At 55.6% G+C, this 285,051-nt stretch overlaps 1 protein-coding gene across 5 annotated transcripts; it reads right to left on the reverse strand.

Moving 5' to 3' along the window:
* Positions 1 to 43,708: 43,708 nt before the first annotated feature.
* On the reverse strand, positions 43,709 to 238,473 carry LOC128933722 (ankyrin repeat and fibronectin type-III domain-containing protein 1-like). Of its 5 annotated transcripts, none has more exons than XM_054270778.1 (23): positions 238,368 to 238,473; positions 216,101 to 216,294; positions 209,900 to 210,117; positions 120,732 to 120,772; positions 88,648 to 88,776; positions 59,848 to 60,049; positions 58,849 to 59,056; positions 58,364 to 58,558; positions 58,012 to 58,125; positions 57,339 to 57,436; positions 55,799 to 55,889; positions 53,944 to 54,051; positions 53,630 to 53,729; positions 52,980 to 53,112; positions 52,140 to 52,259; positions 51,578 to 51,793; positions 51,143 to 51,309; positions 50,586 to 50,736; positions 49,673 to 49,841; positions 49,245 to 49,411; positions 48,196 to 48,406; positions 47,235 to 47,881; positions 43,709 to 44,899 (listed from the first exon to the last, which is right to left on the reverse strand). In XM_054270778.1, the coding sequence occupies exons 1-23, from the start codon at positions 238,451 to 238,453 to the stop codon at positions 44,612 to 44,614; spliced, it is 4,053 nt and encodes a 1,350-aa protein (XP_054126753.1). In that variant the 5' UTR covers positions 238,454 to 238,473; the 3' UTR covers positions 43,709 to 44,611. The 5 variants fall into 5 exon arrangements, with proteins under 5 accessions (XP_054126753.1, XP_054126752.1, XP_054126755.1 ...); XM_054270777.1 differs by lacking the exon at positions 238,368 to 238,473 and adding an exon at positions 236,588 to 237,545; XM_054270780.1 differs by lacking the exons at positions 88,648 to 88,776; positions 238,368 to 238,473 and adding an exon at positions 236,588 to 237,544.
* Between the last annotated feature and the right edge of the window lie 46,578 nt (positions 238,474 to 285,051).

Here is a 285,051-nt window from a genome sequence, read left to right on the forward strand (position 1 = left end):
CCAAACCTTCCCAAACCTTCCCAAACCTTCCCTTCCCAAACCTTCCCAAACCTTCCCTTCCCAAACCTTCCCTTCCCAAACCTTCCCTTCCCTTCCCAAACCTTCCCTTCCCAAACCTTCCCAAACCTTCCCCATCCACATTCCCTGCTCCCTGTGGGCACACAGCCCGGCTCCCACTCTAGCCCTTAATTAAAGGATTTCAAGTTGAAAAGGGTACATATCCCCTATCAAAATAATTCTGTGTAAGAAGAAAGGTGTCATGTTAAAGGCACTTTCTGAAAGGCTAAAGTGATTTTCAGCTGCTTATTTTTGCTTCTTTTCCATATCTGGCATCCCTTTGCCAGCTAAAGAAGATCTGGAAGATTTTGTGACAAAGTATAAGGGCATTTTTAGTTCATGTTTGAAAGTGTTCTCACTGGAAGGTTGTCAGCAGGTAAACTCCAAGTACCAGCAAAGCATCAGTGATGCTCTCTTACCAACAAAGTTTTTCATCTGACAAAGTGTTTTATCTTTTAGCTTGTGTCGGACAGAACAAATTGAACCCAAAGCCAGATGTAAAGATACCAAGCAAAACTGTGTTTGTTATAAAGTCATTCCTATTCCTTCAGCTGTAGGCACAGAAGCTTCACATCCACACCTGAAACCCTGGAAAAGTCTCTTGCCAGGTGTGGCACAGGAAGATCACACTTTGAAAGATGAGACTGAGAGAATTGAAGGGAGGAAGAGGAGGAGAGAAAAAGAGAAGAAGAAAAGAGAAGAGGAAAATAGAAGAGGAGAACACAACTCCCAGCCAAATGTATTTTGTCACTTTTGGTCGTATTTTTCATGCTGCTTTCTGTGTGTTTAAGTTTTCCAGGATTTCTTTATGCTTGAGAAATAATGGTGATGGGCTGGCATGGCAAATATGAGGAAAGGCTTGGATCTGACAAGACAAAAGCTCTAATTTTCACTTAAAGAACCAAAAAAACTCCCAATGGCGCATCAGGTTTTCATTAGAGATATGTTTATTTTCCAGTAGAAATACATTACCCTCCTCTCGTCAGTGAGTCTGAAGGAGCAGTTCTCAAAGTCTGCCACGGCAAGTGGCTGGCAGGGCTCCAGGGCAGCCTGGGCAGCAGCTCAGGGCTGGCTGGCTCCTGCTGTCTGCTGTGGGCAGGGCACATCCAGGGCCTGACAGCAGCTGGCAGCCCAAGGCCTGGTGAAGGCGACAGGGACAGCAAAGGCCACACAGCCACAGTGTCACCATAAGGGTCAGATGAATGGGACATGCACACACAGACACACAGAGTGTCCCTCGTGTTCATCACAGAGGTACTGAAGTTTAATTTATGTAAGTAGCTCAATAATCCCAGTTTTAATGAAGTTACTCACCAGTTTCTCTTCAGGAGAATGTGATAGGATGAGATATAGGATGGCAAGAAGGTGGCCCCAGTTACCTTCTGCTAAAATCTATGTAGGTCTTGGACCTGCCCAATTCATCCCCACTGTCTGCTCCTCAGCCTTGGGCCACCAGCCCCAGCAATCCCCCCCTCTCCCCCCGCTGCCCAGTGCTGCCCTTCCCCAGTGGGACCAGGAAGGAGCATCTGGCAAAGGTGTCCTCTGAAAGTCAGGCCAAGTGTCCCAGTGGAACCCTCCAGCTGTGCCTGGGAGCTCAACACTCACCCTGCACTGAGTTCCAAAAAGCTGATGGGGAAAATAGCACCCCTGAAGCTCCAAGGAGGAGATTATGTGGAGTTTAGGGGATTAACCCTAATGCTAACTCTCAGAAATAAATTTTCTCTATCTCAGGTAGGGTGGTTTTTCTATTCTGAGCTTTTGTTTGCCCTTATCATGACACCTTTATCTGTTTTTCAAGCTCCTTGTGACTTTCTCCCTTGTGACATCATGATATTGTGCCCCATCTCTCTCTGTCCCACCCCTTTCCAGTGGTCACTATCCCTGGCAATGTTCAAAAGACATGGATATGGCATGGTTTAGTGGTGACCTTAGCAGTGCTGGGGTAATGGTTGGACTTGATTACCTCAGGGGGCTTTTCCAACCTAATGGAATCTATGATTCTATCACTTCCATCCAAACTTGTTTCTTGCCATACACCAGGCCCAGTATCTCCCTGTTTTCTGTGGATCTGTACCTTCCATTTCCCTTCAACTGCCTCGAGCTGGTCCTTCAGCATTCTCACTGTGATTCCTGCTCTCTGCACTGGCTGTAGCACCTGCATCTACCATACCTGACACCACTCACTTCAGTGCCCCATTTCCCTGTGGTCCCTGAGACTTCTAAAATTACTCTACCAGTTCCAGTTAGCCAGCCCAATTTCTGGCCCATTTTTAGTAGTGCCTGATGTTATAAATGCTTTTAAAAGACCTACCCTATCACCATTTTATGGGAAGCAGTCCAAGGTGGTGGTTTCCTCCCTCCTCTCTGAGAGCTTGGAGTTGGTTACATCCAATTTACTATGGCCTACAGCCTGGACAACTGGGAGAGGTGATGCCCAGGGTGGTGGAGAAGGCTGGTCTGAGCCAAAGGTTGGGTTGCTCTCAACCCATTCCCAGTGACAGCAGTGCTCACCAGCTGCTGGGCCGTCCTGACCAGGCTGTGCCTGCACACAGCACGGCAGGAGCTGCTCCCCTGCAGCCATCAGCACTGTGAATATTCACACACATCAGTCATGTGGTCCAGTGCTTGTGGGAAGGAGATCTCACCCTCCAACAAGGGAATCTGCAGAAGCAAAGCCCCTGGTGCAGCAGTTTGATCTTCCTACCCTCCCTCAGCCCATAGCATCCATCACATATCCTGGGGGCTGTTAAAAAGTTGGGATCTCAGGATGGATCCCTCAAAAACTCCCCTCTTCCAGGGGACCTGGAGGAACACTGCACAGTGCAGAGACCAGGAATGATCCCTGGACATCAGCCAACATTAAAAAACAGCAGCATGGAGCTCTGAGGTTTTACCCTCTTGGCATACATCTGTCACCACGCGTTGACACAGAGCAATGCTGCCACGTCACGTTGTACGTGGCACTTGCTGTCAACACCAGTTCAGGGCAGAGAGAACTGCTCAGGGCAGCTATTTTTTGAAAATGTCCTGAATAAAGGGCTGGACCAAGCCTTGGGACTCACAGCCTGCCACTAAAGGTGGCCATGCTGGGTAGAACTCTGGCTCGAGGGCTCCTGAGACATGGCTCAGGGATAATGTGTGTAAACCAAAGACAAATGACCAGCCCCAGGCCAGCCTGGTGACACCAGGCTTTGAAAATTTGTGACCCCTTCCTTTCTGCTTGGACATCCCTTTTGCCACTCTGGAGTACAGGAAGACCTGGTGGCCAGTGTTGGGAACTCTTGCCAGGCAGATGAATAGAATCACAGAACCATTAAGGTTGAGAAAAACCTCTAAGATCATTGAGTTCAACCATTAACCTGGCACCTCCAGGTCAACTGACAAGCCATAGCCCTGCACAGCACATCCAGCCATTGCCAAACTCAAATGGGAATCTGTAAGGACTCCCCTCCAACAGCAGCTGGACCAAAGATGCAGCTACAGCCCACCCCCAGCCCACTTCCCATCCCAACAGCCATCCCCCAGCAAATGCTGCTGAAACACTTTCTTTCTGCTGCCTCTTCTCACCTGTCCTCCGTGCTGGTGAAGCTCCCCTTCCTGCAGGGCTCTGGCAGGTTGGTCCCTTCCCCAGACCACTGCTCCAGGCTCCCTCCTGGGTGCAGGGCCATGTCCCAGCACAGGGATCCCATCCCAGCTGAAGGAGCACCACCAGTGATGCTCCCAAGGACACCAGGCTGTGGCTGGAACTGAGGTGGGATGGAGGGCAGGGCTGTGTATTGCAGGGACCTCAGAGTGCTCCAGCTCAGCTGACAGCAAGGACAGGACACACAGGGCACATCCAGAGGTTCAGTCACCTTCAATCCACCCCTCTGCCCTTGCACCCCCCAGTGCCCTGCTTGCCAGGACACCTCGTGCTGAGGTTCCATGGCACCTGGCTGGCCTGCCATGCTCCATCTGCCTCTGCAGCTGCCTCTGCTCCCCAGTCTGGCACCCCCAGCACAGCCCATCTTACCCTGAAAAAGGGCTGTGTCTTGGGAGTTGCACTGAAGGCAAATTTTTTTCATCTTTTTTTCCCCTTAAGGGTCCTTTTTTTTTAACCTTTAAGGAATTTTTTATATTCGTTGATTTTTTTTCTTCAAATATTGCCCTGCTGGGTGGCCTCTAGAGGCAGAGAGGTGCTCCATGACCACGCTGGTGTGCTGCCTGTGGGACTGCCTTGCCAGCTGCCACGGTGGGTGACTTGTGCCCCTGGCTCTGGGGACACTGTGGGGTCTCAGAGCGCCTTGCTCCAAGCTCACACACATGCACAACCCTCTCTGGGTCTTTCCTACAGTGCCACTCCAACCTACTCACTAGCTTTGGGAAGCTACATCTCAGAGATTCTTCCAAGGAGAGGCGTCTCCTTCCAGCACTGCTCCCCTCCATCATCAAAGCATCAGAGGAGGGAAGGGCCAGGAGGGTCTGACAGCTTAAACCACCAGGAGACAGGGGAACCTCAGTGACTTTGTGGAGCTGCACCCACTGCCCACCAAACCAAAGTCTGTGGAGGCCAGAGCAATTTGAGGAGAGTGTGTTCAGAGGTTAGCACTGCAAATCCTGGTGCCTCTCCTGTACAAGGGACAAAGGTCACTTCTGGGGTACCTGAGTTTGCTTCCTCCTGTTTCATGTAGCTCCAGCAGGGACATTTCTCACTGCAGTGTCATGGGTCCCTGACCAGGAGAAGCTAATGGAAAGCAGCAGGAGGCATGAGCTGACACAGGATGGAAAACAGGATCCTATGTCAGCATGTGGCCTCATGCTGTCCCTGAGGAGGTCACTTTTCATAGAATCACAAAATCTCCTGAATGGGAAGGGACCCTCAGGGATCATCCAGCCCAGCCCCTGTCCCTGCACAGACCCCCCAGCAATCCCACCCTGTCCATCCCTGGCAGCGCTGTCCAAGCTCTCCTGGAGCTCTGGCAGCCCCGGGGCTGTGCCCATTCCCTGGGGAGCCTGGGCAGTGCCGGCACCCTCTGGGGGAAGAACCTTTCCTGATATCCAGTCACGTCTCCCTCTGGTCTATTCCTTCTGCTCCACAATGCCAACAGAGCCGACTCCATGCTAGAAGCTGGAGGGAAAATTCCTTTTATGTTTAAATCTTAGGGAAGTTGGCTGTGCCCCTAAGAGTAATTAGCACTGAGCCACCTCATCCCTCAACAAAGCCCATCCCAAAGCCAGGAGGGGCAGAGCAGGAGATTCTCCTCATGAAAGAGATTTCTTTTCACCCTTTTCCCAGTCTAAGGAGGGAAACTGGTACCAACTCGGAGCATCCTCTGCAGCCCAGTGCTGGGGTCACACCAGCTCTGAGTAGCCTCCTACCTTTTGTTTTCTCCCACAGGCTTGTTCTTAGACAAGGAACAGGAATCTTGCCTGTTGCAGATGGTTCATCTGGAATTTTTTCTTTCAGCCTGAAAATTCAATTTATTTCAGCTACAGGAGGCAAGGTTATACATTTGACAAAGATCATTCTAACTCAAGACACAGAGTAGCATCCCAGTTTTCCTGTGTGCAGGCTGGAAGTCCTGCTACCTGCTTCAAAATCTGTGGGAACGACAGCTTTCCAGCTTTCCTTGGGCTTTAGTCAAATCCCTGGGGGAGTTTATATTGCACCCATGCAGCCTCCTCTCAGCTGTGTTCTGCCACTCTATTTGTTTTCTCTTGACTCAGCTCCAGCTTTGCTTGTTGTCATGGTTTAAGCAGCACACTTGTCCCTGAGATGCTGTGGAGATGTAGGGAGATAAACAGGGAGTGAGGTGACGCAGGGACCTGGCAGGAAGGGAGCTGGCACAGCGAGGCGATGGGTGCCAAATCCTCCCTAAATTCCTCTTTGAGAAATTCAGCCTGTGAGTAACAACTCAATGCAATAACGTCATCTCTGCCTGGTTCTAGCTGTCCTGGGAGCCCGAGGAGCGGCCGGAGGGGAGCAGCTGTTGTGGAGCAGGGCAAGGAGCACACGGAGCATCCCGGCAGAGCCCAGGCAGGCCCTGCAGCACCAACAGCCACCCCAGTGCCCACCCAGGGCTCCTCATCCCCCTGCTCCACACAGGATGGCTTGGGTGGGAGCTCCAGCCCCGCATGCAGGGCCTGCTGGCACGGCAGCGGGCAGGGCTGTGCTGGGTGCTCTGCCGGAGCTGGGCTGTGTTGGCCTCCCCGGGGCAGGCGGCACGGCTCTCAAGGCCAGAACCTGAGAAGGCATTTGCATTTTAGCCCAGATTTTCCCAGTTAATCGGGACCCTTCAGTCTAGTCGCTTGCTTATTTTTTTAAAGCAATGAAAGAGATTTCCCAAATCCAGGCGGCTCTAGGATTACACGCAGGCAGAGACACCATCAGTCTCTGTCAGTCATTCGCTCTGGCTGCAAAGTTGGCGGCAAAGGAGTTCAACTGCAGGAGCAGGGGAGCTGAGCCTGGCCCCAGGCCTTGAGGGTGCCTGGAGCTGCTGCTCTGCCCTGTGACATCTCAATCCCCTTCAGCCCATGCAAATAGTTGCAAAAGATGCTGATTTGCATCCAGAAGCTTGTGGGTCCTTGACATGGTCTTTGTCCTGATGGACATTTCAGAGGGCATCAGCAAAGGAGGAGCAGAGGGAGGGGATAACATGAGAAGGAACAACATCAAGCTATGGAGAGCTGTGAAATGTCTGCTTCAATGTGAGAATGGGCTCTTCAGTGCCTTCCCACTAAGCAGAGGAATCCCTTCTGTTCATCCCTGAATGGGATGGTATGTTGGTATGTTGCATTTAACAACAACAACAACAACAACAACAACAACAACAACAACAACAACAACAACAAGTGATATATTATTCATGTAAAAAATTTGATTCAGCACTGTCGAGACTTTTCCGCTCCAGCATCTGGCCCCCTGCAGGGAATATGATTTGGAGAGTGGAGTTGAGGAAGGGTATGAAAGGTGACCCCTTGCAGCATGTGGCATCCAAGGGCTGGGAAGGCAGGGTGATGCAGACACAGAGGATGTGAGTTCCTGGCTGGAGAAGAGTGAGGAAGGCAGCACTTGCTGCAGGAGCACATCCTGCCCTTCCCTCCATGCTGATACACAGCCCAGACCTGAAGCTGCTCCAGGTCACAGCAGTGGGTTGGCAGTTTTATTCCAGTGAGGAGTCATTTATTGACGTTCTGCACCAAAGGACATTCCTTGTTTTTCAAGCCAACTTTCATTAACCAAGTCATACTTACAGTCCTTCTTCTCAGTGTTTTCAGACATCCACAGCCCTCATCCCATCCCCTCCTGGTCACCACCAGGGCTCCTGCTGTGTTCTTGCACTCTTGACTCCTGCACCATGCCAGAAGCAATAGTAGCACAAGTAGGAGACAACATAAACCTGATGCTTGTTCCAATGCCAGGAGCACTGACTGGACCTGGCTAGGAACCGACCGTGCTGGAGCTGGCTGGAGCCAGGCTTTGTGGGTGTGTTGAATGGGAAAATCTACTAAAATTAAGTATTTTATTCTGTAGCTCATTACCTTGTCTGTCTCGTTTTGTAACTCTTCAGCCTAGCTGGAAAGGTTTGGGTGCTGGTTGTTCAAGCAGCACTGTCTGATGTTGGCCTGTCCCCTTGGCTCACGAGAGACCACAGTGGGACACAGCAGCAGTGATGTTAGAGAGGGGGGTTTACATCTGGGCTAATCACAGAACCACTTCCAACCCACACTGGCTTGGAAGACCCTCAAAGCTCCTCTTGTCACTCCCCTGTCACAGACATGGACACCTTCCACTATCCCAGCTGCTCCAAGCCTGCATCCAGCCTGATGAACACTTCCAGGGATGGGGCAGCCACAGCTTCTCTGATTCTCAGCTATCAGCAGTCGACCTCATATGAACACATGAACTGTCTGGCTGTCCCAAAGCAATCACCTGGACCAGAGCAAGCCCTGAGGGCACACATTGCTACCCTCTTCCAGGCAGCCCTGCTCCAGGCAAACACGGCAGCTGGTGCTCCAGGTTTTGCTGCTACAGCTCTGCTCAGCTGCAGCCCAGTCACAGCCCACCTGCCTGTCTTCTTTCAGTGATCCTGCTTTGCCTCAAGGCTTCCCTCCTGTGTCACACACTCACTGAATCCTTGCCCCAAGCTTCCCATCTCCAGCTGTAACACAAGCGGCACCAGGAACCTCAGTGCCCACAAAACTCTTGATTTCACACTCCCAGGCCCCATACAGGTCTCCCAGGTCTGCTCCCTGCTATAGCAGGCTGGCAAGGAGTGTCACCCAGCCCAGACCCTCCAAGATCCTCCATTCTCATTGGGCACAAGCATCCTGTTTGCTTTCAGCTTGAGGGAAGCTTCATGCCACTTCCAAGGGATTGGCTTGAAGCTGTGTCTGGGGATGTTTAGGTTGGATCTCAGGAAAGGTTCTTCCCCCAGAGGGTGCTGGCACTGCCCAGGCTCCCCAGGGAATGGGCACAGCCCCGGGGCTGCCAGAGCTCCAGGAGAGCTTGGACAGCGCTGCCAGGGCTGCCCAGGGTGGGATTGCTGGGGGGTCTGTGCAGGAACAGGGGCTGGACTGGATCACAGTGGGTCCCTTTGGACTCTGGAGATTCTGTGATTCTGTAACTCCCCATGTGCTGCACTGAGGCCAGCCCTGGCTGCTGCCTCCAGAGCCTCCTCCAGCTAAAAGGGTGCCAGTCACAGGAGTCCCAGCATGTTGCTGACTCATTTCCAGCAGAATCAGGAAGCTGGGGTTACAGGGAGAAGTTATGAATGAGAGGAGCTGGCGCTGGGTTCCACGCAGGGCGAGGGCATTGCTGTCCCACACAACATGTAATTAAATTGTGGAGCTCATGGCCACAGGATGCCACGTGGGCTAAAAATACACACGGCTTTGAAATGAGATTAGACAAATTCACTGAGGGCAGGCTCATGGTGGCTGTTACACACACGCCACTCCTGGCTCAGGAAATCGCTAAGGCATCAATTGCTGCAGAATGGAAGGGTATCACAAGGGCAGATGTCCTGCTCTATCTGCCTGCAATTTGTCACCGTCACTGGCTGGGGCTGAGCTACCTTGGCTGACCCAGCCCACACTGCTGCTCTCCCTGTGCAAAGGATGGCAGTGGCAATTTTGGGGGTCCTGGCACTCTGCCTGCTCCCGTCTGTGTGCTCTCCTCCATTGCCTCAGAGCTGCCTTACTCAAACCTCTGAAACCAGGGCTCAAACCCCTCCTGCTGCACACAACCACCCAGAGATGCTGCTGCTGCAAGATGAGCAGTTCCTGGCCCTCTGTGCCCTGATAAATTCACAAACCCATGAACCCTTTGGTCTTGTCCTGTCTTTACACTCTGGGGAGCTCTTGTGATGGAGGTGCACCAAGTCAAATCCCTGCCTGCCCCACTGAAACTGGAACTGCTGGGTGTGTGCTCTTCCCAAATCCCAGAAACAGAACCTCTGTCTCTGCAGGCGTCTCAGCAGCAGTGTTGGGGTGCTGCTGGTGCAGAACTGATCCTTGTGCTTTGTCAAGGCCTGCTGAGATCATATCCCGTCCTGGCAGGCTCCCAGGGCAGGTGATCCAGATGTGCCATGGGGCTGACAGCAGGGTTCTGGTCCCAGCACTGGGAAGCCACCTCACACCACACCGTGTGCCCCAGCTTGTGCTGCTGCCCCTCTCCATCCCCACTGGGCTCAGGCTTTGCACACCCCAGGGATTTCTCCAGGCTCTCTCATCTCTCTTCCCTGGCACTCTGTCCTCTTTCCTACACTGCCAAGGTCTCTCAGGTCCACTGCACTGCAGCTGTCAGCTTCAGAATCTTGCTCTGCTGTCAGCTCTTTTGGCTGGAGTCTCCACTCTTGATGCCTTCTTCTCTGTGTCCCTACAGCATCCCTTGGCCTGGATGGACAGACACACTGGAGCGTGTCCAGGGAAGGGAACAGAGCTGGGGAGGGGCTGGAGCACCAGGATGGGCTGAGGGAGCTGGGAAGGGGCTCAGCCTGGAGAAAAGGAGGCTCAGGGGGGACCTTGTGGCTCTGCACAGCTCCTGACAGGAGGGGACAGCAGGGGGTGAGGGTCTGGATCTGCTCCTAGGAAACAAGGGACAGGAGGAGAGGAAATGGCTTTAAGTTGTGTCAGGGTAGATTTAGATTGAATAACAGGAAAAATTTCCTCCCTGGAAGTGTGGGCAGGCATTGGAATAGGCTGCTTAGGGAGGTGGTGAATTCACCATTCCTGGAAGTGTAAAAAAAATTATGTGGATATGGGACTTAGGGACAGGGTCAGTTTCAGGAATCTTGCTTAGGGACAGTGGTGGCTTGGTGGCCTTGGCAGTGGCAGGGTTAACGGTTTGACTCAGTGGTCTCAGAGGACTTTTCCAGCCTTAGAGATTCTGCAATTCTCTGAAGGACTCTACAACTGAGGCCCATGCTATCACACCTTGCCAAGGTATCCATCCTTCCACCATCCAGATGTGCTCTGGTGCCTCAGTCTCTTGCTTGTCTGGCTGTACCCTTCAGCCTGAGCCCTGGATTGTGCCCGTGGTCTGGTTTAGGATGCTGGGCAGGGAGCATGAAATGCTGGGCTGGCCATGCTGCCGTGCATGGGGTCAGGCTGGAGCAGGGATGGGGCACAGCGTGCAACATTCTCTCCTCATCTCCCAGGAGTTTCCTTCACCCTCCCTGGCATGGGCGTGAGGTGCTGGATTCTCTATGGAAAGCAAAGGAATAAAATTCTGATAAAGACTTTGACTCTGGGATTTGTTTTTGGTTTTTGATAGATCATCATGAAAAAAAAAAGATAAAAAATTAGTAAGTCTTGAGAGGAATTTGGCCCAAAGCTTGGAGCAGCTGAGGAAGAAACAATGGGGAAAACACTGTTTCTTTATATAAAATAGGAGAGGGACCATGATCATGCCAAATCTGAATTTTTGTGGGTTATTTTGTAGACATGAAATGTTGTCACCTGAAAGAGAGGGTGGTTAGAGAGGTGTGGCTTGAGAGTATCTGTGAAATACCCAGTACTGAAGAAATTGAGAAAAGACACAAGTGACTGGAAGGCCTCATGTGCTCACAGGCTTGTGCTCCAGTGCTGCCCTGACAACTCTGCCTGAAAATTGAACATTGGGAGGTTGAACAATAGCTTGAACATTGGGAGGACACAGCAGCTGCATGAAGGTGTTTGAAGCAGGAGGGATGCAGGTGGTGTAAACCCAGGAGCAGCGCTGGCAACTTGCAGTGAATCTGGGACTGGTCCCTGCTCCACAAGCCTGCCTTGCACATGCCAGGCAGGTGGCCAAGCCTTAGGGACTGAGCTGAAGGCACTCAGGACACGGGCTGGCACCTCCCCTCCCTATCCCCTGCCCAGAGGCAGCACAGGCAGCCCAGGCTCTGGGAACCTTTAGCTGGGGGGCAGCAGGAGCTGGAGCAGCCAGTGGCCTGTGACACAGAGCGATGGCAGCACATGCACGGCCATCCCTGGGTTCTCTCTTTTCTTTGCAGCATGGCTCACCCACGTTGTTCTGAGGTGGGAGAGGTGAGTGTGCAGCACACAAGGGACAAGGGAGCAGTGCCCAAGCCGTAGGTAGAAAGCAGGAGCTGGGATGGGAGCAAGGCCGTGCAGATACACCCACGGCTCAGGGGCATCTCTGACTCTGGCTCTGCTGGGACAGGTGAGGATCACAGGGGCCTTGGGTGCACTCATTTTTTATTTTTCCCTTTTCAAAGGAGTAACTTTTAAATCACCTCTTAAACACCAAAATTTTCTGTCTGCTCACCTCCTCTACAAACATTTCCAGGACTCTGCTCACTCCTCCTCTGCCTCATCCCCACGCTGCCTCTCCCCATTACACGCTTCCCCCTCGTCCCCCTCCCACCTCGCCGTCCCTCCTCCTCACCCGCTCCCGGCCCGGCCAACCCGCCCCTGCCCCCTTCCCAGGCCCGGAGGTACAAATGATTAGATTTTCAGCCCAATTAAGGCAGGCTGTCTCCTGGCTGGGACAGAAAAGGTTGGCTCTGGAAGGTGGGAAACAAGCTTTGACAGGTCCTGGCGTCCCCAGCGCCCTCCGATGGCTCTGCCCGCTGGGCCCCTTTGTGCTGCTGCAGGAGCGGGAGCAGGGCCCAGCTGGGGGCCGGGGGTCTCCTCTGCCCCTCCTCTTCCCCAGCCCGGCAAAAAGAATAGCTAATTAAGAGGTCTAAACGCAGGCAAAGCTAATTCCCTATTCAGAGCTCTGAGGGGCAGCGGGGAGGGAGGGGAAGGCGGCAGGCGGTGAGCTGGGGAGCGTGGCAGCATCTCCTGTAGGAGCAGGAGCCGGGGCAGGGTTAACCCTCTCCTCTCTGCCCTCCGGGGCCATCAGCCGGGCCAGGCCCACCGTCCCATGTCCCCATGTCCCCTGCTCAGGGATCCCCAGTGCTGCTGCTGCTGCCTGGACCCAGGCTTAGCTCCATCCCAGAGAGGCTCTGCGGGATCTGCCACAGCTTTCGCACCCCTGCTCCCCTTCCTTACCACACACGGGCAGCACCAAAGGCCTCGTTGGTGCCCAGCAGCCCCGTGTCCCCCTCTGCCTCCCTGCACAGCTGCTCTGTCCCTGTCCCAGTGCTGTCTGTGAGCCCCCTGGACCTGTCATGGTGCAAGCCTTGAGTCACAAGCCCCCTCCCAGGGCAGCTGGGGACAGGCCTGAAGAGCTCAGCCGCCTGCTTGTCACTGCATCCTGGCATGCAGGGTTAGCCCGGGCTGCTCCCCTGCTTGTCACTGCATCCTGGCATGCAGGGTTAGCCCGGGCTGCTCCCCTGCTTGTCACTGCATCCTGGCATGCAGGATTAGCCCGGGCTGCTCCCCTGCTTGTCACTGCATCCTGGCATGCAGGATTAGCCCGGGCTGCTCCCCTGCTTGTCACTGCATCCTGGCATGCAGGGTTAGCCCGGGCTGCTCCCCTGCTTGTCACTGCATCCTGGCATGCAGGGTTAGCTGGGGCTACTCCTCCCCTGCCCAGCACAGGGGGCTCTGGGTAGGGCCCACTGCCCTCCCTGCTCCTCATGGCCTGGCCTGAGCCTGGCACGAGGCCTCTGACCTGGAGGGAAGGGTTGAAGATTCCCTGGAAGAGGAGACAGAAGTTTGGCCAGCCCAAATGTATGCTGCTGGGATTTAGTTTGCTTTGGATAAATGGAACCATGTCCACCCAGGTGACATAAAGGGACATAAAGGGACATGAGGTGAAATGCAGCACTCCTGAGCACCTGTGCAGGGAATTCCATGAGTGTTCCTGCAGGCAGGGTGCACAAACCATCCTGTCTCTCCAAAGCCTACTTCGCACCCAGCCCCAAGGCTGGGCTGCTGAGCCATGACCCGGGCACAGCACTAGGCAGAGCTGGGCACTGCTCCTGGGTCCCCATGAGAAGGCACGGGGCATGGAGAGGAGCAGGATTTCTCGTAATGTTTAAAAAACTCTTCCAGAAGTCTGTCCTTTTGGGGTTCTTGGGGGCACTGAACTTTCTGTAGACTCAGGTCCTCATTTCACTAAGAGTGTCCCCAAGGTGAGAGAGGAAGTACCATGTAGTGCTATTCCTGCCTGCAGTGGCACCCTCCTTCCCTCACTCCCTCTGGAGGATTCACATGCCCTGGGTATGGACATGTCTGGGCTCACGTTGGAGTGAGGACATCCCCATCCCAGGTATCCCTGTCCTCAGCCACCTGACCTCCCCCTCCACAGGTGGGATGCTCACCAGCTATCGACCAGCAAAACCTGCTCCATTCAGGACAGAGAAGTTCATGCCAAGCAGCTGGTTAGGAATTCCCAAACCCCACCAACTTTTCCATCTGTGCCAGGCATGGCACACTTAGAAGCCCTGGCTCTCCTTGGGCAGGGGGTGCTGCTCCTGTGGCAGGAGCGAGTGCTGCCCACTGAGCTGCTGCTTCCCAGGCACTGCCTGGGCCAGGACTGTGGACAGGCTTCTCTATGTCACCACTACTGCAGGACACGGATGCCACCTGCGCTGGATTGAGTCCCGTGGGTGAGGGCAGGTGATGAATGGGCAGCCCCAGTCCATCCCAGAGGTTTTCTGTGGAGGGATGGGGGTATCCCACAAAAATGAGCCTCCCAGAAAGGATCACTGCCCTGCTGGGAGTGATGAACAGTGCCAGACAGCAATCCCAAAGCTTTTTGCTGCCAGAGAGTTGGGAACATTCAGGCAAACTGTGCTTAGGAGGAGACTGGAATCTCTGTCTCTTCTCAGCCCTGCTTGGAAGCAGCCATGCTCCATCTCCCTGGCTGTGGGTGTCCAGGGGAGCTGGAAGCAGCCACAGGCTTGTGCAGAAGGCACGAAGATTTGTTCCCAATGCTCTTCACCATCCTAAGACATGGCTGGAACAGGACTCCACTCTGAGCAGCCGGCAGGGCTCCAGCAGCTGTTCCCATCACAAGCCTCCTTGTGCTTCTCAGCACCTTTAGGCTGCTGCAGACTTTGCTTCTGCCTAGCTTTACTCTGCTCTAGGAAGGGTTTTCCCCATGAGTTTCCAGTAAATTCCTGGGGTACTCTATTTTTAAAAAGCTTAATGTGGTCTTTCCTGCCTTCAAGTGAAGCACGGATTGCAATTTCACTTGTCCTTTCTGAAAGGAGGAAGTGTCCAAGGCCAGGTCAGGAAGGGCTTGGAGCTACCTGGGATAGTGGAAGGTGTTCCTGTCCATGGCAGGGGGCTGGAAAGGCAGGGTCTCTAAGGTCCCTTTCCAGCACAAACCATTCCAGAGCTCTGTGATGTCTCATTCCATGGCCTGGGCAGTGTGGAGCTGTCAGGTCTCACAGCATTGTCCATCTCGGTTTCCTGTGCCAACGGTTGGATTCACTGGCACCACCCAAGACAATGCCCACACTGGGCCCCACACACTCACCCCTGGTAAATCTCCTTCAGCCAAAGGGCTGAGACAGACAGAGGGTTGGGTGGGAAACATGGGTCTCCTCCTCTCAATTTTTCATTAAAACTGAATTATTTTCTTTAAAAGAAGATTGAGGGAAAGCATCAAGAAAAATCTGCAGAATTTCCATGAGGTTTTACAATGTCATGTCTTTCAAAGGGATTCCATGGAAAATATCAGCCAAGTGCTTCCATTACCATGGAGAGGTGGGGGAGATGGTCCTGGGTGGTGTTAGGTCTTGAAATCTTTGGGTGACTTGACCTAAAGCAGGGAGAGGAATTCAGAGAAGAAGCAGAAATGCCAACCAACATCTCCAGCCCAAATTTCCCCAGTCCAGCCAGGGTGTCCAGGTGGCCAAGGTGGGCTGGGCAGTCCCATCCCTGGCCAAAGGGTGCATCTGCCAAAGGGGATTGTGCAAGCTGGGGCGGAGGGAGGGGATGCTCAGGGCCCCTCAGGAGAACCAGCCCTCTTCCTGCTCAGGCTCTGTGGTGTGGCCATTTCCTTGGTCTGGGCCCCAATTAAAAGAGCCAAATGGAAATTGCCGGAGAGAAAGAGTGAAAGAAACAACATTTCCTGCCTGAGGAGATTAACTCTCCAAATTACATGTGAACAGAGCGGGAGGCGAGAGGGGAAAAGGAAACCCAGTTTCCACCCCAATAAAAGCCAGTTCATTTAATAAAGGAGGAGCAAGGAGGGGGAAGGTGGCTGAAAGAAAATGAGGCTGGGGGGTGTGGAATTAGCCTTGTCAAACAAGGGGCTTTGCTGTCCCAGAACTACTTCTTTATTGTTCCAATTTTTCATGCTTACTTAGCTCTCAATGCTGCACAAGACAACAGCTCATTATTGGGGGGGGGGGACAGGACAGGACAGACACGGCTGTGGCGGTACTGAGAAATGGAAGGAAAATAAAATTTTTTAAAAAGGAGTCTTTTCCCTGGGGCTTCAGCCTCTCCCCCCTGTGTGGAGCTGCAGACATTGTGGCTGGGGAGGATAAGGCATTGCCAGGATGGGAAAAAGGGTTTTCCACCACCTTTGGCACCAGTACTGGGACAGAAGCAGCTGACCCTGAAATGTCATCCTATGGCCTGGTGAGGGGGAAGGAGGGGTGACTGAGGGTGACACAGGAGGCTCCCCCATCTTCTTAATACTCCTGAAGCCTGTCCCAGTGGCTACTGAGGGAAGAGGGGCTGAAACAGGGCCAGGGCAGGCAGGACTGTGGGGACAAAGCCCTTTCTGCCCTGTGGCCAGGCTGCTGAGCCCTTGCAGATCAGCCAGCCAAGGCACATCTGTGGCATCACTGTCTACTAAACAACATCTGCTCTGACTCTGGAAAGAGACTTCCAGCCTCCTCCCCAGGCTCCTTGTTTGCTTTCTCCCCAGGATTTTCCTGATCAGATTGGCTTGGCTTACAAAGCCAAACTCACACCAGAAAGGCTATCAGGATGTTTGTGGCTAGGGAGGTTATGCTCCATATTAGTGATGCTGCCTTATAAAGCCCTGTTTGCACAGGCTCATAACTCTCTGAAAAATGCTCCCTTTTAGGATCAGAGGCAGGGACAGCTCTGAGAGGCAGGCAGCACTGGGAGCTGATGCTTCCCTCTGAGTCACCTCCCACCCCCATGAGAGCAGCACCGGGGACAGGGGAGCAGCAGGGCACTGGGGGACAGAGGAGCACAGAGCAGGACAAGAGCAGCTGTTGCCAGGCTGGATGGTTCTCTGTGGTCCTTGGTAGAAACCCAGTAAACAAGGGTGCAGACTGACCTAGCAGGTAACAACCATGTGGAGATGCCAGCCCCCAGAGGTGACAGCCACAGGGGATCAGTTAGGGACACTCCTGCCCCATGAAGAGCACTGATAGCTCCAGCCAGGACTTGCTTGGCACCTGCAGTGGATGGAGGGATTACATTTTGTTCTCAAATGTTTTTTGATATTTGCTATCCACAGCTTAATCCATCATGAGATGCCCAAGTACTCCTGTGCTGAAGCTGTTCACGAGCACTGAGACCCAGCTGTAATTTTGCTCCCAGTAAAATTTGTGGAAGGCTTCCCCAGATGGAGATGTTGGACTTGGAGATGACTTGTACCCACATTCACATGCTACAGGTTGAGTTACCATTTCTAAGTGGAAGATGGTCAACCCTTCCAAAGCAGAAGCCTCTGTAAATGGATGTTGTCCAAGAGTGGAGCTAAAACATTCCCCCATTCTCCCACTCTGGTCAAGTTTTCCAGTTACTGGGTGCAGTCCCATTTGGGAAGCTGGAAGTCCAATGGGGTCTGTTCTGGAGGCAGGAGAAGTGAGGGGTCCTCAGGACACCCTGAAGCTCCAGGGCGTTTCCCCTTCACCAGGCACAGTCTGCTCAGGTGCACAGTGCCACCAAGCCAGAGAGGAGTCACAGAGAGGGCACATTACTTTTGGTGCCCAGGGAGCCTTTGTAGCCCAAGAAGCTCCTGATGCACTGGACCCAAATCCACTCTGGGTATGGCAGGGGGTGCACCCAGGCTGTGGCCATCCCTGTGTCCCTTTGCTCTGTGACCAGGGCTGGCGCTGGCTGCCTGCTCCAGAGAGAGCCCTGCTCTCACAGCACTGTGATAGAAATGCTGGAAACTTCTCAACTATTCAGAAACAGCTCCTTTTCTCCAAAAAATTTGAGGCATGCCTCACTTAAGAGAGCTGCATTCCATCCCTCCCACCATGGCAGTGGCCACATGGGGCAGCTTGGGCTGCAAGCCTGGGGAAAGCCCACCTGAGGGGGAGGCTGCAGCCCATGGACTATAGCCCTGCTGTCACCGTTCTTCTGGAAGTGTCTGGGGTCTTTTCATGCTTGGGAATACATCCCAGCACCCTCCCAAACCTCTGCAGCTGCAAAACCTTTTTTTGAGACAGGAGACGGAGGATAAACGGGACAATGAATGCCACAGTGCTGGAGTACCCTGATGGCCTTTTGCATTGATCCCTGAATCTGTTTGGCTTGTGGCAGCAGCTGTGGGCAGATTGACAGTTCATGGGATAGATGAAAACCGGTTAATGCTGGAGCTGGAGTTTGACTTGGCAGAGATTGGTGTGGCCTCTCTCACCTGCCTGCACAAGGCACAGCAGGGATGGGGCAGCCGGGCCCCTCTGTCCCACTGCAGGGCAAGGGGCAGCAGTGTCACTGTGCCCCCCTGCCCTGCCTGCAGCCCTCCCAGCTCATGAGGCTGTCCCAGCTCCTGAGGACACCACTGGGCTGGTCCTTGGCTGCTCCCAGCAGCAGGTGCTCAGTGGGACCAGAGCCCAGCCCCTCGTCAGGTGCTTAGCAAGGCAGGATGGACAGACAGACAGCAGGAACCTAAAGCTAGGCTGACACCTTGCATCACTGCTCAAAACCTTGCAGGATGGTGATCCCAGCCCCTCCATAAAAAACTCCTCTGAGATTTTCCCATCCCTGCTCAAGTGTGAGCCCAGAGATGCTGCACATCCACCCGCGGCACAGTTTATGTTGGTGCTCATCTTCCTTGGGGACTGGCACCTTCTTTTCTTCCCCCCTCTCTTCTCTGCACTCTCCTCCCTCATCTCTGCCTTCAAACAGTAAGGAACAAATTCCAGGGATTTTGCCTGGGGGCCCACGGAGCGGGGATGCGAGCTGGTCTCCATCTGACTGCGACTGAGTCTCTCCCCCTCACTGGAAATTGAAAGCAGAAGCCGTGGAGCGGTGACAAAAATCTGCATTACGTTATGGCAACTGGATTTTTTTTTTTTTAAGATTTTATAATACATCGTTTTGAAACTCTGCCAGTGATCATCATCAAAGGGAGAGGAGCGCCTTGGAAAGAACAATGGTGGCGCAGGGTGGGGAGCAGGGTGCTGGGTATTGATGTGTAATCCTTTCTAAAGCCGGCTCTAGAGACAGCATGGGAGAGGTTTTTTGTGTTTTCCTGAAGTGCAGATAAAATTTAGTCTCATAAGGGTAGGCAGCAATGCCAGAGCTCTAGATTAGGGTGCTGGATTGCATTAGGGCTGTGGAGCAGTCACCCCCCCACACTGCCTCTGGCCCCCGGAGGGCAGGAAACACAGAAAGGTCCAAAACAGGAGCTGGGAGAGGAGAGGAGAGGAGAGGAGAGGAGAGGAGAGGAGAGGAGAGGAGAGGAGAGGAGAGGAGAGGAGAGGAAGAGAACACTACAGGGCCAGGCCCTGGATCCTGCTGGGAATCATAACCCAGAGATATCATCCCTTCACAGGGCAGCAGCTTGTGTTCTGCCAGCCATCTCTTGGGCTCTGCCAGTGCCCCTGGCCACCCGTCTGCCCCTCCATCAAAGCCCAGCCAAGCTGGGGGGACTCCCACGGCCCCCAGTGCCTTGACATCAGCCCCTTTGCCTGTGTGCCACCTTCTCTGCCCAAGCAGTCATTCCACTGCCCTCATTTCCCTTGCTACAAGGCCTCCTTCTTCAAGCCAAACAAAACAAGGGACTTCTCCCAATCCCTGCCAGCTGAACTCCTCGTGCTGCACAGGATGAGGGGAATGACACAGCACAGCACATCCCAGTGACAGCAACTGCTGAGAAACCCCTCTGGCTCAGAGACACAGCCTGTCAGGGGTGCTCAGGTGCTCCCCAGAGCCCAAATCTCACTTATGTTCTTCTGGGTTAAAAAAAAGAAAGGCAAATCCCCAAAAATCATTCCCAGTAATTCTCTCACAGAAGCTATATCAGATGCACCTATCACTCGGTACAAACTCATAAGGATAAAGCTCATTATTTTGGCATCTTTGCAACATCAGATCAACAGCCATGCCAGTTGCCCAGGTGTGGCACCTCATGGGAGATTGCTGACCAGGTGGGAAGAGCCCACAGTGCCACGGGACCATTTTGCATCACCTGCTGCTGCTCTGGAGTCCAGCAGCCCACAAAGCCCTGGCCCTGCTCATGCTGACCCAGACACATCCATCCAGGCTGCCAGGCCTGGCTCCTGCTTGACCTGTTCCAGGCTGCATCTTCAGAGGCTGCTCCTTGGTAAATGAGGCTGGGAGTTCTCCTCTGTCCTGCTCTACCAGCAGGGTCCAGTCCTAAGGCATCTCACTCAGGCTCTCATGTTCCTATCACTGAAGCACAAGTCCTCACACCTTCATAGCTTTGTGAAGGACAGAAAAAATGCTTCCTTCCTCCAAATGACTCACAGAAAGTGCCTGTCCCCAGTGAGCCCAGTGCTCAGCTTGGTGCTGCAGCTCACAGGGGAGCTCAGCTGCATCCCACAGAGGCAGATCTGGGAGCAGACCTCATCCTGTGCATGCCAGGCTGGGGCAGAGCTGAGGGAGGCAGGCAAAGGGCTGCAGCACGTCCAGGGCAAGGCTTCAAAGCCTCTGAGACTCTCGGGCCAGGCCTTCAGAAGATGACAAATCACCCGGGCTCGCTGCTGCTCTGTGCCCAGAGAGTGAGTGAGGGCACCAGCAGGAAACAGAGCTCACACAGCCCCCCCCTGCCAGGACATGAGGTGCTCATCTCAGCATGCTCTGGTTATAAATCACAGAGTCAAGGCTGGAAAAGCCCTCTGGCATTGTTGAGTCTGGCAATTCCCCAACACTGCCAAGGCCACCCCAGACCCATATCCCCATCTGCCACATCCACAGCTTTTAAATCCCTTCAGGGATGGGGACTCAACCACTGTCCTGGGCAGCTGTGCCAGTGCCTGACCATCCTTTCTGTGAAGGAATCTCCTCGATATTCAATCTAAACCTTCCCTGGCACAGCTTGAGGCCATTTCCTCTTGTCCTGTCCCTGTTCCCTGGAGCAGAGCCCAACCCCCCCGGCTGTCCCCTCCTGTCAGGAGTTGTTCAGAGCCAGAAGATCCCACCTGAACCTTCTTTTCTCCAGGCTGAGCCCCTTCCCAGCTCCCTCAGCCCCTCCTGGTGCTCCAGCCCCTTCCCCAGCTCCATTCCCTTCCCTGGACAATGCACACTAAGCCTGGATCACTCCACTCTTCAGTGCCACGTCCAGGTGCCCTCTGCCTTTTCCTTGCCAGATCACCTAACAGCAATTGCTCAATTCCCTCACCCTATGGAGAATTGCAGTGCCCATCAGCAGCTGGAGATCTGTAAACTGCAGCCCACGTTGTTAGAAGCAGCAGCTCGGTGCTCCCTGCTAACGATGGGCTGATAATTGAGCCCACTCTGTCCCACCATCAGCTTCCCCTACCCGTTAATCCCAACTGCAAATACGGCTGATTGGCTTTGCCCTGGTCTGTAAATGCAGGAGCGCTCTGTTCCAAGAGCTCCCTGCTGTCCTCTGAGAGGGCTCCCCCTGCACCCCGGGCTGGGCAGCGGGTGCCAAATGCCTCAGGGAGGTGCAAGCTCTGCTGGGCTGGGTGGGGAGCAGCCCCAGCTCACCGTGTGGGGGCAAAGTGGGGGTGTTTGGGGGGGTCTAGGAGGGCAGAGCCAGGCTGGGAGATCAGAGAGCCCCCAGCTTGTGCCCTGCTCTCCATGGGCAGCCTGGAGACTGGCCAGGGGAGCGATTCAGCTCCTGCCACCCTGCCCTGCTCCTTCAGCACTGGGCACCCTGAGCTGTGCAGGCAGGAGAGGCAAGAGAGGGGCATTTTGGGGCTCATTGCCAGGCCAGTGTGTGTCCCAGGCAGAGTGGCATGCCAGGGCTGGATTGCCAACGACAGATACAGAGAAAACCCCATAGAATCACAGAATATCCTGATTTGGAACAGACCCACCCTGTGCCTGAGATCATTGCCCAAGCTCTCCTGGAGCTGTGGCAGCCCCGGGGCTGTGCCCATTCCCAGGGGAGCCTGGGCAGTGCCAGCACCCTCTGGGGGAAGAACCTTTCCTGATCTCCAACCTAAACCTGCCCTGACACAGCTCCAGCCATTCCCTGGTCCTGTCCCTGGTCAGAGAGAGCAGAGATCAGAGCTGCCCCTGTGCTGCTCCTCAGGAGGGAGCTCTGTTTGCACCATGCCAGAGCTGAGCTGCACACATGGGGAACTGGGGACCTCACCTCAGCTCTCTGGGCCTCCCTTCCCTGGGGTATGCAAGGGACTCCTTCCTCGAGCTCCCCTGGGCATCCTCTGCCCTGTGCCTGAGCCATTTGTCTTCCCAATGTTCTCCCTGCTGCCAGGCAGGGCTGCCCAGAGGTGGTGAATGGCACCTGCCCAGCATCCCCAGCACTGCCAGGGGCAGATGTCCTGCCTGGCCAGGCCCTGTCACTGCCCAGGAGGACATCCCAGCTCTGCTTCCCCCAGCATGTGTCAGACATGGGACTGTCCCATGGCACCCAGACCCTCTGGTCAGGGGCTGCATGGCCAGGGAGCACAGAGGATGTGGGCACTTGGCCAGAATTTGCTTGTCCTTCTCCTGGACCTTCTCCTCACATGGCTGTGCAGGCAAACTGCTTCAGCAAGGGGCTGAAAACCCACTCTGGCCTGAGTCCCTGCAGAATGGGTACATTTTCTGGAGCCCTCCTCGGGATCCTTGCCCACATGGCAAGCCTGGCTGGGTCCCCTGTTGGGATGACATGGAAGTATTTCTGGCTTCCTACTCCTGGGGTGAGCCAGAGTGGCCCTGCCATGCCTGCTTTGGGCAGTGGCCTCCCTTGGCATGAGTTTCTGAGAAAGACCATGGGGTGGAAGCATGGGGAGGTGTCCTCAGCTTGGCCCTGGTGCCCACAGGAGACGGCCTTGGTCATTGTCATTAAGCCCATCATTATGTTGAGAGCATTATAAGTTCATGCCTTAGTATAAAGGGGAGTTTTGACCCAAAGACAGCCAAAGCCTGACCCCATCTTCCTGCCCCCAGTGAAGATGCCACGGCAAGTCAGGTGGGGAAAATGGGGAAAGGTACCAGAGTGGAAACAGGTCTTTAAGGATGGTCCCAGATAACCATGGCAAGAACAGGAATTCCTTTTGCATTTGTGATTTCAGACCACTGTCCTTTTCAGCTTTTCATCCATCTCTACATGTGCATCCATCTCAACAACAGAACCCTGGGCTGTTGCCCACAGCAGATCCCAGCCCCAGTGTGCTGTTCCTTGCTGTGGGTGGATGGGGACGGGATCCTGAGACACTGAGTGTGCTCTGTTCCCATCCTGCACAGCACAGCCCCACAGGCAGCAGGGGGGTGCCAGGGGGGCATTTGGCTCTGCCCTGTTCGTGGGGACCCTTCACCATCCAGCATCTTCTGGAGGCAGACAGCAGCAGCCACTTCTCCCTGGCTCCAGCCTCGGTGACAAAAGTTCTCCTGGAGACACCTTTGTATCATGTCTGGGGACAAGAGTGCTTCCCACTATGGCCACAGATGTGCTGTGCAAAGCCCCAGGCTCAGACACGGAGCAGATCCCTGGCTGCCTTGAAAGGTTGTCCCTCTCCTGGGGGCTGTGGAGCACAGAAGAGGAGTGCTGTGACACTGTGGGACAGCTCCTGCTCCTGCCCAGGAGCCTGCAGGGGCACCAGGCAGCCCAGTCCATCCCCTCTTCGCTCTCTTCACCCAAAATTAGGACTGGTTGGTACCACTGGGTGCTCTGCTCTCAGGGGGACGGTCCCTGCCCCAACACCTTCCAGGGGGATCAGGCCCTGCACGGGGTGTTGATGTTCAGCTGATGTTCAGCTGGGGGATGATGGGCCCCTGTGAGCTGTCCGTGGGGAGCAGCCAAGGAAAGGAGCAGACATTAAAAAGCCACTTTGCCTGTGCCTTGCAGGTGCCTTGCAGGCCATGGCTGTCCCCAAGGTGTGGGGAGGCATCGTGTCCGTGTGCTTTCCTCCTGCCTGTGGGGCGGGCAGTGCTTGCTGCCCTCCAGCCTCGGGACCCAGCCTTGTCTCTCCCGGTCGGGAAGGTGCCATGTGCGGTCTGTGGGATGCGGGCAGGGTGGGCACCTCCTCCCTCCCACCCTGGGTAACTCGGCGGCTCTCACGCCTGTCCCTGTGCCTGGGCCGGCTCCCAGCCCTCCTTCCCGCGGGTGCTGCGATGGAGGGTGCCGAGCAGGGGCCGAGCACACCCCGCACGCCCCTCTCCGAAAGCATCGGGCCGCCTTTAATGAAAAGCAGCAGATGGGTATAGCTGGCAAGTGCGGGCTTCCAGGGCGGGGGCGTTTAATGATGTCTTTAAACATTGTGAGTGTGTCTGTCTCTCACTCGTGTCCCTTCTGCCGTGCGGAGGGGACGCCTCTCCCCAGGCCGGTCCTTGGGAAGAGCCCTCTCGGCAGCGGGGCAGGTCAGGGAGATGAAAGCATGCCTGCGAGCCGCGGCTCCCCGCCTAGGAGACGGACATCGCCTCCCAGCCCGGGGACAATGGCGGGGCCTGGTCCCCCCGCGTCGTCTCTAGGTGATGTCACATCGATCAGAGCAGCCGTGCCGAGGGGAGGGGAACAAACACGCTCACACACAAAGGAGCCGCTTTGAAGTCCCGCGGAGGAGCGTGCCTGCGCCTCGGGGCCGCGTGTGAACCGGGGCAGCGCGGGGTGCCCGCCTGGGCACCGGGGCTGAACATCGCCGTGCTCGGGGATTTCAGGGGCTGAACATCGCCGTGCTCGGGGATGCTCAGGGTGAAGATCGCCGTGCTCGGGGGTGCTCGGGGGCTGAACATCGCTGTGCTCGGGGGTGCCCAGGGCCTGAACATCGCTGTGCCCGGGCTGGGCACCGGGGCTGAACATCGCTGTGCCCGCCTGGGCACCGGGGCTGAACATCGCCGTGCTCGGGGATTTCAGGGGCTGAACATCGCCGTGCTCGGGGGTGCTCGGGGGCTGAACATCGCTGTGCTCGGGGATGCTCAGGGTGAACATCGCTGTGCTCGGGGATGCTCAGGGTGAACATCGCCGTGCTCGGGGGTGCTCAGGGTTGCTCAGTTCTGTCCGCTCAGCACAGCCGGGCTCACAGCTGAGCTCTCCAGCTTCTCTGCCCGGGGTGTGAAAGCCAAGCCGGCCTCTCCGTGGCCGGGGGATGCTCAGGGACCCTCAGCATCACCACACCAGCCATGCTGGGTTTGGGAGTTGCTCTGGGCTGGCAGGCAGTGCAGCTACTAGCAGTAACAGGGATTCACTTGACCACCTAGGAACAGGGCTCCAGTTTTAGGCAGTAATTCACCACCACTGGGTTTTGTGCATTTCTTTCCTGATTAACCAGGAAAGAAATTTTATCATTTGTAAAATACCAGTTTTCTCCACAACTGGTAAGCTGGGAGATTATCCAGTGAAAACAGAAAGGGCTGTTGCATCACAGAATCGCAGGATCACAGACTGACAGAATGGGTCACATTGGAAGGGCCCCCAGTGGCTCAGCTGGTCCCACCTCCCTGCTCAGGCAGGGTCATCCCAGAGCACATGGCACAGGATTGTACCCAGATGGTTCTGCAATATCTGCAGTGAGGGAGAGTCCATCCCCTCTCTGGGCAGCCTCTTCAGTGCTTGCTCAGTGCACAGGAAAGTTCTTCCTCATGTTCAGGTGAAACTTCCTGTGCATCAGTGTCTGCCTTTGCCTCTTGTCCCATTGCTGGTCCCTGCTCAGAGCCCTCCCTGCAGACAGGGACAGACGGGGATGAAGCCCCTAGAACGGCCCCAGCTCCTCAGCTTTTCCATGTAAAAGCATCACACAGCACCAGGCGCTGGGGATTTGGTGGGAAAGCATCACTATGAATGCTGCCTGTGCTGACTACAGCCATAACAAAGCCTGGTGTGTGATCAGCCTTCAGCAACTTGTGAGGAATATGGGAATATTAAATGCTATGGACTATATGTATCAGTGACTGGCTTTGCCACCAGATTTTCTCCCTGGCTGTGCACAGCAGCAGCTCCTACCCACAAAAGGAACATCACCCATCACCCTGTACCACATCTGCCTTGTGGTCACTTCAAGCCAACATTGCTGCACTGGTGGCATTACTGGAGTCACCAGGATCCCCCCAGCTGGCTACTGCAAGAGGAAAAACACATGAAATCCCCATGGGACAGCTTGGGCCAGATCTCTTGGTGCGCCAAAGCAGTGAGATGAGCTGTGGTGCCTCAGAAAGCTGAGCAGAAGAGCAGTGAGGAGCTGCTCATGCCTGCACGAGGAGCTCATGGAGCAGGAGCAGTGGCTGCAGGCTGGATGAGCATTGAGAGCTGGGTCCCCAGTGCTGGTGGGATGGACAGCGTTTCCTGTTGACTTCAGGGCTCATCTCAGAGGCTGCGCTTCCTCCTCAGAGAATAACTCACTGATTGGTATAATTTTCACTCATTTTACACACCCACTAAATGCCACATCAGTGCCAACTGCCCTGGTTTCCAACCTCCACCCAGAGCAGAACTTCTGGCCTTGGTCACATCACAGCTGAACGAAGCAAAAGAAACTGTTGGCTCCAATTTTTAAAAAGGGAGTAATTGTTTTCAGCATCTTCTTTTAAATTAAAAAATTAGGGATCAACCCAAAAACACACAAGAAGAATTCAATTTTTAGAAAGAGCGGCACACTTGTCATCTGGAAAAATGAGACGGAAGGCAGCTAAAAATAGCATTCTCCTGAACTTTGAAAATCTGTGCCCACTTGTGCTGGTTTTCTTCCGCTCCAGTCACACGCAAAGCCATCAAAACCTTTTCCTCCCTGCTCTGTTTGGGCACCAGTGTGAGCCCAGAGCCAGGAGCAGTGTGGGGATGCCGTCAGCCCTGTGACGAGCAGCCTCTGCAAAGCCTGGCTGCACAGTTTGTTTGCAGTGCTCAACACCCATGAAAGTGGTGGCAGTGTTTAAAAATAAGGATGTTCCTTCCTCTTCTGAAGACAGTCCTGGTCTGGCCTGTGTTGTGCAGAGGTGCTTGCAGACCCTCAGGAGCTGGCGATGCTGCAGCAGCTCCTGCCATGGGGAGGATGATTGTGCCATGACTCTCTCCTGGCTGTGCCAAGCCAGCGCCAGACCCACGGTGAGCTGGAGACACTCCTGCTCTTCCCAACCGCCCTGGACAAAGCCCATCCCTGGGCAGCAGCTGGGCTGACATGCCAGGGGAGCACAGTGTGGGGGTGCCCCAGCTTGCCCAGGCTGCCCCCCTTGCTGATGGAGACAGGAGGTGCAGCTCTCGGGGGTGCAGCTCTTTCTCTCTCTCCCTGCACTCACAGTGCTGGCAGATGTGCCCACGGGGCACAGCACACTTTTCATTGGTAAAGAACCTCCCAGAGCATCTCTACCTTTAAAAGGACCCCCTTTGAAGCCCAGCCTGGAATTCTTTGCAGCCAACCAGACAGAGAATCCCATCTTTTGTGTGTTGGGTTTGCTGCCTCACGTCTGGAGAAGACAAGGCACCAAATACAGAACTAAACCATCCAAAGGAAAGCACCAATACCACTATGCACACCTGTGGCCTGAGAGGATAGGAGGGAAGAGAAAAGATGTGGAAGAATAATCAAAAATTTAAGCAAAAGTTCTATTATATCTGAAAAGGAAGGAGGTAAAAGTTTCAAATGCCCTCACAACTTTTTCCTGTCAAAGTTTCTCTGCTCCTGGTAGAGCTCCTCTGTGATAACAACACAGATTATAATTGCCCCTATACACTGGCAAACCCCCACTAACCCACTGGAAGGAAACCCCTGGGCTCTCATTTTCCACCCAGTGGGTACATTTCTTTGGCATCTTGGATGTCAAACATTCTTGAGGCAACACGGTGAAAACACACAGCTCACAAATGGGGGATGTTTTGGGGCTGCAGTAAACACCAGTGCTACTCCCTTTCGAGGACTTCTCCTCCCTTCTCTGTAACCCAGACTGCACCACAAAGCAGCAGATGCTGGTGCTGCTTCTTGCTGCAATTTATTTTAATTCCAACCCCTCCATCTTTTTTTTTTTTTTTTTTTTTTTTTTTTTTTTTTTTGCGTGTGTCTGGGTAAATTTAGTTCCCATAAAAGTGAAGGACTGTCAACACCAGCTCTGGAGCCAACCATACTGTCGGCAGCTGTTGTGCGGGGCTGTGCACACAAAGCCCCTGAGAGCACCTCGGGCTGTGCCCCCAGCCCCCAGCCCTGCAGCAGCTCCAGCTCTGACCCCTGGGCTCTGTCCCAGGGCCTGCAGCCCCTGCTCAGCTGGGATCCCACAGCCCCGGCCTCGCTGCTCCCAGCACCTCAGCCCAATCCTGCCTCCATCCCTCCTGATCCCCGCTCATCCCCACGGCCAGGCTGCTCCCCCAGACTCCCTGTCCTCTCCCATTTCCCACAGCCTTCCAAGGGACAGCCAGCCAGAGATGCCATTCCTTTGGCCAAGGCAGAGCTGCAAGGGCAGCTGGGGGGGACAGGACGTGGGACTGCTGAGGGAGCTCTGCCTGCACAGGGATCGCCCCAAGGCAGCTGCACATGGCCCAGCTGGGATGGATGGCATGGCTGGTGGGAGGCTCCTGCAGCTCTCTCCATTCCCACCCCTCTGCCCGGATCATCCCCTGGGCATCCCTTGGCTCTCCCTGGGCACCAGAGGAGCTCAGCGGGGGTTTCATTCACCTGGATCTCTGCCATCGTGGGGTTCCTGTGTGCAGCCTCCTGCAGGCAGGGGCTGAGGGCTCTGCAGGCAGCAGCCCTTTGACAGCTGCTCTTCCACCCACAACATTAAATATTTTCCTGGAGTTTCCTACGAAACGGTGTCAGGAGACATTTGGGAGGAACATGTCCCCTGCACCTGGGCCAGCCCAGGCTGTCACCACCCGATACCTCAGAGCACAGAGCAGCAGCTCTTGGGCTTGGGGGTCACAGAACTTCTGCTCCCCAAGCAGCACCACATCCAGGGTCCCATGGAAGCAAATTGCTTGTTATTCACATGCTGAGGTGCCCCATCCCCACTGTGGGCAACCCAAGGGGGACCTAAGGGCTGAGATCCTCTCTCCACTTCCCCACAGCTCCAGGATAACAAGGGGATCTGTGCTACTCCCCTGAAGCATGAGCTGGCTCTTCAAAGCCAGAGGGAACACTTTGTTTTCACACTTCTCTTCAAATGGAGAAGTTTGGAATTGCCATTGGATGTGCTGTGTGTGTTGATGGACCTTTCCTGGTTCCTCCCTGCTCCTCCCTGTGCAGGAGACCCTTCACCACAGCACTGCTGGCACTGCCCACACATCTGCTGGATCCCTCTGCCCCTGGGGCACCAGTTGCTCTGACTGCCCCTCACCCATGGCATCGCATCATCTCATCCCTGTCATGCAGCTCCTGGCCCTGCCTGGCTGTCCTGATCTTGGCTGGGGTTACATCCCCACACCAGGGCTGCAGCCCTGTGGAGGAACCTGGTCTGCACATCTGGGCTTCCTCCATGCATGGAAACCAACTTATCCAAGGCAAGGGGTCCTTGCTGGGGGCCCTTCTACAGGTGGCAGACCAAATGCTCAGCAGAAAGTTGAAATTTCTTGGGGTATAGCCAGAGGAATTCTGAGACCCCAGCGAGCAGCACAACCCTTGCTTGTGGGCTTGTACCAGCAAGCACTGAGCACTGAGCATCCAAGTGTGCTCTGCACCCCACATCCCTTCTCAGGCTCCCAAACACATCTGGCAGGAGGCCCCAAAGTCTGTCCCAGGGTCTGCTGTGTGGGTGAGGCCCCGAGAGGAGCCCCCAGGCTGGAGCAGGTCCCTGGCACGGCAGGAGCTTTGTCCTTCCAGCGCACTGCGGTCCCACGAGGACACGTGGCCTGCTGGCCTCCAGTCCCTGTGTGCTGCTCCTGTCCCAGCCAAGGACTCATCCTGCCCCTGATGCACTGGGAGTCCGACTGCTCAGACAGCTGGGCTGGGGTCCATCACCTCTCCTGCTCTGCTGGAGCCTCGTCCCTCCAGCACCTCTGGCCACCCATGCACCTCCTGAGGCTCCCCGTGACTTTGGCTGTGACACCAGCCCCTCCATCCCCCTTCTCAGGGAAAAGGGGTGATTCAGGAGCTGGGGCAGCCCGGGGGCATGGCCAGGAGCCATGCTTGCCAGGGACCAGCACAACTTTACCTTGCTTGGAGGGGACGGCTGGGAAGCGGTTAACGCTTTGGTAGTGGATTGGTCTCTCCTGGAAGGAAGGAAGTGTCCTCACACAGAAAAAATGCAGAAATAACAGTGTTGGGGTGGGTGGGTTTTTTTGTTTTGTTTTTGTTTTTGTTTTTTTAAAATAACTATTCTTTTTTTCCAGCCATCTGTGTCATTTGCAGCTGATGGGAGGGGGGATAATGCTGGATGTAGGGAATCATTTGGGTTTGGGACCAGTACTGCATTTACAGTGTACAAAACAAGGCAGGACATCTGTCCCCAGTGGAGTATTATGCATAGATCCAGGATTTTAGCATTGTGCTCACATCCAGTGCTATCATCATTGCAGATGCACAAAGCAGGGATGGTCATGCACAACCCTGTGTTCCCTCCTCCTTGCTGTCTTCCTTGTCTGCACCCGCCATGTCTCCCATTGCCCATGGTCCTGCTATTCCCAAATCTCTGAGAGCTTTCCAGCCCCCTCCAGCCATCTCTCACCCCTTTTCCTGCCCATGGGTGCTTTGGGAAAGCTGCAGGCAGGAGCCAAAGCTGGTCCTTCACACCTCTCAAAGCTGGCCATGGAGATCACCTTCCTGGGCCGAATGAGGGTCTCCATGCCTGATTCAGGGACAGCTCTCAAAGGCTGGACTCATTCCTCATCCAGAAAAATGGGATCATAGGCAGTGTCCTGCCAAGGGCTAGATGTGTGTGGTGCTGCAGCTCAGCTCTTTGGTGAGGCTGGCCCTGGCTGTGCTCCCTGACAGCAGCCAAAGGTGTTTTTGCCACAGCCCTGTGTCAGACATGCCAGGCTTGTCTCCAGAAGAGGATCTGGGTGCTCTCTGGTGTTTCCACAGGGACAACTCAAGCTGGGCAGAGCAGCAGAGCCACTGCCTTGGGAATGGCTGCTGGGAGCATCCCTGGGGAGCTCGTGGAGGGCAAGGGGCTGCTCCTGCCAAGAGCCAGCCCTGCCAGGAGATGGAAATGTTGTCCTTAGCCTTTGGGTAGCATGTCCTTGGGCACAGTCCTGTCACTCAGACAATGGGCCCTCCCTCATTAGCCCTGGGGTCCCTGGGTGGGTCTGGCTGTGGCCAGCGTGGCTTTGTCAGGACCTTTTCAACTGGGCCTTTGGCCTGACTCCGGCTTTCACCTTCAGCATGTTCCTCCTCTGCCTTTCCAGGTTATTTCCTATGGAGGAATCACCCATGCAGTATTTCCAATCCCACCAAAAGAGGTCATTTGAATTGTTAGTTAATATTCTAATGAAGAGAGATGCTGCTCTGCTGGCTTGAGTGAGACAGGACGTGTTTGTGTGCAACGTGTGCAACGTGTGAGGGCTTCAATAAAAAAGGGACCTGGGGAATTTGGCTCTGTTGGAGAGGTCCCTGATTCCCTGCTCCTTGCCTTTGGAGGTGGAGAGGAGAGAGGCAGGTGAAAGATGAACCAGAGGAAAAAAAAGAGGGAATTGTAGGAGCAGGGCAGCCCATGTTAATTTTATTGTCTATATATAAATGTGAAGGTTTGCACGTGCCAGCTGGAGGTTTGCATGCCAGGTTTGTGGCCAGGAGGAGAGGCAGTGATGACAGGACAGAGAGGGCTGCCAGTGCTCAGGAGAACCTGCTCTGAGAGCAGGGAAGTGAGCACGTGCCCCACTCCTCAGTAGGAGCTGCTCAGGCAATTAATCTGCCCTGCCTTGGGACCCTGGAGCAGAGAAGCAGCAGACTGGTGGCTGTGTCCTGTGATTTACAATACATCTGATAGTTCTAGCCCATTAATAAAGCTTGCAGTTGGCCATGAAAGGCACATCTGCCTATTTTAAAGACCATAATAATGGATAAAACTCTGACACATGGATTTCTGTAAGAAAACTAGCACTGTAAATAGCATTCCAAAATTATGTATTCGATCAAATTCAATGGGACAGTTATTGTATGCTAATTAAATACTACTGAACTATTTGATGTTTGGATGGTGAATAGAGACACAATTTCAGAAATGCACAGTCCCTCAGAACACCCACAGACTCCCAAGGCTTTCCTGTTGTTCCCAGCCTGCAATCCATTCTGATAAGGGGCTGCAGGCAGGGCAGGGGTTCACAGTTCCAGAGCCCTGTCTGTGAGGAGCCCTGGCAGATGGGACAGGGTTCAGTGGTGGACTTGGCACTGCTGGGTTGAGGGTTGGACTTGATTATCTTGGAGGGCTTTTCCCATCTTAGCACTTCTATGATTCTGTGGCCACAGATGTAATTCACTGTCCAGGTGGGTGATGACGGTGAACAAAGGTTCCTCGTGCTGTCTCCTGCAATCAGACCAGTCCAGAGCCAAACCTGCTCCACTGCTGCGCCTTGTCCCTGGAGAGAAGGGCTCCACATGCTCCTCACTGGTGACTCTTCCCCCTTCCTGATAAGATTTCCTGCCCACACTGCTGTCTGAGACTTCCTTCACTTTAATTCACCTGGATCTGTTGTTCTGCCTTGTGCCCTCCATGCAGGGCAGACCCATTTCCCCGTGGGTTACAAACCAGCAGAGGCACACCTGGGGTTTGCAGTGGAAAGAGAAGCTGGATAAAAGAAACAGGTCTTGTGCCAGCTCTAAACTGACCTGCTGCAGGTTTGAGGTGTTCTCTGGCAGGGATGGAGAAACTGGGGGGATTTCCAGGAGTGATGCCATGCTCCATGATCCCACAGGAGACCCTGGTCTGAAATCCTGGGCTGTAGCACATCACCTCTCACCCACCTCCTGCCAGTGGAGTTTCCTCCCCTTCCTCCTCCCCATCCCTCTCCAGAAACAGCCAGACCAGAATCTGATGAAGCAGAGACAGACAGACAGAGAGACTTACAAATCTTCACTGACGCCTCACAGTGTAGCCCAATACATGAGATCTGAAGAGAATCTCATTTTCCACCCAGTCCCTTGGTCTGGGAGCTTTCGCATGACCCAGGACTGCCAAGCTCTCTGCACCAGAGCTGAGCATTGATAAATCCTGTGGACACTTTCAAGTCTGCTAAAAAAATGTTCTGAGGTGACAGATCTTAAGCAACACAAAGAGCTGAGACTGCTCTGCTCTCCACACCCTTCGCCGCTGCAAGGGAAAAGCAGCCACTATCAGTGATAGCTGGATCCAATTTATCAGGCGCTTCGAGGAGACATTCATCAGGCAGGGAGATAAATAATCTTCAGATGGAACAATTAAATTTAATTGCCTGAAGATTATTTGTCTCCTTCCCTGATGATTGTCTCTGCTGAGCGCCTTATAAATTGGATCCAGCTATCAGCAATATTAAAGGCGCTTTCCCTCAGGACTGGCCCAGCTGCCCAGACCAAAACATTGGGCTCAGAATGAACTTTCACTCTTACAGACTGTCACTGTTATCGAAGCTGAGGCTGCCTCAAGACTCATGGGTGTTTTTTCCTTGCCGTTAGACAGGGCTGTGCTCAAGGTGTCTGGGTTTTCTGGTCCCTGGTGATGCATTCTGAACTCAGCAGAACTGCTCCAACCCTGGTGGCCCCGTGGCAGTGATGTCCTGCTTGGCAAAGGCTTGATGAGGGATGTATTGAGGCCCAAGGTGGATCATGCAAGGTTTCAGTGGACGGGATTTTGTTGTGGCTGCAGAAATGAGGAATTGAAGTTGTGGGGTCCGTAGCACACTATGGAGCAGCGATGGCATTTTGTGCTGGCCATGCTTGTCCTGCCCCTGACAGAAATGGTGACAGAGCCACATCTCAGCCTGAAGAGTCCTTCAGGATGTGCGGGCTCACCAATGCCTGCCCAGCCAGTCTGCCAGCTTGAGGGCCAGCACACTGCAGGAGCACAGCTTTTCTATGCAGACACAGAGCCAGGGTACCCACCTTATTCTTATTACTCCAGTCCAGGACCAAAGCTGGAACCTCTTCAACAGCCCAGAAGCCATCAACTCCCTCCTCTGTATATGTCTGAAGTCTGGAAAATATCTTAAATATGGGAGAGGAAAGGGAGGGGTTTGATCCTCAGCTGGTGCAAATCAACGGAGCTCCATTGACGTTGTTGGACGATTACTGAGACTTATGTCCTCTGACCCCAAAAATTTCTAGGGAGGGAGGTAATGACTGCAGAGCATTCCAGTGTTGCAAGAGATCTTCCTTCAGCCTGGCTTCAGAGGCTGCAGGGGCTGGGAAGCACAGGGATAAGTGTCTGGTGAAAGAAAGGGTGAAGGAAAGCCCCAAGGTACCCAGCTGAGCAGTACCAGCCAGAAGGGAAGCTGGAATCCAGAGAGGCTGGGCTGAAGGGACCATACACCATGGGGACATCTCATCTTCCTGCACCTTTCTGAGTGTGGATGGCCCTGGATACAAACACTATGGTGTTCTCAGCCCCTTCTGGGCCATGGTGGAGTCCAACACTTCTGGTCCAGCCCCACTGGTGCCCACCCTGCACCCAGGGTACCCCAGAGCAGTCAGTGGCTCACCCCACATCATCCACCTCGCCTGCCTTGGGGAAGATTTCATCTGTTGGCAATTGCCAAGAGCCACGGTAACACACTCCCCACTCCAACACTGCCCATCCCCTGGCAGATGAGCTGTGTCCAGGCATCCCTGAGCGAGAGGCAGCATTTGGAGGTGCAGGCGGGCGCCAGTGCTGCGCTCCTTCCTGCGAGCAGCACCGAAAAGACCCTGGAATCAACATGTTTACTGACAGACTCCTGCGCTGTTGGCCTGCTTTTCTAAGGAAATGAAGCTTGTGCAATCACATTGTCTGGGGGTGTCTGTTCCTAATAACTTCTCAGTCCACCAGCCAACTCCAACCCAATTTGTCGGACGGGGAGAGGTCTCAAAATATTGCACACTGCCCAGTGTCCCTGCAGTGTGCTGGGTGGCAAAATGGGGGTGGGAAACTTGGACCAGGTGAGGAACAGGAGCACCTTTGACACAAGGTCATGGAGAAGAGCAGCAGGGTCACAGTCGTGGCCAGTAGGCAGCCCCAGCCCTGTTGGGACAAGGACCTCTCCAGCTGTGGCCAGAGCCAGATGCACATCCTCAGCTGAGAGAAAACGCACGTTGGGAAGGACGGATGGAGCCGCGGCTCCTCCGGGCATGGAGTCTGCACGAGCCACAGCCCCCAGAACACTGGGGCTGAGCTCTGAGCAGCCTCCAGCCCCCCAGAACACCAGGGCTGAGCTCTGAGCAGCCTCCAGCCCCCCAGAACACCAGGGCTGAGCTCTGAGCAGCCTCCAGCTCCCCAGAACACTGGGGCTGAGGGCCCTCAACTCCCAGGGGGCTCCCAGTGGGCAGAAGCCCCCCTTGCACTGGGGATGGACATTTCCAGGAGCAGGCCTGGCCAAGCAGAGCAGGACCTGCGGCTGCCGGGCATCGCGCTGTGTCTGCTGCAGTCTGGACAGGATCTGGACAGCAGTTTCTCCTTTGGATGCTGCTTTAATTTGCTGAAGGCATTCAATGGCCCACACGGTCTCTCCAGCTCAGCCCTGCCAGTAACATGAGCTTAACAGAGCTGGAGAGGACTATTTTTTTAAGTGCCTATACAAACATGATTTGTTTTGTAATAACTCTTCTTCTGTTCTGTTTTGAAGGGGATGATGGCTCTGGGATCTGAGGAGCTCCAAGACAGCTCAGAGCAGCTCAAATTCCTCCCCACGTGCTTTCAATTAACATCTTCATTAAACACCCGTTCAAAGCCACTTCCAGCCAGAGGATGACAGCGCAAGAGAATTTGGCCTTGTGAAGTCACCCAGAATCGATGACAAATCAGAAAGGGCTTGGTTTGTCCTGTACCAGCCACACAGGCAAATGGGTGACAGCTGCCAACGGAGGGAGTGAGTGTCCTTGTTCAGCTCCTCATCACCATCCAGACCCAAAACCAGCAACTAAGCCATGGGGGGACCTGCTGCCTGTGCACTTGCTGGGAGAGGAATTGGCTGCAGTGGCAAATCACCTGCCCTGGCCTGGCACCCTGCTCCACCAGTGCTGACGGCAGCTCTCCAGTTGACTTCCATGAGACCTGGCCTTCAGTTAACCCAGCAAAGCAAGAAGGTTGGGAAAGCCATCTGGAAGGAAACATCACTACACAGTTGTCCAGATTGGTGTTTCTTAGAGACTCTCCATTGTATCTTCTCCCTCTAATTTACTTAAACTGTGGGCATCCAGGAATCCCAGCTCCTGGCAGTGTACAAACTGCCTGTCTGCATGGTCATGAACAGCCTTGTGTCCTTGGGGGTGACCAGAAGGGACCACAGCCTTCTGCTAGCAGAATTCCATCTCTGCTTGCATGGCAGTAATGGCACCAGCTGGCTCTGAGCCAGCCAATCCCACCTCGCAGACTTGGTACAAATATTTGTATTTCAGCCTGGAGCAAAAAGGTGTTTCCATTTTCAATCAAACCAATGAAACATGGGATTGAAATCCCTGTGAGAGCTTGGGTGCACTGACAATCCATGCTGAGTGCTGAGCCTAGACTGCTGACCCTTTCCACAGGCTCTTCCCCTTTGTTAGGCATCAAGAAACCTGAACCCCCTGGTGAAACCTGGCAGCACAGGGTCCCACCATGCAGGCCCACCCACCTCTCTCTTCCCATGCTCCTTCCTGCTCAGGGTGCACTGGGCACCACCACCTCACCGTGGATTCTCACTTGGTGCTTGCAACAGCCAAGGTGGCAGGACCAGGCAGCTCCTGAGAGAGGACAAACTGGGAATGGCCAGGGGCTGTCTGCCAGCCTGGCAGGGGGATCCACAGTCATGTTTTACAGGGATAACAGGGGGACCTTGGAATATTCTCCCTCCCTCAGTTCTGGGCCCAAACACATATGGTAATTGGGGCTGTTCTACTAAATGTCACCCAAGGGACCTATTCTTTAAAGATACCATAGAATCATGGAACCACAGATTGGTTGGGGTTGGAAGGGATCTTAAAGCTCATTTTGTTCCACCCCCTGTCACAGGCAGGGACACCTTCCACTATCCCAGGTTGCTTCAAGCCTTGTCCAACACAGCCTTGGGCATTTCCAGGGATCCAGGGGCAGCCACAGCTTCTGTGGCACCCTGTGCCAGGGCCTCACCACAGATCCAGATACATGGATCTATAATCAGCAGCTCGTTTCCCACATCCTTTAGGATAAATTTAGCAGACGTTGGCACCTGGTTCCAGTTTGATGGTGACATTGCAGGGCAAACCTTTACAAGAGTGACAATCCAGCATGGACTTCATCTCTGCCGTGCTCTCGTACAGAAACCTCCATCCGTGACCTGCTGAGCTTTGCGTCAGTGGATGGCACCAGGCCAGGTTTGTTCTTAATACAGATCATTCACTGAGTGTGCTGCTCGTGGAGGAGCAGGAACAGCAGTGCTGGGACTGGAGTAAGGAATATCAGAGCACTTTGGGCCTAACACCTCCCAGTACTCTGTCCCACCACAGGCCCTGCCTGTGAACAACTGCACACAGTCCAATCCTTTCCAGGACACTTCACCTTTCTCTGCCTCCTTCAGTGTGCCCAGGTGCTCAGTGGGATGGATTTCCATGACCTGGCACCCAGTGCACTTATTTTCCTATGTTGAGGCATTTTTGGGAAGCAGCTGTGTTAAGGGAAACCAGTGGGAGTCACGTTAGCTGATGCCAGCGTGGTGACAGGTCCTGTTCAGCTGCAAGCAGGAGCCATGACATTGGTTTACAGAGGGCTCTGTGGTGGTTTGGCTGTGATTGGCTCCACACAGGGCTTTTGTGGAGACAGGAATGTGGCTGGGTCCAGAGCAATGTGCACAGCTATTCCTGCCGCAGCAAACAGCAGCTTGATGGAGGAGCTGAGCAGCCAGGCCCAGCCTGAGATGTCCTGGGGGCTGAGACAAGTGGGAGGTGGGGAAACTGATGAATGAGAGGCTGGGCACGTGCTTGCAGCCCAGGAAGTCAGCTGTGTCCTGGGCTACATCTTCAGCTCTGCAGAGCTGCCTCCAGATCTGGGGTCCTTGGCACAAAGAACTGCTGGATCAGCTCCAGAGGAGGCCCCAGAAATGCTACAAAGGCTGGACCCCCTCTGCTCTGGAGCCAGGGTGGGAGAGCTGGGGGGATTCACAGAGAGAAGGCTCTGGGGGGACCTCAGAGCCCCTTCCAGGGTCCAGGAGAGCTGGAGAGGGACTGGAGGCAAAGGATGGAGGGACAGGACAAGGGATGGATGGGACATTGGGAAGGAATCGTTCCCTGGCAGGGTGGGATGGGATATTGGGAATGAGGAATTGTTCCCTGTGAGGGTGGGCAGGCCCTGGCACAGGGTGCCCAGAGCAGCTGTGGCTGCCCCTGCATCCCTGGCAGTGCCCAAGGCCAGGCTGGGCAGGGCTGGGAGCAGCCTGGGACAGTGGGAGGTGTCCCTGCCATGGCAGGGGTGGAAGGAGGTGACCTTGCAGGTTCCTTCCAACCCAAATCATTCTGTGAGTCTGTGAAGTCGAGGACTGCAATCCATCCATTTAAAAACTATCAAAGAAAGAAGAGCAGAATCATATTTTGTTGCTATCTTCATGTGCAGATCAAATTAAACTGCTTCAGGACAAGCACATTTGCATCTTCAAATGTTCTTTGAAGCCTGAGACAGCAAAGTGCACACTCAGCTTTGAGCATGTGGTTTATGATCTATGGCATTAATCTTGGGCTTGAGGGAACACTGATATTAAAACATTATCTTAACATATTATCTGTTGCTTTTTTCTTTTTTTCTTCCCACCAAAAAATGCTATTTTATACACATAGTATAAATGTTCATAAAGGATTTTTGGTTTCAACAGAAGGTATCTTCCAAAATTCTTGAGTTAGAATAAACTTGTAGATAGTCACTGGTTTGTTTCTATGTTTTGGTTTTTCAATGAAAGTGAGTTTGGTTAAAAAACCACTCTGGTTTGCTTTTCCTTTTTAAGTTGAAATAAAATAAAATAATGCACTACTGCTTCCCCATGAATTTGTATCTTTGTATTCTCAGTTCCTGTTTTCATATTTTAGAAGAGGACTTCCCTGTGTCCCAGGAATTTTCTTGGGATGGAAAGAGCTGTTTCCTGCCTGGTCAGTACATGGGTTTGGAGAACCTCAAGCCAAAAAATCCTAGACACACCAAAGTCATCCGGAGCTTTCCGATGGTGCTTGTGTTACTCCAACTCTCATCTCCTCCAGACCAAGTGTCTTTGTGGTTGGGAAATTGCAGCCTTGCCCTGAGATCTGTGCTGCCCAGCCCGGTTCCACATGGGAAGTGGCTTTGCCCACAGCGCCCAGAGCAGACCAGTGTGGTTTCCCAGGGAGGACTGGGATGCTCAGCAAAGGCTCCTGGGCATGAGCTCAGGCCAAAGGGGTTTTGCTCAGCAGAGCTGCATCTTCTGTGGGCACCTGGGCAGGGGATGGAAAGTGTGGGCAGCCTGCAGCCCCTTGATTCCCCAGCATGAACCCATCACACCCCCTTGCGATCACACAGCAACGCCATTCATGAGCCCCAGGGTGAACAGCCCCTGACACTGCACAGGGGGAACAGAGTTCCTGCAGATAGAGAACTGATCAGCTGAGTAACTGCATGTGCTGGGACAGCCCTGGGACCTCCACGCTGCTCTGGGTGGCTGGGATGGGTCCTGCTCGTGTTCTCACCTCCTGTTTGAGGGGATGGAAAGGCTTTCAGTGCCTGCAGCGGGGCAGGCTCAGAGCATCTCATCTCTGTGGCCATTGCAGCAGCTCCTCAGCCATCCCCTGCAACCAGAACTGAGGAGAGAAGAAGTGTCCCAGGAAAAAAAAACCCAAAAAAACCAAAAAACAAAACAAAACCAAAAACAAAAACCAAAAACAAAACAAAAAACCCCAAAAACAAACAAACAAAAAACCCAAAAACCCCCCAAAAACAAACAAACAAAAACCCCCAAAACAAACAAAAGCAAACAACCCCCCCCCCCCAAAAACCAAACAAAAAAAAAAAAAAAAAACCAAACAAAATAGTCCCATGTCTCAGACTCAGAGAGCAAAGTTTGGGAAGCACAAACCTGGATTCATGTCTGATAAACTGAGCAACTCCCTTTGGACAGGAGGAAAGCAAATCAGATACTTCAGAACTGATGCCAACAAGCTCCTGGTTTTGGGTAGAAAATTCAGTGTCACAGTTTGGGTTTATTTCTATGAATTCATAGGATGTGAGCAGAATCTCACTGAGGCACGGCTCCTCTGGCAATGGAAATGAACACATTCCCATTAAACTGCAGGGAGGTACTCTGGATTTCCCCTGCTGTGATTCTGGACCTGGGCCTACCTCCAAGTGAAGGGAGAAGAGCTGTTTGTCCACTCAGACAGGTTCATATTTTGTTTCACTGTACCCAGGAGCAAAACCCATCAAAATACATGGATCTGCCTTTTTTTGGTGTTAGTGATGGAATGACAATGACAAAGAGACAAAAAACCCTCCAAAAGTACAAATTATTCTGCAGCATCATCTCTTGGTGCTCCACAGCACATGGAAGAGTAAAATGTCAGCTGCCTCCAAGGGAAGTGGGAAATGCATCCCCCTGTGGGGTGCACTGGTGCCCTCAGACCCCCAGAGGAGCCCTGCTCACAGCCACCCCAGCCTGGATGGGAGTTTTCAGGACACACATCTCCAGGATGTGGGATTGTCCTGGGACAGCTGGTACCAAGCCCAGGGATGGTGTGTGCAGGTGTTGGGGTGGTGTCAGTGCATCCAGTGGGACCCAGGCAGGGACAGAACCTCTGTGCTGGGCACTGGTGGCACCACAGCCCAGTCCTGGGGTCAGTCCTGACATGACAGGAAAGACACTGAGGGGCTGGAGCGTGTCCAGGGAAGGGAACAGAGCTGGGAAGGGGCTGCAGCACCAGGAGGGGCTGAGGGAGCTGGGAAGGGGCTCAGCCTGGAGAAAAGGAGGCTCAGGGGGGACCTTGTGGCTCTGCACAGCTCCTGACAGGAGGGGACAGCCGGGGGATTGGGCTCTGGTGCCAGGGAACAGGGACAGGAGGAGACAAGAGGAGGCCTCAAGTTGCAGCAATATTGGATATTGGAAAATCTTCCTCATGGAAAGAGTGGTCAGGCACTGGCACAGGCTGCCCAGGGGAGTAGTGGAGTCACCACCCTTGGAGAGATTTAAAAGCCATGTGGATGTGGCACATGGGAGCATGGCTTAGTGGCAGCTTTGGCAGTGCTGGATTTAATGGTTGGACTCACGATCTTAGAGCAATTTTCCAGTCTGGATGAGTCCCTGATTCCATGATAGCAGTGCAGAGGGGTTAGCCAGCACTGAAGGTGCTCACCTGGGGATATGGCACAAAGGTACAGGTGTGTCTGTGCTGGATAGTGGCAGTGCCCATGTCTGGCAGGGCTGGGGACACAGGGACTGCAGGGACAGTGGTGTCTGTGCCAGGTGACACAGCTCTGTGCAGGCACAGTGTCCTAGCCCTCCAGGATGCTCTCCTGCTTTGAAAAGAGATGCTCCAAAGCTTCCATGGCAGGAGGCAGCAGGGCTGAGCTCGGGTGCTTTGGGGATTCTCCTCCCCAGCCTGTGCCATGGTGCACATGAGTGCCAGAGCGAGTGCCAGGTCCCCGTGGAGAAAACCCCTTCACCAACCCTCTGCACCAGTGCAAGGAGACCCACAGGGCTGGCTCTGAATGCTGGTGCTGCCAGGGCTTAGTGCCCCTCAGCCAACACCTTGTCACACCACCTCAAAGAGCCACCACGGCTCCCAAAGCCCCAGCACCACGATGGCAGCCTTAAAAACTGCCACAGGCAGAGCCTGCTGCCTTGTCCTTGACTGTGGGGAAGGGCAGGAGAGTGTCTGAAGGCTCAATGACCTGCTCAGAAAGAAAACATTGGTATGTGACAATGAAACCATCGAGGGAGAGAAGGAAAATAGGAAAAGAGAGAAGCACCTTGCAAGTGCCATTCTTCAAGGAATGCTGTACAGTAGGGGACACAAAGATGATGAAGGGTCTGGAGCACCTCCTTATGAGGAGAGACTGAGGGGGCTGGGCCTGGTGAGTCTGGAGAAGAGAAGCCTGAGAGGGGATCCCATCAATCCATAAAAACATCTCCAAGGCAGGTGCCAAGAAGATGGTGCCAGAGTCATTTTATGGAGCTCAGCAACAGGAGAAGGAATAATGACCATAAATAAAAACACATGAAGTTCCACCTCAACATGAGGAAGAAGGTCTTTCCAAGGAGGGTGGCAGAGCACTGGAACAGCTGCTCAGGGAGGGTGTGGAGTTTTCCCTCTCTCAAGACATTCGAAACCCACCTGGACACATTCCTGTGTCACCTGTTCCAAGTGACCCTGCCTGGGCAGGGGTTTGGACTGCATGATCTCCAGAGGTCTCTCCCAACCCCAAATCTTGTGTCATTCTGTGAGGAGTGTGTCACATCAGGACATCACACATCCCATGTCCCTGGTTGTGGGGCTTCCCACAAAAAAAGCTGCACAACTCCTGCTCTTCCCACTCTGCACCAACTCTGCTCCTACCAGGCCCCAGCTCCTTCTCTCTTCCTCTCCCCAGCAAGGGGAGGAGGTCCCACACTGTGCCCTGCAGCCAAGTGGTCCAAGCTGCTGCGTGGCCAGAGCAGCTCCTGCAGAAAAGCTCTGCAGAGCCTTGCACAGGCAGAGCTCTGCAGAGGGGCTGGGAGCAGATCCAGCTGCAGACATTGTCCCAGGAGCAGCACCTGGCTTTGGGCCATGGCTCCGTCTCTCTTGATGGAACTGGACTTCCAGGAAGGGAGAACAAATTCTTAAGGAAAAGAGAGGACTTTTTCCCTTCTGGGGTCAAATAAAAGGGCATCAGCAGTTGCACGGCTCCACGCTGAGGAGCATCAGGGACACAGATGTAGCTTTCTGTACATAGCCCTGATCTAACACTGAATTCACTCTGTGACTTTCAAAAAGGCACTTGGCTTTCCACCAGCTGTGCCTTTCCTCTGCCTTGCCTCGGGCTCTGAGCATCAGTAGGTGACACATGTAAAGGGAAGGGCCACCCTGCAGCTCCTGCCTCTTTGGGATGTCACTGCCTGTGGATGCCCAATAATGACAAACACCATGGGAACCTCTGCACTCACCAATCCACTTCTTCCCTGACCTGGGAGGCAGAGGACAAGCAAAGGAGAGAGGAGATGGGAGAAGTGCCTTTTAAGAAGTTGCTTTGTCGCTCGCCTCCACGTCCCGTGGCGGTGCCTGCGCTGACGTCAGTGTGGCGCTGGTTGATTGGCACCAGCTGAGGGGCTGGCACAGCATCCTCCCCTCCACAGCGCCTCTGACGTGGGGCAGGAAGGGCTCGTGCTGGGATTGTTCCTGCCCGTGCCACCCTGGGGGCCGCAGGGCGAGGAATGAGGAACCTCTGTGGAGTGACAGCCAACGCTCATGGCTGCCACAGAGCCCCTGCTGCACCCTGGCACCCAGTGATGGGGGCTGCTGCCCAGCCCTGGTCCCTCCGTGCCAGGGGAAGCACAGTGAGGTGGCTGCTGCAGGAGCATCAGCATCAAAGCCTCGCCTTGCCAAGGAGTGCCAGCCTGGCACCTGGCTCACAGTGTTTGTGCCAGCTGTGACACAGCTGTGAGCTCTCACTGCCATCCCTGCTCCTGTTCTTCCCTCAGTGGAGGCTGCAGGACCTGACTTGGGCATCCAGCCCTACAGCTCTGGGGTTTCACCAGCCCGTGGAGGTGATGCCTTGGCACGCCCAACCTTAGCTTGCTGCCCTACAGAGCAACGAATCCCAGAAGAGCATTTTTGACTAGTACTTTTCTCCCACACTGTGATTTGTGTGTTAATGTAACGCTGCACAGCGTGGGAAGCACCCCACTAAACACTCCTGGGAAAGAGGAGCCAAGCCCTTGGAATCAGAGCTGCTTTGGGAGATGGACCCAGCCACAAGAAGGACAAGTGCTAGGCAGTCAGCAGCAGTCTTCTTTACTATGGACCACAGGAGATCAGAAAAGTAATCTTGTTAACAGGAGACCTAGTGGCTAACAAAATGTCATGCTGTAGGACGGACTAGAGAAGCACAATCACCAGAACAGAACGGCACCCAGGGGGACAGGGAAGCCCAGGGGGTTGCAGGAGATGCTCTACAGCAAATCTCTAGTGTGGTATTGACACGTCTGTGAGTGCAGGGGCTGGCTGCATGTGTTCCTTTAGTCTTGGACACAAGGCAAAGGGTATTCACCTTTACCCAGCTCCAGTGGCTCTGGCACAACGATTATTGACTTTTTTCAGAATAAAAATACGAATATAATTTTGTTCCAAGAACTTTGTGCAAGAATCATTTCTCCAGGTGCAGTGAAAGGAGGGTAGATAGGAAAATGTCCTTCCCAGGGCTGTCCTTGTGGCTCCTGCCCTCTCCTCACTGACACCACAGCTCTCCCCAGCAATCCTCTGTGGCTTTGCCTTCAGTGAATCCCAAACAAGGTTTTTCAGAAAAAAAAGGGGGAAAAAAAAGTATTGCTGCTTCTTCTTGTAATATTTTTCCTCTCTCTCTCCCCCCTCCCCCCGTTTCTCCTTAAAAATGTTTACTTTCAAAAATTCCATTCCTGCAGAGATTCCTCCTGAGCTCTGAGGTCTCTGGACTCCACCCTCTTCTTCTCCAGTCAGAAAAACTGAGTCTCGATGTCTCTTTGGTTAAAAAAAAAAAAAAAAAAATTAAAAAATAGCACAAACAAAGAACACACAACCCAGTATGATCCCATTCCACCCCGCGGACGCCTGATGAGAGGGTGTCTGTGGAAGAAGGAAGCATCAGAGACGAGCTGTCTGCTCTGGAAGCCGAGGTCTCCGCTCCGTCCCGCCGCTCTCCTCTCTCATACGGTGGTCGCCGGCCCGTACTGGAGCACCAGCGGGGACGTCTCCTTGATGCGCACCAGGAACCGCCCCTCGGGCTGGCTCGTGTGGAGGGACAGGGGCAAGAAGTCATCGGGGAGCCACCGCTCGCCCTCGCTGGCAGCGAACACCAGCCCGAAGTGCTCCAGCTGCTCCTCGCCGTAGCAGACGGCGGCGGCGGCGCCCAGCACGTCCCGCGCGAGGCCGTTCATCTCCAGCACCACCAGCTTCACCACCTCGCTGGCAGGCGTCTGGCTGGTGATGTGCAGCTGTGGAGAGAGAGAGGGCACAGATGGAGAGTGGGAGAGACGGATGGTAAGGGGGAGGAATGAGGAGGAGCAGGGGCCGGAGGCAGCGGATGGCGTGCAGGAATGGTGAGGGTGGAGGAACAGCTGCCCAGCGGTGCCCGTGAGCAGTGCTGCCCGTGGCAGCAGCCTGGCACAGAGCCATGGGCACAGCACGCCGAGGGAATGCCCAAGGGGTGCCCCTGCGTGCCAGGGCCCAAACTTATGGACTACTCTCCTGCCTCTACTCCTGTTTCCAAGCCCTTGCCACTCAACCCTTGCATGTGTCACCTACAGCTCTGCTGAGGCTGCCCCACTATCTCATCACCTGGAGGTGGAGAGGGACAGTCCCTGTCGTGCTCCTGAGACCATGGAGGGATCTGTGTGAAATCCCTCTTGTGATCAGGGTCCAGACTCTCAGACCAGCTGGATCACAACAACTCTGCCAAACTACAACTGAAACCTCTTTGGAACATGGCAATAAATTTCATCCCGTGCACAAGCTTGGGGTTCTCCCACCAACAGCTACCCTTGCCCTCTGCTTGCCAGGGGACAGCCCTGTGAATCCCAAATCCTGTCACGAAAATGAGCTCATCAGGGCCCTGGCTGCTAACACCAGGAACCACTGCTTGGCTTCAAAGGCCCCGAGGCAGGGCATCCATCCTCACCCAGGCAAAGCAACGTTTCCTTTGGCACATCTGGGAGGGCTTGCACAGCTCCAGGAGTGCTGCCCTGGCAGGGTGGTCCCAACCCTGGCCCACGTGAGCACTGCCAGCCCTGAGCAGCCGTGGCCGGGCTCAGCCATTCCCACCAGCCCAGGAGCTGCCTTTGAACTCGCCTTCCTTCCAGGAGAACATCATAAAACGCTTCCAAGCAGGCGTGTCCAAAGCTTTGCAACTTCAAAAGCCACATGGGCAGCCCGCCAAGAACCTGAGGGCTGTGCTGCAGTTCCATAAAAATCTATGGGCATTCCTCAAATGGAAAATAATCCAGTGAGGCAGAGTTGTCTCTGCTAGGATGTCCCAGCTGGGTGCAGAGACACTGGCTATCAACCCTCCCCAGCAATAAACCAATCAGTCTGTTGGCACTGTTTTTCCTCTGCCATGCCTTTAGGGTTGCTTTCAACCCATACCAGTCATGATTTAATGATTTTCTGCTCCTTCATCCTCTGTCCTGGGCACCAGGAATGTCTCGGAAAGGAAACTTCAACAGGGAAAGCATCTCCATGGCTGGGACCAAAGGAGGCCACAAAGCCAGAGGGGCACCTGCCCAAGATGAGCGTCCTGGGGGATGGTCCTCTATGGGGGACCCCACCTGGAGCAGGTGTGAGTGATCAGAGCTGGTGGGGTCAGCTCTTGGCAGCAAAGCCCTCATGGAAAGGAGTCAGGTCACACAGCAGCTCCAGCACAGTCTGAAGGAGCATGGAAGGCGCTCTGCCTGCTGCCCCAGCTGGAACTGGAGTGGGTTCTGCCACTGGAATTGCCAGAGGCTGGAGACAAAAAGCTCCTGCTGTCCCTCCCCTAATGAGGAAGGCTGGAGCAGAGACCACACACCTGGGAAGGGGAGGCTGTAGGAGGAGCATGGCCCGGGCAGGGGTGACAGCCGAATTTTGGCCCGGAAGTATGATGTATTTGAACACATCATCACATCAGGATACGGCAAGGATGTGGCAAGAACACCATCTTAAACAATGGATTCAGTTATTATATCAGTAGCTCGGATATATCAAGGAAGATTTGGATTTTTGCTAATACACTTATCTACTATTTTGGCTTTCCCCCCCCCTGTTAGAACAATCGGGTTTTCTTCTCTCTTTATTTTAAACAAAGCTAAAAAAACCCAAAAAACCCCAAACCAAAATAAACCCCCAAAGAACACACAAAAAAAAAATCCAAAAAACCCCCAAAAAAACCCCAAAAAGTGTCCTTTGCTCTGCCTGCCCACGCTGGGTGGCACCAAGCTACTGTCACCTGCTGAACCACAGACCAAGAGCTGAACTTCAGCCCCACTGCCTTGTCCCCAAAATTCAGCCGTGTATGGCCCTGGCTCATCCTTCTGCAGCAGCAGCCATCGCTCCTGCAGAGACACCCTGTGCTGCCAGGAGCCTCATCTAAACAGGGACACAGGGAGTCAGGGAATCAGGGAGTCAGGGCAGGGATGCTGCGGGTCTCCAGGGCACCTCACCCCTGGGATGGTGAAGGACGGGGAGGGCAGTGCCAGGTGTGGGGCACAGGACCCTGCTGGCTCTGTCCCCATGCTGCCAGCCCTGTCCCTCCGGGTACGGCAGAGCCGCTCTGCCACCCGTGACAGGCTCGGGTACCTTAACACTGGTGTCTTTGGAGAGTCCCGTTTCGTACTGAGGGCACACCCTCAAGGTGACAGAGCCCGGCTTCTTCCCTTGCTCGGCCAAGCCCCCGGGCTGCTCTGGCTGCTGCTCCGGCAAGTCCTGAGTCCACTCATGGGAGCCCCGGCGGCCCCGGCGGCGCTCGGGGCTGGGTGTGGAGCCAGGCCGCAGCCGGAGCTGCCCGCCCGGGCCCGCGCTCCTGCTCTCGGCCGGGGAGCTGTCCACGGAGCCGGGGCACGACTTCCTCGGGGCAGGGCAGTGCGGCTTGGGGAAGTCCAGGCTGCTGGTCCGGACGCAGTAGGCCTGTCGCTTCTCGGTGATGCGCAGCAGCTCGATCTGCCGGCTGGGCAGCACAAAGTCACTGTCGTAGAGCTTGGCCGGCGGCCGGGGCTCCTCGGGCGGGGGCGGCCCTGCGGGGGCGGTCTGGAGCTCGTGGCTCTGCAGGACGTCCGGGGCGCTGTCCCGCAGGGTGCGGGCCCCCCTCCGGCCGCAGCACTCGGGCCCTGAGGTGGAGCACACCAGGTCCAGCTCCTTCGGGCTCTGCGCCCGGCTCGAGTCGTAGTCGCTGTCGGTGGCCAGGAACACCTCCGAGGAGCCCTCCTCGTCCGACAGGCCGTGCGAGTCTGCCGGGGGGAGAGCAGCGAAGAGCGGCTCAGCCTGAGTGTGGAATCCCTCGCTCAGGGGAATCCAGGGAAGCCTCTGGGGTTTATCCCCTTGTGACACACCTGAGGTGCTCGGCTCGGCACAGATAAGGCGGGTCTGCCCCCCTGAGACCGACTGCCCTGGGTGTCCACAGCTCCAGCCCTGCCGGCACCCCGGGCACAGCCACCCCGACCCCCCGAGCCCCAGCCCGGGCACAGTCACCCCGGGCACAGCCACCCCGACCCCCCGAGCCCGGGCAGCCCCTGAGCCCCCAGGCGGGAGCTCGGGTCCCTACCGGAGTTGAGCTTGCGGCTGGTCTCTGGTGACAGCACTGGGGACGGAAGGTAGTCCAGGTGGGATGAGGAGGATCGGGTTTTCTCCTTCGCTGGCCCCCCGGCCTCGCTGAGGAAGCCACTGAGAGAGATCCCACAGGAGGGCTGCTTGTAGCGGGCGTGCTGCAGGACATCCATGATCCAGCGCATCTCTCGCCAGATCTCTTCCATTTGCTGCCAACAGAGGAAATGGAGGAGCCCTTTCACACAGCAAACCACAGCAAGAAAGTGCCATGGCAAAACACAGAGTCTGTACACACACACAGATCTCCCCAGAGCTCTGGGGGAATCCCTGAGCTGGGAAATGCAAAGAAAGTGCTCTCAGGCAGGAGGAGGATGCAGCTGCTGGTTCAGCAGGGGTGCTGGGGACAGGAGTAGTGTGGGATGCTCTTTTGCAAGTCCATCCTAAAATGCACTTGCAGGCCTTTTTCTAGCAAGGAGGGCATGTGCACTTTGGGTGTCTCCTTGGGATTTTTAATGTGATCACTGCAGTAAGAAGTTGCTCGATAAAGCAGCTGCAGCCTGGAGAAGAGTTGAGGAGGCTCCAGGGACACCTCAGAGCCCCTTCCATTGCCCAAAGGGGCTCCAGGAGAGCTGGAGAGGGAAGTGGGACAAGAGATGGAGGGATGGGACAAGGGTGAATAGCTTCCCACTGCTAGGGGGCAGGATTAGATGGGATATTGGGCAGGAATTGTTCCCTGTGAGGGGAGGCCCTGGCACAGGGTGCCCAGAGCAGCTGTGGCTGCCCCTGGATCCCTGGAAGTGTGCAAGGCCAAGCTGGGCAGGGCTTGGAGCAACCACGGAAAGTGGAAGGTGGGGGCTGGATGAGGTTTAGTATCTGTTCCAACCCAAACCGTTCCATGAATCGATGAAAGACCAGCCTGCTGCTACCCATGAGCAACCTCAGAGAAATCCCCCAGGGCTACCAAGACCAGGGAACAGCCTGGGTGCAGATGCTGCTGCCTGTGTCCTGGCAGGTCAGGGGCACTGCTGAGCCTCCTCCCCTCCATACCTGGATGTAGTCCTGAACCTGCTGGTGCCTCTGCTTGGCAGTGGCGAGCTCAGCATCGGAGAAAGCCTCCCTGAGGCTCTGCTGGGACAGGAGGGACTCCAGCTCCAGCAGGGCGGACACCTGGCAGTACTGTGTGATGAACTCCCGGCTGTACGTGAAGAAGTGGACTGGGAGAGGAAACGAGAGGGGGGATGAAAAACATGAGGTCCCATGCTGTGGATGCCCTACAGCCTCCTCCCTGTCACCCAAGATGAGGAGGCAACACTGGCCATTAGTCCACCTGGATAGCCGTCAGTACATCCCTGCATGCCTCCTCCCCAGGGAGGGAGGGAACTCTAGGCACCCACTCCCTGCCCAGCCCAGCTCTCAGGGAGCCTCAGAGAACAAGGGGACCAGCAAAGTTGGGTTTTGGCACTCCCTTTCCTCACCCAGCTCAAAGATCTGCAGCGGCAGCGTGAGGAAGCCAGAGCGAGGGGTGTAGGGGTTGTTCTGGCCTGGAGCGATGCAGACGTCGTCTGATGGAGGCAGCAGCAGCAGGAAGGAGACCTGATCCCCAAAGTCCAGCACCTCCTGGCTGTACAGACGGAAGTCTTTGGCCTGCAAGAGGATAGTGCAGGTAACAGCTGCACACATCACCTGGGGGGGCCTCTGCCCAGTCCTCATGCATGGAGCAGTCCTCAGGGACCACCTGCAGCCCGGGGACACTGCACCTTCAGCACATAACCAGAGGCTCCTTGCTTCCAGCATAATCTGCATAATCTCATCACTTCTTCTCTAATTTTTCCTAAAAGTTTCAAAACTTCTGGTCAAAGCCACCACAACAGGGTGTTGAAAACGTGCCACCAGTGATGGTTCAGCAATGAGCAGGGAGGTGCCCTCCCAGCTGCCCAGCCAGAAGCACATACCTGTCATTGGGGCTGCTGGGTTGTTGCTTCCCAGCAGATATTTGGCATGATGGAAGAAAGTTTCTCCCCATGCAGTCTGGCCCCAGGGGCTGCAGCTCCAGCCCAGCACTGGCCAGGGACCAGCCTGCTTTGGAGGGGCAGAGCTGGGCTGGTCTCGTGCTGCCCAGGACCACACCCCTGGCAGCAGTAACAACCCAGACTTGCTGTTGTTGCTTTGGGGGTACAGTGTGGGAAAGACAAACAGCTCCTGTGGACACTGTGCCTGGGCAGGGCAGACTCACCACTCACAAACCTTTTGTTAGCACAGCACTAAAATCTGGGTGCTCCAGCCTCACAAGGAGAGCCAGACATGCAGTTCCCCACCTGCTGCAACCACCAGCACTGTGCTCACAGCCCCATCCCCTCCCTCTGCCCAGGCCTTGGCTCCTGCCTCTACCTCTTGCAGTGGGATGTTCACCAGGGTCATCAGCTCCTTGATGGCCACTTGGAGCTCCTGAAACAAGGGGTTCTGGGACCTGTCAGTCTCTGGCTCTGTGGGAACAGGCTCCTCCACGCTGGCCATCTTCTGCAGCCACTCCCACTCCTCCCTGCAGAAGGCCAGAGACAGACAAGTGAAGGAGGGAGCAGTTTGGGTGGATGTGGATATAACTTCTCTGAGAGCTGTGTTTGCTTGGCTGTTCCTCTCCCAGGCAGTGCAGCATCCCCGGAGGTTTGGGAGAGGTGGAGGTAGAGAGGGAACTTGGTTTGCTCTAAGCTGAATCAGAAGCACAGAATATGCTGAGCTGGATGGGACCCACAGGATTGTGGAGTTCAGCTCTGACTCCACCCAGGACACCCTAACAACCCCACCCTGTGCCTGAGAGCGCTGCACAGCGGGGACAGGAGGGGATATTACACTGCTGCTGAAGCAGGAGGTGATGGATGCTGGTAGCCTGGCTGGGACACAGCAGCCTGGCTGGGACAGGGGCTCTCACCATGCCCTGCAAATCCCACCTGGAGATGTTGGGGTTGGAGCGGATCTTGACGTGGCACAGGATGTTGGGGAGCTGCTCTGGCACCAGCACTCGGATCTGATCCACGGCACTGCACAGCTTCAAGTAGCCCAGGTAGAGCCCCGGGGAGAGGGCATGGCTGCTCCGCTGGTGATAAGCCAGCTTGTCCTGGGAACAAAGACACAGCTGGACTAAGCAAGTCCCCACAGCAGGGCTTGTGCTGATGCTGCAGCACAGCCAGTCCAGCTGGAGAAGGGGAGCGGCACAGGAACACAACCCGGTGCTGCCAGCTCCAATCTGGCACCATCTGGATGCCTCCCCTTGACACAACAGGAATTTTGGAGCTGGCTGGGCTCTGCTCCCCCTCTGCTGTGACCCTTCCAGGCCGAGGGGAGCAGGAAGCACTGGTGTTTCCCAGGGGAGCCCCAGCACAGACCTGCAGGGAGATGAGCAGCGTGTCCAGGGCCGTGGGCTCCTCGGGGGAGGACACGGACTTGCGGCCGCTCTGCAGCTTGCAGATGGGCACCCAGCGGACGCTCTCGAAGGTCTGGTTGGTCTTCACCTCCTTCAGGGTGACGATGAGGATGTTGCCCTGTTTGTCTTTGATGGGCTCAAAGAAGACCTGCCCCAGGTCCTGGATGCCCAGCAGCCCCTGTGTGACAGGGTGGGAAGGCAGGAGAAAGCAGAGGGTCAGGGGACATCCCGGAGGCATGGTGGGTCTGGGCAGCTGAAATGTGCCTGCAGCTGCCTGCTGGAAATCAGTCTGCCCAGAAAAGCACCCTGATGGTGCCCAGCCCCTCTGCAGGACACTGCCATGACAGCTGGCACCTCACTGTGCCACGGCCAGAGTCCTGCCGGGGGGACGAGGCAGGGACACGCAGTCATGGCCAGCAGATCCTGGGTTTATCTGACTGTGGTACATCTGCATGCTGCTCCCAAGGGAGCTCAGCCTCCAGCATCCCACTTAAAGTGATTGTTCCCCCCAGGCTGACCCTCACCTGCATCTGTGAGATGGCCAGCAGCATCTTGAAGCGTGTCTGCAGGATGCAGGAGCAGGAGGACTGGGACACGGTGACGCACTGCCGCAGCCACAGGATCTCGTCCCACATGCACGACACCTGCACACACCACAGTGTCACTGCTGCTGCAGCTGGGGCACACCAGGGAGTTCTGGGGAAGCTGTTTGCCTCTCTGAGCTGGGTCAGGAATGTGCATGGGCATGCAGCACCTCTCAGCAGGGGTGCAAACCAATCCCTGTGCCACAGGCACTGAGGTGCCTGCACCCGAGGGCAGCCCTGAGCCACGTCCACTCAGACACCCATCTTCATCCAGGACTGAAACCTTAAGCTTGAATACAAGTTGGCCAAGGTGGGGAGGGAGAAGAAAGCACTCTCCGTCAGTAGATAAGGATCACCCAGCAAATTATTTTGGCCCTGAGCTGCCTACGTGCCCTTTCCCTAAGTCTGCTGACATCAGAGGAGCTGGCAGCTGCTCCCTGTGCATCCTACAGCAGAGGCAGAGGTGCCATGGCAGGATGCTGAGGGGAAGCAGTTCAACAGCCACCAACATCCCTGTGCAGAGGCAGTGCCACCCACCCTGGCACACAGCCTGCTCAGTGTTGCTCTGGTCTGTCATCCATCTTTGGGCTTGATGAAATGCCATTCCCTGGAAACTTCCTGGTCTGTGCTGAACCCCAGCAAGAAGCAAGTCCACGTGCTGCCTGCACTGCCAAGCCCCAGTGTCCAGGCTGGAGGGGCGGAAGTGTTGCCTGATGCCTGCCTGGGTCACCTTGGCACTCCTGGCCCTCTGCCCAAGCACAGGGTCCCTCAGCCACCCACCTTGGTGAGCCAGAGGAAATCCTGCATGAGCAGGCAGGAGTAGGTGTCATCAATCTCCACCACAGGGATCTGGTCCTCGTGGGTCACCAGGATGTTGTCATCCTTGTAGAAGATGGCTGTCAGGTAGAGGCCCCTGCATGGGAGAGAAGAGAGACTTCAGTGCCACCCCAGCTGCCAGCTCTGTCTCCCAAAGGGTCTCTTTCCTGAGAGAAGAGCAGATGTCCCAGTCCCCACTTCTCTCCAACAGCCCATGGCAGAAGAGGCTGGTGGCTGGTACGGGAGCAGGGACAGGAACCCAACGTGTCCCAGGGACACCACGGCCCATGACCCTGCAGCACATGGGGCAGAGATGGGCCAGGCTGCAGGGAACACTCTGGGTCTGGACAAGGTGGAGTGCCAGGTGAGCCCCAGAGGTGAAGCAGGGATCTGGGCACCAGCACAGCTTGGCCAGTCCAAACAGAGACACCAAGAGAACCTCTGATCTCTGGGCCATGGGATTCATCTCCACTGACACCAGCAGCTCACTCCCAGTGCAGACCCTGCTCTGAGCACCCCCAGCCCCCAGCATGCAGGCACAGCTCTCAGGATGGGCAGCTCTGCAGCCCTGCTGGGACAGGGGCTCTCACCATCCCCGAGCACCAGCCTCTCACCGCTTCAGTGTCTTGAGAAACTTGCTGCCAGGGTGGAAGAGGTGCTTGAGGCTCTTGGAGACTGAATGCTTTCTGCTCTGGGGCTGGTTCTTGCAGGGCTCTGTGGAGCAGAGAGCAGAGGATGCTGCAGCAGGAGATGAAGAGCTGATACCAACCCTCTGCTGAGGTCTCCACTGCCTGAGCTGTCTCCCTGCCCTTCACATCCCTGGCACAGAGCTGTTCCTGCAGCACCCAGCTCTGCAGATCACACCAGCACCCCCAGGGCTCAGCTGCCCCCGCCCCAGCCTCCGTGGAGCACCGTGCTGTGTGCTCACCGTGGCAGATGCAGTGCTGGTGGACGGTCTTCACCTGGCCCAGGAGATGGTCCAGGGCCTCGGCCTGGCCCCGCCGCCGCGGCGCCCGCCCGTCGTACTCGCGCCAGTCTGTGGGACACAGCAGCGTCACCCCGGCACCCTCTGCCTGCGTGGGGGCACCTCTGGGGCACAAGGGCTCCATCCCCTCCTCACACTCCCCCTGGGTGTCCCCCTCATGCCACAGCATGGCAGCACTTGTGGGTGCTGGGCGATCCCCAGCTTTGTGCCCCTCTTCCCAGGAACACCCAGCTCTGCACAGCACCCCGTGGCCACCAGCCTCCCCACAGCGTGGCAGGGACACACCAGGGCCAAGGAACAAGGTTCTGTCTGTTGCTGCTACACTTCACTGGTCTTAAAAAATAAAATTCTTTCCAGTCTCTTCCTCCAGGTCTTTCCCAGTTACTCCAGATGAGCGCTGGAAGCCGGGCTTACCTCGACAACCACATAAATAAACTCCTGCCAGCTCCACCCGCTGTGGGACAGCAGCAGGACCCTGAGCAGGGCTGGGGACCTGCCTGCTCTTCTCCCTCAACTTTATATTAATTGCTTTAAACACCCCATGTCCTGCCCGCTGCTGTTTTCCATGGAAAGTTCAGCTCTGTTAACTTTGGCTGGAACTTGCCGCTATTTTTAGTAGCTTTAAAAACACCCAGGGAGGTGCCTGACCATATTCTGCTGGGCCAGGGAGGGATCTCCACTGAAGGGAGAAATATTACTGGCAATAAAAATAAATAAACTCCACTCCTGTCTGATTCACTTCAGCCACACTCAATTGATGCCACCTGGATCGTGGTCACAGGGAATGTGACCTGTGTGAGGTGGCAAATGGGCTTTAAAGTGGGTGCAAACATGACAGGGACAAGATAAAGCCACGGCAGTAGACTGCTGTGCCCTTGCTGTGTGCATTCCTAGACATGCAAATGGATTTTTGGTGATTTCAGCGCTCTGTGGATCTGCAGCCAGAGCTGTGTGCATGGTGCTGCACATCTCTGAGCCATTACTGTTCATCTCCATCTGTTCCCAGTGCCCTCCCTCCTCCCAGGAGCAGCAGCCCTGCTCCCTGGGTGCCTGCAGCACGGTGGGACAGGACGTGCTTCCATGGCCTGATCCCTGGGACAAGCTCAGCCTCCCATGGGGCTGCTCCTTACTCGTTTTCAGCACCAGTCCCATGGGACACCACACAGGCACCTGTTTAGGGACTGGTGACAAGTGGCAGAGGCCATTCTGGAGCCCCCTTAGTCCTGAACTTCACCTTTGGGCTGCTCCTTCCAGCTCAGCCCTCCTGGCCCTTCTCCACCCAGCCCCCTGGGGTTCCTTGTGTGACACTGGGTGGCTTTTTCCTGGGGCCAGCATGTGGAGGAGAGCGCTGACAGCCCAGACCTGGTCTCTGTTGGGGCTTGTGACCCCCATCAAGCCAGGGAATGCAGGTCCTTGGGTCAGGGCTGGATGGGAGAGACCATGTGGTGGCACAGAGGCCACTGCCACCCAGGACCCCTCTGAGTCCTGGCTCTTTGCCACCTCCCAGCTTCCTCCATGGGATGAGCTGATCCAGGTGGCCTGAAATGGCTCAGACTTTCCCAAGTACCAAGGGTAATTCAAGGCTGCAAACTCACTGTTTGCAAAGCCCCTGTTGGCTGCAGGCAGCACCCCAGACCCCCAGGCACAGCCTCCCTGCCCGGCCTGAGACTCCAAACTCTGCCCCAGCTCCACTCACTCCCATCCCAGCAGTGAGAGGGACCCCTGGATGGCACAGGGCGCTGTCCTGTCCCCCCTGCCCCACGCTGGCATCCATGGGGGTGTTGCCAGGGGTACTCACTGGAGGGGATGGCGAAGGGGGGCGTGGAGGCTTGCGGGGGACCCCAGCCCTTCATGTTGTAGGCAGACACGCGGACGTGGTACGCCGTGCCCTGCAAGGAGAGCAGCACTCAGCACACCCCACCCCTCCCAGCTTGGCAGCTGGGGCAAGGGGGATTCCCCCAGCCCTCTGCTCCAGTACAGCATGAGGAGCACTCAGCTAGGAGCCCACAGCCCAGGTCACTGGCTCTCACCTCCCCTCCTGTGCAAAGCCCTTGTTATGAGGCACTAGAGAATCCCTGTGGCCCTGCTGGGTGGGTTTGGGGCACACAGAGGAAGGACTGGACATTGCAAATGTCCCTTGCCAGAGAGGCTCCAGCCTGAAAGACTCAGTGCTTCTGTGGGTTGGGGTGCTGGCGATCCCCTGGGACACGTAAGGATCCAGCCCCTGGAGACAGGGAGCTGGCCCAGCACTGTCAAGTAGCACAGTGACAGTGATTAAAGCCTCTGATTAAAGCCCAGCCAAGCTGCCAGATGTTGCCAGGCCTCCAGGCACTCATGAAGGTGACAGGAGCCTGTGAAGCAGCTCTGAGGGTGTGATTGATGCGCTTGGAGCAGCTCCTTGCAGTGATGCTGCTCCAGGCTCTGCTCGAGCCCCTCCTGCCACACCATAGACAGCCCTGACAGCTCCTGGGCTCGGCACTGCTGCTGGGCCTCAGCCCCTCTCACCTCACCTCACCTCACCTCACCTCACCTCACCTCACCAAGGGGTTCTCTGCTCCTCAAATCAGTGCTCCCTGCCTGCCTACCCCTGCTAAGGCTGACCCCATTTATCCCAGCACCTCCCCGTGTTCCCATCCTGAGCTCCATCCCACCACAGTCCCCGTGTCCCTGGTGCCAGCCCAGGCATGGCTCCTGCAGCTCTCAGGGAGATAAACCAGCAGGGAGCCACAGCCCACGACCTTGCCAAGCTCCCAGAGATGAAGATGGGGCTGGTCCCCCCTCGTGGTGACACTGGGGCTGGGCTGAGGGGTTGGACTGTGCAGGTGGCAGAGGGCTGAGCACTGATTTACTGCCCAGGAAGAGCCTGGGTGGAGACAGGAGTGGGGAGGGGGACAGAGGATAAATCAGAGTTGGTGAATGGGCCCATTCTGGCTGTCACTGCAGTCCCCTCTCAGGGAGGTGCCCCACTGTCAGGGGCTGCAGCCATGCAGGGACAGACAGATGCTTCTCCCAGCCCCACAGTCTTGGCTCTGCCCAGGCACATGGCACACAGCGTGGCACAGCCCTATTGTTCCTGCTCAGAATGATCATAGAAACAAAGAACCATTAAGGTTGGAAAAGGCATCTAGGATCACTGAGTCCCACCACTGCCAAGGCCACCACTAAACCATGTCCCCAGGTACCAAATACACATCTTGTGAACATTTCCAGGGATGATGACTCCACCACTGCCCTGGGCAGCCTGTGGCAGTGCCTGATCCTCTCCTCATGGGCCGCACTAAGGCCTTTTCCCAGCTGTGGGCTCTCCCTGCTGAGCCCTGCCCGCTGTGGGCACTCACCGACACCAGCCCCTGGATGGTGAAGTGCAGGTCCTTCAGCTTGTCAATCACAGCTTCTCCCAGCAGTGGTGAGAAGGTGGGGGAGCAGCTCCACTCCACTGCAAGGACAGAGACCCCAAGGTGCCATGAGGCCCTGGAGTGGGGACAGGCCACCAGGGCTGGGGCAGCGTGTCACAGAGAGCAGCTGCAGGAGCACTGCAGACAGCACAGGAGATGGAGGCAGCGGAGTGCAGGCATGGAAAAGGTGATTCATGGAGGGGGGAAGGTCATGGGGAGCTGCTGTCCTCACCAAGCCACATAAGATGGGCTCAGCACCTCTAATTGGTGGCTCAGAAGTGGGAGATGGAAGAAATTCTTCCAGAAGCCAAAAATATCTGGTTTAAGTGGGTGAGGGGTGCATAACAACAAAGTCTTCCCAGGGTGCAGGATGAGGGAGCAGCCAACAAGCGACACCCCAAGTTTTGCCTTGGTGCAGGATGATGTTTGGTCTAGCTCAGAGCATTTTGGTGGTGGCCAGGCTGTCCAGCAGCTGTGGCTGCCTCTGTCCTCCAGCATAAAAGTGGCCTGACTGGGGCTTGGCAGCACTGCCTATGGCTCTGTTGTGTTGACATGGGTGCAAGGCACTTGCTGTGGCTGTGTGACCCTGCCCTGCTGCAGGCATCCCCATCCTTACCTTTGTACTTGGTGACAACGGCTGAGTTGACACTCAGGGGCTCCCAGAAGGTCACCTGCAGTGAGGTGCTGCTGGCCACAGAGAGGTGGACGCTGCTGGGGGCATCTGGCACTCCTGGGGACAGAGAGGGCAGGGGCTGCTACAGCCATGACGGTCACTCTGAACCTCCCTGCGTCCCTCTGGGGCCTCTCCCCGGTCCCAGGGACGTATTCCCTGATGGAACACGTTCTCCCCTCCATGCACCACACTGCAAGCCTGGCCTCAGGGTGCAGGTGATGGGAGCTGGTGCCATGCACAGCCCCAGTCCTTGCCCCGGAGCAGGGACAGCCCCAGCCGCGCTGCGGGCACTCACGGGCATGCTCAAACCCTGCCTTCATGCGCTTGTACAGCCGGAACCGCCACTCCCAGGCCTTGAGCTGCTTCTCCTTCTCGGAGCAGTCGGCGTGGGGCGCCTCGTTCACCACCTGCGCCATCAGCTCGTTGACGCGCTGCTCCGCCTCCCGCACCAGCGTGGACAGGTGCAGCGAGCGGCTCTCCAGGCTCACGACTGCGGGAGGGAGCACACGGCCGCGGGCCCAGGAGCAAAGGGAGGACAAGGTGGTTAGGGCAACTCTGCCTCTGCTGGAAGAATCCCCACCCTGAGACCCCAGCTCCTCGCTGTATCCCGGTCCTGGGGCTGACTGAGTGCGTGCTTCCCCTGCAGCCCTGCTGCAGCCTGCACCGGTGTCCCAGAGCCCAGTGATCACCTCCCCACCTGCATCCACTGCCTGGGGTGCTCCACTGCACCATGCTGCAGACCCAGGTGATGGGCACAGCACAACTCCTGTCCCAACTCACAGTGTGGGCTCTCCTTCGCTCCCGCCTGCAGCAGGGCCCTGGCGATGGGAGCATTGTTGGTCATGATGGCGATGTCCAGGGGCAGGAGCCCCTCGCTGTTGGGGGTGTTGAGGTCCAGCTCCTCAGGGCTGTAGTGCTTCAGCATCTCCTGCACCCTGTCAAGATCCTGCAGTTCCACAGCCTCAAAGAGCGCAGCATTGCTCTGGAACTGGGTGAAAGGAGAAGTGCAGCTGGGCTGAGCATAAGGCACCCTCCTCCATCCCACCACACACCCTGGACCCTCACTAGCACCCCATGAACCCAATCAGGGAGAGGGTGCCCTCATCCCAAGGGCTTGCGACCATCAGCTCTTTGCAGACACATCTGGATGATGCCAAGTGAACACCTGGACCACCTCCAACTGAGCTGCTACAGCTTCACTTAACACAATTTGTGCTCCCACCCAGGCTCCAGCACCACCCACACAGGGACCCTCTGTCCCCATGTGGATGGATCCAGCCCCCACAGCCACTCTGCCCCCCTGGATGGATCCAGCCCCCACAGCCCCTCTGTCCCACCTGGATGGATCCAGCCCCCACAGCCCCTCTGTCTCCTCCTGGATGGATCCAGCCCCCACAGACCCTCTGTCCCCATGCGGATGGATCCAGCCCCCACAGACCCTCTGTCTCCTCCTGGATGGATCCAGCCCCCACAGCCCCTCTGTCTCCTCCTGGATGGATCCAGCCCCCACAGCCCCTCTGTCTCCTCCTGGATGGATCCAGCCCCCACAGACCCTCTGTCCCCATGCGGATGGATCCAGCCCCCACAGACCCTCTGTCTCCTCCTGGATGGATCCAGCCCCCACAGCCCCTCTGTCTCCTCCTGGATGGATCCAGCCCCCACAGCCCCTCTGTTCCCATGTGGATGGATCCAGCCCCCACAGACCCTCTGTCTCCTCCTGGATGGATCCAGCCCCCACAGACCCTCTGTCCCACCTGGATGGAGCTATCATGCACTGACCAGGTAGGACTTGCGGAGCTTCTCCTTCTCGCCCCGTCCCACCAGGCTGCCCTCGTCGAAGGAGGTGTAGTTGACGCGGAATTTCCCGGACAGGTTTCGGTAGAGCCTCTTGGCTGCGTTTGGTGAGGAAGGGCCTGGTGGCTTCCTGGCCTGCGCCAGCTGCAGGTCCCGCATCTGCTGGGTCATTTTAGGGGAGGATGACCTGGGAGAAAAGCCAGGAGGGAAATGAGGCATGGAGGATGTGCCAGAAAGGCAGAGGCACATCTGTACTGTCAGGACCAAGACAGCAATCGGAGAGCCAGAGCACTCCCAGGCAGCGCCAACATGAGCGGCTGCAAGGTGAGCACCAGTGCCAGCAATGCCCTCACCCATCTGTTTTCAGCTGAGGCAGATCTGTTCCTGGCTGCTGGCCCTGCAGGGGTGCCAAGGGGCTCATATGATCCCTGCAGGTAGGACATTTGCTTCCAGGCACAAGCTGGGATGCCCAAAGCAACCTCAGGCTGCTCAGCTCTACAGCTGGTCTGGATCCATCCCAGCAGGGCAATCTCTGCACACACCCAGTCTCTACCATCCAGCTCCTAGAGAGATCTCAGCCCCCTCAGCAGTGGAGGCTGCAGGGCCTGGCACCCCCAGACCCGTGCTGGGTGATTGCTGTCCATCACCATTGGCCTGGGACAGTCTCGTGTACCCTCTCCACACCCACCCTTCCACAGGAACCCTGCACTGAGCACCATCCCTCTGCTCTTTGTGGTACATGACTTTTCTCAGAGTTGTTAGTCCAGCAAAGGGCACTCTGTGGAAGTGAAGTGGGAGCAGGGAACATTAAGGGCCATTTCTAAGGGCATCCAGACAATGTCAGGTCCTGATGGGGACTAGTGACCCCAGTCTTCTGCCCACCAAGAGATCCTGGCTTCACAGCTGCTCCTTACCTTTTCCATCCATTAACTTACAAAATCTTTTCTCCTCTCTGATTATAGAATCACAGACTGGTTTGGGTTGGAAGGGACCTTTAAGGCCATCTAGTTCCAATGCCCTGCCATTGGGACATGATTTTGATTCTTACTTTCAAGATCTACCAGTCACAAGGACAGCTGGTGTCCTTTCTGGGGCTCTCCAGAGTGGGAGCTGTTCCTTTCCCTGCAGTCAGGGCTCTCCTGTCTCCATCAAGACCTCTTCCCACCAGTCAAAATCCCCTGCTTTGCATGAGTGTGGCCTTGCTGCTGTGTGGGGCTCTTGCCCATGAGTCATCCCCTGCGGCATGGAGGGTTTCCACTGCGTCAAACATCTGATCCCCTTCTTGCTGGAGCTCTGGCACAGCTCCCAGAGAGGAGCATCAGGTCTGAGGAGCGTTTAGCATGGCTACACTTAACACAGTTTCTCTCAGTTTTGGCCCCATCCCCCTGTGTATAAGGTCAGATATTTAGGGGCAAAGTCTTCCTCCCCTTGCTTTATTGGTTAAATATCAAGTGTGATAAAAGCATGGCATTTGGCTGAAGGTCATGGCAGAGCAGCCCAGCGAGGCTGTGCCTGGGGTAGGGATGTTTATAAAGCCATCATCGTGAGACAGGATATTAATAACCCCTCGCTCTGCGCCCTTCGTCGTCCTCATTTCAGATGAGGCACAGGGGGCTGCAGAAGGACTTTAATGATTTTACCTTTTATTACTGTGATATTTAAGAGTGGAAAATGCTGCTAAGGTTGGCTCCTGGCAATCATTCATCTCATCAGCTTCAGCCTGTGGATTTAGAGGGCTCCAGCGTGGCCCAAGCCACAGTGTCAAGTTGCTGCCCTGGGTTGCTCCAGAAATGGACATTATCTGAGCACAGGGCTTCATGGGTTAGACACCGAGCACCAGCCACACCAACCAAAGGCCCATTTGCAAAAGCAGACAAGTGTTTTGTCACTTCAGGTGGCAAAGTACCCCTGAGCATCCACGCAGGACTGGGTGAGTTTTGAGCAGCAGAGTCCTACTTGTTCTGGTGGGAAGGGAGGGATCAGCACCCAGGACTGTGTCACCATGGTGGGAGACACCTGCACAATGCAAGGAAGGGTGGAAAACCAGTCCTACGGTCTCTGGGGCCTGCCTGGCTCTGACATGGTGTCCTCAGCCTGTGCACACCATGTGTGATCATGGACAGGGAGCAGCTCCTGGCACGGCCTCTCCTGAGGGCTCCTCATGCCAAGGGCTCACACACAGCACACACAGCACACACAGGGCACACAGGGCACACAGCACACACAGCACACACAGCACATACAGGGCACAGAGCACACACAACACACACAGCACACACAGCACACACAGGGCACACAGGGCACACAGCACACACAGCACATACAGGGCACAGAGCACACACAACACACACAGCACACACAGCACACACAGCACACACAGGGCACACAGGGCACACAGCACACACAGCACACACAGCACACACAGAGCACACACAGGGCACACACGGCACACAGCACACACAGGGCACAGAGCACACACAGGGCACACAGGGCACACAGCACTCACAGCACACACAGCACACACAGCACACACAGCACACACAGCACACACAGGGCACACAGCACACACAGGGCACACAGGGCACAGAGCACTCACAGCACACACAGCACACACAGCACACACAGCACACACAGCACACACAGGGCACACAGAGCACACACAGCACACACAGCACACACAGCACACACAGGGCACACAGAGCACACACAGGGCACACAGGGCACACAGCACTCACAGCACACACAGCACACACAGCACACACAGGGCACACAGCACACACAGGGCACACAGGGCACAGAGCACTCACAGCACACACAGCACACACAGCACACACAGCACACACAGAGCACACACAGGGCACACACGGCACACAGCACACACAGCACACACAGCACACACAGGGCACACAGCACACACAGGGCACACAGGGCACACAGGGCACACAGCACACACAGCACACACAGCACACACAGCACACACAGGGCACACAGCACACACAACACACACAGCACACACAGCACACACAGCACACACAGGGCACACAGGGCACACAGGGCACACAGCACACACAGCACACACAGCACACACAGCACACACAGGGCACACAGCACACACAACACACACAGCACACACAGCACACACAGCACACACAGGGCACACAGGGCACACACAGCACACACAGGGCACACAGAGCACACACAGAACACACAGGGCACACAGGGCACAGAGCACACACAGGGCACAGAGCACACACAGCACACACAGCACATACAGCACACACAGGGCACACAGGGCACAGAGCACACACAGGGCACACAGCACACACAGCACACACAGCACACACAGAGCACACACAGGGCACAGAGCACACACAGCACACACAGCACACACAGCACACACAGGGCACACAGGGCACACAGGGCACACACAGGGCACACAGAGCACACACAGGGCACACAGGGCACACACAGGGCACACAGGGCACACAGCACACACAGCACACACAGGGCACACAGAGCACACACAGGGCACACAGGGCACACACAGGGCACACAGCACATACAGCACACACAGCACACACAGCACACACAGGGCACACAGGGCACACAGGGCACACAGCACACACAGGGCACACAGCACACACAGCACACACAGGGCACACAGAGCACACACAGCACACACAGCACACACAGGGCACACACAGGGCACACAGGGCACACAGGGCACACAGGGCACACACAGCACACACAGCACACACAGCACACACAGCACACACAGCACACACAGGGCACACAGGGCACACACAGCACACACAGGGCACACAGAGCACACACAGGGCACACAGGGCACACACAGGGCACACAGCACACACAACACACACAGCACACACAGCACACACAGGGCACACAGGGCACACACAGCACACACAGGGCACACAGAGCACACACAGAACACACAGGGCACACAGGGCACAGAGCACACACAGGGCACAGAGCACACACAGAGCACACACAGCACACACAGAGCACACACAGGGCACAGAGCACACACAGCACACACAGCACATACAGCACACACAGGGCACACAGGGCACAGAGCACACACAGGGCACACAGCACACACAGCACACACAGCACACACAGAGCACACACAGGGCACAGAGCACACACAGCACACACAGCACACACAGCACACACAGGGCACACAGAGCACACACAGGGCACACAGGGCACACACAGGGCACACAGGGCACACAGCACACACAGCACACACAGGGCACACAGAGCACACACAGGGCACACAGGGCACACACAGGGCACACAGCACACACAACACACACAGGGCACACAGAGCACACACAGGGCACAGAGCACACACAGCACACACAGCACACACAGCACACACAGGGCACACAGAGCACACACAGCACACACAGGGCACACACAGGGCACACAGGGCACACAGGGCACACAGGGCACACACAGCACACACAGGGCACACAGTACACACAGCACACACAGAGGGCACAGGGCTGCAACAGAGCACAGCTCTGCTGTCACTGCTGCACAGACATGAGAGAAAAGCCACCTGCACCTGAGCAGGCAGAGCTGTGCTGGCAGGAAGAGACAGGGAGGCAGGTCCTGACCCTCAGGAGAAGCCTGAGATGCAAAACCTGCCTGGCATATTTAGGAAAGAGAACTGACTCAAGAGGTTCTCCAGCAAAACCTTGCCCTTTTTCTTGTGTTTAAGAGCTGACTGCTGCCCAGGTTCTTGTCTCTCCTCTCCACCTCCAGCTGCTGCTCAGAGGTGAAGGTGCCTCTTTCAGCAGGCTCATCAACAATCCCTGTAAATTCCATTCCCTCAAAGGAGGCAACAATGCTCTCCCACACAGAATGCTCTTCCCTCCATGGAAGCTGGAGCTTGTAACAGAGCCCTGCTCCATTCGTGCCTGCAGAATCAGGCTTTAAAATGGAGTGGTGCTTTGGAGAGAAAGTCATTTGTTCTGCCAATTAAAATACACAGCAAATGACCCAGTGCAGGCAGACTGCACAGCTGGGAGGAAGCTCTCTCAGAGATGGCAGAAACAGAGACAGAGAAATTTCTCACTGTTTTCCCTCCTCTGATTTGCTTTTAATGAGAAGTAAAGAGATGGAAATTATTCAGTGCTCAGGAGTGAACATCTATGTATATTAAACCAGCTGCCCCAAAGATAAAAGAGTTTCCTGCCCTGTGGTTATGAGTCATCTGGACTCGGTGAAATGGTCTTGATTTATCTACAGCTAAACTTTGCCCTGGAGCAACTGATAGCTGAAAACAACACCTGCAGGTGTCCTGCCCTCAGGGCCAACCAGCCAACACCAGCTCACCCATGGCAAAGCCCCATCCTGCAGGGAGGTGTGGGAGGAGATCCCACCTTCTCTGCCTGAAGAGTCTCAGTGCAGCCAAACTAAATTTCTCCCAGCCACAAATGGGTCTTGTTGCTAATTACTGTCCTGCAGCCTGCAAGCAGAGCACAGGTGCTCTGCCTGCCCCAGCAGTTCAGCTCTCTGTGACCATCAGGGAGGTGATGTGGACATCAGGTTTGCAGTGCCATAAACCCACACACCAGCAAACTCCATCACCCTCTCCACAGAAGAAGTTGAGGTTCTGTGGAAGGATGAGCTGGGACTGGTCAGATCCATCTGGGGTCAGTTCTGGGACTCCCATGGCTGGAGCATGTCCAGAGGAGGGAACAGAGCTGGGGAGGGGCTGGAGCACCAGGAGGGGCTGAGGGAGCTGGGAAGGGGCTCAGCCTGGAGCAAAGGAGGCTCAGGGGGGACCTTGTGGCTCTGACAACTCCTGACAGGAGGGGACAGCTGGGGGGGTCGGGCTCTGCTCCCAGGGAGCAGGGACAGGACAAGGGGAAATGGCCTCAAGTTGTGCCAGGAGAGGTTTGGACTGGTTATCAGGAAAACCTCTTCCCTGAAAGGGTGCTCAGGCACTGGCACAGCTGCCCAGGACAGTGGTGGAGCCACCATCCCTTGAGGGATTTAAAAGTAGATGTGGCACTTGGGGACATTGTTTAGTGGTGGTCTTGGCAGTGCTGGGTTAATTGTTGGATTTGATGATCTTAAATGTTTTTTTCCAACCTTAGTGAATATAACTGTGATTCTGTCTCAGGAAACCAATGCAATAGAGGTGGTTTTCTTTTTTTAAAAAAGTACATGAGAATGGATGAGTACAAGGCATCTTGATTTTTTCCCTTCCTCCAGCATCAAACACAAGCAAATCCACTGGGTACTTTACAATGTGGTTTATGGATATTCTGAATGTTAATGTTTGCAACACTGCAGATCTTGGCCTAGTAAAAAGTGTTAATAATTATTGCAATTCCTTGATTTTAAGTGCATTTTGTAGAAGGGCGTAGCCCCTCCAGTTGTCCATCTGAGAACCAGTCCCTGACAGCCAGGGCTGCCGTGCCCCTGACACAGAGCAGAGCAGAGCCAGGGGCTGGCACAGCCCTGCCCAGCGGGCACCTGGACAGGCAGGGTATGGCACCCTGCCCACAGCTCACCAGGCCAGACATTGGGCAGGAATTGTTCCCTGTGAGGGTGGGCAGGCCCTGGCACAGGGTGCCCAGAGCAGCTGTGGCTGCCCCTGGATCCCTGGCAGTGCCCAAGGCCAGGCTGGGCAGGGCTGGGAGCAGCCTGGGATGGTGGGAGGTGTCCCTGCCATGGCAGGGGTGGGATGAGATAAATGATCTTTAAGGTCCCTTCCAACCCAGAGGAGTCCCTGATCCCAACACATGGCTGGTGGGGGCCAGGGTGACCGTCCCAGAACCCCCTCAGCACCAGCTGGGAGCAGCTCCTGTGCCAGCAGGGCTGTGCTGGGGCAGTGCCCTCCCAGGCTCTGGGTGCCCCAGGCTGGCTGTGGGAAGGGAAAGCTCGGGTGCCTGCCTAGGGTGGCAGTGAGAGGGCAGGCTCAGGCACAGCAGCTGCCATGAGCTCACTCTGCTCTGCAGCCCCTGGGTCACTGGGGGTGCCTGTCACTGCAGGGAGCTCCCACCACTCCCTGATGCAGCAAACAAGGAAGCAGCAGGGCTCTGTGCACGAGAAAAAGGGAGCCTGGAGGAGAGGGGTGAAAGGTGCTGGTGCTTTCTAAGGACAAGGGCTGGTATTGGGAGCAGAAGAGGGATTGGGCCCTCGCAGAGTTTGCTGAAGCCTCCCAGCTATGTGGATGCTAGTGGTGTGTCAGCACAAGATGCCAGGGATACTCTCCTGAACCATGCTCCAGTTCAGCCCAGAGGGGTATCCAAGGATGGAATAGGAGCAGCCCAAAACCCAATTTCAGGGGGACACAACCCAGTGCAGCCAAGATGCCCCCAACAGGGAGCTCACAGCAAGGGGTGACCAGCACTGAGCACAGGCAGCAGGGCAAGGGGGCAAATCTGCCCCTGTGCCCCCTCAGGTGAGACCCCACCTGCAGAGCTGCCCCCAGATCTGGGCCCCCAGCATAGAAAAGTGAGTCCAGAGCCACAGAGATGCTTCAAAGACTGGAGCCCCTCTGCTCTGAGCCAGGCTGGCAGAGCTGGGGGTGCTCACCTGGAGAGGAGAAGCTCCAGGGACACCTCAGAGCCCCTGCCAGGGCCTGAAGGGGCTCCAGGAGAGCTGCAGAGGGACTGGGGACAAGGGATGGAGGGACAGGACACAGGGAATGGCTCCCACTGCCAGAGGGCAGGGCTGGATGGGATATTGGGAATGAGGAATTGTTCCCTGTGAGGGTGGGCAGGCCCTGGCACAGGGTGCCCAGAGCAGCTGTGGCTGCCCCTGCATCCCTGGCAGTGTCCAAGGCCAGGCTGGGCAGGGCCTGGAGCAGCCTGGGACAGTGGGAGGTGTCCCTGCCATGGCAGGGGGTGGAACTGGATGGGCTTTAAGGTCCCTTCCAGCCTGAGCTGTCCCATGGCTGTATGATCCTCTGAGATCAAGTGGCAAAATCAACATACAGGTGTTTCCTGAGAGAAAGACCTGAGTGTGAGAGGTCTCTCCACACCTGAGCACACTTGGTCTGCCCCATGTCCAGGGCTGTGCTCACCCCTGTGCAGCAGGAACTCACAACCATGGCCATGGACACTTGGACACCAACACTCAGATCAGCTCCCCCACAGCCATGGGGACAGCAACAAGATGTGCCGTGTCCAGCATGAGGAGGAGCTGCTGATGTGTTTGCATTTTCCACTCTTTTTGCCCAAGCACAAGTAATTTTTCATGACTGGCAAAACAGAGGCTGGATTAAACATGGAACATGAGTAGGGGAGCCCTTCCAAAGAGTGGGATTTCATAACCCACCAAAAAGCACGCTCAGAACGAGGACCAAATGCCATGATCAGCATCCCTGCAAGGCAGCAGGGCTCATGGAGCAGCAGGCACAGCAGTTACCCACCCTGGGCTGTGCAGACCACCAAGGCATTTAGGTGCTGTGCAGTGACCTGGCCATGCAGACCCGGAGCAAAACACTCCTGCTCCACAGAAACATCTGTGTGCTAGAAAACGCACGTGCCTACTGAAACCTGGGTCCAGGGAAAGGCACTAAAGCAGACTTTGTTTGTTTGTTTGCTTGTTTGTTTGTGTTTCCTCCAGCTTTTTTCTTTTCTCCCCACTTGGCAAACCTGCTGGGTTTTGTTTTGAGTGGAGCTGAAGCGAGCATGCCTCTTTTGTTTAGCAATAACAACTAACTTATATAGATGCTCTCCTGCCAAGACATTTTTGTTGGAGCTCCAGAAACCCAGCGCTGTTAGACCCCAAAGCTTGGAGGAGCTCAGCGTGGTGTCAGGCCCCTGGGTCAGTGCAGACCTTCCCGAGCAGCAATGGCAGCACACTGTCCCTGCTGTCCCCACGCTGGGCACACGCGGTGTGTCTGTGCTGCCCGAGCAGCTCATGGCCCCTAGAGCAGAGAACAGCCCATGGACACCCAGCCCAGCCTGGCACAGCACAGCTCTGCAGGGAAAGCTGACTGCCAGCAGCTCAGAACCCAAAGGAAAAGCACATCCTGGGTGAGATCTGCAATGTCCAGCAGTGCCCAGTGCCCTGCACCTCTCCAGGAGATGGAGAGCAGCATTCCCCCTTGGAGCACTCCTCCTGTGCCATCCAGGCTGCTCCCCAAACCTGCAGGGTTTTTGCATCATTTGGGGAGCACTTGCACTGGGAACACATGGCAAGGACCCCCCTCACCCCCGGGTCCAGTCCTCACTCAGCTGTGGCAGAAGGCACTGACACAGGCTGGACACAGGAGATCCCACAGCGCAGGCTGGGGTCAGCAGTGTCCTCCTGAGCACAGCCATGTCCCCTGGCACAGCACAAAAGAGCTGCCCAAATGTCTCATCCCTACTTAAATCACAGGCTGAAATTGGGAAAGACAGAGACTTCAGGACTCCAAGAGAAGTCTGGAGCCAACCAAGTAGATCACTTGCTGACAGTGTCCCATAAAACACCCCACTGCTGCAGGCCCAGCAGTGCCCTTGGGGAGGAAGGCAGCAGAGACACTTGAGCAAACTCTGCTGCCACACAATAATGCTGCTGCTTCTTGCTTTTCTTTATTTTTTTCATTAGACCTCCTGATCACTGCTTAAAAGTGAGACCAGAAGGATCTTGTGGTTCAATGGCCATGAAAATGTTGCCAAACTAGACCTTCACTTGCAGTGTCCCTGCGACATGTGCCATCAGGCAGGGCTGCCATCACAAAGTGCCACTGTGCTGGCCGTGCCATGCAGGGCATTGTCCTGCACACACACCTCACACAGCACTGCCAGGCACGGGGCACCTCTCCTGGGCACTGTGCTGCTGAGGGACATGGCACAATGACTGCCTCACCAGCCGAGGCAGGCAGCCCATAAGCAACGCCTTGGGCTGCAATGAACTGGGCACTAGTGGGCACAGCCTGGCTCCAGACACCCCAAACCATCCCTTGGGAGAGGAAATTCAACATTTCAGAGGCTCACACAGTCTCCACCCACAGATCTGGGTCAGGAAGGAGATGCTGGAAGCTTCTACGCCTAGCCCAGCTCTGCTGATTTTACTGTTTTCACAAGGATTTACCCCACAGAGCTGCTGCGATTTATCCTGCCCAGAGCTTCCTACCTAGAAAATCCACAGAAAATCCACTTTTCTGCTTCTGCGCTTTCAAACTGTTGTGAGGATGGAGCCGAGTGGTCTGTGCTTTACAGACAGAGGGCATCTCTGCCCGGAGCGGTTCGGGAGCTGCTGCTGGGGATGCAGCATCCCCGTGGTACCTGCAGTGTCCCGGGGCACCTCCTGTGCCAAACGGCGCCGGTCCCTCCCACCGGCACCGCCACCGGCACCGGGCACGGTTCGGCACCAGGCACGGTTCGGTACCGGGCCGGGCAAGCCCTCCTCGCTGCCCCGCCACAAAGCCAGCCTTTAATTGCCGCTTGACATTAAGTATCTGAGCAAGGAAGTCTTGGGTAAATGTTCTTGCTATGGGAACACACAGTGCTGAGTCTCTTTAATTACATTGTTTTTGTTTGGCTTTTTTTATTAGTCGTGCTGCGGCTTCCCCTCCCTGACAGGCCGGCGAGGCTCACGCTAAATATGGCCGGGTTTAAAGTGCGCCGTGAAACCCGAAGCGCGGCACCAGACTGGCTGGACGCGGCGCAAGCCAGGGTTACGCGGGACACGCATTCCAGCCGCCGGCTCCGGCCCGCGCTCCCCCCCTGCTCACACACCGAGCCTCCCCGAGAACAACCTCCACGCTCCGAACCACCTCTGCACCTTCCTCTTCCTCGCCCTGCGAAATCGCCCTGCGAGCAGCCCGGCCCTGGGCCCCAGGCTGCCCCATTTCTGTCGCGCTCATCGCTTGCACACTGCATGTGCCCACGTCTCCACGGTACCCCCGAGCCCGTCTCCATCCCATCTGTCACCTCCTGGGCTGTCCCCATCCCAAACTGCCCTGCCCCACACCTGCTCAGCCCACCCCCAGGCTGCCCCTCAGGGCCAAAGAGCCTTCTTCCCACTGGCCACACTGCTTTCATCTTCCTCTGCCCTCCTTGTTATTTTAAAGGCATTCCAGAGGATGCTGTCAGGCTTGGATGTGGTTTGGTTGGGTTGTTTGTTTTCGTACTGGAGGTTTTATGATCGCATTGGGAACAAGCCCTAATTGAGCTGCAATTCGAATTGCAGTCCGTGGGTATTTGTTTCATTTTTGGAAGGGCTCAAACGGCTGTGCAGCTTAGGCTGGAGAATGCATTTGGTTTTAACTGGAACCTGATGGAGACAGGACAGAGCAGGACAAGCTGCCCCGAGCCATGATCAAAGTTCCTGGGGAAGCCCAGTGTGGTCAGCCCGGTGCCAGGTACCCACGCCACAGCAGGCAATGCTGGTTGTGATCACAGCCCTGTGACCACCCAAAAGCCCTGGCACCGTCAGGGAGGAGGCAGACAGAGCCAGAGCTCTGGTGCCAAGAGCCAAGCACACAGCCCTGGGGCCTGGCTCGGTGGGAGCTTGCAGCCACCCTGCAAACCCCTGTCCCCTGCAAAACTTCTATTCCCTGTGAACTCCTGCCCTGAAAACCCCTGCAAACCCCTGCAAACCCCTGTCCTCTGAAAACCTCTGCAAACCCCTGTCCCCTGCAAAACTTCTATTCCCTGTGAACTCCTGCCCCTACAAACCCCTGCAAACCTCTGCAAACTCCTGTCCCCTGCAAGCCCCTGTCCCCTGCAAACCCCTGTCCTCTGAAAACCCCTATCCCCTAAAAACTCCTATTCCCTGTGAACTCCTGCCCTGAAAACCCCTGGTAAACCCCTGTCCTCTGAAAATCCCTGTCCCCTAAAAACCCCTGCAAACCCCTGTCCTCTGAAAACCCCTGAAAACCCCTGAAAACCCTTGTCCCCTTCAAACCCCTGTCCCCTAAAAACCCCTGTCTGCTGACAGCCCGTGTTCTACAAATATCTGTGCCCAGCAAACCGCTGCACTCTGTAAATCCCTGTTCCCTGCAAACCTCTGGAGGGGTTTGGGACTTGTGCTCACCTAAGAAAGGGAGCCCAGCACCCCAGAGTGAGCCCAGCAGCCCAGAGGGAGCCCAGCACCACTGCTGGCTGCTCCTTGCTGAGTCAGGAGCTGCTGCAGACCAGGGCTGCCCACAGGGAACAGCAGCAAGAAGGGGCAGCACCCAGAGGTCAGTGCCCAGACCGCCCTTCATGGGAACTGCGTGCTGTCACCTTCCGCTGACCGTGTCCCACAGCCACTGCCACAACCAGTGCTCAGCCCCACACCCAAACGTGCCTGATGCTTCCAGCACCAGCAACCAGCCAGATCTTTGCAGGTAGGGATGGGCAGACAGAGGGGCCAGAGAGCACCTGCTCTGCTCCACCCCCATCCTGCCAGGAGCTCAGAGGCCCAGATGCTGGAGCAGGTCAGCAGAGCTCTAGGAGACACCTCCAAGTCGCTAACAGCGCCCTGGTTAAATCAGATTTCACATGGGGAAGCAGATGAGCCGCAGGGACTCAGGAGGAAACCCTATCCCAGGCTGGCCTGCCAGGAACGAGCAGCACTCCTGCCACAGCTGCATGTTTGCAAACCCTGCTCCAGGGATCAAATGCAGGAGCTGAGTCATACGACGACTGAAATCAAAGATCACTGAAGGCAAAAGAAGGGAGAAAAAGTATCCCTGTGGGTTCTCAGGGGCCCACTTGGGATCCAACAGAGCAGGAGGTAAATGATCAGCATGGAGATGCCCAGGGAACAGCTGGCATGCTGGGAAGAGTGAGAAGGGATGTAAGGTCACACTCACCCAAGCCTGGTCCTGTCCCCTTCCTTGGGGGCTGACACCTCTGGGGAGGGAGCAGGGCAGGGGCTGGCAGAGCCCATGGGGCCAGAGGCTGCTCCAATGGGAGAAGGAAGGGGGCTGGGATGGCCCCAGCTGCTCTGAGGGCTGCTGCCATGTACCTGCACCCCACCAAAGAGCCCAGGACCCTCCAGGAGCCAGGAAGAAGCACTCACCTGTCTGTGCCCAGACTGCTGGAGCTTGGGCCAGAGGATGTCATGTGTTTTGTCATGGCCTCAGCCCAGGGTAATGTTCCAGTGTCTCCTCACTGCCCTGACACCACCAGGGCTCTACCCCCGAGTCTGGTTCCTCTGCCTCACTGTGCCTTCCCTGGCATGGTGGGGTCCACACGCAGACCCCCACGATGGTTTGAAGGTTGGTCAGCTCCTGGTTCTGCTGGAACAGAGCTCCAGGGAGCCCCATCCTCACTGCTTGGCCCTGGGGCTGAGGATGGCCTGGCACGGCTCCGGGGGCTGAGACCTGCAGGCTCATCACAGCAGTGGGAGGCAATCCGTGTGCACCCAGAGCTGCAGAGAGCCAAATCCTTTAACCTCCTGCGCCACCTGGTGCCACCGGGAAGGACGTGCCACCGGGATGCACCTCCCCGCGGCAACCACATCCTCTCCAGAACCATCAAACGGCAGAGAAATGGCCCAAGAAGGTCTTCTGGAGGTCCCCTGAGCTCAACTCCCCATGCCTATGGCTGGGCTTCATCCTCAGCCACCCACATCCCACCTGTACTTCCCAGTCCTCCAGCCCATACTGGGATGTCCCTTCTGGTGGAAAGCCACCTCCATTCCATTGTCCCACCCAAGACCTCCAGCCAGATGGGAGCAGCATTGTGACCGAAACCAGGCTGAAGACTTCCAGAGCTGCACCCAAAGGGGTTACAAAAGGGAGCCCACAGCCACTGATCTCAGCGGGGAGGAGGAGACATCGGCCAAGCGACAATGGAAGAGCAGACAAACGCACACACCCAGCTCCAGAGCTGCTCCCAGCTGGTAAATGTTACTGCAGTCAGAGAGGCTTCCCGCTGGAAGGCACGCAGCGGGAGCCAGCCAGCAGAGCTGGGCACTGCCCACAGACTGTCCCTGGCATGGCCGCCAACCCAGCCACCCCCAGCGGGCTCTCCAGCCTGTCCCAGCCTGGCACAGCTTCATGCCAGGCTTTGCTCCCAGCTCGCTCCAGATCAGCTCCCTGCCCAGCACCCACCGGGACCTTCTCTGAGCACCCCACAACCTTGCCCTGGGGCTGGTCTCATCCAGCACCACCCAACCCATGAGCAGCACCAGAGGGGCTGGGTCACTGCCATGGGGTCATCACTGCCACTGATCTCCATGGAGTCAGGGTCCAAAGCCTGCAGCCCAAGAGGAGAAGCCAGTTTTTTCCACCATTTTGCTAGAAAACATCCCGCAAGATGCCTGAGCACTCTTGTACCTGCACTAACTGGGGGCAATGACCACCAGCAGGAGCTCCTGCCAGCTGGGGCTTGCCTGCTCCTTCATCAGAGCAGAGCTTTCCCAGCTCATGTGTCATTCCTCCCTCTGCAGAAAGCTCTGAGGTCCCATCAAGTAGAGAAACCCCAGCTGAAGATAACAGAGTCTGTGGAGGAATTTCCAAAGCCCTCGGGACAGCAATTAGGAAAAGTTTCCACTCAAATATAAAAGAGCAACTTGGAAAACCATAGGGATCACCAGGTCAAACCTCCAGCTACCAGGACCTGCTCAGCCTGGACCTGATGGCCTTGAAGGTCCTTCCCAGCTGTAATGGCTCTGGGATTCTGTCCCTCCATGCACAGATGTGATGCTGCTGAGCTCACCCATGGGGCAGGCAGGTCTACAAACACCCTTCCCAGGTCTGGCATGACAGGAGCGTTTCCTCAGCTTCTCCTCCCCTCACCTGGCACAGCCCAAGCTGGCCTGAGGTCTGCTGAGGGTGAGAGGCAGGTGATACCCACAGCCAGTGCCACACACGGGAAATGGGGACAGAAACAACCTTGTCTTGGTAACCTGCCTCTGAGTTCATTGGAAACGGCTCCTTCAGCCACCACCCCTGACCTGGACCTGCCTGGGCAATGAGGCATCCCTAGAGAAAGGGACAGGGGACACAGAGTGGCCAGAGTCCCTTTGCAAATGGGGACACCAGCAGCTGGCCCCTGAAAACCTCCTCAGGCATGCCCAGCTTTCCAATGGCTAACCATTTGACCAAATCCATGTTGACTTCCAGCAGGAATGCATCATCCCTGCCAAATTTCAAGTCTCTTTTTCAAAGAGTGGAGATACCAGAAGCCCTCAAACAAAGAGACAGCAGGGGGAAAAAAAAGATAAATTGGCAAAGCTACCATTTTTCCCCAACCTTCTGCTGAAAATTGGGAAAAATAGAGGGGAAAAAAAAAGGAGAAAGTTCAGCCTGACGCAGAAAAACATGGAATAATCCAGCCCAAACAGTTAAAGCCTGGCAAAGGTAAGAGAAACAAACTTCCACTGGGAAATGCTGTACAGCCCTTCCAAGGGTAAGCTGTGGTGCCCTCCTCATCCCTCCAGGCAGCTCGCAGGGATGGCTTCCCTGCAGCTCCAAAGAGCAAGGGTGGCAGGGGGCAAGAAGAGACAGCACCTCCAAGATCTCCCAAAGCCCTTGGGACATCCCTGCTCACACAGTGACACCAAGCAGGACCTTGGAGCCACACACGGCCAGCTTGGGCCCTCCACCACCAAGAGCTGGTGACCCCAGCACATGGTGGGTGCTGCTGCCTGCTTCCTCCCCCTCTTCATTCCCTGAGGGTGGGGATACCCCCATGCTCCTCAGACACCCAGCTCTCCCCACCATGCTCCTCACCCTGCGTTTCACGTGTGCTCAAGAGCTTTCCCAGGAGCAGGGTGCTCACAGATCTGTAGAACGCCACTGTGCCCTGCCACGTGCTGCCTTAGGATGCCACAGCTTGTCCCTGTGTTCACATGGGTGGCTCACACTGCAATCACACCTTCCCCTCACTGATCCAAACAACTCCTCAGCCCTGAGGGCCTCCCTGGCTCCACTGCCCCAATTTTTCTGTGGTCAGAACACAGACATGGGAGGGAACGAGAGTAATCTCCAGGCAAAGTGTGGGAGTGTCATGAGGAGGGGGATTTAACTCTCTCACAGACCATCTGGGTGCCCCTGAGCACACCACTAAAGCCCTGGTGCTGTGATGGGGTGCCCACCATCCCCTGGGACCGGGGGGAGCAAAGGTGGCAACAGCACAGTCCCAGTGTAACACGGGAACAGCTCCATCTGTCTGCTGCTGGTCCTGCCTGGGCACCAAGAACTACAGAATCCTGGAGTAGCCAGAGCTGGAAGGGACCCACAAAGGTCACAAGCCCAATCCCTGGCCCTGCACAGACCCCCCAACAATCCCACCCTGTGCAGGCATTGTCCAACACTCCTGGAGCTCTGGCAGCCCCGGGGCTGTGCCCATTTCCTGGGCAGCCTGGGCAGTGCCAGCACCCTCTGGGCAAAGAGCCTTTTTGAGAGATCCAGCCTGACATGCCCTGGCACAGCTGCTGCTGCTCCATGGGCCTGTCCCTGGTCACAGGGAGCAGAGACTGAAGCTGCCCCTGTGCTTCAGAAGGATGAGGTGATGACAAGGAAGGCAGCCTCGGGTCCCTGTGCAGTGCAGGATCCTGATCCTGACCTCCCCATTATCAGGAGAGAAAACGGCCAAAGAGACTTGGAGTTCATGTGGAGTTCACCCGAGCTGAGCTGTGCTCCACAAGCAAAACTTTCCTGCCTGCCACAGCCTTCCAGAGCCTTCCAGAGCTCATGACCGGGGCAGAGCAGGGCCAGGACTGCGCTGGGAGGATGGGATCGCTTGGCAGGATCCTCCTTCCACTTGCACAGGAATCAGGCAGGGTTCCACCGGGAGTTCCACCTCCTGCAGCTCCAGGAGTGTGCTCACGGCTGAGGCTCCTCAGGCCCCAGCTGGACAGCAGCAGTGCCCCAGGCACAGACAGGGAGAGCGGGGGCACTGACTAAATAACACAGCAGCTTACCTGTGTCCAGAAGCAGCCTCTTGCTGCCCAGGTTTGGCCTGGTGCTTTGCAGGATTTCAGGGCATAGGAAACCCTGCCCAGGTCCCCTGTGGGCACAGCAGGACTTGGCTCTGGAGCCCGGCTCGGGCAGGGAGGATGGAGCAGGAGGATGTGGCACAGGCAGGGACAAGCACATGGCAGAACCTGACAGCAAACCCTTCACCCAACTCAGTTCCCAAGGAGATCCAGGGGCAGAGCAGCCCCTCCCGGGACCACACCCCAGCCCAGCCTCAGGAGGTGCCTCTGCCCTTGGGGCTGGTCAGGGCATGGACAGCAGGGACTGATCCCCCAGCAGCCTCTGGTGGGGGACTGGTATCCCCTGACACAGGCCGGGCTTGCAGACTGCAGCACACAGGAGCAGTGAGCACCCTACAACTCCAGGGCCTGGCACACAGTGACATCTGTAAACCCAGAAGAATTTGGTGTAAGATTATACCTGCCTGGATCTCCCCATCTGCTCCTGTCACTGCCTCTGGCCACAGTCACTGCCTCCTCCTCCTCTCCAGTGACAGTGCTCAGCAATCAGAACACTGGGGATGAAATAAAGAGACTTTTTTTAGAATGTGCTCCCTGGGCAGAAGTTTCAGCCTCTCTGGACACCACTTCAGTACAGAAACCTTGACCTTGGTGCTCTTAGCTACAGTGCAGCACAAGCTGATGTAAAAGCCTACCAGGAAAACCTGACCTGCCAGCCTGGAGCTCAGAGCAAGCCCACAAGTCAGCCATGGGTCTGGGGCATGGCCAGCACGAGACCCCAAATGCCATGAGCCCTAGAACAGCAGCAGCTCCTTCACCAGCAGCTCCCATAGAATCAGAGGTTCCTGGAATTGTTTGGTTTGGAAAGGACCTGAAAGATCACCTTGTTCCAGTCCCTCTCCATGGGCAGGAATACCAAAGTGCCTGAAAAAGGAGAACAACATTGCCATGCACCCTTTAAAGAGTGAGAAGCTGGGGGACAAGGAGGCCAGCTCTTTTCCTCAGCTGCTCAGTGGCCAGGAGAAGCCACAGGTACCACAGGTACCACAGGTACTCCAGTCCTCTCTGCAGTGGGTGAAGCTCAGAAGTTCTGCTAAGTTCTGGATTCTGACTTTAAACGTGCAGTCTGGGGGTAGAGAGGAGAAGCAAGACCAGGAGGAGGTGAGTGACCATGGTGCCAGGTGATCCTGCAGCACCTGCCCTCTCAGGGGCCTCAGCAACCCCGCACTGGGAAACCTGCAGGGTTTGTGTGGAGACACAGCCCAACAAGCCAGAGTCCCCCCACGGTGACGGTGGCTCCTTTTGGGGTGGCAGACCAGAGCCCATCCTGACAACACCAAGAAGGGATGCTCCTCATGGTCCTCACAGCTCTGCTCACCTCAGCAGCTGTTCTGCAGCCATGCTTAACAAACCCTATGTAATGTCATATGTTCATTTTTCAAAGCTCATTAAATCCATTTTTTTTACTGCAAATCAAGAATGCAACACAAGAAAAATGAAGATTTGTTGGAGAGATTCCAGAGGAGGCCATGACAAAGCTCCAAGGGGTGAAGCCCCTCTGCCCTGGAGACAGACTGAGAAAGCTGGGAGTGCTCAGCCTGGAGAAGACTCCTGGGAGACCTCAGAGCCCCTTCAGTGGCTAAAGGGAGCCTGCAGAAGGCTGCAGAGGCAACTTTTGGAAGGGCAGGCAGTGATAGGACAAGAGGAAATGGCTTTAGGCTGAAGAAGGGCAAATTTACATTGGGTATTGGAAAGAATTTCTTCCCTGCAATGGAGGTGAGGCCCTGGCACAGGGTGCCCAGAGCAGCTGTGGCTGCCCCTGGATCCCTGGCAGTGCCCAAGGCCAGGTTGGACAGGGCCTGGAGCAGCCTGGGACAGTGGGAGGTGTCCCTGCCCACGGAAGAGGGTTGGAATGAGGTGATCATGAAGGTCCCTTCCAACCCAAACCATTCAATGATTCTATGCCTGAAAGCTAAGGAGAGCTCAGAGCTCTCCAGGGCAGGGGTAGGCCAAACAAAGCCCACTCCATGATTCTGTGACTGAATGAAACCATTAGCAAGAACCCTGCCCTGACCACTGGCACGAGATCTGTCCCCAGGTACTGCCTGATGAGCCCTGGCAGCCCTGTTGGGACACTTGGATGGAAACCAGACTCTGAACAGACCTGGAGGGGACTCAAGTGAAGCTCTGCACTATGGGCAGGGTGAAGACCACAGGCAAGTTCTCAGGGTAACACTGGCAGCTGCTGCCAAGTGTCCAGTTCCACCTTGGACAAAGCCAGGCATGATCCTTGCCTTTTCCTGGCCTGAAATCTATCAGATCTGCACTATCTGGCACTGCCTGCATGGAAAATTCTCCTCCACACTGCCCAACAGTTCCTTGTGGCAGAAGATCATCCCTGTCTGACCTTCCCTGTTACCAGAAAAATAAAGGCAACAAAGGTAAAATGAGACAGGGGGAGGAATGTCCCTGGGGAGGAAACTGCTGGGGTAGATGGATGAATAGTTTAATTTTCAGGAGAGAGGGGGGAAATGTGGAAGTCAGGAGTGGAAGGGAACATAACTTCCCTCTCTGACCTCCACCAGGCGTAAGGCTCAGCAGATGTGGAGGCCACTTGGGCTCACAACTTCCCCAAAAAGCATCCAGCCCACACAGGAAGGGTGGGTATGAGGGATGGGGAAGAGTTAGTGTGCAGTAAGACTCCATCACAGGTGGAAAGAGGTCCCAGCACACCCAAGGACATGGTCCTCCTTGTCCCAATGTCCTGGGCTGACTCCTCCCTCCCATTTGGCCTCCTCAGAGCACTGCCCATCCTGCCAGCATCCAAGCCAGTAGATCCAATATCAACCTGGCACTGTGAGATACTCTCCAGGAAGATAAACAGGAGGTGTCTGGAGCCCTGGCAGGCAGAATTGTCTCTGCCAGAGGAAACTCTCTAAGAGCATGAGAACCCTGCCCAACAGTGGCTGCCACTGCTCAAGGGACAAGGAAGGATTAAAATACTGGAACACCTTGGAAGTGCCAGCTGTCAGGACCATCTGGCTTTGTCCATGCTTCTGTGTTTCCTGACCCAATGTCTTCAGAAGCATCAGCAGCAGGACCAGTGATCCCTTCTGCTCCCAGGGACGGAGGGAGACTGGCATTCCAGAACTGGAGCGTGCTGCTGCCCTTGCTGGAGTTGCTCAAGACATGCAACTCCTCCACACTGCCCTTCCCCAAGTCCAAAGTGGCTCATGGAGAAGGAGGTTCATGGCTGGAGATCCAAACACCTGACCAGCAGTAGAAACCAGGACTATTATGGATATTCCCATTAAAAGAAGCATACTGAGATACTTCTGTGTGCTGGATAAGGGGTCTGGGAGAGCAACAACCTTCCAAATCCAGTGCACTGGCACCATTGGTAATGAATACGGGGGAATGACTTCACACCAGAAGGTTTATGCTGGATATTGGGCAGGAATTGCTCCCTGTGAGGGTGGGCAGGCCCTGGCACAGGGTGCCCAGAGCAGCTGTGGCTGCCCCTGCATCCCTGGCAGTGCCCAAGGCCAGGCTGGGCAGGGCTGGGAGCAGCCTGGGACAGTAGAAGGTGTCCCTGCCATGGCAGGGGTGGGATGGGATGAGCTTTAAGGTCTCTTCCAACCCAAACCATGCTGGGATTCCATGGGAATACCAGGTGGTATGGAAAGGCTTGACTAGTGCTGAGATTTAGATAGCCATGAGGTTTCCCTTTCCTACCGAGGATTGTGGCATCTCTGCAATTTCCCCAGAATATCCAAGGAGCTTGGGTTGCCTGCTGTGGAAATCCACTGGCACCTTTCAGGCAGAGGCACGTTCATGTAGAAGAACCAGTGGAGATCCTGCAGGATGAAGAGCATCCTCCACTCTTCTGCAGGGACCAAGGCACCCATCCTGCTTTGCAGATCCTGGCCATGGGAAATTGCAGAGGGATGATGACAATAAAAGAAAACAAATCAGGCAATTGGGCTATTTGAGAGAAATTAAAGTGTGCTGAGGGTAATGGCCTGAGAAATAATCTTATTGGAGGTATCAGCTACCAGCAGAGGGAAGCGGCCAGAGCACCAAATCAGCACAATATTTTATATTTGCCTTTTAAATGTTATTTGTTGCCTGTGCTCTCAGAGAGGAAGGGATCTGGCTGAGGGCTCTGGTCCCAGACAGGAAGAACCTGGACATCAGTCTTCCCTGAACATTCTCCTTCTGTTGCTTCCCCAGAGGACTCAATTTCTCCCACAGCAGTGACACGAGAAACAAATGGAGGAGAGCGTGCTGGACCTGCTGGAGCCTGCGGCAGCACAGAGAGGCTCCAGGCCCTGCTCTGCTCCCAACCTCTTCAGCCTCATCATAGCCACAAGCTGAGCTGCCTCTCCTGAGAAGAGGGGGAAAACTGGGCTCCCAGAGGCTTGTGGCACCAGGAAGGGAGGCACAAGATCTCTCTTTTCCCACCTGCACCATAGGTCAGGATGCTCCCAGCTCCCTGCTGGCAGCATGAGGCAGCAGGAGCGGGGCTGCAGGGACCTGGCTCCTCTGCCAAAGCTGCCTCGGGGCTAAGGAGTGGCTGCAGCGCCATGCCAGTCCCACCGGGACCACCAGCTGCCCTCCAGCCTCTGCCTGCCTGCAGGCAACTCAGAAAATGAGGATAAAAAGTGATCTTTCTCAAGTAAATTGTTCCTTTGCAATGCTTTCCTGAGGGTAATCTGACTTTCAGGGATGTTTGGAGGGCTCGCTCCTCCCCACCCCATCAGCCTGTCCCTCACAGTCACTGTTCAATCATTGTTCCTGGGGAAGGGTTGTGATCCCCTGCTCCCCAGTGCATCCCGAGGCACTGGCCATGCCATTCTCAGGCTGCCAGGGATACAACCAAGCTCTTGAACCACATTGTCCCACATACAGCTCAACACCAGGAACCCTGGGGCTCCCCAGCCGGCATCACCTCACTGCCAGAGAGGGGAGGGGAGGTAAGGATGACACAGCAGGACAGCCAGCAGAGCTCCTCACACACCTCACTGCCAGAGAGAGGAGGTGAGGATGGCACAGCAGGACAGCCAGCAGAGCTCCTCACACACCTCACTGCCAGAGGGGTGAGGGGAGGATGGCACAGCAGGACAGCCAGCAGAGCTCCTCACACACCTCACTGCCAGAGGGGTGAGGGGAGGATGGCACAGCAGGACAGCCAGCAGAGCCCCAGCACCTCGGGTGTCTCTGCAGACAGAGCCCTCCTTGTTCGCTGGGGCTGCAGCTTCTCTTGGCCACATCCATCGCCTCTGCACCAGCTTTGCAGGGCCCTGCTGATGGCAATGTCCATCTGTCCATCTGCCACACGGGGGAAGCTGTGGCTGCACCGAGCCCCAGGCGAGGGGCCCGGGCCCCCGGGAGCCCGGACAGCCCAGCAGAGCCCGGACAGCCCGGCACAGCCCGGCACAGCCCGGCACAGCCCGGCAGGGCCCGGACAGCCCGGCACAGCCCGGCACAGCCCGGCAGGGCCCGGACAGCCCGGCAGGGCCCGGACAGCCCGGACAGCCCGGCACAGCCCGGCAGGGCCCGGACAGCCCGGACAACCCGGCACAGCCCGGCAGGGCCCGGACAGCCCGGCAGGGCCCGGACAGCCCGGCACGGTGCGGCAGGGCCCGGACAGCCCGGCACAGCCCGGCAGAACCCGGACAGCCCGGCACGGTGCGGCAGCGCAGCTCCCACCCGGCTAATTCAATAAGTCACAGAGACCATGACTGCATAAGGCACAGAGGCTCCACAGCTATTAGGGGAATTGGGAGCGGGGGGAGGAGGAGCTGAAATGGAGAAGGGATGGAGACGGGGAGGGTGGAGAGGGGGAAGCTAAGACAAGCAGCAGAACAAAACATCCCATAAATCATGAGGAGCTGCTGAAATACCAGAACAAATGACCCCATAGCTTGGCCATTGTTCCCGAGCGAGGCCTTAAAGCGCTCCCAGTTGAGACAAAGCGCCTCGCGTTTCGTTTCAGCACCGCCGGCCGGACCTGGGCTGGGGCTGTGTGTCACCTCGGGCTGTGTGTCACCTCGGGGCTCTGTGTCACCTCGGGGTTCTGTGTCATCTCGGGCTGTGTGTGACCTTGGGGCTGTGTGTCACCTCGGGCTCTGTGTCACCTCAGGCTGTGTGTCACCTCAGGGCTCTGTGTCACCTCGGGGTTCTGTGTCATCTCGGGCTGTGTGTGACCTTGGGGCTGTGTGTCACCTCAGGGCTCTGTGTCACCTCGGGCTGTGTGTTCCCTCAGGGCTGTGTGTCTGTGTGTCACCTCAGGGCTCTGTGTCACCTCGGGCTGTGTGTTCCCTCAGGGCTGTGTGTCTGTGTGTCACCTCGGGGCTGTGTGTCACCTCGGGCTGTGTGTCTGTATGTCACCTCGGGCTGTGTGTCACCTCAGGCTGTGTGTCACCTCGGGGCTCTGTCACCTTGGGCTGTGTGTCACCTCGGGCTGTGTGTCACCATGGGCTGTGTGTCACCATGGGCTGTGTGTCACCTCGGGGCTCTGTCACCTTGTGCTGTGTGTCACCTCGGGGCTCTGTGTCACCTCAGAGCTGTGTGTCACCTCGAGGCTGGGCTAAGGGCTGTGTGTCACCTTGGGCTGTGTCACCTCAGGGCTCTGTGTCACCTCGGGGCTGTGTGTCCCCTCAGGATTGTGTGTCACCTCAGGGCTCTGTGTCACCTCGGGGCTGTGTGTCACCTTGGGGCTGTGTGTCACCTCGGGGCTCTGTGTCACCTCGGCCTGTGTGTCACCTCAGGGCTCTGTGTCACCTCATCCCTGGCTGGCACCCCGGGATGGGGTGTGATGCCCTCCAAGGCGGGCTCCCCACAGGAAGCGCTGCCAAGGCCGTGCCCGCAGCTCAGCCTGCCCAAAGCATCTCCCTGCTCCCACAGCTCCCAGGCTCTCTCATTCCTTCCCTTCCACTGCAGGGCTCAGGGCCTCATTTCCCTGGTTTTCCCTCACTCAGGCTAAGAGCTTCCTGGTCTGGGAAGAGAAAGAGCTCCAAGACTTCCCTGGAGTGAGACAGCTGGAGTAGGGCTGTGAAACCTGGAGGAGCTCTGAGCCCACCGTCTTCATGGTGCTGCTACTCTTTGCCTCTAAAAAATTGATGACAACTCACTTTGTGCTGGCTGCCTTGGCAAAGGGACAAATGTCACACAGAGTCCTGGGGACAGCTGTGGGAACACACCAGGCTCTCAGGGAGCTGTGCAACAGCAGCAGTCCCCTGCACTGGATCAGGAACAGTGGCATGGGACAGTTGGCAGCTCAGCACTTCCTCCAAGCCCTGCAGCTCCACCAGGACCATGGCACGTGGTGCCAGGAGGAAAAGATGCCATGGATGGGGACAGATCACCTGGCTGCTTGCCCACAGCAGTAACAGCACCAGTGCTGGAGGCAGTTCCACAGCAGGGATTCCATACCCAGCCATGCAGGAAGAACCTCCACACCAACAGAGACCACTCAGAGGGGAAATACTATACTTTGAATAACTTCCATGAAAACAGTTCCCTTAAAAAACTTCTTTACAACCAAACCCAAAACACAAGGCAGAGTGCAGCAGAGTCATGTGCCACCTCCACCAACCAGATGGTGCCAGCGAGGTTCCCATGCCTGGTGGCTCCAGCTCACTTGGCACCTTCCACCCGGGCCTGTGTGCTCTGCAGGGTGGCTGCTGGGCTGGCAGCTCCCTGAGCATCCCCACGAGGAGCCAAGGGTCAGGCAGGAACTGAGCTGCAGGCAGGGCTGAGCCTGTCACAGGAACTGAGACGCTGCTGCCAGCACAGGGTGGGCAGCCAAGGAGCACAATGAGATAAGGGCACGGGGGGAAGGAGGCAGGAATGCTGCATTTCTCCTGGCACCATGGGAATAGGCTATTCCAACCATGGATCACAGGGAGGCTGTCTGACAGGGAGAACGCCAGGAGCACAGAGAGGAAAAGCAGTGAGTAAGCAATGAAGAAGAAAACAGAGGGGAATCAGCGTGAACAGTGGTGAGTATGGGGGGAAAGCAAACCCAGGAACAAACAGAAGGAAAACCAGAGCTAGAGCTAAAAAGGAAAAGGAAGGGATTCTAAAAAGGATTTCAGAAGGACAAACCTGCAGGGCTGAAAGTCCCAATGAGCAACGGAGCTGAGAGGATGCAAGAGGGAACAGAGGCTCCCTCTGTGAGCTCTGCTCACACAAGGGCAAACCAGGGATCACAGCCCCTCCATTGGACTAAACCTCACTTAAGAGGGAAGATAAATGTGGGGCACATCTCAGGTAACAGGCACTGGAGGAGGCCTCTGCTCACTCTAAGTGGGGAGAACAGGGATTGCTGGAGTTTTGACATTGCTGTAGGAAATTGTGAGGACTCCATGGCAATCACCAGCTTTCATTTTCACCCCACCAGCAGAATGTGGTGGGCTTCAAGCCAAGAGTGCTTTAGTAGCCTTGTGCTATTTAGGCTTGGGAGCTAGATTAGGACCAGAGATCACAGAAAGCAGAGCTTTAATAAACAAAATCCCAAATACTTCCTTGCCTAAGTTACTTTTGCCTCATTTGGAGCAGAAGCTGCCTTGGTGACCCAGCGCACACCGTCCAGCAAAGAGGAGAAGGGAATCAGCAAACCTGGGCAAAACCTGACATGTGCAGCCCCCAGGTTTCTCCCAAAGACTGGGAAAGCTCCTCTCCAGCACCTCTGACAGCAGGACACCAGCACAGGGAGCCATGGGCTGAGGTGATCCAGCACATTCACAGGCCCGAACACTGGGGACTTTGTGGCACTGGCTTTAAAAAAAATACCCTAAAAAAGGCCTAATAATGAAGTATTTATTTCAGCAAACAACGTATGAATGAAAGAAGTGTTTTCTCAATACTTCACTTTTTCTCTGCCTTCTCTCCCTTCCCCCAGCAATTTTGTTTTTAATAAGTGGAACTAACAGGGCTTCGCTCGCTGCTGGCCGGGTTGGGAGCAGGGCCGGCTGCAGCACAGGGACACGTGCCATGGCAATAGAGCTGCCTTGTGCCACCAGTGTCCCCTGAGCCAGGGACATGGGCTCTGATGGACACACACACTGCCTTGGGAGCACCCTGGGCTGGGCAGCAGCAAAGAACATCCAGCCCCTCGCTTGTTGTGGCAGCAAGAACTGCAGCTCCTCCTGGCCTGGGGCTCCTGGCACTGGAGAAGGGCCACGAGGAGGTGAAGGATCTGTGTCCTGTCCTACCTGGCTGTGCTCAGAGCAGGAACACAGTGTTAGGCTCCTTCACTTCTACCTCAGCTCCATCCACCCCTACCTGAGCATCTGAATAACTGGGAACACTGGAAAACTGGCTCAGCTTGCCCCATGTGGGGATGGGTTGCACTGACAATGCCTTGGTGGGAATTTCAAGCAGGAAACTCTGATCCCTGTCCCAGACTGACACCCAGCTTTTCAAAGCAAAGAGCACAGATGATGTCATGCTTTTCTACCTCCTCCTTGGCAACAGGCAACAGCAGGTTGAGAAGCTGTCCTTTGCCTTCAAGCCTTGAGGTAAGGATGGGCAGGATTCTCAGAAGCTGCTGCTTTGGGAAAACATGGTCCATTGCTCTTCCATGCCACTGCTGCCCATGTGGGATGAGCTGAACCCATCACACACAGGGTGGGGGCTCACCTCTGTGCAGAGGCAGGTGAAAGGATGCAGTGGGAACCCTGGGCTGTAAATACAGACAGATTTCATGGGGGTAGGTATTTGCTCTGAAAGACAAGTTAGGCATCTGTAGATTTGCCAGGATATGAGCCAAGTTTCCCAGCCAGGGCACTGAAGAGCAGCCTCACGTGCAGCCCAGGATGGTCTGAGTGACTAACTGAGGGTGCTGATCCTGCTGTGATGAGCAGAGATCCCTGGTGGTGTACAGGGAACACAGAAAAGCTGTTTCACACCAAGGAAAAGGCCAGGTCACGGCTGCAGAGAAGGCTGGGACAATCTCTGAATGTCTTTCTGAGGCCCTGTGCACATGAGATGGATGGGAGCAGGCAGCAGGCAGGGTCCTCAGCCCCCTGCCACCCCTCACCACTGTGCCCCTCTGGGGTGGCCCCTCCTCTGTGCCCTGCCAGCCCTGAGCTCCAGCAGCCTGAGCCACCCATCCTGGCTGCCCTGCTGGTGTCTGATCCAGCCCAAGGTATCTCCAAGCCCTGGAGAAAACCCCAGCACAGGGTGGGAGTCCTGCCTGGCTGTGCCTGTGTCCTGCAGGATGGGGACATCAGGGCTGTGTCCCTCAGCCCCAGGAGGGCCCACAGCACCTCCAAGGCAAAGGCAAAGGCAGCCCCTCCTCAGGCACAGCTCCTTCCCAGGCTGAATTGCTCTAAAAGAGCATCGTCTGCCACTGCTGCGAGTCCTCGCTGCACAAGGTGCTGTGCCAAATGCAAGACAGATGGTTTCCCCCAGGAAAATGCTGTGGAGTGGGGGAAATGTACCACAAATATCCCCCAACAGGGCTAAACTGGGACCCGGGGGCTTCAAAGACACATTTAGAGAGGAAAGAGATTTGCTGGCTTCTCATGCTCCTTTGTTATGAATAAAGACAAACTCTGATGGTTTTTAATGAGCTCTCTGTTGTTTCCCTGTTTGCTACATTACAAATTCACATATTTGTCTCTTTGGGATATTGAGAGTAATTGCAGACCAGGTTTCCTCATGACATCCTCTTAGCAAAGGGAAGAAAGTTGTGTAAGTGGAGAGGAAAGCAGCCTGTTCCCAAATATCCTGAATTCTTTGGTTCATTAATATCTGGTGAGCTTTGATGCTCAAGGAACCTCAGATAAAGGAAGCCTTTGAGGAGGGTTCCACAGCCTCACACTGAAGTGCTAGAACACACAATAAATGCCAGAAAGATCTCCAAAAAAAGCAGGGAAATTGAAAACCAAATTCAACATTCTTGCAATTTCCAAGCACTTTTCTTTTTTCTTTTTTTTTTTCCTTTTTTTTTTTAAGTTTTACCCTCCTTTATCCATCTAAGGAAGCAGAAAGCAATGCAATTTCCAGCTCTTTTAAATATCCTTAGCAGGTCACCTCTAAGGCTGTGGGGAAGGGAAGGTTTGGGAAGGGAAGGTTTGGGAAGGGAAGGTTTGGGAAGGGAAGGGAAGGTTTGGGAAGGTTTGGGAAGGGAAGGGAAGGGAAGGTTTGGGAAGGTTTGGGAAGGTTTGGGAAGGTTTGGGAAGGTTTGGGAAGGTTTGGGAAGGTTTGGGAAGGGAAGGGAAGGTTTGGGAAGGTTTGGGAAGGTTTGGGAAGGTTTGGGAAGGTTTGGGAAGGGAAGGTTTGGGAAGGTTTGGGAAGGTTTGGGAAGGGAAGGTTTGGGAAGGTTTGGGAAGGTTTGGGAAGGTTTGGGAAGGGAAGGGAAGGTTTGGGAAGGTTTGGGAAGGTTTGGGAAGGTTTGGGAAGGGAAGGTTTGGGAAGGGAAGGGAAGGTTTGGGAAGGGAAGGTTTGGGAAGGGAAGGTTTGGGAAGGTTTGGGAAGGTTTGGGAAGGTTTGGGAAGGGAAGGTTTGGGAAGGTTTGGGAAGGTTTGGGAAGGTTTGGGAAGGGAAGGTTTGGGAAGGTTTGGGAAGGTTTGGGAAGGTTTGGGAAGGGAAGGGAAGGGAAGGGAAGGGAAGGAAAGGAAAGGAAAGGAAAGGAAAGGAAAGGAAAGGAAAGGAAAGGAAAGGGGCAGTGGTGGGTGTTGCCAGAGGCTCTGTACTCCTGTGCAGACACTCCCTTTACCCACACGAGCCCTGACAGACCCTCAGCTGGGGGTTGGCCCTCGTTTGATACCTTGGGGGGCTCTGTAGCAGGTGCAGGGGTTTGGGGGGTCGTTGTCCCATGGGACATCGCTCTGACCATGGCAGCAGTGGGACAAGGGGACAGGAGGTGACTGGAGAGGCAGAAGCTTTGTCCCAGCCCTGTCCTGCAGCTCTTACCATTCAATGCTCAGAGACCTGGGCCGGAAGGCAGACAGCTCGGCCGAGCCATACTCAGCTTTCCTTCTCTTCTCCTGCTTCTGCTTCACCGACAAGCGGTGGGCAAACCTAGCGAGGCTGCTCTCCGACCTGGGGAGGGGAGAGGAGAGGTGTTAATGGCCCTGCAGCCCTGGGCACACCGGGGCACAGCCAGGAGTGCTCAGTGCTGAAAGGAGGGGGCTCCCAGGGCGGGCACCAGCCCTGGGGGTGGCAGTGCAGGAGCAGCAGAGCAGCACGGTTGTATTGCTCAGCAGGCCAGGACCAGCACAGGCCCGTGTCAGCCAAAGTGGAGCTGCAGCCTGGCAGGCTGAGAGAGCCAGGCCCTGCTCCCTGTGCAGCCAAATCACCTCCCCAGGCTGTGCATTCCTCCCCAAGCTCCAACAGGTGACAGCCAGCACCAAGAAACAGCCAGGGACAGTCAGTGGAGAGAAGCAAAGCAACTGAATCAAAGGCCACACGCTCCTTCAGAGGAACCCTGGAGCCCCTGTGGCCTCCCAAGCACCAGAACAGCTTCCCTGAGCAGGGCTGACATGGAAATCAGCCCACATCGGAGAGGCTCTGGAGACAGAAACAGAAACGTGTGGGAGCAAATGGATTCAAGTGAAGGACCTGTCTGTGCTGACAAAGCCCCTTCCCCGCAGGTGGGCGGCACTGCCAGCCCCTGGCACCTGGGAAAGGCACATCCACAGGCTCTGGAACTGCTGCACATCCCAGCCCATGCCAGCCCTGTGCAGGAGAGCTGCTGGCCCAGGGCACACCTGCCCTGTGTCCAAGCCCATGGCACAGGGCTCACAGGCTGAGACAGGCTGGGGAGGCACCTGCCCCACAGAGACCCTCAGCCTCCTCTGGCACACGGAGCTCCCAGAGCCCCCCATGCCGAGGGTGGCACCCCCAGAGCCCCCGTGCCAAGGGTGGCACCCCCAGAGCCCCCCGTGACAAGGGTGGCACCCCCAGAGTCCCTGTGCCAAGGGTGGCACCCCCAGAGCCCCCTTGCTGAGGGTGGCACCCCCAGGGCACTCGTGCCGACGGTGGCACCCCCAGGGCACCCCCAGAGCCCCCGTGCCAAGGGTGGCACCCCCAGGGCCCCCATGCTGAGGGTGGCACCCCCAGAGCCCAGGCTGGGCACGGGGCACAGCCTGTCCCTGCTGCCAGCCCAGAGCAAGGCAGGACAAGCCCGGGGAGCCGGGACACCCAGACTTGGGTACGCGACCAGGCACGGGGCCGAGTGCCAGCCCTGCCACACACACGGACACAGGCACTGCCTCCCGTCCGTCAGTGTGCCAGCACAACCTGCACCCACCGCTCAGCCAGCCCGGGCTGGGCATGGAAGGGACAGGAGGGATTTGACAGAGGTGCCAGGGGATGAAGGACAGAGCTGGGGGGAACTTTGAACCTACACACATTGCTAAAGCCAAACCTCCTCTCCTCTCCTCCTCTCCTCTCCTCTCCTCTCCTCTCCTCTCCTCACAAAATTCCTCCAAAGAAAGAGAAAACGAGAAGCTGTTTCTCAGAACTGAGAGCTCCCTGCCTTTCCACACAGTAATTAGGCCAGCCCCGACCAGCTAACAGTTTTTTCTCTGATACATTTTAAACACAGACATCTTCAATTCATTAACTGGTTATTGATTTATTTTTCAGCTTATGAATTGCTGTTGCTGGGGATGGTGTGGAGACAGTTTTCTGGAGAGGGCTCTTGTCTCTCCAGTCCCTGCCAGCAAAGAGCTGTTCAGACCTTCCAGGGCAATTCTTTACATTCTTCAGAAAAAATCCTACTTTGATGTAAAGGATGAGGTTTGCCTTAAAAGAAACCCAACAAGAAACCCAAACCCTAACTTCCCCCACTCACAGCCGGAGGAAGAGGATGAAGAGGAGTGATCCTGGTGCCCACAGAGCAGAGCCTGGCAGCAGCCCCATCCCCACCACCTCATCCCCTTTCATCTGGTGTCAGAGCTCACTGGGATGGAGCAGATCCCATTTGGGGAGGGGTGAGAGCTGGGCACTGCCAGCCAAGGCTCTGCAGCAGCCCCAGGCATGGTGCGCACACCAGGACGAGCAGGGCTGGCCCAGCAATGGGGCTGGCAGTGGGAGCAGGGGCTGCTGGCTCCCTACAGCACCTCCTCAGTGGCATTTGGCTGCTCCTAACCCTCCCCACCTGCCAGAGGAGCTCCTGCCAGCCTGCAGGGCTGAGGGCTCCAGCCCCAGCTGAGAGAACACTGGGGGTGTTTATGTGGGGCCTGCCTGCAGAATCCTGCCCTGCCTGCTGTGCTGAGCCCACCTGCAGCACACTCCCTGCAGGATTCCAGCCACCCCTCCCACCCTGCAGGGAGAGGGGCTGGGAAGGCCTCGGTGCCCTGCCCAGATGCAGGAAGGCAGCAGCCCCTGCCACAAGTGCCTCTGTGGTGCTGCTGCATGGCCCTGGCAATGACCACCACGGGGACAATCACACACCCAGGGGCTTTACCTGGATCTATCCACCTGCCCAAGCACGGCAGGAGCAGCCACTGCATCCTTCAGATTGGATAAAACCAAAGAAGAGCTGGTGGGTGAAAACAGGGCCATGTGCCCCATGTCATCAGGGTTAAGGATGAAGGATGGTTAGTCCTGGGGGCAGGGTGGGCTGGTGGGGCTGGAGAGGCCACCAGGGTGCTCAGGAACATGAGGCCTTGCTGTGAGGCCCCAGTGATGGCATCAAGGGAAGGCACAGGGACACAGGCCATGGATGCTTTCCAGCCCAGGGCAGGGGGTGCCCAGACCTGCCTGAGGCAGGACAGACAAGCCAGTCCATGTGTGGGTCAGAAGCTGACCAAGAACCCTGGAGTGCTGACTGCATCCCCCAGACCTGCTGGCCACCACCTCCAGCTGCTACAAGCCAGGTACAGGAATGGCTGTGACAGCCCTGACAGCCCAACAGCTCCCCTGAGAGCTGTCAGCAACTCCCCCAGCCATGAACCAGCCTCCCTCACCTCCGCCAGACCCCAGAGCTCCAGCAGAAGCATCACTAATTAGAAGCCAGGAGCACATTACAGATCATCTGGCGATTGATACAGAGCTGCTTTACATAAACCCTGCTGCAGAAGGGAATGAATCATACCTGCTCTGCCAGGGCCCTGCTGGTGGGGCAGCTCCCAGCCCCTGTGCTGAGCTGCCCCCATCCCCTGGGGTCAGAGTGCTCCCAGGATGCTGTGCCCAGGGCTGGGATGCTGTGCCCAGGGCTGGGGGCTCCCAGGATGCTGTGCCCAGGGATGCTCCCAGGATGCTGTGCCCAGGGCTGGGATGTTCCCAGGATGCTGTGCCCAGGGCTGGGATGCTTCCAGGATGCTGTGCCCAGGGATGCTCCCAGGATGGTGTGCCCAGGGATGCTCCCAGGATGCTGTGCCCAGGGATGCTCCCAGGATGGTGTGCCCAGGGATGCTCCCAGGATGCTGTGCCCAGGGCTGGGATGCTCCCAGGATGGTGTGCCCAGGGCTGGGATGCTCCCGGGATGCTGTGCCCAGGGATGCTCCCAGGATGCTGTGCCCAGGGCTGGGATGCTCCCAGGATGGTGTGCCCAGGGCTGGGGGCTCCCAGGATGCTGTGCCCAGGGCTGGGGGCTCCCACAGCTCTGGTACTGTGCGGGGGCAGGGGGGATGAGCCCCCAGCACAGGGAGGGGGATGCTGTGAGACCACAGTGCCACTTCCCAAGTGCTTTCCAAACATTCACAGATGTCCCTGTCCCTTAAGAAGGATCAGCATTAGGGATGTTAAGGCAGAAGCAGGGAAACTGAGGCACGGAGAGGGCACACAGGTGAGACAGACTCCCTGTGGCTGTCAGCATCCTTCCCCTTGTGCTTATCTGATGGGCAAGATTTCGGTGCCTTACCCCATCAGGACCACACACTCAGCCCCACAAGGGCTGCCCTGGGGAACAGGCAGCCCCAGGTGCCACTGCCATCCTGAGCCAGCTGCATGGCAGCCACAGGATGGGGACAAGGGCAGCCCTGCCCCTGCACAGCACTGGCCAAGCTCCAGCCGGGCTCACCTGCCCAGCCTCCCTCAGAGGCAGCATCCCTGCAGCAGCTCAGCACTGGAGCAGCAGGGCTGGCACTCAGGGCTGGCACACTGGGCACAGCTGGCACCTGCCAAGGCAGTCCCCACACACCCAGGGGACACGTGGGAAAAGCCATCAATTGGAACATCAACTGCAGCACCGGGAAGAATTGTCTCCTGACAACCAGAGAAGGTTGTTCAGCTACTGCGCTGTATCATAAATCACACCTCTATGACTTTGCCATCTGTCAGCCAGATTACACGTGTTCAGAGTCCCATGTCAGCATTTAAGTCAGAACACGGCATCTTTTTCCAGAAATAATTATCAGTGCTGAAGGCTCTTGCAGCAATATCCGTCCTCAGCCCTTCTCTCCAAAGCTCTGGACAGCAGAGAGCTGGCGTTCCCAGAAGGGCAGGACAGTCACTGTGGCAAAGCAATGCACAGCCTGGTGTGACATTGCCCCCTAAGCCACTGCTTCAGGCACAGCGAGGGGCAGGGTCTGGCATGGCAAACTCCTTCCTGGCACCAGCCATGGCACCCAGCACCCTGAACAGAGCAGGCAGGGACAGGCAGAGGCAGAGGGACAGTGCTGTCCCCAGCCTGGGGTGTGCTGAGAGCCTGGGAGAGTCCCAGCAGGATGAGCAGAGTACCCAGAGCAGCACCTGCACGCCAGCCTGGCCACGGGGAAGGGTCCAGCTAAGCCCAGGGCACAGCTCCCAGTGTGTGACACAGCCCACATCCATCCCTTCACCCCACGGGTTTCCTGGGAGTCCGACCCCACAGGAGTGACTGCCAAAGCCCCCAGCCTGCCGAGGCACTGGGGAAGGCAGGCAGGGCACGGACATGGAGGGCTGGCAGCCTGTCCCCATCCTGCCTGCGCCTCCCGCAGCTCGCTGAGCCGGCCCCAGACACGGCACCCAGCGCACAAACCCCTCAGCTGCCCTGGGATGAGGACAAGGGGCTGAAGCAGAGTCCTCCGCCCCCTCGCTGGCCAGGCAGGCGGATGAGCAGTGACATTTCCCAAAGCTCAGTACAGAAATACAGGCACTGGATCCATCTTCCAGCTTCACCCGCCACACACAGGCGTGGATCCGGCCGGGGGTTCGCAGTCACCACCGCATTCCCCACACCACAGCTGGGAAGTGATGACAAGCACAATCCTGATCCCTGGGCTCTGCATCCCTCCCTCCCCTGTGGTGATCTGCTAAAGCCTTTTAGCAGTTTGCAGCCGCCGGGGTGAGCGTGTGCCCGCAGGAGCCCGGGTGCCTCAGCAGGCACCTGCAGCACTCTGCCACGGCCGGAGGGCACGGACACCAGGGGCCGTGCAGGCAGGGACGCCAGGGGCCAAGCAGGGACACCAGGGGCCGTGCAGGGACACCAGGGGCCGTGCAGGCAGAGACACCAGGGACCATGCAGGGCCATGCAGGCAGGGACACCAGGGGCCGTGCAGGCACAACTGCACCAAGCCACGGGTGAGGGACGGCCGAGGTCACGAGAGAGCTGGCCCCAGGCACAGGATGACCAGCACAGGGTGACCAGCACAGGATGACCAGCACCAGCAACACCTCTGCCCCACCAACACACCCAGCCAAAGCCCTCAGCACCACACGAGTACCAGCCATCCATCCCACAAGACAGCACATCCAGGCAGGAAAACCTCCCACTTGTTGCATGCACACTCATTAGCCCGAGACTCAGGAGCCAGCACGTGCCTGTGGCTCTGAACTAACCCAGATGTGGGCAGGCAGCTCCCAGCCTCTTCCACCAGCCCAGGCAACAGTCTCGGGACGAGCCACAGGCTGCCGGCAGCCCAGGCAAACAAGCAGCGTCTCAGCTGGTCCTCCCTCCCTGGGGAGCAGCCCCTGCACGAAGAGCTTTGAGCTGGGCTCACCCCCAGCAGATCCTGGCTGCAGCCGGGCTGGGGAGGGCAGCTGTGCCCGGGGTGAGCAGTGCTGGGGGCACACAGCCCTGCACTCCCTGGCTGCGGGGCTCGGCTGCTTCCAGCAGCTTATTTGCACAGGTACAGTCAGGATCAAATAGAAGGAAAAGAACCAAAGCTGGAAAGGTTCTTCCCAAGCAGGGAGCAGTCTTTTGGGAGAGAGAGGGTTTGGAAGCTCTCACGGCCACAAGCACACAGTCAGCGCTGGCTGCGCACAGCGCTCCGGCGAGCCCCGCTGCCGGTGGCACCCTTCCCACTGACCACGGTCCCGGGCACGAGAGTGCCTCCAAAGCAGCAGCCAGGGCCAGGAGCCAGTGAGCCATGCCCAGCTGTGCCCTGCAGGGACAGGGACAGCGACAGATGCCCGCGAGCCGCGCCAGCGATGCTCACTCACCTGCACAGCCTCTGCTCCCTTTGCTCTTGGCGCTTGGCTCACCCACTGCCAGAGCAGCAGCTCATCCCGGGGCGTCTCTTTGGGAGAGTCCCCGTCCCCTCTGTGCACACTCCCATCCTGAGCGGGGTCCCTGCTCCCATCTGCATCGCCTGACCTCCTCAGCTGCCACCTCCGCTTCCCTCACCCATCACCTCAGGTTTCTCGTTTGCTCTGTGCTTGGCTCTTTTTTCTTTTATTTTTTTTCCTCCCAATCTTGTTTCTATAGAAACGAGATTAGCAGAGGGGGAAATAAAACAGCCCCATGTGACTCAGATTCCGACACTGAAGAATCTCCTGGTTGTGCCTGCTGTGGCTTTACATAACCAGGAGCCTGTGTGGGCTCAGACAGGGGTACCAGGCTGGGACGAGGGACACAGGGCCCAGCCAAGGGGAACCAGGCTCAGGTGAGCGGGATCAGGCTCAGGTGAGGGGCACCAGGCTCAGCTGTGGAGGGACTACAGGCAGAAGGCAGTGATGCCTCATCCCCACTTGCTTTGGGTTTGCTGTGACACCCTGATGCAATGACAGGTCACCAAACCCTGCATGGCCCTGCCTCACTACCTGTTCCCATTGAGAAGGGCAGAAAGCAGAAGCAAGAATGATGAAAACTGCTCTGAGTCTCACCAAAACCTCTGGGGTCCCCAGGTGAGCTTTGGAGGAGGAAGCCCCATGGCCCCCCATGCTGCCAGGCTGCTCTGCCCCTGCCCTCAGCAGAGGGAAAGCACTTTGGGCAACTGGTGTCCAACCTTCAGGGACTCATGGATGACCATGTAGGCAGTCTGCTGAGCTGCAGACAGCCACATATTCCACTCTGCTGACATTCCTTCTCTTCAATCTCCCAAACCTGTGAGCAGTGCCCATGACTGGGGCACACAAACCACAAACTGAGCGCTTCCATCACTGTTTTGGGGACTGACACAGGACGCTGCCCACAGGGACTCCCCAAGCCCAAACCTTAGCTCCAGGTGAGCTGGGAAGTGCTGAGGATCCTGCCTGAGGACCCCCATGTGTTTCCTTAGCCTGGGGACAGATGATGACTGCACATGACCAGTGCTGCCTGCCAGGGTCACCCACCCAGAGGTTGTGCTGATGAACTCCTTTGTGTGTATGGCACACTGCACTTCTGCTGCACCTCTGGAGGCTCAATCCCCACTTAGCCCCCACTCCCCAGGTACTGCCCAGGACTGGAAAAGAGGCAGCATGCCCTTTTACTTGGGTACTTTTTATAGCTATAGGACAAGGAGAAACAATTTTAAAGTAAAAGAGGGGAGATTTAGATTAGATGTTTGGAAGAAATTCTTTGCTTATAGTGTGGTGAGACCCTGGCACAGGGTGCTCAGAGAAGCTGTGGCTGTCCCTGGATCCCTGGAAGCGTCCAAGGCCAGGCTGGATGGGGCTTGGAGCAAACTGGGATAGTGGGAGGTGTCCCTGCCCACAGTACAGGAGTGGAACAAGATTATCATGAAGGCCCCTTCCAACCCAAACCATTCCATGATTTCTAGGATTCTATGAAATGGGAGTCTGGGATGATGTCCTGCCAGAGCACAGCAGTGAGGTGCCTTCCCCATGGAACAGCATGGAGCTCAGCTGGGCCAGCAAAACAGCAGAACATCTCTGGAGGTTTGGCCCCTACCCAAAGGATGGAGCATTGGCTTAGCCAGTTCCTCCAAGTCTCTGGTTTTCCTTTGGGATTTCAGTGTCCCACTTCTCAGGCTGACTCAGCCATGATTAGCTGGTGAGCTCTGCTGCTGTGACAGCCCCAGGCCTGCCTGCAGGATATGACATTAGGAAACCTCTGCTCCCCCAGGGCACACTGGTGTTCAAGGGGGTCTCAGTTCCCTCCCTGACAAGCTCAGGACAGATCAGACAGAATGTCAGAGCAACTGTGGGCAGTCATACTGAGGGCAAGTGATGAATTCAGGCGCATCCACTCAACCAAACTTCTCCATGAGCTGTCCCAGAGCGCTGGGGATGTGATGAGCAGGTTGGGTGGTGCTGCAGAGAAGGAGCCAAAGGTTTATGCAGGGCAGAGAGGATGAGCTCTGTGAGGGCCTGGCTCGCCCGCTGCTGAGGACACAGCTGCACACCCAAAGCACCCTGTGTGGTGGGACAGAGCTGGGGATGCCTGTTCTGGCCCAGAGAGGAGGGTGCTCAGGGGCAGCACAGCTGAGCAGCAGCAGCCTGAGGCTTCCCAAGGCCAGGGAGAGGGACCCCGGGGGTGCTGCAGATGGGGAAAGAGTGACAGGACTTGCATGAGAGGGTAAGGAAAGAATGTAGAGGGCTCATCAAAAGGGAACAAGGAGAGATGTGTGACAGCCCTGGGATATGAGGCTGCAGCTCTAGACAAGTCAATCCTGAGACCCCAAACCATTCCTCCCCCTACCACAACTCACCTCAACATGAGCCATTGTTCTGATTACCCTAAAACAGTAAAGATGGGTCAGAGTGCAAGCCCCTGAAAACCACAGCCCAGGGCAGCCCCTTTCACTGGCCCAACACAGCCATGGTCACCAGGGAGTTGGGGAAGGGATTTTATAACAACAAAAGTCTCAGTGGTCACTGACATTTGCCAGATATTGGGGGCCATAATCAGTGCTTAAAGCCTGTCAGTGAGCACTGCTGTGCCAAGCCTGACTCTTCACAAGCCAAGCAGATGCAGGCACCCGGACTGATGCTGGGCTGGGTTCCCTAGAAAGGACCAAGCTGGGCTCTGCAGGTCCTGGCTCTGCAGCCAGAAACTGGGCAGAGCAGACGGGATCCTCTATTTAAAGTGTGATAACAGGGTCACAGAAACGTCTGCCAGCAAAAGGACTTGGATACCTTGATCTAATTATAGCTGGCATTATCAGGCTGCATTACAATTAGCAAGTCAGTGGCCAGTCTCTATTTCTGGTCTGCCACACGAGGCAGGTCAGTATTCCAAGGAAGAAGGAGAAGGGAAGCAGGGGGAGCAGGATGGAGATACCTCACAGTGTGTTAAATAAGCAGCACAGCTGCTTCCGAGCGCTGGAGACAGGCAAGTTTTATTTGGAGGGGCTTTATATGGAAAGCCAAGGAGAGAAACACAAGCCATCCCTTCAGCACAGCCTCCATCAGCCACCTGTGAGCAGCTCCTGCCCCCACACCCGCTCCTTCCCCTGCTGCTGAGGGCTGTCCTCACCCTCCAGGGGAGCTTGGGGTGCCACCAGACCTGGGGTCCTGTGCCTCAGAGCAAACCCTGGCCAGCTTTTCATGGAATTGTTAACGTGGGAAAGTCCTCTCAGATCATCCAGTCTGACCATTCCCCCAGAACTGCCAAGGCAACCACTGAGACATAGCCCCAGGTGACACATCCACACAACTTGTAAATCCTTCTGGGGATGGTGATGCCACCCCTGCCCTGGGGCAGCCTCTTCCAATGCCTCAGTACCCTTCCAATGCAAAAGCACCCTTCCATTTCTTCCAGTGAAGAAATTTTCCTTAACATCCAAACTTTTCTAAGCTATTTAGAAGCCAAATTGAAGCAGCATCCAGGAGGGAGCCCAACCACACATCCTATTTGAACCCAAAAGCCTATTCCCACCAGCCCTGTTCAGTGTTCAGCACCAGACCAGTCACTTAAGGACGGCACACAGCAGCCAGAATCTCTGGAAATGGCTGGCATTTTTAGAACATCTTTTTGTTTTCTTTGAAAACCAGAGTTTTTCCAAACTTAGAGCATTTGATGCAAAGTATATGATGCTAATCCCAGCAGAAGGAACCATCTGATGAGTCCCAAATTAAAATGTTCCTTTGTTTTGGCTTTCAAACATTGCATTTTAATACTAATGCACAATCAGAATGGAAGGTAAATTTGCATGTCCTTCCCCTAAAAATTGTCTCTCAAAACAATAATTTTACTCATTTGCATTTTGACAATAACAACTGTCCCCTCTCTGACCAACATCTGTGCTGTGACAGAGATGCTGGGCACATGTGCCACAGCCTGGTGAGTCATCCTGCACCCCAGCATGCCTGTGCAACTGGGGAGACTGGCCCTGCATCAGTATCATCTCCCCCCTGAGCAGACCCTTCCAGCTGGAAACCCATCCCACAGGAACTATCCCAAAGGGGCACAGCAAGGAGGCAGCAGGATGTGCTGCTGAGAGCCCAAGGACGTGGTCTGAAAAGGGGCTACAGGACCTTGCAAGAGGGGGATCCTGGAGACTATGTAAGACAGTCAGGAAGTTTCCTCTCTCTCCAGATTCTAAGCAATATTTAGGCTGGGATCTGCACACCTGTGCCACTGTCACATTCAGATCCTGTTGTTGCCATTTGGTGCTGTAAAACAATTGAAAAGAAGAGAAGGGTTTGGGGGTGCTGGAGGGTGAGAGCTGGACCTGCCCCGGCCGTGGGCACTCAGAGCCCCCTGGGCTGGGCAGCAGGAGGGGGATTCTGCCCCCTCAGCTGAGACCCCACTTGCAGAGCTGCCCCAGCCTGGAGCTGCTGCAGTGAACCCAGAGGAGCTCACAGAGATGCCCCAAGGGCTGGAGCCCCTCTGCTCTGAGGCAGGCTGGGGTGTTCAGTCCCAAGAAAAGACAGCTCCAGGGAGAGCTCAGAGCCCCCTCCAGGGCCTAAAGGAGCTCCAGGAGAGCTGCAGAGGGACTGGGGACAAGGGATGGAGGGATAGGACACAGGGAATGGCTCCCACTGCCAGAGGGAAGTGGCAGGGATGGATGGGATATTGGGAATGAGGAATTGTGAGAGTGCTGAAGCCCTGGCACAGGGTGCCCAGAGCAGCTGTGGCTGCCCCTGGATCCCTGGCAGTGCCCAAGGTCAGGCTGAACGTGGCTTGGAGCAGCCTGGGACACTGGGAGGTATCCCTGCCATGGCAGGGGGTGGAACTGGATGGGCTTTAAGGTCCTTTTCAATGCAAACCATTCCATGATCCTATGATTGTATGTAACAAAGATCCTTTTCTGACCCCCAACTATGAACTAGATCATTGACAAGGACCACTTCATGACTGGCACACAGAGTGTGCTTCACTCTCAAAATTAACAGTCTACTTTAAACCCAAAAATCCATCCATATACAGACAACAAATAAATAAAACCTACAAAATAACATGGTCAAAAATTCCTTTCCTTGGGCACAATTCCCATCACTTTGCTTGTTTTTAAGAATTCTACCATTTCCCTCTGAGATTGTTTTTAATGAAGATATCTATCACTCCTTCCTGAGCAGCAGGACGGAGCACTCAGGCTCTTCCAAGCAGGCTGTGTGAGCATGATGGATTGTCTATGTGCCAAGTCAGAGGAACGCGCAGACTTGCTCCTGTCTTGCCAGGAGCCAGGTTTTCAGAATTCCCCTACTACCAATTACAGCTTTTATCCTAATTAAAAAGATAGCAGGGAAAACAAAGAAAAGGACGAAATCCAACGAATGTTTTTGTTCTTGTTCCCCAACAAGGATGGGTGAGGAGGTTCCTGAGGGGTTCAGTCCTCCTGGGACCTTCACCACTCTCCATTCCTGCCAGCTGAGCCCACACATGGAGAGGCAGCACCATGCCGTGCTGGCAGCCCCGCCGTGCCCAGCTGAACCAAACCGAGCCCAGCCGTGCCCAGCCGAACCGAGCCGAGCCAAGCCGTGCCGAGCCGTGCTCAGCCAAGCCATGCTATGCTGTGCCGTGCCCAACCGCCCCGGCCGTGCCCAGCCCCGCCATGCCGTGCCGAGCCGTGCCGAGCCGTGCCGAGCCGAGCCGAGCCGTGCCCAGCCCCGCTGTGACGAGCCGAGCCAAGCCGAGCCGAGCCGTGCCGAGCCCGTGCCCGCAGCCCGCCCTCCCCGCGCGGGGACAGCCCGGGGCTGTGCCATTGTTTAGTCTGAGCGCAGCCCTGGCGCTGGAGCCGCCTCTTGTTTTCCATGGCCGCGCGTCCCACGGCGCTCAGGAATGGAAAAGCTTTGTTATTGTGGGCTGCCGGGAGCCGGGCCCGGCCAGCAGCGGCTGCGGGGATGTGCTGAGGGCCAGGGGGATGTGCTGAGGGCGAGCCGGGATGTGCTGAGGGCCAGGGGGATGTGCTGAGGGGCAGCCGGGGTGTGGTAGGGGGGATGTGCTGAGGGCCAGGGGATGTGCTGAGGGCCAGCCGGGATGTGCTGAGGCCCAGCCGGCCCAGCCTCCATGGATCAGCTCCCGGCTGTCCCGCACCGCAGCAGTGGCGCCGGCGGGGACAGGAGCCGGCTGTGCCCGGAACACCATCCATGCTCCTGTGCCCAAGGGAGCCTGCAGGGGCTGCAGGGAGGGGAAGCATGGGACAAGGGTGACAGAGAACAAGCCCAGACCCCAGAGGCACCACACAGCTGCTCATAAATGAACACCTCAGCATCCCACTGGCTTCAGTGCTCAGGGACGGTACAAAGCAGGGCCAGGACATGTCCCTTTGGGGGATGGAGTACTGCACTGCAACGGGCTGCCCAGAGGGGTGGGGGAGTCCCCTTCCCCAAATATGATAAAAAACACACCTGGGCACGATCCTGTGTAACCTGCTGTAGGTGACACTGTGCTTTAGCAGGGCTTGGACAAGGTGATCTCCAGAGATGCCTTCCAGCCCCAACCACTCCTCAGTCCCACAGCACACACAGCCTGACCCATGGCTCTGCTGCCTCTGCACAGCTGAGTAGCTGGAGGTTCTGGTGACCCCCAAGGGCACCCAATACCTCTCTGTTTCACTCACAAAGTTCCTCAAACTAGTAAAGACCTATCAAAGAAGTTAAGACCAATTAAATCCCAATCTATGGAGGATCCTGGGCAACCAAATGGAAAAAGGAGAATGGCAAAGTACCACAAGTCTGATTATGAGATGTAACACTGGTGCTCACCAGCACCAAACAGGAAAAACTCACTGAAGTACTTTAATGGTCAGAAGGAGGAGACCATAAAATGCCACTGTGTTACCACAGCCCTGTTCTGCCCTCTGCGGTTCTTCTCCTGCAGAGAGTAAGTGATTATTAGGGACAGCTGGGCCCACACTACAGAGCCCACTCCATTGCCAGCACCTCCTGGTCCCAGGATGGGCTGCAGGAAGATGAAGAGCTGCGGGGGCACCTGTGGAACTTGTGCCCTGTCCCCTGGGTGGATCTGGCTGGGGGTGCAGACCCTGCAGGCCGCAGTTCCAACCACATCTGTCCATGCCAAACCAAAACGTCCCTCTCTGGTTTTCCCTCAGGATTTGTGAGCATGTCAGAATTAAACTCCACTCTCCTGGCCTCATTGCACTGCTGCAGGAACCGGCCACTTTTTCTCTTCTCTGTGTCCCAGTTCTTCCCAGTTCAGTGAAAATCCCTCCCCACCTTGCCCAAGGCACTTCAATACTCATGGAGATGCAGGAAGCTGCTTAGCAGCCCTTGAAATAATAGGGACCAGGAGAATGGGAAACACATCCCTACAGGAAAACCATTCCTCCCAGTCCAAATTTCCCTTGAAAAGGCACGACAGGGAGTTACAAAGGTCCCTCTTGCAAGAAGGGAAAAATGCAGGAGAGAAAAGCCCTTGGCGTGCCTCCCGCGCAGCCGGCTCCGGCCCCCGCGGCTGCCATGGAGGTTTGAGGGACTTGAAGGGATTTGCGACGCAATAAAAACATTCCTGCTTGCAAAGCATGAAACCCCAAAAGTTTATGGGAAACCACTGTCTTCGGGATGTCTGCATATCTTCAGGCATCCTGGGAGCTGTAGTTCAAAGAAACCAAGAAAAAGCAAGCAGCCGATAATGATGGTTTCTGGATGGAGGTTGTGTGACTATTGGCTCCCGCACGAAAGCCTGAATTTCTGGGATGCTGAGCCCATTTCTGCAGCCAAGTGAGAGGAGAGCTCCTTGGCTCCTGGGGCACGAGGGACTCCACCCCACAGCGAGGGAGAGTGAGAGGCACCCAGAGAAGGGAACCCAAAACCCAGGTGCTGATGACTGGGAAGAGGAATGCACTGCAGCAGAGGCCAAGAGGGACAGGCCAAAGCCATTTCCAGGGCTGAGAGCCTGGCTGGAGCACAGCCTCGCCTGTGAACTAAAACCTCTGCGCCTCAGTTTCCCCATAAACTCTTATTATCCCCCTATTTCCAAAGGCTGCAAGATCTTTGCTGTTTGAACACCTCTGGAGAGCTAAACTCCTCAGAAGGCAGCTGTTCACACTGCACCAACAGCATTAAATCACCTCCAGGCCCATTTCCTCTGAGCCCATGAAGGACAGCTGTGCCAGCCAGGCTGCTGAAAGGCACTTTATTCCCACACGAGACACCCTGCATGCAGGAGTCGCCTCCCAGTAGGAGAGCCAGCAGCATGTGAGTGACACCCTCAGGGTGAGGCACTGCCCTTCAGCACAACTGCCACACCTGAAATGCCCTGGGGTGCAGGGGCAGTGATGGGGGACAGAGATGTGAGAGGCTGTGCCTCATCCTGGACTGAGCACAGAGTGATGCAGGAGATACTTTCATTTCCAGCTGAGGAATCCTGCAGCAAAGACCACCCACAGCCTGGGTGGAGCCAGCGTTGGAGACACGAGCCAGGCAGGTGACCTTCTCACAACCTGCTTGGTATTGTGGGCTTGGCCTTCACTGCCCCATGGCTGCGCAAGGCCCTGTGTGACAGGGGACAACATCTCCCCACCAAGGCACCACCACAGGAACCACGGGGACAAACCCACAGCGTCAGCCCTGGCACCAGCTGCCACAGCCCGCCCCAGCCTGGTGTGCTCTGCTGGCTGCTGTCAGCCTGAAGGCCTCAGCAGGGCTTTCTGACACTTGGAAAGCAAAGATAAACCACAGCAGAGTTTGTCCTTGGGGAAGACCTGTAGTCCTGAAGAACAAAGAAGAGGTGGAGCACTCACACAGGCAATAGCAGCACAGATGCTGTTCCATGGATGTTCAGCTGCAGCATCATCCTGCTCCAGAGCAGAGTATCTTGCACATTGTTGCCAAAACCACACATTGGTGCTCACCAAACACTGCCCATGGGGTGGGAACACCACACAAGGCAGGTCCCCAGGACACAGCACTCTTCTCACCTCACTGTCACTCCATCCAGGCTGTCACAGAGCTGGGCCTTCAACTCCTCAGCACCACTCTGGTGTGATGAGGCAGCAGGTCCACACCACACTGCAGCCCAGAGCTGAGTTTCTGGAGGTTCTGCAGACAGACACCTTGGCTTTGCAGAGCTGAGCCCTCTGCTCTGGACAAGAGTGGCTAGGATGTTTCTGGGCCAGCTGTGCCTTCACAGGCAGTGGAAAGGGCACCCTGAAATGGTCAAGGCCAGGGCACGTAAGCTGGAGACCTACCAAGATTTAGGACATCATGCTGGTGCCTCTTGCTTCCTTTTCCTTGACTGTCAGACTCACACAGCAATTCTGATTTCTCCTGAAACTAAATCCAGGCTGACTGAAACCACACAGTGGACACAGCCAGCTCCCTGCTCTGAGGCTCCCAAACCCCAGGAGATTCCCAGAGGCCGTGGGGTGAATGCCAGCACCTGCTCCACCTCTCCCAAGGCAGGAGGTCTGCACTGTGGCCTTGCAATGGTTGTCCCTGCTCACTTCAAACCTCAGTTTGGAGCCCTTGTTCTGTACCTCAGAGCTGATAAAACCCAGCTGAGGAAGATGGTGGGGCCTTCAGCAGCAGAGCAGATACTCAGAAACCAGGACTACCTCCCAGACAGGCCCAGCCAAAGCACGGCATGTGCCTCTTGCACTGCAGGTCTCCTGCACTGCCCAACCCTGACAGAGCCTTTTCATGGCACCACAAGCCTCGGGAATGGACATCTTGAAAGCAGAACCTCAGGGAGAGAAGAGAGGAGCAGGAAGCTCCTGGTGTTACAGCCATTGCAGAAAGGAAAAGCAACCATCTAGGTTCAGAGCACCTCCCAGCAGCTGGAGGAACACACAGGCACTGCTGTGGTTTGAGGCAGGTTGGTTCAATGCCCCCCAACAGGTACCCTGGGCCTTCTGCAGGCATTTCCCTTTGAATTAACGCCGCTCCTCAGATGTGACTGACAGTGCTGACGTCTGGCTATTGTACCAGGAGTCGTTCCCAAAGCTCCTGTACCTTTTTCCAAAAGAGCCAAAGCAGCAAAGGGTTATTAACCAGGGAGACAGCGAGCACAGGGAAGGAACGTGCTGTTCTTTGACAGGAACTGTGCTAATGAACGTTGTAAAATTAAAGATCAGGAAAACCTCAATGACAACTTCAGCCCTAGAAATGCTTCCATTCAACCCCAAGGAGAACAGCCAAGAATGAAGAAAGTTCACTGTAGATTCTGGGTCCACATTCCAGAACTTTGTCCTCCAGCACCAGGTTATTCCATTAAAGCAGAGTCTGGCTTTAGGCTCATCACAGGGGCCCCGTGCTAATTCTGGGTAAGATTTCAGCCAGCCACTACCCTATCCTGATGAAAAGCAGTTAGGTGACAGCTGAACCAGGACTTTGCAAGCCACCAAGAGCACCATGCAGACACAGATCCCTGTCCTTTCTTTCAGCACATTCCTTGGGGACGAGTGGCCCTGGTGTCCTCTCTCCTCACACCTCCTTGGAGCTGGTTAATCCACAGAGAAGAAGAGGAGCTGCCACACCATGATGTTTGTGGCCTTGTAAGAGGCTTTCAGGTTTGCTTGAATGGTTTGCTTGGAAACTTGAGTGATTTTCAGGCTTCATCTCCTTGGCCACTGCAGGGACTGCTTTAACAGGAGCAAGTCCAATGAAACCCTTCAGCATGTGCTCATCTCCCAGGTATGAGCAGCCTGTGGAGATCAGTGCTCTAGAAAAACACTTCCCCGGATGTGATGGAGATGCCACCACCAAAGCTACCTGAGTAAGACCTCCCAGGGCGGCCTCTCCCCAGGAAAAACAGCAAACCTATTTTGAGTACCAACCTATACTTGAGGCATTTAAAAACAAGCACAACTCACTCCGCTCTACAAAATAACAAAAATCCTGGAAAAAACAGAGCACAAACTGTGCCTTCACACAGGCCCTACCAAGCGTCAGCCCAGGCTGAGCAGAAGCAGCTGAGTCCAACGAGAGTCCCATTTTCGAGGGAACATTAATGCAGCCCTGGAGCCGGTGCTGACAGGTGAGCTCCGGGCTCCTGGCTGTGCTGGGCTCAGTGGGAGACGGGGCTGGAGCCCCCTGGGATGGGAGCTCTAAATCAGGAATGCAAACATTGCCCCCCTGCTCAGCAGAAGGCTGCACTCAAAGTGAGCCCTTGTCTGGGACAGCCAGCGAGGCGATAACAACAGCTCTGCCAGAGTCCAAAATACACCCGCAACTTGTTTGGAATTATTTTGTGCTTTAAAATATGCTGAAAAATTTCCATCCAGCCTGGCTGTGGAGCTGCAGGAGGAGCCTGGGGTTTGTTTCCACATGCAGTGATGCTGATCTGAATTTCTCCCCATGGGTAGTGAAAAGAGAGAACTCTCAGGGAGGGCAGTGCTGAGAGGAGAAGGGGACAAGGAGCCACCCAGGGTGCCCTGGCCATGATTTTGGGTGGGGACAGCACAGTACCCACAGCAGGGGCTGTAGGGGGGAGCGAAGCACCCATGGACACATCAAGCTGAGCTAAAGCACAGAGGGAGATCTGCTCCCTGAGAGGGCAGCACAGCCCCCGCCGGCGCTGGAGCCTCTCGCTTGTGGCTCAAGTCAAGGCAGATCCATTACAAACAAACCTGTGGGAGGGAGAGGCAAAGAAAGAATCCCTCGAGGAATCTGCAAGGCACTGGAGGAGCTAAAAATAACCACCACCAACAAATCAATCTAGAAACAGAAAGCTAAAATCCCTAATAATAGAGGGTTGCCAGGTGGAGGAGGGAGGTGCCTGGCATCCTGTGCCCTGGCTCTGCCCACCAAGGATCCTGCAGAGAGTGGGGGCACAGGAATGTGGGACTGAGGGGGCATCGCTGCCTCTGCCTCCAGCACACACCAGCTCCCATACAGGGAAGCATGGCATTGTTTCCCTGCTGTTTCCTACCTTTGGGGTTTCAGATTGTCTCTCAAGATGGGCCAGCTGACTCCAAGGAACCAAGGTGCTTCAGCCAAACTGCCCAATCCCTCCTCCACTCCATTCCAAGCTCCAGAAATGGAGCCAAATCTTGTGTTCTTTCCAGTTCTGGTCACCATCTTTCCCACATCCCTCTGGTGAGATCAGTCTGATCTTAGGATTCATGTCTGTATTTATCAGTGCTTGGGTCTGACATTTCCCCCCAGCCCCAGACCCCTCCAAGGATGCACATCCCAATCCAGGCCTTCTGCCCCTGAACATGTGCTGTCACAGACAGAAACCTCAGAGTGCAGGTCACCACCATCCCACAACTGGAAAGTAACAGAAACACTCTTAGAAAGTGGATAAAGGGCTCTGGATGGCAACTCAATTGCAATGTGAAATTCAAATGTGAATTTTAGGACTTCACAGAACCAGAAGAATCTGTCCTGGATGTGGTAAGGCAGCAGGGTGGAGGAGCCCTGGGTTTGCTCACCAGGCACACAAGAGAATTCCCAGCTGGCTGGAAGGTCCCAGCACAGGGGCAGAGAACTGCTCCTGCCCTCCACATCCCCAAGGCCAGCAGGGAAGAATGCATCCCGGGGGGATTGGGAGAGCCCCCCATGCTCGTGCCATCCCCAGTCCCAGGCTGCCATCTGCACACCATGGCATGCCCAGAGCCGAGCAGAGCTGTGCCATGGGGGCTGCACCCATCCCTGTCTGTGCCCACCCCAGCCCTGGCACAGCCCCCTGGATCAGAAGGGCAGAACTGGAGGGACACGAGGCAAGGACAGGCCACCCGGGAGCAGGGACAGGAGGAAATTCGATGTGCTGCCCATGCCTTCCCCAGCAGGGCTCAGCTCGGGTAACGAGCGCTGCAGGAAAGGGGACGCTGCTCTCCTGACACCATACACGCTGCTAATCCCACGGCTTTATCTGTCACTTTATCTGTCACTTTATCTGTCACTTTATCTGTCACTTCCGCGCCGGCTGCGGCACCCAGCCCCATCCTGCCCGGCTCCCTGCCTGCCTCCCCATCCCCGCTCCCTCCTTTGCCTTAAAAACTCCAGCAGGGGAAAAGGGTGTTGACAGGGTGTTTGTTAAATCCGACGAGCTGGGAATGAGTGGGACACTCACCAGGCAGTGCTCCCAGCTCTCCTGCCACAGAGGCCTTCCCTGGGCTGGGAGGGGAGAACGGGACCGGTGTGGGGCTGGGGACTCGCCCATGGGGTCGATGCTGACACAGGGCACCCCTGTGAGGGTGCAGCAGGTTTAGCACTGAGCAAGGAACTGTGGAAGCACAGGAGCAAAATTCCCAGTGGCCACCAGCCCCACCTGGGTGCTCCCCTGCCCTGCTGCTCCCTGCAGGGACTCCCACATCCCTCACATCCCTCACATGCCCCACATCCCTCATATCCCTCACACCCCTCACATCCCCAGCCTCCAGGGACCAGCAGCAGGCCCTGACATCCCCATCCACACCTCCTCTCTGGCTGTGAAGCAAGGGCCCTGGACATGCCTGGAGGGCTCTGCCCAGGGACACAGACCCCAGCCATGGGTCCCCATGGCAGTGCCACCCGGGCCAGGGCCAGCTCCCTGCCCAGGAGCCCCAGAGCAGATAACCTGCACTGTGCAAGTGTGGGGCATGCAGCTCGGCAATAGCCCAGCTCTCCAGCTCAGGAATGTCCAAATAAATACAGAAATACATAAAAAGGCCATAAATAAGGTTGCCTGAGATGACTGTTTGTCTCCCCCTGGCCAGGACCCCTGCTCCCCCGCTGCTGTTTGCCTTGGCAGATGACAGCTGGGTAATTTGTTTCCATTGCAATGAAGTCCCAATTAACTGGAATAAACTTTTTACACTAAGTGTGTTTGTTTAACAAACTGGCTCTTTCAGAGCCTCACCGAGACCTGATTGATGCATTTGAGGGGAGTGGAAACACGCTGGGTGCTTGGACATTAAAGCTGCAGTGTCTGAGCAGGCTGGGGCTGAAAGGGCTCTCTCTGTGTTTGGGAAATCAAAACTGACACCTCTGATGTCTGGACTGGGACAGGGATTTCAGCGTGGCCTTTGTGTATAAATATTGGCAGTTTCTCATTTGCTGGGGCTGACAGCCCCTCCCGTGTCATTGCTGGGCATTGCTCCGCTCTGCTGGGACAAGGTGGGATCCAGCACTGCTGGGATGCACGTGGTCCCTCCTGGGGACAGCACTGGGGGCTCCAGCCAGCCATCAAAACCCCAAAGAAAGGTGGGATTGACTCCACAGGGCACTCTCAATGAAGCAGAGCCAATGTGTGCAGAAGCAGCCACGCTCCTCCTCCCAGCCCTCTGAGATCAGCCCCATGGCTCATGGAGCCATTGATTCACAGCAGCAAGGCCAAGATGGTGAGAGACCAGTCTGAGATGGCTGGAAACTGGCTGGGAGTCTGAGTCTGCTTTCTGCTTCACACCAGTTTTCAGCAACACCCTCCAGCCTAGGGGAGGTGAGAAAACAGAGAAACGTGATAAAAGCCCAGAAGCAGAGTCCTCAGAACCATTCAGCTGGGATGGAAATGGCAAAGCCAAGTGGACAAACTGCACAACAGGGGTCTGGCACAACTGGGGGCCAAGGCAGGCAGTGAGGACGCTGCCTGGACACATCTGGAGGCTGCTGTGCCTCCTCTGGGAGCATCGCTGCTGGGAGCACCCTCAGGACAGCACAACCCAGCCCCAATCTGCCAGGAGGTGGCCTGGGATAGAGAGGGACAAAAGAGGAACACCGTGGGGAAAAGATTACCCAGCCACTCCTGGCAGGGGTGCCAAAGGCAGGCACCAAGCACCGCTGCTGGCTCTGGTGGGATGTCCCAGGAGGAGGCAAAGCCATGGCACTGCTCCATGGCAGAGCCCACGCCAGGAGCAGCCCCACGCTGGAGCTGTGTTCCAGCTGCCTGCTGAGACACTGCATGAATAATAAGCACTTGTGGAAAACAAAGCACTTCTGACATCCGAGGGGACAATGAGAGCAGCTGAGCTTTCTCTCCCTGGGTGCTTTTTCCTTCCTACCTCAAACTGCAAAGGAAAACCTCCAACAGACCCTGCTTGAGAACTGTCAGCTCCAGAGGTGTTCTTGAAGCATTCGCTGGGAAGGTTTTTCTATTTCAAATCCAAAAATGGGAATTTGCAGGTCCCAGAGCTCCTTTCTTCTGCAAGCAACAGACACATTTCCATTTGCTGTGGGGCAAGATGGTCTGGGGGTTGAGCTGATCTCCCGCAATCCATCAGTAAAATGCTCCAAAGTCTGCCTGAAGTCAGCCTGCCAGGGCTGCCCACAGCTTGATTCAGTCAAGTCTTTAATTTAGGTGTAAATACAATTATTCATTGCTCCATACCCTGGCACAGGGTGCCCAGAGCAGCTGTGGCTGCCCCTGGATCCCTGGCAGTGCCCAAGGCCAGGCTGGGCAGGGCTGGGAGCAGCCTGGGACAGTGGAGGTGTCCCTGCCTGTGTCAGGGGCTGGAACAAGATGAGCTTTAAGGTCCCTTCCAACCCAAACCATCCTGGGATTCCATGATTCTTCAGTGACTCTTATCAGCTTATCCTACATTCAGGATGTGCTGAAGCCACCAGAGGCAGCACTGATGGCAGAGCTCTGCACTCTGCCCAGGCTCCCTGTGCAGTCCATGGGGAGGTAAGAATTCATTTCCCCATAAATTAGATGGAATGCTGGTCGTGATGCCATTCCACATGTCCCAAGCCTGAAGAGACAAATAAGCACCCTCACCCTTATCCCTTCCCAGTGCACAGCCACCACACCACCCTGAATGCTGTGTCTGCCAATGCCAGAAAGCTGCAGGGAAGCTGAAATCCCTGGATCCCCCTCCAGGCTCTGTCAGGATGCAGGACAGACAGAGCCTTCCCTCCTGTCACACCCTCAGTGACACTTTCCCTGAGCAGATCAGCATTGTTCCCATGGCCCTGCAGGCTGCCCAGCACAGCCCAGCCCTGCCTGATGATCCCTCCCAGGGGAAGAGCTCCAGGATCTGGCAGATTGCTCACACAGCCTGAGACTGCCCCTGGATCAATGGAAGTGCTCCAAGAATGGGGTTTGGAGCAGCCTGGGACAGTGGAAGGCATCCCTGCCATGGCAGAGGGGTAGAACTAGATGATCCTTAAGGTCCCTTCCAGCACAAACCCTTGTGTGATTCTCCAGTGCCATAGCCCAGCTGTCAGTGTGGCCCTGCATGGAGGGAAAACACCACAATGGTATTGGAATAAAAACCCAGATTAATCTGAGGCTGCTCCAAGCACCTGTACCAGAGCCCTGCTGGCGCTGTGCTGAGAGACAAAGCTCTGAGGCGATGTGGAGAGGGAGAATGAGGAAAGGGCAATTTTCCCTCACGAGCAGAAACTGAAGGCGCTCATCACCCTGGAGCTGCTGAAGGTGATGGCAGAGCCTGCGTGGGAGGGTGCCAGGGAGTGCAGGGGAGGGCACTGCACACTTACACTGCACACCATTGTATGCTGTTCTTTGGAATTACAGATCTTCTAGCAGTTGGTGCTTGAATAATCTCATATTTACCTTCTCACCAAGGACTGGGGCAAGGCACAGCACATCATACCTAAGCCAGCTGCAGGGGCTCAGCCTTACAGGCATGTTCCCAATGGATAAGGAATAATGTGTTAGCACACTGGGAGACTCTCAGAGCCAGCAGTAAAATAATGGAATCATGGGGAGGGTTTGGGTTCCATCTATCTCCAACCTCCTGCCATGGAGTGCAGAATAGAGTGGTCAATACAAATGAAATATTACAATATATAGGAAAATTATTAGGGAAACTGAAGAAAGGGAAAATGTGTGGCTGGACATGGAAAATCTGCTATTGAGGGCCAAACAAAGGCTAGCAGTAGGTCTGGTTTCAAGGATCACTGGGGCTACTTTAAAGCAGAGTCTGTAGGACTGCTCAAATTATGCAGCAAAGGAAAACATCGTCCATATTTATTCCGTGTTTGGGAAAAAAATGTGAGTAAACTAATTCCTAGGAGAGATGAAGCTCTCCTGAATCATTAGCATCCATGTGTCTCAAATGTGGCCAAATGGCACCAAGCAGCCAGCACAGCCAACACATACCCAAAAGCTGGGGAGAGGTTCCTGGGCTGGGCTGCTTGTTTTGAGCCAAGTTCAGGTTACCACATCCAGATGGAAATGGCTCCTTCCCCCCAACATTCCCACCTGGCAGTAAGGGTGACCTAGTTACCAACCAACCAGTCACCCTGATACAGGACCCAGAAGGCAGGGCTCATCTGGAATTAAATTAAGAAATAATTAAAGGATGTAAGTTCTAATTAAAGTCAGTCGGTGTGTCTTGGTGGAAGAGATCGTGTCCAATGAGCCTGATGTCACTCTGTAATGAACCCTGGCTGCACAGGCAGAGCTCCCAGTGCTCCCTGACACTCTCAGCTCAGAAGATGGGGCTGTGCAGCCCTAATCAAGCACTTTAAATAGATTTAGAGGCGGCTGACAGGTCTCACACAGGAGGTGTCAATGGGGAATCGTTAGCCAGGCTCCACAGGGAACACACCAGCCGATATTTCCATTGATGATCACATGGAAATACAAAATCCTCACTCAAAAAATTAGCGGGTGACAGGAAGATTGATGGAATGGTAAATATTGATGAGGAGAGAGGGAAATGCCTGGTAATGCTGAGCCCATTCAAACCCTGTACATGATAATGCAGCCCAGCCTGGGCTAACACAGCTCAGAGAGGGATTTCAGGCTGTATTTCTGAACAGGGACTGGACCCCAGACAAGAGGGAGCCCCCAGAAAGGGTCAGGGGTCACCACGGGTGAGCAGCCCAGCACAAGGCTCTAATGTGATGCTGTGGTGAAAAAAGCTGATGCAGTTCTTGGGGGAGAGCAGGAGAGCTGCACATACTGCACTGCTGGGACTGCCACTGCCACTGCTGCAATTAAGGTGTCCATGTTGAAAGGGGACATTAAAACAGCAGAGCCTGGAGGGATGAGTCACAAAATTGATCTGGTGGCTGGAGAAAACACCATGCTGTAAAAGATTTGAGCTATATTGAGTTTATTGATAAAAATCTGCCACCCATCAAAAACAGAGTGGTGCCAACTGCTGTTATCAGTGAGAGGTGGCAGGAGGCAGGGACTGGGAAATAGAGCCCAGCAAATTCTAGTGAGTTTTGGGTCAGGATTAGATACATCTCAGGGGTGCTCAGAGAATTAGGTAACTCTCAGAAGGCAACCAAATCCTCTGCAGGAGCTTGTGGGTAATTCATATCCCTGCAGCACATGGGAGGCCAAAGGAGTAATCCAACAGACCTAAATCCCACCCAAATGAATCCCTGCAGACAACTGGAGCTCCAGGGCTGGCTCCTGCCATGCACAGGATAAAGGCTCAGGAGGGCTGTTTAGTGACTTTAAACTGACAGAAAGCAGGTTTGGAGTGAATGCTGTGAAGGAATTGACCCATGTGAGGGTGGGCAGGCCCTGGCACAGGGTGCCCAGAGCAGCTGTGGCTGCCCCTGGACCCCTGGAAATGCCCAAGGCCAGGCTGGGCAGGGCTGGGAGCAACCTGGAATAGTGAAAGGTATCCTTGCCATGGCAGGGGGTGGGACTGGATGAGTTTTCAAGTTCCTTCCAACCCAAACCATTCTGGGACCCTATGAGACAGTCCTGGCCTTGGAGCCATGGGGAGCTGGGGGGCACTGAGCTCCTCAAAGCAGAAATTCTGAGCTGCAAGTCCAGCTCCCTTTGAGGAGTCCCCATCAAGTCCTGTGCCAGAAGCACAGCACGAGGGAAAGGACCCCTGTGTCTGGAAGAAAGCCCAGCAGGGACTGCTGGCAGCAGCTCAGGGTGCTCCTCTCCCCACTTGTCCCTTCTGCACCCGGCTGTCCTTGGGACCGACAGCTGCTGTGGGTGGCAGCAGCACCTCCCATGGCTGAAGCATCTCTGGCTTGACTCACTGCAGCAAACAGTTTGCTCTCTTGCTTAGGGGAGAAGGCAGGCTTGGTTATTTGTTAAAAATGCCCATCTTCCTACGCTCAATTCCCTTCCCGTGATTAATGCCAGGCGCTGCAGTCATGGCAGGGCTCCTGTGCCAGCCTGAGTGCTGAGCTGGCAGCACCAGGGGGAAGGCAGCTCCGGCCTCAGGGCAGGCAGTGCCATCCTCATGTCCCCACCGGTGCCATCCCCATGTCCCCAGCAGCGGCCCGGGGAGCCCCAGTGCCCACTGTGCTCCCTCCTCCTGGAAAAAGCAGCAAGGACAGGGACCCCACGGTGAGCAAGGAGCCTTGTGCTGCCCAGAGGCTCTGCAGGGGCACAAGGGCTGAGCCCAGTCCCTGCTGGCATTTCATGGGACAGAACCCCCTCAGGGAAGTGCACAGGGCAGGGGAACACACCCCTTCAGCTGGGACAACAGCAAGCACGACAGAGAGACTTTGAGTCCTTGTGCGGCTGTGCTGGAGACAGGCAATCAGGCCCAGGCAGGTTTTTAATTGGAATGGAATTGAAATTACAGGGGGGACAAAATTCAACCCTGCTTTGGTGTAAAGAAAGGGGCTGGGGGATCAGGGAAGAAAGCCCTGCAAGTTTCTATGACAACTGCCACTGTAAGAGCCTACACTGCAACCTCACTTAACACATTAAAAGCTGCAGAGAAACAATGAAAGCCTAAACTTTATTTTATACCAGGTGCAGGAGGGCCATTCCCAGGGGAGAGCAGGCACAGGGCCTGGGCTTGGTCCAGTGCTCCCATGGCCTGTGCAACCAGTGCAGGCTGGAATGAGTTCAGCCAGCCCCAGAAACCCCTCCTGCTGTCCCCTGGGCTCCAGGGACCACTAAAACCAAATTTGTCCAAACCTTTCTTGGGCCAACATATTGAATTCTGTTTATCAAGGGTCCTGATGCCATCCAGGGTATCTGTGTCCTGAAAAGCCATGGATCCAGAGTAGTTTGGGTTTGAAGGGACCTTAAAGCTCGTCTCATTCCCATCCCTGCCATGGCAGGGACACCTCCCACTGTCCCAGGCTGCTCCCAGCCCTGCCCAGCCTGGCCTTGGGCACTGCCAGGGATCCAGGGGCAGCCACAGCTGCTCTGGGCACCCTGTGCCAGGGCCTGCCCACCCTCACAGGGAACAATTCCTCATTCCCAATACCATATTTAAATCTCTTCTCTTTTACTTTAAAACCATTCCTCTTTGTCCTATCACTCTCTGTCCATGTAAACAAGACACTCTCCCTCTCTTTAATAAGCTCCTTTAAGTTCTGGAAGACTGAAATGAGGCGCCACTGAAGCCTTTCCTTCTCCAGGTGAACACCCTCAGCTCTCCCAGCCTGGCTCCAGAGCAGAGGAAGCATCTTTGTGGGCCCCTTCTGTGTGCAGAGCATCCCTCCATGATGCTGCAGGCCCAGAGGGCACAGGAGCCCAGGGCGGGCACTCTCTCCCAGGAACCAACAAAAGGGAAATGAGAAAGGGCAGCGTTCACCCAGACCTCAGCAGAGGGGAGTTTTGGGACAGTTTCTTGCATCACTGAGTATCCCCATGAGTATCCTTTATGGAGAGGTGGTCTTGGCATTGCTCCTGCTACCCCACAGCTCCCTGGTGTCACTGGCACTATCTCCCCACTTCCCATCCGTGTCTCCTCCCTCTGCTCAGCACTTGGAACCTGAGCTCCCAGCTGAACAGCTCTCAGCCACCACACAAGTCAAACACTGCCTATATGTGTGTGATTGTCATCATTCCTACAGCAATAATGTCTGAGGGAAGGAGGCACTGAGATGAGAACCTGGCTTAGGAACACATCACACTTATTATGATGGTCCTTAATGCTTCCAAAATGTAAATACTGGTTTCTAGAGTCTTTAAACCACCAACATTTTACGAGATAATGATTCAGCAAGGAAACACTTTCATCTAAGTGCTGGCATGGCAAGATTGGAGTCTGGGAGATGAAATGTTCTGCTGTAAGGGCCAGGTGACAAAGAATTAGCTGTGGAGACAGCTCGGTGTAATGACTTTGAGACACAGCAAACAGGAGCTGCTGCTTTCTGGGAGGTGCTTTCAAAGGCTCCTCCTGTGTTTGCACTTCTGAGCCTGGAGGACAGAGGGTGGGACAGCCTTTGATCCCAGCTGGAGCCAGAGCCACGAGGTGCTGCCCAAAAGGGCTGTGGGATGATCCTGTGGGATCCTGCTGTGGGACCCTGCTGTGGGATCCTGCTGTGGGATGATCCTGTGGGATCCTGCTGTGGGATCCTGCTGTGGGACCCTGTGGGATCCTACTAGGGATCCTGCTATGGGATCTCGCTGTGGGATCCTGCTGAGGGATCCTGTGGGATCCTGCTGTGGGATGATCCTGTGGGATCCTGCTGTGGGATCCTGCTGTGCGATCCTGTGGGATTCTGTTGTGGGATCCTGTGGGATTCTGCTGTGGGACCCTGCTGTGGGATCCTGTGGGATCCTGTGGGATCCTGCTATGGGATGATCCTGTGGGATTCTACTGTGGGATCCTGCTGTGGGATTCTGCTGTGGGATCCTATGGGACACTGCTGTGGGATCCTGCTGTGGGATCCTGCTATGGGATGATCCTGTGGGATCCTGCTGTGGGATCTTGCTGTGGGATCCTGTGGGATCCTGCTGCTGCAGGGCACGCTCTGAGCCAGCCGGTCTCTTCTGCAGGGCCACCACACCAGAGGACAGGAGGAGAGGATCCATGGAGAGCATTTTGTCACTGCAGCTGTGTCTCTGACACCTCAGAGTGCCTGGCACACGGTCCCTGGCAGCTCAGCACGGGGGGAATGAGGACAGCTCCCACTGCAGAGCAGGGACACTTTATTAAGCCCAGGTATTTCAGTCTGCATTTCCTAGGGGGCTCATGAGTGTCAGTACCACCAACATCTCTTTCTGCTTTAAAGAAAATGAGTTCCTGACACTGAAGGGCAAATACGTGCCAGGGGCAATTAGCAAACACACCGGACAACCTCAGCTCCTGTCAAGGGACTGCCACCCAGCCCTGCCAGGAGAGTTATTACCTCCTGTCCCAGGAAAGCCTATTCCTGTCCCTGAGCATGGTGTCCCTGCCCCTGGGTGCTCAGCCAGTGGCACCTCGCTGCCTTGACAGAGAAGTCAGGGCCCTGTGTTAGAAATCTGGAAGGAGAGCTCTGGAAGCCTGGATATTCTGACAGCATTACAGCTGTATCAGCACCTTCCAAAAGTGGGGTGGCAAAGGAGAGAGCAGCTCAGGGGCTGGGCTGATACCACCCCATCCCTGCAAACTCTGGTCAGATCCCACACAGAGCAGAGCTGCTGCCCTGGGGGAGGCATGGGCCCAAACTGTATCAGATGAGAGCTGTTAGGTCAGGATAAACCATTCTGACATCTGAACACAGTGTTTTGGAAGCACAGGAAGGCTCCTGTACCTGTTCATGTGGGATGGCTGGAGCAGTCAGTGCAGGTGAGGATCCTGTGCACATGCTGACTGACAGCTGCACTTGTGGCCATTCCCAACGTGCCAGGTTCCTCTCTCAGGTATTTCAGCTACAGGAGCTCTTTTTGTGCCACTGCTGGTCCTTCCTTGGCTGGTCTCTACCCCTTTCAGTTCTCAGCTGATGTAACTTTTCTTAAGATTAATGCTTCATCATTCTAGGCTCAGGCTGCATCCCTCCATCTCCCATGGCAGAGGGAACATTCCCTCCCAGACCAGGGACCAGGAGAGCCAGCTCCTGCCATGGGCCAGCTCTTACAGGAACATCCACAGCACCACCACTGAACCCTTGCAAGCAGAGGGGCATCCCCCAGAGCAGGCAGCAGCTCCATTCTGCTGGGGTCCACCTGCACTGCAGCTCCCTGTGTGCTTTCACTGCATCCTGGGGAGATCTGAACCCCATGGGTGGACTGGGAGGAGGGGAAGGGCCATCAGAGGCTGATGGGTGAGGGTGGACACAGCTCCATGCCCTTGATCAGCACTGGGATGCTCCAGGAGCTCAGAAACACCCACCTGCTGCCTGAGACAGACAGACAGGAACTGGGAGGACACATTTCCATTTCTGAAGGGAAGAGGCAGCAAAGGAAGGAAAGGAGCCACTCCAGGAGACACAAGGCAATTCAGCAGATGGAATATCTGATGTCCATTGAGGAAGAGGGCACCTGATTAGAGAGAGTGAACATGGCAGGAACGGAGCAGGAGTCACTCCCAGGACAAGCAGTGACAAACTCACTGCTGAGATTTCTGGCATGGGTGTCTCCTTTTTCTGCTTTCAGGACCAGCACCTGCTGTGGGAGAGCCCCAGAGCTGACACATGAGCAGGAGGGCTCTGACCCTGCTCCCACAGGGCTTTGGGGGCAGGTGAGCCAATGCCTCAGAGCTGGCAAAGGAAAAGCAGAAGCACAGTCAAGCTTGCTGTGGCACATGGGAGCTGCAGGACAGCTGCACACTGCCAGGCTTCTCTCACTGCACAGATGTGTCCAGGAGCTCCCACAGCTGGGCTCAGCTCCTGCCATGCTCTGGCTGCTGGCCCAGGGCTCGGGAGCTGTGTTCTGGGCTCAGGAGCTGCTGCACAGGAGCTCAGCTGCCTCAATCCTCAGCAGGGCCACCCAAGCTCTGGCATTTTCTAGCAACCCTTCTCTGCTGAGGGAGAGGAGCTCCAGCCCTGGCAGAAGCTGAAGGGCTCCATAGGGAGCACCTGGTCCAGCCTTGCAGATGGGTCCAGCAGGCACAGTGTGGCATCAGCTGGGGGATCAACAAGCCACATGGGATGGGGGCAGTGGAACCAGGCCACAGCACAGCCACAAACTCACCCACCACAACCCAAAACAGCCAGTGAGGAGTGTGAATGGGCTGGGCATTAACCAAAGTCACAGTGTTATGACCAGTCACAGCCAAACCATGGAGGTCCCACGGCCTCGTGGCACAGACAAGCAAACTCCCATAAAACATCCTGGATCTACAAGAGCACCAGCAACCCCACTCTGACCCAGCAGCTCCACACCTGAGTGAGATGGGAAGCCCATGTTCTCCCATTCAAGGTAGAGAAACAATCCTCATTTCTCAGAGGAGCTTAGTTATAAATGCAGCACCACAAATTGTTGTACCAACCACCAATACCACAGAAAACTATAGAAAATCTGAACAGTAAGAGCTCTTAAAGTTTTCCTCCAAATCTCCTACTTCAAGCCTCCCCAAAGCTTCAGCTGGAACTGAGACATGGGAGATGCTTCAATCTGTTCTAAACCTGCTTGCCAGACTCCTCACAAACACAGCTTACACTCAGGAGCACCAAAATCTTGGACAGCTCTTGGGAGAGGTCACACAAACACAACCATGAGCTCTTTGCCAAATGTGTGTTCATGTTGTTGTGGCATCCACAAAGACTCCATAATCTCCTGTGATATTCCTCTGATCTCCCAGAAAGCCATGCAGGATTAAACAGATATTCTGTATTTCCAGAAGTCTTTATCTGCCTGAGGTCTTGGAGAGCTGATGAGCTGCACTGCCTTGGGGTGAACAGGCAGAGAAGCTCCCTCAAATCAGATTCTCAGTACAGACCTAGAAACCAGCACTGAGTTTTAAAAACTCTTGGTGGCATAAAGAGGAATCAGCAGACAACTGCAGAGCATGCACACAGCCCACAGCTGCCCTCCCAGGACAGACAGGGAGCAGGCAGCTCTGTACAACACTCCCTGACACAGGCTGGCACCCCTGGACCTGCTCCCCCTGAGGCCAAGCCTGGCTCAGACCGAGGATGCTGCTTGCACTGCTGGGATGCTCGGGAAAGCAGCAAAGAGTGAGCAAGAGCAGGACAGTGAGCTTTGGAGGAGAAATCCTCAACCCAATTCCTTCTGAATTGTCCAAAGCCCTGCTCCCCTGACAATCCTGCTCATCAGAGCACTGACCCACTACTTCAATTCCACCTATGTTTTTTGGTTTGGTTTTTTTCAGAAGAAAGGTGATAACCTGAAGACCTTCACTGCCCCAAGCAGAGCAGGAGCAACACAAGGTCCCACAGGTGATGTGCTCAGCAGCACAGCACATAATGCAGTGCCAGGGCAGAGCCCAGCCTCTCAGCAGGGCTTTAACAGAGTTTGCCATTATCCAAATGATGATGGGAACAAACCTGTCCATCCAGCAAGCACAAGCCTGCAAGGTGCCATGCTCTGGTGAGGTTCTGTTACCTAATCCAGCCAGCTGCTGTGTTGGTGGAGTGGTTTGCAGTAACTTTCTCATGTCCATAGCTCTAAAGCCCCTTGGCCTCCTGTCCCCCTGCATCTCACAGAGCTGCACCAAGCACAGCGGGTGAGACAAAGGCACCAGCAGCTGTGGGGATGCACTGGGAGATCTGTGACACACAGCAAAACCCTTCCATCCTCCAAGACAGCTCAGCTGTGCAAACCAGGAGCAGAGGGAGCCCGAGGTGGGAAAGGTCACCAGTGCACCCCCCTCTCCTGGCTCTGTCCCCAGGCTCAGTCAAGCTGTCATGGCTCCTTCTGACCTGATGGAAGGATTTGCATATGCCCTGAAGCCAGCATGACTGACAGCCCTTCCACTGTTATCCTCACTTGTGTAATTGCAGCAGCTATTCTTGTACACTGAAATGTCTAATCTTAGCAAGCCATGGAGCTGCTGGGTAATGTGGACCAGCCGGGAATTTCCATGCAATTACTCACCACTGCTACTGGCACTTACTTTGGCTGGTAAAAGTCCTTCTTGTCTGCCGACCCCAGGCTCTGCAAGACACAAAAGACAGATGTATTTATTTTTTTACCCTTTGCCAAGTGAGTGTCACTGATGAGGATGTGTGGGGAAGCACTGAAAGGCACGTGTCTGTTGTTTTCCTGCCCAGTGGGTCTCAGTGTACTGGCTGGACAGGACAGCTTGGCCCTCCAGCCACAGGCAGTACCCACAGCATCAAAGATGTAAAAATGGAGAGTTAAACTAGAGGTGAGAGGATGCATTAGATCTGAACTCAATGTACTCTGGCATGTCTGTGTGTCCTGCAGAAAAGTGGCACCTGGTGTCAGAGGGGACTCAAGGCCTGTCAAGTCCCCCCAGCTGGAAAGAGGATGAAGTGCTGGGTTTGGTGGAGGGGCTGAGCCACCACCACTGCAAAGACCCTCCAGTAGGTCAGGGGCTGAGCGCCAGGCCCACAGTTTCTGCCAGGAGCAGGACAACCAAATTCTGCTGCCAGAAAAACCACAGCAGGCCTCAAGCACATGCAAAATAGGAAGCAGAGAGAGCCCCAGTGCTCGCCCAGGTTCCTGTCCCTCCAACTCCACCCCAGCATGATGGATGGAGTAGAAGTCAGAGAGCACCACAGATGGGCTGTGCCATGGTTCCCTGGGAGGGCCAAGCCTCCCCACAGGGCCCCTGGGGTTGCTGGGCAGGGCACAGACCCCAGCTGGGGAGCGTGGCCAGGTGGGTGCATGGCACACACACAGAGCAGGTGTGCAGCTCCTCGTGCTGTGAGGATGGGGCCGTGTACCCCACAGACACCCCACTCTGTCCCCCATCACACCCTGTCCAGAGGCACCCACAGCAGGGCCTGGCGCTGCCTCGAGGCCCCAGGGCCTGGCAGGAGCTGCCTGAGCACAGCATGGCACCTGCTGCACCGAGGGTGTGCAGGGCAGGCCGTGCCCAGCACAGGGGGATGCCCATGGCAGGCGGCACCGGGACAGACAGACACAGAGCCACCAGACCTGACTGTCACCAAAGCTCTTGCACTGCCACAGCCCTCTCCTCCTCCTCCTCCTCCTCCTGCTCCTCCTCGTCCTGGGGCTGATCCTTGTCTGTGCACCCTGCGGGGTGGAGGGCAGGGGGCAGCAGTGCAGGGTGGCCCCGTTCCTGTCCCTGTCCCCGCGTGTCCGTGCCTCTCGCAGTGTCCCTGTCCCCGCGTGTCCGTGCCTCTTGCAGTGTCTCTGTCCCCGCGTGTCGGTGCCGGTGCGTCCCGCAGGAGCCGCCGGGGCTCGGGGCTGCTGTTGGAGTTTTGCTCTGTGGTTGCCAGGCAATGGCGAGCTCCAACTCCAAACAGCGGGAGCAGCGGGGCCGAATGCTAATCAGGCCCAAAGAGCGATCCCAAAGCTTCCCCTTGCCAGCCAAAGCCACAGAGAGCTCCCACCAAAGCCAGCAGGGAGAGGAGGACCCCAGCTGTTAAACAGACAGGGATCCACTGTCACCAAAACATAACCAAAGGGAGCTCTGGCCACGCCAGCAAGATGGGGATGGGGTTCTGGGGTGGGTGACCCTCTCCATGGCACAGAGATGTTGGGTGGTCACCGGTGCAGTGGGGAGGCTGCAGCCACCCCAGGGCACAGGGCACAGGGCACAGGGTCCGTGTGTGACATCCTGGTGCTCAGCCCAGGACACACAGGGTATGACAGTCTGTGTGTGACATCCTGGGGCTCAGCCCAGGGCATACAGAGGCCCACAGGCACAGCTGGCAGCACAGGAGGAGCAGCTCCCATTTGGGGTGAGAAGCTCATTGGGAATGGCTGGAGCTGTGCCAGGGCAGGTTTAGGTTGGAGATCAGGAAAGGTTCTTCCCCGAGAGGGTGCTGGCACTGCCCAGGCTCCCCAGGGAATGGGCACAGCCCCAGGGCTGCCACAGCTCCAGGAGTGCTCGGACAATGATCTCAGGGGTGCACAGGGTGGGATTGTTGGGGTGTCTGTGCAGGGCCAGCAGCTGGACTGGATGATCCTTGTGAGTCCCTCCCAACTCAGGAGATTTTCTGGTTCTGTGTTTCTAAGATGTCACCTGCCCTGGTGCTGACTCTCAACATGCAAGAGCTCTGAGCAGCCCCTGGCTGTCGCTGCTGCTCCTCTGACCCCACAGCAGCACGGAGCTGCAGCAAACCCTACGAATCAATGGCCAGACACCAAATTGGGCTGATCCAACACTGGCACAACCTGCCCAGATAGGTGGTGGATTCTCCATTCTTGGAGACATCCAACACCCACTGGACATGGTCCAGGATAATCCAGGGTAGGTGATCCTGCACTGAGCAGGGGGTTGGGCTGAGAGATCTCCAGGAGATCCCCAGATCTCCCAAACCACTCTGTGCATTCCTGAGGTAGCAGAGAAATGAGCAGAGCAGTAACTGCTGAGGGTGAGTGATGGCACCTGAGCCATGGGAGCTGTCCTGCAAGCCCAGAGCACACCCAGGAACAGCTCCATCCCTTCCAGCACACCATTCCCATCTGATATTTCCTTACTTTCTTAAACTTGCACCCAAAACCCAAAGTGTCAGGGGAGGGAGAATGGATTGGTTTCAATGAAGTTCATGAGCCACAACAAATTCAGTTCCTTCTGCTCTCTGTGCTAGTGGGGATCATGGAGAACTGCTGATACTTAAGGAGAAATCACCCACAAACAGTGTTCTCAATGCCATTGAAACAACATCTGGATAACCTGCACCCCACATAGCCAGACCCTCCACCCAGCCAGAGTGGAGGTCCATGGGAAAAGCTCCCATCAATGCCATAGACAGTGGAAAACGAAGATTTTAGATATCTGAGATAAAACAATGAGGAACTATGCAGAGAGATTAAAGAACCCCACCAATTAACTGGGCAGTGGTTACAGCAATGATGAGCCAAAATTACTAATTTTAATGCTCATTAAGATAATAGCAAATAAGGAGGAAAAGCATAATTTCAGCAACATGTCCAAGGAAGGGCCCTGAGGAAGACCAGGAGCTTTGAATCAGCTGGTGGCTGTACCACCACCCCAAAGTCTGCCCACGAGCCACTTCTTCCCACTTTGTGTCCCAGTTTCCCACATTGCTCAGGCACACCCCTTTGCCTGCTCACCCTCTTTCCAGAAGAGAACAGGACCGTGCCCAATAGGCAGGTGGAGCTGCACAGGTCAATCCCACCATGCTGCATTTCTCTCTCCCAAGCAAGGTGGCCATGGATGGATGCAGGGGGCTCTGGGAGAGTGTCCAGGAAGGCACAAGAACCACCAGGGAATGGAGCAGAGCTTGCTGGAGCCTTTCCAAGGGCAGGGACAGCACAACATCCTGGTAGGAACCAGAGCCCTGAGAGAGCTCAGAGCCCTGCCTGGGAAGATTCTCCTCATCAGGGGATTGGTTAATGAAGAGGTTAATGAGGGATCACACAGGGAATGGGGGAGGCTGTGGGCAGGACTGCCATGGGCACTGCCTGCTGTGCTGTCACACACAAGGGACAGCAGCAGGGCTGGGACAGTGCCACCAGTGCCACCTTGGTCCCACCAAGTATCACCCACAAGAGGGGGAGGTAAGGGAGAAGTGGCCAAGGGAAGGGTGGGATGTAGGGTCAGGCAAAGGGAACACACATCCTGGACCTTAGGGAGTCCTGTCACTGGGCCTGAGCAGTGCCAACACCTCCAAGGGGGAGGGACAGAGCAGGTTTAACAGCACTCACCCAACAAACCAGTGTAGAGGGGACAGGCCCTGACCTTACTGGGAACTGGGACTGGCTTTTCTTTCCCTGCCTGTTCCTGAAGCCTGGGAACTGAAAGAGGCAGAGGAGCAGAAGGGGGCCTGGTGTTTTCCTTTGCCTTCTGGGAGGAAAGATCAATTCCTCCTGGACTGAGAGGGATCTGCAGGCTTCTATCAATGCAAATAAAGAATAAAAGCTCAAACGCCAGCCTGTGTGCATGCTCTGCTCCTGGATGGTCTCCAGACTCCTGGAGCAGTGACTGCTTGTGGCTCCTGTGCATCCAGGCAGAGCTGGGGATGGCAGAGAGGTGCAGCTATAGCGTGGCTCAGCTCCCAGAACAATCTGGGAGCCTCACAGCCCCCCAGACACCTCCTGCTGCTGCTCAGGGTGCTGGGAGCCCCCAGCCATGCTGAGGCAGAGGGAGAGGAGCATCACCCAGCTCTGAGCCCCGCGAGCCCCACGCTGCAGCGTGAGTCACCCTCCGCTGGGACCCACTGCTGCTCCTGCTTGCTCACTCCACTGATGACTCAGGCCTGAGGAAGCACACTTTAAGTCCCTTAATGAAATAATTTTTTATCAGCTTGTCTTTCTAAAACAAACACCTCAAGCAAGGCCTGCATCCATCTCCTCCCTTTTGTCTGAGGCGCCGGGGTGAGGGACTGTGGGGGCAGGAGCAGCCCCTGCTGCCCTGGTATGAGGCACTGGACAGGGCAGCCCCCAAAACTTCCCAGAACATGTGCTCCATCCCTCCAGTGCCCCAGCAGGGCCAGGAGAGGAAGGGGGGACACAAGGCTGTCCCAGATGATGCTGCACATCCCTGGAAGTCTCCAAGGCCAGGTTGGATGGGGCTTGGAGAAACCAGGGATAGTGGAAGGTGCCCATGGCAAGGGGTGGGACAGGATGAGCTTTAAAGTCCTTTCTGACCCAAACCACTCCTTGATTCTATGAACCTGGGCCAAGAGGAATGCCTGAATTTGCTTGTTCAATTTCACTTTTCAGGCACTAATTAAATAATTTTGTGAGTTCCACAATGCAGGTAAGACAACAGCCCAGATTCCCTAGGCCAGCTCATCTCCCCAGCCAGCCCTGCTGGTCCCTAGTCAGAATTAGCACAACATGCTGCAGACAGAAATGATGAGTGACTTAAAGGAGTGTGCTGAATTTCAAAATTCAGCCATGCTAGGAAGATTACAGACCTGGGGTTGGAAACAAGGATGTTCATGGAGGGGCTAAGACAGAGGTATTGTTTTATTTATTTCTCCCTGCCAGCAGACATAAATCCTGTTGTACTTTTTCCTCCCATAAATGTTGCCAAGCATAATCTTGGCTCATCTTTTTTTCTAGGCAGTGTCCCTGGGTGAACAAAGTTATTAGCAAGGCTGAAGAAGCCTCATGCAATTATTTAGCAGCTATACCAAAATAATCCCCAAAGACCGGTGGCTGCTCACAGGTGGCAGCTTTCTCAGTCACTCCAATAAAATCTGGCTCAGTAACTCCCAGCGTAATCAATGCCCACACAAACAAACCAGAGGAAAACTGAGGGATGACTGACTTTTCCATGCTAGAAGAGGATCCTGCAAAGCAAGCTCACCAGCCATTGCTGGCTGCAGGGTGTGCTGCCACCCTGCCACTGTCACCTGCCGGGACCTCAGTGTCCCTGAGCTGCACCTGGAGCTGGGCTGGGCAGACCCCAGGGGATTTGGGCACAGGCAGGAGGTGCTTGGCCCCAGGGCAGGGGTTGGGGACCATGGCTGCACAGCCTGTCCCCCCATCCCTCCTGGCTGTCACCTGGATCCTGGTGGTTCTGCTCCCAGCACAGCCATTCCCCAGGCTCTGTGTCTCTGCAGCATGCTGCAGTTATGAGTAATCAGAAGGTGATGCCTGACTGTCGGAAGGGGAATAAAATTCAGAGCCTGGGATGTGAGTGGTTGTTTGGGAGGAGGAGGAGGAGGGAGATGGCAGCCCCCAGCCCAGCTCACAGCATCCCCCCAAGCCAGGGCTGGAGCAGGGGCAGGCTGGGTGCTCAAAGGCAGCCCAAAGGCAGGGGCTGGCTGGGGAGCCAGAGGGCTCTGGGAATGCTGCAATGCTGCCTCCCTTCTGTGGGCTCCAGCACCCACCCCACCTGCCCCCAACACTGCACTCCCCAAACAGCCCCGAGCTAATACAGCCCCAGGCAGCCCCAAAACACCCACTGAGGCCAGATGAACCCTCAAATCCTAAAACTCGAATTTCAGGCTGGATGAACCGGATTGCTGAGCTGAAAATCACAGAGGTAACTCCTGCCTCCAGTGTGGGTGCCAGCCTGGAGGGAGCTCCAGGCCACCAAGCAGCGGGCAGCCCAGATTCCCAAAGGCCATCCTGGATGGAGAGCAGATCCTGCTGTGTGCTGAAGTATGGAGCACAAGGAATGGAGAACTGGGGTGTCTCAATAAAGCGTGGGTGACCCAGCAAAACAAACCTGGTGGCAGCAGAAGGGGCAGGTGGGGCAGGCAGTGCTGCCCAGATGAGAATGGCTGCCTCAAGGAAAGGAGGGAAGAGGACACAACCCTCTGGCAATCACAGAAGGGTGTTTGTCAGAGGATGGGATTGCGGCAAGGCCAAAGCACCCGTGGGACCACGGGGAGGGGTGTGAGCCCTCAGCCCCAGCCTCTGACCATCGTGACCCTGCCTCTTCCTGCCTCCAATGCAGAGGATCTGAGGAGGGGGTGGCAATCTCCCCAGACCCCACCAGGGAGGATGCCAATGGCTCCAGCACGTTCATTCTTCCACAGCTCCCTCATCCCAGGCAGCTCAGAGCAGGGGCCTGACCCAGCTCCCACACTGGCCTGCAGACAGCCCTGACCCCCTGCATGCACATGGGGCAGTGATGAACATCCAGCTGGGCTTTGAGTCCAACAGGAGGTGGAAAACAAGCTGGAAACCAGAGAAAATGGGGTTTGGACCACTGAGGGGGGAAGGAGGAGGGAATGTGGCTATGCACACACAGTGCACTGAGGCAATGCAGAGAACAGAAGCAAGGCCCTGCAGAGCAGCAAACCCACACTCGGGAGCTGGGGAGCTCCTGGGGCCCTCCAGGCACCTGCCCAAGGCACCACAGAGCCCGTGGGGAACAGGGGCTGTTTCTGTGTCCCCCTGCTGCCACAGCCTTGCTCAGACACCAACCTGACCCCAGCCCCTCACAGTGCCAGGGTGTGTGAGCAGGTGAGCTCCACCCTGCTCAGCTCAGCTCAGCTCAGCTCAGGGACAGGGGCCATTCTGCCACCCAACCTCACAGCTGGGACCCAGGAGGGGAGGCCTTGGTGCTTTTCTAGGGCCTGAAATACAAACATGAACCTGGTTCTTTGGAAAATGGGGTGACCACCAAAGGGTGCTGGCACTGCCCAGGCTCCCCAGGGAATGGGCACAGCCCCGGGGCTGCCAGAGCTCCAGGAGTGCTTGGACAGCGCTGCCAGGGATGCCCAGGGTGGGATTGCTGGGGGGTCTGTGCAGGACCAGCAGCTGGACTTGGGTCCAGCTCTTAGGTCCAATCCCTGTGGGTCCATTCCAGGCTGTTCCATGATTCTGTGATCCCCACCCAGCCTCTCCCTGAGCCCCAGGACAGTGATCAGAAGGGCTCTCTGGGACAGCACCCACATCTCCAGCCCCTCACTCCAAAGCATGTCTGCAGCTCAGCCTGGCCCTGCCAGCAGGTTGGACACTCCTCAGGGCCAGGCCAACCAGAACAGTGCCAAATTTCCCAACATCATTAATTCTGTTTCCTCTTCTCCTCCAGCTCAGAGCTCAGCCCTACAGGTGCACTGCACAGTGGAGCAGGATCTGTGTTGAAGCAGAGGAAGGAGCCAAGCCCTGGTTCCACAAGCCACGCCAGCATGGCTCCAGGGACCCCCCACCATCTCCCTCCCTCAGCAATTGCACCCACAAAACTGGGCTGCCTGCAGCACAGACCCTCACAGTGACTTGGGGTTCCTTGCCTGCCTTCCTGCGGGAGGAAAGGCGAGTCTGCTCACGAGCATCTGCCAGCACCCTCATTAAACAAGCCCCTTTGCACTCCCTCCTTGCCTTCCCACCCCTTGCAGCATCTCCCAGCCCTGCTTTCCCCAGCTGAGCCTCTTCCCAGCCGCGCTCCCCGTGCCAAGGGGAGCTCACCCACAAACCCCTCGCAGCTCACACCACGCTACGGCTGACCCAAGCTTCAAAGCATTTCTGTACTGAGAGCTCATCCAGGAAACTTTGTTTAGTGCCCTGCTATTGTAGTGCTGCATGCCTGCAGGAGTTCACTGATGCACAGACAGCCACGCAGGCACGCACAGCTCTGTGCTGGAGCCTCCCTGTGCAAGGAGCTCCCTGCCAGGCCGCCACAGCCAGACCTGCACTTGCTGCTGCTCCGCATGGAAGAACTTGTCAAATTGCTGGCAAAACCAGGGGAGCTTGTAAACCTGCCACCTCCACAGCCCCCAGGGGGACAGGCCTGGCACCCTGGCTCCGTGCTGTCAGTCACCAGCCCTGCAGAGGGGCAGAACATGCCAGGGAGCTGCAGGCACAGGCTGCAGTCACCCATGGCCTGTACCCCTGGTGGGCTGCACACTTCCCTTCTCCACCTTATTTTTCCTTCTTTTTCGTGATTAGAGCCTGCAAACCATTACAGCAGCTTGGAGCACATCGGGAAGGAGCTGTGCTTGGGCTTAAGTGTTTGCAGGATCAGGGCTGAGCTGTGGAGCTGAACTTGCTGCTATTTATAGAGGAAAGCCCTGAGCACAGCACGTGCTGGAGGGGAGGGTGGCCAGGCCTGTGTTCCTGCTAAAACCTGGTGGGTTTTTTCTTTTGCCTCCTTTTGGGGATGTCAGCTTCCTGATCTCATAATTGCATTCATGTGCTGCCTGGTATTTACAAATGGTTTTGTTATTTTTTAATCTTTGGGCACACCAGGTCATAAAATCCCAGACTGGTTTGGGTTGGAAGAGACCTTAAAGTTCATCCTATTCCACCCCCTGCCATGGGCAGGGACACCTTCCACTAGACCAGGTTGCTCCAAGCCCCATCTACCCTGGCCTTGAACACTTCCATCCTCCTACATGTTTATACTGGTTTATAGGTGAACTTCTATCTTTCATCACTGGTTTAAAAAAAAAAAAACACAGGAAAAGAAGCTAGATCCGAGTAGTAACCTCAGCTCCCAGGACCTGCAGCTAATTAACCACACCCTGTGGGGCAGCTGCACTTCACACACGGCCCTGCTGCCCGCAGCCTGCCTGGGTGTCAGCAGCCTGACAGCAGCCCTGCCCTCCAGCCCAGCTAATTATAGTGTGGGGAGCAAACGAGGGTGCCCTCCCTGCCCTCCCTGCCCTGCCATCCCTCCCTTCCCCTCCCTTCCCCTCCCTTCCCCTCCCGTGGCTGCTCCCCTGTCGCTGCAGCCGCTGACAAAGAGGATCAGGATGCAGGGCTGCAGCTGAGGCCCCCCTTCCCTGAGGCTCCCAGGTGAGCAGCACAAGGATGAGTCCCCCAGACATGTGTCAGGGGGTGTCCAAGGGCCCTGAGGCCACCCCAGGGGTACCTGGGCAGGGAGCAGGGCTGCCACCACACCCCCACCGTGACCCTACCCCGCTGCAGAGCCAGGCTGCTGGTCCCACGCCATCCCTGCTGTCCCTCCAGCCACCCCAGCCCTCCTTGGACAGAGCTCTGCCTCTCCCTTGGCTCTCCCACTGCCTCCATGCACCCCCAGCACGGGGTCTGGGGCAGCCCCTCCAGTCTGCTGGAAACCAAGGCCATGGGAATGTCCCTCTCCTCCAGCAGCCCCTCGAGAGGGACAAGGCACAGATGTAAGAGAAGCAGAGTGGGACCCACCTCCACTGCCTGGGGTTTGCTGCCCCACAGGGGAGCCTGGCACCACAGACCCCCCCCAGGCAGCAATGCTGTCATCTCAGTGGGCACAGCCAGGACCAAAAAAGCACAGCACCCTCAGGAAGTGTCCTCTGTCATCCAAGCACTCCTGGGGTAACACATGTGGAAAATGGGGAGGATCTGAGCAGAGCAGGACCAGGGGACCTGGTTGGTCACCCAGCACGAGTTATAAACACCCACAGCACACATGACACCTGCAGGGACATGAACAGAACCCAGCCCTCGCACAAGACAGAATTCCACAGGGCTGGAATGGGTTGGAAGTGACCCCAAACCTCATCACCCGCCTGTCATGGGCAGGGACACCTTCCACTATCCCAGGCTGCTCCAAGTCCTGTCCTGCATGACCTGGAACACTTCCAGGGCTCCAGGGGCAGCCACGGCTTCTCAGGACAACAGCACCCACCCAGAGTTGAAAGCACCATTGCAGAGCAGCTCTCTCATGCTTTTGGCCCTGAAAGTGGCTCCCCAAGGTCACAGCATCTGACTCAGTCAGTGTCAATCAGTGAATCTCCACTCCCAGGAATGTGGCTGCCACCACAGAATGACCTTAACTGCTCCTAGCCCTGGGGGAAGAGCAGGGCTGTTTGCAGAATGACATGCCTGCCACAAAGCAAGGATGCTCCTCACAGCTGGCCTCTTCCTCGTCCTCCTCTTCCTCCTCAGCAGCCAGCACTGAGCCCAATGCATGGGAAAGCTGCTCCTCCTGCACTGCCCATGCCCGGGGAGCTGATGGGGCTGGGCAAGCTGGGCGCTACAATTTGCTCCTGGGGTGCTGCCTCAGCTTTCTCTCAAGGCAACAGCAGCTAAAATATGATTTGGTCAGGACAGGGGCAGATGTGAGTCAGAGGGAGAACCTGAGCTCCACAATACAGAGCAAATCCACTGCTTAGACATAGCAGGAACACTTCACTACCTGGGTAACACTGAAAGGTCTGTCCTGAGCACTCCTTTGCCACCATCAACGGCCCAAGGAAACTCCTCTAGACCGAGAAATTAACTTTGACTCTCAAGTTAAAAGTATTTGTTTAAATAGGGCTTGTAAGATATCAATGAACCCGTATCAGAGCAGCAAGCTCTCTGAAATTCATATGAAGCTGTGGCTGCCCCACCCCTGGAAGTGCCAGGTTGGAGCTTGGAGCAACCTTGGATCATGGAAGGTGCCCCTGCCCATGGCAGGGGGTGGAATGAGATGAGCTTTAAGGTCCCTTCAAGATGGGTCCCTTCCATTCCAAACCACTCCATGGTTCTAGGATAATATGCCACTGGTTTTTGGGAGCATTATCAATGTGAGCAGAGAAAAACTTACAAGAACTTTATCTATTTTGGTTACAGGCGAGGCTTTAAGAAGAAAGAGCCCCTGGAGCTTTGCAGATTTCTCTTGGAACAGCCTTTCCTGAGGGATGGAGGCACTGGTTCAGTCCTGGCCACACATTTCTCATCTAGACTGGACGGAAGAAGGAGCCAGGGGATGAGGATACCCCTCCATCCCCACAAAGCACACGGCTTTCCACAAAGCCACCCCATCTGGTAGGAAGACTGAGGTCAGCAGTAAGGTGGGGACAATGGTGACCTTGCTATGTCCCCAAGTCCACCTTCCCAAGTGGAAAGTGACTGGGACAGGCAGCCCCTCACTGCTCCCACAACTGCATCCGTACCCTGAGCACTTACACAGGCTCCAGCCAGCCAACCACCACCATTCAGGAATCAAACTCCATAAAGGACGCACAAGACACGCTACAGAATAAATTGAGTACATTAGAAAAAGCCCAGAGAGGAAAAATAGATTTTTGGAACGTGTTCTCAATCTCATTAATTGGGAAGACAGCCTTGGAGGGGGAAAAAATTATTATATCCTCCCCAAACCATTATCCGCTCTTCAGAGTGTATCATATGAAAACAGTTATATAAAAGAATAAATTATATTTGGAATGGCAAGAACCCCAGAATAAAGCTAGGAACTCTGATGTTCCCATATAAAGATAGGAGACAGTTATCTGTTCCAAATTTTCCAGTTTTCTGCTGCGCCAATTCAAATTCACTACATACCAGCATGGCCATATAAAGGGGACTCCACCCATGTGAGCTTGGAAAGAGCAGTAATCCCCCAAACTATCAATTTAATGTATGGGGATAGAAAATGAGGGAAGAATGTACTCCCAGAAGGAGCGCTCTGTTAACGACATGGCACAGGGCTCCAGAACGTGCACACAGCAATATCATTTACAGGGACCTCTGCCTTGGGAGACCCGGCTGAAATCGAGATTTCTGCACGCAGACGCCATCGATGCTGCAAATTAAATGTCCGTTTCCAGATCCAACGTGAACTTTATTTTTGTTTTATTTTCTACTATTTGCTCAGCGTCACGTTTCTTGGCCGGCACTAGGAAATCATCTCTTCCTTGGGGGTTTTTAAATTAATTTTCAGCCCATCTTGCCCGGGCTGTCCTGAGCAGCAGAGGAGGGAGGATGCCTCAGGGCAGGGCTGGCACCAGGCAGGGTGCTCTCAGCCTGACCCCTGTGGAGGTGCTCCAGTCCCAGCCTGAGATGTGGGTGCTGACCCCACGCAGGAAACCCCACATGGGCAGCCTCAAGCTCCCCTTACCCTGCCCTGGATCTGAGGTGGATAAAAATCCTCCTTTTTGCTGGATTTCTGCAGATGCACAGCACTGGCAATGCTGTTAGCATGGGCACATGGCCCTGGTGTGGGCTGGGCACAGCAGCAAGGGGCCAGTGACACAAACATGGGAGGCAGGATGTGACCCTGAATCTGCCCACACACTCCTGAGCCCCCAGGAATGTGTTGTCACGTTTGAAACCACAATACAAGCTGGTTCCTCACATGAACTACACAAACGATACACGAAGTGCAGGTGGTGCCTTTCCAAGTTTTCTTTCCTGTTTGGAGTTCCTGGGCAGGAGACCCAGTGAGTGGCCCAGCAGCTCCATACTCCTCCCACCAGACCTGTGGAGCCACTGCTCACACCAGGAGGCAAGAAGAGAGGAAGGATGGTTAGGAGATGGAAATATGGACCAGGAGATGAAAATGAGGGCTACAGCCTATCTTTCATCAGTTTTTAAACCAGTCAAGGGCTCGCACAGAGACCCCTTGTCACCAGTCTGAAGCTTCCAGTCCCTCTCCCTGGAAGTGTTCAAGGCCAGGTTGGACAGGTCTCAGAGAAACCTGGTATGGTGGAAAGTGTCCCTGGGCATGGCAGGGGGTCGGTACAACATGAGCTTTAAGTTTCCTTCCAACCCAAACCATTCTATGAAGAAGCAGCCTGAAGAAGAAATTATTTTCTCCAGCTCTGCCAATCTAATAAAAATCATTACAAAATAAAACAAAAAAATAAAACCTAAAAGCTAAGAACTTTCTAGAAAGCACCTCTGGTCATGCCCCGAGAGCCTGCTGGGCACAGCAGCTCCAGGCCCCGGCTCCATCGGCACCGCGCGGCGCCAGCGCCCTGGGAAGGAGCCGGCAGCCACAGCCAGCCCTGTCCAAGCCATCAGGATGGATATGCAGATAAACCAGGTCACAGAAGTGTTTCCATCCCGGCCAGACAGTGACTAAGAGACGGCATTAATTTGTTCCTCGGCCCAAGTTTAACTTTTCAGACCAAGAAGAGCCAAATGGTCGTTCCAAGTGAAAAAATACTGCAGGATGCATTCCTTTGCCCTGTCCCAGGAATACCCAGGGATTCATGATTTCAAGATGGAGTTGACAGCTCTTTCATATATCACTAAGAATAACAAACCAACCTTTCTGTTTTTCTTTTCATTCCCCAAATGCTATTTACTGGTTGCAAGAAGCCACACGTCATGTTCACATAGCGCTCTGGGAAGGTGGGGCTGGACGAGCTCCACATGCTCTTAGTGCAGCACTTCAAACCACCACAGACAACAAAAAGTTGTTTTACTGGCAGTCCTGCTGTCAGCACGGAGAATGAAGCGTGTATGAGGGATCATCCACCTTCCACCCCTTTCTGGGCTCACTGTGAAGGCTCCTGGGAGCTTTACCAAGGATGCGAGACTGAGAACCCAACTGACAAACCCTTTGGAGCTTGAAAGCCCTTCTGTGTTTATTCAGAATTTGATAATCTGCTACAGCAGCTCTGTCTGTTGCCCTGCCTGGTTCAGACAGTCCCCACATCACAGCAGGTACAGGGCAGCACCTCTGTGCCAGGGCAGGGAGGGACCCACATGCCCAAGTGAAGGGACAGCAGCCCAATGCCTCACTGCAGGGCCCAGTGATCCCAACGCCACACAGAGGGTTGGGTATCACCAGAACCTATCACACAACAGCCTTTTTTAAATTTTTGTCTTTTAGGGCCTCCAGAAAATGATGTTTTCAATGGCTGGGCTCAGAGACTCATCCAACATCATGCCAAGATGGTGGCAGTTGTGCCCAGGGAGAGGCATCCCCAGCCCCACTGGTGCCCACCTGTCCCTGGGCTGAAGCTGCAGGGCATGAGGCACCACAGGGTCCTTGGAATGCCTCACACCACAGCAAAGTATTTGTTCCTGCAGGGAGAGGAGAATTGACACTGTCAGCCTGGCCAAGGGCAGCACAGCAGAGCTCTAAACAAACGCTGCCACAACACTCACGTCCAGCTCCGTCCACAGATGGAGCAGAAGGGATGCCCGTGACATGGTACAGCCTCAGAAAATCCTGCCAGAGAGCTCAGACCACATCCTACCCACATCTTGCTTTATAAAACCATGTGCTGTCTCACAGCAGGTCAGGTCAGGGCTGTGCAAAGCTTTCAGCCCCAGCATCCCTCTCCTGAAAAATTCCCAACCAGCTCTGCCAAGGGGCCATGATCCAGAGATCCAAATCCACCTCCCTGTGGTTACCCAGCACAAGACCTGGTACCACACACTGCTCCTGCCCCTTTGGAACCCAAACAGTCCCTTCTCCACCACTTAGGACCTGGGAACCAGTTTTAGTCCACAGCCAAACAAGCTGCAGGAATGCCTGAGGGACAGTGATGGGAGAGCCCACAGAGGCCCAGCCCATGAAGGACCTCGGTGGCAGCCACTGTCACTTGGGGGACAGCACGGTGACAGTCCTCACTCCCCCTGGACATGGAAAGCAGGGGGACAGGACCCACCTGGTCTCCAGCAAAACCCTGGGCAGCTCCAGCCGAGCTGAGTTGCTGTGGGAGGGCAGCCCAGCCCAGCATCCCCGGGCACGGACAGACAGACAGACAGACAGGGGCTCTTACACTGAGGCAGGGCATCCTCCGGGCACCCAGGCAGTCAAAGGGCTGTGCTGAAAGGCAGGGGCCACTCGGGAGGCAGGTGACACATCCTGCGTGCAAAAGGCACATCTGCAACCTGCCGGGGCTTTCGGGGCTGGGCAGGGCTCCTGCTCCTCCCCGTGCCACCCACAGACCTTCCCGGTGGCAGCTGCTCCCGGTCCCACCCTGCAGCTCCTGCCATGCCCTCCTGCTCACCCCATCCCACCAGGTCCAGCTCAGAGGGCATGGGAACCCTCCAGAGCTGGGGTAAGGATTGGGCCAAACCCCACTGAGCCAAGGCTCAGCCACAGCAGCTCAGGGCTGGCTGCCACAATGCCACACACAGGGGTCTGGGCAGAGCTCACCCCTCTGCACCCCACAGGGCAGCAGTCCCCAGGGTGCTGGCTGAGCCCTGCTGGCCTTCCCCACAGCCAGAACCACAGAGTCTTTATGAACCTCGTGAAAAAAACGCCTTGAATGCATTTTGGCTTTTTCCCAGTAAATCTCTTTGGTACCCCCCCGGTCTGATGTGAAATCACTCACCATCTCCACAGCACTCAGAGCTGCACAGAGTCCCTGCTTCTCCCTATCGTTCTCGTCTTCTCCTTCTGTCTTCTCTCCTTGTCCTCCTTCTCTCCCAGCTGGGTGGCCAGGCAGGGCAGCACCTATTCCAAGATTCCTATCCGGCCGCCCACAGCCTCTCCCAACAATTACAGGCCTCTGCAGCTGTCCCAGGTAAGCAGCAATGACAGACCTCGAGGCAACTGCATGGAAATGTCTGTTCAGAGGCAGGGTTACCTGTCCCAGCCAGCTCCTGCCTGGAGAGGAGCATCCTGCACACCCTGGCAGCATGACAACCCCAAACTGGATGGAGGGAAACGAAATGACACCAACATGTCCCTAGAAAACAAGGGTCTAAGTATTTTCTGGGGTCCCTGCATCATTCCAGTGGCCCCACCCCAGTCCCATGGCTTCTTCCCAGCACAGACAGGTCTGTGGGGTTGGGGTGCCCACCCCAAAAGCTTGCTCGAGCCCAGCAATTGCAAAGACAAAGTAATCCTTTAAGGCCACGTCCACATCCAAAGGTTATTGGTGAAAACCCAAAGGACAATCTTTGGCAGCCACACTCAAAATGTGGGTGCTGGGGCACTGGGCAGTGCAGGGCAGAGCCCTGGGCAGTGGCTGCAGGAGAAGCCTCAGCCCTGAGGTCAGGGTGCAGCTGCTCCCCAGAGAGGCACAGCCAGGCAGTGGGGCACCGTGTGATGGGCTGTGGCTACACCAAACACTTCATCTCTGACTTCTGGGGGTGATCACAATGAAAGCCCAGAACCCCCATCCAAAGGACAAAGCTGGGAATTCCCAACTGCAGCAGACACCAAGCCCATGCTGCTGACACAAGGCACAAGAAACTTACAGCTCCTCTCACCACAAGCAGCAAATGACATTGCTCCCCTTGTCCCATCCCTCAGGAGCCACTGAAGGCATCACCTCCCTTGCCTTATCCCTGTGTGATCCCAGCCCTGCCCAGCAGCACCAGCCCTGCTGATTAACACTCAGCACAGACTCAGCCCAGCTTCCCTGTGCTTTGAAAACAGCAGCCTCCGACCTCAGGAGGGGCTGGTGCCTCAGCAGGGCCCGTGTTTCCCACTCCCACAGTCTGTCCATGAAAGCCCTCACACTTCCTTGCTGAGCAGGACACCCGGGACCCCCTGTCCTGTCCATCCACTGCAAGGAGCTCCCCGGTCACTGCCTGCTGCTCTGCCTGTGTATTGTAGGGACATGTAGCAGATGGGCACACCAGGGAGTCCCTGGTCCAGCACAAGCTTGTGGCAAGTGAGCAGCAGCCAAATTTTGCTGACCACAGGTGTAAAAAGTGATTTAGAAATAAATATGAGCATAGGTCTTTGGGAAGGGTGAGGAGGAAAAAGGCTGAGGAAGAACTGGCTGAACTGGGATAAAGAAACTCTTGCATCCAGACCCAATTTCTCTCCAAAAGAAAGAGCCAAAACCTTAACAGGGGTTTCCATTAAAGCCTCTGAACTTCACTGGGGTTGCACCTCTGGGCACCACATGTTCACACAGCCAAAGCCCAAATTCAACTTTAACCCAAATAACATTAAAAAGACACTCCAGGGATTAAGTGACTTGACAAGCTCCAGGCACACCCAGGGACAGAAAACTAATGGTGTGTGTCACAACAGGGCTCTGATCACATGGCCCTCCTGGCACTCACCCTATGTGCCTCAGTTTACCCAGTCATTATGGGCAGGTGCAGTAGTGCCCAGCTCCTGCAGGGCAGGAGGAGGTCAGGTGCACATCACAGAATCATGGAACCATGGAATGGTTTGGGTTGGGAGGGACATTAAAACCCATCTCATTCCAGCCCTCCCATCCTCCCATCCATCGACACCTCCCACTGTCCCAGGTGGCTCCAAACCCTGTCCAGCCTGGCCTTGGGCACTGCCAGGGATCCAGGGGCAGCCACAGCTGCTCTGGGCACCCTGTGCCAGGGCCTGCCCACCCTCACAGGGAACAATTCCCAATTCCCAATATCCCATCTAATCCTACTCTCTCTCAGTTCAAAGCCATTCCCTTGTGCCCTATCACTACATACCCTTGCAAATAAATAAATAAATAAATAAATAAATAAATACTTATATACGCACACTCCCACCCACACATATTAGATATGCATTTGTATTTTATGCTCAATAGTGCTGTTCCCAGGACTGCTCCCAAGGGAAGCACAGCCCCACTCTGCTTTGGCTGGGGGTCGGGATGAATAAGCAAGAGGAGGGAGGAAAGCCATGGCCCTGGGGGGTCTGCCTGCAATCAGGCAGCGTTTCAGCAGTGGTGAGGGAAGAAATTAAAGAAATAAATCGTATTTTGTTCGTGCTCAGTGAACACTCACTAGAGAGTCATGATGAAACCACACATATGCTTTTCCAGGCAGGAGACTGCAGTGCTGGGAATCACGGGCTGGTCCCAGGGTGGCACAGAGATGTGGGTACTCACAGCAGGAACAGGATGGATGCTGACGGGGGAGGAGGTGTCAGAGCTCAGGGAGCTCTGGCTGGGGATGTGGGGTGAAGCAATGGATTTGCTATGCCTGAAAAGCTGGGCTGAGGTGGGGTGTTGGGAGACGAGCTGAGGGAGGAGAGGGGAGGTGCAGCCTGAGCCCTGTGGCTGGCACAAAAGGAGCAGCAGAAAACCCCCTTGACAGGACAGACCCTGCCCAATGCCACCATGGCACTGCTGGGGCTGGGCACCACCTGCTCCCCTGCCTGTCCCCTGACCTTGGGGATGAGCTGGCCAGGAGCATCCCAACATCTCAGGACTCCCAGCAGCAGCAGGGTGGGCATGGCGCCTGCTACAAAAAATGAATTGGGTGAGCCAGTTTCGGGGCAAAAGAGCAGTTTGTGAAAAGGAGGGGAGAAAAGAAAATAATTTTTAAAAAAAGAAAAGAAAGGGGAAAGACAAAACCGCTGTGTAAGAGATGAAGGGAATGGGGGGGGGGGGGGGGGGAGAAAAGTTTAGAAGCAATCCCTGGGGAATTGCGGAGAAGAAGAAAAAGCAGAGGCACGCCAGGCGCGCTGGAGTGCGAGCCAGGGAGCAGGAAGCGCCTAACTAGGATGGAGACAGAGATACTACAGAGCCGGTGACGTCATGGCGGAGCGCAGCGGTTTCCAAAACAACTCCAAACTGCAGCCAGAGAGGGACGGGGAGTGCGGCAGGAGGGGAAACGAGGTGGGGCTGGGCGCTCCGAGGGAGCTGGAACAGGAGCTGCAGGCGCCTGCGGAGCGCAGCCTGCTCCCCGCTCCCCGCTCCCCGCTCCCCGGCGGTTCGCTCTGGCGGGACGGGCTCTGGGGAGCCGGCAGCCGCGGAGACAGAGCTTATTGCAGAGCCAGGCAGCATCAGAAAGGAAATTCCTGAGGGTGTTTTCCTAATTGACACGTACAATGAAGTTACAGTCCCCCAAAGCCCCTTGCTGCAAGAAGGTAAATGCTGGATGCTCCCAGAAGCGGAGCCAAGGAGTGAGCAACAGCAGAGCCAGCGACCCAGAGGAAATAAATCTGCTCTAAATGGGAACCACACACAGAGAGCTGTCCCGATGGCAGCAGGCGGCTCTGCCCCAGCCTGTTCGGATTAGAGGGTTTTATGGCTGTGCTGGCCTTGGGGAGCCTGGCCAAGGCGGCTGGGTCGGCTCAGGGCTCTGTGAGGAGGGTGGAGAACAAAGGGAGAGGGCAGAGTGAACCCCCAGGGTCAGGCTGTGGTGCCCTTTGTCCGGGCTTGCAATGTGGGACTGCCCCCTGTGCCCCCAGCTCACCCCAGAGCTGCTGGGTGGGTATGGCAGCACCCTGTGGGTGAGGAAGGGTGGCACAACCGCCATGGTGACTTCTCCCGTCTCCCAGCCTCAGGTGTGTTTCTGCCAGAGGCTGCAGGAATTCCTGCAGGTTCTTCATTGCCAGCCTGGCCAGAGCCAAGGCCAGGGCAGCACCTGGGTGCTCCCACACCTTTGCTCTCACAGCTTCACCTCCTGCCAGGCTGGAGCCTGCCTGCTCTCACGGGCTGTGCTGCCGCTGTAATTGAGCTGTCCTGGGGCTGGGGCTGATCCTGGAGGTCTGGTGTCCTGCAGCAATCCAGGCCTGGATCCTGCTGGGACACAAGGATCCCCACTCTATAGCACTGCTGCACATGTGATTAACCTGCTTGGTCTCAAAACTGGCTTCTGCCAGGGGATGCAGCACACAGGGAACACTGCCAAACACACTGCCCAGGGGGATGGGTGTCAGGGCACACCTGCAGGCTGCTGGAGGGGTCCAGGGTGGGAAAAGGACCCAAGAGGGGTGAGCAGGGCACAGTCACCTCTCTGCCTCCAAACCTGTGCCAAGCAGCAGGAGGGCACAGGCTGCACAAAGCAGCTTTGGCCATGAGCCCACCTTGCAAGCCCCTCAGGGAGATCCGTGGGAAGGCAGCGAGACCCCCGAGCTGGTGAGAGAGGCAATTGTTAGGATGGGACTGCCGAGAGACGTCCTCGGCGCACACACTGCACGGCTCGGAGCCGGCAGCGCCGGCAGCGGGCTGGCCACAGCAGCGGCCCCTGCCCGCCACCCTCCCCTGGGCCCCTTCCCGGCTCCCTGCTTCAATCCCACCACGGCTGCTTTCCTGCCCGGGGGCGAGGAGAGCCTGACTCACGCAGCACAGAGATTAATAAGTGAGCAGAGGAGCCGGGCTGTGCTCCGAGGCGCGGCTGAATCACCGCGCTCCGCATTGTTCCAGCGCTGAGTCAGGGCTGCTGCGCACAACAGCGGCAGCGAGCACAACCCGCGGCCTCTGAAATGCAGTAGCACGGAGAAATCAAAAAAGAAGTGTTGCTGTAAGCAAGCTAATAGGGCTACCCACGGAGTCCCAGAAAAGCACTGCTCCGGGCTCCAGCCTCCCCCCAGAAATGCAAACCCCCAGCCTCTCACAGGGGCACTGCTCTTGGCATCAGCAGCTTTCCTTCCGCTTAAAAGCTGCCACCTCTGTATTTATCACTTTTTATGTTCAGCCTTAACTGGACGACGTGGTCTGGTTGTTCTCCCACCCAGACTGGGCTGCACATGCACTGCACACAGATATCCCAAGCCTTTCCCATCCTTGGCAGTGTCCAAGGCCAGGCTGGACGGGACTTGGAGCAACCTGGGACAGAGGAAAGTATCCCTGCACGTGGCAGGAGGTGGGATGGGATGAGCTTTAAGGAGTTCCCAACCCAAACCTATGCTATTCCCATAGCTCTCAAACTCACAGTCCTGGTCTAGCACTTCCTCCAAAAGTAGAAGATGGGATTTTGAAGGATGAGGGAAACATTAATTCCTGGACAAAGTGCTGTCTCAGAGCAAGAGACAGCCACCCTTCTCAAACTCTCCAGATCATCTCCAGCTGCCAGGCTGCCAGGGTTCTCCATCTCTCCCAGGTAAGGAGAAAGTCCCACTGCAGCCAGGTGTGCCACCCCCTTTTGCCACCCCAGAACAGCTCCTGCCACACAGCAGTGTGAACAGCCACCACTTGCTGGGCCTTGCAAAATAAATCATATTTCACCTCAAAATGAAGCAAAAGCCTCCTGCACTCAACATCTTCCTTCCTGAGGCTGGGAGGGAGTGTCTCAAATCTTCTTAGGGTTCTTGTCCACCCACAAGCCACACACTTGGCAACCTGGACAGTACTTTGCTGATATACAGGGCTCAGAACCTTGGAGAAACAAGGAACTAGAACCTGGATTCATGGAGCAGAGAGACAGGAATCAGCTTGAGAAACAGGGTCAGCTGCTAGTCTGCCCTTAAACACAGCCCTGAATTACAAACACCACTGTGCCCCAAGTGCCTCTTTCTGATCATATCACCCCCAGACGAGTCTCAGCCTCCCCTGACAGCAGCTAATGACTGGGCTTTGAAGGTGCTGCATGGCAGCAAGTTCTGCAGGTTAACGGCAACGTGTGGCAGTGTTGTGTCTCCTTCCTTCCAGCCCAGTGCAATGTCCTGCCCCAGAGAAAGACCAAGTGCCCAAAGGACACACCAGGAGCCACGGTGTCACCCCACAGGCACCAGCCCCCAGTGCAGCTCTGGGAGCCTCTGCACCCCAGATGGATGGTCCCAGCCTTGAGTTGTGCCAGCAGCTCCTCCACCCCCTGTGCCCCACTCTGGGCTGACCGCAGTGCTGGTGGTGCTGGGCAGGTCCCACAAGAATACAACGTGAAACCTCCTTGTCCATCATCCAGCCCAGTGTCATCCAATCTCCAACCACCCCAATCTCAATGAACCATCAACCTGAAATAAAACAAAATCCGCTCAAAATCCCAGGGAGCACCAGGTTGCCTCTGTTTGCTCTTACAAGGATCTAATTCAGGTCTAATAGGACAGTTATTATGATATATTAAATGAGTGGCAATTGATTATTAAGAGCTTATTCATTGGACCTGGGCAGATGGGTAATCAGATACCTGCCTATTACATAGCTGTGAAACCACTCTGAATATGCTTCTAATGACCAAGTGATATTTACTTAACATTCAATATCCATCACTAGGAAAGGTCTCTCTAGATTTAATAAGCCTCTGTTATTTTATGTTTAATTAAATACCATCCACTATTAAAAACATATTTAACTGAGGTCAAAACCAGTAAAAACTGTATCTTATAACATAGCTGTTAAACCTCAAATATCTTCTTAATGATTAATTGGGATTTAGCACACGATCGCTGTCCTACTGGGAGCAGATGGAAAGCGGAAGCTCAACGATTCAGGGACCAAAGTGCTTTGCTTCTGCAAACAATTCTGCTGGCCAAAATGGTTTGGCTAATAAAAATAAAGCAGAGCAGTGGGAGCCTCGGTTCCTACGTCACCCAACTTTGGAAAGTCCAGAATACAGCACAGTCACTTGCACAGTGCCCAGCAACTCAAACAGCCAGGGAGCTGGGACCACCATCCTCCTCCCAGAGATCTGTGTGCCACAGGGGCTTTCCTGAGGGCCAGGACACCAGCAGGACCTTTCCAGAGCTGCTCTGCCCCAGCTTCAAGGCAGAAACTCTGGAGCAGCGCTCTGGGGACTCCTGATGGGACAGTTCCAGTAGGGATTGTGAATGGCTTCCTTTCTGCTTGGGCTGGCCAGCTGGGGCAGTTCAGTGGTCCATCACACCTACCAGTTTCCCCAATGGAAACAACAGTGCCTGGAAGAAGGTGGAAACAGATTTCATAGAATCATGTAATGACTTGGGTTGGAAGAACCTTAAATAGATCCTTAATAGGACCCATCCCATTCCAACCCCCTCCTACAGGCCAGGACCCCTTCCATAGACCAGGTTGCTCCAAGCCCCATCCAGCCTGACCTAGGCCACTTCCAGGAATGGGGCAGACACAGCTTCTCTGGGCAGCCTGTTTGCCACAAAGGTCCAAAACCTCGATGTTAGAAACAGAGAGATCTTCTCAGGACGAGGGACCAGTGAGCTCCCAGATCCAAGGGCCCTGGAAGCACAAGTCCTGCAGCAGCAGCAGCACACTAAGGACAGATGTTTCTGTCACTGCCCTGCACAAGTGTCCTCCAGGCAGCTGTGAACACACACAGCACCACACACCACATGCTTCCTTCACCTCAGCACAGGGACAGCTGATGGGGGAAAGGAGCCTCTAGGCAAGGGGGAATAAGTTTGGACAGGGAGCAGGGAAAAGTCCAAAGCATGTCAGCACTTGGGAAAAAGCCATTCCACCTCAGTGACCTCCTGCAAGAAGATTTATTTTTATTGGTTTTGTTTTGAAAGACCTTGAAAGCAAAATCCGATACTAGCAAAGTATTAAATATAGCAGTACAGACCCACATGGATTGCACAAGAAAACAATTTCAGAATAGAAACAGTAAGAATGTCTACAAACACTGAGAAAAATACCAAGAGACTGGAGCCAAGAGGGTCCTTTCTTTCTGTTGTTCCCCTGGCAGGCTCAGGCACGCTGGGGAAATCGGGGTTAGACCGTGGGCTGCATGCTTCAGTCCTGGGAAATGAGTCAAGAGCCTGGAACGTGTGCTCAGCACCAGGCACAGGCAGGGTAGCCCTGGGCTCTGAGCTCATGAGCTTCCTTGGAGGGACCCTGGTGGGTCAGACCTGGGCTTGTGGCGCTCCAGGGAGAGGCACAGAGGGAGCATCCCAAGGGAGCTGCTGGATGGGCTTGGAGACAACCAAAGCTCTTGCCCAAAGTCGTGTCCCAGGAGTGAATCATCATCCTGCCATGAATGACATTCCAAAGGGATAAGAAAACATTCCCAGTGTCTGACAAGACACTGTGTTATGCGTGAGAGGGGTTCTAAATATCCACATGGAAAAGATGTTTTTGGAGGAAAACCTCAATGTTATTCCATGTTTCTAAGACCAGGAGTCTCTGGGAGTCACAAAATTCCAGGATGGTCTGTGCTGCAAGAGACTTAAAGCCCATCTCATTGCATCCCCTGCCATGGGCAGAGACACCTTCACTATCCCATTTTGTTTCAGGCTCTGTCCAACTTGGGCTCAGACACTTCCAGGGATGGGGCAGCCAGAGCTGCTCTGGGGAAGAAGAACAAGTCTTTGTTTTCTTCTTCTTCACCAGAGAAGTCCAAGAGAGTCCAAGCACCAGAGATCCAAGAACCTCAACCAGAGGGAAGCAGTTCGGGGCAGTTGGCCCTGCAGCCTCCACAGAGGCTCCATGGAGAGGACACTCATGGAGTAACCTTGTCATCAGAAATACTCTGCCACTCCCCACATTTGAGCACCAGGAGGAAAGTGCAGCTGGATTTCATTTCCTTCCCCAAGCACTGTCTGTATTTGTATATACACAAACACACAAACCACCTCCTCACCCTCAGCACCTCCCTCCCATGAGGAGCCCCAGCAGCAGGGCAGGCAGGCCCAGCAGATATCATCTGGGCTGCTTCAAAGCCACGCAGCTGATTAAGGAAATGGCAGAGGTGGCTGTCTGGGGGATATGGTGATTAAGGATGTCTCCATCTCCAATCAGCCCTGGAGACTTTGCTGGAATATTGACTAGTGCCCCACATGCCATGGGAGCAGCTCCATACCTGCTGTGTCCTGTCTCATTCTGCAGAAGTCAGAGCACGTGAAGAGTGAGGGGAAGCCTCTTGAGATGGCTCCCTCGGCCAGTGGAAGAGAGCAAGACATCTGCTCCACCACATCTGTCTCCACTGGACAGGGCTGGACTTTTCTCTTTCCCCTCATTCAGACAGACAGCACTGATCATTCAGAGTGAGTTAATCTCACTTTTGATCAACTCTTCACAAGAGCCTTACAACCTACAACTGCACTTTGGTATCTGCAAATGACTCCCAGGAGTAGGGGAGGCCTCGGGAGCTGCTCCAGCCCCAACACAAGGGTTTGCCTGCTTCAAATGTTCTCTTTGTACCCTTGCAACCCCAAGGTTCTCCAGAAAGAAAGAAGCATCTTTTCCACCAATCCAGTCCTCCAGCTGAGGCTCCAGGCCACATCCTGTTGAGTGTTTGAGCTTGAGTGTTACCGGGAAAAACTTCAGAGCTGTACAGAGGAGGGCCCAGGTGGGCAGTGTGGATGCATGGGATAAGGACACCAAGGTGGGCTGTAAGACCCTTCACAGAGGTCCTGTTTCCTTCCATAACAGCCAGGACACTCCTTGCTCAAAGATGAGTTGGGGCTGGCCAAGCCCTCCATGGAGTCAGACACACCTAAACACACACAGGGCCCACGACAGAGCCAAATCCCACCTCTGCTTTGCTGGATGCTTCTCACTTGGGAAACGTCACCAGGCCCATCTTCCACTCCAGGCTGCAGCAGAGGCATCATCTCCAGTCCATGGCAACCCAAATGTGTCCCTCTGCTGCTTCACACCCCCACCCACACAAGACAATGGCACTCTCGTGATGCCCACTTCCCTCCACACCTGTGAAGACACTCCAGACACCCAGTCCAGACACCACCACATCTCTGTTTGGCCAGGCAATTCTCATCCCTCCCCTTCCCATACCTCAGTTTCCCCCGTGGCAGAAGCAAACCAGTCTGTGGGTGCCATCCCACCCCAGCCCCAGCAACACAGGGAGGCTGAACTCAACCCTGCAAAGTCCTCGAGATCCTTCCTCCACCACCACGGAAATCCCCAGGGGGTGTTTGTTTAACCCCAGTGTGCAGTCAGAGTCAGGCACCCAAACCCACAGCCCCACAGCCCTCCCACATCCCTACTGCCCTCCCACAGCCCCACAGCCTTCCCACACAGCCCCACAGCCCCCTCACAGCCCCACAGCCTTCTCACAGCCCCACAGTCTTCCCACAGCCCCACAGCCCTCCCACAGCCCCCCAAGGGGCAGCACAAGGATCGGTTGCTGTGAAACAACAACTTCCTTCTTTCTTTTTGCTGGAGTTAACTGGGTTTAGACTGGGAATTCAGTTACATTTGTGGGCAGCCTTTCTGGAGACATCCACCCGCCTGATGCAGGGGAGAGCTGTCTGAAACCACGGGCACTTCATGTGTGTTTGGATTCCAATCCTCCCGTGGTTCAAAATCCTGGGAAAATGAATCTGTGTTGCTGAGGTGAAGTTTTTGGTTTGGAAGTGTTAGACTGGAAGTGACTGGCTGTCCAACCAAGCTGCTGGGAGTTTGGGCTCCCTCCTTTGGCTCTCCCACACTTCCCTGAGCAGGAGTTTGGAAGGACTGAAGTGATGTGCACGGCCTCTGGGACATTTGGGGCCTGCTGGCCAGGGAAGCACAGGCACACAGGAGCCTGCCCCCCAAATCCTGCAGGCCAGGGAAGCACAGGCACACAGGAGCCTGCCCGCCCAACCCGACACCGCTCTGGAATGCAGAAACTGCAAATGATACTTTAATTCCACAGTCACTCAACAGTAGCTCCGGCCTTGGGAAATATTGGGAAAGCACATGCTCAGGAGCACTTAAAGGGAGCACATCCAGCCCCAGCCTAATCCACGGGCTGGAAACCATGCTATCTTTATCAGAACTTCCCACTCCAGCCAGCCTCCCCCCATGCCTGCCCTTGAACCAGCAAGAATCGCTGTGAGGCAGGGGCCAGGGCCTGAGCCACAGCTCAGCTCAGCTCCCTGACAGTGCCACAGGAAGGGACACTGGCAGTGGGGACACTGTCCGCAGTGCCATCCTGCCACCCACACCTCCATGGCCACAGAGCTGTCCTGCCATCCACACCTCAGTGGCCAAAAGGCTCTCTCATCCAGCCTGGGCACTGCACATGTCACGACTGTCCTCCCCACCCAGGACACTTGTGCTGAGTTGTTTTGCCCAGATGCCCCCTCTCCCCACAGGGACCATCCCAGAGCACACCCAAGCCCCCAGGCACAGGCTCCCTGCACAAGTCCTGCTGCCTCGCTGGCTCCCACCCGTGCCTGGTGCTGATGGGTCAGAGCTGCAGGAGCTGGGTCCCCTGTCCCACAGCAGGGATGTGCTCAGACACAGCACCTAAGGAGCCAAGAGAACCCTCAGGACTCAGCCCCCAAGTGCTCTGCTCCCCCTAGGAGCCCACAGCTCTGTGCTCTCACCCTGCTCTGCACCCTCAGCCTCCCCTGTAGGGGCACGGGCATCACCAGCAGATCCATGGGGACCACGGTGGGGAAGGGCAAGGACAGACCCGCAGAAAAAAAGGTCAGGGGATATGGTAAGCTCAGAAGAGCCACATAAGGAACTGAGCAATGGCCACGGTTGGATTTATTACCAGAAGGGAGGATGTGAACTTGAGGAGAGTTTGCAGTTCAGATTTAGCACCTCTCAGTGCTCAGGCGGTGACGCTGAGAAGAGCTCAGCACATCGGGATGAAGGCTGTTCTCGCCTTTCAGGAACTTCCTGCTCTGGTTTCAGCTCTTTCTTTCTTCCTTCCTTCCTCTCAAGCTGTCCCCTCTGAAGTGGATGGTTTTGGAGACCAAAGGATAAACCAATTTGCTTCTCTGTTCCTGAGAAGGGGCTTTCAGCTCCCTGCTGGCATACTCCAAAAGCTCTCAGTGGCACAAGGGGCGGGGTTGGGCATTCCCAGGGCAGGTGCCACATCCCACAGCTCAGGAGACCTTCCTGGGCCCCTGCCGGTGCTTCCACCTCCCACCTCCTGCTCACCCACCGTGGGCAGCAGCAGATGGGGTCCTGTTCCTGTCTGCACACTCCTCTTGGCCTCCAGCAATGCGCTGCACAGTGAGAGCTGTCCCACAGATTACTGCTGCCACCTGTCACACCAGGTACTGTGTGACACAGCCCAGAGCTGCAACAGGAGGTCCCTCTCCACATCACAGCCCAGCTGGATGGAGACACACTGTGCCTGCACATCAGCACAAGAACTGGGTGCTTCTCCTGCCCTGGGTCACACACCTACTGTGACCTTAAAACCTCACCTGCCCCAGAGGTCTGCCATGGGTGACCGCTCTGGATTAAGGCTATTGTGATGGAAAAAACCTACAGGATTTAGTGTCAAACCCTCCTCTAATCTCTGGCACTGAACCAGCTCAAGGCTCTGAATGGTGAACACGCAGGGCTCTGGACAAGGGACAACTATTGCTGCCCCCACCCTGCCCCCAGAGTCTCTGTGCTCAGACACACTCCAGAACAGGTTTCTTGTTATGTCCTGTGTCAAAGACTGGGTCTTCAGCAGAAAAGACTAAGTGGGATATCTAAGGCTCTGCACGAGCTCTCATTGATCCTGCATGCAGCTCATCTCTGAGCATTCCATAAATGCTCAGAATCACAGAATGACATGAGTGGGAAGAGATTTACAAGGATCACCCAGTCCAACTCCTGATCCTGCCTAGGACAAACTCAGCGATCCCTGGGCATCCCTGAGATATTGTCCAAACACTCCTGGAGCTCTGGCAGCCTCAGGGCTGTGCCCATTCCCTGGGGAGCCTGGGCAGTGCCAGCACCCTCTGGGGGAAGAACCTCTCCTTGATGTTCAACCTAAATCTCCTGACACAGCTCCAGCCATTCGTGGTTCCTGTCCCTGTGACAGAGAGCAGAGATTAGAGCTGCCCCTCAGGATGAAGCTGTAGCCACTGATGAGGTGTGACCTCAGTCCCCTCCAGCTGAACAGGCCAAGTGCCCTCAGGCCTTTGTTTGGTCAGGTGAGGTCCCTGCACCATGGGAACAACACCCAAAGGTGAAGGTTCCCATGTCCTATGGTACCAGTGTCACCTATACCATCTCCAAGGGTCCTGATTAGTACAAGCTCTGGCTCTGGGCAGGGAGCTCGGCACAGGGTGCCCACAACCATCACTCCAGGAAATGGCTCCAAGGTGGCTCTTTGGGAGGCTCAGATCCCACACACACCCACAGGAGAATATCTCTGCCTGAGTACTCCTCATGCAGCTCTGGTTTCCTTGGGAGGTTCAACCCGTGATCAAACCCCTCAAAACCACGAGTCAGAAAAGAGCGCTGGCTATTCTGGGCTGTGTGTCACATCGAGCAGTGGGGAGAGCTCTGCCCTCCCAGTGCCACCTCACTGGTTTCTCCTCCCAGAGAGCTGTGTTTGCCACTGGAGTGAGCAACCCCGACCCTGCCTGAACACTGCCCTTTCCCAGCAGCCATCCCTCTTCCCCCAGAGCTCCTGCAGGCCAGGACTGGGCTCTGTGCTCCAGCCCAGCCAGGCAGGGAGGGAGCAGCCCCTTGTGCCAGAGCGCCCTGCCGTGCCTGGAACAGGGTAACCCGAGCTGTGGCTTCCCCACGTTCCTTGTGGCTCTAGCTCCCCAGCCAAAACAAAACCAACATTTTCCTTTTTTTTTTTTTAATTCCCTCTTCTCCTCGAGGCCAAACAGGAGGAGGGGGTCCCGCACAGCACTTAGCCAAAGCTGCTTTGGCTGGAAAGCAGCTATTCCTACTTGCAGCCGTGTTCCTGCAGCCCTTGGGTGAGCAGGACATGTGGGGTGACACTGTGGGGTGACGCTGTGGGGTGATACCGTGGAGTGACACCATGGAGCAATGCCGTGGGGTGACACTGTGAAGTGACACTGCAGGGTGACACCGTGGAGCGATGCTGTGGGGTGACACCATGGGGTGACACTGTGGGGTGACACTGTGAGGTAACACTGTGAGGTGACACTGTGGGGTGATACTGTGGGGTGACACTGTGGGGTAACACTGTGGAGCGATGCTATGGGGTGACACTGTGGGGTGACACCGCGGGGTAACACTGTGGAGCGATGCTATGGGGTGACACTGTGGGGTGACACCGCGGGGTAACACTGTGGAGCGATGCTGTGGGGTGACACTGTGGGGTGACACCATGGGGTGACACTGTGAGGTGACACTGTGGGGTGACACCATGGAGCGATGCTATGGGGTGATACTGCAAGGTGACACCGTGGGGTGACACTGCAGGGTGACACCATGGGGTGACACTGTGGGGTGACACTGCAGGGTGACACCGTGGGGTGACACTGTGGGGTGACACTGCAGGGTGACACCGTGGGGTGACACCACGGGGTGACACCATGGAGCGATGCCATGGCACCGGGGCACACAGCAATGACACAGGGACACTGTGTGCTCCCAGCTCATGGAAATCGCTGCTGCTCCCCGAGGAGCTGGGGAGGCACTGCTGGGTGCCACAGAAGGGAGCCAGGGCCCTCCTCTTCAGAAACCCCGCCAGGAGCAGCAAGCCAGGAGAAGGACAATGCTGCCCCAGGGACAGCACCAGCCACGTGTGTGTGACCCCACGGCCACATCAGGAGCTGTGCGGCCTCTCAGGATCTGGAGGCTGTCCCCCACATGGTGTGAGCACAGCAAGCATGGCCCAGGTAGAAAGGAGGGAATCACACCTCGAGGCTGCAGAATGGACACACATTCACCCAATATTCTGAGTTGGAAGGGACCCACAGGCATTACTGAGTCAAATTCTTAAGTAAATGGCCCACATGGGGATTGAAGTGAGTCCTGTTTGTGCCACTCTGATGAGCCAGTGGCATTGCCATGTGTCACCTTCACAGAGGCTCCTGCTATCCACACCACCCACAGCAGGGCTGGTACCCATGGGATGGTGCCAGGAGGAGGGCACAGATCCTCTGCTGCCACCCATCATCCAAATCCATCCCATGCCATCCCACTCTGCTACAGAGCACAGTGAAATGCGCCTGGAAGGCAGGCTCACTCTCCAAAATGGGACACAGGGACATGCTGAGCCCTGTCCCCAAGCAGGATGTATAGCAGGGAGCAGTGAGGAGCCCCAGCTGCCAGGGATGGCGGGGGTTTACCTTGGCTGGCTGCCCAACATCCCCAGACTGGTCTCTCCCACCCCCTCCTCAACAGCAGCCCCAGAGCTGCAAATCCCCAACAGCTCTGAGCTGCCTTGCAAGCTGCCTGGTTTGCTAGTGCAAAGCTCCAAGCCCACAGGCCCATGGAGTTAAGGCACCATGCCAAGGTGCCAGCCCAGACCGGGCAAAGGGACAGTGCTGGGCAGCCCCACGCAGAGCCAGTGCTGAGCAATGGGGGCACATCAGTCATTCGTGCCAAGGGACTCTGGGGATGGCGGGAGAGGAGTGTAAGCACGGTGCCCTCACCATAACAGGTCTTTTGCAGACTCACACACAGTGGGCAGAGCTGTGAAATTTAACTTTGATCACCTCAGGGCAAACCGTGGCACTGCTGCTGTGCAGCTGAGTGTGAGCAGAGTGAGAATGGGGTGAGAGCAGGGTGAGCTGCCAGCCTGGGCTCCTGCATGGGTCTGCTGCAAACACCAAAGCTGAAATTCTCTGCTTGCATTAGAGAAGCACAGATTCAACAACTGTAACAGCTGGAGCAGTGGGTCAAGCCCCACCCTATGAAGTTGAACAAGGCTCAGTGCCAGGTCCTGCACTTGGGTCACCACAACCACAACCTCTTGCAGCTCCAGCTTGGGGCAGGGTGGCTGGAAAGGGCCCAGCAGGAAAGGCCCTGGGGGTGCTGGTGACAGCAGCTGAACCTGAGCCCAGGTGTGCCCAGGTGTGCCAGAAGGCCAACGGCACCTGGCTGGGATCAGCCGTGGTTTGGCCACAGGCCCAGGGCAGTGACGTGTGCTGGGCACTGCTGGGCACCTCCAGTGCTGCTGCCCTGTGACAGAAAAGACACTGAGGGGCTGGAGCAGGGTCAGAGAAGGGAACAGAGCTGGGAAGGGGCTGGAGCACCAGGAGGGGCTGAGGGAGCTGGGAAGGGGCTCAGCCTGGAGAAAAGGAGGCTCGGGGGGACCTTGTGGCTCTGCACAGCTCCTGACAGGAGGGGACAGCCGGGGGGAACAGGGCTGCTACAGGGAATACGGGCAGAACAAGAGGAAACAGCCTCAACTTACACCAGGAGAGGCTCAGATTGGACACTGGGAACATTTCTTTACAGTAAGGGTGGTCAGGCACTGGCTCAGGCTGCCCAGTGCAGTGGTGGAGTCCCTGTCCCTTGAGGGATTTAAAGGCTGTGTGGATGTGGCACTGCAGCTTGGCAGTGCTGGGTTAATGGTTGGACTCGATTATCTTAAAGGTCTTTTCTGAACTCAGCAATTCTATGACTATGACTCTGAGTTGAATGGCTTACAAAGCAACTGCTGCCTGCTGGCCATAGCAGGGGAGCCTCCATGATGGGAAGAAAATTACATTCACCTAGAAGAAGGAAATGCTGGTGAGCAGGAAAGGCCACCAAGGACAGGGCAGGACCACTGCGAGGTGGGAAGTGGTCCCAGCTGGGCTGGTACAGCCAAGAGGCAGAGGCACTTTCCCATGTGGGGAACATCCATTCTGGAAATGCTAAAAGCTGCTCCTCAGTCACCAGTGCAGGGAAAAAATCAGAGATGTGCCAAATTTAACAGCAAGCAATGCTTTGTCAGTTAACGTGACTTAATTGGTAAATTCCTAACTAATTCAAAAGTTCTGTGCTATAATGTGCCACACTCTGCCACCCTCAGCCAGGCTACCATCAAATGGGGAGGAACCAGGTTCCCACCGTTCTTGTCCCTGTGCCTGGGGTACAGGAAACAACCATGGGGCGAGAGATTCCCCAGGGCTGGGTTTGAATACCCCCAGCCCTGCCCATGGGACCGCAGCTCCTCTGCAGAGGGTCCCACAACGAGCTGCAGCCTGGGGAAAGAGTTAATGCTTCCCCCGTTTCTGACAGTGTTATTCAATACATTATTGACGTTGAAAAGTCGTCACATTACAAGCCAGCAGTCCACGAGTATTAGGGGTAAAACAGAGGCACGCAGAGACACACAGAGCGTGGAGCCGTGGGCCCCTCCGAGCTATGGTTACGTTACCGCACACAAACTCCTTTCCCAGACTCGCTTTCCTCCCCCATTTGGGGCGAAACCGACTCGTCTGTTATTTGCATTTAATGCCACAGTGAATCCCTAAATCCAGCTCAGGGAATGGATTACTGAGGGGGGAGGGATGGCTGCACTGGGTTTTTTCTCAGGCTTCAGCAGTTGTGATGCTCTGTGAAATGAGGAGCAGGACAGCGGTGCTGGGGACTGGAGTCCCCTCATGGCTGCCTGGCCAGACCCGTGTCCCCAGAGTGGACGGAGCTCCCCAGCTGTGCTGGCCTCAGAGCCTCTCCCAGCAGAGCCCACGTGCTGCGCCCAGCACATCCCACCCTGCAGCCCAGCACATCCCTGCTGGCTCTGCGTGCTGAGCTTCCCACGGAGCCACGGCTGGCAGCTGTCTGTGCCAATTTCTCAGAATCCCAGGATGGCTGGGGTTGGAAGGGACCTTAAAGCTCATCCAGTTCCACCCCCTGCCATGGGCAGGGACACCCTCCCACTACCCCAGGTTGTTCCACGACCTGTCCAACCCAGTCTGGAACAGTTCCAGCAATCCAGGGGCAGCCACAGTTTCTCTGAGCAACCTGCCCACCCTCCCAGGGAACAATTCCCTCCCAATATCCCATCCATCCCTGCCCTCTGGCAGTGGGAGCCATTCCCCCTTTTCCTATGATTCCAGGCTATTGTCCAAAGTCCTTCTCCAGCCCTCCTGAAGCCCCTTTAGGCACTGGAAGGGGCTCTAAGTTGTCCCCAGAGCCTTCTCCAGGTGAACACCCTCAGATCTCCCAGCCTGGCTCCAGAGCAAAGGGGCTCCAGCTCTCAGAGCATCTTTGTGGCCCTTGGAACCATTAATTGCAGAATACTGACATCACGATGGTTCACAGGAACAGCTGTATTTCATTCCCTGTCTCTTCCTCCAGCCCACACCTCATACTCCACTCCAGACCCCATGATGCTGATGGTGCTTCTCTGGGGAGGTCCAGTCCAGCAGCAGGAAAAGAAGATTTAAAAATAATTTAAGCAGTGTCATTGGTCCGGCCAGCACTGAGGAGAGGAATCCCACCGTGGTACAGACCTCGGTCTGCCATGAGGCCAGAGCATCCTGAGGGCTTCAGCTTCTACCAGCTGCTCCAGCCTTGGGCATCTCCACCCTGCCAAGCCTATGGGAGCCCAAAACTACACCAGGTGAGCTGGGAAGGTCGTGTGGCCCCAGGTGATGGCAGGCAGGGGCCAGCAGAGCTGCTGCCAGGGCAGGCAGGGGTCCAGCAGCACCTGCACACCACGGGGTCAGCCACGCACGGGCAGAGGAGGCTGGACGGGCACAGGGAGCTCGCCAGGCACGTTCCCTCCCTGCTCATATTTTATTTCATCTCCTGATGGGTGAAATGTGTCCTTAATTTGTTCAGAAAGAAAAAGCGAGTGAGCTGCATTCTCACACCCCTAACGAAGACAACACGCAAAGCCCTTTCAAAGCCGGCGCCACACATACGACGCGCGGCCTTGTTCTAATTAGCGACGTCTTTTCTCATTAGCCACGGCCGCGCGTGCTCCGGGCCACGCTGCCTCCGGGGCGAGGGCCCCACGGTGCCACTCCTGCCCAGCAGCACCACCAGCACTCCTGGCCCGGGGCTGAGCGGTGCCTCGGGCTGCAGGGCCGAGCAGGGGCAGCGCAGCACATCCAGGCCCTTCCCACACTATCCGTCCCCAGAGGGCTGTTTCTGGCTTCGCTGGCGTTTGAGAGAGAGGGTGCATCTGGTTCTAATCTCAGCCCTCGCGGTAGCTGTCACCATGGGTTTGCTGTCAGGGTAAAAGATGCCTTCAAACAGCCCTGTGCCAAAGCAGCAGACATGGAAACCCCAGGCCACAGCTAAGCCCCCATGTCCTGGGCTACCCTGGGCTCTTCCCTCAGCCCAGGGGGCAAGGCAGGGGCTATCACCCCATGCCACTGCTCACAGGGTGGGCACAGTGAGCACAGGAGCCCGGGAACGTGGCACTGGGGAGCACACACCTCCCTTTCAGCCAGCTGCAGTCCCTGGGGACCCACAGCAGCACCCTGGGCTGGGGACACCGTGCCAGGCCAGGCACTGCAACCCCCAGGGCCGCTCGCCTGACCTGGAGCGCGCTCGAGCCCAGAGTCTGCGCTCCAGTTGCCTCTTCCCTTCTCACAAAAAACACAGGGAACCACAAGAACCACAAAAATGCCTCTTGTCCACAGCACAGAGCCTGTCTCTCTGAAGGGCAGGGCACGCTGCCGGAGGACCAGCCACACCGCTCACCCCAGCCGGGCTCCTGGAGAGCTGCCAGCCTTTGGAAGCAGCTGTCACATAAAAGCAAACACTGAGAGCCATCCCTGCACTGACAGCTAGCAGCTCTGACGCCCGCTCGCCTTTGACGTTGCTCCATCCTGGTTCAGTTCAGTGGTTCCCCCACAGCCCCTCCCGTGTGTTCATGCCTGCCAGGAGCCTCCTCCTCCTCCTCCTCCTCCTCCTCCTCGGGATCATGGCGCTGTGACATCACCCTGCCATGCGACCGTGACAGCAGTGACATCACAGCTCACAGAGGCCAGCACATCCACCCCCTTCCCAAGCATGGGGAGAAGGGGAGAAAGCAAGGGAAAAGGCACAGGATGGTGTGGACATCACAGAATCATGGAATCATTACGGTTGGAAAAGCCCTCCATGATCAACTAGTCCTACCACTAACCAAAGACTGCCAGGTGCCCTACTGCACTTGGTCCCCAAATGCCATTTCCACATGTTTTTTGGGCACTTCTAGGGATGTTGACTCCACTGGTGATGTCAGCAGAGGCTGGAGCAGAACGGCACCCAGGTTGTCCAAGCGGGAACTGACCTCACCCATTCCAGGCCACGTGGTCATCCCATTGAAGGAACCTGCAAGGAAAGGGGTTGGAAGCAATCTTGGAAGTCAGCGAGCGTTCCCCAGCTGCACCTGGGAACACCAGCCAGCACCAGTGTAGGAAAATCTGCTCCCCTTGCCATGTCCTGGGATGTCCTGGCAGGCACAGCTCCTCCTGCACCATGCCCACCTGGAAGAGAGGCCAGCTCCAAAATATCCCCAGCCCCATGGGCCATGTCCTGTTCCACACCAAGGGGCTCCAAGGGCGTCCCCACTGCCACCCCTGAGACTGGCCAGGGTTTCACCGTCCAAATGGGAAAACAACCCAAGCAAACAACCCAACAGCATCCCTGGAATTTCTCAGATGGGCAGAATCAGAAGCAAGACAAACAAGGCCAGTGATGCCCATTGGCAAATACAGGGCCTGGGACTCATGAGCTGCTCTTATGGATATGCATGCCAGTAATCATGATAAAAAATGCAACAGGACAAGATGCATTGCATTTCATGGACTGGTGTCTCCTCTCCCTCTCACAGTCACTGAGGAATGAGCCCTTCCTCCAGGCTGCCACCCTCACAGCAAGCCCAGGAATGGCTGATGGGCTGGGAAGCAGCTCCTGGCTGGTTGCAGTGCCCTGGCAAAGTTGGCAGCAAAGGGCTCTTAAGCACAAAATCCCTGACCCAGCAGTTCCTCTGCCTGGGCTGAGCAGCCGCAGGGGGAATAGACATCCCCAAGTGCCAGATGCTGCTACACCAACATCCCTGCACCTGGGGAAGGAGGAGCCCTGCAGGTGCCACCACACCACGCTCTGTACCAGCTGGAGTCACACAGGGTAAGAGAGGCCACACTGCCAGGTCCCCATCCAACCCCCAGGAACCCTGAGCACCAGATCTCAGTGGGCACAGGATCTGGGAATGGTGCTGGCAATCCTGACAGTAAACCTGAGCCAAGGCAGCCCCTGGCCTGAGCTGCATGGCAGAACTGGCCAGAGGGAGGGTGCGAGTGCCACCACTCTGGAGCTGGACTGGTTCCTCTGACTCCCAGAGCTTCCATTTTGCCCTTGGTTTGCCAAGGGTTTGCCCATAAGCCAGAAGAGTTTTATGGATCTCAGAAATGACTGGCACAGCCCCAGTAGTCAGGAGCAAGTCTCTCGGCGCTGTGTCCCTGCCCAGCCTGCAGACACGGAGGCTGGGAGGTGCCAACTGCCCCCAGTCCCGCTTAACAAGGTGTTAACTCCCAGCCTAATTGCGACCACTCAATATGTCACCACCCTTCACCTCACTGCTGCTGAACAAGAAGGTTTGAACCAGCACAGCTCAGCGCACACTCACGTGTTTGATCCTCAGCTGTGTTTTCTTTCCGGCTCGCTCCCCTCCATCACTCCAAGGTGGGAGCACAGCGTTCCCCATCTCCCCAAGCAGGGGAGCATCTCCCCTCAGCCATTCATGTTCAGCCCTCCCTCTTTCTCCACACACCAACAAAGGGAACTTCACTTCCAGCATCCTAACTTACACAGGGAAATAAAAAAGGCATGAAATTAAAAAGGTTCTTATAACAACAGTAACAGAGCTGCAATGCAGAGCTAGGATGTATTTAAAATATCTTCTAAAACAACATGTCAGCCCAGCCCCTCCCCAGAAGGGCAGGACACGCCAGTGCCCACATCCACAGAGTGCAGGATCAGCACAGGAGAAGGCAGCACACACATTTGCCGTGATCACAGCCGTGTCCTTCCAGTTTTTTCTAAGATTTTTCCAAATTTGGCCATTACCGTGTTTTATGTCTATTCACGTCACTCCATCTTTTGCTTTTTAAGGCACAGAAGATGGAAAAACAATAAAATCAGCCTCTGAGTTTAGCCCTCTGCCCCATTCGCAGACAGTTTCAGCAATTTATTTGAGGCTGCTGTCATAAATGCCTCCTGCTCACATCCTAACAAACTGGCAGCACAGAACTCTCCAGAAAAGAGCGATTCATGCATTATTTTTCTTTTAAAAGGCTACTTTGTAAAGCATGCAAAGCAGCTCCTCCCTGCTGCAGTGGGATACAGAGCCCATCCTCGCAGAGGTGAGAAGGAGAGCGGGGATGGGCTCAGGATGGTGAGAGCCAGCACCAACACTTGCACTTGCAGAGCACTTGCAGAGTACGTGCCTAACCCCCCGAGGCTCAGCCAACACCTTCAACTTCCAGCAGAGCAGAAAATTCCCCTGGTCTCCACCTGCTCCAGCCCCCCCACAGTTCTGTTTCCAAGCAGTCCCCAGCAGAGTCCCAAGGGACGAGCCAATTCCACCCTGGTGTTGTGGGCCCTTGGATTCAGCCTGGAAACACATTTTGGGTCATCAGGCTCTTTCCTCACCCACCTCACTCCCTGACTTGGAAGCAGGGCAATCTAAGCAGTGGTATCTGCCCATCATCACCTCCGTGGTCTCCCTGCCTGGCCCTGGCTTAGAAGGTTACTCCAAGGCTTGCAGAGTCGTCTGTGCTGTGGACTGGCAGCAAATTCACACCCTGAAGTTACAGGGCAGATGAGAGCACAGCCAGGAGCTTCTGTGCAGATGTTCCCTCTCAAAGCTGGGGTGACCTTGGGAAGCAGAGGAACAGGCTCCAGCCAGGCCTGCAATGATGCTAATGAGATGAACATTGATCTATCTGCATTGGCTTCACCCTCTGGAGACACCGCTGGGCTCTCCCAGGACTCTCCCTTGGATGGGTGTAGGTGAGGGGCCACAGCCCTGACTGTCACAGCGAGCTGTGGGCTGGGACACAGCCCAGCCTGGGGCCAGCCCTGAGCCTCTCACTGCACACGGACACCCACCAAACCTGCAAGAGCTCATTTTCTGCAACCTATGGCTGTTCTGGTTCCCCCACCCCTTCCTCACCAGGGAAAGAGCCAAGAGCTGAGCAAGCCAAAGAGTGTCCTTTGCCATGGGTACCCAACAGCCACGTGCAGACACCCCAGAGCCTGGCAGATCCTCCCATGGCCTGGGTGGAGTGGCTGAGATGACCTGACCCTCCACTGCAGTCACAAACACCCTTCCAGGGCTGGTCCCATCGCTGACCCACCAGAGCCTGAAGGATAAACAGCGAGCCAGGTCTCTTGGTCAAACACAGCCGGGTCTCTGTGACGGTGTTCACAGGGGTTCTTGGATGAGGGAAGAGACAAGGATCTGACTCCATGTTTCAGAAGACTTGATTTATTATTTTATTATATATATTACATTAAAACTATACTAAAAGAATAGAAGAAAGGATTTCATCAGAAGGTTGGCTAAGAATAGAATAGCAGAGAAGGATAACAAAGGTTTGTGGCTCGGCACTCTGTCCAAGCCAGCTGACTGTGATTGGCCATTAATTACAAACATCCAACATGGGCCAATCAAAAATCCACCTGTTGCATTCCACAGCAGCAGATAATCATTGTTTACATTTTGTTCCTGAGGCCTTTCAGCTTCTCAGGAGGAAAAATCCTAAGGAAAGGATTTTTCATAAAAGATGTCTGTGACAGGTCTCCTTCCTCAGCTGTCCACCTTCCCACCTCCCATCAGTGAGGAAACAGACGAAGGGATGGGGGAATTACCCTGCTCCAGACTGTGGTTTTCTGCCAGGACACCCCAGTGAAGCAGAGCAGGGGTTCTGATGGATCCGATGGCTCATCTCCAGCCTGAGGGGACAAGAGCTCTCCAAGAATCCCACACAGCAATGGCCCCAACTAGCTTCTAGCAGCATCACAAATTAAAGCTCAACTTGAAACGAGGAAGGGGATGGAGAACCTGCAATGTGGTCAATGCCATGGGAGAGAATAGGGAGGGCTTGGAGAAGATCAAGGAAGAGGAATGGGGAAGGCCAGGTTTGGGAAAGCAAAAGCCAGACAGCCGAGGGATTTTGCTCCATCACCAGCGTCGGAGCCACGGCCCTGAGCGCTCAGTGGGGATGTGAACAGCGAAACCTGATCGGCCGTTAAGCCAGGAATGCGTGGAAATGGCAACTGCACATAACTCCAGGGAATCCGCCAGCGGTGCCCCAGCACCCGGAATCACACGGATAACCCGCGCGCTTGGCGCATGAGCTCATCCTGGGGATAATGCTCTCACATGAGCCCAGCCAGCAGGAATTCACTGCAGCTCGGGGCACGGGGGGGCTCAGGGGGATCCCCTTCTGCTCCCGCTCCTTTCCCCTGCCCTCCTGCCACCATCCCAGTTTCCCACGGATGGCGCGCTGCACCCTGGGAGCTGTGCCCGAGCTGCAGCCTCCCCTCCCCGGGCAGGGCTGCACAGGGGCTGGGGAGAAACCCCAGCTGGGGAGAACACTATGAAGCCAGGGAGAAAGAAAAGGAAGGGAGAGGGATCTGTGCTCCCACATTTCTAGTGCTGAACCTGCTTCTTTCTGCTCCTCCAGCCTGCTAGGAAAGGGAATGAGAATGTCTTCCCTGTTTCACCAACATCCTGGCTGCTGGTGGTGCTTCATGCACCCAGCAGCACTGTGAGGGATCGTGCTCCAGCCCAGTGGCACGCTGGACACCATTAGGTGTTGTACCATTCCTCATAGCACTGCATCCATGCAACTCCTCTCCTGCCTCTGCCTTCCCCTTTCACCACAGTCAGCCTTGTGGAAAGAAGCTGGAATCCATGGAGGTCCCTCCCCTTGGGAACCAGCAATACAGCTTCCTTCTCACAAGCAGCAAATGAGCCACAGAAGAACCACAAATAATATTTGCTTATTCTGTTCCTCCCTCTCCCAAATGCATCAGCCCAGAACTTGCTCTTTGCTGAGAGCGATGGTACAAGTCCCACGGAGCAGGACTTGACCTTTGGTGGAGGATTAGCTGTGCTCCACAGGGCAGACATCCAGGTGGTCCGGGAAGCCAGCCTGGCTCACAGAGGACACGTCTGTCACCGCTCAGGCACTGACACCTCCTGCCCATGGCAGCTTTTCTGGAGACCATCTACAAGTGAGAGTCAAATGCCTGCCCCTTCCACACCTCAAGGTGTCTCCTCCAGAAGGCAGCTTCCCTGTATCCATCTCCTGGTGGGAACCAGGGAGAGGCAAAGCCACCACAGGTGGAGGAAGAGCTCAGACCTACAAGACAGGAATTCAAGCTGCATTGCACGTGGCACAGGGACTGCTGCAAACCAGGGAGCTCTGAGGGCCATCAGGTCAGGGGGACCACATTCAGCTCCCCAAACAGCCCCCAGCATGTCCTGAGGGCTGGGCTGCATCCTGCTGGGATGAGATCCCTTCCAGAGCCTGGCAGGGGTGCCTTGCAGGGGGCACAGCATTCATGCCCAAGGTCAGGTAATGGGAATTTTGGAAGCAATTCCAGGCTTTTTTGAACTACCTCCAGAGAAGCAGAATTTTCTACCTTTGAAGTGAATGATCCAATCTTTCCACAACCAAATCCCTCCCTCTCCAGTGGCTAAGCTCCGGAGCCTCTGATGTCACTCACCCTGGAAATGTCAGGGCAGGAACAAAATGAGCCAGCCCAAAAACAGCCTAGCCAGGACAAAATGCAGGCAGGCTCCATAACCTGTCCTCCTGTGGCTGGACAGGCCCCCAAAGAGGACTGGAAATGCAATTTATTGTGCCAGCAGAAGGATACTTCACACCTGGGCAGCTCTGCTCAGAGAGGTGCCACACTGGGCTGAGGGTCTCTTGGAGACCACCCACCCTCCCACATTCCCCTGGAGTCTCCATCTTCTCCTCCAGGCAGGGCTCTCCCCGTCCATGGGGCAGCATCACCGGGAGCTGGCTCAGGACCCAGGGCTGGGAAGAGAGCGAGCAGTGGGAGGAGAAGGGACCAAGGCTCAAACTGTGAAAGGAACAAGAAAATGAAAAATTATGCCAAGAAAATGGAAAGCTGAGAGGTAACACAACAGGGGGGCAAAAATCCCAGGGGGAAAGAGACATTGCAGAGGTCACAGCCAGCCTGCCCGGGGGAGAGAGGAAGGAGCAGATGCACAGTGGGAGTAGCTCCTCGTTTTGACCCCTTCCAATCCTGCACCTCACCCCAGAGCTGGATGTCTGCTTGATCACCAGTGCACGGGACACAGTAACAGGAGATGAGTGTTCCTGTCCCAGGAGTTCCCAACGTTCCCCAAAACATTGCCCACACCGTGTCACCGCCAGCCAGCTGAGATTTTCCCCAAAGCCGGCCAAGAGCCCTGAGCAAAGTGGCGGCATGTGAGACAGCCCCGGGGCCGCGAGGAGATGCCTGGGAGCCCGGGGAAACCGGACACCGGCAGGGACAGTGATTTATTCCTTCCCCGGGAGAGCAGCGGGAGCCCCCACGGGCGGGGGAACGGCACCAGGCACGCCCTGGGAGACCCCATGGGATCCCAAAGATCCCAACAGATCTCCAAGACATTTCCAAGGCACAGGCTAGAGCCGTGCCAGCCCTTTCGGTCCGTGCCAGGCGATGTGGCAGTCACGGCTCCGCGTGACTCGTCCGGAGCCAGCCGCCGGCAGACAGACAGACGGACAGACAGACAGACGGAGTTACCGGAGCCTGCCGCGGCCGGGCTGGAGGCGAGCGGGAGCAGCGGGAGGAGGAGGCCGAGGGCTCACGGGGGACTCGCTGCTCCAGCGCGACATCTAAAGGGCTCCGCAGGCGGCTGCAGGGGAGGGATCCCAGAGCATCCCCGCTCCCAGCGCATCCCGCTCCCAGAGCATCCGGCTCCTAGAGCATCCCGCTGCATCCCAGCGCATCCCCGCTCCCAGCGCATCCCCGCTGCATCCCCACTGCATCCCAGCGCATCCCAGCGCATCCCCGCTCCCAGCGCATCCCGCTCCCAGAGCATCCGGCTCCTAGAGCATCCCGCTGCATCCCCGCTCCCAACGCATCCCCCTCCCAGCGCATCCCCGCTGCATCCCAGTGCATCCCCACTGCATCCCCACTCCCAGCCATCCCCGCTCCCACCCATCCCCACTGCATCCCCGCTCCCAACGCATCCCCGCTCCCAGCCATCCCCGCTCCATCCCCGCTCCCAGCCATCCCCGCTCCATCCCCGCTCCCAGCGCATCCCCGGCCGCGGGCCCCGCTGCTGGAGCACCGCGCTCCTGCTCGGAGGAGAGAGACAGACGCGGGGCTGGGATGAAAATCCCGGAGTGAGTGCACAGAGCTCGCCGGTAACAGCACGGATTCTCAGCCCCAGAGGGGAAGAGGCTGTGGGGGCTGCGGGGATGCAACAACATCTCCTTAGCACTCTTTACCCTCCACAGGGGCTGCAGGAACAGCAGCTCTGCCCTTGCAAACACACCCAAACCCTGGCCGAGGTATCCCAGAGCTCAGGGATGGAGGTGTGGGATGCTTTGGAAGGTGAGGAGCAGGGCTCAAGCTGCAGGAGCAGAGCGGGGGTTGCCTGTTATCCTCTACAGAGCCGTGGGCTGGTACCACGCTCTCAGTTCAGGCAAGGAACAAAATACTGCTGAAAAGGAGAATAGGCAAGATGGAAAGGTGCAGAGCACAGCAGGTGTGGGCACAGAGCCAAGAGCAGCCCCCACACCCAAAACTTCTGATTCTGCCTGCCCTGCCCTCCCCTGCTTCCCATCACTCTCCAACACCTGATAAACGCCTCGTGGCAAAGTCCTGCAAGGAACTTCACAGATATCAAACCATTAGGCTGCTCAAGACATTCCTTTGAAACCTGCAGAGTTTATTATTCTCGAGAGCCTTTGCTGTGCTTCTTCTATACCAGCCCAAAATACTCCTCAGCAGGTGCAAAATTCTTTCCTGAATTCCAAACAAAGGTCTATTCCTAACAAATCACAGTCATTGCTGTGAAGCAGCAGTGCAAGGGCCTCACCCAGCTAAATCACTGGGGTAATCACAAACAGGGACTCCCACTGCCCCACTCAGAGCAGAACATTTTTTCTACTAATGGGAACAGGATTTTTGGAGCAGCCACAGATGCAGGGAGCAGAGGTGGATTTGGTTTAGTACTTCCACTCCCAAATCCCTGCAGGTGATGAGTTGGCTGCAGACAGAGCTCTGACACCAGACCTCAGCCAGAACCTCACCCATGGGTTCTGCCAGGGCTCAGCACGTCCTCAAACAGCTGAGGGATGGAGCACCTCTGCTCTGGGGGAAGGCTGATGGGACTTGGAGCAACCTGTTCTGGTGGGAGGTGTCCCTGCCCATGGCAGGGGTGGCATGAGATGGCCTTGGAGGTCCCTTTCCATCCAAAGCATTCTGGGATGCTGTGACAGCCTTCCCCTGGCTTCCCACCCAGCCCCTCTCTGACCCCCCTCGGCTGCTCTGATCCCACAGATCTGCTCTGGCAACCAAGCTGTCCCAAGTGCTTCAGAAACTCTTCCTGTCACTCCCAGTGCCTCCTCCTTGGCCAAAGCTCCTCACCCGCTCTCTTGCAGCCCCTTTAGGAACTGGAAGAGGCTCTAAGGTCTCATCAGAGATTTTCCTCTTCTCCAGGCTGAATAACTTATTAGAGGGGGAGAGAGCCAGGAGCCAATGGAGCCCATTAATTACCCCAGCTAATTCCCTCAGGGCAGCCCCAGGTCGGTGGGGGTGGTGGGAGTGGGAAGGGGGGCAGGGACCCCTCAGCCCCTGAGCAGTTTCCCAGGCAGTGAGGGGCAGCAGGGCAGCCCTGCCTCCCCTGCCAGCCATCTCCTGTTTCCAAACACCCCTCTCTGCTCTGCCAGGGTTGCATCAGCTCCCGCACTCGTATTTATAACCAGGCTTTAAAACCTGATATTCCATTTCCAGTAGCTCGGAGGGGGTGAGCTGAACCCTCAGGGCCCCCAGCCAAGCAGCTGCTGCCAGTGTGATCCCTCTTCCCTCACATCCTGCCCAGAAAAGCTCCCCACCGTCAACCTGGTGCCACGGCTTACTGGCATGGGCTCTTTAATTAGCTGAGCGAGGCAAGAGGCAGGCTCTCATTAAAGGGAGAGCTAATTGAGGCTGGGCAGGGCTCGGGGAGCTCGGTGGTGTTTGACCCAGCTCTGGTTAATTGAACTGAGAGCACGCTCAGGCACATGGCTGCCTCCCCTTCCCAGAGAGTCCCAGCACCAGCCTGAGGCTTTGGGATTAACAAGACCCCAGCAGCTATTTTCAAACTGAGGGATGGGTGGGAAGGGGTTGAGTCAGAGAAAAGAAAGGAGTCCCTCTCCACCCCGAGCGCCGTCAGAGAGGCTGAGGGCTGAGAGGAGCTGCAGGTCCGTTGGGAGAGTAGCTAGGAATCAGAAAAGTACAAAGCTGTGGCTAATTCCAAGTCCTGCACCTGCAAGATAGCGTGTCCTTGGGCCTAGCTGGAGTATGATAACAAATAGTGAAAGAGACATGAGAAAAGAGAGATGTAACCCCTGAGAATGGAGAAGAGCTGATGTTGTGGTGTGGCCAATGGACGGTGTAAATTACAGAATATTCATGAGCTTATTACTTGCTGTATAAGTGTCTGATGCTCTCTTCAATAAACGAAGCTTGCTGATCTCATATTGAGCGTCCCAAGTTTTCCCTGCACCCGACGAATGGCTCATTCTGCAACACAGCTCCTTCTCCAGAGCTGCTTCTCTGCTCCTTCCCCAAGCCAGGGGAGGGAGAGCCCAGCCCCAGCCACCACGGCTCCAGGGCTCACCCTGGGGCCAGCTCACAGCAGGCTGGTGACAGCAGAAGGGCTGACCCTGCCACGTCCCTGCCAGGGCAGCTCCGGGAGCTCTGCTCTCTCAGGAGAACCTTCCAGCTGCTTTAGGTTATAAATAAAGAATGAGCTGATGAGAAGGGCCAATCTCCTGGCATCAGGATCAGTCACACACCTATTAAGTGCACAAAGCTACCTCTCAGATTAACAGCAATCCATAAACCCTGGCATCAGGAGCAGATTTGGAGCTTGGCTGGGACGCATCAGCCAGTCTGCTTCCATGTACCATCTAATTCCACATCTATTTGGCCTTGGCTACCTTTTGTGGAGAATCCTAGACCCAAATCTGGCAGAAACAGCATAAAAAGGAGAAGTCAAGCCTGGGACTCTCAAATGAATCCCCTCCCAGCCTCAGCTGCACTGTGTGTGTCTGCAGAGGCCAAGCAGCTTCTGTGAGCCCAAAACTGCCTCAGTTGAAAAGGAAACCAGCATTTAGTAGCCTGAAAGGGGCAGTCAAAAGACAAATTGCCTATTATTTGAAATGTGTTTTGGGAACCTCTGCTGAAAAGTATTTGGGAAACACAAAATAAGCCTGAAATTATGCAGGCTCCTGGCTGGGTGCTGCAGCACTGCTCCATCCCCACCTTGAGCATGGAGGACCAGCTCATTTTTGGGGGTATTTGGGGCAGGAGGGGTGGGTATCCAGCAGGCTGCAGCACATTTCCCTGCCTTTACCCCCAAAGCAGCCATCTGGCCCTGTCCCATTCCTGGGCACCCAGTGTCACCTCCCTGGCCCCAAGCCCTGCTCCTGGCCAGCACAGCTCAGGGCACTGCTGGGCAGAGCCTCCACACAGGGAAAACCCTGCCCAGCTCCAGCCCCAGAGCTGTGGGGACATTCCAGCCCCCAGGACTCGGGGCTGCTGCAGGAACAACCCCGACATTGCTGACATTTGCTCCCTGTGGAGCAAAACCACCACCTGCTTTCATGAAGGCTCAGCCTGAGGCAGGGAAGGGATTTCCTGGTGTCCAGCATGGCTTCAAAGCACTTATGTACAGGAGGAGAGTTCCCCTCCATAATCAGCCCTCTGTCATCCTGTCCCCCTTCATTGTGGGGCTCCCAGCAGCTGCTGCTCGGGGTGGAACAGGCTGAACCAGCAGACACTCTGTGACACTCAGGGCAGGGATGTGATCCCTTTTTGGACAAGGTAGCAGTTACTGTCTGATAACCTCAGAGAAGAATCTGAGCAGAAGCTCAGTGAAGATGAAAACTAAATGCAAAAATCATTCTAGCTGCAGACTGGTGCCTGAGGCCATGCTGAAACCCATCCTTCCCTGATGGGAAGCTGTTTCAGACAAAGCTTTTTCTGGCACCCACAGAGCAGGAGAAAGTATGGGGGTGTCCCAGCAGTCACGACAAACTGTTTGGAGCTGAAAATTCATTTGCGTGCAACAGGGAGGCCAGGCAGGGCTTAACTCTGATCCACCTCCACCTCATTACCCCACGCAGCATCCCCAGCAGGGAGGCAGCCTGTGTGGGAAGGGAAAAATGAGTTCCTGCAAACCTCCTGGGCAGTGACAGCCCTGAGCCGCAGCCCTGGCACTGGGCAGGGAGCAGAGCATCCTCAGGAGCCTCTTCCTGACCACCTTCACCTCTGGGAAGCAAGGACAAATTACACCCAGAGCACAACATCCATCAGAGAGCGGGGTGAGTTGAAAGGGACCTTCAAGATCATCTGGTTCCAACCCCATTGCAGGGACACCTTCCCCTGGAGCAGGCTGTTCATGGCCTTGGGCACTGCCAGGGGCAGCCACAGCTGCTCTGGGCACCCTGTGCCAGGGCCTGCCCACCCTCACAGGGAACAATTCCTAATGCCCAATATCCCATCCAGCCCTGCCCTCTGGCAACAGGAGGCTGTTCCCCCTTGTCCTGTCACTCCAGCCTCTTGTCTGGTGTCTCGTCCCTCTCCAGCTCTCCTGGAGCCACTTGAGGCACCTGAGGGCTGCACTCATAATTTCGACTTCAGTCTGGAATTACTTCATCTGCTCTCTCCAATGACTCCACACCTGCTGTGCCACAGGTGGGGAACACTTGAGCCACACATGGCAGGAGGGGAGGGATCCCATGCCCAGGCCTGTGTGGGTTTGCTGAGCACACCCCAGCCCTGCTTCAGAGCTGCCTCCTCCCCCAGGGAGCACAGGGACTCTCAAGGAGCACAGGGACTGTCCCAGGGAGCACAGGGACTGTCCCAAAGAGCACAGGGACTGTCCCAGGGAACACAGGGACTGTCCCAAGGAGCACAGGGACTGTCCCAAAGAGCACAGGGACTGTCCCAGGGAGCACAGGGACTGTCCCAAAGAGCACAGGGACTGTCCCAGGGAGCACAGGGACTGTCCCAGGGAGCACAGGGACTCTCAAGGAGCACAGGGACTGTCCCAAAGAGCACAGGGACTGTCCCAGGGAACACAGGGACTGTCCCAAAGAGCACAGGGACTGTCCCAGGGAGCACAGGGACTGTCCCAAGGAGCACAGGGACTGTCCCAGGGAACACAGGGACTGTCCCAGGGAGCACAGGGACTGTCCCAAGGAGCACAGGGACTGTCCCAAAGAGCACAGGGACTGTCCCAGGGAGCACAGGGACTCTCAAGGAGCACAGGGACTGTCCCAGGGAGCACAGGGACTGTCCCAAGGAGCACAGGGACTGTCCCAAAGAGCACAGGGACTGTCCCAGGGAACACAGGGACTGTCCCAAGGAGCACAGGGACTGTCCCAGGGAACACAGGGACTGTCCCAAAGAGCACAGGGACTGTCCCAGGGAACACAGGGACTGTCCCAAGGAGCACAGGGACTGTCCCAGGGAACACAGGGACTGTCCCAGGGAGCACAGGGACTGTCCCAAGGAGCACAGGGACTGTCCCAGGGAACACAGGGACTGTCCCAAAGAGCACAGGGACTGTCCCAGGGAACACAGGGACTGTCCCAGGGAGCACAGGGACTGTCCCAAAGAGCACAGGGACTGTCCCAGGGAGCACAGGGACTGTCCCAAGGAGCACAGGGACTGTCCCAGGGAGCACAGGGACTGTCCCAAGGAGCACAGGGACTGTCCCAGGGAGCACAGGGACTGTCCCAGGGAACACAGGGACTGTCCCAAAGAGCACAGGGACTGTCCCAGGGAACACAGGGACTGTCCCAGGGAGCACAGGGACTGTCCCAGGGAACACAGGGACTGTCCCAGGGAGCACAGGGACTGTCCCAAAGAGCACAGGGACTGTCCCAAGGAGCACAGGGACTCTCCCAGGGAGCACAGGGACTGTCCCAAGGAGCACAGGGACTGTCCCAGGGAGCACAGGGACTGTCCCAGGGAGCACAGGGAGTCTCTGCCTCCCCTTTGCTGCCAGCTTGGAGCTGGCTCAGTTGAAAGGCACTGCAGCACTACAAACCATGAGTGTGTTTGAAGTTGGGAGGATTTAATAAGCACTCATCGTTATCAGTTTTAATAATGAGATAAGCCTGTACCTCACAAGCTGAGCTGGAGATCCCAGTGCCAGAGGCAGGGAGGTGCTGTCTTACATCCTTATTTACAACAAGATGCTTCCACATGATAGCAACACCCAATTTCGGTCATTATCCTGCAGCTACCCAACAGTCAAGTTCTGTTTGTGCAGGACTGGTAACGAGCCATGACTCCCACTGCCATTTCCCCCCTGCCAGAGGCATCATCAGAGGAAGGCAGGGCAGGCTGATAGCCAGGGGCAGCCAGCAGAGCACAGCCAAGTACATGCTGCTTTCACACACCACACTTGGGCTGTCTGGACAAATTTGTTCTCCACCTTCACAGCAGGATGGTTCTGGGTATCCCCACACACTGTGGTTAGCCCTGAGCAACCCAGCAGCTGAGATTTGGATGGGAACTCCAGGCTGAATCACACCCAGCAATCACTCCAGCCCCAAACCTTGGGAAGCTGCAGGACGCAGCAGCAGCATCTGCACTCAGACATCTGCATGCTCCTTTGAACAGGGAAATGGGATTTTCTTCTCACCCAGCTGTTGTGTAGGGCAAAGGTGGAGCAGCCTGGGAAGGTGTGTACCTGGTGTCCAGGTGGTCCCAACAACCCAGAGCCAGGAGAGCCTGGAGGACAAGGGATCTTCCTGCACTTTTCAAGCAAAGTGGAAACAGAATCACAGAATCACAGAATCACAGAATCACAGAATCGCGGAATCACAGAATCGCGGAATCACGGAATCATGGAATCACAGAATCACCACAGAATCACGGAATCACAGAATCACGGAATCATGGAATCACGGAATCATGGAATCACAGAATCATGGAATCACGGAATCATGGAATCACGGAATCACAGAATCACCACAGAATCACAGAATCACAGAATCACAGAATCACGGAATCACGGAATCACGGAATCACCACGGAATCACGGAATCACCACAGAATCACGGAATCACGGAATCACAGAATCACAGAATCACAGACTGGTTTGGGTTGGAAGGGACCTTAAAGCTCATCTCATTTACCCCCGACAGGAGCAGGGACCTTCCCATTGCCCCAAACCCCACCCAGCCTAGCCTTGAACACTTCAGGGATGGGACAGAGGAGCTGCCCTGCTGCCATTGCTGTTTGTCACAGCCAAGAACAGCAACAAGGCCTGTGACACTTTCACTTTGATTGCAGGTTCCCTGTAATTAAGAACAAGAGCAACTGCAACAAAACAAATTGCAGAGCAAATCACCTGCATGAGCAATGAGGGCCTGGCAGAGCCATCAGCACACCTGGGAAGGGAGGGATGTGGGGACAGCCCTGCAGGGTTCAGCAGGCTGAGGGTGCCCAGGTGATGTGCCTGAATTAAAATCTGCTTCTCACTGGGCTGAATGCTAAAGAAATGTAGGAACTGGCAATCCCAGCCTGCCTGAGCTGCTCCACCTCAGCCACAGGAGCCAAGGCATCTTCAGGGTGGGCACTCATTCCTGCCCGCAGACCACTCCTGCCCAAATGCAGATAATGGTTAACAGCCAGGGTGCCCCAAGGGCCCTGACAAATCCAAAACCACACCAAAAACCCCAGGGATGCAGAAAGGATGCTATGGAACAGCTGCACCCAGAGCAGCCCTTGTGGCCCACCAGGAAAGAGGTGACTCGAGCACAGAGCCCGTGGCTCATGCTGGCATTCCCAAAAACTGCTCTGTGCTGGTCCCAGGGGTGGCCAGCTGGGCACAGCACAGCCTGACTGCAGAGACAGGCACCCAGGAAAGGAACAAGCTGTGGCTGGGGATGAGACCAGAGCCATCTGTGACATCCTTTCCAGGCAGCCAGACCCAGCATGGGAACATTCTCTGCCACCACTGGAGATCCTGGATGTGCTCTGAAGGTGATCCCTGCCGAGCTCTGTGGCTCACAGCTTTCTGCTGGAGCAGATGCTGGCGAGGCTGCTGCCAGCCCCAGGCAGCTCTTCCAGCTTGCTCCCAAGCCTCAGTGGGAGCTGTTGGGGGCAGCAAGAGCCAGGAACTGGAGGGGGACATCAGGGCAGGACCATCACTCCCCTGTGAGACACAGGGGACACTTGCAGGTCATGGCCAGCTTCAAGCAGGAGTCCAGATAAGGAGTGAGTTGGTGGGATGGGGCATCTCTGAGGTCATGCTGGGACACCAAGGCACAGCCAGGGCAGGATCAGGCCTGGAGCTACCACACAGGCCCACAGAGAAGAGGGCAGGGCCACTCTGGGAATAAGCCCATGATTCAGGGATGGAGTCAGAGGCTCCAGAGCTGAGCAGAGCATGTCTGAAGGCCACATCTCCTACAAAGGCAGGGCCCATTCAGCACAATCCATGCAGATCCTGCAGCACCCCTGCCCCAGCCAAGCACACAGTGTGGGGGTTGGCTCCAGGGACACCTCAGAGACTGCTGGATCTTGGGGTAATGCTCTCTGCCAAGGCAGGGGCTGCTTTTCCGTCCTGATGAAGTTCTCTCGCCTGATGCTGCCCCTTGTGCACAGGCACATTTCCCCAGCACAGCACTGCTCTGTGGCTGGGGCTGCCCCCTGGCATCAGCTCTGCCCACTCCAGAGCTGAAGGGCCCACTCAGTGCAGCATTCAGTGACTCTGCACTGCCACATCCCAGGCACAGACTGCTTCCAAAGCAGCCAGCCTCTCTGCTGGCAGGCTGGGACTGCGCTGATTCAATGATACCTGCCTGCAGTGCTCAGGAGCAGCCCTGCAGCAAACAGGACAGGCAGATGTTCTTCTGCTCCACAGCATTCCCAGCCCAAGGCAGACAGACTGAGGCTCAGGAGCACAGAGCTGAAGTTAATAGTAGGAGTCCTAGTAAAATCTATGTATTGTATAAGTGACCTATGAGTCTCAGTAAAATCTATGTATTGTATAAGTGGCCTTGCCCCGATCCTAGTTGTTCAAATGGGCTGCAGCTGTGATGTCCCTAATTGGGTGGCAGCTGTGGCTAGTGAAGATAACTGGGATAAAAGGGGGTGGGCTGGCTGGTCAGGGAGAGCCTTGGAGGAGCCCTGATGAAGAAGCAGGAACAACACTGCTGTGAAGAGCTGTGTGTGAGAAAACCACCCAGAAGGTGTGGGACTCTAGAAATATGATAACAACAATATGAATGCAACAGAAGTTTACAGTGCTGAGGAGCAGTCACAGCTCTTATCTGAAATGCACTGATGCCAACAGAAACACTGACATTGCCTTCCAGGGGTTACTGGGGAAAAGCCTCTGCCCACCCTGCCAAGGCCTTGGAGCACAGACATGATCCATGGAGCAGCAGGGCCAGGCCAGCCCATGGCATGATCCAGGCTCAGCTGCCTGGAGGAGGAGATGTTGAAAACACATCATTGGTGTGGACAGCCAAGGGAAGCAAGGACCAGCCACCTCCAAAGGTGACTCCATGGGGCTCCTAGGGGCTTTGGAGGCCATGGCCACCCCCTCATCCACTGGGCTCCTGAGGCAGCCTCTGCCTTGACCTCAGAGCAAGATGTTCTGACAAGGAAATCCTCCTTGGGCTGTGTTTGCTGTCCTTGAGCTGGTCCCTCACCATGAGGTTCCACCCTGGGGAGGTGACCCAAGGGCCAACAACTGCCCTGCCCAGGGGAACAGGCCCTGCCCCCTGCCACTCTCTGCTCTGAGGGACCCCCAGGAGATCACAGAATCATGGAATGGTTTGGGTTGGAAGGGACCTTAAAGCTCATCTTGTTTCACCCCTGCCATGGCAGGGACACCTCCCACTGTCCCAGGCTGCTCCCAGCCCTGCCCAGCCTGGCCATGGGCACTGCCAGGGATCCAGGGGCAGCCACAGCTGCTCTGGGCACCCTGTGCCAGGGCCTGCCCACCCTCACAGGGAGAAATTTACTCCTCACATCTGGTCTAAATTGCTCCTGTTCAGCCTAAAGCCATTCCCCTTGTCCTGACAGTGTACCTTAAAGCAAGATCTTACAGCAAGGTCCCACTGGGGGTCAAGGAAGGCAGGTGACAATCTCCAATGAAGAAGGTTAGCAGTGGGACAAAGGTTTCAATCAGAAGATCAGCTGGGGGCATGGTGGGTAAAACAGCCTCTGAGGTTTTGCATTAAGCCTGGTCCTAACACTGTACTGAGCTTAAAACAGTGCAAACCACTCCTGCATTCCATCCTGAGAGGTGACCTAGTGGAGAAAAGGCTTTGCAGAGGGCAGAGCAAGATCAGACTGGAGATTCCCAGCAGGCAGAAGAGCCAAGTGCTGGTTTGGTTTGGATCATTACTCAGTTCCAGCACTGCTCCACCCCAGCAGAGTGTGCAGCAGCTCCAGGCTGGGTGTGAGGCTGGCCAGGCAGCTGCCATGGGCTTGGCTGGGAGAGTGGAGACAGCTCTGCAGCCCTCAGCAGCCAAGAGGCTGCCCAGGGCCACCAGCAGAGCTGGCCTGAGCTGGCCATGTCCCCTGCAGGCATCATCACGCTGCTGCCTCCTCCCCAGGGCTGTGGGCATCAATCCCCCCACAGCCCAGGGCGCTCCCTCCCAGGCTGCTCCCAGCCCTCAGCGCCCTCCCAGGCCCGGGTGGGCAGGCATGAGATCTTTGGGGGCCATGGTGGGGTGAAGCAGAGCCTGGCTGAGCCCTGGGCTGCCCCGCAAGCACCAGGGCTGTGCCTGTGCCAGGCTCCACCAGTGCCCACCTGGGCACCCCTAGGCACAAAGAAGCCAGAGCCCAGAACCCAAGGCTCATTTTGCCCACCCTCTGTGGCAGCTGCCTGGCTGGGAGCTGGTGAGAATTCCCTTGGATACCCAGGGGTTCATCCAGACCCAGCTGGAAACCAAAAAGGGACATGTCCCAGTGAGCACAGGTACCAACAACAGCTCGAGAGCATTGCCAGGGCTGGGGCTGCCCCTTCCTCAGCCCCAGTGGGGAACACAGGAAGGGGATGCAGAGCCAAAAGGCCTTTGCAGCCTCCTCCAGGATCTCAGCAGCTCGGAGGAGTGGGAGCAGCAGAGCTCAAGCCCAGAGTAACACCCTGGGCAAGAAGAACAAATGAGGTGGGGACTTGGTGAGCCTGGACACACAGCCAGGGGATCACAGCCAGGTGTGCTAGGGGACACACAGCCAGGTGTGCCAGGGGATCACAGCCAGGTGTGCCATGGGACACACAGCCAGGGGATCACAGCCAGGTGTGCTAGGGGACACACAGCCAGGTGTGCCAGGGGATCACAGCCAGGTGTGCCATGGGACTCACAGCCAGGTGTGCCAGGACACACAGCCAGGTGTGCCAGGGGATCACAGCCAGGTGTGCCAGCGGATCACAGCCAGGTATGCCAGGACACACAGGCACCTGGAGATTACTCCATCATAAACCATTACTTGGCATGAGAGCATGAGCTGAACGATTGGGTGTTGGAAGTGCCAGCCCAAGAGTGGTAATGAGGGCTTCAGCCAAGGAGAAACAGGGCAGGGAACTGGTGTGAGCACTGGGACTTGTCCCATGCATGGGAGAGAAACCAAAGAACCATTTTGTCTGTCTCCTGCTGGAAGGAAAAACACACCAGATCTTAATAATAGAGATTATTTCACCATTTGGAAAGGTTCAAGCCCTGCAGCTCAAGCACTGCCACAGACAAGCTCCCCGCTAGGAGAGGCCAGAGCCTTTCCCAATGGATGTGCTGCCCACAGAAATGGCCATGTCTTACCCCAGACTTCCCCACCCCTGTATCCCAAAGCAACAGAAGATGTGGGGCACAGAGGTTTCTGCATTTCAAGGCGGTTCTATCACCTCCCACCACGCCCAGTTCTACCGGAGGAAAAAAATCACCAGATCCTTTAAAAAAGTGCCAGGTTGGCACACTGGGAACAGGGATTTGCTCAGGGGAGTGTAAGAGGAGTGAAGGTACCTGTTCCCTTGCCCATTTACACAGCACTCGCCTGCCCTATGAAGCTGCAAACCAGAGAGCATCCTTCAGCAGGGATGGGCCCTGGAGCCCCTGTGGCACAGGGACAGGGACACCGAGCAGCAGGGACTGCCACGAGCTGCCATGGGGCACAGGCTGGCACAGCACATGCAGGGAAGGGCAGCAGGAACAGTGACCCCGCAGCTCACACACTTCTCTTTCTTCAGAAAGCTTTGGAGCTGAGAGGTGAGGAGCTGCAAGGTGGCCACTGAGGCTGAAGTGTTTAAAATTCCGTCTGGGAGGAGGCTGGGAAGGCAGCTGGGGATGAGGGACATCGCTCTGCAGTGTAAATGAGAGGCAGTGTGTGAGCTTGAAGGGGGAGCACCACACAGGGGGCATCCCTGGGCCTCCCCCTCCCCTCATCAAACCTTCAGGGTGGGCTCTGCTCACTGCCTGTGCTCCAAGGAAAGTTCAAGTGCACGCTGGGCAGGGGCAGGAGAGCTGCAGGACTCGGGGAGCTGCTGACAGGCAGCCCCAGGGTGAGCTGGGCTCAGCAGCCTCGGGTGAGCAGCCCTGGCAGGGGCAGCCTGGCCCCAACAAACACATCAGGCTCTCCTGGGGGCTCGTGCACAGTAACCACTACACACACGCCCGACAGAAAGTGTGCAGTGATTTATTTGTGTTATTGTTGGTCTGAGAGCCCTGGGGGCTGGCTGAGCACACACCAAGCTATCACAGAAGTGTCATAAGGCAAACATTGGCAGGGCCTGCCCTGGGGGTGACGTGGGGCCACCACACAGCGGGAGCCACCGCAGAGGTGACATCATCCTGCAGGGCCTCCATCCATCCAGGGCCTGGCCCCCATCCCTCAGCGAGGAGGAGGAGGAGGAGGAGGAGGAAGGCCATGGCAGGATCCTGCCCTGGGCAGATGCCAAGGTGGAACAGGCTCAGCTGCAGCAGACTCCTGGCCCCCATGCATGAGGCAGGAGAAAAATCCTCCCTGGAGAAGGGGCCTGAGCTGGCTCTTCCCTGGAGCCCATCTCTGGCAGCAGGATGGAATTCCCACCTAACAGCTATTAGCCTTCCATCATCCAGCATGCAGACAAATGTTATAAAAACCCCAAAGCCACCACAGACTCTTGACCAAAATCACCCAAACTCAGGGGTGCATGTCTCTGGGACGTGTTTCATTTGGTGCAGGAAGGGAGGGCACTGACACCAGCAGGAAGCTCCCTGTTTTCTCACAAGGTGTTTCCCTGCAGTGACCATGACATTGTCCTGTCTGTGTCCCCATGCCCTGCACGTGCCTGATGGTGACTGCAGAGAGCAGGGACCCTCTGGCACTGGGGTGGGCTCTGAAGGGCAGCAGTGGCCGAGAGCCCTCGCTGCTCCTCAGCCAGGTGTCTGCTTGCCCAGCAGAAATGCCCAGGCAGGGAGAGGCTGTGACAAAGAGGACAGGGAGGTCCCACCAGGACAGGACAGGTTCACAGAGAGCTCGAGCCAAGCTGAGGAGCTGCACTGGCTGCACAGGTGAGCAGTGGTGCAGGGCCATGGGTGGGCCCTGGGCAGGACAGTCAGAGCTCCCACGTCCGCTGGGGGTGGGGCACAACCTGCACTGCCCCACTGGCCCTGGACAGGAGCACAGGGCAGCAGGTTCCTCACCAAAACAGCAGGACAAGGTACCAACCCGTGCCACACTCTGGGAAGCTTTGCCCTCTGAAACAATGATTCCCCCTGCACAGGCTATGGAGCAGGACACAGGGGGATCCAAGCTCAGGCTCAATGAAGCTCAATGGCTCCCACTGCCAGAGGGCAGGGATGGATGGGATATTGGGAATGAGGAATTGTTCCCTGTGAGGGTGGGCAGGCCCTGGCACAGGGTGCCCAGAGCAGCTGTGGCTGCCCCTGGATCCCTGGCAGTGCCCAAGGCCAGGCTGGGCAGGGCTGGAGCAGCCTGGGACAGTGGGAGGTGTCCCTGCCATGGCAGGGGTGGGATGGGCTGGGCTTTAAGGTTCCTTCCAACCCAAACCATCCTGGGATTCTGTGATGATTCTGTTATAAGGTGGCACTTGGGGACATGGTTTAGTGGTGGCTTTGCAGTCCTGTATTTATGGCTGGACTTGATCTTAAAGGGCTTTTCCAACCTAAATGAGTGTAGGATCCTACAACCACCACTTCAAATGCCATCACAAGGCTCACCCACCTGATGTCCCCCTGCCCTACCCTGACCCAGCTCAGGAGCTGCCAGCAGACAGAGCATCACACACTGCTCACCCAGTGCTGCTGATGCTGCATTTCCTCTCTCCTGGGGGCAGAGGGGTGCAGAGCTCAGTGCTCACCCCTCCCCTGGCCCCATCTCACCCCATCCATCCCAAAGCACATTCTGTCCTATTGAACTTGCCAGGCCACCCTCCTGGTGCTCCCTCAGCAGCTCCTGCACAGCCACACTCGCTCCATGCAAGAGACAGGAGAGCTGAACAAGCTTCATCCACAGAAGGGAAAATTAAGACAATCAACTCTCCCTACAGATCATCTTTAAAGTTGGGTTGGTTTTTTTTTCAAGTTGTCCTTCTTTATTAGTCCCAGACAGAAATCTGAAACCCCCTTTAAAAAAAAAACAGAGATACATAATGATTTTCAAAGCTGTGTCACATAATTAATGTCACATTTATCTCCTCAGTTGTAGAGATAAAAAGAAACCATCTATCCATGTCCTCATTATTTTTTATTCTCCTTTTAAAGCCAGAGTTTAAATCCACGGGATGGGGACTCTGAAGGAGGGGGAAGGTCTGGCTCTCCCTTTACCCCCCACAACTTGGTGACAGAAGGATTCTCCCTCCCTCTCCCCGCTCCCTTTTCTGTCATTGCTGATCCCAGGGTAGAGTATCAATGAAGCAAATGCTGTGTAACTGTTCCTCTCCCTCCATCCTCTGTCCCACCACTTAAATTCAACAGAGACATTCCAGCAGCCAGGAGCTTTTCTCCCATTTTCCTGGGCCAAGCCAAGGGCCAACCCTTCAGAGTCTGCTGTGTCCCACAGCCAGATTAGCTTTTAAAAGGCACGGACATTTTCCACCATTAACACAGTTCTGATTCATCTCATGTTGCATTTTGCTCCGTCCAGGGGCTGCCATCCCATTAAAATGACATTTAACACCTCGGAGAGGGACCAGCAGAGCTTTTCCCCACGGCTCCCATTGCTCAGAGCTCCCTCCTCCCGCACAGACAGGGATGTGCTGGTCACAGCCTCACAACAGAGGCCCCAGAAGTGAGAGGGACCCTTTAAGATCTCTGATGGATGCAGATAATCTGGTTTTGATCAGCTTATGACACAGCTGGAGCTCTGGGGGCTTGCAGCGTGTTTTGTGTCCCACACATCCACACTCAGCTTTCACTGAGCCCCACGGCACCCCTGGCACGGGGTGTGCCCCAAACTGCAGGGCTTGAGTACCAGGAGGCTCAAATGCAGCCATCAGGGAATGAGCTGGGAAGGGAAAGGGCTGCCAGGGCTGGGGAGCCAAGGCCTGGCCAAGGACACCTACCCCAGAAAACCCCTCCTGTCCCCCCCCTCTGCAAGCACCCAGGCTGGCTGTGCTGACACTGGGGAACTTTCTGCTCGCCCAGAACAGCCCAGAAAGCTGAAGGGTATTTGGAAAACCCCAGGAACAGAGCGCATCACAACCTCCAGACCCCTGCATCCCACCCAGGGCCCCTCCACACACTGCTGGCACCAGCAGCTGGGCACAGGACGTGGCAATTCTGCCACCAATGGCACTGGCAAAGGGAGAAACACCCCAGCCCCTTCTCCACTGCCCAGGACCGTGAAAATCCACATCCCTGCCATGTGCTTTAAGGAAACCTGCCAGAAAGAGCAACCTGCCCCACTCCTGGTGCTCCAAGGAAACGTTTTTGGTGGCAGATACCACAGCCTCAGATGGTAGCTCTGGCAGCCCAGGCTGCAGCTGCTGCTTCCATCCCAGCTCACTCCCTGCAGCTCAGAGCCCTTCCATCCTGTGCCTCCATCTGAACCAGGGTCAAGCAGCACACAGGAGGACAGGCCACTGTCCCCTGGCCCAAAGCAGAGCCCAGCTTGGGAAACGCTCCTCTGCTGAGCCAAACCAATCGGCACAACCCATGGACAGCTGTAACTCAGTGTTTCTGTGGCAGAAAAGTAGAGCCATGGAAGGAAAACAAGCCTGGAGCATCTTCTGGGCTGGGGAATGCAGCCCAGCACCCACCTTTTGCCAGGGGAGCATTGCCAGCCCAAATCCAGCTCAGATTCCTATGTGCTGTGGGATGAAGATGGTCACCTCTGAAACAGGGTCCTGGGGCAGTGTAAAGCCAGGCAGAGCTTTGCTGTGTCCAGGCACCTGAGCACTGCCAGGCCTGCAGCTCCAGCAGAGAAAATGAACCTGTGCCCCCTTCCAAAGGGATGCTTTTGCTCCACAACCACTTGAGTGGTCACCTAACCCCCTCTTCCTTCCAATCTCTCTTGAGAAAGGGGAAAGGAAAAGCAGGACAGTCAAAGTTTCTCTTCCCTTATTCCCACTGAGCATGTGAAGTCTTGAAATCAAGGGGAGGGATCTTCAACACATGTGCACAGCTCCCAGCACACCTGAGCACCAGCTCCTCCCTCTGCCCTGGAACACACCCAATTAGCCAGGGAAAAGCATTCAATGGAGGAATTCCAGCCCACAGAGCCACTGACAAATTACAAACTGAAATTGTGGCTTGTCCACAAGATTGCTTCTAACCAAGCTGGTGAAGGGCAGGAGAAAAGCAGCAGCACTGAGGGGAAAGTGTTTCACTGTGTTCCTCAGTGTTTCACTGTGTTCCTCAGTGTTCCTCAGTGTTCCTCAGTGTTCCACTGAGGGGAAAGGGCCCCGTGGCTGGGAATGAGCTGCACATGCTCTGAGATCCTGGGTGAGGCAGGGAGAGGCAGGAGAGCTCCCCAGCACACAGACGCACCAGAGGCACAGGGGAATAAGAGACTGTGCAGGGAGCCTGGAGCTGGGAGAGGGCCCAGCTGTGTCCCTGTGCCAGCAGAGGGGCTGGGCTGCTGTCACAGCTCTGCCCAGGAGCAGGGACAGCTGGGCGGGGATGGGGCAGCTCCCAGCACCTCAGACAGAATCATGGAATGGGTTGGGTTGGAAAAGACCTTAAAGCTCATCTCACTGCACCACTGCCATGTCCAGGACACCTTCCCCTGTCCCAGGCTGCTCCCAGCCCTGCCCAGCCTGGCCTTGGGCACTGCCAGGGATCCAGGGGCAGCCACAGCTGCTCTGGGCACCCTGTGCCAGGGCCTGCCCACCCTCACAGGGAACAATTCCTCATTCCCAATATCCCATCCAGCCCTGCCCTCTGGCAGTTTAAAACCATTCTCCTTTGTCCTGTTGCTATCTGAACACAAAATTTCCTCTGTTTTGTCCTCTTTTGAAGAAGTTAGTTATGCTTAGGCGGTGGATTAAAGGGTTAAATTATCCTAGGGATGTGGAGAAGTTTGAGAGAGGAGTTTGCTTTGTGAGGATGAGTGTTTGGGCTACAAAATTTCCTCTCCCTCATGTTTATGAACACCCTGAAGGTTCTGAAAGATGCAGTGACAAGTGGCACTAGAGAAGTGATGAGAGCCCCTCCATGGGGTGCTCCTCCTGCCCCTCTGCCCCTGTCCTCCCTCCAGCCCCTCCTCCTGCCCCAGGGCTCCTGCTGGCTCAGCCCCCCTTCTCCTCTCCCTGTTCTCTTCCCACCTTTCCCCCAGGGCCTCTGCAGCTGCCCCAGCAGAGCCAGAGCCGTGCACAGCAGGCACTGCCCCTCACAGCCTGCTTTGGCCCAACAGCTGCCTGGCTTCACTCAGCAGCTCTGGGAGGACTTCATTCCCTTTGGGAGGAACCACCAGGACACCCTGGCACTCTGGGCTCTGCCCGAGTGCCCAGGGGCTGCCCTCAGGTGCCATGCACCACAGGCAGGGGCACAAACACCTGCATGGGGCAGGGGCAGCACAGGAGCAGATGGCTCCAGAGCCTGGAACCTGCATTTCACCTTCTGGGAGTGACCCCACACTGCATCCCCCACTGTGGGCAGCAGGCCCAGAGGGGGATTCTGTCCCTCTGCTCCATCTGGAAGGACCCAGAGCTCCCTCCAGGCACCTGCAGAGCTGCCCCAGCCCTGGGGATCCCAGCACTGAAGGGACCTGGAGCTGATGGAGCGATGCCATGGAGACCATCCAAGGGCTGGAACCCCTCTGGAGCCAGGCTGGGAGAGCTGGGGGTGCTCACCTGGAGAGGAGAAGCTCCAGGGACACCTCAGAGCCCCTGCCAGGGCCTGAAGGGGCTCCAGGAGAGCTGCAGAGGGACTGGGGACAAGGGATGGAGGGACAGGACACAGGGAATGGCTCCCACTGCCAGAGGGCAGGGATGGATGGGATATTGGGAATGAGGAATTGTTCCCTGTGAGGGTGGGCAGGCCCTGGCACAGGGTGCCCAGAGCAGCTGTGGCTGCCCCTGCATCCCTGGCAGTGCCCAAGGCCAGGCTGGGCAGGGCTGGGAGCAGCCTGGGACAGTGGGAGGTGTCCCTGCCATGGCAGGGGGTGAAACAAGATGAGCTTTAAGGTCCCTTCCAACCCAACCCATTCCATGATTCCATGATCTCCCTCCTCAAGTCCAGCTGTGCTTCCCAAAGCCAGAGCAGGTCTCCCTTTGGGCACTGTGAGCTGTGTCTCTCCTGATCCCACAGCCATGGGCACAGCCAGGAGCAGGGCTGTTCCTGTTCCTGTCCCTGTCCCTGGCCCTGTCCCTGGCCCTGTCCCTGTCCCCTGGTGGCCCTGGGCTCCCCCTGGCCTGACCCTGCCCTGAGTCCCATCTCTGGCCAGGGGCAGTGGGGGCAGGAGCAGCTCCCAGCACAGCAGCTCCTCACCAGCACAGCAGACACCGCAGGTCCCTTCTGCCCTTTTGGCTCTGTGTGAGCCGTGGTGTCACCAGGGCAGGGCCAGCACTGGAGCCAGCCCCATCATGGATAAACCCTGCATCCACCCCAGGGAGAGCAGGGAGGCTCCATCCCTTCTGTGGGCTCTGGAGGAATCCACCTGCTCCACCATCCCACCCTCCCTTCACAGACCCTCCCCAGCCAGGCCACTTTGCCCTGCTCCTGTCACTGAGGTTATGGACACACAAGGGTTTGCAGACACACCAGAGCCTCTGTGCAGGGACATCCCACAGCTCCAACCCCTTCCTCTGCTTATTTATTTATTTATAGGAAACTATTTCTGCAGGTAACACAGCCCTGGAGACAGGCTCAGACACTCCTGGCTCACAGGAGCAGCCCCATACAGAGCTCCTGCAGGAGGGTGTTTAGCTAAACCCACTCTGGGCTCACACAGGGATCACCCCCAGGCTGCTCAGTAAACTTGAGCACCTGGAGACTTTGAGTCTGCACTCTCTGCGCATGTGGTCCTGGGCAAGATGCTGAGCTCATGCTCCCCCACAAGGAATGACAACATCTGGGCAGCTCCAAGTGGGAACAGAGGATCCAGGCTGGTATTTGCCAAAGCTATTCCTTGAAAAAACCCTTGAAGAAATCCCTTCTTTATCCTGCCCTAGCTTGTGCAGCTGTAGCAGGGCACCCACTGCCCACCAGGCAGGATTACTTGCTTTGGGAAAACCCCAAAAGCCAGGTCAGACCAGCTACAGGCCCATGTTCTGCACACAGAGCAGATGATGGCAGGAGATGCAGCCAGGTGAAAACACAAACAGCAGCAGCACTGGGGAAGAGAAACCCAGGAAGGGATGTCCCAGACACCACCTTGTGTAGGGACAGATTTTGTGGTTCTGCCCATGAAAAACTACATCACTTCTGCATTTGTAAGAGGAAACACAGGCTCCTGATCCCAACAGGAAATTTGGGAAGGCTCTAGAGTTGGGCACTTTGCTCCTTAGAGAAAAAAGCTAAAATTTGGTGGGACAGCAGCCTGTTTGCTTCTCCAAGAAACAGGTACTGAAGCCATCAAGGTCTGTGCTTCCAAAAATGCCTTCCAAGCCCCTGACCTGCTCACATGGACAGGGGCAGGATGCCAGCCCATGAGCCCCACAGCTGTGCTGCTGAGCCCTCTGGGTCACACAGAGCTGGGTCCTCTGCCCTCAGCAAGCCCAACCCTCTGCAGTGATGCTGTTCCAGCTGGGGAAGCCTTGTCAGTGTAAGGCTGTGGAGCAATCTGTCTAGTGGAAGATGCCCCTGCCCATGTGGAACAGGATGGGCTGTGAAGTCCTTTCATCCCAAACCATCCTGGGATTGATTGTGCCCCAATACCAGCACAGGGACCAGCCCAGCTCCAAAAGGGGCTGGCAGAGGGGAGGAGCTCATTGGAGCTCTGAAGGATGTGAAAAGAGAAAATAAGAAGAAAGAAGCACCACCTGTTGCATAGACTGGGTTAGGGGGTTAAACCCTTCCCTTTCTACCAGTGCAGGAAAGGGTAAAAGGCCACATGGAAGCTGGGCATTGGGGACACCCTCAGGAGGCTCTGCCAGCATGGAGAGGTTGGTCTCAGCACAAGTAGAAGCACAACAAAGGAAGAAACAGGCACAGAACAACTCCAAAGCCAAGGCAAGGGCTTCCATCAGCCACGTGGGGCTCCCAGAACTCTCCCCCCTGCACCCATTGGGAAACCCTTCCCCACCATGGCTGCCCCCAGAGCTGCTGCTGGGGACCCCACTGAGCCCCACAGATCCTGGCACTTGTTCTCCTTCCCCAGGCCCACCACAAAGCTCCTCTGCTCCACTCCAAGGAAGGCAAAGCACATCTCCATGCCTGGGCTCTGCTCTCACCTACATCGCCTCAGGGAAGTTAACCCACTCTCCATTCTTCCTCCCACTTCCACCCAATACACTGAGGCACAGCCACTGCACAGACAAGAAAAAAAAAAAAAAACAAACCACAAATTCTGCTTCTTAACATTCCTGCACTAGAAATCTTGAAATTCTGAAACAAAAGGAAGAGCACAGCACCTCCTGCTGCCACCAGCAAAGCCCCCGGTGGGCTTGAGGACAGCATGTGGGGCGACCCAAGCCCAACAGCTGGGTCAGCACTGACACCTGCACCAGGTCACACACTGCTGCACTGGGATGTGTGCAGGGTTTACACTGAGGTATACACTGAAAGGTGAATTGTGGGTCAAATTAATTAATTTGTAGTAGAGACACCTGCTAAGGTGTGCAGGTCACCACCTTACTGCACACTGCAGGTGAATACTGAAAGCAGTTTGTATCCAGACATTTTGCATCCTGAATTAAATTCGTTCATTTTAACAAATGCAGTCAGTGCTGAATCAGGGACCCTTTGCAGCCCAGTAAAAAATCAGTCTCCCAGTGCTCAGCCAGCACAGGATCCCCATGGTATGCAATCCTGAGCAGCAGTGGGGCCGTCCAGAGCCAATAAAAGACATCCTGCTCCCCCAGCTGAACTCATGGCACTGAAGATTCCTGCACAGCTCCCAGTGCTGGGGTTGCACGTCCACAGCAGCCCTGCAGGATGAGATGCAGAGGGTGCTGCCCTCCCACAGCCCATCCCAGGGATGCTGGCACAGATCCTGCCCCAGCTGCTCATCCCCAGGGGCTCAGAGCTCTAAAGCCAGTCTCTCTCTCCAGAGATTCATCCTCTGTGAATGAGACAAAGGCCTGAGCTGAGTCTCACCCCAGGGACAGGCTGTTCTGCCTTGGTGCTGCTCAGCATCTCCTTCACCCCCAGAGCAAAGGGCAAAGCCAAAAGTCACAGAACCCCAGAATGGTTTGGCCTGAAAGGGACCTTAAAACTGATGTCATTCCAAAGCCCTGCCATGGGCAGGGACACCTTCCACTGACCAAGCTGCTCCAAGCCCTATCCAGCCTGATTCCCATTGGCACAGGATGGGAAGGGCTCTTTGCACCCCTCCATGACGTTGGCACATCTAGGGTGTGGTTTTTGCTTTGCCTCTCCTGAAGCCATCCCCAGGTACTCTCCCATCTCTGCTCTCTTCTGCAAGTTTTCCCAGATTGTGACCAAATTCCCAATACCACCAAAATAAAGAACTGATGGTACAGCTCTCACATGTGGCCACTACCATTCTTCATATTACTTTTAATGGAGGAATCTTCTTTAATTTGATCAACCACCTATTTTTCCATCTGAAAAGTGGGGCAGAGTTGCCATGTTTCTGTTAAACTGTCCCAAAGCAGCCAGAGAAATGCCCTGAGCTGCTGCTGCTGCCCCAAGCCTGCTGTGACTCAGCTCCTCACATGCAATAACACTCCCTGGTGGAGCCACCACTCCGTGGGACCGCTCTGGTGGAGCTGGTGACACAGCTCACCGTGTTTGTCTTGGAGGGAGAGCAGTGGGATATGTGGACATTACTGAATAAAAAATCACTGCTCCACATGAACAACGAGCCAGTCATCCAAAGGCAAAATATTTCCCCAAAAAAAGCAGATAACTCTTCAGGCACTTTTTGCTGTGTGGCTCCTCAAAGCCCGTGGAAAAGGGCTGGGCCTCGGCCTCCCCTGCACTCCAGGCCAACACAGGATCCTTGTGCAGCACAGCTCAGATGACAAAATCCTTCCAAGCACCAGGAGATATCATCAACACTGCAAAGTAATGAATGCCTCCAAAACCCCACTGGAAAAGGCAGGGGTTTTTGCTGCCAAGCCCACCAAGAAGGGATGAAAGGGGAGCCCTGATGGCATCCTGCCTGCCTGCTGCACCAGGCTGGACAAATGGAGGGCTGGGTGTTATCAGTTGTCATCCCAGATACTCTGCATGGATGGGACCAACGTTGGAGCCACACCTGATGATCACTCCTGAATCCCAGAAGGGTTTGGGTTGGGAAAGAACCCAACACTCCTCTCACTCCAACTCTCTGCCACAGGCAGGGACACTTTCCACCATCCCAGGCTGCTCCAAGCCCTGACCAACCTGGCCTTGGACACTTCCAGGGATCCAGGGGCAGCCACAGCTTCTCTGAGCACCCTGTGCCAGGGCCTCCTCACCCTCACAACCAAGAATTTCTCCTGAGTATCTCATCTAAATCTCACCTCTTTTAGTTTAAAACTGTTCCCTTGCATTTACAGAGGTGAAAACAGAATTCCTGGTGGTGGAGGAGCCAGACTCAGGCAGAGCCAAGCTCTGTGGTCCCCGGCCATGCAGGTCCCTGCTGTGCCAAGCACCCCAGGCAGAGCAGGAACACCCTGTCCTGTCCTGTCTCCATTCCCCAGGACACCAGCAGAGCTCTGCTCCCACCACAGGACCCTGACGGGACTCTGAACCACATGGAGGGACAACACCAAGGAACTCTCCCATGCAGGCACCTGGAGCCAAGCACTGCCACCATTAGGAAGAAAAAATAAATAAAAATAAACCCCAGTGTGTTCTGTGACCGCCCACGGGTTCACTGCTGCCATTGCGGGGCCTGGGCTGCGCAATCCGTCTCCCAGCTTGGCGCCCGGGCTTCCCTCAGAAATGCAAGTCCTTACCCAGGAATTCATGGCAGGAGAAATCAAGAAGAGAAAAGGGAGGGGTGGAAAAATAAAAAACACTTTTTGTATTTTATCCAAAGTGTTTTGCAGGTCTACTTCCCCTTGGCTCACTCACTGTGCTGGGTCTACCAGCATATTTTGGGTAATGAAATACACATTTGCTGGTCAGCCCTAATAGACCCAGAGGGACTGGGTTTCACGTGTGTTTGTTTTAAACTTAAGGGTGTTGTAAAGTTTTTCCAAGAGCCCAGGCTGGGATGATAAGCCATGGCAGGCAGTGCCTAGTTAGTGGGTGGTTGTGGTGTTAATATTTATCCCATAACTGAAGGAAGACGTGACAACATAAGCGAAGCAAACCACCACCACCACATTTCCTCACAGGGCACACACTGAACCTCTGCAGGGACCCCACACAGGAGGCATTTCATACAACCCTCGTGTACTGCCAGAGAAAGGGCAAGTTCATTAAAAAAAAAAAAGAAAGAAAAGCAGAGTTTAGAGTGAGAATCAGCCTTCTGTCCCAGAGCCTTCCCAGCCAGATCCTTCAAGTGTCTGTGTGTGGGACCTGGTGAGAGTGAATCCAGAGGAGCCCATGGAGATGCTCCAAGGTCTGGAGCCCCTGTGCTCTGGAGCCAGGCTGGGAGAGCTGGGGGTGCTCACCTGGAGAGGAGAAGCTCCAGGGACACCTCAGAGCCCCTGCCAGGGCCTGAAGGGGGATTATAAAAAGGAGTGAGAGAGACTTTCCATGTGAGTAGACAGTGACAGGACACAGGGAATGGCTCCCACTGCCAGAGGGCAGGGATGGATGGGATATTGGGAATGAGGAATTGTTCCCTGTGAGGGTGGGCAGGCCCTGGCACAGGGTGCCCAGAGCAGCTGGGGCTGCCCCTGCATCCCTGGCAGTGCCCAAGGCCAGGCTGGGCAGGGCTGGGAGCAGCCTGGGACAGTGGGAGGTGACCCTGCCCGTGGCAGGGGGTGGGATGGGATGAGCTGTAAGGTCCCTTCCAACCCAAACCATTCCATGATTCTGTCTCCCTTGGCCAATGCTCGGGTCCCAGCTGCACTGTGGACCATTCCTGTGGAGCCCATCCTGCCCCAGCCCTGCCAGGCTCAGAGGATGTGCCTCCATCCCTGCACTGTCAAACCCCCACAGGCAAAGTCTGCCTCCAGCTCCAGGCAGTCTGCAGATCATGGGGAGAGCTCACCTCCCAGAGCTACAGGGGAATTCTCACCTAAATCGATTTTGTGCTTACAAAACTAAAGATATCTTATTCTCCTCGGACAACAGGAACAGGCACCCTGCCTGGAGCAGGCACCATGAATCCTGCAGAGCTGCAGATCAGCAGCACCAGGGGCACAGGGTGAGGGCAGGGAAGCTCCAGCTGATGGGAGGGCAGCACTGCCCAGGCCATTGCTGTCCAAGGAGACCTGGGGCAGCAGTGGATGCAAGAGGGGGGGACCATCTGTGCAAACCCCCCTGCGGAAATGACAATGTGATCTAAAATCACCCCCAGTTCAGGGACATCAGGGCCAACTTTCCCTTGCTTGAAAAACACAGGAGAGGAAGAAAAAGGTTTCCTAAGGCAATGAGCATAAGGAAAAGTGAGGTAGAACGCTGTAGGGAGATCTGGAGGCCACATGCCTGCATGTGGGAACAAACTGGAGACTGACTCCATCCCCATGGCTCACCCACCCTCTGCACTGGGGTAACTGCTCAGGTGCCCAGCTCAATGCCAGGGGATGCCCTGGCACCCCATGGCAGCCTCTTCTCTTCCCAGTTCCCTTCTGCTCCACACAGACTGACAGCAAGGGATGGAAAGGAACACAGTTCCCCATAAAACCTTGCTGTGGGCAAGAATCAAAGCAATCAATGACACTTAATGCTTGTTGCATATGGAACATGGAAGAGGAAGGTGAGAGCTGACGTGGCCAGGCTGCTGCAGAGCCTGTGGTCCCACTGGGACCTTGCTGGTGGGCAGCAAGGAGACAACCTCAGGACACAGAGCCATTCCAAAGTCACCTCTCACCTCCTGTGCTCGCTTAACTGCAAAGCAGCTTCTTCTACCCACAACCTGCCTAAAACCCAACACAGGCTGCCTTCACTTCAAGATTTCAGAGACCATTTAGCAGACCAAGTCTGTGCAAAGCTGTAGTATCTGGGTGGTACTCTGACAAAAGTAAAAGGGGAGTTGGGACTTCTCCCACAGCCATGCACATTTGTCACCTCAGACTTGCCAGTTGGTGGCTTCACTCTCAGATCTCTGTGCAGCATAGGTCCAGGTTCCTACATGGAGAATCCCAGATTGTTCTCACACCTGAGCTCTCCTGGCACAGCAAGAGATGCTCAGTTCAGCAACAGCAGTGCTGTCCTGCACTCCCACAATCTCCACGTTTCCCATTCCTGTCCTTTTCGTTCCAGGACAGTCAGGACTTTATTTATGGCATTATTTGGTTACTTGCAGAAGGACACATGCTCATCTAGGCAATCACAAACTGAATGAATGGCTTAAGGACAGAAATTCAGTTTATCCCAGTTTTAAGCACTAGAAGCTGACACAACCTTGTTCTGCACAAGTGCTTGGTGATGTGTTCTTGCAGCTGATTTCTCTCAGCTTCATCTCTTGTTTGGATGAAAATTTGGAGGTGACTGGCCACCAGTCCTCCCCCTGCACAGCTTCTGCCAGGCTCATTTATGGAGAGGCTCTGGGAAGAGGCAAATACATGATTTAAATCAAAATGTTTTACACCAACAGCACAATTCCAACTATTCCAACACCACGCAAGGCTTGTCCGTGGCAGACAACATCCCTGCCCAATAAACCCTTTAAAGGTTCACTGATCACAGCTAGACGTGTCATAAACTTCCCTACATACTTTATTATCCCCATAAATCTCTATAAAACTATTTTATCTCATCTGGGTTGGCAACAAAGCAAACTTTGCTCTGTTTATGGCTTCCCAAGGCAGCCTCTAATAACAACACATGTGCTGCCTAAAAAGGGGGATGAAGATCTCAGCCCTGGCCAGCCCCCCCAGCACAGACCCTTCCAAGCCTGCATCACAGGCACAGCAAGCACCCCACGTGCTCCATGTGCCTCCCTCCAGGAACAGACCTACTATCAAATAACGTTTCTTCTACTTTCTTATCTTCCAAATGTGCTATTTAAAGGGGGGAAAAAACCAGCTTGGAGGCTTACACAACCCACTCTTCCCAAATGTGTGCCAAGCATATCATTCAAAGGGAATTTCTGTTCCTGGGAGCTTTGCAGCTACTTTGTCAAAAGCTTTTTATTGGGACATGGTGATGTTTTATGGTTTCATTTAAATCAGGTGGATGACTGTAAAACTGTAATCTGTTTGGCTTTCAATTAGAAAACACAGAAATAAAAGCACTTTCCACATTGTCCTATCTACTACATGACTTCCAGCTTTTCCATGCGGCCCTATCCATTTTTGCTTTAGAATCCCAGGATGGTTTGGGTTGGAAGGGACCTTAAAGTTCCTTCCTTTCCACCCCTGCCATGTCAGGGACACCTCCCACTATCCCAGTTTGCCCCAAGCCCTGTCCAGCCTGGCCTTGGACACCACTGAGGCCATGACCCAGTGGATCTCCTGCCACCCAGCCCTGGTGCCTAAATTAATGTTGTACCATGTATCTGTCACCCACCAGTGCCACAACAGCCTGTGCCAGCTGTGGTAGAGCTGCCCTTGCCCAGGCCTTTGGGCACGACCACCAACCTCCTGCAAGAGGTGCCCATGGGCCCCTGGCACCACCATGCAGCAGAAGAGTCAGAGATCCCCTGAGAGCTCCCAGCCATCCCCACAGAGGGACCCACAGGAACCTCAAGTCACCCACTGAGCCCTCCTCCCATGCTGGAATCCTTGGGGCTTGGGAAAAACACATCCAGTACCAAAACCCTTCCATCCCATCTGCCCCCCTCTGCTTCCCCAGGCAGGCAGCTCCCCAGCCCTGGGAATTTGCTTCCTGCACCACCCTCATGGGCCAGGGCTCACCCCAAGCTCCACCTGCCCCCTGCCACCACTCCCACACAAACCCTGCATGCCATGCCAGGGAAATGCAGCAACTGCCCCTATCACCACCCTGGCAAGGGACCAGGAACGTGGCCTGCGCCCAATGGAGAGGTCCCAGGCATCTCCAGGGTGTTTTCAATGAGCAAATAGCTCACACTCTCAGGACCAGGAGTCACTTCAGGAACCTTCAGCACGAGCTGTGGGCTATTACTGGAAGAGCCTCACCCTAAGGCAATGGCAGTGTGGATGCAGGGCACAACTCCTGGGAATAGGAGGAGGCAGAACTGCTTGGTCATGGGAAAACAGGAGCCAGGGAGTGACTGACCACCCACACAGGCACCAGCAGCAGGGCCACCCTTCTCCTGACTGTTACACTCTAGACACCAACAGGAAGTCAAAGCCATAACTACAACATGCCAGACAGGAGCACTGCTGATGCCACCTGTGTGCCAGTCCCCTGCTGCTGCAGGGCACGTGCTGCCCTCCAGCCACCACATCCCAGCCACAGCTCCAGCACCAACTGTGCCACCTCCCCAGTGGGTCAGCCCCGGCTCCTGCTCTCCAGCAGGCAGAGGTGAAGCACCCGGCCTGGCAGATGGCAATTTCCATGGCAACACAGGGATGCCATGGCAGAGGATTACGCTCCAGAGGGAGGGGAAGCGGGGCCAGGGGAGGGAGGTTCATCAACAAGCACCCGACAGGGACGCTGAGCGCGAACGGAGGCCACGGCAGCGATTTTCACGCCCATCTTCCCCTTTCAATTCTTCTCTAGCATGAAAGTCCCAATTTAAATGGCAGAATTTGACACCATTAGAAACTATCAGACCATTTAACACACTGCCCCTTCCTCCCACGTCACTGCACCCACGGCTGCCACGGGAATAAAGAGCACTGCAAGATCCAGACATCTCCCAGCAGTCCCGGCATCAAAGTGCAGCAAATCTGCGTCACACAGAGACCCTTTGAAAGGGGATGAATGTGAAGTGCAGGGAGAAATGATTACTTTATTTGTAAAGACCATGTCTCTTGTCATTCTAATTCATCCCAAATCCTCCTGGCACTGGACAGCTGCAGGTTTAATCATGAATATACAAATCAGCAACACATGAACAACAAAGAGTCTCCAAACACCACAGACAAGGCCCAGAATTCGGTCTGGTTCAGCTGCTACTCTCCCTCTTTTGCACTGAAAGAAGGAGGGGATGGGTAAAGCCAGGACCTGACACCTCCTCCTGCCACCACAGTGCCCCTCCCATTGAATCCCAGACATGGGAATGCTGCCTGCACTTCTCCCTGCTCCGGCAAAGCTGGCCCAGCACTGAGCAGGGAGCTGCAAGAGGGGAGCAAAGAAAGGGAAGAGGACAGGGATGGGGGGCAAGGGCTGGAGGGAAGGAAAGGCTGGGGACAGAGAGGGGCTGGAGCTGCATAGACACTCGAGCTGGGAAGGAAAAGCACAGGGTTTAATCCCTGCAGAAGATGGGAATTGCTCATTCTGTGCAGCCAGGGACGGGGTGCAGGTCCCCAGGCAGGCACTGCTGCTGCTACACTCAACATCAAACACCAGCCCTGTAAAGAGGGGTTCTGCAGGGGCTGCTGCTGCCAAGCAGGCTAAGGACCCTGCCCAAGCATGAAAGACCTGCCTCTGCTGCCTCTCAGGTGTTTTCTGCATGCTCAGATGCTCCAAAGCTGCTGAGCAACACGGGGCAGGCAGTGATAGCCATCAGTGCAAAGCACTGCATGCTACACGGGACAGTGAGCTGGGCAGCAGGAGCTATGCAGAGCTTCCAGAGGGGCTGCTTTGCAGAAGGAATCTCACCAGGTCTGCAGCTTCCTCAGGAGGGACAGTGGAGGGGCAGCTCCAACCTCTGCTCTTTCTGACCAGGGACAGGACCCAGGGAATGGCTGGAGCTGTGCCAGGGCAGGTTTAGGTTGGAGATCAGGAAAGGTTCTTCCCCCAGAGGGTGCTGGCACTGCCCAGGCTCCCCAGGGAATGGGCACAGCCCCGGGGCTGCCAGAGCTCCAGGAGAGCTTGGACAGCGCTGCCAGGGATGCCCAGGGTGGGATTGCTGGGGGGTCTGTGCAGGAACAGGGGCTGGATCCATGATCCCTGTGGGTCCTTTCCAACTCAGGATATTCTGTGATTCTGTGAAAAGAGCAGGGACTGAGTACAAGACAGGGCTGAGCACAGGCCCAGCACAAACCTCGTCCCTCCTGCTGCTGGGGGCTGTGCAGTGCTCACCACCTCCCAGGCCCACCTGCCAAAACTCAGCATACATTCACAAGGAATTTGCTTTCCAAGGGCCTGAGATCCTGCAGGATATTCTGTCAGAGATCTGGACTGAGGTCTCAGTTTCCAACCCAACGCGATTTCTGCAGATTTACCTGCTTTAACTTCAACCACTCTGTGGAATTATTCATTTGGTCTGGAATATGGCCTGCCTGGAAGTGATGGGGTGAGGGTGATGTGTGCAAGTGCAAGCTTTAGAAATACAAATAACCACACCAGCCAGGGAAAGAAGGGGTTTTTGAGTCCCCCAGAGCACACCCAGCCTCTCCTTTGGTCTGCCAGGCTGCACTGGGGCTGTGGCTGGGATATCAAGGTGGACACACGGACAGTCCTGGCAGCCTGGGAGATCAAAATCTGTGCCAAGGCTTGGCTCCAGCAGCCAGTCCAACAACACCTTCCTGTATCACAACAAACTGCTCCACATCAAGCTTCAAAGTTCCATGGTGCTCACATTCCCATGAGTGGGAGAAACAAATCCATTCTGCTGCCCACTGCAGGGCAGCACTTGGATCCCAGCAGGGCATCTGTATCCCCAGGCTCCAGAAGGGAGGGTCCCAGCTGCCCCACGCTGGGAAGGCTCCATCCCTTCTCTTGCACAGGGACCTTCTGGCTCTCCACAACCTCCTGACAGGAGGGTCCAACCAGCTGAGGGTCAGGCTCTGCTCCCAGGGAACAAGGATGAGAGGAAATGGCCTCAAATTGTGCCAGGGGAAGTTTAGATTGGATATTGGGGGTAATTTCTTCATGGAAAGAGTGGTCAGACACTGGCTCAGGCTGTCCAGGGCAGTGGCAGAGTCAACATCCCTGGGGGAATTTAAAATATCTGTGCATGTAACACATGGGGACATGGGTCAGGGGTGAACACAGTGGTGCTGGGTTAACAGTTGGACTCAATGTTGGAGTGTTTTCCCAATCTTTATCATCCTGTGATCCCCAAACAAGTTTGCACATGGAGTGAGAGAGGTGTTCCAGGGGGTCACCTGAGCCCTCGAACTTGCAAACCCTCTGCATCCCCTTCTGCAGCCTCCCCCACAATATCTGATATTTCTCTGGGGATATTTGAACTTTCCAGGACCCCCAGAGCACCCCCAGAGCTCTCCCTGTCTCCAGCCCAGCTCCAGGCTGACAGCCCCTTGCCTCCCCTCCACCTCCACCACAGCACCACAAGACAAAAGCTCCCTCCCACCACTACATCAGCTTCCCAAGCCAACCCTGGGACCACCAAACAACACCAAATGCAGAATGCTGACAACAATAAAAATCCCTGCACCTAAGAAAAAAGGCCAGTTCCCTATAATGGAAAGAATTAGACAGGAATAACCTCTCCCCTCCACTACCACCAGTCTGGAGCCTCCAGGATTCTACAACTCACCAGCCTTGGTCCTGCGGGCAGCAGCACCTCAGAGCAATGCCAGGACCCCCCTCTCTGCCATATCCCACCCAGCAAACCCCACAGGGTACCACAGGAGCCCGCTGTGGGACTGGAGTTACCTGAGCAAACATCCCGAGAGACAAATTCAGTGTCAAAATAAACAGCACCAGAGATGCTCCACCAGCCAATCCCACCTGCACCTCAAATTTCAGAGTTCCATCTAAGCAAAGCACTTGCTCCACATGTCCTGAGCCCAAGCCCAGCTGGGCTGTGACATCTGGGACAGTTGTGACATAAACTGCATGAGCTGGGAATCCAAGGGCATCCCCATCCCTACAGTCAGCACCAAAAGGAGACCTCAGAGCCCTTCAAAGGGGCCATCAGGAAGGCTGGAGAAGGGCTTTGGATGAGGGCCTGGAGGGACAGGACACAGGGAATGGCTCCCACTGCCAGAGGGCAGGGCTGGATGGGATATTGGGAATGAGGAATTGTTCCCTGTGAGGGTGGGCAGGCCCTGGCACAGGGTGCCCAGAGCAGCTGTGGCTGCCCCTGCATCCCTGGCAGTGCCCAAGGCCAGGCTGGGCAGGGCTGGGAGCAGCCTGGGACAGTGGGAGGTGTCCCTGCCATGGCAGGGGTGGGATGAGTTGAGATTTAAGATCCCTTTCCACCCAAACCCTCCTGGGATTCTAAAACCTCTCCAATGGTGAATCCAAAGCCCAGTGAGCAGGAAAACAAAAATATTGATGTTTTCATGGATAAACACACCTCCAAGCCTGCAGGCAAACTTGGCCTGCAGCCTTTACACCATGGCTGCCCCCAGCCCAGCCCCCAGCTGGGGCTCCCCAGGCAGCTGGGCACACCTGTGAGAACTGTCCCCTCTGTGGGAACTGTCCCCTCTCTGGGAACTGTCCCCTCAGTAGGAACTGTCCCCTCTGTGGAACTGTCCCCTCTGTGGAACTGTCCCCTTTGTGGAACTGTCCCCTCTATAGGAACTGTCCCCTTTGTGGGAACTGTCCCCTCAGTAGGAACTGTCCCCTCTGTGGGAACTGTCCCCTCAGTAGGAACTGTCCCCTCTGTGGAACTGTCCCCTTTGTGGAACTGTCCCCTTTGTGGAACTGTCCCCTCTGTGGGAACTGTCCCCTCAGTAGGAACTGTCCCCTCTGTGGAACTGTCCCCTTTGTGGAACTGTCCCCTCAGTAGGAACTGTCCCCTCAGTAGGAACTGTCCCCTTTGTGGAACTGTCCCCTCAGTAGGAACTGTCCCCTCAGTAGGAACTGTCCCCTCTATAGGAACTGTCCCCTCTGTGGAACTGTCCCCTCAGTAGGAACTGTCCCCTCTATAGGAACTGTCCCCTCTCTAGGAACTGTCCCCTCTGTGGAACTGTCCCCTCTATGGAACTGTCCCCTCTGTGGGAACTGTCCCCTCTATGGAACTGTCCCCTTTGTGGAACTGTCCCCTTTGTGGAACTGTCCCCTCAGTAGGAACTGTCCCCTCTATAGGAACTGTCCCCTCTGTGGAACTGTCCCCTCAGTAGGAACTGTCCCCTCTATAGGAACTGTCCCCTCTCTGGGAACTGTCCCCTCTGCCACAAACCACAGCCTGGGGCTGTCAGGGCTGCACCCAATGGAGCATTCACCACTGAGAAACACAGACACGAACCCACAGCCCCCTGGGATGGGCTGGTGACTCCTCAGGGATGGCCTCAAACCTCATCCTCGCTGGGAAAGGCCCTCCCCATGGGCACAGGCTCGGTACCAGCCCTGCAGTGCCACTGACTGGGCTGGCAGGAGCTGGGAGGGGGCCCAGGCCCCAGAGCTGGCAGGAGCAGCACCTGAGCACCCACACATGAGCCACCTGCTCCCCACAGCTGCATTTCACATTCCCTCCAAGCAAGGAAAGCCAGGGAAACACTGAAACACTGACACTCCCTGCCAGGCAGGAAGCCCTGGGAACAGCACCAATGACAAACCCACCGCTGTGCCCACCTCTGCCCACCGTAACTCATCTGTCCCTGCAGCAAGAGAGGAAGGGCTGTTGCACCTCCCACCCTCCTTAAAAATTGCCTTTCTTTGACAAAACATTCCTTCAACAAATGGCAGCAAATCCCAAGGCAGAGCTGCACAATGGACACTTCAGTCTGCCCAGGGGAGGGGAGGCAGGAGCTTCAATGCCTAAATAAATGCAATTTGCTCATTAAGAGGGGGCTGGGGAAGGTTAGGCAGAGGGGAGCCTTGGTTATTCACTTCCCCCAATTAACATTCCAGCAGGGCTGCTCTGTTTTTGAGGAACAATAACTTTTTGGGAAGGGGGAGTGATGCCTGTGGGGGCATGAGGTGTCCTGGAGAAAGGAGACATGTCCAGGGGTGTGAGGGTGAGTCTGTGTGTGATGGGAACTGCTAAACAAAACCAACACTAAATAAAGGTCTACCCTATGTGAAAAGAACCTGCAAAGTAAAACCCTCCACATCCCTGGACCAAGATTTGCCTTTGCTGCTGATCTAAATGCCTTTCTGTGGCCAAGGAGGCCTGCACAGGAAAAAGGTGGCTTGTCACTGTTTGAAAGAGGTCTCCAAATGTAGGATATTTTCCACCACCACTCTCTGACAGTAATTTTGTCATCTATTTCCTTGTCAGGAGGAGAAAGCTGCCTTTCCTCTGCAAGGGCATTGATTTCTTCAGTACAGACTTTGCAGCACACTTGGTGGCTCTCATGGCTTCCCCAGCACTCTCCTAAGGGAAGCACCTGGGCTTTGGTCAGAGCCACACACAGGAAACAAGGAGAGTGAACCAAACCCACCTGTGGTGGCATGGAAAGCAGCAGAGGGACTCTGCATGCCCAGCAGTGCCCACCCTGCCCAGCAGAGCCTGCAATGCCCCCAGGACACCACGCAGCACAAAGCTGAGCCCAGAGGAAGCTGTGCCTGCTCTGTCTCAAGCACTGCAGGCCTGGCAGGAGCAGGTTCACCCTGGTGAGGCTGAAAGGAGCTCCCTGAGAGTGAGCAGGGCCATGCACACCCTGGGACCGTGTGCTGGGGCACGTCCATCTCCCCACACTGCAAATCCAGCTCCAACACACAGAAGGTGCAGCTCAGCTCTCCCAGCCACCACTGGGAGCAACAACAGGAGCAGGAGCAGGAGCAGGAGGCTGGCTGGACAAACAGCCACCCCCCAGGGAGGACAGACACCCCCCCAGAAGGAGCTCAGGCACCACAGCCACAGTGACACCATCTGTGGATGCCAGGGTAGGTAAGGAAAACACTCTGATCTCTGAATGTGCCAGGAATGAAAGCCCAGATTGTTTGGTTGGTTTGACACCTCGAGGAGAATGTGCCCCACTGACAGAGCTCTGGTCACGCCATGTCCAGCTGCTCCAGCCCCAGGTGTCCTGCAGGACTCAGAGCAGGCCATGGCCAGGGGTTTTTATTAATTCACCCACAGCAACACTCAACTGATGATTTGCAGTTTGCTCACTTGACTTCCCAGATGCCAAAGCAGCTTTTGGTGACACACCAGGCACTGTAGGGTCACACCCAAAGGCTCTCTGATGGCAAAGCCATGTCAGGAAGAAGAGGAAGGATGGCAGAAGGGCTGTACCTTCCTGAGAAGGTGCCTCTCACAGGCTCAAGGCAGAAAGGTTGGGAAAGCTGGATCAGACCAGCAGAATTGTCACAGTATTCCAGCAGAGTTCGGGGTGGAACCCCAGGAGGGCTCATCTGGTCCCAGCTCCCTGCTCAAGCAGGGCCATCCCAGAGCACAGAGCACATACAGGACTGGATCCAGGTGGGTTTGGAACAGCCCAGTGAGGGAGACTCCACAAATTCCCTGGGCAGCCTCTTCAGTGCTTTCCAGAAGTGAGATGAACAAACCACCCTGAGGCTCTTGGTGAAAGCACAGAGAACCACAGAGCAGCCAGAGCTCTGGGGGAAGGCTGGATTCACCTGCAGCCCACAGGAACTCTCCAGGCACATCTCCTGCTTCCTGCCCAAATCCTTCCCTGGGCTCAGCAACAGAAAGCTGCTGCCTGTGCTCCTTTTGGAGCACCACAAAGATCAGTCCCAGGGCAAAGCACCTGGTGCCTTTTCACAGCAAGCAAAGGGCTGCAGACAGAACAAATCCACTCCCAGGCAGCACCACACACTAGGACTCTGCTTTCCCTTCTTTTGGGGCAGCCAGTGCTCCATCCTACCCCCCACTGCACAACACTCTGCTGCAGAGCCAGCGTCACAGATGTGCAGAGGTACCAGTGAATGGTCATCTGGACAAAACCTGGATGGTCAGCAGAGCCACGGGCTGGGTTTGCTGCCGACTTCCAAGCCTGAAAGAGGAACCCACCCACAAAGATGCAGAGGTAAATTATTGAAAGAGCATGACCTCCCCACCAGAGGGGAAGCAGCAAAAACCCCAGGCAGAGGGGGCACAAGCTCCCTCCCAGCCCAGGTACCACAGCCCAGCGTGGGGCTCCTCCTCCTTGGGCACCAGCCAGAGGGGAAGGCAGCAGGGGCAGAACCAGGGCCCAGCAGGGACCCATCAATGTCCCTTGGAGCCTCCTGACATAAAGCTCCATCCCTGCTCCAGCAATCAGTGTCCTCCCTCTCTCCCCTGGGGCTAACAGGGGCCTGGACGAGAGTGTCAACACCCCAACACCCCAAGCTGAAAGTGGAGTCTTTCCAAGACCCCACCACCCCACAGGGGCAGCGGGAGCACACAGGATCATTCCAGGACAGCTGTTTCATCCTGCTTTCCTCAAAGTGTCCAAAAGAGCTGAAACCTATCACAAGGCTGGACATTCCTACTGTCAGGGAAGAGAGGCATCCAGAAGTTGAATGTTGTCATGCTGACAGCTGGACATCTCAGAAAAGCTCCTCTCTGCCTTGGAAAGTCACCTCTGTAACAGCCAAGGAAACAGGGAAATTCTCTCCTGCAAGAATATCATTGTGCCTTCCTGTTCCCTGCCAGGCCCTCTCCTCCTGGGCTGCCCAGAGGCCTCAGCAAGGACAGGTTCAGCAGGCCACCAATGAACACACCCCTTCCTTTAAATGAGTGTCAAGAACTCATTTACAGAAAAAGCATCCATCCCATCTCTGCTGATCCCAGGTTGGGGGTCTGGGGGTCTCACAGAAACCCCTCCCCACCCCACTGTGGCTGTTCTCAGTCCTCTGGCAGGGCTGGGCTCAGGCTGGAGATGTGACTGCAGCAGCAGGAAGGAGGAAAACCAGCTTTACATGTGACATGTAAATAGTCAATGCAGAGAGAGAGAAATCTCCTTTTCTTTGCAGGAGATCAAGACCTGATTATGCAAGTGGGGCACCTCCAAAGGCACCTTCCTCTGTGCTCTGGGCACCCTCTGCCTCTGCAAGTGCTCCCTTACAGAGACAGGCTCAGCTGCTGAACCTCACCAACTCACCATTAAAAAATAAAACACGAGTGAGATGAACAAAATGCTAATAGGAACCCCCGGGTCAAAACGCCTCCCTGTCACCAGGGCCTCCTCCTGCCAGCACATTCCTGTCACTAGTGAGGTCCCATCACTTCCTCCTCCCTCTTCAAATTGCTCCTGGTGATGCAAATCCACCGTCTTTGTTTCTATTCTTGGAGTAAAACCAGAACCAAAGTAAAGAGCAAGCAGCTCTTAGGTTTCAGGAGCCTTTCTTTTTCCATCCCTCCCAACTGCAAGGAGGCGGCTGCTGCCGCCCAAGGGAGGTGACACCCGAGCCCAGACACCAGCCTGTTCCCACAGGAAATGCTCCACCTGATCTCCAGCCTCAAGGTCCCCTCTGAGATCGCTGCCAGCTCCTTCCCCAGCCCTGCTGTGCTCCAGGGCAAGGGTCAGGCTCCTCATGGAGAGGGAGGGAAGCTGTGGGGGCCTGCCAGGGCCCCTGGGATGGGGCTTTCTCCATCCCCAATGCCCACCAAACCTTCCCCTGCCAGCCTTCCCCAGGGAGCTGAATCAGCTCCAGTCTGTGCCCCAGCTCACAGTGCCCACGGGTTCCCAATGGTGCCACAAAGGGGGGAAGGAGACACAGGGCAGCCCCAGTGGCTCTGTCAGGTCTGCCCTGCACATGGCAGTGTCCCACGGAGCAGGGTGGCACTGTCCTGCCACATCCCACTGCCAGGGAACTACTGAGTGTCAGCTCTGTCACTGTGAGCCCCATGGGAGCTGTGGGGCAGGAGGGACAGGTCTGTCCCTGACAAAAAGCCATGTTCACATCGAGTTCTGCTCTGTAACAACATCCCCCCAAAGTCCCTCCTGCCCCAGCTGAGATCAGCAATGCCCAGCAAGCAGCAAACCCTGCATGAGGGGCTGGGACCTGAAGCAGGACCAGCACACCCTGGGAGCACCAGTGTCACATCTCACCACTCACAGGTCACCCTGGAGAGTGGGCAGCAGCACAGAGCTGAGCCCTGGCTCCATGTGCAGGGACAGCACGGAGCCCTGGCAGTGCTCACTAATGATGGGTGAGCTCAGATGTGACCACTGGGTGCTGACACAGTGATCCCCAGGGCTGTAAGAGCTTTGGGAGCTCAGAGTCCCAGGCATAAGGAATGGGGATTTGTGAGGTACAAGAGGGTTGGAGAAGGGCTTTGGACAAGGACTTGGAGTGACAGGTCAAAGGGGAATGGCTCCCACTGCCAGAGGGCAGGGATGGATGGGATATTGGGAATGAGGAATTGTTCCCTGGTAGGGTGGGCAGGCCCTGGCACAGCGTGCCCAGAGCAGCTGGGGCTGCCCCTGGATCCCTGGCAGTGCCCAAGGCCAGGCTGGACAGGGCTTGGAGTGACCTGGGACAGTGGGAGGTGTCCCTGCCCGTGGCAGGGGGGTGGAATCAGATGAGCTTTAAGGTCCATCCCAACTCAAAGCCACCTGGAATGCCCTGCTGCAGAGGCTGGCAACTCAGAGCTCTGGAGCGAGAGCCGGGCAGGCAGAGGAGGGGAGGAAGGCCGGAGCAGGAGCAGGAGGGGAGGAAGGCTGGAGCAGGAGCAGGACGGGAGGAAGGCTGGATGGAGCAGGAGGGGAGGAAGGCAGGAGCAGGAGGGCAGGAAGGCTGGATGAAGCAGGAGGGGAGGAAGTCAGGAGCAGGAGTAGGACGGGAGGAAGGCTGGATGAAGCAGGACGGGAGGAAGGCAGCAGCAGCCGGGGAGCAGCAGCAGCAGCAGCGCGGTGCTGCAGAGACCCCTGGCAGCGCTCAGCCGCCACTGCAGCCACGCTCCCGCCCGGCCCCGCACTCCGAGCTCGTTCCTCACCCCAGAACTGCCTCACAGCCCCCGGTGCTGTATCCAGCACACCTCGGGCAGGCTGCACCCGGAGAGGCTCTGCAGCCGCAGCTGATGGCACCCGGCACACACCGAGTGCCACCTCCACACAGCCAGGGGCTCCCAGGCCCGCAGCTGAGTCCCTGTGAGGCACAGCCATGGCCCAAAGGGCTTTTCAGGCACAAGCACCTCCCTGCAGGAATGTGCTTGTAGGGAAAGGGCTCTGAAGGATTTAATCCTCAGGCTGGCAAGGCACTTTCTTCGCTGGCACTCTCCAATTGCACAGGAAAGGCACACGGGGATGGCACCATTAGCTCACAAACCTGGGGCACCGCCTCCCTCACAGCAAGAGACCCAAAGAGGTGCAGACTGTGGGTCTGACTGTAGGAGGACACATTATTACAACAGCCAGATTTCCTCTCTGAGATCTGGGAAACAACTGCAAGGGGCTGGAGAGGAAGAGCAGAGGAGCACATCTCCCAGGGAAACAAATGAAGGGCTGCAGCTGGACTGAGAGGCCCCATGGGCAGCAGGGGATGGGATTTAGTACACCTGGTCTGAGCAGTGACCCGTTGGATCCAGGGACCTGCCATCACAAATCCATCCTTGTGGTAAACCCCAGAAGAAAGGGAAATCAGGACACAAAACCCAGCAGAGTGTGCACTTTGGGATTAACAGGAAGAGCCCCAGCAGGCAGGACCTCTCCTGCTGGATGCCAAGGGCAGGAAGGGCCTGGCCACTGCCACCATCACAGCCAGCTGTGGGAAGGGACAAGCAGGCAAAGGCAGGTGGAGAAGCTGAAGTTTCCCCTCACACAAACCAGACACTGATCTGGGTAGTGCCAGCACAAGCCCTCACGCTCAGGGGGTTGGAGCCAAAAGCATTTGATTTTCCACAGAGCTGGAACACTGCTGGCTGCAGCCCAAAGCATCCACAACCCACCTTGCACTGCCAAAAGCCCAGATAGGCCTGCAGCTCCAACCCTAAAAATCCTCTGAGTTTCACATAGGACTCCAGTCCTGCCACGGAGGAGGAATACTCCAGCTCACAAAATAGAGTCTCACTTATTTTAAATCACTGTGGTTATTTTCTTTTTTCACACAAACTCCACAAACCAAAGGACACAGTGCACATTTTTGGTGAGTCTCGCTGGTGGAAGCAGAGTAAAATTGGAAACTGGCAAACGACTCTGCTCTCCTCCTCAGCCCGGCTGCTCGCTGAGCATTTCATGTTCCTTGTGCAGAAATAGAAATGGTAACACATCAGAGGCTGGAAACAGAATCATGGAATGGACTGGATTGGAAGGCCTGTTAAACTCATCCCACCCCTGCCATGGCAGGGACACCTCCCACTGTCCCAGGTGGCTCCAAGCCCCTCCTTGGGCACTGCCAGGGATCCAGGGGCAGCCACAGCTGCTCTGGGCACCCTGTGCCAGGGCCTGCCCACCCTCACAGGGAACAATTCCTCATTCCCAATATCCCATCCAGCCCTGCCCTCTGGCAGTGGGAGCCATTCCCTGTGTCCTGTCCCTCCATCCCTTGTCCCCAGTCCCTCTGCAGCTCTCCTGGAGCCCCTTCAGGCCCTGGCAGGGGCTCTGAGGTGTCCCTGGATCCTTCTCTCCAAGTGAGCACCCCCAGCTCTCCCAGCCTGGCTCAGAGCAGAGGGGCTCCAGCCCTTGGGGCATCTCTGTGGCCTCCCTGGGCTCTCTCCAGCAGCTCTGCAGGTGGGGTCTCACCTGAGGGGGCAGAATCCCCCCTCTCCTGCTGCCCAGGCCTGGGGGCTTTGGTGCACACAGCCAGGGCAGGTCCAACCCTCATCCACCAACATCTCCAAGTCCCACTCAGGACTTCTCTTGCTCCTTTCCCTGCCCAGTGTGTGCTTGTGTTTGTGCTTGGCATTGTCCCGAGCTGGGTGCAGGAGGTTGCACTGGGGGTTGCTGAAGCTGCTGCTTGTCTCTCTGCCAGCCTGGGGGATGCCCCGTGCTCCACAACATCATCCCCAGCCCTCGGCAGGTGCATCCAGGCTCTCCTCCCCAGAGCAAGGCCAGCAGAGGGAGCAAACACTGCAGGATTGCAGGGAGAGTGTGCTGGTTTCTCACTGTTATATTTCAAACGCAGAGGTTACGTCGTGGGAGCTTGCATAAGCTGTTTGGAAAGGTGCTGGAACCCTGGTCACTGAGGATTTCAGACTTTCTGTGCTGCCAGGCACTGACCCCCAGGAGAACACTGCCCTGACCTGAGGCTGTGGAGAAGCTTCCAGAATGGAATGACAGAACTGGGATTGTGGGTGTGGAGTTTGAATAGAAGTGTGTGATATCACAGGGTGGGAAACTCATAGTTTAAGGGTTTATTTAGAATATAGTAATATTTATAAAGCAAGATGGAGGTTTTAGGGCAGAGGCTGCTCCTTCTTCTTCGCCTTCTTCTCCATGGGTTTGGGTGGTTTTGTGTAATTGGATAAAAAAGTCTGCATTTCGGGCCATGGGTGGTTGGTTATTGTATAAAAAGTGAAAATAATTTAGGTGTCATTTTCTTAATTGGGCAGTTTACCCTTAAAAGGCCTTGTAGAGACAGAGATGGGGCTCCATTTTTAGTTTGTTAAAGTGAAGTGCTGCAGAACTCAGGGTTTGTGAGAGTGTGACAGAGATAAGAACTAATAAACATCTGAGTCCCAACAAGAAATACCATCTGACACATTTAATCCTGACCCTGGCAAAAAGAAGATAAAAACTCAACAGAAAGGCCCAGGTTAGGAGCAAAGCCAGCCTGTATGTTTTCTTGGGAAATGACACGTCAGTCTCACTAGCACCCACCCAGAAATGACAGCATTGAAATCAAACGCCAAGTCTGGTCCTCAACAACAAACCCCTTCCAGTTTCAAGCTCAGGATCCCACATCTTCTGGGTGTTAATTTTAGATTCCTGTGCCTTGAACTTTCCCAGCACTGGGCCCACCTCTCACAGCAAACAGGAGAGGCCTCAGCCACCCCAGCTCATTCTCACTGTCACAGGCACTGGTCCCAGCCTGGCTTTGACAAAGTGGGAGGTGTGACACTGTCCCCAGCCCCAGCAGAAGCCCTCTGTACCAGCATGGCCCGCAGCATTCCCCACAAACCGCTCTTCTGCTTCCTAATTCCTCCCACAGGAGACATCTCCCTTTGTGTGGGAACGCTGTGCTCCTCCTGAGGCAGCCCTGCTTTCCTACAGGCACCACAAAGCACCAGCTGGGACGTCACAAACTGCTGTTGTAAATAAAACCACGCTCACCAGAGAAATGAGCCGGCTACGTTTGGGTTTCGAGCTTTGCTGTGCCTGTTCACTCCCACACTAATTTGCAAAGTGGGGTGATTCACAGGGAGCCTCTTCCCAGCTCCCAGGGACTGCTCTCCAGGGAATGAGTCTCTCTCTGGCTCCAGCAACACGTTATTTATCAGGTTTGGGTTTTTCTGTGGAGCACTCTGTGAACAAGTCAGCAAGTGAGCAGCATGGGCAGGAGGGGCTGGGCACAGGAGTGATGCACAGAGCCCAAACATCACCTGCCTTTGCAATTTCCTCCCTCAGGCAGCCACTGCCACTCTGCTCTGGGAGCTGGGGCAGTCTGTGTGGAGCTCCAGGATAACCCTCATTACTCTGCTCCACCTCCTCACCAAGCACAGCTGACCTGCTCTCACATGGTCATTTTATCAACACAGAGCAGCTGTGGCTGCCCCTGGATCCCTGGAACTGTCCAAGGCCAGGGCTTGGAACAACCTGGGGTAGTGGAAGGTGTCCCTGCCCGTGGCAGGGGTTGGGATGAGATAGTTTTTAGGGCTCCTTCCGAACCAAACTACCCTAGGATTATATGATTCTATGACTCTATTTTTATATATGGATTTATTTTTATCACACTGAACTCCAGACTCAGCCAGGAATCTTTTGTCAGCTTGCTGATCCCTTCTGAAATCGGGTATGGGAGTGCATGGTTAGCAGTGTCAGAACAGAACCCAGTAAAATACAGCAAGGACAGAGGCACCACCAGCAGAGAGAGTGGGATTCCACTGGAGCAGAGGGATCATGGCAGGGTGACATGGCCTTGCTGTCACCATAAGCATCACCCCAGAGATGTCTCCTGGCTGCACCCACAGACTTGGGGAGGTCCCTGCACACTTAGGAATGAGACCAAACCCTTGGGACAATGCACAGATGGGCTCTACCAAGGTCCTACCTTGTCTCCAGCTCATGTGGCACCCAGAACCCAGAGCAGGATGCTCACACCCATGGACTGGTATTGCTCTGGGGTAAGGCAGTTTCTGCCCTCCCCAACATCCCTGCAGTGAGCAGCAGGGACAGGAGGCATTTCTGGGTTGATCATGATTCACTGGAATAGGAAAACCTGGGCAGGTACCTGTCAGCTGGTGCCAGCCCAGCGCTGTCAGTGACTCCAGTGAGCAGCAGGTGTGACCACTGGTCTGGGCCACACAGTGAGTTCCTCCCCTCACTGCCTCCCTCCCCAGGCTCTGCTATCCCAATAATCCACCTTGTCTCTGTCATCATTGCTTTGTCAGGCAGGGATTCCTCTGCTCAACTCATCTGTAGAACTCCCAAGACAAACAGAGTCTAAGTGTTTCCTGCAGGGCAGAGACACTTCATATCAGAATCACTGCCTGGAAAAACACCATACACAAATAATAATAATAATTAAAAAATAAATTATTGCATGAGAGCACAGAGAAAAATTAATTAGGCAGGAAAGCAATACAACCCCAAGTCACCTACTTGAAACCTGTAGGAACTACAGTGAGCAGAAGTGTCTGGGCAGCTGGGGCAGCACCAGGGATGCCATGGCAATGCCAAGGGCTGCTCTCCTCCATGTCCCCTGCACAAACTGGTGACTCCTCTGCCATGCTCAGACAGCAGCACATCATTTCAGAGCAGCAGAGGGGTCAGGGTAGAGACCTCAAACCAAGCTGGGTCAGCATATGGGACCCTGGGCACTGCTGGCTCCTTCTCCTCAGAGGCAGCAGGGTCTGTGCCATAACACCACAAAATGAGTGGGCAATGCCAGAACGACTGGCCTAGATACAAAGAACTTGAAATTCCCATGGGGGAAAGGGAAGAGCACAATTCCCTCAGAGCCCTGCTGCAATCTGCACTGACTGTCCCAGCAACAGAGAGTGACTCAGCCCTGCTGACCTCTTTTAATGCTGCATAAGGTTAATGCTGAGTTTAACAGGGTTAATTCTGCCTTTAATGACCAGTTTTCCAGTGAAGGCAAGGAGATCAGCAGTCTGTAACTCAGCCATGTCTCACTTCTCTCCCCAGCAAGGGACACTGCGGAAGGTCCTATCCCAGGAGTCAGCTGGGCACAAAACCAAAACAATCCCTTGCCATCACCAAGTGACCCCAAACAACATGCCCAAGGTCTCAGAGCACAGCCCCAGCCTGTCTATGTCACAGCTGGAGTGACTGGGACAAGGCAGGGATCCGAGTGAGAGACAGATGTCAAAAGCAATCAGCCGCTCCCCTGTCTCCAGGCAGGAATGCTGACAGCACTGCAGGCCTTGGAGGAGTTAAAAGGAAAGGCTTATTAGAAAGAAAACTCGTTCTGACAATCGCAAAAATTGGAATTCATTTAAAATTCAAATTATGCAAATTCCAGTAATCTGTACGTGCAGATCCATCACACAGCAGAGTGGGACTGCAGACAAATGCCACCAGTGACATGGCTGGAGAAATCCCCCCCTCCCCAGTGCTCTGGGAGGCAGGCAGGTGTGCTGGCCTCAGGCAGGCACGGGAGGAGCGGCTGCTCTGGGGCCAGGCTGGATTTGCAGGTGCTACCTCTGCACTGAAGATGCTTCAGCAGCCCTGGCAGCATCTAGCATATCACAGCCAGGGGAGCAGGGAAGCCAGATTCCAGTATTTTCACATAAATTACAACAAATTCTCCCTTGGACAAGCTCAGGTGCCCATGAGCAGCACAAAGCCTTCATTAGGTAGCACCCAATCACATGGATGTGAGGTGGCCACACAGCACTGGGTGCATGTGGGCAGCAGGTCTGCCCTGTCACCATCCGCCCTGCCCTGTCCCACCCAAAGCCTCAGGAGCCTCTCCTCTCTCAGCAATTCCCAAAATTCTATTTTTGGGGAAATTGAAAACCAAGCCAAGCAGCTGCAAAGGTGGCTCAGATTGTCAGCACGGAAAGAGCAAAGCCAGAAATCCTCATTACAGGCTGGGGAAGTGCAACAGCCCAGAAAAATGAATCCAGCTTCTTCCTAAAAGATGGGCCACTGTGATATGGTAAATCATGGTCGCTCCTGTGGGTGCTGTGCCATGCATGAGGAGAGCAGATCCCACCTGGCAGTGATTCCTCCCCAGCCAGGGCTGGGCAGAGCCGGTGGCACGCAGGGCAGGGCACAACAGGAGCCCAGGGGAAGCTGCAACACCTCCAGCACACAGATGGAAACTAACTACCCAGCCATGGGAGCACACAGAGCCCACAACTTTCCTTGGAAATCATTTCCCCAGCTTGGCAGGATCTCTGCTTTGAACTTACAAACCTGGCTCTGGGCTGTGTTGGGAATGCTGGTCCTGTCCTGGCCCAAGCCTCAGCCAGTTCACCTTCCTCCACACTTTCTGCCAGCTCCCCTTCCTCCATACTTTCTGCCACTGCTGAAGGCCCTCTGGAAGCCCTTTCCAAGCAGGATGAGTCTGCTTTTCTCAGCAGGTCTCACAAGGTCAGAGCCCATGGCTGAGTCTACAGCAACAACTTTTACGTTGGAATGAGCCAGGAATTATTTAGCAAGGAAAAAATCCCCCACATCCCACAGAAAACCTGCTCTCTTCCTTGACAGCCAGCCAGCTCTGTGGGTACACCAAGGAAAGCTAAAGGTCCCCAAAACCTGAGTAAGTCAAAGGTCAAATCAAACTGGCCACAGATAGCACAGAGAGGTGCTGGCATGGCACTGAGCAGGGAGGGACAGGGGCTGCCCCACAGGAAGGGCAGAACCCAGCTCTCTGCAGGTACCAGGACACTGTGCTTAAAACCCAAGTGCTTCCACACCTTTTGTCACCATCTCCACTGCAGCACAGAGGCTATGGGGAACAGGGCCCACAGAGACACTGGGAAAACATCCCTGACAGACAATGGTCCCCAACATCTCAGTGCCCTCCTGTCCCTCCTGGGTACAGCTTGGAGCCACAGATCCAGGCAGACAGAAAAAGCAGACAGTTCCTTACCCCACAGCAGGGCCGCCTCATCTTAAACATCTCCAGCATCTTTCAGCAGCTCATCAGGTGCCCCATCCTGCTTGTGCTCATCGCCATCTCTGAGGTTTCAAGACCTTCCTGAGCCCGAGGCAGCAGTTCCCACAGAGAAGGTTCACTGGCAGTGCTGGGACTGTGACAGCTCCCACAGCCCTCACTGCTGGCCCCAGCACGCTCTGAGACCAGAGGTGCCCTCCCAGGGGCAGCAGTGGCTACATCCAACGACACAGACACAAGAGGGAGGGTGAGCTCCCAGACCCACAGTGCCCAGGTGCACCAGGAGAAACCCCCAGTGTGACCCCAGAGGGACCAGCCCTTCCTCTGGGGCAGAGGAAGCCTGTGCACAGTTTGGGGCAGGTGAGCTGTGCAGCCTCAGCCCATTCCCTGCTCCATGCCCATTGTGCTGGCTCTCTCAGCCATTGCCAATCAACACCGAGTGCTTCTCATACCTGCGGCACCTGAGCCCTCATTACAACTAACGAGGCGGGGGAGGGACACCCGAGCCGCGGGGTTCGGTGTCTCTGCGAAAGAGAAGAGGCAGAGCCCATTAAACATTGATCAGAGGCTGCCACAGCTGCGGTGCAGCCCTGGCGCATCCCTGCTGTCCGGCCACCAGGAGCTCCCGAGGGCCAGGAAGCTCTGAGCTGCCCCAAGGACTCGGTGCTGGCTCCTTGCTGCCCCAGCCCCTCACTGCTGGCCCCTGACAAACCTCTGGAAAGCCGCAGTTCCTCACAGACACGAAGCCGAGGACAGGAAAACTCATTTCCTGCTTTCAGCCTGGTTCCATGTTTTGCACAGCAGTGCCCAGAGTCCAGGCCCTCGTCCCTCCCACACCCAGCAGCCACCCTGAGCCCTCAGAGCCAGGGGGACGGGACCCCAGGAGAGGAGCTCTGTCACGGGCTGGGCAAAGCTGAGCTGCCACCACCATCTGCTCCACCACTCTGGAGCAGCCTCTCTTTCTGTTGTTTTACTCATGTTGGGCACAGAAATAGCTCTCCAAGATGTCAGTGTGTTTGGGAACCGCGCGCGGGGCCGATACTCACGAACTGCCGCCGCAGCTTGGTCCTGACGCGCTCGGCCTTGCTCTCGGCCGGGTGCACGGCGTAGCTCAGCGAGCCCAGGTGGTTGTCCACGGACAGGCTCTTCCTCATGTAGAAGGAGCGCGTGCGGAAGTAGCTGAACGGGGCGTCCTCCACGGCCGTGCCCAGCTGGGGGGCCCTGGGCGGCTCCGAGCAGTCATCCTCCAGCCGCCAGGCCTCCCCTGCCCGGGAGAAGGAGATGTGTCCCCATCAGAGCGTGATCAGACCTGTGCTACCCCCTGAGACAGCTCTGGGGATGCCCAGTGGGTATCCCTGGACACCCTCTGGCCGTCCCACCCCATACCATGGGGTACAGACACTGGGAACTTACTCAGATGGCATCTCCCTCCCACAAATCCCCACGTACCCCCTGCCCCAGGCAACAGCCCTGCACTCAACTGCCCACCCAGGTATGCACAGTCCCCACCAACTCCTGGCAGGAATCAGCCAGATACAGTTAGAATCATGGAATGCTTTTTGCTGGAAGGAAGCTTAAAGCTCATCTCGTTCCAACCCCTTGCCATGGGCAGGGACACTTTGCACTTCATCAGGTTGCTCCAACTCCAGTCCAACCTGGCCTTCAAGTTTTGCTTTGTGAATGAGAAAAATGAGGCATCAACAAGTGTTAAAAATGACAAAAGAATTTACTGCCATCTTCTCCTACAGAAAAACACCCCAAAACACTTTATGGCACAGCCAGCAGCAAATCAAGAGCCCCATGAAGGACAGAAGCCAGAGCTCCCTTCTCCACCTGCCCGTCACCAGCAGCAACAGGATGCAGCAGTGCAGGGCTGAGAGCCCCAGGGATAAACCTCACTAACACTGCCACAGTGGTGACAGCTGGCACCACGCAGGGCTGGTGATCCCAGGGCAGGACTGGCCACATTTCATTGCAACAAAAGGGAAACAACAACAAAACAACAGGAGATGTTTTCAGAATATCACTGCTGCGCTCTTTTCCCTTCGGCTCAGATTGTCGCCTGCTTTTTGTTGCCAATCTCCTCTTTACATCTGGAGCTTGCCCTCCCTCCTCCCCTCAGCCAAAATCACTGCTCAAGCCATGACAAACAATCAATAAAAGCCTCAATCTTGAAGCCTTCTCAATTATTAGCCCAAAAGGGCATCACACAGGACTGCCTCCAGGGGCTCTCCCCCTCCTGCAGCCTCTTACCAAGGCAACATCCTTCGTTTCTCATTGCTGAAAAACCCAGCACCTTCGAGCATGAACAACCATGATCCTGCTACACCAGAGCTGAGGAGCAAAACACTTCTGGGGTTTAAAGCAGATAATGGCCCTAAGCCCCAGTTCAGCAGTGCAGTCCAGTTTACCCAGCAAACCTGTGGGGTTTACATGGAACATAGTGAGACACAGGCTGGACTCCAAGCCACCAGAAGAGGAACCACCTACACAGACTGCCAGAGGGCAAGATTAGATGGGATATTGGGAAGGAATTGTTCCTTGTGAGGGTGGGCAGGCCCTGGCACAGGGTGCCCAGAGAAGCTGTGGCTGCCCATGGATCCCTGGCAGTGTCCAAAGCCAGGCTGGATGGGGCTTGGAGCAGCCTGGGATAGTGTGAGGAGTCTCTGCTCAGGACAGGGCATGGAACAAGATGACCTTGAAGGTCCCTTCCAACTCAAACCCAAACCATTCCATGAAAGAGGCAACCCAGAGCACAGCACTCCGAGCATCGTGTAGATTTTTTCTCCCCTAGTTTCAATTTAATAAGCTGCTGCTGCTCCTCTCCAAATGTCACCTCACACAACACAGGAACTGCTGTTTGAAAGCTGTGATTATTCCATGCACAAACACGTCAATCGGAGGCAGATCCAGGCTGCCATTGTGAGACAGCACCGCTCTGGGAGCGCAGCAGGAGCACTGACACACCAGAGGCAGGGGACACGCAGGGAAACCGCACATGAAAGGAGAACCTGCTCTCGTGCTCACTTGAGATGTCCCAGCCACTGCCTGTGCCACCTGTGTCCTCAAGACTGTCCCCTCCCAGCCCCAGAGCTCACCCAGACACAGCCCCCACTGCTCTGCTGCCCTGAGCAAGGGAGGGCCAGGGCCATGTGCTGAATGAGGGCAAGGATTCACCTGCTGTACCCACCTGCTCCTCTGTGCAGGGCACCTCACCCAGGGACGAGGAGCTGGGTTTCAAATCCTACAGAACAGCTGTGCCACATCTGCTCTCACTGATCCCAGCTCCCCAAGGATTTTGCAGCTTTTGGTCTTGTCTCTCATCTGCAGGAGCTGTGTTCTCCAGCAGGAGCTGGACCAGAGGCAGCTGCTCCCTGGCCTGCCCAAGGGGTGATCTTTACCAAACTGGGTCCTTCCTCCCTGCACAGAGGGAGCCACCACAGGACCTTGTCTACCCCAAAATGCTTTTCTACCTGCTGAAGAAGCTTGTCTTGACTGCTACCAAACAAGTAAATCAATGATCAAGCCCAGAATGGCCAGAAGGGGAAGATCAAGAAGTCAGAGAATCAAAGACTGGTTTGGGCTGGAAGGGAAATAAAAGCTCATCTTGTTCCAACCCCTGCCACAGGCAGGGATGTCACTCACTAGATCAGGTGGCTCAGGATCCCATCCAACCTGGAGAGAAAATACCAGGAACAGAAGCAAGCCCACAGACTGGAGGCCAACAATCCTCATGCTCTTGTGTCTTGGAGCTGCTCACCCTCTGCCACTCAGAGCTGTGCCCTCAACATCAGCACCTCTGGAAGATCTCCTGCAATAACAATTCCTGCAAACCCTTTTTTCTCTGAATTTGAGGTGCTGGGGAGGACACACATCAAAGGATGGAGGGAACAGCAAGGACAGAGACCCGGTGCCTCTCTAGTACATCCTCTACAAGTAGAAGAAAAATTATTTCCAGGGTCCTGGTTTAAGCTCAAATCCAGCTGCTTCCTTGTGGCTTCTTTATTTTCCTCCCATGGGCACAATTCCCAATAAACTCACGCCAACCATGCTATGAGTTAACTTCTTCCCAGATCCACAGCAGGGCATGGAGCCAGCTCCTGAAGAGCTCTGCATGTTGCTGACAGACAAGGGAGAGTGGAGGCAGGGAAGTGCTCCAGAGTGGTCTGCTCCTTCCAGGTGCCAGAGGAGGGAACTGCAAGGGACCAGGCATGTAAACCATGCAGGAAGTTTCTGTGCAGGCTGCACCTCAGGGCTGCTGCAGTGCTCAGAGGCTGAGAAGAAGCCCCTGCCTGATGTAGAAGGAAGAGGTGAGAGAGCAAAAGGAGGGCTTTTCCTCAGTCCCACTCCTAAATCTTCACACTGGAACAAGGGATAAGAAGCAACACGCAGCTCATTGCTCTGTGCCACCAGCAGGTGTGAGACCTCCTGGCAGAGTGCAGTGGGACACCCAAGGGATAATGGCTTGGACAAGGCAGGCACTGTCCCCTGTCCAGTCAAGCCTCATTTGTGTTTGTCTTTCCCTCTCCAGGGCTTGGAGCCATAAGGATGTGGGGTTAATCCTGGAGCTGCTCCAGGCAAGGAGTTGAAGGATATAGGATGGAGAGGAAGAGCTCATAGCCTGTCCAGCTGACCCCAGTACTGTTATGGGTGTCCTGCAGGGGAAAACAAAACCAGACCAGCAGGAAACCCAGACCTGCTGACCAGCCAGTTCCTGAGCTCATGGAATGAGGTGGAAGGTTGTTTTGAAGGGAAAGAAGGGCTCTGGGAGGCTCAGCAGCCATGGACTCAGCTCTTCTGCCCATCTTCAGGGTCCCGGCTCCCCACCAGGCACCTTGGTGTCTTCACAAGGACCTGCAGAGGAGCTGTGGTGCCACAGCAAGACATCCTTCTGTGACCTCCTGTCAAGTGCCAGAGCACATCCCTCCTCCAGTGCTGACACACTGGAACCATGGGACACAAAGGAAAAGGCTGAGGAACACGTCCCAGTGGTCAGATGAGGATGTCACATCTCATCCATGCCAGACACAATCACATCTTCCATCTTGCTTGGAGATTCCTCTGCTCATGGCCCCCAGAACAGCATTGAGCAGAGTGCAGTTCCTCTCCAGAGCCATGAACACTCCTGAAGATGAGCTCATCACCTCTCCCAAGGACAGCCCTGCTCCTGCCATGTCCCTGTGCATGAGCCTCCTCCTGAGCTGGTTGTGGTCCTGCATCCCCCCACCTTCAATGGGGAGTGGTAGTGCCTGCTCACAGCAAATTCACCACTTCTTTAGGGAAAGGACTTATGCAAGAATGATGAAATGGTTTGGGTTGGAAGGGACCTTAAAGCCCATCTCATTCCAGCCCTTGCCATGGGCAGGGACACCTTCCACTATCCCAGGCTGCTCCAAGCCCTGTCCAGCCTGGCCTTGGACAGTTCCAGGGATCCATGGGCAGCCACAGCTTTCTGGGGACCCTGTTCCAACTTCTCTCCATCCTGATGCCCAGCAGCCCAGCTCTTGCTCATAAATCCTTACGGGAATCCTGCATTCCTGGTCAGCATCCCAGGGCTCGTTAACCTTCAGCACCACATGCTGCTCCATTCCCTTTGTGCTGTCCAAATGTCCTACCCTGCCAGCAGTGGCATCTCTTCTTTTTCTGCTCCGGGACATCATCCTGACAGCCTTCATAAGTAAATAATTAGCAGCTCCTAATTGAGCCAGGAAAACAAAGTGGGAGAATCTGGACTGAAAACAACACACTCACTCATCCACTGCTCTGGCTGTGGAGGGAGCCCTCCAGTCTCCAAGGGTTTTCCTACTCCTGCTCCTCTTGGCACCCTGGCCCCTTCCAGCCATGAGCAAAGGAAGATCTCAGACACTTCTTAGGTGCACTCAGAGTTTCCATGATTCCTGCCATGCAGGGAGGGTGTGCAGGGGGTTTGCTCCAGGACAGCTGTTCCGCGGAGCACGAGCCTGTCTGCACTCCCAGGACAGCAGGAGTCTGCAGCAGGAGGTCAGGTGTTTGCAGTGGGGCTGACCACAGGGCAACATCACCCCACAGTCTGACCCCAGCCTCCCACTCCTGTCCTTCAGCTCCAGCACAGCTCCCTGGAGGCACCAACAGAGCAAATGGGCACCTGCAGGGGTGCAAGGGAGCTCTGGATGCCATGTCCTTCGTGGGGGAGGCTACACAGGTTTCCTCCCATTCCAAGACCCACTCTAACAATTTGATGGGCTGAAGGAAAACCCCCAGGTCCCACACATGGCAGCAGTGGCTCAGGTGCTGCAGGACACCCAGGAGCTCTGTCATGACAAGAGTGGCAGGATGGGCTCAGCCATGTACAGAGATCTGCTCTGTGCACAACTTTTGGGAGAATTAGTAGCATCAGGAAATGAAATGTAGCATGCAAAGCATCAAAATTAATCCAGGGTTTGGACAGCTGCTCTGCTGAGCAACACACGGATCTGACTGTGAGAGGGATAATTTAAAAAACCCCATTAAAATAAAAAAATCCAAGGGTGCTGTTTGAAGGGAGCTGTTTTATAAGGGTTTTATTCAGCACTGGACTGTCAGCTCTGGCTTCCAGGCTTTATCTTTGTTTCAGTGTTAATAATCCCCCTTCCCATCACTTTTATGGTCCCAGCGTGATTCTGCTGGCACCAAAAGCACTGAAACACTTTGGCCATCAGCAGCTTTGCCAATAAACTTGCTCAGAGCAGCTGGCCCAGCAATATTAGTATTTCATCAGGATCAGCATGAGAGTAGAAGAACATTATAAAAATCCTTAGGGCTGCCCAAACACCAAAACACAGTGCTAAGCTGGGAGCATTTGCAAATTTCCAAAGCCAGGGCTGTGGGAAGAGCACAGCGATGATGTTCCTGCCACTGCTCCTGGTGCAGAGCAGCTACAAGTGAAATAAGACAGAGGCACCTAGGCCTGGGCATTGGACAAGGAGGCCCCAGGGCGGTGGCTCACCCCAGCACCCTCAGGCAGAAGGCTCCAAGCCTCACCCCTCCACCTCGGGTGGCTTCCAACAACCTGCTCTTCTTTTTCACCAGCATGATATGAAGGATGGGGAGGTTTAAGTATCAAGCTCAAAGAAAGACTCAACCAGGGGCAAAACCCCCAAAAGTTCACCAAGAAGCGCTATTTTCAGAGCAGAATACACTCCAGGTGGGCTGGAGCGGGATCTGTACCCCTGGAGAAGCGGGGAAGCTTGGCTGGGATCCCGTAGGCACAGAGGGGCGGGCGCACTCACCGGCAGAAGGCACCGTGCAGCCTTTCTGGTGCTCGGAGGCCGAGTGCTTCTGGAAGGGCTTCTGCTCCGGCATCTCGTCCCGGTAGGCGGCGGGCTCGAGCAGGGGCAGCCGGCTCAGCACCGGGGACTGCGGGATGCTGGGCAGCGTCCGCGACTTGCCCAGGAGCGGCCGCTGCAGCTTCCTGTCCAGGGACCTGCGGGGACACGGCGGGACAGGCCTCAGGAGGTGGGACGGGACACGGGACAGGAACCTTCAGCAGCTGGGATGGGATACAGGACACAGGACAGGGGCCTTCAGCAGCTGGGACGGGACACGGGACAGGGCTTCAGCAGCTGCCATGGGACACGGGACACAGGACAGGGGCCTTTAGCAGCTGGGACAGGACACAGGACAAAGGACACAGGACAGGGGTGTTCAGGAGCTGGGATAGGACACGGCTTTCAGGAGCTGGGATGGGACACAGGGCTTTTAGGAGGTGAGACAGGACACAGGACAGGGCCTTCAGCAGCTGGGATGGGACACAGGACAGGCATATTCAGCAGATGGGATAGGACACAGGACACAGGACAGGGGTGTTCAGCAGCTGGGACAGGACACAGGGCTTTGAGGAGCTGGGATGGGACACAGGACACAGGGCTTTCAGGAGCTGAGACACAGGACACAGGGCTTTCAGGAGGTGGGACGGGACACAGGACACAGGGTTTTCAGGGGGAGGGACACAGGACACAGGGCTTTCAGGAGCTGGGACAGACAGGGTTTTCAGGGGGTGGGAGGGGTCCCTCAGGCCAGGACCCCTCTGTGACACACACGCAGCCCCTGGCTGAGCACAGCCATGCCCTTCATGGAATCACGGAATTGTTCAGGTTGTAAAAGCCCTCTAGGATCAGTAAGTCCAACCCTTATCCCAGCACTAAACCATGTCCCTAAGTGCCACATGCAAAGGTCTTTTCAACACTTCTGGGAACAGTGACTCCACCATTGCCCTGGGCAGCTGTTCCATGAAAAAAATTTCCCCAAGATCCAATCTAAGCCTCCCCTGGCACAATTTGAGGCAATTTCCCCTTTGTCCTGTCCCTGTTCCCTGGAGCACAGCCATGCCCCCCGGCTGTCCCCTCCTGTCAGGAGCTGTGCAGAGCCACAAGGTCCCCCCTGAGCCTCCTTTGCTCCAGGCTGAGCCCCTTCCCAGCTCCCTCAGCCCCTCCTGGTGCTCCAGCCCCTTCCCAGCTCTGTTCCCTGCCCTGGACAGCCTCCAGCCCCTCCATGTCTGTCTTGTCATGAGGACCCAGAACTGACCCCAGCACTGGAGGTGCCCCAGCAGTGCCAGCACAGGGATGGTCACTGCCCTGGGGCTGTGGCCACACCATGGCTGGTACAGGCCAGGTGCCACTGGCCTCTTGCCCACCTGGGCACTGCTGGCTCAGCACCACACTGCACCCTCTGTTAGCAAAGCTGCTGCTGTGCCAGTGAAGCCTTCTCCCCTGGCCACTGTAATTAGGATTAGCATCTTGAGCTCCAAGGCACAACCAGCACAAAAAGAATTCAAGACCCCAGCCCACCCCAAAACTCCCAGATAATCTGAATTAACCAAATAAAGAAACCAGAGGGTTCAAGACTGAAGGGATAAAAATTTCCTTTGAGACAATGAAACCCCCATTAAACATCATCCACAGCACCAGAAAGGGATTTGAGGTAGAAAACAGGACACTGGACAGCTACTAGGGAAGGTCCAGACTCCAGAAAGCCAGACTCACACAAAAGGGACTGCAGAGGTCCTCAGGGTGTCATGGAACATGCAGAAACATAAATTCAATGTCTCTGCGAGGTCAAAACTCAACTGAGTTTGAGCTGGGGCTCCCAACCTGCCAGGGTGAGCAGGACACAGCCCATGTGTCAGGGTGACCACGCACAGCCACAGTCCCAAAGCCCAGGGGCAGCCCAGGGCCACAGGAGGCTCCTCAGGTGCCCTCCTGGGGATGACACCAGCCCCAGCAGTGCTCCAAGGAACCCAGAAATGCCATAGAAAGGAGCAGAGCCCAGCACTGCTGTGGGGTGTCCTGGGCTGAGGGTTACCCCAAGGCTGTCCCTTGTCCCCTGCTCTCACAGAACCCAGAGCTGAGCCCAAATGAGCTCCCCAGGACACCCCAAGGCTGTTCCAGAACCAAAGAATGCTTTGGGTTGGAAAGGACCTTAGAGATGATACTCCAACACCCTGCCATGGGCAAATCTCATAATGAAGGGTACAGATCATTCAAATTTCCATCTAAAACTCAATTCTTCACTGCTTATGCTCATTTGTTCTTGTGCCAATATTAACCTTTAGCTTAAATAATTATCCCCCCTCTACGGTGTTTGCTCCCATGATTAATTTCCATTATAATGAAGTCCCAGCCCCTTTCTGCCTGCCTTTTTCAAGGCTGATTAACGCAAATTCTTTCAGTCTCCTCTCACAAAATTAGCTTTTATTTCCCCATGGATATTTCCACACCCCTCACTGCCCTCCCTCTCTCTTGGACTCAGCTTTTTCCACCCATTCTGGAGCATCACAGAATCCCAGGATGGTTTAGGTTGGAAGGAACCTTAAAGCCCATCTCGTTCCACCTGCTGCCATGGCAGGGACACCTCCCACTGTCCCAGGCTGCTCCCAGCCCTGCCCAGCCTGGCCTTGGGCACTGCCAGGGATCCAGGGGCAGCCACAGCTGCTCTGGGCACCCTGTGCCAGGGCCTGCCCACCCTCACAGGGAACAATTCCTCATTCCCAATATCCCATCCAGCCCTGCCCTCTGGCAGTGGGAGCCATTCCCTGTGTCCTGTCCCTCCATCCCTTGTCCCCAGTCCCTCTGCAGCTCTCCTGGAGCCCCTTCAGGCCCTGGCAGGGGCTCTGAGGTGTCCCTGGAGCTTCTCCTCTCCAGGTGAGCACCCCCAGTCCTCCCAGCCTGGCTCCAGAGGGGCTCCAGCCCTGTGATCATGCAGACCTGAGCTCCTGATGCAGACAGCAGGGCAACCCCTCTGCCTCCCTGCACGTTCCACCACTAAATTTTATCCTATTTCATGCTCCAGTGCTCAGGGTCACACAGGCAGAGTCTATCATGCCAAAGCTGCTGACCCTCAGTGCTGGCCTGTCACTGAGATGTTTGTCACCATAGCTCTGCACTCCCACTCCAGGCACAGCAGCAGCTCCAGTGGTGCCAGTCTGGTGTCACTCAGGAGGGCAGGCACAGGGCCAGAGTGGTGCCACCGCTGTGCAGGCACCTCCCAGGGACGGTCACACCCAGCCCTGGGCACAGGGGCCGGGGCAGAGGGCAAGCCCTGCCAGCCCTGCCAGCCCAGAGGGCACAGAGCAGGGCTGGGCAGCACGTGCTGACATTGGGTCAGCAGCTCACTGCTGTAAATCCATCCCATTCTCTCTCAGCTGCCAGCTGCTGCTGCTCTCTGGGGCTGGGCAGGGGCAGCAGTGCCCAGGGCAGCAGTGCCTCAGCTGTGCCAGGCACTCAGCACCATCCTGCCACCCCAGGCCCCACGCTTCAGTGGGATCAGCATGGAAACAAGATGTGCCAAGAGATACAAAGCCAGAATTAGCTTCCCAAGCAGTTTCCATTCCAGCAGAACATTTGTACATCTCATTGTAACATATTTCACTGGCACAAGGCAACAGGGACAGAGCTTAACACATCGCTGTGCTGCATAAATGAGTTCAAAACATTCCTTTTTCTGTGCATGTAAATCCCAGGATACCTGTGTACAGCTCCATCACCTGCAGAACCCCATTAGCATTTTAGTGCTCCCGCTCCTTTTGTGCTCACAGGGCCACTCACAAGAGTTACATGGGGAAAAAAAACAGAATTCACTCTGTTAGAGAAGCAATTTTCAAGCTATGTGTCTTTAGGCAACGATTTATATTGTCAGAAAAAGCAAAGCTACTAGAAACCTGTTTACCACTGAAATCTGAGCTCGAATTCCCAAGCACAATTGAGCTCCATGGATTTACTATCCCACTTGTCATTGTTGAACCACAGCTGGCACATAAGTACCACACAGCCCCTCGTTCATCCAACCCCCTGGTGGGCTGGGGAGGAGAACTGGGAAAAAGTAAAACCCATGAGCTGAGGTAATAGTTGAAATACAGTTGTTAGTGGGGGTTATTATTGTTATCATTATTGTTGTTGTTGTTATTGTAATAAAAACGGAGATAAGAAAAAGAGAGAGAGGAATATAATCCCGGATAAACAAGTGGTGCCCAGCACAGTCTCTCACTGCCCAAAAAGCCCAGCCTGTTCCTCAGCAGCAATAGGCCTCTCCCAGCCATCCCCCACACTCCACATTGGGCATGACATTCCATGGTCTGGAATATCCCTCCTGGTCCTTGGCACCTCCTGGCGGGCAGAGCATGGGAAATGGAAAAGTCCTTGACCTAGGGAGAGCATTTCCCAGCAACAACCACACCAGCAGCGTGTTATCAACACTGCTCTCATCCTGAACCCAAAACACAGCCCTGGACCAGCCATGGGAAGAAAATGAACTCTGTCCCAGCCCAAGGCAGAGCTGGTGCACAGCTCCAGAGCTGTCAGCAGCCATGCCAGGCAGGACCTGACAGCACCAGGAAGTCACATTGCATCTCCGTCTGCTTCCCAAGCAGGCGTCCCAGCTGGGTGCTATCAAGGATGCCACATCCCATTAGTAAAAATCCCTGATGGAGTGTAAAGCTCAATTAGAAAAGCCACAATCAACACTTTACAGCCTATATTTAGCTGCCGTTCGGCATTTGGGTAGGAAGGAGAGCACATAATCGAGTCATGACAGGGGTGGAAAAATCCTCCTGGCTGGGTGTGAGAGCTCAGGCAGGAGCCCAGGGACAGCTCTGGCACTGCCAGTCCACAATCACATGGGGAAATGTGGGAACATCATCAGGGCAGGTCCTGCCCCAGCCCCCGGGACAGCTGTGGGGCAGGAATGACAGTGCCAGGCAGGGGACAGGGCTGCTCCAGCACCCCCAGCCCAGCCACAGCCCCACACACCCAGCCCCACGGGAGGAAAACCAGCAGAACTCATCTCCAAACCTTGCCATGGTGATGTCCTTCTCCAGCCCAGGAAAGACAGGGGAAGGGCTCAGATAAAGGGAAGGGAGGGAGAAAGAAAAGTTTACTGCAAATTAGAAGGCAGCTCCTGCAGCCCCCCTGCAAGCTGGGAACAAACTGCACACATCTCCAGCCTCTCCCCCAGCTTGTATCTGTGGGGGAGAAGCTGCTCTCTGGAGAGCACTTCCAGCCCAGCCCAGGGAGTGTGGAGTCTGCAGCTTCCCAGGGCACGATGGGGGAGTCACCACAGCAGCCCAAGCAGCACCAGAGAGAGCAGCAGGAGGGGAAAATAACCCTAAACCCACTGCTCCCACAACCCAAAAAGGACCCCAGTAAGCCTCATTGATTTATATTATTTGCCCAGGAACAAAGCAAGGAAAGCTCCTGCACGTGTCCTGGAAACGCCTGAGGATGCTGACCCTGCAGAGATGTCCCACTCCTGGGACCGGGGGAGCCTTTGTGCTGCCACAGCACCCAGTCCCAGCAGCTGTGACACAAACCTGAGCAGCCACCCTGCCAATCCCCCCCCCCGAGGCAGCTGCTGCTGGAACACAGCAAGGAGAGCAGCTTAACCTGGGGGGGAAACTAAGGAGGGAAAGGGGCAGAGCAGCAGGGCAGCAGCTGCTCCAGACCTTGCCCACCTGCCCACAGCTGTGACTTGGTGACAGCCACATGCCCTGGGAGGGACACTGAGGCCACTCCCAAGATCCAAGGGGGACGACACAAAGAGCTCACAGCCCCAAAACTCAAATCAAAAACAGACAGAGTAGACAAAGTGCTCCTCCTGCAGCACCACAGAGCATCCCACAGGTAACTGGGGGGGCTCCTCCACCCCCTCAGTTAATTAATTCACTAAATCTACCCAGCAAAGGAAGTTGATAGAGCAGAAGGTTGGGGGAAGAGCAGCTCAATGTGGTACAGGCCGAGAGGGTGGCAGGGATAGGGGCCAGGAGAGCCCAGCTATTGCACAGGGACAGGTCTCCCAGATCTTCCCAGCCTATGGCTGCTCACTCCCTTCCCAGCCCGCTCCTCCAAGGAGGTGTAACTTAGCAACCTGACCTTAAAAACTCAGCAAGGGCTCCAGCTGGATTCGGGAAAATGAGAGATGTTCCAAGGCAGGAGGAGCCATTACCCACCAAAGTCCCTCTGAAAGCAGGTGGGGTGTGGGGAGGGGGGTGCACCTCCTGCACAGCCTGAGCCCCATGGCAACACAAACAGTGGCTGCAAAATGGAAACAAAACAACACAACACCCACAGCCATGCCTGAAACAGCTTATGGAGATGCAGCTGGGTGTGACAGGTACAGGGGGTAGGGATAGATGGGATACTGGGAAGAAATTCTTGGCTGAGGGTTGTTGAGGCCCTGGCACAGGGTGCCCAGAGAGCTGTGGCTGCCCCTGCATCCCTGGCAGTGCCCAAGGCCAGGCTGGGCAGGGCTGGGAGCAGCCTGGGACAGTGGGAGGTGTCCCTGCCATGGCAGGGGTGGGATGGGATGAGCTTTAAGGTTCCTTCCAACCCAAACCCTTGTGGGATTCTGTGAGGTTCCCCCTCAGTGCTCGGCTCCACGGCACGGGATTCACCCTGTCCTGCCACGGTGCCTCACCCCAGGGCAGACACAGAACTCACTCCTGGGACACTCCCCCAGGCTGGGCTCAGCCCCCAAAGCCCAGCTGTGCCTCTGACCCCCCAGCAGTGCACAGTGCTCACTGGGGGTGAGCTCTGCTCTGAGCCACGGGGCTGAGCAGAGATTTGAGCAAGGATCTTCTCCATCCCCACCCCAAGAGCAGCAGGAGACAAGGCAACATCCACCTGCAGCTGGTTTCTGCACAGGGGCTCTGCAGGAGGAGAGGGGAAGCACAGGAGGCTGTTGTGCCTCAGAAGCTCTTTCTGGACAGAAGCACGAGGCAGCAGCCCCTGGGATGTGCCTCAGTGCAATCCAACACCCAAAGCATTGGCAGGACCCCATGGAGGGCAGGGAATGCAGTTTAAGGGGATCACAGAGCAGTGCTGAAGCCTAGGGAAGGAGTAACACAGGTAACACACAGAGTAGCCTTGGAAACCAAAGCCTGAGGATTTTGGCAGAGCAGAGCCTTTGCAGGGCATCCTCACCTGTTCAAATCACCAGTTTGCTCTGCAAACCTTATCAGCTGTGAGCAAACCTGTGAGTCACTGGCACTATTTCCAGTGACCCTGTGGATGACAAAGCCAAAGAAAATCACTGAGAAATCTTCCTTTCACATTCAAAAACACCCAAACAAAATAGCTTCCTTTCTGGCTGGCTGGTGTATGTGTGTGAAGAGTGGAAAATGAGAGCTGAAACAGAGCATCTTTCATCTGACTGTGAGACAGTTTCAAAGCAAAACAAAACCCAGAACAGCATTCAGTGAGCAAGTTCAGAAAAGGAGAAAACCAACCATGTGAAGCTATAAAAATACCTTCCCAGGCTCAGCTGTGAGCTGGTAAATACCATGATTCCCACCAGCTGGTTTCCAAAAGCTTCTTCTCCTGCCACCTCTCCGACTTGCAGAGCATCTCTGCAGCAGGGCCATCACCCCAGCACTGAACTAAACACCACTGGCATCCTGGGAGTAATTGCTGCTGTCCCTACAAACTGCACTTTGATTTGGAGGGGTGTGGGAGGGCAGGACAGGTGGGTCACACACCCCTTGTGTTGAGGACAGCCCTCAGGAAACATTTCAGAGCTGCCTGGAGGAGGGTTCAGCACCATTCCCTGCTATGAGCCCCCTGTGCCCGAAGCCCAGCCCTGCCCCAAGCACCCCAGAGACTGGGAGCCAAGTACCAAATGACCCTGAAAAGGGCCAGAAGTTCTTTTTGTGGCAGATGCTCACACCCTGAGCTCTTGGGTGTCACAGCAGCCACTGCCCTCAGCCTCTGTCCCAGCAGGCATTTACCCAGGGCTAAAGAGCTGCTGCTGCTGCTGCTACTCACCCCTGGCACCACGGCACCATCCCTGCACACCAAGCTGGGCAGAGCCATCCCCAGGGAAACAAGGTGAAAAACACAAGCCCTTCATGGCAGCACTCACAGCCTATGAGCTGTGCCTGTGTTTTGTAGCAACGCCTCCATTTCACCATTCACTGGAATCCAACTGGTGAACAGACAAGGAAATGCATCGGAGCCAGACACTGCCATTCATTCGTTCAAAAGTACGTTGGTTTCATCGTTAAAATAATCTTTTTTCCCAGCTCTGTTGCAGGCAGTGAACGACATCCCCAGGCAGGGGGATGCTCCCCCTACTCCCCAGCCCAGGAGCACCCCACGGGGCCTTTGCTGGTGGCCACCCTGCCCTCCCTGTCACCCTCTGTCCCTGTGGTGCCACCAGACATCCTCCACACCCTGCAGTGAGAGGAGCCCTGTGCACTCCCGGCCCTCCTGCTGCCCTGGTCACACCCCACCAACGGGGCAGAGCAGGGACCAGGCCCTGGGGAAGGCTCTGGCAGAGCCCAGCCAGACCTGCCAGAGCTGCACCTGCACAACAAAAAGTCCCCAAAGACAAAAATTCCCTGGGGCCAGGGAGAGAAGTAGGAATATTCATGGAACATGAATATTTATCCTGTTCACTGGGTTCTCTCTGATAAATGGGGAGAGATGGCAGACAAAGGTGAAATTAATCCCAGCACAACAGTGGAGCAGACGAGCATCCTCCCTCCTGGCAGCTCCAGAGCGTGACCTGCATCCTCAGGGACCAGTGTGCTGACTGTCCCAGGGTCCTTGAGCTTATAGCCAGGCTGTGCCATCCAAATGAAGCAGACAGGATGGCCAAAGGCATCTGGGATGCTCCACAAGAGCCTCAGGGATCACCCTCCAGACAAGCAGCACTGAGGCTCACAAAGGAGGGTGTTTGAGATGCAGAAGGAAGCTCCTTCCAGGCTGGCAGTCAGCTCACGAGCAGGACCTGACTCCCAGGGACACAGCAGTGCCTGGCCAGCCCTGAGGCAGGAGATACACAGCAGAGCATGGCTGGGACAGAGAACCTTGCAGAGACACAGCAGAGCATGGCTGGGACAGAGAACCTTGCAGAGACACAGCAGAGCATGGCTGGGAACACAGAACCTTGCAGAGATACAGCAGAGCATGGCTGGGACAGAGAACCTTGCAGAGACACAGCAGAGCATGGCTGGGACAGAGAACCTTGCAGAGACACAGCAGAGCATGGCTGGGACAGAGAACCTTGCAGAGACACAGCAGAGCATGGCTGGGAACACAGAACCTTGCAGAGACACAGCAGAGCATGGCTGGGACAGAGAACCTTGCAGAGACACAGCAGAGCATGGCTGGGACAGAGAACCAGGCAGGGACACAGCAGAGCATGGCTGGGACAGAGAACCAGGCAGGGACACAGCAGAGCATGGCTGGGACAGAGAACCTTGCAGAGACACAGCAGAGCATGGCTGGGAACACAGAACCTTGCAGAGACACAGCAGAGCATGGCTGGGACAGAGAACCTTGCACAGACACAGCAGAGCATGGCTGGGACAGAGAACCTTGCACAGACACAGCAGAGCATGGCTGGGACAGAGAACCAGGCACAGACACAGCAGAGCATGGCTGGGACACAGAACCAGGCAGGGACACAGCAGAGCATGGCTGGGACAGAGAACCAGGCAGGGACACAGCAGAGCATGGCTGGGACAGAGAACCAGGCAGGGACACAGCAGAGCATGGCTGGGACAGAGAACCTTGCACAGACACAGCAGAGCATGGCTGGGACAGAGAACCAGGCAGGGACACAGCAGAGCATGGCTGGGACAGAGAACCTTGCACAGACACAGCAGAGCATGGCTGGGACAGAGAACCAGGCAGGGACACAGCAGAGCATGGCTGGGAACACAGAGCCAGGCACAGACACAGCAGAGCATGGCTGGGAACACAGAGCCAGGCACAGACACAGCAGAGCATGGCTGGGACAGAGAACCTTGCAGAGACACAGCAGAGCATGGCTGGGAACACAGAACCTTGCAGAGACACAGCAGAGCATGGCTGGGAACACAGAACCTTGCAGAGATACAGCAGAGCATGGCTGGGACACAGAACCAGGCAGGGACACAGCAGAGCATGGCTGGGACACAGAACCAGGCAGGGACACAGCAGAGCATGGCTGGGACAGAGAACCAGGCAGAGGGAGCAGCCCCAGGAACAGCTCCTGGATGGGAAGGACAGAGCCCCAGAGCCACCCCAGCAGGAGCCAGGTGACCCAGTCACCAGTCACTCCTGTGACCCTGTACTGGTCACTCCTGGTCACCGGTCACTCCTGTGACCCAGTCACTGGTCACTCCTGGTCACTCTGGGGACCTGCCAAGGCCGCAGCAAACGCCTCCCACTCCTCAGCCTCACCACACCTGCCACAGATCGTGCCCCAGCTCCCAGCTTTTCTTCTGTGGTGTTTCTGTATCTCCTTTTGTCTCCTCTGAAACATTTCGGAGACAAAAGCTAATGAAGCACAAGTAATGGATGACAAACATCCGGCTCACAGTAAAGGGCTGGCTAATTTACAAGATAAATAACGGAGCTGCCTCCTGTGCATTTACAAACACCTTTCAGGGAGGATGTGGAGGGTTCAGCATCACAGCCACCCCCAGCAGCAGCTCCTGCCCTCCTCCCTCAGCCCTGCATTCCCAGGAGAATCCCTGGAGCGGGACTGGAGCCGAGATGCTCCTGCACCACAACCCCCCAGCAGCTCCTGGTCCCGTTCCCAGTCCCATGACACAGGGCTGCTCTCCCCTGTTGCTTCAAAATCCAAGTCACACGACAGAGGAGACAAAAAGCTGCTGAGATCATCTTGGAAAGGACACTGCTGCTCCTGACAACCATAGGGGAGATGCTTCAGGCCTCAATTTTATGTGCTTCAGCACAGGAAGACACTCCAGGCAGCTGGTGGAGCTGCTTGGTTTGCTTGAAATCCTTTAATTTCTGCAGCATGACCAAGTTTTCCAGCACTGGAGATGAACAGGGGGCCAAGCTGATCCATCTCTGACTATTAATCCCTGGCAAAAATAATTATTTGTATATGTTTTGGTCAAAAAGCAGATTTTTAATCAATCATAGGCATGCTGCTGTTTTAAACCCTCCCTGAGCACCACCTTTCAACCAGAGCCTTAGGCTGGTTTTCATTTTCCTCTGAAGCACAAGAGGCAGGTCACCACCATGGTCAGAGAGACAAGCTCATTGAACAGAAAAAGATTGTTATGCTCCCAGTGTATCACAGTAAAAATTCCTGAAAAAGAGAGTTTTCAGTGCAGGAGTAATGGGGGCTGAGGGCAGCTGGGAGCAGAGCTCTGGAAAAGCCCAGTAGCTGCTCATGGCTGGGATAATGAATTTATCTGTCTTGTGAGGGGAAGAACGGGAGCAAACAGCCCCAAACCAGACCAGAGGAAGCCCAGCCTGGGCAGCAGCACTTGGGGACAAGATTCCTGCAGGGCAGAATCAGGTCTGGGTCCCAGGCAGCCCCAGGGCCCCACTGCACAGCAAGCACTGACCCACAGGGCTGGGCTGGGGGTGCAAGGAAGCAGAGCCCAAAAACCTCCTATTTCCAGCCAAGAAATGGCACAGCTTCAGCTGCCAGGCTGTCTGGAGAATCACAGAATCGTCAACGTTGGAAAAGACCTCTAAGCTCATATAATGCAACAACCAACCCAGCACCACCTCCTTTTTTCATGTCCTCAAGTGCCACATCCACAGATTTTTTCAATGCTTCCAGGGATGGGGACTCTGCCACCCCTGTGAGCAGCTGCAGAGGAAGGCAGAGCCAGGTTCTGCCAGGGAAACACATCCCTGCTGCAGGAAAAACATCCCCTAAAACCTCAGCTGGAAGGGCCTCCCAATCTCCCAGTGAGGAACTTGTGCCTGCCCCATCCCTGGAAGTGTCCAAGGCCAGCTGGGATGGGACAGTGGAAGATGTTGGAACAAGGTGAGCTGAAATCTCCATTCCAGCCCAAACCATCCTGGGCTTCTGTGATAAATTTTATCTCTTTGTTCTTTAAAGCAACATAAAAATGCACTGGAGCTTTCCAGTTTTTCTACAAACATGGATTTGCAGCCAAAACATAAATGTACCAGAGACAGCCACACAAATCCTGCACACAGGGCAGGCAGCAGGGGACCAGAGCATCCAAGCAGCCAACAGGAACCAGTGCCAGCTCCAGTGGCTTCCAAACACCTGTGGAAGCACATGGATGCTCCAGGCAGCAGCACCACACCCAGGGGCTGCCTCAGATGGGGGCTCTGCTCTGCTCCCCCATGCCAGGGGCTGCAGCAGCCAGGGAACCAGGAGGAGCTGCTCATTCCTGTCTGCATTCTTTCCATCGAAAAAATCCAAAAATGCAAACTAAAAATATCTTGCATCAATTTGTATAATTGCCAACTATTCCTACAGGAAAAAGCATAGAATTTTTGCGAGGGGAAAAAAATGTTTTAATTATTGAAGTAAGTATTCTAGTTTTCCCATTTGAAATATTCCCAACAGTAGCGTCCTTTTTTCCTTTCCTCTTTGAAATGCTGCTTCCTGGGTCTAGAGAAAATCTCTTTTGTTGATCTATTCCCTCTCCCTTCCTCCCCAGCTCTCCCAGAGCTGGCTCAGCCCACCTCCTGCAGGACAGCATCACCTGGGTGCCCTCCCCAGAGCAGCCCTCTCCTCCGAGGGGGCTCTGCCCCCACCAAGGGGCTGTTTGAAGGACATAACCCACCCAAACCCCCTGCAGGAGGGTGCCAGGCTCCTGCCCCAGGGGATGGACAGAGGATATTCTGTGCCCAGACACCTCCAAATCCCACTGGCATCTCCTCCCTGCTCCCAGGCTCTGCCACCATCCCACGGGCACCCACAGCTCTGACACTTCCATCCTTCCACTGTCCCCACGTGTGGTGCCAAAGACACCAAGCCCCACCTGCAGGTGACACCGATGCAGAGGGACATTTCCCAGGTATTATGGGGCAGGCAGCACACCACAGCTGCCCTGTGCCTGGCAGGGCCCCCCAAATCCCAGCCCCACCTGGAGCAGACAGAGCCAGCCCTGCCACCCAAGCCAGGACCGGGGCTGCCCAGCGTCGCCTTGCCCCTGGGGGCTCACAGGGACTGCCCTGCACAGGCAGGAACAGGCAGAGAAGGGCTCCAGGAGCAGCCCCATTGGGAACCTTCCCGTGCAGCCAGCACTCCCCCAGGAGCTGTTAACATTGCCTCTGCTGTCTGGAATCCCTGTGCATTGCTGGGGCTTGTGTTTCCTACGTGTGCCCCCAGCCAGCTGTGACTCAGTGCCACAGCAGTGGGAATCAGGAGCCCCAGAGCCTTTCGAGCAAAGTGTGACTCACAGGCCAAGGCTCTGCTGGAGCAGCCAGCTCTGCAGTCACGCTCTGTCTGTAATTCCCCTCCATACCAGCTTCACTCCCTTCCTCCCACTACCCATCCAACTACCACTCCAAAATAAAGGATGCCCATTCATCTTTTTCTGCCTCATCCAGGCAAAGATGAGCTTCAGCCGGGGCAGAAACTAGGCAGCTCCCAAGCTCATCTCCTGTCCCACAGATTGGTCTTCAAAGGAAACTGGAAGCCAAGGCAGAAAGGGAAAACAGCAGGTGCAAGTCTTGTCTTTACCTAAAACATGGCCCCAAACCCCAAAAAGATGAGCCTGAGGGCTCAGATGTGCTTTCAAGTCTGTCAGATCCAATACCACCAGCTCCCAGGCCACACATACCTGTACTTTTATGGGACAGATCTCAAACACCCCTGGCACACAGCCATGGGAGCAGGATTTTGAGGAGCAGGAGGAGGCAGAGGCCCAGAGCTTCCCTGGCTCTGTCCATCACCTCCCCCTGCACCCCAACAGCATGGGGGGACAGAGCCACAGCCCAGAGGCCAGGAGCTCTGTGGAACTGAGCCCACATCAGTGGGGCTGGAACTGGGAATGCACCCATTGCATTCCCATGGAACTGGGAATGTCCCCAAGAGCACAGAAACCACAGAGAACCAGGATAAGTCCAGGTTTGGTGGAGAGGCCCCTTGCAAGGACAGGTTTGATGGGGAGATTCTTTCTCCATGCTGCTCCCCAAGCCCCCTCCTGCCAGATCCCAGGCACGGCGCTGCAAACAGGAGGGAGAACAAAGCCTAAAGGCTTCTTTAGGTTTAATATCCAAAACCCAGGCAGCTCAACCAAGCAACAAAAGCTAAATGTCATTTCCTCCCGTGGCACTGCCACTCTGCACACAGCTGTGCACATCTGACAGCTTGTCATCGTCATGAGCCACCGGGGACACAGCCTGGGGAGAGCTGGCTCAGAGCACAGGGGACGAAGGCTCAGTCCTGAGCCACACAGACACCAGCACCCAGAGAGAGGGGACACCTGAGTGACCCTGCCAGGCACAACCACACAGGGCAGGTGGGAAACAGCACAGAATCATGGAATGGATTGGGTTGGGAGGGACCTTAAAGTCCATCTCATCCCACCCCCTGTCATGGCAGGGACACCTCCCACTGTCCCAGGGTGGGGAGCTCTGTCCAGCCTGGCCTTGGGCACTGCCAGGGATCCAGGGGCAGCCACAGCTGCTCTGGGCACCCTGTGCCAGGGCCTGCCCACCCTCACAGGGAACAATTCCTAATTCCCAATATCTAATCTAAATGTCCCCTCTTGTAGTTTAAAAGCATTCCCCTTGTCCTGTCACTGTCTACACTGTCTGTAATAAGTCGCTCTCCCTCTTTTTCCAATCCCCTTTTAGGCACTGGAAGGGGCTCTAAGGTCTCCTCAGAGCCTTTTCCTCTCCAGCTCTCAGCCTGTCTCCATGGCAGAGGGGCTCAGTCTTTGGAACATCATTCCAAACAAGCCTCACCCAAGAGGACACAGGTTGCCCTAAAGGCAGCCCCATACAGAGCTGTGCAGCCTCAGGCACCCCAAAACCTGTCACCACATTCCCAACCTCCAGCTGAACGAGGCTGAAGTTTCCAGCTCCAGCCAGCCCCAGCTCCTGGAGCTCTTTGCCTCATTCTTGCCCAGCCAAGCTGCAGAAGTGCTGGGCTGCCTGTTCCAGTTAAGAGGATTAATGGATGCTCAGCACCTCGGTGAAGCAGGCACGGGCTGAGTCACCCACACTGGATTCAGGACTTCCAGCACCAGCACTGCCCACTTCCATGCAGTGCCCATGGACACTGATCTGTTAACAGGTTACAAAAAATGGGAATCCATGCAGCCACACACGTTTTCCTGCTGGCATCTCAGCAGGCAAGGAAGGTGTGAATGCTGGGAAGTTTGGAGTATGAGTGTCACAAACATTTTGTTGACTAATTCCAAGTGGAAACTTTCCACTTAACCCAAAACACTTCCCAGTTCCTTGCTAGTTTTCTCCTTTAAAACACAGATATCCTTCCATATGGACGTGTCATTTGGAAGCAGAAAGATTCAAACATTCAAAATGTGCCAAAAACAAAGTAGGAAAAGTCAGTCAAACTCTCAGCCACTCAGGACAGCCCCTCAGAGCTGCCCCTTTGGGCACCTTTACATGGCACCCTTACCTGCCTCATGCTGTGTGCTGCTAACACAGGAGCTGCTCCCTCAGTGCAATTTCCCAGCCCCAAAACTTGCAGTTCCTCCTGTCCCCCACCATAATCGTGTGCCTGAACACAGACGTGCTGTCAGAGCTGAGGAGGTATTTTTAAGAACCCAAAAACAACTAAGCACAATCATGCCAGGAAAACATTCCCCACTACCCCTCCCCACTCAAAGCCATCACACTGCACAGCAAGGACATGAATCAGGGTATCAGTGTGGAACAGACCCCTAAAGGAGAGGAGGGAACAGCTCCCCATGGCAAAAAGCAGCTCCTTGGTCCAGCTTCCCACAAGGCTTGGGACAGGCTCTGAGCCTGGACCCACCTCAGCCCCCAGGAAAGCAAAGATGACCCCCAGCACCCCTTCTTCAGCTGGAGATCATCTAATGACAGGGGCAAAAACATTCCCAGGAAGCTGGAATTTTTACATAATTTAATTCTTACATAATCGAATTCATTGTTAATTAACACCAGCTTCCAGCTCAGGTACTGAGAGAAAAAAGGCAGCAGAACCCTAAAGCTGCCACCCTGCAGGCCCAGCACAGCCAAACTCCTCTCCTCCCCCTCTGCCACGCTGAGCTTCTCTGGCCTCCACCCCAAGCCCCTCTCCTGGAGCCCACTGAGGATGCAGGGGCTTCACCCTCAGGTTTTTGGGGCTGTCAGCTCTGCTGCCTCCAGGGCTGAAGGTGCCCCAGGAGCAGAATGCAGGATCCAAACCCTGGCACAAATTTCCCCCTCTATTCCCACACCCTGAACATCTTCTTTTCCATAACCAGGCAGTGATCTCCTGAGTTCATCAAAGCCCCTCTGTGGGGACCCTGTGGGGCTGTGGGGGCCACAGAGAATGGGAAAGGTCACAGAGGGAACAGAACTTCCTGAAGCCAGGGAATGGATCCATCTCAGAACAGTCCTGGGCCAACAGTGAAAGCCACTGAATCAGTCCCCAAATCCCTGCCTAGAGGAGAAATTTCTCTCAAAAGCCACCTCTGGATGGGACTTGAGATTTTTAATGACTTTCAATTGGAATTTTTAATGATTTTTTAAATTAATTAGCTACTGTTGCAGGTCACCTCTGTGGCGATAGAACTGGCCTTCTCGGGCAGTTCTGCTGTCCTGCATTGCACCCACACTGAGAGCAGCTCCAAGAGTGTCCTTGAGAAATTCCCCCACCCCCATTAACTCTGCCATGGGATCCCTGCCCTCCCAGAATCCATGCAGGCCCCAGGTCCCAGCCCAGTGCTCTCCCAGCCTGGCTCCCTGCTAAGCAGCCCTGGCAGCCAACAGCAGCCTGGGAAGGGCCATCATGTTCCAGAGAGTTCCAGCCCACCCTGGAGCCCCCCTGGCTCATTCACAGCGGGCAGGGCCGCTCTCCAGCCCAGTGACAGCACAACAACACAACAATGACGTTGTCATCCACTTTGCAAAAGCTGCAGGAATCCAAAATCGGCTGTCCAGACCTTTCAGATTACAAACAGCTCACTAAAAGAAGAGCTAATTAGTATAACTTGCCTTTCCCTTCCATTTCTCCTCCATCCCAGAGCAGAGCCTCTGTGCCCTTCCAGACAACACACAGAGCTGGGCACAAGCACCTCAAGGCTGGCACCACAAAATAACACAAAGAACAACAGCCCAGAACCTCAGCAAGCACCATGAGCTCCTCCTGTGCTCTCTCACAGGCACCTGCACCCAGTTCTGCAGACAAATCCTCATATCCCTGCCATGCCCCGGGCTCTCATCCCTCAAGGAGCAGTCCTGCTCCAAGCCTGTCACCTGGAGTTTCTTGTTCATCCATCACTGCCCCTGCTAGACAGAAAAAAGTTGCTGCAAATAAATCAGCTGCTCCCCTGGGCTGGGCTGGGCTTGGCTGGGGTGCTCACTCACACTGCCAGCCCCTGTCCCAGCACAGCAGCACAGAGACACTCTGATCCCCTGGCCTGTCACACCTGGGGCCTCCCAGCCCAGGGACAACCATGCAGGTGATTGATTCAATAACAGCAGGCAGCAGTGCCACAGCCCCTCCTGCAGCACAGGGCTCAGGCTGGGGGAGCCTCCAGGGACACAACACACAGGGACAAACCAGGACACACTCTGTGCCACAGCTGGGGCAGAGCAGGGGGCAGGGGCTGAAGAGCTCCTGCAAGCAGCACCTTGGCCCAAAAGCACCTCGAGTGAGATGATCTCCTGCCAGGCTCCACTTCTGCGCACAAGTCTGAGCTCACCAGCTCTCAAGCCCAGCAGACTTACTCATCCCAGCTCACTCATGTTGCCTTATCTGGAGGCGTAGTTTAAAAATGCAGGAATATTATTTAAAACCGTAACTGCACACCTGCTGATTTCTGTTAGGTCCTATGAGAATGCGTGGGACCACTATATTTAGAATTTAATAACTCCAGTCAGTGCAAGCTCTCGACTGAGTACCTGCCTACGTCTGTTCCCTGTGGTCCCAGGGGATTATGCAGCCTTGGTAAGCGTGGTGGGAGCCTGGCTGCCCTGAGCAAGACCAGGGCAGGGCTGTTAGACATCACCCTGCTGAACCTGGCTGCAGGACCTCTGACACCTCCATGTGTGGGGAAACGTGGCAGTTGAGGATCTTATCTCCATGGTTCACTTGCCCACAACAGAGTGAAGGAATGAAGTAAAAGCAGAAAGCTGATCAGCAGAGGTGGAAGAATCGCCATCTAGAGCAAGGGCAGGGTCAGACATTGCAGCAGCTGCATTGTGTTGGCTTTTGGATCTCAGCCATGGAGATTTCCTGGGGCTTCTCAAGGTACAGACATTGGGGGGGCAGCGAGGAACAGGCAGAAGCTCAAGCAGCTGGGGTGACAAGTGACACTGATTTCAAAGCATTCCACACTTCAATCAACACTTAGTTTTACTTTCATAATCAGCCGCGGCAATCAAGGGAACGGGCTCAGTATCCACAGGTGCACTCGAGCCCTGTCACTGTGGGGGTCAGGGACACCAGGAAATCTGTCCCCAAACCCACACCCAGCCCAGAGGAGCTGCCCTGGAGCAGCTGCATGGCCCAGGGGGCAAAGCAGGCAGAGCACAGCTCCATGCAACTCGAGCTTGGCCACAGCAGAGCAGCCAGGCACACGCAGGGTCTGTGCTTGGGGGAAGGGGCCCACCAGCCCCACACGGCACTAAGCCCTGAGGGGCAGTGGCCTTGGTGGCCACAAATGATGCACAGTGAGCCACAGTCCTGCATGAGGGGACAACTCAGACATAGAATGGTTTGGGCTGAAAGGACGATAAAGCTCATCCTGTTCCATTCCCCGCCATGGGCAAGGATGCCTTCCACCAGAGCAGGCTGCTCAGAGTCCCACATCCATAGCCAGCATCCCCAGGAAAATTTGGTGTGTGAGCTCCACACCATCAGTGCCACTTCTGTGTGGCTCACGTCCCAGAGCTAGGAAGGCACCATGACATCTCCCATTGCAGAGGAAACCACCCAAGTCACCCCAAACCCCAAGGTTCAGGGCAGCAGCACCCTGTGCATGGGGGCGGCACCTCCTCCTCCCCCTTGGGCTGGGCATTGGCACACGCTTGGCTACACACAGCAAACCCCAGGCACGCCCTGTGCTCAGCAGCACCTGGACAACAGACCTTCCTCACACCCAGCTCCACAGCAGGACAGCAAAAACCCGAGGGCAGAAACCAGGGTTTCCATCCACAACGCCACAAAGGAGCAGAACAAAGCTGCTGGCTCTGCCAAGAATGTTTCCTGAGAAACGTGAGTGGGGAAGACTCCTCTCCAGCCACCGAGGGCAGAGGGGAGGCAGCAGCGGCCGTGCTCATCTCACTGTCTCAGCAGCAGCACAGGCAGCAGCAGGGGCTCCAACTTCATTTGAATCTGTAGATATTTAATTACCTTTACAGAGCACAAAGTGCTCAGCAGCCAGAGAGGAAGGTAAGTGAACACCTTGGTGTTATTTTGTGCCCTGTGTGTCCCCTACACAGATCCACACCCCACAGCAGCAGGGAGGCACCGACTGCAGGTCAGCAGGAGATTTGGGGACACACTGCTCAGACTGAGCCCACACAAATGGGGAAGAGCCCAGAGCAGCACTGAATGCTAGCTCTGTCCTACATGCTGCACGAAACATCCAAGGAGAAGCCACCCAGGCACAGAGCAATTTTCTTAATTGCAGTAACTGTGTTTACATGCAAAATAAGGATGTGTGCAACCCCCCCAACACAACTCTGAGCACTCACATGCTCCTAGAGAATTTCCAGTCAGCCCAAAGGCCATCTTCCCCATCCTCACTATGATCCCCTCATCAATCCATACCCCAAACAAGCTGCCAATGAGCCATGTGTCTGTCTGCCCAGAAGAGCTCCCCTCTCCACTGCCCAGACCCTTCCAACATGACAAGAGACTGCATCAGCACCTCATACACACAGATTCCACTTCACCTGAGAAGCCACTTCTTGCTGCCCCTGCAGAGAGACCTCTGCATGGGGCAGGTGGAGGGGAGGGCAATTTCAGTGCAATGACCTTGCCCCTCTGATGAGGGGACAGTGCAGTGGCACAGCAGAGAGCACCAGGCAGAGGAAGGCAGGCACAGGTGCATGTGGTCACCCATGAGACACCCGAGATGTGCCACCAACACCTGGGACATGCCCTGGGCAGGGAGACAGACGCCAGCTCACAGAGCCTGCCAGAGACATCTCACAGTGAAGATCTGTGTGGGAGCCCCGGACAGGAACGGGGCGATGCTCCCAGGGCCCTTGGCTTGCTCCCAGCCCCCTCCCAGCCCCAGGAGAGCTAAACAGAAAGCAAAGCACCGAGGATCACACATTCCATCCCGCAGCCCCCGGCACACACGGAGGCACCAGGACAGCCGGGTCACTGCCAGCCCGTACCTGCACTCGGTGACACTACAGCAGCAGCTCCCGCTCCGCCGGCCCCAGCGCCTGGAGCGCAGCTCCGGCCGCGACTTCCTCAGGCTGAAATACTCCGTCAGCTTCCCAAACGAAGCCATGGCTGCCGCCGGTGTCCCTGCGTCCCTCCGCACGCTCGTGCATGCTACACCCCAGCTGTGCCCGCTGCCCCGAGCGCTGCTCCAGCCCTCAGCCCCAGGAGGGAGCGCGGCCACAGGGACCCAGCGCAGGCCAGGAGGAGCTCAGCCACCACCAACTTGGACAGTCCACAGCGTGCTCCAGCCAGCCCTCAGGTCTGGAGGGTGCTAAGTCCTGTCTCCCTGAGCCAAGCGCAGGTCACAGCTCAGGGCAGCTGAACGTGTATTTCATGTGACGCTGCAGAGCTGAGTGAAGGAGGAAAAATTAAAAGTGCTCGCTGGAAAGGGTCCCTCGGTAGCACTGGCACAGGTCTGCGAGCCCCCACGGCGAGCGGGTGGAGGAGCTGCCCTCTGAGCAGGTGGCCCAGCGTGGCTGTGGTGGCCCTCGGATGAGGAAGGGGATGGGGTTTGATCTCAGAGGTGATGAGAAACTCCAAGAAATCGGATGTTCAGATGAATTTCCAAAGGGTCTTACAGCATGGAGAAGATCCCCGCTTGGTCTTCCCAAGGCTATTCAGAGTCCACCAGTTTTCCTCCCTCCCTGTTTTCCAGAGCAGATGGCACCCTCAGCTGCCAGCAGCACCTACCTACCATGACTTTCCAGCCTGTCACCAAACACCTGAGCCCGAGGAGAGGGACAGACATTTAAAGCAAGCGAGGCTGATCCAGTTAGAGGTCACCTGTGAGCTCTGCTCCCCATGCTCCAGCACAAAGCCCTTCCGCAGCAGACAGCAGACACGGGGACGCTGCGAACCCGAAGGGAAATCCTCCTGCCAGCCCTCCCCTAGTCAGGAGCACTTGTCTCTGCATCCTCGGCGCCTGACGCCAGCTGGGCGGAGAAAAAACAAGGGCTTCAGAAAAAACCACCCAAACCTTGCTCCAGCCCCACGGAGCAAAGCCAGATCAAGTCAGTGAAGCACATCCAGGGGAAGGGGTGTCTGACGGCAACTCCAGCAATGCCAAGAGAGGAAACAGCAAGGAAAACTGGTGGTAACTCAGCTGGCAGAGCCCCAGGCTCCCTGAACACCCTTTTATCCCTCTGGTGTGGATGCCATGTTAAAAAATAAACAACCTGCATTCATTGCTATTTCCCTGCTTAGAGCCATGCCCTGCAAGCAGCCCCTCGCCACCAGGGACGGCCATCCGCTGCCGAAAGCCCTTCCTGACTTCCACTTCCCTCCTCCCTTATTATCTTTCTTTTCCTGTAGACTGTGGCTCAGCTTTCCCCTCGGAATTGAACGCCTGAGCAGCCGGGCGCGCCCCGCGGAGCACGGCCCAGGGACACCGGGCAGCCGCCCCCGCCGGCTGCGTGTGACCGGCACAGTCACCGTCCCCGTCACCGTCCCCGCCCGCGCTTTTGGGGGGGTCATTGGTTCGCACCATCCCCACTCGCTGCTCCCCGTTCCGGGCGCTCACAGGCATGCCGCTAACGGAGCCAGCGCCGCAGACCTGCCCACAAAGCAGGGGGCTGGCGATGCTCGGGGGGCCCCGCGGCCATGGGGGACCCTTCCAGCACCTCCCCGGGCACACACGGGGAGGGAGAGCGGGGCTGCTCCCCTCTCGCAGCCGGGGAAACGCAGCTGGTCCCGCACCGCTCCGCACAGCCACCCTCCCCCGGCTCCCACCTTGTCCCTCCGATGGGCTCCGCCGCAGCCGGGAGGGCTCCAGGGCGCTTCCCCGAACCGCCGGGCTTGTGCCGAGGGCAGAGCATCCGCCGGCTGGCTCCGGGCGGCGCAGCGACAGCCCGGAACACTGTCACCCCTCTTATCTGCCATCGGCTCCCCGTTACCCAGCACGGTGAAATGCAACACGTCAAAGGAGGTCAGAGCAGAGCGGAGGAGCCGGGCAGAGCAGAGGGGGCCGGCAGGAGGCAGCGGGAAGCAGCCGAGGGGGGCGATCAGAGAAGGGGAGGCAGAAAAGGACAAACTCTTGTTCCCCCGCTATGGGAACAGGCACGGCAGCGGCTCTGCCGCAGGAAACTGCGCCGGGCACACACACCTCGGAGCGTGGCAGGACAGCGGGGTCACCTGGCAGCGGGGATGTGACCTGCTCCTGGCTGTGCCAAGGCAACAGGAGAGGGGCTGGACAGGGCAGCAGGAAGAGGGGAGAGGAAGAGCGGCGTTAATTTGAATCCCTCACTTCCCCCCTTCCTCCACCACCTGGGAGGGCAGAGGAGCAGCCACGCTCCCCCAGGGATCCTCCTTTGGCATTTGCAAAGAAAAACAGTTTGGGGACAAAAGGGCAATTTGGAAGACTGCAGGCACAAAATCCGAGGAGCAAGGCAGACTTCCCCAGCACTCCGGGGGACACCCTAGAGCCAGGGACAGCACACATTGCTGCAGCACCCTGCGGTGGGGTCAGCAGGAACCACAGCTCTTGGTGGGGAGTCAGGCTCCCCACAAGGCTGCACAGCTCAGTCCGTGAGCCCAACAGTGCCAGGCTTGGAAAACAACCAAATGCCACCTTCATGAAACCTCTGGATAAGCTGGGGACGGTGGCTTTGAAGGCACCGACGCCTGAAAGCTCAGACAACTCCACAAACGCTTCCATCTGTGGCCAAAAAGGGGATTCCAGCCCCACATCCCCCCCAGTGACCCTGGAGCAGGCTGACTGGGACCCATTGGAAAGCACAGCCAGTGCTGGCGCAGAGGCAGCACAGCTCCCACACCATTCCTCTGAGTTACAGCCTCTGCTTTGTGCTGCTGCCTTGAGGCAAGGGAAGGGCTGTCTCCTTTGCCCCAAGGACATGGAACAGCCCTCAGGCCCTTCCTCGCTCCAAGAAGAGTGCCCAGCCCTTCAAACAGGGCTGTCACACCAGCTGCCTCCCAGAGGAGCTCGGTGCCTCCTATCAGGCAGCAGAGGCGATCTGCCAAGATAGTGCTGAACTCTCTAATTTCACATTAACAATCTGCTGTGCTGGGGTTTGCAGCCATGCACTCAGCGATGCAACAGCTTCCCACTTCCACTTATCAGTGGAATGAAACACTTCATAAGCGAAACAGTGGTTTAATTTGCAGAGACATAAACTGATTTTTAAGAGGAGCTGTGGAGGAGATGTTAGAGCAGGAATCAGGACCCGCACAGCGCTGGGACTTGGGGGATGCTGAGCACGGCTGCACAGGCATCACACAGCCCTGGGACAGGCATCACACAGCCCTGGCACAGCCATCACACAGCCCTGGGAGAGGCATCACACAGCCCTGGCACAGGCATCTCACACCTCTGGCTGCAGCATCTGGGAGGAGAAAATACCCACAAGTCAAACACAGCCTGGCTGTCTGGGTCATCTCACACATCCCTGTACATACACTGCTTTAGGCCCTAGAGACCAACACTGCGCGTTTCAGAGCCCTCCAAACACAATGAAACCATCACAGATATGGGAACCAGCACTGGTCCCAGCTTGCAACAACCACAATGCTTTTTCAGGCAGAAATCATCAGAGCTATATCCCAGCAGCTCAGACATCCTAAGTGTGAAGTGGGAAGCTTCTCTGCCAGGTCCTGTGCCCAGCCAGCACACTGGGACAAGCCAGACAGCCCTGGAGGGTGGCCCTTGCACCATCCTTGCAGTCCCCAGTCCCTGTGCTCCCAAGCCCATTGTGAGCAAACCAGATCTGGTTACATCTGTGGCTTCCCCAAGCAGCTTTTGCTCCAATTACACTTCTTAAATATGGATAGGCAGAAGCAGGGAAAGAGGAAAAGGGAGTTCTATTGAGCTGACAGCTCGTCCATGCACTCCTACAGTCCAAGAGGGCCCTAACTGCATTTCTCCAGGGCTCACTCCACACCAGTTAAACACATCCACTTTGCAGCCCTGGCTCTCCCAGGGAGCTGCAAATCCCTAAAAGGCACTGAGCAGCTGATGCAGAGCCCATCCTGCTCCTCCTTCAGCCATGCTTCCCACAGCCTATCCCTCCCCCAGGACAGCACGGGGAATGCTCACCAGAACCCGACTCCCAGTGTGTGGAGGAAGCAACTAAAACAAGTTTAAGCCATGGTGGGAGCAGCCACCCCATCTCTACAAGCAAAACCTTGGCTGGTTTAAGGCTCCCTTCCCCTCTGTCCCTTTCCCAGGCTGGCTGATACCTGGAGAGCAGAACTCCAGCAATGCAGAGAACGGAGCCCAGCAGATGCACAAGTGCAGTCCTAGTCTGGAGGGTGACACTGAGCAGAGATAACAGCAGAACAGTCTAGAAAAGCTGCCAGGTGGGCCAAAGGAGGAGCTGGAGCCTGAGCAGCCCATCAGGAACAGATTCAGAACAGGAGGCACTGCTGCTTGCTCATGCCACGATGTCTTGTGGCAAAGGGCTTCACCATGGGAGTCCTGTTTCCATCAGTTGTCATCAGAGTCCCTCTCCTCACAAGGGAAAAATACCTGCTGAGATCCCCAAAACTGGGTGAGAGGAAGCTTCCTAATTCCCCAAGAACATCTGTGTCCTCAGGTCAGGTGGAAGAGGATTTCTTATCATCCTTCTCTTAGTGCCAGCTGGGGAGGGACTGGCCCCTCCAAGTTACCTCAGAAATCATCTGAAAGCACCATGGGGACCTCAAAGGACTTTGGGACAGGAATTTTCCACACTGCTGAAAACTGGCCACTCATGTCACACATCAGCTCCCAGTCAAATATTTCAGCCAATTCAGAAGAATTTTGATAAACTTTTTTTTTTTTTTTTTTAATTCTGAGCACTAATTCTTGGGGTTTAGGAAATAAACTTCTTCCACCCTATTTTAAGTATACCTGCAGTGACTGAGGCCAAATTTTTCACTGCTGGTTAACCCAGCATACCAGACAATCATCAAACATTTTGGGATAGCTACAAAAATAAAATTGGAATACATTATTTCACAGAGTGCTCAAAACCAATTATCAACATGTCAATGTGAAGAAATATGTTAAATACAAGTATGAACTGATTTAAGAAACAGATGCAGAAGAGACATTGGAACAAACCTAGAGGAGGCCATGGAGATGCTCCAAGGATGAGCCCCTCTGCTCTGGAGCCAGGCTGGCAGAGCTGGGGGTGCTCACCTGGAGAGGAGAAGCTCCAGGGACACCTCAGAGCCCCTGCCAGGGCCTGAAGGGGCTCCAGGAGAGCTGCAGAGGGATTTTGGAGTGACAGAACAAGAGGGAATAGCTTCCCATTGACCAAGGGCTAGATTAGATGGGATATTGGAAAAGAATTCCTCTCTGTGAGGGTACATGAGTGGACTTGGCAGTGCTGAGGTAAAAGGTGGACTCAGTGATCTTGGAGGACTTTTCCAATCTAAATGATTCCATCCAGAGTTCATCAAAGCATTTCATTATGATTCTAAATGTGCCTGTGCTCTGTGCAAACACGAGCCCACAGTGGCACAATACACTGCAGGTCCTCTCTGGTGCCCAGCACCCTGCAGAAACACCTCTGGAGCTCCTGGAGCTGACTGCTGGGAACAGCACACTTGCTGTCAGAGCTGTGGGGCCCTCTGGGAAGTGCTACATCTCAACACAGCTGTAATAAAGTGCAGAGTGTGCAAGAGGCTCAATAATTTCAGTCTAAGCAGGCACTTTGCTGTAATTGCCAGCTCTATTGCATTACTCACACACTTCCGTGCCGGCACCTACCACGAGCCAGCCACATCAATTTACTGATTTACCCAATGTATCACTTAGCACAACCACTCTAATTCCAGCAGCAAACCCAGATGTGCTGCCCAAATTAAGGTAAAATACCCTCACTCTCAAATTAAATTAAAATATCCTCTTTCTTGGAAATAACATAGAATCACATAGGGAGAGCATTGCACTACAAGGATGGGGAAAGGTTTGGAGGGGGAGCCACAAGAGGAGCAGCTGAGGTCACTTGGCCTGTTCAGCTGGAGGAGAGGAGATGGAGCACAGAGCTCACTGGGCTGCAGCTCCTCCTGAGGAGCAGCACAGGGGCAGCTCTGATCTCTGCTCTCTGTGACCAGGGACAGGGCCCAGGGAAGGGCTGGAGCTGTGCCAGGGCAGGTTTAGGTTGGATATCAGGAAAGGTTCTTCCCCCAGAGGGTGCTGGCACTGCCCAGGCTCCCCAGGGAATGGGCACAGCCCCGGGGCTGCCAGAGCTCCAGGAGAGCTTGGACAGCGCTGCCAGGGATGCCCAGGGTGGGATTGTTGGGGGGTCTGTGCAGGGCTGGGAATTGGACTCGTGATCCATCCTTGTGGGTCCTTCCCATGATTCTATGGAAATTCACCTTCCCAGAGAAGCACTCAGAAATGGAATCACCACCAAATGCAGTGTGGCAGCACAGAGACAGCCCCAGCCCCCAGCACAGAGATGCCAGTGCTGAGCCTGTGCTAGCCCACCTGCAGCAGCTGACCAGCAGCTGTCCCTTTTTGGAGCAGCATGGGACGTGCATGCTCCTGAAATCCAATTCCCTTTTTAACCCCCAGATGGAAATTGCCAGGTTATTTCATCCCATTTTAAAAGGTTCTCCCCACTGGCAGCACTGTGCAGTTAAATCATGGGCACACAGGGATAATTACCTCCCAAAGCAGGGCTGTCCCTGGTGCTGCTCCCTGACTGCTGCATAAAAACCTGGCTCAGGCTTGCAGGGAAGAGATAAGGGCACGGAAAAGCAGCCAGCAGCACGGGCAGCTGGAGGTCACACAGGCCTTTAGATACTTGCTAAGTGAAAAAAAAAAAAAGAGAGAGAAAATTGGTTGATACCTCCTAAAAATAGTTTGTTGAGTTTAAAAGGACTGAAGAAAGTCTAAAACATCAGCAGTGAGGGGATGGGAGTAAACACAGCCAAAGGAGAAACAAAGGCAGGATTATCTGAGGACATTTGGAGCTGGCAGGTCTGTCTGATGGACAAGGAGTGCTGCCTCTGCTGGGCCATTCCCCAGTGTGGCCCCATTGGCTCTGCCCCCACACTGCTTGAGATCCACCCAAAATCCATTTGATCCACAGGGAATGGTCCCAGCCCGAGGCTGCCAGAGCTCCAGGAGTGTTTGGACAACGCTCTCAGGGATGCACAGGGTGGGATTGTGGGGGCTGAACTCAATGATCCTCGTGGGTCCCATCCAAGTCAGGACATCCTGTAATTCTATGACTCTTTCAAATCAAAAGGGACAAACCCCCCAGATCCTGCCCAAGTGGGACAAACTGGGACATGTATAATCCCCACTTACTCAAGCAGCCTGGGAACAGACCCAGCTCACTGCATAGCAGTTGTTCTTTTTCCCTGAAAAAGAAGTCCTGGCAAAACCCAAAGCAAAAATTGGAAAACTGATTAACATGATCAAGGGTTTCAGAAAATGGAAAGGAGAATAATTCATGCAATTAGAGCCCAGCAAACTTCATCAGTCTTCAGAAAAAAAATGATAATCAATATGGAGCAAGCAGTCTCCAGGCTGGGAGAACAGGGGACTGGATCGATGCAGTTGCTGACATCCCACAGACAGCAGAGTCCAAGGAGGGGCAGCCCCCTCCCACAGCTGCCTCCTGACAATTGTGTCTCCCCCCAGCCCTGTCACACCCAGGGGGACTGTTACAGGGCTTTCTTAGCAAGCACACAGCCCCCAAGGCCTCCCAGAAGGGGCCAGGACTTGCAGTGCTGTGACTGGGAAAGACAAAGCAGAAAGGGGACAGAGGGGTTGTGCCCAGCAAAGCCACCCCAGCCACACAACTTCCACTGTGTGCTGTGCTGTCCCCACTCCTCCTGCTCCTGTACACACCATGGTGGCTGTTCAGGGAGTCCCTGCCGCTCCCTTCACGCCAGCCTTGTGCCCAGAGTTTCCCAAAGCACCTGTGAGTGCCCATGGCTGGGATGTCCCCTCATGGGGCCCACCAGGGCAGGGAGGGGGCACCAGTGGCCACAGGCTGGAGAGGGAGCAAAATTCAATTAACAGTCAGGCACAGGAGATCACCTCATACACAACAAAATGAGCTGGATGAACATCTGACCTCTCAGCACCTGGCATGGCCTGCTTGGAAGGGAATTATGGATAAATCACAGAATCAGGGAATCACAGAATGATTTGGGTTAGATGGGACCTTAAAGCCCATCTTGTTCCACCCCCTGCCATGGCAGGGACAGCTTCCACTGTCCCAAGTGGCTCCAAGCCCTGTCCAGCCTGGCCTTGGGCACTGCCAGGGATCCAGGGGCAGCCACAGCTGCTCTGGGCACCCTGTGCCAGGGCCTGCCCACCCCCACAGGGAAAAATCTCTTCCTAATATGCAACAGCCTCTCTGGGAAATGCCTCATCCACAGGCTCAAGCTTCCCTCTGATTTGTATGAAGTCCTTCCACTGATCCCATGGCCATGGAGGCTCAGTGCTGAGCACCTCTCCCTCCCAGGGCTTCACAAATCAAGCTGGACCTTTGAGCCCTGGCAGCAGACCCAGATGGCAGCTGGGGTTGGTGTGGGGGAGCCCAGGAGGAGATGGTGCTCAGACCCCATGGGAATTTGAATCCTCTAGCAAGCACCACATCCCTCAGGCAGCACTGGCCCAGAGGGGCACAGACACCCTCAACAAGCCCAGGATCCAACACCAGGCACCATTTCTACTTCCAACCATTTTCTTTTCACCTCACAATCAGTAATTATCTAATTTCTGCATCAAAACAGAATCTATTAAATCGATTCTTCCTCCAACAATAGATTAACATAATCCTCTTACGCCACCGAGCTGGCCCTGCCTGTTGCAGTCAATGATTGCAAACTTTCAAGCCTGGAGTAAAATTTTAACTTTTCCTATCAAAACTCTGAACAGCACAATCACCAGCTAGACAGGGATGTTGGATTTACTCAGAATAAGGCTTTCCATTTAAATTAAGGCCAAAGATTTCCCCAGGTTATAGCAATTTAATTAAAACAAAGTCAAAACAAACCTCTACAACTTCTGAAACGCTAGTTGTGTAAAATTAAAACCTCCAGGACTGCCAGAGTACAGAGCCCAAATAGCACCCAAAGGAAAACAAATACTTTGACTGATTTCAGGAGAATAAGACAACTGACAAAGCAAATCACATCTGATCCTTCACAATATAGGCAAAATATTTAAAGCCTCATTGGGCAGGACAAAGACAATTACCCAGATGGTCACTGCCACCAAAATGAGCAGTTGCATGGTGAGACTCCTCACCTGGGAGGAATTCTGCTGCTGTAGAGCTCCAAGGCTTTGCTGTCCCTTCTCACACCCCACATGCAGGCAGCAGGGACAGAGCTCCAGTCACGGAGCTGCTTGGGGCACTCACATCAGCTCCCTCAGCTCTGGCACCTCAGGGACACCCACAGGCCTGGAAGTTGGTGGGGTTAGCTGTGCATGGGGCAGCCACACACAAGGGCCCCAGGAAGCCCTCCATTTTCCAGCATGAGCCCTGAGGAACCCGGCTGCTTTCAGGACTCTGCTCCTCATGCTATGCTCATGGCAGGAGCACGTGGTTCAAACCTGCACTGTGGTGAGACCAAGGCTGCTGCTGTGGACAAAGGATGCAGAGAAGGAGGGAGACCCTGCCAGCCTGCACCATCTGCAGCATCAGCTCTTCTCACCTCCATTCCCACCTTTACCTCGCTGCTGCCTTCAAAGGATGCAGCCGTGCTGACAGAGGGAAGGGAAACCCCAGGGAGGTGTCTGTGCAGGCTGATGGGAACTGGCTGTGGGACAGGTCTGTGTCACACTGTGGAACTCACACCACCAGCAGAAAGGAGCAGAAATGAATCAGCTCAGCTGATCTGCTGAGAACCGAAACACAGCCCAGTCCAACCACACTGCCTCAGCACCAGCGTGAGCTGACTCATCCCACAGCAGGCACTGGACCCAACACAGGGGCTGGGGAAGGAGGGGACTCCTTCCAGGGCTGGGGTTTGAACCCTGCCCCAGCACCCAGCAGGGGATGAGCAATGAGAAGCTGTGCCCTGAAGAACTGTGGGGAGACAACACTCCAGCCTTGCAAAGCACCCTAGGATCCTGCCAGAGCCTGGGCCAGGAAAGGCACTCTAACTACTGCACATGCAGCACATGCAAACCCCAACATTTAAGTCCTAGCTGGCCAGAGGGTTTAGCCAAGGTGGTTTCTGCCAAACAGCTGGGGTCAAGGGTCCACTGGGCTCCCACCAGAACTCACTGCCCTTCCCCAAAGAGAGGGGGGCAACAGCTGTAAGGCCACACCTTTTACAAACACCCCACTGGGGTCTGTCAAGCTGTGCCAGGACACAGGGGAAGCAGAGCACACCTTGCCTGCAGTGTGGAGAAAGGAGGTCCAGCATCACAGCCATGTCCCACAGCAGAAAACCCTCCAAACCTCCAACTTCATGATGTCAATGTGGTGAGAAAAATAATTCACAGCATGTGCTCTGCACAGACACTGCTAGGAAACAGCAACCACTGACAGGAGGGAAACACTTTTTGCTTAAAAGAGAGCGCAAATTAGAAATGGCAATTTCTACAGCAGTTACCAGCTGCCATGGGAGAGGAGATGGTGGAGCACAAGGCACTGAGGTCAGTGGCTCTTCCTGTCAAATACCTAAATCGGCATCACAAGTGTGTGACAGAACAGGCTACGAACATACAGGTTATCTTCAACTAAAATGCCAAGGAATCCATCCCTTAGTATCTCCAAATGAGAAAAAAAGCTTGAAGCACACCAAAGATTTGTCCATGACATTGCTGTGAGCCGTTGCTCAGCCAGCAGCACCCTTGCACAAGCAGAGGCAGCAGCACACCTCAGGCCATCCCTCAGCCCCTGTAGGAGCAGCACCACCTGCGGCACCTGCAGGGCTGAGCAGCACCAAGGCACCTCCGGCAGCCCCTCAGGCAGCTCTGGGAGCCGGGCTTGGCCCCCCAAATGCTGGGGAACCCCGTCCGACGTGCCTGCCTCCCCCCGGGCAGCACAGCCGGCTCTCTCGCTGCCCCAGGCCTGCAGAAGGCACAGCTGGGAGGCACGGGAGCACCATGGCAGCGGCACAGAACTGCCCTGCCCGCTCCCGCTCTGCGCGGAGGCGCCGGGCTCGGCCATGGCACACGGGCTGAGGGGCAGAGGCCAGGCCTGGGGCCCTGGGAATGGCCGCGGGCTCCGGGCCGGGCCGCGGGGCAGGCAGAGCTCAGCCCGCCATTGTGCAACCCCACACGGTCACCGTGACACGTCCCCTCCCACAGCCCTCAGCAAAATTCAGGGCAGCGCTCAGGAAGGGCTCGGGGCTTCTTCCAGGCTGGAGCCCCTGTGCTCTGGAGCCAGGCTGGGAGAGCTGGGGGTGCTCACCTGGAGAGGAGAAGCTCCAGGGACACCTCAGAGCCCCTGCCAGGGCCTGAAGGGGCTCCAGGAGAGCTGGAGAGGGACTGGGGACAAGGGATGGAGGGACAGGACACAGGGAATAGCTCCCACTGCCAGAGGGCAGGGATGGATGGGATATTGGGAACTGGGAATTGTTCCCTGTGAGGGTGGGCAGGCCCTGGCACAGGGTGCCCAGAGCAGCTGTGGCTGCCCCTGGATCCCTGGCAGTGCCCAAGGCCAGGCTGGATGGGGCTTGGAGTGACCTGGGATAGTGAAACCCTGGAATGGGATGAGCTTTAATATCCCTCCAACCCAAACCATCCTGGGATTCTACTTTCCTCATGGTTATCCCAGGTGCCAACATCTCCCCACCTAGCACAGGCTGGCATGAGGGCACAGGAGATGTTTCCCCATCTGTAACACCTCAACAGAAAAAGGGGGAACACAAGAAAAAGGAAGGAAAAAAGGAAGATTGCATCTTAACTCAAGTTGTCCAGTGCTGGATGTCACTGCTTTGGTCTCCAGCTCCCTGGCAGCAGCTCTCTGCCCTTTTGTCACACCATGGTCTCGTCCACAGTCAGACCCCCAAATCCACCCCAACCTTCACTTCCAGTGGAAGGAACCCCCAGTCCACATCCACAAGTGTCAGCTGGGGCCTGGGACACACAGGGAAAATGCCTCACTCCCAAAGGCCGAAAAAGAAGTCACAACTTCAACAAAATCATAAGCCCTCACCATTCTCTTCAGAGTTGTTCCAAATCACCCGGATCTGCCAACAGCAGCCCTCTGGCAACACATAAAAAGCAAAAGCTGAACACATTTCAAATGCAGAAGCTGATGGGTTTCCCTGGTGCAGCCTCACATGGCTCATCTCCATGGGTCCCACCACAGCTCTGCCCTCATCTTGGGGCCCACAGCATTCCCACAGGAAGCAGCAGTTCTGGAATGTTCAGCAAACCCCTGGGGCTCCTTCACATCAGCTGCTGCAGAGCATGGACAGAGGAGGGCCACAGAGTGAGGGCAACCAGCCCACACTGAAGGGCAAGGCCACCACCTGCTGCCCTGCAGCATTCAGGCTGCCAAAAACAGTCTGGGACTTTTTCACTCCAATATCCTCAGGCTCTGCCCAGCTGGGCCATGGTTCCAACTCAGCTGTATCTCTCCAGCCATTCATTTTCCACCAAAGCTCAGCTTTCCCTCCCTGTGCAGTGAACCCCAGGCCCCCTCGCTGTGGGGGCTATGGCAGGAGCAGGCACTGCAGTGGCACATGGCAATCCATGCCCTCAGCCTCCTTGTTGGCCAGAGATTTGCCACAAACAGGTGGGATCTAAAGGGGCCAGGGGATGATTTTGTGCTTGGTGCTCCCAGCAGGGCTGGGAAGGTGTCCCTGCCTGCCTGGTGTCAGAGCCACGGAGTGACCACACAGGAATGCTGCTCGGCAGGACCAGCCTCCCCAACCCTGCAGCAGCAGATTAGAGCAGCAATAATGCACCAGGGAAGCAGCTTCTTGTCCTGCAGGAGGGACAGTCACCAGGACAATGTGACCCACATCCTCCCCAGCACAAACATCCTCGTGCCACCCCCAGGGATGCAGAGCAGGCAGGGCACAAATGCCTTATGGACAAATCCTCACCCACATCCAGGAGTTTTGAAAGGTCACTCTGCATTTCATGCATGGAACAAGGAAAATTGCAAACAAGCAGTGAAGGTGGGAAGTACCAGAGGAAATCAGACAGGCCACACTGTCACTGCTGGGAGGCTGGTGCTATCCCAGCCAGGCAGAGACAGGAGCTGCCAGCAGAGCAGCCAGACTTGTGAACGCTCATGGATGAATGCTCTTGGAACAGCACAAGCAGCCCCACGGGGCTCAGGAATAAGATGAAGTGATAATAGGGCAGCTCTGGCACTTAGAGCAGCTTTCCTGCTACAGACACTCAGCCCAGAGCATGGGAGTGGCAGTGTCTGAGCCAGGTGTCACCCATGGGGCACATCTGCCACTGCCTGGAAGGTTGGTCATGGCTGAAATCCACCTCACCTGCCTCCAGATGTAGGCAGTGAGTCCACCCCTGGAACAGGATAAGGGCCAGGCCTCCTCTGGCCCCAGATTAGGTCCTGGCATCCCAAGAACCCAGCCATGGGATCACAGAGACATGCTCAGAGCTAAGGCTTTATCAAGGCACCAAGATGCAAATAATAATAGATAACATGAAAATTAAAAATAAATAAATAAAGATGCAAAGCATCTTTTTCATCCACAGAAAAGCCTCATGCAGAACTACAGCTGCAGGAGGCAAGCTGTGCAATCCAAGGTCAATAACCCTCCCTCCAGCCTCACGGCTCTGGTGAGCAGTGATATCTGGGCTCCCCAGGGAATGGTCACAGCCCCAAGGCTGCCAGAGCTCAGGGAGGCACAGGGTGGGATTGTCAGGGTGCCTGTGCAGGGCCAGCAGTTGGACTCCATGATCCTCATGAGTTTTTTCCCACTCAGGACATTCCATGATTCTATGATAAGTCTGAAGATGTGCCAGCCATCCTCAGGCCCCTTTTCTTTGGAAAGCTGCATCCCCTGCTGAACTCTGCCTGATTTGCAGATATGTCTTTGTTACCTGCCCACTATTTGCACAGGAACACATCAGATGCCTCCCAGGCACCAGCTTTGAGTCTCTGATTTACTCTTTCACGGGTCACTGTCTCTGTAAATGTCTATCAAAGGCAATTGCCAGCACAATCAACAGCTGCACCCGTGGTTGTGCACAAAAAATGAATGAGGCTTTCCTCCCAAATTACTCCTGCCTCACAGAGAATGCTGTGAGGGCAGAAAGCAGGGGACCGGAAGGAAGAAAAGGTCAGAGCATGCAGCAAATGCAACATAAAAGTCAAATCAGCACAAGCAGGATGGGACAGTGTGAGCTGGGTTAGCAAGAGCCCTCCCTCTCCCCTGCCCAGGAGCAGGGCAGGCAGCACCAGGCTCAGCAAAATGTCGCCTCATTTCCAAAAGGCATTTTATAAAAAAAGCTGCCAAAGAATGACAGTCAGCAACCCTGAAACTCTTAAGAAATTGGGACAAGCAAGGATTTTTGAGCATGGAAATGAAAGAAATCACAAGCAGAAGCAACCTGCTGGAACGGGGGTTTTGGTAGCAGCCCTGCAACAGCACATCCCAAATCCTACGCAGTTTATCTCCACGTTGTTCCAGCTGACGTGACCCAAGTACACACAACACAGAGAGGATCCTGCTTCCCTGGCACAGGGTGGATGTGGCACTACAGCAAAGGACAGGGAGAAAGCAGAGGAGCAACGAGGCCCTTTGCCACCCCAAAGGCTCCAGCTGCACCAGCTCCAACCACTCTGAAGGGAAAAGCCTCTCGATAACATCAGGGCAGTGCAAGAGCTCTACAGCACAGGCAGGGAGACTGACTCTTCTCCCTTAGCAGCTGGCTGGATTAAAGATTTAATGCAAGGGGTCCCTTTGGAAAAAATTACACAGGCTATTAAGAAAAACGCGCCTTTCATCTGCTGAAATCCAGCAAACAGTGCAGCTAGCCGGACACCCAAGCGGCCCTGTGGAGCAGAGGAAAAGCTGCAGTTGCTCTCGTGAGCCCTTTCTGGGTGCAGGAACCAATGGGTAAAGCAGCAGCTCCATCAGCAGTAAAGCAAATGTGCAGACACAGCCATGCCATGCCTGCGGAGAACCAGGCAGACCTTGATTCCAAGGGAAGAGGCAAAGGAACGCTCACTGCTTCCCACTGGAACCCAGGGGCTCCCAAGGCTGCAGGAACAGGACAAACAGCCCCAGGCCAGGGGCACCAGGGAGCCTCAATACCTCACAGGGTCTTCCTTCCCAGAGAAGAGCGAGTCCCACACAGCCATCCCCCTGCAGACCGTGGCACTTTGGGATCCCAAGCACTTGCTGGTTCTGACAGCAGGCAGGAACTAACCCTGGCTCCCTCACCCAGGGCTGATGGGAGCAGAGGAGCACAGGCTGTCACAGCATCAGGAACATCATATGCTAAAGAATCTCATGGCTTTGGGGAGATAACCCAGTTTAGTACAGCATTATCGAGGGTGCAGCAAGCGCCACTTTCTAAGCAGCACAGACTCCAACACCCCCTAACCTTCACTATAGAACCTGAGCAGTAAAACACTGGACTTGTCCAGGGGCAGCAGATGCAGGGGAAGAATTCACACAGCAGAGTTCCCATTGGCATCCACAGGGCCCTTTCTGCAGAGCAAACCCATCCACCCAGCACAAGGCACCTGCAGATCATTTTCCCAGGGAACCAGAGCTGACACCCTGGGCTCGCTCACAGATGCAGGGAGCACTTCCAGGTCCTGAGTGTGACTTTCCAGGTCCAGCCACCTGCACATCTCACACTCCTTTCTGCTCTCTGGGCTTGCAGCTGCCAAAGGGAACCTGTTGGCTTGAATGCTCCACTGCAGAGATCCAGGTGCTTTCACAAGCACACCATGCCTGGAGGAAGGTTACACTCGTGGATAACACTCCTTTACAGTGGAACTCTGGTGCAGTTTGCTTCCCACGGGCTGCACACACCTGGAGATGGGTGCTTGAAGCAACTTCCCCCACCACCTTCACTGCTCTATAGTGCTTTGCTCCTTGAAAAGGCCATTCCACAGTCCCAGCCTGGCTCTGGAAACATCCCATGCAGCCAAGCACCACCCTGTGGTGTCGTTCCCCATGCCACAGGGCTGGGCTCTGTTCCATAAACACAGCCTGTCCTTTGCTCACTCCCCACCACTGTCCTCATCCTCCACACCCTCCCAGCTTCCCACAGCAGGGTGAAGCTGAGCCACTCACTTCTTCTCCCAACCCCTCCCCATTCCCTTTAAACCCCTCATGGTTCAGGAGCTTGTGTGAAAGCTCCTGCAGGACCCAGATGAAGCTGGACTTACAGAAGGAAATAACAGCTAAAATTCAGTTGCTCTGATCCAAGCAAGGATGCTCACAGATTTTCAAACTCCAACGGGGAGAGAAGTTGGAAAAACTGTAAAAGAGATGCCTGCAGACTGCCTAAGATGACAACTTGGTGTGAAATGCCAACTCCTGCCATCGGTGTGGGAGGCATGGGCAGGCTGCAGGGCACTGCCCTGGGCTGCCCCTTTGGGGTGACAGCAGCTCCTCACCTCTGTCCCCCAGCACTCACAAAGCTCATGGGGCTGCTGCAGGCAGAGCACTCCTCACCTCCACATTCTTCTGCTACGAGCACCAGCATGGATCCAGCAGAGCAACCCTGCCCAAAGCCTCGGTGCTGCCCCAAGAAGGCAGCTGGGTTTGGGGGGAGCCTCAGCACCCAGTGCCTGCCTGCAGCCCCAGGAGCAGCCCCAGCAGCTGCACACCCCTGTTTGCCAGCTGAACGAGTCAGCTTTGAACACTGGCGCTTTTGGCAGCTCCCTGTGGCCAAGGAGAGAGCACAAACACATCCCCCTGCTCAACTGCTGAGCAGCTATTTGCAGGTTATTAATAAATCATTCCCTGTTTATTGCAATCATTCTGCCAAAACACAAACAAAAAGCACTGCAGTCACTACCAGCAAAGCTGCCTGTTCACACAGGTCAGGGAAACAGACGTTTTGGGTACTGCCTTCTGAAAAGGGGGTTTGCAGAACCCTGGGTGGCCTGGGCTCCTCCAGCTGTGACAGCTGTGCCTGTATGATGGTGTCCAGGACAAACTCAGCCTCCTGCCAGAGCCCCTGTGCTGAGGAACAGACAGCAACACAATCACTGCCTGCAGAAGTTCTCCTGAGGAGCTCGTGTTCTCTCCAGGCACCTTTTGGCAGAGCTGCAGGGAACCCAGCAGGGCTCTGTGTGTCTCCCCCAGCTTCCCACAACTGCAGTGAAGGACCAAGCCCACGAGTCACCTCCCAGCACTGCAGATGGGTCCAAGGGCTGCTGACAGCCTCTTCACACTGCTTCCTCCCAAAACACCATGGGAAAAGCACAGAAAGGAGCGGAACTGCCAACCTGCCCTTACTCTGCTGGTAAACAGGGAACCTGCTTTCATCAGCACATCAAGAGCCCGTGGAGATCAAGGGAATACATTCCTCCATACACTCTCCAGGGCATGGAGCTATTTGCAACCTGAAAAACAGCTGCTGTCACTGCACATCTGAGGAACGATCCTGAGCACAACAACGTGGCTTTAAAGGAACAAGTACTACCCACACTGCAGCGTGTTGCATGCTCCCTCCAAAGTGCCTCTGGACAGACTGGGCAGTGATTTTCAGGGAGGACCAGCACCACCCCACCCACAGAGACAGGGCACAAGGATCCCCCAAAGCCCAGCCCTAGAGCAGATCTCTGCTGCTAGCAGCCCCTCCCCAGGGGACTGCAGAGATCCTTGTGGCCAAGGCCCACTGTGAAAGCCCTGGTCAAGGTGGAGGTGCCCACTCCAGACTGGAAGGCTGAGACAGGGCCTTGGGGACATCAGTCACAGGGACCTCCAGGGAGAAGGAACAGCAGCATGAGCTGAAGTTGTGTCACTGAAGACCAGAATTAGGTTTTCTGCTTAAACAGAGTGAAAACAAATAGAAGGACCAGAGCAAGCCACAACTACATCTTGATGTGCTCCCCAATAGGCACTGCACAGCACATGTACCCTTGGGACACCTGGGGACAGACCAGCACTTGTCCCCAAGCCAAGAACCCTACGCAGGTTGGCCTACAGTGCTAGGAGTAGACATTACCCTCCCTCACTACACTCTCTGAATAATTAATCCTCCAGAAATTAGTCAAGGCTTTAACCAAGCCATCTCAGCAAATGTAGTAAGGAATTTCTAGGTCAGAACTACAAGCACTGGGGAGGGGAGAAAAAGGAAAAAGAGTCTTAGTGCTGTGCCTCCTGCTCATTCCCAAGGGATTAGCACTCTGCTCTGCCTCTCCCTGCCAGAGCCAGCACCTCCTAGCAAGAGCTTAAATGGAATCACACCTTGTCATCCTGACATCTCTGACACCTCAGCTGCCTCTGACACCACCAGAGCACATTTCTGTGCACAGCATCTCTCTCCATCTCATACAGCTCACACCCAGCACTGAGAGGGAAGCACCCCATGACAACTGCATTTGTTACATCCCTCCCGCTTCAATGCCTTTGATGTCTTAACCACCATCTTCTGCAGAGGCGTTTTCCCTCTCCCAGAGCTGTAACCCAGGCATGGAGCTCACAGCACAAGCCCCAGGAGCACCAGATTTCACAGCACCAGAGGAAGAGCAGCCTCTGTGAAGCCTCTCTCAGCCCACCCACGTGGTACCATCCACCACCGTGCCCAGCAGCACAGAGGGTGCCCGGGCACAAGGGACAGCAGCCACTCCCACAGGGCACTGGGGGACAGATGCTCCTGCAGCAGGAGCTGTACCCAATGCTCCAAAAGCACGAGGTCTGCCTCCTCAGGAGACAGCCCTTGTGAAAATGAAGAAGTAATTCTTGAAGAAGATCAAGTTCCATGAGATAGATACAGATATTTGGCCACCCAAGAGAGTCTGGTGCTGAGTGGAGAGAGCACACAGAGGTGGGGTGGAAGAAGGCAGTGGGGTCAGGACAGTAGAGCATTGAGCACAGGTGAGGTGTTCCAGCAGTGCATCCCAGTCCCACAAGTGCCAGAGCCATAGGAGCAGCAGTGCCTAGCCCACACACCATGGGGACATAAATCACTTCCCTCCTGGGGACCCACTCTGAATCAGCTCCAGTCTCCTGCTACTCCCTCCTCTCCTCCCACCTTCATCCAGAGAGCAGGGGGGCTGCATGGGGGATCAGAGACAGGGCCAGTGCTTGCAGTTTCCCAGTTCTCAAGGAAAGAGCTCACCCTGAAACTCCACTGTGGGAGCATGGAAAGGGGACAGAGGGCTCTAGCGACAGCTGCCAGAACCCCCTGAGCATCCCCATGCAGACAGGATGCAGGAAGGAAACACAGAGGGATCCAGCTCCTGCCAGGAGCCTGGGGCACAGGAACCCACAGAAACCTGTTCTCACCTTTGCTCAGGCATTAAAACATCCCTGACCCCCGTTCCCACAACCCCTGGGCAGCCAAAGAGGTGTTCACAGGCAGACCCAAAGAGAGAGGGTGGCAGGAACCAGGCAAGGGACACAGCCCATGCTGTGCCCACCTGACACATGCTGCTTTGTGCCACCCCTTCTCACAGCAGTCACAAAGGCCATGTTGTCCACAGGCAACTCCTCCCACGCTCTCCCTGACCACACACCTGCTTGTCTCTTCCTTTGGGTTAACCTGAGGGACACTGCAGGGCATCTTTGCACCTGGAGAACCTACAGCACACATCCCCCAAGGCCCTGTGTGAATCCACATCCACCAAGCCCCTGTCCCAGCTCCAGCACCCCCAGCTTGTCCCTGCACTATTCACAGGTTGGGGTTTCCACCTTCTGTTTCTGCAGTCTGAGACAGACATGGACAAAGGGAGAACACAGGGAGCAACAATGCAGAGGGTTGGTCCCTGCACCTGGTGGGGCAGACACTTTCCAAGGGGCTCCATCCCTCTGTCCCGTGGCAGGAGCACTGAAACCTTGCTGGGATGGGGATATCCCACGTCCCTTTCTATAGTAGGAGTCCTAGTAAAATCTATGTATTGTATAAGTGGCCTTGCCCCGATCCTAGTTGTTCTAAATGGGCTGCAGCTGTGATGTCCCTAATTGGGTGGCAGCTGTGGCTAGTGAAGATAACTGGGATAAAAGGGGGTGGGCTGGCAGTCAGGGAGAGCCTTGGAGGAGCTCTGGTGAAGAAGCAGGAACAACACTGCTGTGAAGAGCTGTGTGTGAGAAAACCACCCAGAAGGTGTGGGACTTTAGAAATATGATAACAACAATAAGAGAACAACACCTTTCTCTCACCCACATGGCAGCAGTGCAGATGGCAAAGGCTGAGGCTGGTGCAATGCCATCTGAGCAGCACCACGTGCTCTTGGGATGGACCCTCCTCCCTGCTCCCATTGTGGGGAGGCAGCCAGAGGACAGGTCCTGCAGGAGCGAGGGGACCTGGGGGACAGAGGGGGCCAGCACAGCAGCTCTGTGCCCCAGGCAGTGCCGGGCTCTCGGGGCTCCGGGACCCAGAGCAGCACAAGGGGGGCACGGCCAGCACCCCCTGCCCATCCCCCGAGGGAGGCCACAGACAATGGCACATTGACAGCCACTCACTGCAGCCCATCTGCAGCTCCGGGGCGCACAAAGCCACCGCTGGGCCAGGGCGAGCCTGCCAAGGCAGGGACACAGACCCGCCTTTGTGTGTGCTACGGCAAAGTTAGCTTTGGGGAGAAGATGGGGGATAGTTCCACCACTGGAGCAGTGCTTGGGCTGCTTTTCACTGGAGATGGTAATCCACGTGCAGAGAGCAGCACAAGTGTCCAACACCCCCTTCTCCTGCTGCTCCACTCATGAGCCAGGTAGGGGCCCCTCACAGGTATCCCCTCATGCAAGGGCCTGGAGCACACAGAGGGCCATGAGAGCACTCTCACAGCAACAGAAGACCAAGACAAGGGGTTTCAAAAAAAATCACAGAATGGTTTGGGTTTGAGTTGGGAGGGACATTAAAGCTCATCTCATTCCATCTCTGCCATGGCAGGGACACCTTCCCCTACCCCAAGGTGCTCCAAGCCCTGTCCAGCCTGGCCTTGGACACTTTTAGGGATCCAGGGGCAGCCACAGCTTCTCTATACCAGGGCCACAGCACCCTCACAGCCAAGAATTCCTTCCCAATATCCCATCTATCCCTGCCCTCTGGCAGTGGGAAGCCATTCCCTTTGTTCCATCACTCCAGGCCCTTGTCCCAACTCCCTCTCCAGCTCTCTGGTAGCCCCTTCTCTTGTGTGGTTTGACACATCCCAGCTTAAATCCCTTTATCATCCCTGTTTTTCTTTTGCCCCCAGACTGGCAGAGAGCCAAAGAGTTCCTTCAGGGGAGCAAAGAAAAGCAGGGCCTGTGCTCCTGCCCTTGGACCTGGCCTATCCTGTCCCTCCCCAACACTTGCACTTCACATCCCTGCCAGCAATGATTTCCATATGCAGAAAAACAAATCCCCAAGGACAACAGGTTTAATCCCACTTCCTTCATTTCCCAGCTCTGCTGCCTGCAGCGAGCCAGCAGCCTGTCCTCACTGCTGCCCATGTCACACAACAGCCCCCTGCCTTCACCCCCACAGCCCTGGGGTCACTCTGCAGAGACCTCAGCATGGATCTCACAGGTGGGAATGTTTAGCAGTGGTCACTGATGGCTGCTGAACAGCCAGGACAGCTCAGGCAGCACAATTCCAAAGGGATCGTCCCTGAAAAGGCAAATTCTCCCCACAACTTAATGCAAAAAACAACACCAAATATAAAGGGAATCAGGAAAACAGTTTTCCCCACTCTGGAAAGTGATGTCATGGATGGAGATTAAACAGATGTGTTCAGCCACTGCTGCAGTCAGACTGTCACATTGACAGTACCTGGCTCTCACTCCTCAGGGAGCAGGCCTGACTGGCCCCTTTGCAGGGTCCATCCCCCCCTCACCCCAGGGACTGTCACAGCCCCAGCTCCTGGGCAGCCCAGAGTCTGTGTGCCAGCACACAGCCACCCACGCTGTGCCTGCCTGCCAGCCTGTGCCCCTGCAAGGGACAGAGGCACAGAGAGCCTGCCCTGGCTGATCCCCACACACCAGCAGCGCTCAGTGACAGGGGAGTGACACCTGAGTCCTGCACAGGAGAGCAGCCCCATGCCCAGCACAGCTAAACCTGCCAGCCACACAGGGGCAGGAACCCCAGGGCCCTCTGCTCCAGCACGGCCCCACCCAGCAGCCTCAGCTCACCCCTTCTCAGGCCTGAGCAATGAGCTCAGTTTAGAGGAACTTAACATGAAGGATGGAAGGTTTAGATTGGATACTGGGAAGAAACTCACCCTGTGAGGGTGGGCAGGCCCTGGCACAGGGTGCCCAGAGAAGCTGTGGCTGCCCCTGGACCCCTGGAAGTGTCCAAGGCACTTTTTGGCAGGGCTGCAGGGAACCCAGCAGGGCTGTGGGTCCTGGTTGTGTCCATGTTGGACAGGGCTTGGAGCAGCCTGGGATAGTGGAAGGTGTCCCAGCCCATGGCAGGGGGTGGAATGAGGTGATCTTTAATGTCCTTTTCAACCCAAACCATTTCAGATTCTATGATGCCCGCATCCCAGCAGCCATGAGCCCGAGTTTCTCTCTGTGAGGAGACAAACCTCCCTTTCTTGCTCTGACATTAAAGCAGGACGTGCTGCCCTCTTTTGGGATGATTATCAATCACTGGACTGATGAGAGATTGCATTAGCTAATGGATTACATTAATTTCTTATTCAGCAGTAAAAAGCAGATGTGTGAATAGGAACTATGAGCTTCCACATTCACATATCCTTTCTCCCCTCTATTTGGCACCAGCAGCCAAAATTTATTTGTGCTTCCTCCTGACCCCAGCAGACATGCACAGCTTGGCAAGAGTGCCCTATGCATTCACTCACTGCCACGTTGATGGTCATTTATTAATTAGACAACCCCATGCTTGTTAGCCTGCAGCCTGGGGTGTCAGGAGAGGTGATGTGCCCTGTTCAGGAGCCAAGGCACAAACTGCTGGGGAAAGAGAAACCATCCCCCAGGAGTGGGAACTGGTGAGGATCAGTCACACTATAGGGGGGAAAGCCCAGCACCTGTCCTGGGCCAGCCTGCACTGCAGAGAGCATGGAGCTGGGAAGGACAAGGGCTAAAGGGGTGACACCATCAGCAGACTCTGCTGTGGGCTGAAGGGGTTGCTGTCAGGGGAACATCTGGTGCACAGGGAGCCACAGCCCCTCTCATGGCATGGGGCAGCTCCCCTCAGGGGATGCTCGCTGGGATTTTGTCAGCAAATACCAGCGAGTAGAGGGAAGGGCCAAAAGCTGTCAGGACAGAAACCTTCAGCATCAAGATTTCCTCCATTAGGGATAAAAGAGGAAAAACTCACCAACTAAAAAGAGGCCTCTCAGTGCTTTTTGTGCACAAGTGCTCCATTTTCCTCTGTTTCAGGCCATGACACCTGTGCTTTTAGCCCCAGGCCCTGACATGCCTGTCACTCACTGCCTGTTGCACATTCTCCCTCTGACAGACAGAAAAAGGCGTCTGCCAGCTTTCAGCATCACTGAATTTCAGACTAATCTGAGCGTGGCTTCAGTCTCCACAGTGGAACTGCTGCTGCTCCAGCATTTACATGCAAAGCAAATGTGTGGGGGAAAAAACACAACTGAGACCATGATGTGCACATCATTATTTTGCTTCACCAGAGCTGGACACTGATGCAAAAGGAATATTTGCATCACATCCTTAGTCACACCTGCTAATCAGGGCTCCTGCTCTCAGCCAGCCAGGACTGAAATTGAATTAATGCACACAACCAAGTGAACTGCTTCCCTCACTCCTGGCCCAGCTGGGGCTGCCAAGGCAGCAGAAAGCATCTTCCAAAAATTACTTACCCTCAGAAAAATCATAGAAACTCCAGGCCATTATGTCCTGCCCATTGCAAGAGGGTGGAATGAGGTGATCTTTAGGGTCTCTTCTGTGATTTTATGACAATTCACAGGTGGAAGCCTGGAAACCCCTGTTTCAGCCAGAATTATTTTTCTGGTTGTAAATTGGAGGCTACAACCTCACCCAAGCAGTTATGGATCGAGTCACTGTGTCTGACATGGAGAAAGGTGTCAAGGAAATTTTATTGCAACACAGCAAATGGGGTTTGCCCTTAAGCACTGAACAAATCTCCCAGTTCATTACCCAATGTTAAGAAACACTTGGGCAAATTAGAGATTGGAAAGTGGAGGCTGCAGAGCAGCTCTCTGATTCACCTTAAACTGACCTGCAAATAAAACATTCCATCTGCCCCTCCTGGCCACCCTCCCCACACAGCAGCCCATCAGTAACACCCTGAGGGCAGGGCAGGGAGCTGATTACAGAACTGCTTTCCCCTCTCCCTTGGGGAGCATCTCTCAGCCAAAGGATGCTCTTCCCTGCTTGCCTGGAAAGCTGAAACAAAGCTGAGGCATCCTTGGCCTCCCAAAGTGCAGGGGAAACATCACATTTCTGACAAAGAAGAAAGCCTGGAAGAAAACTTCTGCACACTCAAGTGGTGCAGACTGCAGAAATGTAAAAGGCAAGATGCAGACAAAAAGAGTGCAGCAAGTGGGATGAGTGCAACTGCCAAGGCCACCAAGGGCATCCTGACCAAGCCAAAGGGGAGCTTGGTCATCACTTCTCTCCCCAGTGACTCTGCTCTTCACCTGTGCTGCTCTTGCAGCCAGGGAGGGAGGTTTGTGGAGGCAGAGGACAACACCAAAGGGAATTAGGCGCTCTGTGACAGTCCCACACACCGACAGACATGTGGGGCCTGTGCTGCTGAGGAGCAAAATCACAGAGCCATGGAATATCCTGAACTGGAAGAGACTCACAAGAATCAATTTCTGGCCTGCACAGACACCCCAACAATCCCACCCTGTGCACCCCTGAGATCATTGTCCAAGCACTCCTGGAGCTCTGGCAGCCCCGGGGCTGTGCCCATTCCCTGGGGAGCCTGGGCAGTGCCAGCACCCTCTGGGGGAAGAACCTTTCCTGATCTCCAACCTAAACCTGCCCTGGCACAGCTCCAGCCCTTCCCTGGGCCCTGTCCCTGGTCACAGAGCAGAGATTGGAGCTGCCCCTCAGGAGGAGCTGCAGCCCCAGTGAGCTCTGTGCTCCATCTCCTCTCCGCCAGCTGAACAGGCCAAGTGCCCTCAGCTGCTCCTCCTCTGGCTTCCCCTGGAGACCCTTCCCCACCTCACATCCCTCTCCTTGGACACTCCAACAGTCACAGACCCTTCTGATACTGTGGTGCCCAAAGTGCCCCCAGCCCTGGAGGTGAGGCTGCCCCAGCCAGGGACAATCCCTTCCCTCACTTGGCCCAGCACAGCCAGGCCATGGCTGTCCCTCCTGGCTGCAGGGCACTCTGGGACTCACACTCAGCCTGCAGGGACCAGCAGCCCCAGGCCCTGAGGGAAGGAAGGAAGGTAGGGAAGAGCCAAAGCAGCTGGAGATGTTCCTCAAATGGTGGCAGTCACAGGAACCAGCTTCAGACAGTGCTTCAGGAATGAAGATCATGGTAAGGCTGAGGGTAGCGGGGGCCTCTGGAGATCCCCCAGTCCAGACCCTTCCCAGCAGGGCCAGCAACAGCTGCTCAGATCAGCTTCTACTTGAGTTTTGACTATCTCCAAGGCTGAAGACTCCACAACCTCTCTGAGACTAGCCCAGTAAAACAGCATTTTTTGATGTTTTAAGTGTAATTCCTGTGCTTTAGTTTGTGCTCTCCAGCCAGAGATGAGCCCACCTGGGGGCAAACCCCTTCACATGGGCAGGGCTCACTGCCAGAGCTGACATCAGAGCTACACACCAGATTCCTGTGGGTGCTGAGCACTTCAAAACCCACCTGTGGCAGCTGTGGATAGGGAACACCACAGCACTCAGGGGGAGAAGGAGGGGTTCCCAGCCTTCCTTCCAAATCCATGCAAAACCAGGTTTTGCCACAGTAACACATCTCCTTCATAGGACAGGGCTGGATTGAATTTCAGCACCTCTGGCCAGAGGTTTGCTGTCCAGAACAGGCCAAGAGGTTGAGGAAAGTACATGCAGGCAGCTATGAGCACCCACACTTCTGCCTTTGCAGAGGCACCTGGCTTTTCCCTCTGCACAGAGGGTGCCTGGGCACAAACCCACTTGGGAAAAGTTCCCTGCTGCTGTCACTGCAGGACAGAGCCAAAGGGCAGCAAAGCTCTGCTGCCACAAAACCTGGGTTACTCCTTCCACTTTTGCAATGCTACCACAGGCTTGGGAAATTGTTCTATCAGGTGAAGTAAAACTGTCCAGATGTGCACAGGACCCAAAGGATGCTCGCTGCAGGTTTGGTCCCATGGTCTGGCAGCAGCTGCTCCCTGCAGAGGATTTATTCCATACTGTGGGACATCAGCACTGACAGCCAGGGATGCAAACCCACAGCCCACACAAGATCCCTTAGAGGAATAGCCCCACCTGTCTTCTCTCACAAAAGAGGGTTGAGCTCATACAGGGCTCAGTCACTGCAGTATTTGCAGAGTGGGGATCACTGGCCTGGCTACATCAATGATTTTGACTTCTTTGCATGAAATGGTCCCAGCCAAGCGAGCCAGGAAATGAACAACTTCAGCAGGTTCCTCCAAAAGAAAGGAGAGAAAGCCCCCTTTTGCCAAGAGCAAATACAGACCATTCAGGAATTCCTGGGAGCTTGGGTTAGTTTTGTTTGTCTGGTCTTCCTTTTCATTCATAGTCACTGAAAGAGTTTTGTGCCCTTAACTATTGTGTGTGCCACAAGCCAAGCACTGAACGAGGAGGAAATGAGACTTACCCAGTCATTGCTTGGACAGGGGGAGGGAGGCACAGCCGTGCCAGCCCCTGCAGCCATCCTGCCCCAGAGCAGCTGGCAGGAGCTGCCCCAGGGCAGGGCTCCCAATCCCTGCCCACCCACCCTGCTGTGAGAAGGGAAAGCTTCACACCACAGCAGGAGCCCCCTGTCCTGGGCAGGGACAGCACTGATGCCACATGCACTGCTCAGCCCTGCAGCCCTCAAAGGGGCTGCCCAAGCTGCCAAATTCCCCCATCCTTTCCAAGAGCAGGCACCTGGGAAAGATACAGGATGAAAACAAAATACAGAGAAACTTTCAGGCTGCACATGGAGTAAGAGCAATGCCTGAAACTCTCAACATAGCCACAGCCAGCTCGGGGTGGGGGTCTGGCAGAGAACTGCTGTGAGTTATAGTTTCCCCCAGCTCAGGGAGGGAGCAGGGCTGCACTTGTCCACAGGAAGGGATACACATCCACTGCTCAACAGGGCAGAACAACACAGCATCTCTTCAATACTGCACAGAGGGGCAAGACAGCAGCCAGACAGTGCTGCACACACAGCCTTATTTAAACCCCTTGGGCTGAGATCAGAGGGACCTTGGGTTGAGAAGGCTGCTGCTCTGCTGTGGGTTAGACCCTCCAAGAGCAGAGCAGCACAGGGGATGCGCCAGAATCCAAGAACAGGAACTAACCCACATCCCACAGAGGCAAAGGCCTTCGGAGGAGCTCAGTGGTAAGGACTGATAGCTCCAGAGACTGCCTGCCACCCTCCAGCTCTGCCAGGCAGGGAGGGCAGAGCCCTGCTGCTGCCCAGCCTGCCCTCCATGCTGCCCAGCAGGAATGGGCATTGCTGCACATCCATGTCAAACACTCGCCCTGTTAGGATTGGCAAGCACTCAGCAACGAGCTGCTCCCTTGCCTGCCAACCCGAGGGAGTGGAGAAAACTCATTAAAGGCAAGACACAGTCTCTCTGGATGCAGAGCAAGGCAGGACGAGCCATGCCAGGCACCCAGCAGCCTGTTTGGATGGAGAGGTGTCAGCCACACCCTGGCAGATGCAGGCAGGGTGGGCTGCATCACCATGTACCCAAACGCAGCAGCAGCTCTTCCATTTCATTCCCAACCAGCCTCCTCCTCCTCGCACAGGCAGACAGCCCTTTGCTGTCAGAGCTGGCTCCAGACACTGCACATCCCAGCTGGAGCTGTGCAGGGGGAGCAGACCATGGAGAGCAGGGACCGTGCCATGCTATGACAGTCACAGGCTGCATCAAAGAGCCTTTGCTGCTGTTGTGCACAAACACGAATTCTGTCTGTCCATGGCCCAGCCACAGCCCTGCCAAGCTGTTCTCAGCACCATGGCAGGACACGGCCCCCACAAGTGGGCACCTGCCCATTGCTCCAGCACCTGGCACACCAGGGCTGCCCCTGCACAGGGTTTGCTTCAAACTGAGTTCCTCTGCCACAGACACAGAACAGACATCACAGGCACAGAGAAAACTCCAACCCCCATGGAACACAAGCACTGTAACTCACACAGCTCCAAACAAGGCACCGGGTGTGTCCCTGGGCAGAGCCCCGCTCCCCGAGGAGGAGCACATGGTCCTGAGGAGCAGGCTGGGCTGTCTGCCTGATCCACACAGCCCGATCCTGGCCACAGCACGGCAAGGAGAACATTCCTGTTTTCAGCTTGGCTTTTCACAGCATCTCTTCTTGGTGGAAGAAGAAAAGAGGCATCACAGGAGCTGTCAGTGATTCCTGGCCAGAACCAGCACAAAGGAGCCTCACACAAACCCCTCTCACCGTGCCACGCTGCCACACAGCCCTGCAGCTCCCCAGCAACACCCTGGCCCCCAGGGCACAGCAGAGGAGCCAGGGAAACAGGGCTGGGAGAGGAACAGAGCTAGGAGAGAAACAGGGCTGGGAGAGAAACAGGGCTGGGAGAGGAACAGGGCTGGGAGAGGAACAGGGCTGGGAGAGGAACGGGGCTGGGAGAGAAACAAACAGGGCTGGGAGAGAAACAGGTCTGGGAGAGGAACGGGGCTGGGAGAGGAACAGGGCTGGGAGAGGAACGGGGCTGGGAGAGGAACGGGGCTAGGAGAGAAACAAACAGGGCTGGGAGAGAAACAGGTCTGGGAGAGGAACGGGGCTGGGAGAGGAATGGGGCTAGGGGAGAAACAGGGCCAGGAGAGGAACAGGGCCAGGAGAGGAACAGGGCCAGGAGAGGAACAGGGCTACCAGAGAAACAGGACTAGGAGAGAAACAGGGCTGGGAGAGAAACAGGGCCAGGAGAGAAACAGGGCCACGACAGAAACTAACAGGGCTACCACAGAAACAGGGCCAGGGCTACAAGAGAAACAAACAGAGCTACGAGAGAAATGGGGCTTTGAGAGAAACAAACAGGTCTATGGGAGAGAAACAAACAGGTCTATCTACAAGAGAAACAAGGCCACGTACTCATCCTGCTCCGGGAGCCCTCACCAAGCTGCGGCTCAGCTCCATCCAGCAAGGAGGGCTGGACTGATGGAGGGGTGTGGGAGCCACCTCAGCCTCCCGTCCTCATCACCAGCAGCACACAGCCAGAGTTGAATTCACTGATGCAGGGACACAGAAGAATCGGGAAGCTCTGCCTGCAGCCAGGGCTGCTCACAGACACGGCCTGGCACAGCTGTGCTGCCCCAGCATCCGGAGCCCTGCTCCCTGCGAGACTCCAGCATGTCAGCAAGCAAATCCTCTTTGCCTATGGGCAAGAGAACTGGAGGGGGGAGGAAAAAAAAGCATCAAGAAACTCTTTGTCTCCAAGCATCCCAGGCGGGCGCACGTGCAGCGTGAGCTTCCTGGTGAGGGCGGAGGGGGGTCTGGACTTGGGAGCCATCATTTCCGCCCCAGAGCCCTCCGCTCGCTTATTGTCCTCTAAAAATAAAAGTAAACACTGAAGAAGAGCTCTTTGTTTTTTTCTGCTGTGTCAGAGAGATTTCTCTGATAGCAACAAGTTGTGGGGCCTCTTCCCAAACCTCTGGGAGCTTTCCCAGAGAGCAGAGCAGTGCTGAGAAGGTGGTGGGTGTCCCAGGGACTGGCAGGGAAGGAGAGCTGCCCTGTCTTCCCTCCAACCTGCAGCTGCTCATGGTGGGGACCATAAATCCCAGAATAGTTTGGGTTGGAAGGGCTTTAAAGCTCATCCCATCCCACCCCTGGAACACCTCCCACTGTCCCAGGCTGCTCCCAGCCCTGCCCAGCCTGGCCTTGGGCACTGCCAGGGATGCAGGAGCAGCCACAGCTGCTCTGGGCACCCTGTGCCAGGGCCTGCCCACCCTCACGGGAAAGAATTTCTTCCCCATGTCCAATCCAACCCCACTCTGTGTGAGTTGGGCAGTTGGAAGGCATTCCCCCTTGTCCTGTCACTCCATGTCCTTGCGATGGTGAGGATTACCTGCCCTGGGCAAACCATTTTCCCTCTGTTTCAGCTCAGAGAGGAGGCCATTGCCCAAAGTGCAGGAAGCCTCAGTTTAAGTCACATCACTCCCCTTAATAAAGCAGCAAAGCACAAGGAAAGCCAGGAAAGCCATTTTAACACATAAAATACATATTTAAAAAATAAGATTGAGATATGCATGTACATCTCTCCCTGGTCTTGCTTCCAAATCTCTCTTCTTGACAGGCCCAGAGGCTGACAAGGCCAAGCCTGAGCCCTACACAGGCAACATCGCTGATTAAACACAAGCACAAACTTCCTCACCAGGCAGCTGCCCTAATCTAAGCATCTCACAGCTTTCCCAGTTGTTTGTTCAGCTTCTTCCTTTACCATGGAGCTGATCTAGAAAACTGCAGGGTAATCACACACACACACACACACACATATACACACAATTACCTTTTTTTTGGACCTGCTTTAGGAGTAAATCCAGCATTAATAGCCCAAAACATCAGGTATCTTCCATGATTTGATGAAGTTGCTTATCTAAGCAAAACCCTGCAGGAACCAGCCTCATTACTCACAGCAAAGCTCTTCCCCCACACCCTGATTAGTGTTTCTTTGAATTTGCCAGTTCCAAAAAAACCCCACAGATTAAAACAAAAAGATAAAAAAAGAGGAGACATTTGTTTTCTCGATTTGAGTGCTCAGATGGCTTCCCATGGGACCTGTCCCCAGGCAGCTCAGGACACCTGGGCCCTGGGGAGTGGCACATGCAAAGAGCAGTGGGGCTCCTGGAGACAGGAGTCACCCATCCCAAAGGCAAGGGGCAGCTCAGAGGGACAGGACAAGACTCGAGAGGAGCCATGACTGCCATGGTTCCCTCTGGAGCAGCTGAGAGCTCCCAGCCCTGTCCTCTGCTGGGACAGGACCTGGCTCCACCCTCGTGGGGACAGATATATCCAAAGATAACGGGTTTGACAGGGCCCCAGCTCCAGAACAGCAGCTCATGATTGCAAACATCCTCCCCAGGGCCTGATTACCCCTGAGAGTAATGAGTTGCAATAACCAGTGCTGGACCAGTAAAGCAGCCCAGCCCTTAGCAATCAAGCAGCCTGGGAATACACACACCAAAGTCTGCTGATAAAAGTGCTGTTAATTCCCAAACCATCCATTCCTTGGCTGCCAAGTTACCCACTGTGTTTGCCTGGGTGGTTTTCCTCCCAGCAGAGCACTGACAGTGATCTGAGCCTGGCTGCAGCCTCCAGGCACTGCAGGATCCTCCTGCAGCTCAGCACAGCTGGAGGAAGGGGAGTCTTTCCTCTCCAAATACAACTCAGCCCCCCAAAATCCCAACAAAACTCTACAGATTCAGATGTACCAATTTGTGAGTATCAGAGTGTGAAAAAATGGTCATTACACCCATCATGTGTCGGGCAGGGGCTCTGGGGTCTGGCCTGCCTCCCCCAGCCCAGGCTGGCACCATCATCTTCCTCTCCCTGTGCCAGGCCCTGCAGCACCATCCCTGCTCCAGATAACGAGCTCCAGCACGGAGGGAGAGCTCAGCAGTGCAACCTCCCTCCAGCCCCTGCCAGCATTTCTCTGATCCCACGGCTGGGTCTAGCACAGGAGGTCTCATTCTCCTCAGGCACCCAACCTCTCCCTCTTCAGTGGCTCTGTGAGGCTGCACATCAGCTCTAGTGGCCTGTCACCACTTCACACCACACAAATAAAAACCAAATCAAATCCAAAAACCAAATCAAAGAAAGAAGCAACGAAAGAGAGAAAATTATTTTGTTTCTTGTTAGCTCACCTATGAGCCATACAGCCAAGTCACACCAATACAATCTGTGGGCAAGAGCCAGCAGGATGTGTGACTGCTGAGCCACCAGCATCCCCTGCTGCAGCAGAAGGAACCCAGGACCCAGGGGAGGCTGGGACCCAGGCAGGCCACGAGCCCTGCACAAGGGACACTGGACAGGCACTGTCACCTCTGCCCAGCCTGGCACAGCACACCAAAACCCCAGGAGCTGAGCAGCAATGCCAGGCACAGCACCAGGGCCAAACCCAGCAGCAGCCGTGGCACAGTGGGGCTGGCACAGGGACTGTGCTGCTGGCACTGCTGCTGGCACTGCTGCCATCCTGCATGGGCTGTGCTGGCACACAGGGCCGGGCTCAGAGCTGGCAGGAGCAGAGCTGTTAACCAAGAGTTGGTAACCATTTAAAGCAGACTGTAACCAAAGAAAAGCCACGTCCCTGTTCAAAACTGACCAGCAGCAGTGTGAAAGAACAGCCCTGTCCTTGCAGGCCCAGCCATTGCAGCTCTGAACTTTTCCCACACCCAGCTCACAGAGCAAGATAAGCTGCAATGCATTGTTAATACACTGCATAGTTACAGCTGTACAGGTGCATGCATTGATTTACTCCATGCACATCTCCTGGGAGCCCAGAGAATGCTCACCAGCCCCCATCCCAGTCTGACTTTCAGCCCAGAGCTGATCCAGGCACGGAGGGACACTGCAGTTCTCCAGCATTCTGGTGGGAGTGCCTCCAGCAGGAGCCATGGGGAGACTTTGGCTTTCCTCTAGGCATCTTAATTCAGTTCAGTGTGCTTCCTGATGCTGGCACTGGAGGCAAAATCCACACTAGGAACTTGCCAAGCCTCTCAGCACTGCCATGGCTCCCAGCAGCTGCCTGCAGCCAGGGAGCCCCCGGGGCAGGGCTGGGTGCTGGAAGTGCTCAGGCCATGTCCTGCCAGCTCCAGCACCTCACCCTGAGTCTTCTCTAGACAAAGGGCCAACCCCCAAACCCCCAGGCACGGGCACTGCTCTGCTCTGGACTGCACACACACACCTGGGCTGGGAAAGCCTCACCAGCACTCCATGAACGAGGCCATGTCCCCCTGAGCTGCTCTCCCACCCAGCTCTCCTCATCCAGCTCCCCATGGTGAGCCAAGAGCACAAGGACAGCCAGAGCTCCCACAGGACAGCCACCACCCATGGCAGTGTCCCCTGTGAGAGCACACCCAGTGTCCTGGTGAGAGCACAGCAGTGTCCCTGTGAGAGCACAGCAGTGTCCCTGTGAGCACAGCAATGTCCCCTGTGAGAGCACAGCAGTGTCCCTATGAGAGCACACCCAGTGTCCCCTGTGAGAGCACAGCAGTGTCCCTGTGAGAGCACAGCAGTGTCCCTATGAGAGCACACTCAGTGTCCCCTGTGAGAGCACAGCAGTGTCCCCGTGAGAGCACAGCAGTGTCCCTGTGAGAGCACAGCAGTGTCCCTATGAGAGCACACTCAGTGTCCCCTGTGAGAGCACAGCAGTGTCCCCGTGAGAGCACAGCAGTGTCCCTGTGAGAGCACAGCCCCCTCTCTGTCCCTGGGGAGGGCAGGAGTGTCCCCTCAGGAAGCACAGCACCCAAAGCACTCCACATGCACCCTCACTGCCAGGACATGCTCAGCATTCCCTGCAGAATATCAGGGAAGGCAAAGGCCACTCCTCAGCCCTGCTGTCCCCATCATGCACCAAGCTCTGTGCAGGCAGTGCAGTGTCCCCAGGAGGGGCAATTCCTGTGCCAGTCTGTATTACCTGGCCAGCTCTCAGTGTTTCTGTGCAGGGACAGCCCTGGTTGAATTGAGGGAAGAAGGTAAAAGTGGTTTCCCCCTTGCTGAGCCCCAGAGCCTCCCCAGCTCCTCTGGGCCCCTCTCACACCCCAGAGAGGGCAGAGCAGGACTCCTGTCCCGAGGAAGGGGGCACAGAGGGGTGACACCACCTGCCCAGGCAGGCAGAGTCACTGTGCCTCTCCCAGGTGCCCTGCCCACTGATGCTTACCAGCCCCAGCCACGCACAGGAGGGCTGCAGCAATGAAAAGCAGGACAGCTGGGCTGGGTTTGAGCTCCAGCAGCTCCAGCTGTTTGTCCTCTGCCACCACACCTCTAAGGATCTCTCCTGGAGCACACTCACCTTCTCCTCCTCTCTTCCAAGCCCACCTCCATGTGCTGAAAGCTGCCCTAGTGCCCGAGCCTGGCTCCAAGCTGGTGCCAGCCTGAGGCTGTGCCAGGCACAGAAACCTTCCTGGGCCTCAGAGAGTGAGGAAGAGCCCAGCAAACCAAGCACAGAGAGGGCACGGCTGGCTTTGACCTCCCCATTTCTGACAAACCTAACATCACACCCCTGCTGCAAGAGGAGATCACATAGCAGACCAAAACCCCTTCAAACCTGGAAGTTATTTCCAAGGCATGTACAGGGGACGATGGCACAGTTACAGGCCAATCTACAGATCTAAGAAGATCCTACTGCACTTTGCACCTCCACTGAAGCATTCCTAGAGAGACAGCAGTTAAGAGAAGTTGCAAATCTTATTTGCACCATCATTAAAGGGAGGAAAAGGAGATTAAGAAGATCTGATAAGATTAAGTGCTGTTAGCCTCAAGCAAACCTCAAAATTAAGTCCCGAGGTAAGAAGAACAAAGTAATTACCTCCCTGAGAAGCTTTTCTGTTCCCCATGAGAAGAACATTCCCATCAGGACTGGGTGTGCTCAGGGGAAATGCTCTTTGATGCCCTCAGTGGTACCAAGGTGGGGCAGGGCAAGCCCACTGCAAACCTTCCCCAGCCTTTGCATGATGCTCACAGCTCCAGCTGCCATCCTTCCCCAGGCCAGGGAGGCACCCACAGGGGTTTGGGGCTTTCCTTTCTGGGCTGCAGCTCCTGGAGCCCTGCTGGATGCAGCCTGCCCAGAGGCCTGGGCAAGGGTACAGAGTCACCAGTCAGTGATGAGACTTTAAGGCAAGCTGTGTCACAAGTGCAGCCAGGAATGTCTCTGCCTGGAGGGTAAATCCATCCAGTGACCTTCTTGAGTCACTGCCTGCTGACTCACTCCCTTGGGCAGCCTGGGCCGAGCTGTAGGCAAGGAGATGTCATGGTGACAAGGACTCAGTGACTGTCCCCTAACACAGGAGCCTTGCAGGTTCTCCAGGATGGCAGGAGCTTGTCTGCAGCACCAATCAGCCCCCCTGTGCTCTCCTGCACTCCCTCCCACCTCCTCCTGCCCCAGGCCATCATCACAGGGCAGGGACTTGCTCTGCTCTTGTGCCAGGACAGCTCCAGCACAGCCAGGGAAGGGGAGTCGCTGTGCAATGTGCCAAGGAGTCAGGTGGGCAGGAGCAAAAGGCCACAGTGCAGCACAAAGCAGAGAACTCAGAGCCAAAGCAGCAGCCAGCCCCCAGGCACAGCCCTGAGCTGCTGCAGGGCAGCCCCAGCTGCCACACCAGGAACATTCCCTGGCACCTGCAGGGCACACCTGGGCTGCCCTGCCCTCTGCCATCACTGCCTCAGCCCCACCAGCAGGGCACAGGGATGCAGGACTGGCACAGGGATGCAGGGCTGGCACAGGGATGCAGCCTGGGCACAGGGAGGCAGGGCTGGGCACAGGGAGGCAGGCTGGGCACAGGGAGGCAGGGCTGGGCACAGGGATGAAGGGCTGGGCACAGGGAGGCAGGGCTGGGCACAGGGATGAAGGGCTGGGCACAGAGAGGCAGGGCTGGGCACAGGGATGAAGGGCTGGGCACAGGGATGCAAGGCAAGGCTGGGCACAGGGAGGCAAGGCTGGGCACAGGGAGGCAGGCTGGGCACAGGGAGGCAAGGCTGGGCACAGGGATGAAGGGCTGGGCACAGGGATGAAGGGCTGGGCACAGAGAGGCAGGGCTGGGCACAGAGAGGCAGGGCTGGGCACAGGGATGGAGGGCTGGGCACAGAGAGGCAGGGCTGGGCACAGGGATGGAGGGCTGGGCACAGGGATGCAGGCTGGGCACAGGGAGGCAGGGCTGGGCACAGGGATGAAGGGCTGGGCACAGGGAGGCAGGCTGGGCACAGGGATGAAGGGCTGGGCACAGGGAGGCAAGGCTGGGCACAGGGATGAAGGGCTGGGCACAGAGAGGCAAGGCTGGGCACAGGGAGGCAGGGCTGGGCACAGGGATGAAGGGCTGGGCACAGGGAGGCAGGGCTGGGCACAGGGAGGCAGGGCTGGGCACAGGGATGAAGGGCTGGGCACAGAGAGGCAGGGCTGGGCACAGGGAGGCAGGGCTGGGCACAGGGATGAAGGGCTGGGCACAGGGAGGCAGGGCTGGGCACAGGGAGGCAGGGCTGGGCACAGGGAGGCAAGGCTGGGCACAGGGATGAAGGGCTGGGCACAGGGAGGCAAGGCTGGCACAGGGATGAAGGGCTGGGCACAGGGAGGCAAGGCTGGCACAGGGATGGAGGGCTGGGCACAGGGAGGCAGGGCTGGGCACAGGGATGAAGGGCTGGGCACAGGGAGGCAGGGCTGGGCACAGGGATGGAGGGCTGGGCACAGGGATGCAGGCTGGGCACAGGGAGGCAGGGCTGGGCACAGGGATGAAGGGCTGGGCACAGGGAGGCAGGGCTGGGCACAGGGATGGAGGGCTGGGCACAGGGAGGCAGGGCTGGGCACAGGGATGAAGGGCTGGGCACAGGGATGCAAGGCAAGGCTGGGCACAGGGATGCAAGGCAAGGCTGGGCACAGGGATGGAGGGCTGGGCACAGGGATGCAAGGCAAGGCGGGGCCAGCTCCTTCCCCCTCACAAACACAAAGATCTCCTCACAGGAGCCATGTGAAAGGGTCAGTGTCAGGGCTTGCTCTGGGAGCACCACACAGGGTCAGAGCTCTAATATTAGAGCACAGATGATGACAGGGAAGCAGGGAAGGAACAATGAAAGAGCCATATAAATAGCAGCATTGTCCTTACTGGGTTTCACAGGGCATCTGATGTCAAATGGGATCGCTCACTCAGATGAAGTCTCTAATTGATTCCCATCTGACAGTTTCTTATCCAGCACTTGTTCACCGGCCAAACAAGCTGAGTAAATATGCTTTGTTCTACCATTAAAGCAGTGACAAATCATTGGCTTGCAGCAAACCCAGTGTAAACAGCATCCTTCCCCTGGGCCAGATCTCCTCCTGTTCCCCTGGCACCCTCCCACTGCTGAGCTGCCCTTGGATGCTCTGCCAGCCCCTTCCTGGCCTGTGTGGGGGACCAGCACACATTTGGCTTTGGGAAGAGAAGCTGCTCTCCCCAGGGGGTTTGGGCTCCAAAACACCTTTGCAGATCTCAGTGAAATCTGCTGCAGCCCAGAACTTGCATTTAAAAACAGAGATATCCAAGCTACAGCCTAGAAACAAGAGTCCTTACAGGAGGCAGATCCTGATCTGAGCAGAGCCAGTTTAGCCTGGCAGTGCCACAGACACATTTTATGGTCAAGCAGAGTTCAAGACAGACTGGAGATGTTCTTGCCCTAGACACATTTGTCCTGACTTTTGGAGTGGCCCCAGAAGATTCCTGCACCCCAAAGACCATCAGGAACTGCCAGGTTTTCTGCTCTTTTTCTATAAAGAGGCTGCTTAGGGAGATTACAGGAGCCTGGGTGCTCCATGGTGCATTCCTGGCATCCACAACTATGGGATGAGGTATGACAGTGGATATATCCCAGGTGAGTCCTTTTTGGATCCAGCTATAGACCTGCTGGCCAAGATTGTGCCTAGTGCCTTCCAAATGAGCCACCTGCCCCCCAAGGTCCAAGCCCTTGTTACCTGCCTGGGGAGCATCACCTCCCTTCACCCATTTTCCATGAACTACCCCTAAGTTTCACTGCCAACTTCTAGGTTTTGTATAGAGAGATGAGGTGAGCAACAGTCACACCTTCCTCTGACTCAGAGCCTTCATGATTTTGTAAGCCTGGACCAGGTTTTCATTCCATTCTCATTCAATCAAAGCACATTTTATTTCACTCCTGTTTCCAGACTGCTGATGGAGCCCCCACAGCAGTCCTGAGGTGTCACCACCACAGACTTCTCCATCCCTAACACTCCAAAGGTGACACACAGCTGAGCCTTTGCCTTCCATCACCCAACTCCTTTCCAGCACCTGAAAGACCCCTCTTAGAAACACAGAGTTGTTAAGGTTGGAAGGGACATTTAAGATCACCAAACCCACCGAGCACCACCACCATGTTCACCTCATCTTGATGTGCTGGAGCACCAGCAGTGAGAAACAGCTCAGCTGAATCCTGCAATGGGGCCAAGGGTGCTGCTCACCCAAGAGAGCACCTTTCCAGGTGCATCCCACCACCCAGCCAGCACCTGGACCATCAGCACACACCAGGCTTCATGGAAAAGCCAGCTGGTGGCACCTGAGGGAGTGCTGAACACATTGGACCTCCAGGTGTCCAGCCAGCAGCTCAGAGTCTCTCAATTCTCCCATGCTGGGGTGCAGCATCCCTCAGTGCAAAGCTCCTGGCTCACTCTCCTGCTGCTGTGACCAACAGCAAAGCCACAGTTTGGGCAAACACCCATCACCCACACCAACAGGAGAGCAGCAAATGACACAAACCCTGCTGCCTCAGGTCCTGCCCAAGCATCAGTGCAGCAGCAGCTTCACCAGGAGGTTTGGCTTAAACACCCTGGGATCCCAGGGTAAGCTCCATCTTTGCTTCTCGACATTTGCTAAACCTGAAATGGAGGAAATCCAAAGGAAGGGAAAAAAAAACCTCAATATTTTTCAAACAGATGATTGCTGAGAGCTAGAGAGACCTTGTGGTTTTGTGAAGGGGCCACTCAAAGTATACATTGCTTTTCAAACCCAGATGAGAATCACTGCCACAACAAGAGTCTTTTTTCAATTTTGGGCCCAGTGAGGAGTAGGGAGTAGTGGGTGAGGGTAGAAATTTAGTGCACATATTTGCTGTAAGGGCTGACAGGCCTTAAAAGGTGCCTGTCAAGGGACACACCTGAAAACATGTGAGGAAGCAAAAGTATAAACTTCTACCTGAGCCCTACTCTAGGATGTTTCCTAAATGTTGAGCTTAGTGCTGAAGTTTGGAATTTTCCTTAGCAAAGCTGGAATCAGACATTCATCACACAACTGCAGAGGAAGAGGAGCTGAGAGCCCAGCAGGAAGGGGTGGCTGTAACCAACCAGGATGAACAGGACCCCTGGAGCTGCACACAGAGGATCTGTTTTTCCTCCAAATCCACTGACAAATGCTCTGACCAGGGCACCCCCAGGTGGTGCCAGACCCATGCCCTCAGCAGAAACTCATGAGGGAGTGCCACAGCCACAAGGTCATGCTGCAGGAGTGACTCCCAGCCACTGCTCTGCCGGACTGCAATGCTCTGTCCCTTGAAAACATTGTTGTCATCATCTGGGAAACAGAGGAATAATATAATCACATGTTTCTGATATCTCTGTTTACAACCACATTTCCAAGTCCTCCCCAGAAAACATCTCTTGGGAATATTTCTGTAAGCATAGCTTAGCTGGAAAACCTTGGGCTCTGGCTCGGAGATTACAGCACATCCACCTCACGTGGCTCCCAGTGAACTGGGAACAAGTGACAGCTTGGGGCTCAGCTGAGAGCTCAGACAGGAGAAGGGGAGAGAAAGTGGGAACATCCTCAGATGCACTTAGCTGGTCACAGACTCCTGGTTTAGCACATCCTGAGCTCATTGTTTTACACACATGGCAAATATGCCAGGTCAAAAACCACTCAAGTCTATGGCAAGACTTTCCCCCTCAACTCTGCTGCCACTGGACTTGGCCTCAGGCAATTCCTCTGATTATGCCATACCAAGTCACTCACACTGAAACCTTTATTCCAGGATCAGACCTGCTGCAATTGCAACTTCTGCAGAAGAATTCCTAGTTACGTTTGAATTATAATGTCCCAACAAAAAGGAGAGTTTGTGACCCTTTAAGCAGTGTTCCCTGCTCAGGGTTTGAAGGATACTCTTCATGTTTCCAGCATGGGTGGAGGTAAGATTTACAGTTAAACTGTCCACTTCCCTGCCTTTAAATGCCTGGGGTGTATGAATGATGCAGCACAGCCAAACCACCATCCTTCAGAACCCCCACAGGACCTCCCCATCTCACCCCACCTGCCTGGGGCAGACGTGGAAACATTTCCTTCAAGTTTCCAAAAGGTGGAAGGGAGTTCACAGCAGCTGATGTGTCAGTCAGTGAGCAACAGCACTGAAACCCAAAATCCTGGGGCTCCAACCTGAGGCACTCCTGGGGTTGGAAGCAGCACCCTCAGACCCACGGGAGCCAGCACCTCACCTGCCCCTCCAGCCAGCACTGTCAAGGATGGGCCTTTCTCTTGTGCTGTCCATGACAGAGAAGGAAACTTGACTTCCAAACACCTTACACCATCCCTGCCCTAGGGAACGGGTCTGTCCTGTGCCACATCATGCCACCCTCTATATGGGCACACTCCTACTAACTCCTCTATATTTCTACTCACTATTTCTCTCCAGCCAGGCCCAAAGGACGGTCCAGAAGGACAGAAGTCCCTGTACAAGGTCCCAAAGCTCTTGGCCAAGCCATGGGGTTTCAGTGGACTCCACACAGGGCTGCAGTATCAGCCCCTGGGCAAAGGGTTTAGAGCCCATGGCCTGTGCCCACCTCCACCCCGGGCAGATCCTGGTGCCAGGCACACTGAGAGAGTCCCAGGTGTGAGGCACAGGACTGCCAGAGGTGACAGGGCCCTGAATTCCCTGGCTGTGAAAGATCAGCCTTGCCCCTCTGCCAAGCAGCTCAAGATCTAAACCTGAAAAGCAGAGCAATAAGGGACCACAGGTAACACGAAACCTCAAGTTTCACCCAGCTCTCTTCCCAGGGAACTGCAAATATTTGCAGTGTTTTATCCAATATCCCTCTGTGTTTGCCCAGTGCCCAAAGATAAACGAACAGGTCCGTAAACTTAAGATATAAAGATTTTATAAGACTTCAGCACAAACACCAGCGAGGCTCTGTTGCCACAGGGAAACAATTGGCATCCGTGGGCAGCCAGGGACCCAGAGTGCTGGAGCCTTGCCAGCCCCAGGGATGAATGTTCAGGTCACATTCACCAGTTTGTCCATGTCAATGCCCCCTGTCCCCAGCAGAAGCCACCCCAGAGCACTGAGCCAGCATGGGCACAGCCATGGCTGGAGATTAGTGCACTTTCAGGAGGTAAGATTTGCTGCAAGCACCTCTGGGAGCCTCTTCCAAAACCTCCCCAAAGGCCAGATGACAGCATGTTATTGGGCTTTTTGCACTGAAGATGACACAAGGGGTTGTGACCCTCATGTTCAGTTTGTGTGACCACCCCAGAGCCAGGTCTGTATCCCCACACAGGCAGGCAATGCATCACCAACAGCAACATCTATTCCCTCCACATGCTCCTTTTTCTGCTCTGTTTCTCCTAGAAATGCTCCTGACCAATCCTAGCAGCCCAATTTCCAAGCTTTGGCTCCCTCTCCCCTACAGCCTGTTTTCAATCATGTGTTAAAAGGGCAAGCAATGCAGAAACAAATCTGCACTAAAGGTCAGCAGCTTCCCCCACCCTGCAAGGCTGAAGGAAAGCCCCTCTGGCCCCAGCAGAGCAGAGTCCCTGATCCAGCCCCAGCCATCCCTCTCTCTCCTACCTCAGGCCCAGAACAGCTGGGCAAGGCCAGGACCAGATGAGTTATGGCCAGAACTGGGTGCTACCAGCCCTTGCCATAGCCACACTGGGAGATGTCACTCCAGAGCATCACCACCACAGTTCTGAACAGAACACCATCTCTACAGTTCTGTTTCTCTATTCTCCTGGACATTGTGAGCTCCCAAAACTGCTCACCAGCATCACACCAGCACCAGCACTCTGCTGGTCCAGCCTCACCTCGAGTCCTGGGGGCAAGTTTTGGGTGCCACAATATCGGAAGGACCTAAACAGGAAAACATCCAAAGAAGGGACATGAGGATGGTGAAGGGTGTGGAGGGGCCATAGGAGGAGCAGCTGAGGGCTTCTTCAGCCTGCAGGAGACTGAGGGCAGACTTCATCAGGGTCTGCAGCTTCCTCTCAAGGGGGCAGCTTCAATCTCTGTGACCAGGGACAGGACCCAGGGAATGGCTGGAGCTGTGTCAGGGCAGGTTTAGGTTGGAGATCAGGAAAGGTTCTTCCCCCAGAGGGTGCTGGCACTGCCCAGGCTCCCCAGGGAATGGGCACAGCCCCGGGGCTGCCAGAGCTCCAGGAGAGCTTGGACAATGATCTCAGGGATGCCCAGGGTGGGATTGCTGGGGTGTCTGTGCAGGGCCAGGGGCTGCCCTGGATGATCCAGGATGGGATGATGTGCCCAGTCCCTCTGGAGTGCTTTGCTGAAGGAGCAGCTGCTCTGGCAGCCCCTTCCAGCATCTCTTTCCCCCTCCTGCAAGGTCTCCTCTGCTACACTGCCATCATTGTCATTTCAGAGACAACAACTGACCACAAAAATAAAAAGCAAGGGCACTGCTGCCAACCCTCCTGCTTCCCCAAATCCCCCTTGCGGGCTGAGGAAATAACAAGTTCACCCTTAAGGCCTGCCCTTCATCCCAGTAAATTTGCTCTTCCCAGACAGAAACCCCTCAATCCCAGGTAACACACAGACAGAGGCAGAGAACAGGAAAGCTGGATGGTGACCATGGTGAAGCCCCTGCCAGGCCCTGCACTGTGAGATAAGGAGCTGGGAACAGAACAAGCAAAGCTTCCCACCAGAGCAGGGGCGTGCTGGGAGCAGGGCCATCGACACCAATCCGGAAGGGCAGGCTTGGATCTGGACTCAGAGACACCCATGGGTCCCCACATCTTGGGAGCACACAGGGAAAGGAAGCTGGGCTATTTTTTCCCCCCTTCTCAGAAGATTTGGCTCCATCTGAAGTCAGCCTCACAAGGTCAATGCTCTGGCAGGGACTGGGAAACTTCCGAGATGATTCTGTTGTTTTAATTTTGTAACATTGCAGGACTGGCTCAAATAATAAGTCCAGTTGTTCTCTGGGTACTCAGCCCCCCAAGCTGGGGACAAGGAGCAGAATGAAGACCCCATCAATTCCAAAAGAGGATGGAGTCAGCAAAATGCTGCAGCACTCAGACACCCACAAGTTTCTGCAGCCGCATGGGACCCACCCAAGGGTGCTGAGGACGTGCTGGAAGAACTCACTGAAGCACCTTCCATCATTTACCAGCACTCCTGGCTTACCCAGCTGCCTGGAGGTGCCAGTGTGATGCCCATCCACAGGAAGAAGAATCTGGGGAACTGCAGGAGTGCCAGTGTGACCTCAGAGCAGGGGAAGCTCATGGAGGAGATCATCTCAGGGCAAGCAGGTGGCACATTCAGGACAGCCAGGGAATCAGGGCCAGCCAGCACAGGCCCAGGAAAGGCAGGGCCTGCTTGAGCAACCTGGCCTCCTTCTGTGCCAGGGTGATCCCTTCAGCTGATGGGTAACAAAAGTGTGTGGATGTGTCTACCTGGACTCAGTAAAGCCTTTGTTACCCACAGCATTCTCCTGGGGAAAGTGGCTGCTCATTGCTTGGACAGGGCACTGCTTGCTGGGTGAGAAATGGGCTGGAGGCCAGGCCCAGAGGGGTGGGGAACAAACCAGTGGTGTTCCCAGGGCTCAGTGATGGGGCCAGGTCTCTTCCAGATCTTTGATGAGCTGGCCAAGAGGGTCCAGGGCACCCTCAGATCACAGGTGACACCACTTTGGGCAGGATATTGATCTGCTGGGGGGCAAGACGACTCTGCAGAGGGATCTGGACAGGCTGCATCCATGGGCCAACACCCCTGCATGAAGATCCAACGAGGTCAGTGCCTGGTCCTGTGTTTGGGTCACAACAACGCCATGGGATGCTCTGAGACTGGAACACAGCAGCTAGGACGTGCCCAGTGGGGAAGGCCCTGGGGGTGGTGCAGCTGAGTGAGACAGGCGTGCCCCAGTGGGCCAGAAGGGCAGTGGTGGCTGCTCACACAGCTCCAGGGTGGCCAGGGACCCAGGGCAGGACCATTCCCCTGCACTGGGCACTGCTGAGGCACCGCAGACACTGGGGCCATGCATGACCTGCCCGTGCCTCCTGGGCGCTGCAGCAGGGAGATTTACACTGCCCAGGAAAGATGAAGCTCTGTTCAAACACACAACCACAAACTCAAATTACCACCTCCAAAGGCAAGCCCAAAGCCACAAGATGAGTTTTGTCCCCAGAACTCCCTCCAAGACGAAATAATACAGTATCTTGCACTAAACCTGTGGCTCCTGCTGCATTTCCCCCTTGCAGTGGCAGCAGCAGAGCCCCCTCAGTGCACACCCACACACAGACACCAGACCAGCTTCACCACCCTCGTGGCTCGGGGTGGATTTGCACATTTTTATCACATTATGTATGTTTGCCCAATTCATTTCACTACAATGGGAGAAGAGCTGGAAAGCTAAATTAAGCTGCAGAGGCAGGAGTGTTAAAAAAAGATCAAAGGTCTGTAATTTAAAATTAATTAATTCAAGCTTGAACTATTAACATAAATTAACAATTCAAACCACACACAAGAATATACCCCTTTCCAAGTAATTTTGAAGAACCTCTAGTGCTGCAAGATAAGGTAATGGCACATTCCATTCATTTGCACGATGCACAGCAGTGGTTAACCTCCACTTAATTAGAACTAATTGTAATTTTGTGGGAATAGGGCAAGCACACATTGTAAGAGATCCTCTTGACATTGCACCTCACAGGGAGGGCACAGAGCTCTTTATGCCACCTCTCCCTGCACACACATTGTCCATCTGCAGCCCCCATACAGCTCAGCTGGAAGAGCAGAGGCGTTGCACACAGGGCCACGGCCACCAAGGCAATAGAAAGCACAGGATTTCACTTCCACAGCACCCCTGCTATGGGCAAAGGAAAGGAACATGGACCCTTAAACACCAGAGTCACTGAAGAAGGGCTGCAGAGAGCTGCAGGAGCAGCAGCCCATGGCAAATAACAGGCAAAGAGCACACAAAGTCATGGAGGAACACCAGCACTGAACCCCACTGGAGTTGTGCCACACATTGCAAGGTGTGACATCGTGAAAGGATGGGAAGGCTCAGCCCTTCCAAGGAGCCTGTACAGTGGGGTGAAACCCCCCTGCCCAGGCTCAGAGCCAAACCTGCACCTGCCAGGGGGCCAGGATGGGTCACAGCGTGAGCCCTGTGCCACCCACAGCCCCTGTGCTCTGCCCTGCCACCCAGCAAGGCTCAGAGTCAAACCTGCACCTGGGCCAGGATGGGTCACAGTGTGTGCCCTCAGCTGTGCCACCCACAGCCCCCCTTCCCAGCCCCCTGCCACCCAGCAAGGCTCAGAGTCAAACCTGCCCCTAACAGGGGATCAGGATGGGTCACAGTGTGAGCCCTGTCCCACCATAGCCCCTCTGCTCTGCCCTCCCTGAGCACAAGGCACATCCCCTCCTCAGCAGCCTCACCCACCAAACCAGTCCTGGCCAGGAGCCAGCACTGAGCTGGAGCCTGGGAAGGCTCCTGGCACCATTGGTGCCTCCAGCTTCACCACCAGCCCTGCTCCAGCCTTCCCCCACGGGCTCTGCCTCCTCCCCAGCCTGGCCCAGCTCCCAGAACAGCTCCATGCACACTTCTGCTCTCACCTATGCAAAAATAACACTGTGGGATGGCCTCCAGCTCCATTAACCCAAATTGATGCAAACCATAATTCAAAGGAGTTAAAGACATCCACCCTAAAATTTTTCAAATTTGCCTAAATCTTCTTAAAAGCCTCCAATTCCTGTTCTACCTGAAGCTTCTCTGCAAGTGGCAGGAACTGCTGCAGGGTCACAGGGGCTGCACCCACCCGGGCAATGCCAGCCCTGAATGTCCCCCAGGAGCCAGGGGACACCCAGGCCTATCCTCCCTGGGGACTGACCCCACTGGGACCCACAGCAGCAGCACAGCCTGTGCTCACAGGACACAGCTGCCTCCACTCACACCCAGGGAGAGAGGGAAGGACCAGAGCCTGGAAACCAGAGGTCCCTCTCTGTGGCAGCTGTGTTAAAGGTGCCCACAGACGGTAGATTTTAGAATTTAGAATGAGATGGCATTTAGGGTCCATCCCAGCCCAGAGTGTGGTTCTGTGAAGCACTGACCTCCCCACGTGGGCACTGCCAGCCCGGGCAGGGTGCCCTGCACACAGCACACGTGCCCTTGGCTTTTCACCACCTTCAGCCTGAACTGCTCACCCCTGAGGACACCTCCTGCCACCACCAGCCAAGCAAAGCAGTGACTTCATCGCAGCTTCCTTCACCTAAATTGTCTCAGGAGACCCCGGCGCTGCTTTCCAGCATCCTCCCCACGCAGCTGCACGCCCCCGCTTCCTTCCTCTGCCTCACATCCCCTCCCTCAGGCTGCCTCAGCCTCCAGCCTGCCTGTGTGCTGCAGGACAGCCAAACCAGCCAGGGACTGGGATCCTCCTCTCCAGGGCTCCCACACACAACAAGAAACCCCCAGAGGCTGCTCAGGGTCAGTGGGGCTGATCCAGAGCCAAGCTGGGGAGAACAGGCAGGGCAGGATCCTCACCAGCTCAGGGTCAAGCCCCAGAACAGGGAGCAGTAGCATCAGCACTCTCTGCCCTGAACTTAGGAACTTCTCTGAGGATCAGGCAGAGGCACATTTGCACCCAAACCGCTCTGTCCATCCCCTCAAAAATCGTGGGATGGCATCAGCATGCCAAGGTGGCGAAGCACAATCAGCCAAGGAAGGAAAATGCCTGCAACATCAACAAAAACCTGGAAATATTTTGGAAAGAGATATTTTCATTCTGTTTTTCTGTGAGGCACAGCAAAAAAAAAGGTGCTTGAAATAATTTTATTTAAAGCTTTTTGAAGCACCACGTTGCTCAGCCAGCTCCACTAGACAGACACTCCCCAGCACCATCCCCAGCACCCTGATGACATTCCTGAGGGTTCCTCTGGCTGTGGCCAGGGCCAAGCAAGTACAATTAAGGCAAACCTAGTTTAAAAACAATAGCACATTGCTTTCAGACTCATCTGGTTGCTTTTACCAAGCCTGTGCTCCCAGCCCTAAAATAATCTATCAATGAAAGCATCTCCATTGATTTGGAGGGACTTCAGCTCAGCACACAAACTGTAACATCCACCTGCCCTCTCACAAGCCAAAACTGTTCTTGAGATCATGCTTTTGTCCTCAAAGCACTCCCCATGATTCAGGCAGGCTGCTATCCCTCACAGAGCCATGGAATGGTGGGAAGGAACCTTTAGGACCATCCCAGCCCACCCCACCCCTGCCATGGCAGGGACACCTCCCACTGTCCCAGGCTGCTCCCAGTCCTGCCCAGCCTGGCCTTGGGCACTGCCAGGGATCCAGGGGCAGCCACAGCTGCTCTGGGCACCCTGTGCCAGGGCCTGCCCACCCTCACAGGGAACAATTCCTCATTCCCAATATCCCATCCAGCCCTGCCCTCTGGCAGTGGGAGCCATTCCCTGTGTCCTGTCCCTCCATCCCTTGTCCCCAGTCCCTCTCCAGCTCTCCTGGAGCCCCTTCAGGCCCTGCCAGGGGCTCTGAGGTGTCCCTGGAGTTGTCTGTTCTCCAGACTGAGCATCCCCAGGTCCATCAGCACTTGAGATGCTCCTTAAGAGCAGAGGGGGCACAGTTTGAATCAACCCAAAACAGACCACAGCATCACACAGTGCTTGTGACTTCACATTTTCTAAATTTTTAGGTTTGATAAGTTTGAACAGCTCCATTTCTCCCTTAATTGGTGCAATTGTTTTTAACCCTGCTCCTGGAGCCACGTTGCCATGGCTACCCTGCACCAGCCTGGGCGAGCGAGGTGTATTTTTAGAATTGCCAAAATACACATCTCCAACAGAGCCTTTCTGGACAGAGCTCTCCTTGTTCCATCACAGAGGAATTAAGGCATTCAATGGAATTAAAATGTGGGAAATTCAAAACAGATTAAGAGAGAGGCCCACGGTGCAGCTGGTGCACGGCACGGGGTGGTGCCTGGGGCTGGGCTGGGGACAGGGGCTGGGGACAGGGGCTGGGGGACAGGGCTGGGGACAGGGGCTGGGGACAGGGGCTGGGCTGGGGACAGGGCTGGGGGACAGGGCTGGGCTGGGTATACAGGACAGGGGACAGGGCTGAGGCTGCACCTCCCCAGGACACCACGGGACAGCCCAGGGACCAAGTGCTGCCATGGATGGAACCCATGTGGGCTCTATGGGTCAGCAGGGAAGAGCTGCTCAGGGCCCATGGGGCTGTGCCTGAGGAGAGCTCAGGGCTGGGGGACAGACAGACACAGGTGACATTGTGGCGGTGTCAACAGGCCACCTGCTCAGGGCACAGCAGGTGAGACATTCTGGCAAATGGCAGAGGTCCTGTGTTTGCAGATCCTGATCCTCACCCAAAGGTGTGCTGGAGGAACAGCACAGTGGG

This window comes from Melozone crissalis, unplaced genomic scaffold (genome assembly GCF_028551555.1).
Source record: "Melozone crissalis strain CALT ecotype California unplaced genomic scaffold, PUWL_Pcris_2 ptg000012l_1, whole genome shotgun sequence".
Classification (NCBI taxonomy): domain Eukaryota; kingdom Metazoa; phylum Chordata; class Aves; order Passeriformes; family Passerellidae; genus Melozone; species Melozone crissalis.

Excerpts from the sequence above, each read along its gene's own strand:
- LOC128933722 (XM_054270777.1), bottom strand. The coding sequence starts at position 236,706 with ATGGCTTCGTTTGGGAAGCTGACGGAGTATTTCAGCCTGAGGAAGTCG. Across the intron at positions 51,310-51,577 it reads CGCTGCTCATCTCCCTGCAG|GACAAGCTGGCTTATCACCA; the intron begins GTCTGTGCTGGG and ends CTTTGTTCCCAG. Across the intron at positions 44,900-47,234 it reads CCAAAGACACCAGTGTTAAG|CTGCACATCACCAGCCAGAC; the intron begins GTACCCGAGCCT and ends CTCTCTCCACAG.